Source organism: Apodemus sylvaticus, chromosome 10 (genome assembly GCF_947179515.1).
Source record: "Apodemus sylvaticus chromosome 10, mApoSyl1.1, whole genome shotgun sequence".
Taxonomy (NCBI): domain Eukaryota; kingdom Metazoa; phylum Chordata; class Mammalia; order Rodentia; family Muridae; genus Apodemus; species Apodemus sylvaticus.
This window is the reverse complement of record NC_067481.1, coordinates 55,549,755-55,810,993: the sequence shown is the minus strand read 5'-3', so window position 1 is coordinate 55,810,993 and position 261,239 is coordinate 55,549,755. Positions and strand designations below refer to the sequence as shown.

The window sequence follows — 261,239 nt, the reverse complement described above, 5'->3', positions numbered from 1 at the left end:
GATACACATGTGTGAGGAGGCCAGATTGTCGGCGGTTGGTCTGATAGTGCTATGTATTCAAGTGCTAAATTCTGTACCCCAAGATCTGGTTGCCCCAAGGTGAGAAATTTCCCATGTACAACAGCTTTTGTTGTACCAACCTTGCTCCCCAATTTAAAACTATTGGTTAAATAAAGGTAGTGTCAGCCACTTACCAGGTAGGCGCCAGGAAGGGAGAGAGTGGGAGAGAAAAGGAAAACAGAGCAAACAGGAAGTCTCCATTAGATCTGATGGACCAGGAAGGAGCACATGCCCACATGAAATGGGCCCTGAGGACAGGCTGGTGGAGCAGAAATAACCCAGGAAAGTACAGCTGGGAAAATACACAGTCTAGTATATAGAAAGTTAAACTGGGGGTAATTCCTCCAGTAATTGTGCTAGAGGTGATTAGATAAATCCATAGGACTCTGTCTGACTTAATTATTGGTGGACTGGCTGGGTCATATTAGTATTAACAGAGTTTATTAAAACCCATTTCTACACCAGATGTTAACCTTTTTGTTTTACTATGTAGCTTTATCTGATCTGGAAATATCTAAGTTAGGCTGGCCTCAAATTCCTAGAGATCCTGCCTCTGCCTTGTAAGTACTGGGGTTCAAGACATTCTAAAGCACACTCAAGCAAAGGTCAGTCTTGGGTACCATTTCTCAGGAGCTATCTGCCTTGTCTTCTATTGTTGTTGTTGTTTGTTTTATGAGGCAGGGTCTCTCGTGGGCCCTTGTCAGTCAGCCCCAGGGATCTACTTCTCTCCACTTCCCCTACACTGGGGTCACAAGTGTGTGCATACAAGAGTGCCTGCCATGACCAGAATTTTATGTATGTGCTGGGGCTTGAATCCAGGACCCCATGTTTTTATGGTAAGCACTTTACCAAATGAGTTCTCTCTCCAGTCTTTGTAGTAGATTCTTAGAGAATAAAACATAGCTTCCTAACTAATGCAAAGTGAGTTTGTTTCCCTGCTGCCTTGCTAAGATTATGTTGCAAAACTTTTGACCTTTGGCCCATCTGATAGGTTAGAGATAGTATCTGTGTAGTTCTTTTTTTTTCTTTTACTATTCTTATGATGAGAGAGACTGCACGTTTTGTGTGGGGTTACCACTCAGGACCACCTGCCCAGAAAATGACACAAGCCACCATGATCTGGGACTTCTTGTATCAACTGACAATCAAGACAGTCATGTCCACAGATCAGCCTGATAAAGACCATCATACAACTGACACTCTTCTTCAGCTTTGAGCTGTGTCAAATTGACAGTTAATGCTACCTAGAACAAGGGCTAAGGAAGAAGGAGAGGCAAGTTGTAGTAAATAGGAAACAAGAGACCAGCCGGGCAGAGGTGGTGCACATACCTCCCAGTACTTAGGAGGCAGAGGCAGGCGGATTTCTGAGTTCGAGGCCAGCCTGGTCTACAGAGTGAGTTCCAGGACAGCCAGGCTATACAGAGAAACCCTGTCTCAAAAAACCAAGAAGAAAAAGAAAAAGAAAAAAGAAAAAAGAAAAAAGAAAAAAGAAAAAAGAAAAAAAAAAGATGAGATCTGCATCTTTCCACACATCTCTGTTGTATTATGAACTTTTTTTTTTTATTCTGCTACGCAATAGTACAGGACAAACATCTCTAAATCAAAAGTCTGAATTTCCAAATGCTCCAGAATCTGAAACTGTAGGGAGCAACAACATGATGCCACAAGTGGAAAATCCCACATATGACCTCATGTATGTCATGAGGCACATGAAATGAAGGCATATGAAAAATATTGGATACAGGGGCCTAGAGAGATGACTTGGTGTTTAAGAGCACTATCTACTCTTCCAGAGGTCCTGAGTTCAAATCCCCAGGAACCACATGGTCACTCACTCATAACTACATATAGTATGTATGATTTGATAGCATGCAGGTGTACATACAGATAGAGCACTCATGCATAAATAATTTTTTTTAAAATATTGAGTATAATTACCTTTGGGCTATGTGGATAAAGTATACATGAAACATAAATACATTTCATGTGCACACTTGGATCTTATCTCCAAGATGCTCATCCTGCTCATGCAAAGATTCTAAGATCAAAGATCCCAAGACTGAAATCCAAAGCATCTCAGTTCCTAAGCATTTCTGATCAGACCCAACCTATAAATCGATGGTTAAAACATGTCCTATCACCCCGATTTACATGTTAAAATCTTAACATTGATTTGACAATATTAAGAAGTAGGATAGTCAGGAGCCTTCAGGAACAGTCTTCTTATTAAAACAAACAAACAAGCAAGCACTCTAGTAATGTCTGTCTGTCTATTTGTCAGAAGGAAAAGTTCTCAGTCTAAAGAGGACTCTCCCCAGAAGCCAGTCAAGGTCTCATCTTGGTCTTGGACTTCTGCCTTCAGACTGTGAGAAGTGAAACCACATAGCCTGTGTATTCGGCAGCCTGGGCAGACAAAGATATGTGTTTATCTCACGGGACTGTTAAAAGTATGACATGAATAGTGCATGTTATATACTTAACCCAGTGCCCAAACAAGAAAGCACTAAACATGTGTTAGCTATTCGACACTTCATGATCAGAAAACAGTTGCTTGGGGACAGGGTGGTGTGTGGCTCAGCTGCTAGAGCACTGACCTAACTAACATATAGTAAATTCTGGGTGTAGTCCTCCTAACCTGGGTGTGGTGGTACCAGTCTGTAATCCCAGCACTCAGGAAATGGAAACCGGAAGATCAGAAGTTCAAGGTCATCCTTGACTACAAGGTGACTTCCAGACTAGCCTGGAGTGCCCGAAGCCCTGTCTCAAAAGCTAAAATAGTTGCTGGGCTGAGGAGACGGCTCAGTGGTTAAGCACACTTGCTCTTTCGGAAGACCTAGGTTCTCTTCCAGCACTTAAATGGCAGTTCACAACCATTTGTGACTCCAGTTTTAGAGATTCTGACACTCGCTTCTGACAGCATCAAGCACACATGTGCTACATATAAATACATATTCAGGGAAAACACAGTACACAGAAAATAAATCAATCTACGAAAAATATTTGAAATAAATAGTGGTTGATTTGGATTTAAAAAAGAATCAAAGGGTGAATAACAGTTGGCACAGCAACTGTCTTTGTAATGACAGACGCTGTGGGCATCGGATGAGTCCAGTGTCCCTGTACTTTCCAGGACCTGACTGTGCTCTATCTGGGCTCACCTTCCCAGACTGGGACCAGTGCTGGTTTGGCACATGGATTCACTGGCTGCTTCTTTGACAGTTATAACTGAGGAATTCAACTTTGTGAGTGAAATCCCTGGAAGTCCAAGTTTGTATTTCAAACCAGGCCATGCAGCCACCTTTCGAAATGAGTAACCCCCTCAAGTATAACTCCTGACAAACAATCATATGGGTAGCGGAGAGGAATGTGTCATCACACGAGGTAAATAGTGAGCCCACGGCCTGGGGCTTGCCTCCTCTGTCCCAGCTGGGGTATTTTCAAAGCTTGACATCATTTGCAAACATGTGTCTGTCTGCACATACCTTTGGTCAGATGCAACTTTTCCATTCCCAATTTAGCTCCTCATTTTTTCCCCCTGAAATGAAAGATGTGCTTTGAAGAGATAGACTTTTAATAGACACTTATTATTCCAGGTATGTTCTGGGGGAGCTCCCCTGTCTCTAAGCTAACTTCCTGTGGACTCAGGATGAGCCAGGCTCAGGAGATGCAGTGAAGTATCAGGATGATAAAGGTTGCCATTAGCAAGAGGTTACTTGTGTGTTAGACGGTGTATAGTGGCTTCTTCACACTTGCACTGTGACCTGGACTTAGAGAATTTAGGGATATGCCTGAGCCCATGAGCCATTACATGAATGCAGGCTGCCCATCTTCTAAGTGCCTCTGTTTAACCCCACCAGTGGACCTTAATCCAAATCTTACCTGTTTTGTAACATTAGCCAAGGGCTTTTTACTCTCTGGGTGGGACCTGGGAAAGGTTTTAGGCATTTCACCACTGGCAGGCACTGAGGGAAAGAGGAGGTTTCTGTGATTTATAAATAGATGCTTTGGAAAAGGCGTGGGCAGCCCTTTATGTAAATCTCCCACAGCTTTTTAGATCTGGTTCCCATCATTGCAACACCCTGGGTTGACTCAGTCTGGATTAGATGTAAGTTCTGTCCCTGAGTTCTTTCCGATCCAGCCTCAACAGCCTACTGCAACACCTAATGATTTCCTAGAGACTTTCCTGAGACTCGCTGTATTAGTTTTCCAGTGTGTAGCTCAGTGTTCCATACATAGTAGATGCCTCATCAGACCAGTGCAGCTGATAACAGTGATTCATAGAGACCTGGGGCCGAGTCCCAGCTCTTCCCTGACTTGCTTGTGATCTTGGGAAGTCCCGATCTCTGTACTTCATTGTGAAATGATGTCTAGGAAGTGTCTACAGTCTGTGTGTGTGTGTGTGTGTGTGTGTGTGTGTGTGTGAGTGAAAAGGTCTCCATGTCTATCTGAAGGCAGCTATGGGCTCTGGAGCCCCTTTAAGAAGTCACTTTTGGACAGAGCTTCTGTGTCTCCTGTCTGCCAGCCAGCCAACTTTTATAAACCAGTTATGGAAAATGGTGGCGTTGGACTCCCAACCATTAATGCTTTCATTAGAAAGAAATCAGGAGGGCTGGAGAGATGGATCAGTGGTTAAGAGCACTGATTGCTCTTCTAAAGGTCCTGAGTTCAAGACCTGGCAACCACATGGTGACTCACAACCATCTGTAATGAAATCTGATGGCTTCTACTGGTGTGTCTGAAGATAGCTACAATGTACTCATATAAAACAAATAAATCTTTTTTTTTTAAGAAAGAAATCAGGAAATTTCCTTTTACAAGTACATATAAGAAGAACACAAGCCACTGTTTCTGAGTGTACAAACAAGTGCAGACCTGTGAAGCTTTAGGAAACGAGGGCCTGTGCCTTACATCTCATATGTCTCATATTGCCTTAGTTATTTTTCTCATTTATCTGACAGAATACTTCACAAAGCCAACTGAAGGAAGCCAGGGTTTATTGAAGCTCACAGTTTGAGGACACTGTGCACCATGGCAGGAAAGGCATGGTGACAAGAATTCTAGGCGGCGTGTCACATTGCATCTGTTGTCAGTGAAGAGGGACGAGCTGATCTTCAGCTCACTTCTCCCTTTTTATTCGGCCCGAGACCCCAGACCATCGAACAGTGCTGACCACGTTTAGTTTGTGCCTTCTCATCTCAGTTCATCAAAACTACCTCCTCTCTCACAGATGCACTCAGAGGCTTTTCTCCTGGGGGATTCTAGACCCTTTCTGGTAGGCAATCGACAGTCACCATACAGAACAAGAGCTCCAAAGAGGCGGGAAGCAAAGAGGGCTCCCTCAGACCCTGAACCCAGCTCTTCCTGGGGCAGCTCCCCGTCTGCCCGTGGCTTTCCACAAAGAAACCGAACTAACTTGATGAGAATAGTCAGGCTTGTATAAAAAGGTGATAAAAGTAAAACAAACAAACAAACAGGTGATGCACAGATATCCATCCTCTGACTCTCAGGTACCTTGTACAGTTTTGGTTCTCCTCCATCATTAAAGCCCAAGCTCTAGAGTCATTTAGATAGTGGGAAGTTCAGGGCAAATGTCTGGACACGGCCATGGTAAACAACTCAAGGGTTAAGGAATTCTGGGCTGATTGTGTCTAACAGTATCCGCTGAGACCAATGACGGAAGTGGCCACATATTCTGCCAAGACCCCACATCCATCCTCACACAGACTATTGTCATAAAAACCCAGCCATTAGGCCAGGTGTGCTGGCACACACCGATAATCCCAGCATTCAGGTGGCAGAGGCAGTCAGAGCTCTGTGTGTTCCAGGCCAATGTGGTCTGTGTGAGAGAACTTGTCTCAAAAGCAAATGAACAAACAAAACCCTCAAGCAATCAAAAGAACCCAGCCATTCTTGCAGAGTTCCTGCACTACTGCACTACTGAGCAAAGAACTGAGAGGGGGGTTGAAGGATATCAGAGTTTAACCAAGCCTCACACATCTATGTCTCATGAATGACCCAGTACATGTAAACACTGAAAAAAATGTGTCCTGCTTCTGGTCCCACATCAAAAAAGAAGCAAGGAAACAAAAAAGTGAAACATTAAAATATATGAAAAGTGAGCTTGAGGGGGCCGGAGGGCTGTCTCAGCAGTCAAGAACTCCTGTCGCTCTTGCGGAGAATTGGGGTTCGAGTCTCAGCATCCACATGACAGCTCCTAATCATCCGTAACTCCAGGTCCAGAAGGTCTGACGTCCTGCTTTGGCCTCCTTGAACACTAGGTTTGCATGTGATGCATCTACATATGTACAGGCAAAATACTTATAAAAAATATTTTTAAAGAAATGAAAAACAAATCTGAGCAGAGAGACTTCAGATAACAGGTGGTCAATTAAATGCATGGTTATTAAACCTAAAACTACAACAATCTTCTAGCCAGTTGAACTCGACTAAGCACAAGCAGTCATCTCTGGAAAACTTACAGTGGATGCAACATCTCCAAGGTGCTCTAGCAGATGCTAAGTTTCCCCTCTAAGATGATCATAGGTTAGAAGAGAACATCTCATCTACACTTAAGCTGAATATCAGAAACAAGAGTGTCTCAAGAAAGAGACCAGGGTGTGAGCTTAACCTGAGCCCATAAGCCTTTCCCAACAAGTCAACCCCACTCTCACCCATGCCGGTCTGGAGTGGGAAGAACAGATCCACAGACTTCATAACACTCATCATGTGATTAACGATTTTACCAGAAACCAGAAGATGCACTGTTTTAGAAATTATAAGATAGAAAGGGTCACGTTGGATTCGACTGTTAGTGAGACTTTCTAAGGAGAACTATTTTTTGTTGTTGATGGTGGTTTTTCTGAGACAGGATCTCTCTAGGTAGCCCTACCTGTCCTGAAACTCGATAAATAGACCAGGCTGGCCTCAAACTCAAAGAGATGCACTTGTCTCTAGAGAGAACATTTTGGTAGGTAAACCTCTAAGGATAAGTAGAACTCAAGTAGTTGGAGATGTGGGGAACTAGGATGAGCAAAGGGGGGGGGGGGGACAATGGCAGAAAGAAAAGTGTATGAGAAGACCAGGGAAATACTATTACCAGGAAAACCATTGTATCCAAGGGAAGGAGGCTATGATTCTAAGAAGTCAAGAGACGTGACTCCTTAGGCTCTGGAGGAGTGTGAAAGACAAAGAACGGGATCTGTTTATTGCCATTAAAGTTCATTTCCTTTTATTTTATCAATTTAATTTGTTTGTTTGTTTGTTTGTTTGTTTGACATAGGGTTTACTCTATGTAGCCCTGGATATCCTAAAACTCACTCTGTAGGTCAAGCTGGCTTCAAACTCAAGAGATCTGCATGCTTTTGCATCTTGAGTACTGAGATTATAGGCATGTACCACCACTGTCCAGCAATTCTAAAATAAGTATTTTATTATTTTATATGTCTTACCAGTATATATGTATGTTCATTACATGCTTGCCTGGTGCCTTCCAAGGTTGGAAGATGGCATTAGATACCCTAGGACTGGAGTAACAGATGTGTGAAGTGGAAACTTAAGTGTTCTTTGAAGGCTGGAGAGATGGCTCAGTGACTAAGGGCACTGACTGCTCTTCCAGAGGTCCTGAGTTCAATTCCCATCATCCACATGGCGTCTCATAATCATCTTTAATGGGATCTGATGCCCTTTTCTGGTGTATCTGAAGACAGCTACAGTGTACTCATATACATACAATAAATAAATCTTTTTTTGTTTTGGGTTTTTTTTGGATTTTTTTTTTTTTTTTTTTTTTTTTTTTTTGGTTTTTTCGAGACAGGGTTTCTCTGTGTAGCCCTGGCTGTCCTGGAACTCACTCTGTAGACCAGGCTGGCCTTGAACTCAGAAATCCGCTTGCCTCTGCCTCCCAGAGTGCTGGGATTACAGGCATGCGCCACCACTGCCCAGCAATAAATCTTTTTTTAATTAAAAAAAAGAGAAAGAAAAAAAAAGAGCTCTTTGGAAAGTCAGCTATGTTAGATGCTGTTTTGCTGGGGCAAACAAATGAAGGAGTGTTTTCCTGAAGTGGACAGAGGTGAAAGGCCTTTAAGGCACACTTGTGAAGGAACATTTGGCTGAAGCAGACACAGGTGAAAGGAAGCTTTGCTAAAACAAGCACGTGAAAGGACACGTGGTGAAGGGCTTGCTGGTGCAGCCAGCTGTGCAATGCTTGTTGGTCTTGTGTCTTCACTGATCTTCCCTCTGCTGAGAGAGGCACAGCTGAGAACTTTTCTTGGTGTTCCTCCCTGGCCTCTCCTGCTTATTTGTGCCAAGGCTACGGCCTGGCTGTCTCTGCTGGGTAGTGGCACGGCTGCTAATTTGTGTTTGCTACCCCAATTCTACCAAACTGCTGATATATCCATGAAGTGTTTGCAAGTAAATTGAGCTGCTGCGGCTGCTGATTTCCAGACAACACAGATGGGAGCTGCTCCAAAGAACCCTTTCTAAACAGGTTTCCTGTATCCTTTCTTTTCCACTGCTTCTGGTGGGTGGTGGGCTAGAAGGGAGGTTAAAGCATTTAAGACCATCATTAAAAACAAGGTTTGAATACATTAAAGTTACAGTGGTGAGCTGCATGTGTTCTGGAAATCAATCCTGGGCTCCTTGCAAGAGCAACAAGTGCTTTCAACCTAGAAGCAATTTCCCTTTTTTTCTTTTTATAAAAAAAACTTTGTATTGATTCTTTGTGAGTTTCACATCATGTACCCCAGTCCTGCTCATCTCCCAGTCCCCTGGTATCTGTCTTTTGTTCTTGAACCTCCCATGCAAAATAAATACACAAACAAATAACAACAAATAAACGAAATCTCAGCATGGAAGCTATAGTGTGTCACAGCGTATCCCACAGCATACCCCTCTGCCCACACATCTTCATTTGCAAATGTTCATTGCAATGAGTCATTGGTCTGGTTCAAGATTTCTGGCTTCTGTGACACCATCAATATTGGATGCTCATGAGGACTCCTCCCAGTCATCCTGTTGTTGTCCTGCGTTGTGGAGATCCTGCAGCACTGGATCAGTAGAACCCTCCCTTTCCCACATCCCAGCTGTTCTAATATGATATAGATTTGGGGGTGGGCCAACTCAGATTCCTGGATCTAGGCCTGGGTGCTAGCTGAGCTGGTCAGCACGCTGGCTCTCCCTTATCCAGCACTGCTCCTCCTCGGCCACCAAGGCTGCCATTAGCAGGAGACAGGGTCAGGTCTCCTGTTCTCATGTCCTCAGGTTGGCTCACCAGCACCCACACCTCCAGAGCCAGCTCCACTGTATTGCCTAGTCAAGATGCAGAGACTACAGCCTGTGAGGGGCTGGGCCAGCTCTCCTGCTCTCAGGACTCTGGGGCTGGCTTGCTGTGCCTTTGCCGGCAGGATCAGTTCCACTGAGTTTCCCTGCTGAGGTGCAGGGGCTCACTTTCCTGGGTGCTACTGTCAAGGAGGGGGCTGGGTCCGTTCTCCTACTCTCATGCCCTTGAAGCCAGCTCTCCCCACTAGACTACCACAGGAGGCAAGGTGAGGAGGAGAGGGCATCACCCCTGTGCCAGCTCTCCCCATTTCAAGCCCTTGGGGCCTTCTTACCTGCATCCCCTCCACCAGCGCCAGTTCTACTGTACTGCCGAAGCGAGGTGCAGGGCCCGCTGCTTTACTCTCATGATCCCCAGGGTCAGCTCTCCTGAGCACTACAGGTGGTGTGGGGCAAGGGGGAGAAGGCATCATCCCCACACCTACTACCTTACAGCAGATGAGTGGTGGAGCCAGCTCTCTCTCGCTCTTAGGGCTGGCTCACCTGCCCCCCCCCACACCTGCCTCCGCCCCACACACCATTGTCAGCTCTGCTGTGTTGTCCCAGGCTAAGCGCAGGGCCCTGTTCTCTGGAGAGATGCAGCTAGTAAGGGTCAGGGCTAGCTTTCCATACTGCCAGAGGTGGTGTGGGTTTGGGAGGGGAGCATCACCTATTTGCCTATACCACCCTAAGTCAGACATGTGGAGGGATCAGCTCTCCTACACTCACAACCTGGGGTGCTTGCCCCCATCACCACCACCAGGTCCAGCTCCATTATGTTGCCTGGGTAAGGCACAGGGCCTGCCCTGATGTGCTGCAGTTGATAAGAAATGGGGACAGCCCTCGAGAAGGCCGAAGCCAATGAGTGAGGAGAGGGGCCAGTTCTGCACAGTCCCTGGACATCCCTGTGGACTTCCCCACATTCTCTAGTGGTGACGTGAGCCATGGATATCAACACCAGCACCAACCCCTGTGGCTGGGTGGCCATGGACTCAGACATGGCCCTAAGTAGCAGCCTTGGCTAGGACCTCACCATGGCCCCAGATAGTAGGACTGGCCGCTCACAATAGGCTTCTCCTCTCCACCCTTGTATCTTGTGAGAGAGCATGCGATGTTTTGCTGAAAACAGACACTTGAGAGGGTGTGTGATGTTTAGAAAGAATATAAATGGAACCCCACAGACAGTGAGAGGAAGCTCTTACATTGCTACACCATGCAATGCTTTGCTGGTCGTTGCTGGTCTTCACTTCATAGAGAGAAACATGCCAAAGAATGTCTTGTGGTATTCTGGATGGTTCTGGCCACTTCTGCTGATTCAGCAGAGTCTTGCTGTTTCTGCTGGTTTGTTACTGAATCATGTTCGGTGTTTGCTATGGAACTGGACTGCTAGCATCCTGACAATAAAGAAGTGGTATCAACACAAGATTAATTTGCAATTTTAGGTTATAAGGAATTTCCAATATATGCAAAAATTGAGAGAGATGGGTGTTCCCATCACCTAGTCTCAACAGTTTATCACCAAACCCTCTGCTATACTGTCTCCTGTGATATTCTGAAGCAAATCCCAGATACTATATTCCAGGAGCTTCTGAAACACCATACATATATTCACTGAGCTACACCCCCAGCCTAGACAATATAACCTTTAATAATCTGTAAATATTTCTGTGTACTGTTGTTGCAAATGCTTTTAATTAACTCTATTAGTTCTTAATATGATCCAGCCATCCTCTAAGAATTGAGACATAGTCTCATTGATTTATTTAATCAGCTTTAGCACAAATACTGGGCAATTACCCCTAATCTATTTTTTCTACGCGAGCTATTTTCCAGCTGCACTCTCTCCAAGTTCCTTGCTGTCTGAGTCTTTTTTTCCCCATCAGTCTGTCCTCAGGGGGCACTTCTTTCAGTCATTTGTTCCTGGTCCATCCTGTCTGATAGAGACCTCCTGTTTTCTTGTCTTCTTTCTACTTTTCCCTCCTCATGGTCTATACCTGCCCTGTCATTGAAACCCCACCTATTTCTATTCTCTCCAGTAATTGGCTATAGCCACTTTTATTTAACCACTCAGAGAAGATTGGTAAGCAAAGTTAATATAACATCATTTGGTGTAGTGAGAATCTGCTAGTCTTGACTGCAACCAGATCTTGGGGACCAGTATTTAGCATTTGAATACACAGCAGCATCCAGCCAACCCCCAACAGTGTGCACCACTAAAGGAAAACGATTATATTTGTAGACTAAAAACACCATAGCTACACCTTTAAAAACAATGCATTCATTTTTCAATAGCTGATGAGCATTTGGCTTTCTAAATTATCACACACGTTATTTCTAATTTACTTCGTGAATAGTTTGGTGGTCTGAATTGGAGAGTGAAATACATATCTAGCATTGCAATTAGTTGCCCTTGAACCAAGGCCCTTGATGATGAGCATTTCCAGGAACATCTAGGATGGCTTCCCACTTCTTTATGTGGTACGCATTCCATCTGTTAGCCCAACTCTATCGGTTCCATTTTCTGGTATTCCTTTTGCCCTTGTCTTGGCTATTCACAGCCTACCATCCTTAACTGCAGACAATCTCTCTCCTTTCAGGCTCAGATACAATACCTCGTCCTCAGAACTGAAGGGGCCTTGTTATCTGTTCATTTTCTGTCCATCTAGTTACCATTCACCCTACCACCTTTCTAACCAGAACACCTTTATCGGCCATCTACCATTTGTCAAGTTTAAAGCTAGTTCTTAGGGATACATGATAGCCTTGGGTGAAGGCCAGCCTTATCTACAGAGTGAGTTCTAGGACAGCAATGGTTAGGCAGAGAAAGCTTGTCTCTAAAAATGATTTTTAGAAAAGATAGCCTTGACTGACATGAACTGACAGCCCAGCACAGTGCTGTCCTGTCGTATCGGTAGCCATGTGTAGCTGTTCTAGTGATTATAATGTGTCCAGTCTAAATAAACAAGTTCTATATCCTCTGCAAACATTAGGGTGTGACACTTAACATGATAGGTGAAAGATTCTATTATTTATACATATATTTTTAAATTTGTTCATTTATTTTTATGTGTACAGGTGTTTTGTCTGTGCCTAGTACTCTCAGAGGCCAGAAGAGGACATTGGATCATCTGAGGTTGGAGTTACAGATGTCAGCTACCACGTGGGTCTGCGGAATCAAACCTGGGGCCTCTGGAAGAACAGGTAGTGCTCTTAACCGTTGAGCCATCTCTCCAGACTCCTGTTTGTTTGTTTGTTTTTTTAAAGTAAACTTTATTTTTAAAAACTCACAAATCAAATACCAACCACACAACAACTAGCTACACCCAAAATCTATACATCTCAACAGACTTCTATATAATTAAAACAGCCATCCGGAAGCTCTGGAGTTTTACATTGGCCTGTGCGCTTGCACTATTGAATATAATTTATATACTTATCCACCAGCAAAAAAAATCCACAAAAGCATTAGAACTGAAAAAATGAAGAATGATTTTTTAAAAACTGAATATACATTGAAATGTTGTATTCTTGATGTATTTGCATTTGATAACATGATTAAAATGAATGCAAATGATGCAACTTTTCTGTTTTAGACGGAGCTACTGAAGCTTTTAATTAGCTGTGTGACTTGCACTGGCGGCTCACCTTCTCTGTCTGCTGAGCTGGTCTTGCGACAGAGATGCACATGGACAGGGTATGAGAAGGAGGAAAGGCACTGACCTAAAATGTGTCCTGCATTGTGCTGGCCACTATAAATACCCTCAAGTGCGATGGTAGGCATTTTAATATCTTCACACTTTGGCTAGGCACTTTAAATATCTCATGTAATCCTTGCAACAGCAATCTCCCAAGATCTGACCTTGACTCTCCAGCCTGCTAGCTCCTCCCTCATCCGAATCCATTGCCTCTTAGCTGCATGGTTTGCTGCACTCATTAAGAACTCCCCTAGAAGCCCAGACTTTTCTTCATCTTCTACCTGTGTGGCCAGATGACCCCGATAAAACACAAACTTGATTGTGTTCCTCCTCAAATTAAAATTCTCTCACAGTTCCCCATTTGTTTTCTACCATTTAAAATCCATTTTGTAGTGCATGCCTGCCTCCCTTTTCTGAAAGAATGCCCCCTTTCTTCTTTTGGTTTACATTTTATCCTTCAGGTTATGTCCTCAATATTCCTTCTTCTAAGTCACTTTTCCAGGATTCTTCCTCTGCCGCTGTTCTGGGCTCAGTGTCCTCATCAGTACCCTTGGATCCCAATGTGCTTCCAATGATCCAGTACCATGAGAGTTCATATAGTTATCAACCTGGTTGGATCCAGATGCCTAGATCACTAAAATACACTTCTAGATGCATCCGTGAGGTCATCTCCAGAGAAGATTGACATGTGGGTAAGCCTGAGGGGGTGGGTGGCATGGTCCAACATGCTAGTGTCCCAAAGGGAACAGAGTCGTGAGGAATGGATTGCCACAGTAGTACGTGCCTCAAGCCACACACAGACCCAACCCCGTTTCCACAAATCGTGCTCATAGGATAGACTTGTCTGTATTTTTTTTTTCCTGGTTTTTCAAGACAGAGTTTTTCTGTGTGTAGCCCTGGCTATCCTGGAGCTGACTCTGTAAACCAGGATGGCCTCAGAACTCACAAAGATCCTCCTGTCTTTGTCTGTACATCTTATAGACTCCTCCTTCCAGCCCAAACCTTCTACTATTTCACTGCCATCACAGAGTCAACTCAATTCAAAAATACCTTTCTCATGCCCCGGGGATGATCTGGCCTGAATCCTCTGCTCTTCCCCAGCAAGTAGCCAAGGGCCTAGAAACTTAGAAACTTAAATTAATGAAGACTGAGGTGATGCAGCTCAGCGGAAGAGCACTTATTTAACACACTCAAGGCTCTCAGTTCGATCTCAACACTGAAAAAGAGAAAACAAAACAAATAGAGTACAGTCACAACCAGACACAAGAAAGTCAGGGCAGGCGTTAAGAAGGCAGGGAGGGTGGGGACCAGGATATCCCAAGGAATATAGGCATTGTCTAAAAATCAGTGATAATCAAGATACCAACAAAATCAGTGATAATCAAGATACCAAAAATGGTTTCTGGATTTCCAGATCTTCCCATTTTTAAAGAAAAGTTGGAAGTCTAGATTTTTACGTGCTAGCTCCTTTCTCTCTATTTTTAAAAATAACTTTATTGAGATATACTTACATACTTACATAATTCAGAGTATACATTTGAATGGTTTGGGTTGGGTTTGTTTTTTTTTCAGGTGGGGAATTTTTTTTAGTAGTTTACCAGGTTGTGCAGTTGGTGCCTCGCTGTAAGTCAGTTTTAGAACGCTTTTATTACCCAATTAGATCTCTTATTGGAGGATCCTGTGTTGTCTCTTCTTCGAGACTCAGATGTCACCTCAGGCAAGTGCCATATTATCTACCCTAGCCTTGCCTTTTATGGGTGGTTCAGATGGGATGGTTCAGGTATATGCTTTGGTGTCTGGGTTTTTTCAAGTGAGCATAAGGTTTTCAAGGTTCCTCCGTGTTGCACGGTCTACCACTTATTTGCATCCATTTATCACTTCATTCCTGTTTAGGTTGTTATATTCTCTGGCTATTATAAATGATGCTGTGTGGACATTTCTGTGAACATTTTTTTGTATGTAGATAGGATCTTCCCCAAAAGCCCGACTTTTTAAAAAGATACCCAAGGGTATACTTGTGAGATTTGTATGGTAAATTTATATTTAACTTCTTTATTATTATTATTATTATTATTATTATCATGAACTAAAGCACACAACACGTTTAACTTTTAAAGAAAATGCTTGTTTTTCAAAGTGACTGTAGCATTTTACATTCCTGCCAGTAATGACTGCAAAGTTCTGTTTCGTGAGGTCCTCACCGGTCTTGGGTGGCCCTTACTCTTTCATTAGCGAGTGGGGTGTTACTACCATTCTTGTGGGTGTAAAGTGAGATCTCCTTGAGCTTTCAATTCACAGCCCCCTAATGACTACCAACATTGGATAGCTCTTAATTTTCAAATGTTGGAATTCATTCCAAGAACAAAAGCTGCCTATCTGTCCTGCACACACAAAACAAAACAAGCTCACTTGCTCAAACTGCCCTGAGGGAAGGAGTTTGGACTTCTGACCCAGTCCCTGACAAACAATGGTCTGTGAACTTTTGCTTTTACAAGTAGAAGCAGCCTATGTCACCAGCTAAAATTGCTACAAAGACAAGGTTTCCTCTCCCTCTTCATAGTGAACTTGTACAATAGAAAAAAAGCAATTTTCTACCTATTAATCCATAACTTCACTATTTTTATACAGTAACTCACCAAGTCAACATATTCGATACGTGAATCCTTCCAGGGCACAGCTATAACTTCCTTTTAGAGAGGAGGTAATTTGTCAATTTTAATGTACAGTTTATAGAGTTTAGAGGTATAGTGGCAGCGCTGCATTCAGAGTCCGATGCTAAATCCTGTGTTCCCTTTGTTCTGTTAAGGGCTAGAGTTGAAGCCTGTCAGTCACGGATGGCCTGAGACTGGGGGATGGGGGTAGGGCTATGTGTGAAAATGAGGGAGAAGAAGGAAGCAGGGAGGCAGATCAAGGGAACTTAGGAAGAACTCTTAAGCAGCGAGCTGAAGCGTGAATGGGCAGGAGACAGACCTGGAGCCTGCTACTTTTTAATCCCCCTCCCATCCAGGCAGAGATGTGGAGCGGACATGTATGGACATTTTACTCTGATCATGCCAGATCCTGTTTGATCCCAGAAGAAAAGTGGGACCAGGCCTGAGCAGTACTTGGATGGGAGATATCTGGCAGATGAAAACAGGGAGGACTCCAGAGCGAGAAATGTACTTGGGGACAGTTTGTTACTGAGTTCTCATCAGGCGAATGCCTGTGTGAGTTTTAATTTTGGTGAACTTCTTGTTCTCTCCTCCTAATGGTCCCGAGTTTGTTGTAAAATTACGAGGTTTCTCATACAAGTATGAGAAACGGATGGCTTATTTGAACCATTCGTGTGGATGCTCTAAGCATGGAATATAGCATTTAGAAATGACTTCATTGGGTAACAAACCTTAGACTCATGCTTTCGACATGGCTGAGTCTTTTCTAAATCTGGAAACATTTATAAGAGGGCTATCATTGACATGTTTTGTATAGCTAATTTATACTTCCTCTGCAGACTTCACAAGGATAGACCTCTTCATGTGGTGCCAAAGTCACAAGACACCTGGAGAGGAGGCAGCCACCCTAGTGGGCAGGTGGAGGTGGAGACCAGATGCACCTGGACAAAGGACAAAGAATTCTTACTTCCTCCGGAAGGCTTTGCATTCAGCTGCCTTGGAGATTTCTCTGAATTCCACCAACCCTTTCTTATCACTTCCTGCCTTGTTTTCATTTTTTTCACTCAAAAAAAAAAAAAACCCAAAACCCCCAAAACCCCACAGTCTAGAAGTTTCCCAGGCACTTACAAGGTATCTATTAACACACACACACATATCCAATACTAAAAATCTTGAAGCAGTCTTATTTTATAAAATACTTGTCTTTTTATAGAAACAATAATTTATTTTGCTCTTGTGACTTTTGACTTTATTATATTTATACATGTATAATTAAGAGTTGACCAGATTCTGGAGACATTCCATTATATTTTAAAGTTCAATTTTCCCGTTTCCTTATTTTGGAAGCCCACCCCTTGAACCTTTCTAAGGCACTTGAACCTCTGGTTCTTTGGCCCAAGGGATATGACAGCACCACAGGAATCCTGCAAACCCTACCCAGTTCCTCTTCTGAAGGGAACTGGAATAAATGAATGAATGAACAAATGAAGTCGCTTTCTGGTCTTCTCTGCCAGGCCCATTTGCTTTCCGTATTTTTGGAATCTCAGCCCTGCCTAAGAGGCTGAGCAAGCAAACATCCAACTGCGGCGGGTCACGAGAGGAAGGAAGCATCAGTTAGGGGGACCCCGGGGGCCACAGGGTTCCAAGCTGACCGCAGCCGGGTCAGGACAGAGCTCTAGCGCACAGACCGAGCAGCACCCCTCCCCCACTGCAGGTGAGCCGCACAGCAGCGGCTCCCACCCCCTGAAGCTCCAGGGTGACGTCAGGCCTCAGGACCGCGCTCCGGCCCCGCCCCGGCAGGCAGCTCCGGGGGCCGCAATCCTTCTGTGAAAGCCGGTCCCGCTGAGGGACCCAGTGGCTGCGGCAAGCCAACGGGCCGCAGAACGCTCGAGTGGGTTGCAGCGGCCGCCCGACGCTATAGAGAGACGTGACCAGTGGGAGCTGGTGGCTTCTGCTGTAGCACACCTACCCCACCGTCCACCCAGCCCTGACTAGCGCAGCGCGCACACCCCAACAAGGTCGGCGCCCTCTGCCTCGCGGGATCGCCCGGCTCCTAGTTTCAGCTGTCCATCTCCCTCCCGAGCCAGCCAATCCCCGACCACTGCTCCGGCCGCACCTCCCGGAGTCTTTGACAGGCGTGAGTGCCAGCCTATGAGATTGGGAGCCTGTGGGTCTAGGTCGGGAGTAGGAGCCAATGAGCATCATTCCAGGTGGGTGGAGGGAGCCGGACTTGGGAAGGTAGCTTCGTTCGGGTTGCTAACGTCTTTCCTGGGAGATGGGCGCGCAAACCGACCAGTGGGTCTGGGGGCGGCGGTGATGGGCGTGGAGATAGCCCAATGAGGGTGGGAGTGGGTGGGGCAGGCGCGAGCAGCAGTGCTAAAGGAGCCCGACGGAGGCAGCGGTGGGTTTGGAACTGAGACGCTGGATCTGTGGTCGCTGCTGGGGACGTGTGCCGGCGCCACCATCTTCGGCTAAAGGTGAGACGTGCAGTTGCCTGGGTCCGAGTGCGGCGACCCGGGAGTGGGGATGGTGGAGGGAACCGGAGGGAAGGAACCGGGGCTGGAGAACTGGGCGAGCTTGGAGCACAGAGACGGAGTCAAAGCGGGAGCTGGGAAAGGAAGACTGGGCAGTGGAGAGCGGAGCTTGTGGAGGTGACGGAACCCCAGAGTATGGAGATGAAGAGACCCCTGGAGGGGTGGGAAATGGGTTCCTTGAGAATGAGACCCCTTCAGGGGCCAGGGCCAGGTTATACGTGAGGACCACCCTTGAAAGGGATGAGAATGGAGATCTGGGGATGGGGATGTAGGGACCAACTCCTGGTTGCATTGGATCTCTGGAAGCGTGGGGTTGGGAGGTGAGTGTCCTAGTAAGAGGCCGGAGGCTCCCGGCGTGTCTGTCTCCTCTTGAGAAGACTGAGTTCTGAGATATGATCTTGATGCTGGTGGCGCGGGAAGGAGGGGACCCTGGGTGGGTTGCACCGTGGGTTAGGTGGAGTTAGATTTCTCTGGGTGCGACTGAGGGGTTCTCCGAAGACTCAGAAGGCGGATCCTGGATCTGTTAGATTTAGGGACCAGTGGCCTGAAGCTGCATGGTCTGGGGAACATGAGACGGGTGAGAGGCTCTAGAGCTGGTCTCGGGAAGGAGGGCTGGAGCTAGACCTCATGCCACGTTCGCTGGGGACCGTAGTGGACCGGGAGGTGGACGCCGGCCGAGGCCTGGGCCGTTGGGGAGAACGAGGCGGGAAATGTGGCCCGGGCGCGTTGTAGCGGAGCGGCCGGGGGGAGGGTCAGCCCTCGCCTCTGGATCGCTTTATTGTGTAAGTGATCTGGTAATGGCTCGCCGCAGAATCTCTCCCTGGCCTTCTGTAGTTAGGGTGTCATACTCTGATCCTATAAAATCGAAGTGGATTTGGGTCGGAGGGAAGTTGAAGCTGTGGAGTCCTTGGCGTTGGCGGGGCTTTGTGGGCCTTTGGTGGGCGGATGCGGCCCAGAGACCCGAGAGGCCCCCAGTCAGGCCTCTCTGGGAACTGGGGCCTTGGGAGGTGGCCACTCGGCGGGTCTGACTTGAGCTGATGAGGTTTGGGTAACGGGGTCTCTGCCTACGACCGTTATCTCTTGTTTCTTGGGGCCTCTGCAGCTCTCTTCAAGATCACTGCGGTGGATGGAAGGGGGTGGGGTAGGTTGGGGTGGGGTAGGGAAAAGCAGGCGGGGTAGATCCAGACTGCGGATGGAACAAAGACTGCTGTTTTTGCTGAATAAAATAATACTAAATGTAATACTTTTAGCTATGCTAAGATTTTTATTTTGGTTTTTTTTTTTCAAACATTGAAACTAAGGATGCTTTGGGTGAGGTTTAATTATTCTGATAGTATCTGACTCTGGAAAACTTTATAATCTATTCATTGTTCCATCTCCTTTATTAATCTGCCTCTATTAACTATTCTTGTTGCCCCGTGCATTTGATGTTTAAGTATGCCCTGTCTTTCTCCGGTTCTGGAAAAGTGGCCATTTTATGTATCTCTTTACTTCTGCATCTTAAATTCCGTTCTTCCCATCCTTATCGGCAGAAAGCATATGGTGCAATTGTGTGATATACTGCAAGCTTTTGCAGCAAAAGGATGTGACCTGTGAGTGCTCACCTATGTATTTGGGCTCCTTAGGGAATCGTGACAATGAAGAGACTGGATAGAGAGTGAGATGGAGGAGAATTTGAAGGGCGCTATGTAGGGTGAAAGACTGACTCTCTGCTTCAGCAGTTGATGTACATTGTTATCACACATGAGAAATTAAATCCCTGATTTGAGATTCAAGTTTTGGAAGTATTTTACTAATTCGGTGCTAGTGCAGGGCTTCATAACAGTCTTGCTTTTTGCGTTAGTGATTGTTTGGTTAAGTAGAATGTTGATAAATGAAGAGATGTGTGCAGTCCTGCAAGCCAGTGATCTCAGATAGCAATTACACAGATTGAGGCAGTTCTCATTTAGATCATCTGTTTTAGAAGCATCCTAAAGAAGGGTGGATAATTTGCCATTATTTCCTTTGCTTTTCTGTATTCATTGATCATAAAATTGAATTGTTTTCCTCCACACCTACCTTGGGTGTTGGGAGGCAGCTGAAAATTTTACCAGGGGTGTTTCATTGGAAGCAAAACCTGACCTGGGTGGATGTCCCCAGGGGGTGGTGGTCTACAGCTTGTGTAAGGGATCGGAACTTTGACTCTGTAGGAGGCAAATTCATATAGACTCTGATTAATGATTTAATTATAATTAGTTACTTCAGGTGGCACCAGCACTTCCAGACCCTCTGCATGTCTGTCTATTACAGACATTCCTTTCCCCCCCTTTTGTTTTAAATGTAGGTATTTAAAACAAAGCATAAAGCATAAAGTCTTTGCCAGATTGTACTAATGTGCCCATTGACTAAACCTATAATCTTTAACTCGTTATTGATAGGATATTTAAATTTGATAGCATGGTATATATACTACCTGTACTTCAAAATTTCTTCCCTTAACAGATTACTTTCATCATTGTAGCCCGGTCTCTGGGCTTAAGACAACCACCTCTGCTACTTGTGACCTCTGCTGTGTGACCTTGGGCAAATTACTTGTCTATTTTCAGAATTCTTTGGATTCTTCATTTGTAAAATGGAGTTATTAATGGAAGCTTTCTCTTGTACCCCTCCTATGTGGATTAAGATCTTGATACACATACATATATAGAGAGCAGTGTCTGGATGTAATTAGAGTTGTATAACAAGATTATTTGTTATAAAAAATTGTGGTGTTACCCTTTCAGCAAGGCAAAATATTTGCAAGTGGTATATGTTAAATACTGTTTTAAAATCAGATCTAATACCAAATATGCAGTGGAGTGAAAAAATACAATATACTTGGCAAACAAGCAAAGAGCTAAACTAACTAAAACATCTTTACTGACCTCATGAACTCTATGAATTAAACAGCCCCAGGAGCACCTCCTACCTGCTAAGTAAGCCTTGTGGTGCACTGCTAGGTAGGTTGAGGAGATGCCAGAAGGGCAGCAAGGAGAGTTAGGAGAAGGAAGGATTAAGTTGCTAAATTGACCTGAAAAGAAAGTGTGAAAGGGTAGCATTTGGGTCAGGAGGGAAGGCTTTTGGTTGTGGGAAGTTGAAGTGAATTATAAAGATGGGGGCCATTTACATAAAGTAAGTCTGGATTTTCTGCCCTGTACCAAGGACGAGGCTAACTGACCAATACCACACAGTAAGGAACAGGTAACTGTTCCCACAGGACTTAGTGCAAAAATGTGGATGTGTTAAAAATACAAATAATTTGTAATCTACTGCTCAACTTTTAGACCCAAAGAACTGATTCCCTTTAAAAAATAGATGTAGTCGGGCATGGGGGCACACAGCTACCATCTTAGAATTTGGGAGGTGAAAGTAGAAACTTGAGTTCAAAACCAGCCTCCCCTACATACTGACTATTAAGGCCTAGCACTCAAAACCCCAAAAGGTGTGTGTATATTACCTTTCTCCCACGAAACTAGGAGCTTGTGGTAATTATGAAATTTTATGATTGACTGGTGTTTTTCCACATTAATTAGCATTTCAGCATAGTAAACATGTACTATTAAAATTTAAATGCTCCCGTTTAATAAAGTACTCTAACCCTAAAACACCATAATGTACTTTACCTACTCGCTAAATCACTCTAGTTTATAGCTGCCTACCAAATTTAAGCATGTTTCCACATCCAAGGCAAATTAATGTGTGCAAACCTACAGATACAAGGATACTTTTCAAAGTGCCACATGTGCGTTTTAACCAAATAAAAATAAGAGAAACTCATTTTGTTTTAATTGTGGGTTTTTTACACTTTTAATAGATTCTGCACTTCCTAAAGGTGGAGTGTCTGGACCTATTATTTGCCTTCAAATTCACCTGAGCTGATCCCCATGTGTCTTACCACTGTGCAGTTTAAATGGGAAAGATTTGTTAATAACTCACTAACATACTTCTGGTTGTACATGTGACCACAAATATTTTCTATATTGCCCACTGTCTTTTATTTGATTAGGAAGCAAATGTAGGTTTAAGATGTAAAAGACACACACACACACACATACACACGTACACACACACACACACAGAGAGAGAGAGAGAATACTAGCATGTATTAATAACAAGAATCACTTTTTAGGAGGAAGGGAGGTCATTTTATCTTTTTTTTTTTTTAAATCCAAGTCTACATTCTTTAAAACATCAGCACATTATTTATATTGACTATGAATGAGTTTCCTTTTCTATTCTCATGTGCCTGCTGGTGATGCTGTAGACAGAGTACAGTGGTGTAGTGGTTGTGAAACGAGGTCTAGGACTAGTAGCATTAGCATCAGCTGAGAATCTGATAGAAATACAGTCTTGGCCTTGGCTTACAGATGGTTTAGCAGTTAAGAGAGCTTGGTCTTGCAGAGGACCTGGGTTTAATTTCCAGCCTCACATGGCTCACAATCATCTGACTATAGTTCCGTGGGATCTGACACCCTCTTCTGGCTCCCATGGGCACCAAGGCTTACATGTGGTACACATACATAGATGCAGGCAAAATGCTCATACAAAAAAAGTAAATCTTTTTTTTTTAAAGGGAGGGGGGAGAAATACAGACTGAATAAGAAACTCTGGATGTGGTCCAGCAATCTGAGTGTCAGTAAACCTTCCCTGAACTGCTAATGCCTGCCAGTTTGAGACCTACTGCTCCAGAGCATAGGGGATTATAACTCATTAACATTTAACAAATAATTTCTGAAGGATCATAGCTATTTGATTGAAATAAACTCTTATGAGGGGTGAAAGAGCTAGCGTCCATACCTACTGTTAGCAGTTAATCCTTCAGGGTATAGGTAGCCCTTTGAGAATCTGAAGAAAGCTATGGATTGACTCCTTAGAACACACAGATGCACACACACACTTCCTGGACCTTGAGGCTTATTTATAGATTCAAGGTTAATGACCTATTCACAACTTTGGATGACTATGATTTCTCTATGCAACCTACAAAGGACACCTTATATTGGTTCTTTCACTCACAAACAGTTCCCAATATTTCTGGCAATCAGGGGAAAGGGGAGAAGTAGATCTGATAGAGTAAAAGTAGGTACTTGGATTCTTGGGTTGACTTGGATGAAGTCTTAGAAACCATTCCTATAAAATTTGAAATAATTCAAATTGTGGGATAATAGCAAGAGATGTTGGCTATGATGTTAGATTCTAGGAAGATGCTGTCAGGAAAGAATGACAAGTCACATCAGGAAGGTGCATGATGTCTTTTGATCCAAAAGGTTGATTGCCCAAATACAGGAGAAGTGTTTAACCATGACATGCATGGAGATTTTACTCCTCTCCTTGTGTACTAATGGTCAGTGAATATTAAATAAACCAATTATATCTTGAGCTCTGTGTGTTGTAACAGTGACAGAACACACCTTTCCTCAGTATGTGGTAATTTACTACTGATTCTTTTTTTTTTTTTTTTTTCTGTACCAGTTAGATCATTTCTGGAAATTTTGCTTTGTGGCCATACACTGTGCTGTGTTACAAAACTTTTCCTTAGGAAACACAACACACATCTACTCACCCCAAACAGGGAGCCCACAACAAACCAAAGTGTGAATACCACCAAATTTCAGTATGATGAACCAATGAGTTTTATTGGGGTTCCTTTCAGGAACATGGGTAAGGGGTTGCAGGAACAGAAATGACTCAAAGACAGCGGCCATGCCTGCATGAGTTACAGCTCAGAAAGCTAGGGACTTGGAACATATTGCTCAGCCTGCAGGCAGCTCCATAGGTTGGAGAGGTTCATTTGCAGGTTCTTCAGTTGGTCTAAACCTCTTCCAGGCAGGTCAGCTGGTTTCTGGTTCTTCCAGGTAACTAACTGGTCTTGTCTCAAGAGTCTTCTTTGCCCCTCTGCTTGTGTGAGGGTCTTCTTAGCAGCTTGGTTCTACCACGTCAGAGAGAGACTCTCTTTAGGGACTTTTATTGCTTCCTCTGGCAGGGAGGGGCCTAGTGAATGTGCTTAGTTTCAGGGACTTCCTGAATGTGTTTACCTTCCTGATTAAGGAGCTGTTTTAATCTGGAAACTTACACTATACACATGGACACTTTGGTGAGAGGTGAGGGTAGGGGAAGGTGGAGATGGAGGAGTGGGAGCTGTTGTAGTATATGGATGGAATGCTGAGGAGTTGTCATGGCATACCTGAAAGGCTTGGTTGAAGCCAAGTTGTACCTATCTTCTGTGGCCCCCATGTTACAGATTAGAGGGCCATAGAGAAGGTCTAGGGAAATTGACCAGAGTTTGTCTGAAGATGAACTAGAAGCCATAATTTAGCTCTCATTTATGCATATATTCTCACTGTGTCTCTCTCTCTTTCCCTGCTTTGGTACTGAGGGAGGAACGGAGGGCCTTGTGCATGTAGGGCAAATGCTTACCATCGAACTATACACCCTGGACCTGGTTCTTTACCCTCTGACAATCATCTTAAGTTTTTATAGCTATGGCCTGTAGTCATAATAATTCTAGCACCACTCTGTTAACCTTTTATTATATATCTTTTTTTTGTTGTTCTTTCTGTGTTTTTGTTTTTTTCTTCTGCCTTTCCCTTCCTAAGTCCCTGCTTAATTTGTGGTGAAGGAGAAAGAAGATAGCGAAAAGGTCACCCAGAAACTTTGTTGCTTGCCTCTGCAATTGGTAACTGAGGGTAGATCTTTTGTATGGTCACCAGACAACCAGAGTCATGATTAGTGGTTACCCCTGAAGTTTACCTTGGAGAATGGGGTGTGTGTGTGTGTGTGCTGTGGCTGTGGGGAGGGATGCAGGGCTCTTTAACTGTGTGTTTTATGCTTACTGAAGGTTTTACTTAGTTTCTTCAAAAGTCAAGCTTGTAAATTATTTTATATGTCCCAAGCATCTAATTCCGCTCTTTTCTTCTTCTAGAGGCAATTACTTTTGGGTCCTTCCGTTTACAATGGCCCAGAGAACTGGACTGGAGGATCCCGAGAGGTATCTCTTTGTGGACAGGGCTGTCATCTACAACCCTGCCACTCAAGCTGACTGGACAGCTAAAAAGCTGGTGTGGATCCCATCAGAGCGCCATGGTTTTGAGGCAGCTAGTATTAAAGAAGAACGGGGTGATGAAGTTATGGTGGAGCTGGCAGAGAATGGGAAGAAAGCAATGGTCAACAAAGATGACATTCAGAAGATGAACCCCCCAAAGTTCTCCAAGGTGGAGGATATGGCAGAGCTGACATGCTTGAATGAAGCCTCTGTTTTGCATAATCTGAAAGATCGCTACTATTCAGGACTCATCTACGTGAGTATCCTCTCAATAACCATGGGATTGGTACCTGAAACATAGTATAATTTACATTATGCATAATGCTTAACCACTTGAGATCAGAGGTTCCCAACACCCTATTTGACATTATACTTCTGTTAAAAATAGGAAGGTTTTTGCTTAACTAATTTCTGATTTCTTTCCCTTCGTTTCTCTGTGTAACAAGTCCTGGCTATCCTGGACTCCCTTTGTAGACCAGGCTGGCCTTGAATTCACAGAGATCTGCCTGTTCTGCTGGGTTAAAGGCATACACCACTGTGTCTGGCTTCTTTCACATATTAAAAATTTGAAGTTTAAATGATTAGATGTGTAAAAATAATGTTTGAAGACTGCTCAATTAGGTGGAGGGGTATAGGCTGGAGGATTTCCATGAGTTAGAGGCCAGCCTTGGCTAAAGAGTATAAACCCTATTTCAGAAAGTAACAAGGGCTGGAGAGAAGGCTCAGGGCTGAAGAGCACTGGCTGCTCTTCCAAAGGACCCACGTTTGATTCCCAGCCATCTGTAACTCCAGTTCCAAGGGTTCTGATGCCCTCTTCTGGCTTCCTTGGGCACCAGACATACAAGACGTGGACAGTCACACGTGCAGGCAAATGCCCATGCACATAGACGACAACAACAAAATACCCCTAGTATGACAAATTAGGCTTGAAGAAGTGACAGGCAGGGGGCCAGCACTGAGGAAGGAGGCACGGATGAGACCAGGGCAGATTTAAAAGGAACGGACAAAGAAAGCTGACAGTAATGACATTGAAATTGGGGACGTGTGGTTGAATTTTGTACAAAGAATATGCTGTTTGAACCCCCAAGTAATTCAGAACTCAGTCAGCTGGAACCAGGGTTCCCGAGGAACTAGTGCATTTAAGTAATATTACCAAGTAGTCACTGTCATCAGAGCCCTGCATGTCCTGTAAGGGAATGAAACAAGGTTACAAACGAAGCTGGAGGCAGAATGGCTACCCCAGTGGGTCGATAAAGGTCTCTTTGGCAAGGTAACATTTGGACTGGAGTCTGGCTGGTAAAGGAACCAGCAAAAGAAAAGCTGAAAAATGAGGAGGTTTTGAGCCCCTCCACCTCCTCTTCCTTTCTTCTGTGAGGTAAGGTACAGAAAAAGCGAGAAAGGGGCAGCCTGCAGTGCTGGGAGAGCAGGCAGCCCTGGAAAAGAGGAGGTGCCAAGGGCAAGAGGTCAGCAGAGGAGCAGCGGTGGCAATCCAGCAGAGACAGGAACACTACCATTTCCTAGTGGTGATTCAGCTTCGGCCTGTGAGGGCCAGACGGTTTGCATCTGTGTTACTAGCACAGTCTGAGTACAACTTAGTCATCTCTTCAGAGCCAGGCTGAGGAGGAATGACGGTCTAGGAGGAGGGTTCTGTGACCGTGAGGAGATACCATGACCAAAACAACTCTGATGAAAGAAAGCAGTTAATTCAGACCTTGCTTACAGTTTTGGAGAGTTAGTCCATGATCATGGCGGGAAGCAGACAGACGTGGTGCTGGAGCAGTAGCTCAGAGTTTTACATGTTAACCCACAGGCAGCCGTCAGAAAGCCTGGGACTGGCCTTTGCAACCTCCAACAAGGCTACACCTCCTAATCCTTCCCAAACTCTTTCACCCTTGGTGACTAAGCGTTCAAATAAGTGAACATAGGGGGCCATTATCATTCAGCCCACAATGATCAAGGGCCAAGGTTTTAAAACCATTGAAGGACAGAGTTGATGAGAGATTGAGGGAGACTTAGGATGCTGCAGTCCGATGCGAATGTGGACTTTGGAGATTTGAGAGTACCTCAGTTTTGGACTGAAGCCTGGTGCGGTGACCTATGCAGGCCTGGGAAGATGAAAGCACAACCAAGAGGAGCTGGAAGGACTGAGAAGATAGCTTCTCACAGAACGTTCATGCACTGCTCACACAGCATGTGGACCCAAGTTAGATTCCAGAATCCACAGGAAAGCTCTGGAGAGCACAAGCTCGTTCTCCCAGTGCTGGGGAGGTGGAGACGGAGGATCTAGAGGGCTTTCTGGCCACCCATCCAAGTCTAATTGGTGAGCCCTAAGTCCCACAGAGAGCCTGTCTCAAAAAAGAAGTACTATTGTCCTGAGGAACAACACCTGAGGCTGACCCCTCGCCCCCCGCCCCCCCACACACACACACTAAAGGACATTAGTGTGGAAAGGGACCAGACTGTTTCTACAGGCTTTCCCTTGCTTCCATTGCTGGACAGCGTAGACGCCAAGGAACAGAGAGAAGGGAGAAGGAAGGGGAGAGACACTGGGCTGGTGCAAGGGAAGCCATGACAGACAGTGCTTGCTGTGTCCTCAGCACGCACATAAAAAGCTGTGAGCAGGGGGCTGGAGAGATGGCTCAGTGGTTAAGAGCACTGACTGCTCTTCCAAAGGTCCTGAGTTCAAATCCCAGCAGCCATATGGTGACTCACAACCATCCTTAATGAGATCTGATGCCTTCTTTTGGCGTGTCTGAAGACAGCTACAGTGTACTTACATATAATAAATAAATAAATAAATAAATAAATAAATAAATAAATAAATAAATAAATCTTAAAAAAAAAAAAAAGCTGTGAGCAGGGGGCCATGCCTGTCAGCTCAGCAGTCCACGGCAGAGCCAGGAGGAGGGGAGGAGAGGATGGAGGGAGGTAGCTGGATGGCCAGCCAGTCTAGCCAGTCAGGGAGCTCCAGGCTCTGTGAGGGACCCTGCCTGAAAAAATAAAATCGAGCATGTTGTGTTGTGCACACATGGCACATGCAGGCAAATCATTGATACATATAAATAAAGTAAATAAATCCAAAAAACAAATCAAGTTGATAATGATAGAGGAAGATACCTGATGCTGACTTCCAGCTTCCACACATGCACACTGGGGCACATACATACACATGCATGGCACACTGGTGCACATACATACACATGCATGGCACTCTGGCGCACATATATACACATGCATGGCACACTGCTGCACATACATACACATGCATGGCACACTGCTGCACATACATACACATGCATGGCACACTGCTGCACATACATACACATGCATTGCACACTGGCGCACATATATACACATGCATTGCACACTGGTGCACATATATGCACATGCATGGCACACTGGTGCACATATATACACATGCATTGCACACTGGTACACATACATACACACACATCGCACACTGGTGCACATACATACACACGCATCGCACACGATGAGGATTTGTAAACAGTCCTCATGGTATTTCAAAGTCTATGCACCTGTTTTATGTCTATACTTATTTTTCAACCTTAGTGGCAACTGAGTGAATTTTTGAGCTTCTTTTCAAAGTGTGATTTCTATGTCTATACAGAAGAACAGTTTGTTTTTCCTCAAAGTATTAAATTCACGGAAGGGGTTAGGGAGGATGGAGAAAGGTTCCCACCCAAAATTCTGCTTGGAGCGGTTGACAGTGGGCTGGGGAGAGCTGCACTTGCTCTGCTTGTTTGGAATGAACTGAGTAGTTGAAATTGTCAGTTGAGGTGCTGTGGTAGAGCAGATAGCCTGTGCTTTGGCCATCGCCTGTGTGTAAGATAAAGCAGCTTCCTTCAGACAGACGTGACTGCTCGCAGCTAGTGCGTTCGTTCTGCTCACTCTCCCTAACAGCCAACTTCTCAGATCTCTAATTTTTATTTTCCCTCCTACAAAACCCACTTAGAGCTATAACGCTCTCTCCAGCACACACTCACAGATGTGATATGCAGTGTTTTGTTACTCGGTTTTAAGTGTTTTCTGATTTCTGTGGCTTCTTCAGCCTTTGGACCATGAAAGGTGTGTTTTAAATATTTCCAACGGTGGTAGTGTTATTTTCTTTTTCTTGTTTCCCTTTTGTTTTGTTTGCTTTGCTTTGTTTCTGGTATTTTTCAGGCAGGGTCTTAGGCAGCCCATTGCTGGCCCAGAGCTTTTTTTTTTTGGTTTTTTTGGATTTGGTTTTTTCGAGACAGGGTTTCTCGGTATAGCTGTGGCTGTCCTGGAAGTCACTCTGTAGACCAGGCTGGCCTCGAACTCAGAAATCCACCTCCCTCTGCCTCCCAGAGTGCTAGGATTACAGGCGTGCGCCACCACTGCTCGGCCGGCCCAGAGCTTTTTATATATTAGGCTGGACTCAAATTTACAGCAATTCTCCTGCCTCTGCTTTCTTAGTGCTTAGATAACAGGCTGGGGCTTTGGTTGTTGTTTGTCCTGTTATTACTTGCGCGCGCGTGTGTGTGTGTGTGTGTGTGTGTGTGTGTGTGTGTGTGTGTTTTCTGTGTGCACGTTCGTGCATGTGCAAGCATTTGTGTAAGTGGGGGGGGGTCAGCATTAGGTATTTTTCTCAATTATTTTTTATCTTTTTATATTTCTTTATTTTTATTTTATATGTATGAGAGTTTTGCCTGTATGTATGCACTTGTGTTGTGTGCATGCCTGTCTACCTGTCTGTGGAGGCCAGAAGAGAGCTGAAGTAGTAGGCAGTTATAAGCAGTCACATGGGTGCTGGGAACTGAACCTGTCTCCTCTGGAAGAGCAGCAAGTGCTCTTAACCACTGAGCATCTCTCTAGCCCCCGTTTATCTTAGTTTCTGACCCAGAGTCTCTCACTGAACCTGGAACTCATCAGCTTGGCCAGACTGGCTACTCAGTGAACTCTGGAGATCTGTCTGCCTGTCTCCAGTGTTGGGATGGAGCTGCATCCTACCGTGCCTATCTTCCTTTATGAGTGGTTAGGGTCCGAACTCATGCACACACTTTATTGACTGAGCTGTCCCCTCAGCTCGTGCTTTTTGGCCTTGAAGGCAGGTTTTGGTTTTTTGCTTTTATTTGTTGTTGTTGCTGCTGCTATTTTTGTTTTTTGGGTGTTTTTTTGGGCCAGGTTAGCCTCTGACTCAAAAGTGTAACAAAAGCTAGTCTTGAACTCCTGACCTTCTACTCTGCCTCCCATGCTCTGGGATTATAGTCACATGCCACCATGCTTGCTTTCAAGTGTTAGTCTTAGTTATCCTTTTACTATTGATTTTTTTTAAAGCCTCCGACTCAAAAGTGTAACAAAAGCTAGTCTTGAACTCCTGACCTTCTACTCTGCCTCCCATGCTCTGGGATTATAGTCACATGCCACCATGCTTGCTTTCAAGTGTTAGTCTTAGTTATCCTTTTACTATTGATTTTTTTAAAAAGGTAATCACAAAACAAAGATAATGTTCATATAATATCAGCCCTTATTTATTTTATTTTGTTTGCTTGTTTGTTGGTTTGTTTTTGAGGCAGGGTTTCACCATGTAGCTCTGGCCAACCTGGAACTCACTGTGTAGCCCAGGCTGGCTTCCAGTCTACAGAGATCTACCTGCCTCTGCCTCCAGAGTATTGTGGTTAAAGGCGTGCACTGCCATGCCTGCCCTGCTATGGGGCTGGTCTTTGGCTACTTGGTGGATTCTTTTTTTCTTCCAAACTTCTCCACCCTTTCCCCACCCTTTCAGCCCTCTAACACTAGAGAGGAGAAAAAAAGGATAGGAAGGAAAGGGGTTGGTATTATTGATAGACTAATTCCTGCTGATTAGGGTCGTGGAGTTCCTTGGGGCAAGTTTGATCTTCACTGGCGAGATATCTAATTTCTTCTTCTTCTTTATGCACAACCACTTGGCAAACCATGACCAACAGCAACCAGCCAACACCTCGTTCCCCCACCCCACACCTCCTAGAGTCATAGCATTTATATACCCTCTGACCCACTGAAAAGCCTCAAAATTCCCAACATCACACAATCACAGAAACTATCTGTAAGTGGCAAGATCACACCACTGCTGGAGCACCAGGCAAATCATAGTCAGCTCCTGTGCCATGGACGATCTAAAGCAGCCCACATCCCATACCTGGGATTAAAATGAACCACATTCCTGTTTCTGTGCTTTAAAAAAGATCAAAATTCTCACTACAGAGCTAGGTCCTTATTTTTATTGAAAAAAATTTTTTTTTTTTTGGCAATGAACTCTCAGCTCGGCATGTTCTGTATGTTTGTAAAGACTGTATATTCTGTTATTGTTGAATATACATATAGTTCCATATATGGCCACTAGATGAAGAGTTTAACTGTACTACTTAATCTTCAATCTGAAGCTAAGAAACAGCTCAGTTAGTAGCGTGCTTGCCACATGAGTCTGAAGAACTGAGTTCAGTCCCCAGAACTCACATGAAAAAAAAGCCAGGCATGGCAGCACTCACAGATCCCTGAGCCCAGCCTACAGTGAGAGACCCAGTTCCCCAGACCCCATGTAGATGGTGGCTGGGGAGCAGCACCGGAGCTTGTCCTCCAACTCCGTAGGATGTACCCGTACACACAGAACTTCTCAAGTCTGATTGATGTTCGCCTGTTTGTCAGTTACAAGAAAGATGTGTTGAAATCTCCCAGTGTGTTTTATTAACTTATAATGTACACCTAAGGTTTAATTTTGCCTGGTTTTGTTTTGATGCAGTGCCCATGGGTTTTGGTTTGCTTGGTATTGCATTTTTAAAATGGGGCCCACTGCTCTGTGTCGATGGAGTTCAGCACTCTCCAGTGTGTGGTCAGTGAGGTTTCCTTAAATCCTCTTCAGGGGAACTGAGAGGTCATGACTATTTTTATAGCCATTATGTCATTTGCCATTTCACCATTGACATTTGTCCCGCTGGTCCAAAGGCAGCGATGACTAAAGCCCACGATGCATCTCATGGATAAAGGTTGTGACTGCAGGCTGTGCTCTCACTGTTTTTTCTTCACTGAGCTTTGTAGGTGTTTAAAACAAATCCAGTTTTACTTGAGAATGTCCTTGTCCTTGATAAAGCAGGGGAAATTATTGATTTTATTACATCTGAGCCCTTGAGAATATACCTTTTTAATGTCCTGAGTGAGGGGCTGAGTACACATTAGTGCCTCTGCTGCGCAGGGCGTGTGGTGGCCGCCTGATGAACGACAAGCTCAATGCTGTCTTCAGAGGCTGCATTTTTATGTGCTAGGAGGATTGAGAGGTAAATTGGGGTTGCTTCTGCAGGGATGTTTGGCAGGTATTTTCTTGAAAACAAAATGAGGCTGTTACTGGAAAGAAAAGAAACTGGTGGTATTTGGTTGGCAGGAGTGTAATTTGAGGGTTTTGTAATTGTTCTTGTTTTGTTGAGACAGTTTCCTCTTTCCCAACTCTGTGTGTGTGTGATTTCCTTCGTGTGCTCAAGCAACACAATAGGATCAATCACAGTAGATTAAATACAGAAGCAGATCCATAACCTGGACTTGTCTGGTGTTGTGGTGATCCTCCTGCCTCGGCCCCTTAGCACTGGGATTACCGGTATGTGCCCACTATGTCTGGTGATAAAATTTGAATATTGTTGTGATATTCTGCCTGATTACCACCACACCCAGCAGTCTTTTTTTGTTTGTAGCAGTTGTCCTGGTTGTTTATGGTTTATGATTGGTAAGCCCTTCATGTTTCAATAAAATTTTAGTATTACTTGCCATTTGTTACAAACATGCAGCATAAAATCCTGTTGATTTTGTTATTGTTGTTTTGTTTTTTGGGCCTTTCTCTGTGTAGCCCTGGCTGTCCTAGAACTTGCTCTGTAGACCAAGTTATCCTCAAGTTCACAGAGACCTGCCTGCCTTTACCTGCTAGGATTAAAGGCATGCACCCCCACTGCCCAGCCCCTGTTAAAATCTTAATTGGAGTTTTTACAAACCAGTTTGGGGAAGAAATTAGATATTTACAAAACTAAAGCTTAATTCCTGAAAACTCATATATCTAATTGTTTATCTATTCTATTTATAATTTTCTTTACAAAAGTTATATCCATATTTTTAAAAAGCATCTTTTTTTTTTTTTAAATTTTATGTCTGTCTGGGCACAGTATGCTTGCCTGCTGCTGAGAGGCCAGGAGAGGGCGTCAGAAGGCCTGTAGCTGAAGTTACCGATGGTTGGAAACTTTGGGGTTGACCTGGTGCTCTGGAAGAGCAGCCAGTGCTGCCAGCTGCCCAGCGGCTCTCCAGCCTTGTGACTACATTTTGTTAAAATTATCTTTTGAGTATTTAAATTTTTTCTAGCTACTGTTTAAATAGTTTGGTTTTCTGTTGTGGTAAAACAAACACCATGACCAAAGCAGTTTGGGGAGGGAAGAGTTTATTTGGCTGATCACATCAGGGCAGGGACTCAAAGGCAGGAGCTGATGCAGACGCCATGGAGGGGCGCTGCTTGCTGGCTCCATCCTCCCGGCTTGCTCAGCCTGCTTTCCTGTACAACCCAGAACCACTGCACAGGGGTGTGGCACCACCCCCAGGGGGCTGAGCCCTCCCATATCAGTCATTAAGAAAATGCCCTAAGACTTGCCTGCAGGCAGTCTAGTCTAATAGAGGAAACTTCTCAATTGAGGTTCTTCTTGCCTGTGACTCTAGCTTGTGTCAAGTTGACAAAAACCCAACCAAGACAAATCGTGTTTAAAATTTACAGGAGCCTGATATAGCTGTCTCCTGAGAGGCTCTGCCCTCTGTATTTGTGCCTGACAAATACAGATAGGGGTTTTTGGAGGGGAAACGAGGAAAGCGGATAACATTTGAAATGTAAATAAAGAAAATATCTAATAAAAAAGAAAAAAAGGCCAAAATTTTTTTTACCATTTTGGTACATTATGAGAACATATTATAATATAGTCATAATTATTACCATTATGCAGAACTATTCTGTTCTACAGTCAATTTTTATATGCTGACTTCATATTCAGGGGCCTTGCTGAATTTACTCATTGCTTACAATAGTTCCCTGAAGATCCTTGTGGAACCCCTTCATTATCTGCAAATGATGATTTTGTTTTTCTTTCCAATTCTTACACATTTCTGCTTGCTTTATTATACTATTGGGACCCTGAGTGTAATATTTTTGAATAAAAGTATTAGGAGACATTCTTGTATCATTTCAAATCTCAGGGGAAGTTTTCAATATTTCAAAATGAAGAATGACATTTGCGGCTGGGTGTGGTAGGCACACTTCTAATCCCAGCACTCAGAGGCAGATGATCTGAGTTTTAGGTCAACCAGTGAGACCTTATCTCAAAACAAAATACTCTTAATAAGTGCAGAGATGGCCTTTAATCTGAGTACTCAGGAGACAGAAGCAGGCGGATCTCTGAGTTTGAGGCCAGCCTGGTCTGCAGAGTTTGTTTCAAAACAGCCAGGGCTACACAGAGAAACCCTGTCTTAAAAAAAAAAAAAATTAAAAACAAACAACAAAAACAAATATTCTTGTCAACCTAAGGGAAATGTCCTTCTATTTTGGTTTCTATCCTAAATAGATGATTTTTAAAAATCGGAGCTTAAAAATTTGAGCTTTAACTTACCAAATGTTTTTTTATTACTATCAGTGAAATAATAGTATGAATTTTTTGTTATTTGTTATATATTCAAGAATGTTAAGTAGCCTTACTAGGAGCAAGGCTCCTTATATGTTTCCTCAGCTCTTCCTCTCCCTGTCTCACTGAGAGTTAGGCTATGGACATATCTTGAATGAGAGCAACTGTCTTCTGTATATTTTTGTCGTATTTTGTATTAAGATTGTTTTGTGTCAGGACAAAACATGTGGGTGCCCATGTAGTTGGTCCAAGGAGACTCCTGGTCCATCCTCAGCACCACACCAAAAACTGTGTTGGTTTTATGAGATGAATTAGGGCTGTTCAGCCTTTGTTCCCTACAAGAGTTTGACTACGATTCATATTCATTTAAAAACATTGATTGCGTTTTTCTTGGGGAAAGTAGTTCTTTGATAGATCTGGAGCTTTTCAGACTTTTAATTTGTTTCAGTTGATAATTATGTTTCTCTAGAAGTCCATTCATTTCATGGTCACTTTTAAATTTATTAGTGTAAACGCTTGATAATACTCTCTTGTGGAGAAATCTAGTGATTTCTCTCTCTTCTTCCCCTTCTCTTCGTGTTTCCCTTCAACCTTGAGGACAGACCAGGCAGCAGAGTCCTCATGCACACCGGGCAAGCATTCCTGGCCCTTAACTTGATAGTAATAGGGTTTTTTATTGTTTTTCAAAATGACTCACCCGAGGTTCAAACCTAGGTTTTTGGCTTGTTTGTTCTGGTCCTTTCTATTTATTCTTCCTACCAGGGCCTGCCTCCTTATTTGCTTTTCATACCTTTGTTTTTACTTTCTGTGGAATAAATTGTTCATTCTGTAGATTCTAATATAAATACCTCATTTATTTTTTTTTAAGTAGTCATTTTCTAATACATCTTTTAAAGCTATAAGTTTTTATTGCTTTGGCAGTATTTGTAAATTTTATTATGGTGGATTATTGTTCAATTAAAAATAATGAGAATGTTTTGCTTTGATTCCATAGACTATTTAGGAGTGGATTGCTTCATTTCCAAACATAGGGGATTTGCAGGCTTACTTTGTTATTTCAACATAAACCCCCATGATCAGACAATATGTCCTGGACCAAGCTCATCCTCTGATGCTTCTTGGCTTTGTGATCTATTTTATGATCATGTGGTTGGGAAAAGATGAGCCTGGAAGTCATGTGTCCTCAGAAGTTACTGGGTCTAGTACCATAAGTATGCAGTGCCCTTTTGATCTCATATTATAGGTCCTACGATTTTCTCTTTTTTAAATCTGCTTTTCTGTCAGTTACCATGAGGAATTTTTCTTGTTTTAGTCCTGTCAATATTTGCTCACACTCACACTGATACCATCTGTATAGAGATGTGAATGATCCTGAAGGGGTCTGTAATGAGTGACATTTGCTAATTTGATTTCAACATGAGTCCTCTGTGTGTGTGCTTATGTGTATGTGTTTGCGGGGATGCTTAAGAAGGCCACAGGAAGATGCAGGTGCCTGCTCTCGCTCTCACTCTGCGTCTAGTTCCCTCTACATAAGATGTCTTACTGGGCCTGGAGCTAGGCTGACCGACAGTGAGCATGGATGTGGAGTGCTTGTGGCGGCTGGACTAGCGGGCTCCGAACACCCTAGCAGTGCTGACTTACGGTGCAGCTGGCACACCAGCTCTTGACTTGAGTTCATGGGATTTGAACTCAGGTCCTCGTGCTTGAGCTGGAGTGTGCTCTTGCTTGCTGAGCCATCTTCTCAGCATCTACTTGTCTTTATACTGAGGATGTCTCCTATCATATTTTTTGTTTTTTGTTTTTTATTTTTTGAAACAGGGTTTCTCTTTATAGTTCTTGTCCTGGAACTTGCTCTGAAGACTAGGCTGATCTAGAACTCTGCCTGCTTCTACCTCCTAAGTGCTTAGATAAAGGCATGTGCCTCTGCTTCCTGGCTATGTAGTTGTTAATTTTGTCCCAAAACTGACAATATTCTGTCTTGTTCTGAGCGCTGAGCCATCTCTCCAGCCCCTTTCCATACATTGTTTGCTCTTCACTTTAGTTTCCTTTTTAGTGCCTACAGATTTTTATTTGTATTCTTGGCCTACTAAAGAATGATGTGACACACAATCTTAGCCAAAAGGGGCTGAGGAATGATTTATGCAAAATAGAATTCTTACTGAGACAGATAATGAGTGGGCTGAGAGTGCTTACAACCTTTACCCTCCCCTCACAGCTTACATGCATGGTTGGGTATTTTAATTCTCTATATTTTAAAATCTACACAACACTACTTTCTAGTAGTTGTTTATTAGTTTATCTGTCTGCTCTTTCTGTTGATTTTCATTCTCTAAAATATGTCTTATGTTTCATTGTTGTTGTTCGATTTTTAAAGTTCTTTCAGGCAGTTTCCCTGTGTAGATTTAGATGCTGGAGTTACAGGTGTGTACGTGTATGTGTTGTGTCTGTCTGCCTCTGTGTGTGTCTATGTCTGTGTGTGTCTGTAAAGATGTCTCTAGTTAGGAGGGCTTGTTGCTCTATTTTGAGGGCTTGAATTTGAATCCCAGTTCATAAATGCGTCTGACTCCAACTCCAAGGGATCTAATGCTATATCGTGGCCTCTGTGGGCACCCACAAACATGCATACACACACATCACAGAGACATACATGTGAAAATAAAATAGTCTGTTCTAGAGAGATTGTCCTATAAACATGGGGCCTAAGTTTAGTTCCTAGCACTCATGCGGACCTGTGATCCCAGCAGTTGGGAGGGGTGCAATAAGGAGGGTCCCTGGGGGTTTTGGAAAGCCAATCAGTGGGCTTCAGGTTCAGGGACAGATCCTGTCTCAAAAAATAAGGTGGAATGGCTGGAGAGCTGGCTCAGCATTTAAGATCACATACTAGTCTTGCAGAGGATCCAAGTATAATTCCTAGCACCCATGTTGAGCAGCTCACAAGTGCCTATAATTTAAGCTAGATCTGACACTCTACCTCTGGTCTCTTAGGGCATCCACCTGGCACACATGTACACACACACTTAAATTTTAAATACTTAATTAATAAAAGTAAAAAACAAACCAACAAAAACCAAAGATCTCTACAATTACAAGGCTAGCTTGACCTACATAGTGAGTTCTAGGCTCTGTCTCAAGAAACAAACAAAAGACTGAGAAAGACATCTGATGTACAGAGAGAAAGAGAGAAATGTCCTCCATTTCTCTGGAAGTGTCTGTTTCCTGTTTTTTTGAGACAGGGTCTTGTCCTGTAGCCCAGGCTGAACCAAACTTGCAGCAGTCTTCCTGCCCAGACCTCTGGAGTGCTGAGATTTCACACCTGACTTTGTTTTAGGTTTTCTTTTCATTTTCTGTATTTAAGCTCAGAGCTAAAGCTGGGTGCTGGTGCTGGAGGCAGAGGCAAGTGGATCTCTGAGTTTGAGGTCAGCCTGGTCTACAGAGTTAGTTTTAAGCTAGCCAAGACTACACAGAGAAACAAAACAAAACAAAAAATGCAAAGCTGGCAGATAGTAATGGCGCCATGTTTTGTCTTCCATCTCTTTTGGAATTTAGCTTAGGGGCTAGAGAGATGGTCCAGCGATAAGGAGCACTTGTTACTCTCACAGAGGACCCAGAGGCTCACAGCCCCCTGGAACTTTCCACAGGATCTGATGCTCTCATCTGGACTCTGAGTGCTCACATGCCTGCGGTTCCCAGATGTGCAGTAGGCGTGTGTGTGTGTGTGTGTGTGTGTGTGTGTGTGTGTGTGTGTGTGTGTGTGAGAGAGAGAGAGAGAGAGAGAGAGAGAGAGAGAGAGCCACCTCAAGGGGTGAATCCTGCCCTCTTAACCTCTGTATGTGTGCTGTGGCACACCCTCCCAGCCCAAGGCAAGAAAAAAAGAAAAAAAAGTAAGAAAGGCCTGCTGCCTGTGATGGCTAATTTTATGCCAACCTGACCCGAGCTGCAGGGCATTTTCTTCCTTTTCGATTGATGGTGAGGGCCTAGCTCACTGTGGGACCACCCCTGGGCTGGGAGTCCTGGTGCTTTCTGTGAGAAAGCAGATTAAGTGATCCATAGAGAATAAACCAGTAAGCAGCACCCCTCCATGTCATCCGCTCAGCTCCTGTCTCCAGGTTCCTGCCCTGACTTCCTTCAACTGGGAAGTATCATGTAGAAGTATAAGCCAAAGAAAGCCCTTTCCTCCCAACTTGTTTTTGATCATGGTGTTTGATCACAGCATAGTCACCCTAACTAGGACAGTGGGGTGCCCAGGGACATTTTCAGTTCTTTTAGAACAGACTGGCCCTTCATCTCATAAAGATCCACCTACTTCTGCCTCCTGAGTGGTGGGATTAAAGGTGAACGCCACCATGACTGAGTCAAGTTTGTTTTTTGTTACCTTTTTAAAACAGTTTTATCCCCCCCCCCATTGTATAAACAAATAACAGCCTCTTAGGACTGTCAGGTGTGACCTTAGCCACACCTGTTGCTTTGCATGCCTGGTGTCCCCCACCCCCAGCAATAATGGTTGGTAATGTAGTTGTCTTCCTTTATCTGTCTCATTATCTGCTCTCTGTGTTGTTACCAGGCTTATCTGTGTAGCTTGTTTTTCATGTATTATTTTCCTTATGATCTGTGTTCCTATAAGAAGAGTGCCTTGAGCGGGGCAGTGGTGGCGCACGCCTTTAATCCCAGCACTTCGGAAGCAGAGGCAGGCGGATTTCTGAGTTCGAGGCCAGCCTGGTCTACAGAGTGAGTTCCAGGACAGCCAGGGCTACACATAGAAACTTTGTCTCGAAAAACCAAAAAAAGAAAAGAAAAGAAAAGAAAAGAAAAAAGAAGAGTGCCTTAGAGTAGTGTGGCTGTCAGGGTGGCTCCTCCTCCTCTGTCCCCAGTCGACGCTCAGGAACCACCTTCACAGGCACGCTCATAAGTGTGTCTCCTGCGTGACTCAGCATCCAATCAAGCGGACAGTCCAATGGTTAACTTCACATAGGGTCTCCCGATGGAGCTTAGACTGGCCTAAAAGTCACTGCAGAGTCCAGACTGACCTCGAACTCTTGGCATCCTCCTGCTTCTGCCTCCTGTGTACTGGGGTGTGCCCTGCTCACTTGGTAGTGTGGGATTTTAGTCTTTCATTACCTTGGCCACTTTGTTTCTGACAGTGTGGAGACTGCTACGCCACATTCTACCACCTGAGTTTTCTTGTGGCTTATTTGTGGACTTTCTGCACTAGCTTTTCTGTAGGCATGGTGCTTATAGAGATGGTATAGGTAAGTTGTCCTCCGTCCCCACTTGTACTCCCAGCCCCACCCCCATGCTGCTTTCCTTTGGACTGATTTCTTCTGAGAGCACAGTTAGGATGGAGGATGATCTGATGTTCCCTAGTCAACACCCTGCTCCTGATGGGAAACTGTTGTGTCTCTGCTTCCCCGCATCAGCCTCTGCACCTGCTTCCCATTTCCTGGTTCTCTAGTCCTTTGATCCTCAGAAACAATGCATACACGAAACCCTGCTTTCTTAAACACTGGCCCTCCGCTTAAGATGAGGAGCAACATTTCCGGGAGTGGCCTACAGGAGAGGGTGGCTTTCCAGGCGGGGATCAGCAGGGCCCGGAGCCTGGAAGTCAAACGCCATAGCGTGTAAACATACCTACAAAATTGTGAATTTTTGTGTGTGCAATATTTGTGTATCTCTCTCTTAGGAAAGGTATACAATCATGTTATTCCAGACTTTCCCCTCAGACCTTCTCAGTTCTTCAGGGTTTTCCTATGGCTCTAGCAATTTAATATGCCCAACTGCTCATAAGCATCCCGCTTGATTTAGCTGCTGTCCCACAGTCTCAGAACATTGAAAGGGAATGCAGTCTTTCCCCACAAAGCACATTGTCTTTCTCTTGCTCAATAACCCTTCCAGTTACTCACACTAAAATCTTCTCTGACTGAGGCCTCTAGTGCTCTTCCCTGTGGATTCTCAGTTTGTCCAGGGAGGCCTGTGTCTCCTTCCCATCTCTGGATGACCTGTCCATCTCTGGACTGTGTTGCTCCTTCTCTCATCTAGGCTGAGCCAGTGTGCCCAGACTGACCGGCAGCCTCCTGTAGCTGCTGGTTTCCTCTCTCCAGCCCCTTTAATCACTATTCCAGATGGCTGCCAGACCTGTACTTAGTGTAAAGTGTTTCTTTCCCCAAGTCACTCTTTGTCACCTATAGAGGACAGAAACTAAATTGCTCAGTGTGACTGTCGACTTTTCTCACATTCCATTGTCCTAACCGTATTCCGACGCTAGTCTTCTCAAGAAGTCTTAACTTGCACTGCTTTTGTAGGAATTCTTTATCCTTCCTTTGGCCCTAACATCCTCTAAGGGAAGAACAACATCAAAGACCATCTGGGGCTGTTATGTCTAGTTTCATAGCTCTGGACAGGATGCCGTGGCCGCTGGTGGCTGGTCTGTGCTGACTGTTCAGGCCAGAGCCTCGCTCTCCATCCTCAGTACACCTGCTTACCTTTCTTGTCCCCATTCTGCAGCCATGGTTAGTTTGTGCCTGCTGTTTTCACTCCTAGAATGTGTGCTTCTCGAAGGTCCTTAATACCTTGTGTACACATTCAAATACTTAATTTATTTGAACTTGCAGACTGATATGTCTAGCGAAGACAGAAGAGATAGAGTATTAATTCAACAAGCAGTTTATGTGGGAAAAAAACAATATTTGATCTAATTTTTTAGGTACTCAAAAGTTAATATTTTAATAAGATTTCTGTCTAGCCATTTGTTACATTGTCCTTGGCAAGCATGAGATGCTAATGATTATTTAATGTTTTCTTTTTGATGACTTAATTCATATTTGTGAGGCTTTGTAATCCTTGTCCTCAGAAAACTGCCTAAGACATGTTGGATTTAGTTCTGACTAAATGTTCCCTGTTCCAATGGGTTACCTCTGCTAGCCATAGTGCAGTGTTGCTTCTGACTTGTATATTTTAGCTTTGAGGTTTTTTTGTTGTTTTTCATTCTATAATTATTTACCTCTTAAAAACATAAAGTGCAAGGTCACATGCAGTGGTGCATGCCTTAAATCCCAAGTACTTGGGAGGCTGAGGTGGGTGAATTTATTTCTATGAGTTCGAGGCCAGCCTGGTGTACAAAGCAAGTCCAGGACAGCCAGGGTTTGTTTTACAGAGAAACACCGTGTCAGTAAAACAAAAACAAAACAACAACAAACCCACAAAGTGCTGATGCTGTAGTATCTTGCCAGGTCATAACCTAACTTTTGACTGAAAAATGAGGTTATACTTAAGAATTCATTAATAGGTTATAACTTATTACTGTTCTAACATAAACCGGTTAACCATTGAGTTTGACTTCATTTGTTCATTCTTAATAAAATACTTTTAAAGTTAAGTCTATTTTGTAGTGGACATATTAAAAGCACAGTGATGTTTCCATACATGCATACTTTGTGTATGTAGGTCAACTGTAGATGTCACAAACGTGTCATACTCATTATTAACGCCTTTCAGCTTTTTGGAATACATGATCTAAAATCGCCTCATAGTGCAGTAGCTATTCTGTGGCTGTAAAGTCATTTTTATTATCTTTGCTTGTTTTTTGTCATTTGAGACTGGATTAATTACTGGAAGACTTGCTTGGGAGAAAGTTGAAGGCAGTGGTCTGGGAAGGCCAGGAGCAAGGTAGGGGTCTGAGGTAGCAAGAGAAGCAAGCCATCCAGTCTCAGGCGACCTCGTGAGGTCAGATGTGAGGTATTAGCCAAGAGGTCAAACCAGTGACCTCCAGTCAGGGGCCATCCATCCGTCTCACTTGCCTCCCACTTCTGAGCCTGCAGTAGAGCCTCAAGGAAGCCAGAAAGCAGTGACAGAGATGGTCTGGTCACTTGAACTGTTTGGCAAGCTTTCCTCTTGTTTTAGAATTGGTAACTGCTGCGTTCAAAGCAGAGTGGTCCCTAGAGGACTTTCTGCAGCAATTGCCAAGGTTTCAGGCCTTATGAACACAGCTGTTCATTATGGTCCCCAGCTGTCCCAAGGGAGCTGGCCACACAGCCCCAGACAACACTCCTAATTTTCCAGCCACCCCCCCCATCTTCTTTAAGAGATTTATGCGTTTTTATTTTATGTGTATGAGTGTTTTAGCTGTGTGTTTTATACATGTGCACCATGTGCTTGCCTGGTACTGTGGAGGCCAGAAGAGGGTGCTAGGTCCCCTCAGCTGGAGTTGCAGATGGTGGTGAGCTGTTGTGTAGGTGCTGAGAACCAGAAGGGTCTCTCTTCAAGAGCAGCAAGTGCTCTTAACCACTTACTCATCTCTCTGGCTCTTTATAGCATCTTTTCTTTCGCTGTTTTATTGGGTTAACCAACTAAAAGGTCTGCCTCATATGCAGCTGAAAAGAGAGTCCTTTCCAAATGCCACATCCCCAGTGGCCTGGCACATCTGGAGCAGGGAGCACATCTGGAGCAGGCTTTCCTATCTTTGTTTTTTTAATAGCGAGTTCTATAGAATATTGTCAGAAGTCAGTCTGAAAAGATGAAAAAAGTATCCAGCATGCCTATTTTCTTCTTTTTAGAAATGTATACTGCACTATTTTATTATTTCATGTGTATTTATTTACACCACACGTGGGCTGAGTGCCTGAGGAAGTCAGGGGGCACAGATCCTCTGGGACTAGAGTTAGACAGTTGTGAGTCACTGTGTGGGTACTTGGAGTTGAACCTAGGTCTTCTGCAAGAGTACCCAGTGCTCCTAACCACTGAGCCACCTCTAGCTCCAGTGTCATCTCTGAATGATGACCGCCATGTCGATCAGAAATGTCTTCTGGAGTCTTGTACTCTAGTTTATACGTTATTAAGGAGCAGTTAGGTTACACTAACTAGGTGACAGTGTTTGCCATACTTGAAGCACAAAATTTAATGTTATCTCATTTTAAAGTGATAAATCCATATAAAGTTAACAAGTTACTTTTTATGAAAAAAATATTTTTAATCCCTAAAGAGCTATAGAGTAATACTTAATTTTTTTTGTAAATCCCTTTGATATCTTAGCAAAAAAGTTGGATTCTCATGTCTGCTTCTGTATTTGTTGTGAGTTACTTGAAGGAAATTCTGCTTTTTGCAGATGTTTGAGAAGAAGGAGTTGGGGGCTCCGTGGTTTAGAGCATTTGTTGCTCTTCTGGTGTGATTCCCAGCCTCCATCTGTTTGCTCACAACCATCTTAACTCTAGTTCCAAGGGAGCCAATGCTCTCTTCTGACCTCCCCGGGTACCAGGCACACACATGATGCATATACAAATGTGCAATCAAAACATCCACATGCCTAAGATTAAACAACTCGACAAAGAAATTTTTAAAAGGATATTTTAATCACATTTCAGGTAAATTGGGAATATTATTCCTTGGCATTATACCCAAACTTAGCGAATGTTATTTTCTTAAAGATTAACTGAAACTTGGGGTCTAAACTACATTAACAAGTTTGTCTTAATTTGTGTGTTCATGGGTGTGTGTGTGAGCTCACACGTGAGTGTGAACAGCAAAAGCTGATTATATGGTTGTGACCTGTTGAAGTTGTGAACTGTGTGGTGTGTGCATTTTACAGGTGAGGGTCATTTACAGAATTGACTTCAGAAGAGTCCTCTAAGTAAATGCTATGTTAAAACTATATGGAGTTTATAGGAAATTGTCCTGCTGAGATGACTTAATTTTGGAGATCGATAAATTGTCTGAAGATTAAAAAAATCTCTTGTTTAAATTACCAGGTTGTTTCTCTCTTCTGGTCTTTGTCTTGACTTTCCTGTTTCTTAACTCTGGGTTCCACTCTCTTCTAGACTTACTCCGGACTCTTCTGTGTGGTGATAAATCCTTACAAGAACCTCCCAATTTACTCTGAGAATATTATTGAAATGTATAGAGGGAAGAAACGCCATGAGATGCCGCCACACATCTACGCCATATCAGAGTCTGCTTACAGATGCATGCTTCAAGGTAAACAGACATGAGACTAAGAGATGTTTGGAGTTCGTTAGATGCTGTTTCTTTAATGTCCTAATCTGACCTACAGAATGTTTTAATATTCCTTTTAAAATTTAAAAAGTGGCCAGGCATGTTGGTACTAAAGGAAAAGAGAGAGATAGGTGCATCTCTGAGTTCCAGTCCAGCCTGGTCCACATAGCAAGTTATGCTTGGGTTACACAGTTAAACCTTGTCTTAATCAATTAATCATTCAGTCAATAAATAAAGTGTTTATTGTTGAAAAGTTAATAACATTTAAGATTAAAATGGATTATGAGGCCATTTTTATAGGAACTAAAATACGGTTGCTGCTTCATAGCAATGCTTTATGTGCTTTTTAATATTTAGAAGCATCAAGTTTATAATACATGTTCAATTCTACCATAAACTAGCACAAGTAACACTCCATGGTATTAGGCTTTAAAACCAATAGGAAAGGGCTAAGTGAGGACGGGGTATAGCAGTAGAACATTAGCTCAGCTTGTGTGAAGCCCAGGGTTCAGTCCATATCCAGCGCTGCAAAGTAATGTGAAATAAAAACTAGCGGAGCCTGTGGTGCAAGCCTGTGATTCCAGCTGCATAGGAAGAACACGAATCCAGGACCTGCCTGGATACAGAGTGAGTCCAAGGCCAGCCTGGGTAAATTCCTGAGGCCACTGTTGGGGATCCAGCTCAGGAGAAGGCAGCTTGCGTGCTTAGCATGTACTGGCCATGGGTTCAGTCTGTAGTCCTGCTACAAGAGTGAAGGAGAGAGAGGTGGGCACAGTCGTGAGGGGGAGAGTTATGGAATCTTACTTGTAGTTTAAATGCATAGGAAAAAATGAGAAAAGTTTTTAAATGTGTTGATTGGTTGGCATTAAAAGCTTTTGTGTTTGGGTCAAAATGAATTAATATGTTTGTTGAGCCTTCATTTTGAACCCTGACTTTGAACAATGATTTATGGAACGACTTCTTTTTTTTTTTTTAAGTCTGATCATATAGAGTGTCTTGTAAGACAAGAATGTGAAGAGTGCCCCTTTAAGTGAGTCTGGCATCCTTGTTTTAGCTTACACGTTGCCTCTCTATGCCTGGATTACTACAGAAAAGGAAAGTTCTCAGAAGGCTGGGGATAGGCTCTCCTATACACGATTCTCATTTCTTTTTTTGTCTTTGTTTTTGTTTTGGTTTTTTTGGATTTGGTTTTTTTGGATTTGGTTTTTTTGAGACAGGGTTTCTCTGTATAGCGGCTGTCCTGGAACTCACTCTGTAGACCAGGCTGGCCTCGGACTCAGAAATCCGCCTGCCTCTGCCTCCCAGAGTGCTGGGATTACAGGCGTGCGCCACCACCACCCCCCGGCTCTCATTTCTTTTAAAAGGAGAAAATATCAGTCTTGTGAGCAAAATGTACATACCAGGAAAGAGTGTATAGCCTGCTGTTATTTAATACAGCAAGATCAGTTTAAAGCAATACGAGTATATTGCTCTATTAGTCTGGACTTATTAGCAGACAGAAGCACAGTGAAGAGTTCATCATACAGGTGAGACTCACACCATCCAACAGCCCCCTGTGTGGCCCTTGCCAGGTTGCACTGGAGCTGCTGACAGGTGTATAAGTTTCCTGGACTGCTTGGGTTGTGTACCAGAGGGATGTGTCCTAATTAGCATCTCTACCCATATATGTGAGGATGTAGGGTGTGTGTCTATAAGGCTGGTAGGTGATATTCGTCTGGTAGGAATAGTTAAGTACATCTGAGGAAAACACACAGAAAGTTTAAATCTTTTGCCAGGCAGAATGGAGAGTTTACTCTACTATAATAGCTTGCAAAAACAGATGTTATGTCCTGTGAATGGTTCCCAAGTCAGCTTGACAAATATGGAAGAGGAAGATATGAGGCATATGTGGTCTATGAGCATATGATATTGTTATCAATACTAATGCTAGAAAGGACAATTCATTGAAAATGCTATTAGCCACAATAATGAATATCGTAAATTATAATTTGTATTTATCTCTATTATAGTGAGGCACAAAGAAATTAAATAATTTGATCAAGAGCATGTAGGCTGTTAAAAGTGCAAGATAGAATGAAAACCTGACATTTTTTGTGTTTTGGTTTTGAGATAGGGTCTCTGTGTAGCTCAGGGTGACCTCAAACCCACATTCTTCCTGTCCCAGGGTGACCCCGTTCACACACCCTTCCTGTCCCAAGGTGACCTCGAACTCACACTCTTCCTGTCCCAGGGTGACCTGGAACTCATACTCTTCCTGTCTTGACCTCTTGACGCTAGATCATGGGCTTGAACCTCCACACACAGCTGCTACCTGAAACGTTTTTACCCACACTAAATGGAATTAATTGATCATATAAACATTTTTAAAATTTGATACAGAGAATTTCCTTTGCCTTCCCCTGTATGAGAAAGGGGCTGCTTGCTCCTGCTGATAAACTGCAGGATCCAGGAGAGGGGCAGTAAGGATCACACCAGTCGATCCAGGTGTGGCCCATAGTTACCATGTGGACAGACACATGACAGAACCAGAGAGGGGACCATGTGGATAATTCAGAGCATAGGGTCCCTCTCAGCTTTGATATTAAAACCAGTTCCTCGTTTAATCTGTCTACATCTTTTAAAATTCTGGGTTTTTCCATCAGTTAACTATCATCCCAGTTTTATGGCTTGTATGATTATTTTGGGAACACATTTTGCATCTTCAGATTTACTGACAGAAATGGTTAAAGGTTTTGTTTTTAAGAAATGTAAGGGCAGCCAGGCGGTGGTGGTGCACGCCTGTAATCAATCCCAGCACTCTGGGAGGCAGAGGCAGGCGAATTTTTGAGTTGGAGGCCAGCCTGGTCTACAAGAGTGAGTTCCAGGACAGCTGGGGCTATACAGAGAAACCCTGTCTCGGGGGGAAAAAAAAAGAAAAAAAAATCCAAAAAAAGAAAAGAAAAAGAAAAAAAGAAATGTAAGGGCTAGAGGTTAAGAGTGCTGACTGCTCTTCCAAAGAACCCAAGTTCAATTCCCAGCACCCACATGGTGGTTGACAATTCCTGGGGATCTGGTGCCCTCATCTGGCCTCCATGGGTACTGCATACACTTGGTGCCCCACCCCACCCACACACACATACACAGGCATTATAAATCTTTAAAAAAAAAAAAACCTTGGTTTCTTTCCTTAGGTTTGGAGTCTAAGGGATACCATGTTAGTAAAATGCAGAGTGTACTTGGCACATACTAGTTGCTCAATAAATATTTGTTGAATGAATGGGCAGAAGCAGAGCTCTTGCTTGTGAATTCAATGCAAAAAAAGTCACATGTAGAAGCTTGGGACAGCAATATTCACAGAGACTAAAGCAGTTTATTCGAAGACTAGATGCAAATAAGAAAGAAGCAATGGAACTTGTGAGTGAGAGGTGGAGACATGAAGTCTTTTTCAGGTTCTATAATAGAAGTGATAATTTGGAAAAATAGACCTATGCTAAAGAAAAGACTTAGGTCTGCCAGTCAGGATATTGAATGGGGAGGTGTTATGCGCCTTATCTTACACAGTGTGACAGGCCAAGGTCAGAAGATCTTCATGGGAGGGAGTCATTCCTGTCAGACCTCATTTGTAGAGCTGAGACTCATAGGTCAAAGGCAGGAGCCTGGCGAGCTCCCTGTGTAGAGCATCCTCTGAGGTCGGTGAGCCTGCCTTCTGCACAGGCTCTCCCTGTCGTCTGGCTCCCTTCCCTTTGTTTCTGACGCCTGCCTCCCCCCTCCAGCAGGCACGGCTGGAGCTTCTCCTCCAGCTGCACGGAGCAGCAGCCCAGCCCAGAGGCCTCCTTTGTGGTATACATAACTATTAAGTGTATGCTGCTTTCCTGGAGTCTTAGAATGAAACCCAAATGTCTTGTTCTGTGTATCTTAGTTGTATTTGAATCCGTGTTGGCCCTCCCCCCTCCTTCCCTGGCAGGCTAATGGAGCCCAGGGTATCTCGCACTCAGGGTAGCCAGGGATGGCTTTGATCTCCTGAGCTTCCTGCTTCCCTTTTCTTTTTGCTTCAGGTAACTCCCGCTCTCTGATGTGCCAGCTTACCCAGATGTTCTGCTCAGAGTGCCTTGACTTTTCTTCCAGGATTTAATTGATTCTTGGTTTTCTCCTTGAATATGCCATTTGAACCCACTCGTCGAAGACTACCCTACAATTGAAACCCTGTGTTCTAGAAGATGGGAATTGTGTCCTTAACTTGCCCTGTATCTCTACCAAGCCTTTTCTTCTGTGCCCCCTGGGAAAGGTGTGTCCTTCCCCCTCCTGTCGAAGGTCTCTTCTTCCTTCCCCTCATTCTTCAATGGCGTGACCCCCACAGGGCTTTCTGCTTTAGGCTTTATTGTGCTCCTGTGAGAGGCACCACATTTTTTCATGACCCCTCCCATTGAAAAGGCTTCATCTAACTTGTGCCACCAATTTCTGAGGTGACATTGAAGACTTTTTCATCTTATTGAATTATAGGATTTTTCAATAATAGTTTACAAAATCTATTACAGTGCCCCTCCAGGAAACTAAAGTCTATGCTTGCTTCCTGTGGATGCCTGTGTAGCTGTCCCCCTGCGTGGGTTCGTGCTCTCTCCTTCTGGCGGTCTTCTCAGACCTGTCTTTGTTCCCCCCCGCTTGTCAGAATTCTCCTGCTGGATGAGCCAAGCTGTCTGTGCCTCTTGGCACTCTTCCTTGGGGTTCTGGTTCTCTGGGAGTCAAGATCATCTGAGTGGACAGACTGACCCTGTGGAAAGTCATGACTGCGGTGGCTCTGCCCTTAGGACAGCGCGCCAGCTCTGCCTGGAGACAGGTGACTGACTGGCTCTGCCATGACTGTTTGGGGCCCTGTGTGTTCCAGACCTCTGGCTCCTTACGTGTCCTTGGGCTTTCTGTATATCAACTGATTTCTCATTTCCGAGAAACTAGAAGTCACCCAAGAGCTGATCTAGAATCCCCTCTAGATTTACGAGCCATCTCCTGGGGCTTTTTCTGCAATCCAAGGCTACTCCCAGCTGTCCGTCCCCAGGCATCTCCCAGTGCCATTGTCTCCTGAGTCACTATCCGCTGCCTTGTTTTCCACAGCTTCCCAACAGCTGGCATCTGCGCTCATCCTTTCCCTTTGCTTAAAAAAAGTATTTATTTATCACTTTTTCTCCCTCTTTCCACTGTCAGACTTTTAAAGCATTGTCAGTAGTTAGGCTGCGAGGTCACTCACTGGTCCATGGTAGAAACTTGAAAATGTTCTGTCTTCTCAGGGACCTTAAGAATAGGCTCTGTTTAAGAGCAAGAAGGAAGAGGAACAATTGCATGGAGAAAAGAGAGACAGAGAAAGAGGTGACACCTCTGTTTACACCATTATCATTGCTTCATATATTTAAACTGATACCTTTTGGGAAGACAGAGAGAATGGGAGCCTCTCCTGGTTATGCTTCTCAGACCTTAGCATTAAAATGGGTTTTAACAGTTTAGTGAGTGGGAATAAAAAAACAAGTGTATAAGCAGCTGCCTGTCAAGCAAGAAGCACAGTTGGAACTTGTAGCAAAGCAGGCCACATTCTCTGACCACAGTGTAATGAGACAAAAAGAATTTCCGGTGGCTTGGCTATTGTGGGAGTGTGTATAGTGAATTCTTGTTATCTCAGTGATAATCGTTTATCTATATGGGCTTTGGTGACAGAAGGTGAGATCACAAAGTATATTGTAGATTCTTGACCACAACAAAATACCATATATAACTAACTGGAAGAGACAGACTGGAGAGATGGCTCAGCCGCTGAGAGCACTGACTGCTCTTCCAGAGGACCTGGATTCAATTCCCAGCACCCACATGGCAGCTCACAAACTATGTGCAACCATAACTACAGTTTCAGGGGATCTGATACACACACACACCACCAAGGTACATAAAAGAAAAATAAAATAATTTTTTGATGGAAGAGTTGAGGTAAAAGTCACTTTTAGAAACACTTATAGTCCTAATTTCATTAGTCAATAAAAATTTATAGCAGACAGAGTTAGGCATTTTGCCTTGCAAGACAAAAGATATTTTATGACCATATGTGAACCTGGCCTCTATCAAGTAAGCTGTTCTGTGTTTCATTCACAATAAAAAGCTTTCTTCAAAAGCATAGCAGTAGAGTGAACCTAAACCAAAGGGAAACTTATAAAAAGGTTCCTGCATTGGAACAAAGTGCATCCTGTTATTGAACTCGTAAGTAAAACTACGAGCAGACTGAATGCTCCGTAAAACAGAGGTTCAGCCCAGGTGCCCTGGAGATCCTCCAGGAATGATAAGGCTGCAGCACCATCACAAAGATCCAGTTGACCCAGGTAAGCCAGAGGAGTGCCCTGGGGCAGGGTGCAGAAGGTCTGCGAAGTGAAGAGCTCCGTCTTCAAGTCTAAGTCACAGGCCTGAGCAATTGTAGAGACAAAGTCTATTACTTAAGACCTACTGCTTCCTGTTCTGAGTGAATTTAGACTACTGCTTGGTACAGAATAATCTCTGTAGACTCTAGGGATTCCATTTGCTTCTCTCGCTTGGTTATATTTTAAGTGGTAGACAGTTGTGCAGCCAAGTTAAGCTTATCCCCAACTAGCTTACAAATAAATGAGACTCAGACTATGATTATTTTACTTAGCTTTGACGATTCTTGAGGGAAAGCATTCTGGGAGAGAAGGGAGGAGGAGCAGAACCTGAAAAGAGGGAGGACTCAGGGATGCAGGATACCTGAGCCCAGGTCAGCCCCATGGCAGAATGTAGGTTGAATAAATGAGTATCTTTAGTTATGATCTAGGTAGAGTAAGTAGAGCCTAACTGTGTGGCCAAGGTGTTTGTAAATGTAATCTGAGTCTTATTACTGGGAAAATGGGCCTGGGAGGCAGAGCTTGAACCTAACTTCCACTGTAGACATCATATTTGCTGGAGAAGAGCCTCAGGTGCTCCCTGACAAATCCTAGAAGCCACCTCGAATGGATGCTCGTCTGTGCAGATGCCATGCTGAAAAGTTCTACCGAGTGCTCCCTCCTGTGAGAGTCATGAGCACCGTAAGAAAGAACTGCTGCACCTCAGAAACGGCACTTGAAACTTTTAAAATAAACTGAGAAACTGAATGCCAATTTCCTGTATCAGGAAAATTAAAGACAAGATATTTAATAAGTCTGAAAACATGTGATACGAAGTACATCAGCCATAATTGTATTTTTAACACCTTATATATAGGTAAGAGACAGCCTAACAATAAATATATGCCATTTACAAGAAGGACACCCCAAAATGGCCAAATAATAAACATTTGAGAATGAGCAGAACCTTAACCTATAGCACACAAAAAGGAAGCACCCATTTCAAGTACAGTTTAAAGCAAAAGTAAGAAAAAAGCGGGGCAGGAGAGATAGCTCAGTGGTTAAGAAGCACTGTCAGCTCTTCCAGAGGTCCTGAGTTCAATTCCCAGCAACCACCCGGTGGCCCATAACCTTCTAAAATACATCTTATGCCCTCTTCTCATATGCAGCAGGTACATGTGCAGAAACTGTACCCATATTATCTTACTTCTCAATTTGGAAAACTTTATTTGTAGATAACACATCCTTTATCAGAGATAAAGGTCAGTCCTGTACTGACCTTTAAAAAAATCTTTTAAAACTGATTTACTCTGGGTAGGTGTTTAATTTATTTTTGAAACAAACAAAAATCAAAGATGATTTGCAGGTTGTTTTCTTCTGATCTGATCTATTTTGAGTTATTGGTTTATCTTTTTTCTTTTCTTTTTCTTTTTTCTTCTTTGCATGTTTTTTGGTTGGTTTAGCACTATTGACTGAGACTTTCTCCACTGGCCTTTGATCTTTGTTGAAAGTTGCTAAAGGTCTCACTTAAGACTTCTTTGATCTAAATGTCTAACTTATTATTTTGGCTTGCCTAATGGTAGCCATATAATAGACTTTGATATCAGATAGCATCTAATTTCATGTTCCATTATTGGTCTTTAAAAAGGCCAGCATTGGCCCTACAGGAAAGCTAATGCAGAGCTGACAGTACTGAGTCCTCTGGTCCATGAGCGTAGTTGTCTTTCCATGACACGGATGTCCTCTGATCTCTCATCAGTGTTGAGTTGTTTTCATATTCACATAGTGTTCATGATTCATTGGACTAACACATAAGCATAACAAATACCTTAGTAAAGTGAAACATTGGGTGGCTTTTGTATTTTTAAATGGAACTTCTTTATTAATATATGGAAATAGGATTACAAGTTAATATACATTGACAATTGGCATTTGACTGTATATGTGTGTATATGTAATTGTGAACGCACGTGTGAAAATCAGAGGGCAGCTTGTGTGAGTTGATTCTGTTGTCCGCCTTATTTGGGTTCCAGGGATCATTAGGTCATCAGGCTTGCAGGCAGGCAGGTCCACTCTGAGCCACCACCTTATCCCTGTGCCGACCTTTTAAAAAATCTTTTAAAACTGATTTACTCTGGGTAGGTGTTTAATTTGTTTTTGAAGATTCTTTGAGGTTTTATACTAGACAGTCATCTCTCCTCAAATAGAAACGCTATTCTTTCTGTGCCTTTTATTCCTTTTTTGCTTCTCCGTGTTAAAATGAGAACAGCTATTCTTTCTTGCCTTCTTCACCATCTTAGGTGTACGACATTCACAGAGATGATCGGGGCTGTAGTTTTAGGGACACACTCTTCACAGACTGGAATTCCTCTGTATTCTACTTTGCTAAGTAGTTCTTTATTTTTTTTCTCTTTAACATCACAAATGGATTTTCTTTTCCAAATGCTCTTTCTACATCTATTCAGTGATGAAGTGGTTTTTCTTACATTTTTAACCAAGTAAATTAGATTAAGGGTAAGTACTACTTGCCCGTTATATGACTTGTTGTATATATTACTGGGTACTATTTCCTCTTACTTTGTTAAGAATTTTTATGTGTTTATTTATGAGATACATGTTTTCTGTTACATTTTTTAATTTCAGGTTTAGCATCTTGCTAAAGTAAGCCTCATCTCTTAGAGTAGACTGGGAACTCTTTCTCCCTCTATTTTCTGAAGACTATAGAAAGTTGGTATTATATCAATCTTAAATGTTTCCTAAAATTTGCTTTTTTATAGGAAGGATTTTAATTTCATACTTACTTTTTTGAGAATTATAGTAGGGCTCTTTTAGTTGGCTTTTTTAAAAAGTAAGGTTCCTTTCCCCCCGCCCCCCCCCAACTCTGTTTTCCACTGTGATACTTTCTGTTCTTTATTGTTTCCTCTCTTGGGGTTTCATCTGCTCTTTCTTAGGCTTTTATGATGGGAGCTGAGATTGTTGATTTGAGCATTCCCACCGCTGAGCGTGTGGTTTATGTCAGCTATACTAAGTGTCTCCTCCCGCGGTTTTGGAAGGCGCTTTGGAAAACTCTGGGCTTGCTGTGCTGGCACATGTGTCTCCTCTTTAGGAGGCTAGTCGGGGTTTTTTTTTTAACTGAATTACAGAGTCTTTTCACTGTAAATGTCACTGTCTAGATACCTTTCTGGGTTTTCAGAGTTGGAGGGTCCTTGTGCACTACTGTGGTGCCTCTTTCTCGGCAGTTTAGGAATGGAGGAGTCAGTGAAACCAAACCCAGAGGTCAGGACCTGCAAGGACAGGTCATGGACGGGGAGGGTCGGGACCTGCGGGAACCAGTCATGGACCGGGAGGGTCGGGACCTGTGGGGACGGGTCATGGACATGGAGGATCTTGGGGATTCTCAGGCCCACTCCTCTCTGTGCTAATAGAGAGGCAGAAACTCAAAAGCAGTACAAGGGCAGAGAGACAGCAAAATGGATGATTCTGGGTAGAGAGCCTTCTTCCCTGTTATTGCTGCTGGAAGTGTGAATGACCATCCCGGGAAGGAAGAGCTCTCAGGAGCACTTGGGCGCTCTTACTTCCAGACAGTGGTGGGGTTGGGACAGATCCAGGGAAAGCGCTCATATGAATGCATTAGGAGACTCTTTAATTTGCTTATTTTGTGTGTGTATAGTTTGGTTTTTTGGGTTTTTTTGTTTGTTTGGTTTGGATTTTTTCTTTTTTGAGACAGGGTTTCTCTGTATGGTCCTGGCTGTCCTGGAACTCACTCTGTAGACCAGGCGGGCCTCGAACTCAGAAATCCGCCTGCCTCTGCCTCCCGAGTGCTGGGATTAAAGGCATGCACCACCACTGCCCAGCTGGTGTTTTGGTTTTGATTTTTGTTTTTTTCTCTTTCCTTACACTTCTCTTTTTCCTTTTCTTTTTTGTCCTGGCTGTTGGATTCTTGAGCTTAGCACACTGAAGCATGCTTGGCAAACACAGCTCTACCTAGTGACACCCTAGCCTAGGGTTTTAGTGTCTTTAATGTTAAAAAGAATAAACATTCTCAAGAAAGTTGGCATCATGGTGTTGTATAGAAGTTGATCAGAGAGTTCATGGGTTTAAAGGCGAGCAGGCAGGGAACCAGAAGAAGCAGGCAGATCTCTGAGGTTGAGGCTAATCTGCTCTACATAGAGAATTCCAGGAAAGCCAGGCCTAAACTAGAGACCCATCTCAAAACAAAAACAAAAACAAAGCAGTAGATGAGACTCAAACGTGCTTCTATTCTTTCTGTCTTACAAGTGGTTTTTAATTCCTTTGGCATAAACTTCCCCATTTTCTTATCACCGCATCTTTCTTCTTCTAGACTTTTAGAATACTAGAGATAAGGAGGCTAGATATACACTCTTCCTGAAAATGGTGAATTCGTAGGTGAAGAGCCAGCAAAGAACAGTGTCACTGCACACAGTTGGTGCAAGCTCAGCCAGGACCAACATGGTGTCTGATGCCAGATTTCTTTCAGTGAATTTAAAAGCTCTAATAGCCTGCCACAGCTGGTAATGCAAGCAGAGCAGCACTGGAGCTCTGGGGAGCCAGTGGCGGTGCTGCCAGTCTAGGCCAGTATGTACCTGCAGGAAGAAGTGGCGAGGACACTCAGGGAGGGCACTGAAGGTTTCCTAGTGCACATAGAACTGCAGTGAGTGGGCAGGGCCTCCCGGGTGCAGCCTGCGTCCTTGTGGGACCGCTGGGACAGACCTCGAATCTCCAATGTCAGTGGTGCGTGTTGCAGCTAGGGTGAAAGTTAACCAGGATTGTTAGGTGATGGTAAGGATTAGTTCCTGGGCCAGGCGTGCTGGTACACGTCTGTAGTTCTGGTATTCACAAGGTGCCTACAAGAAAGTCACAAGTCCTGGACCAGCTTAGGAGCTGACTAGAGAGTTAAAACCACAACAGCAACAAACGCTAAGTACTGAGAGTGAGGGGGAGAGAGTTGTCCATGAGTACAGAGTGCAGGGTAGGAGAAATCACTTTAAAGTTCATAGTATAGTTGATGACCATGGTTGATAATCGAAGATTATAGAGTAGCCAACAAACAAGATTCTGAATGTTTCCACATGGAGCAATGGTAGCTGTTGAAGTTGATGGATATATTTGTCACTCATATCATGATATGTTATATACATACACTGAAATATCACATTGCATCTCATATATAATAAGTACAATTTATAAGAATTTTTAAAAATCCTACTTAAAAAATAGTCCTCGAAGCTGGGTGTAGTTGCTCAGGCTTTAATTCCAGAACTTGGGAGACAGAGGCAGGTGGATCTCCTGAGTTTGAGGCCTGTTGTATTTTATAAGAATAATGAGAGAATAAAAATGTTTGGTGGATATGTAGTCAGGTGCGGGGGAAGGGGGTGCCTCTGTGGTCCCATGATGAGGTGTCCCTTCCCCCTGAGGGACCAGCCACATGACAGTATAGAATAGAGTTTATTCAGGGCATGAGGAGGGGAGTTGAGAGGGTAGTAGAGACAGAGAAAGGCAGAGAGAGGGGTGGGGTGGGGGAGGAGTAGAGGCTGGCCATGAGCACGTGGAGGGGGAGGGGCAAGAGGATTGAGCAGGGGCAAGAAAGCAAGAGAGAGAGGAGACAGCAGCCTTTAGGCACACCTGGCTGTCGCTAGGTCACTATGGGCCGCAGCCTAGACTAAATGCCAGCAAGGCCAGCCTGGCCTACAGATTGAGTTCCAGGACAGCCAGGGATACAGAGAAACCCTGTGTTGAAAACCAAAAAAGTCTTGAGCCAGGTGGGTAAGTGGCACACACCTTTAATCCTAGCAGAGGAGGGTGAATCTTGGTGAACTCAAGGCCAGCCTGGTCCACATAGAGAGTTCCAGGAGCCAAGGCACTGAAAGATTCTGAGAGAGAGAGAGAGAGAAGAAAGAAAGGAAAGGAAAGGAAAGAAAAAAGAAAAGAAAAGAAAGGTAGGTTTGAGTGGGGCCAGCACAGTAGCAGGTTTTTGTGTAAGTCAGTTTAATATAGAATATATGAACAGATTTGTTTAGTCTTTTGGTTACCTGGTGGCATTTACCAGAGGATCCAAGGCAATAATGTAGCTGCCTGCACCAGGGCCTGGGACCCACAGTGCCTCTTAAAGCAGTGGCAGACTTGTTCAGCTCTGTTAAAAATGTAACCGCTGGGCTGTAGCTCAGCGGGTGGGTGGGTGATTGCCTGACATACATGAAGCCCTGGGTTCAGCCCCCAACACCACATGTACTGACACACACACACACACATGCACACGCACACGCACACGCACGCGTGCTCGAGCGCTGCAATGGGAATACAAATATTTGCAAGTAATTAGAAATCTGATCCTATTAACTTTGTAGATGTGGATTCGGGGTTTTTTTCTTTTTGTTTGAAAACTCTGAATGCTTAAATCATTAAATCACTTTGAAATGTTAAAATTGAATAACCATAAAAACATAGTAGAATGTTATTGTACACTCCTTTGTTGTGTTTGGAATCTGTCAGTCAGCTTTTTGCCGTGTTACAAATACCTAAGAGAAATGGTTCAAGGGAGAGCTGGTTCATTTCACCTTGAGGGGATGGGTAATCCTCATGTGAACTGCCTGACTAGCTGTGGGCGGTCATGAAATCTCCTAGAAGGCAGTGTTTCTTGTCTGGGTCCAGTTACCCCCAGAGCTTGTGGTACAGCAGTGGGAGCTGATTCCCGTGACCTGAGTTAGGACGGGATCAGGTTCAAGTAGATTCACCATTGACTTAGGAGAAGGATTACTGCTACTTTATAGTTTGTTACTGCAACTATATTGTATAACAATTGTAAAATTGGGCAAATGGTCACTCTTGTTTTATTTTGTTTTCTAGATCGTGAGGACCAGTCAATTCTTTGCACGTAAGTAAATGTTGGATATTCAGAATTGTTTCTGATTCTTTTGGGAAGTAGAGAACTACTTTTGTGCTTGAGGGGCGGAGTAGAGCAAGAGCGTGACTTAGACGTCATGGTTATGTCAAAGCTGAGAATTCAGTCAAGGTGCTCACATCCAATGTCACTGCTTTGCTATCAGACAAGACTCCTCACATTTCATAAGTTAAATTTGTGAAATTTACCTCTTTAGTTTTTATGTCTAAGTAAGGATGGCAGAAGAGTTCACAATTTTATTTTTACTCAATAAGTATTTATTGATCATCTCATGCCTGTGTATTGTGTAGCACTGGATAGAACAGTATCCAGGGACACAGTGTAATCCACTGTGCACAGTAGAAAGATGACTTTGGCTGCATGTGGACCCTGGGCTGGAGAAAAAGATCAATTAAAAGGCTGTGGTGATAGAAGGCAGGAGATGGTTATGAACTGACAAAGAAGCAGCTGAGTCTAAGAGCCAGGTTTATTGGGGTTTGATGGTTTATGTACCCAAGAAAATAAATAGATTTATTGGTGCAATTAGGCTGTTTCCCTACATGGTGGGAAGGGAGCAGACTGGAGTGGTGGATACCAAACTTGGTTTAGGCCCCATGCTGGTAGGGTATCTGTACTCATCCCTTAACTTGTAGAAATGCACTCAGGGGAGAGGCCCATGCTGGCAATACAGAATTGAGGAACCACAGTGTGGGTGTCGTAGAAGCTGTGTGCTGTATGTGGACATTTCAGGACACCCAGCACTCAGGAGATAAACCAGAGAAGACTGTGAGGAGGTGCAAAGTCCACAATGACCCAAGGGATGGTGGCATTGCTAAGGGACAAGGGGCCTTTCCTGAAACAGGGAGTGTTCAGGGTGTCTGCTGCCTCCCAACACTGAGGGAGAGAGGTGAAGAGAAGCCACAGAAGATGGAGGATGTTCAAAGGACGTGAGTGGTGGCATAGGGAAGGCCTGGAAGTCAGACTGGAGCTGAGAAATAAAAGAAATTAGGGTAAACAAGCAGAAAACCATGGCCTACTGCGTCTCAGATCAGTGTGAACAGACTGACTAATAGAGGCCAGCAGAGGGGTTTTATCCCACCGGTGCCTTTAATGTGGCCATGAGGAGATGCAGGGGAGGGAGACAGTGTTGTACTTAAGAATAGCTGGATGGGACTGGAGGAAAGAGAATTTGAAAGGCCTAGAAGGCACCACAGCTCTCCTATGGGGATGTCCACAGTCCCAACGCAGGCCCATAGGGTAGAGAATTGGGAACTGAGAACTCTATCCTATGCTGCCTCCTCCTCCTCATCATCCTCTTCCTCCTCTTCGTCCTCTTCTTCCTCCTCTTCTCCTTCTCCTCCTCCCCTTCTTCCTTCTCCTCCTCCTCCTCCCCTTCTTCCTCCTCCTCCTCCTCCTCCTTCTCCTTTTTCCCTTTGAATAGAAACTTGCTTTTTAGTATGTGGTGGGAAGAGAGAAGAAATGAGAGCCTGCTTTGTCATCTGAATTTTCATTTAGCTTCAAGAATTCACATTAAGAAGTCGCCCTTAAGCCTCACGCTCAACAGCATGGTCAGTCCTGTGAGAGGACTTAGCACTTGCTTGCTACCTCATACTATAAGCCTGACCACCTTAGTTTGATCCCATGTGAAGGTAGAAAGGTGGAGGAAGAGAACCAGCTACACAAACTTCCTGGTCTTCCACACATGCCCCTTGGCACACCCCCTTCTGCTCAAGTGCTCGTGCACCCCTTCCCCCCATTCAGATAATAAGTAAAATAAAAGTAATAATTAAAACAAAAAACTGAGTATGGTTGTATGGTCCTGCAGGTTTCCCAGCAACTGTTTTAGACTCACTTGGCTGAGTACATATAGAGAACAGGCTCAGGCATCTCATGTGGGGCTCACTCCTGCCTCTGCAGCCGGCTGTGGGTGCTGGCTGACTGTTGAACAGGTGCCATGGCTTTTCTCAGTGTCTGCTCATGCTGCCTTTTATGGGACAGCTGTATTCTGGAAGTAGCAAGAAGGTACGTGCTGGGATTCCTGCCATGTCCTCTCCCAAGGCAGACACCACCCTGGCCAGAGTGCATCTGGGACCCACTGCAAAGTGAAGTAGGAAACGTGTCTGTAGTCCTCCCACCTAGCTGCCATTATAAAACCAAATCCAGGTGGCAGACTCAGCTCCTGCTTACATTCTGTTGTTTGGGATTGGATGACTTTTAGCAAGGGCCTTATAATCATGGGCCAGCACTCGTCCTATGAGATGTACCCCAACCCTCTTTTTATTTTGAGACACTAAGTTTCCCAGGCTGGACTTCAACTTACTGCTGAAGTATAGGTTCAGGCTGGCCTTGAACCTGCAGTCTTCCTGCCTCAGCCTCTCAAGTCATTGAGATTACAGGCTGTGTCACCAGGCTCTGAGAACAAAGGGCCCTTCACAAGGGAATGGCTGCTGTCGGCAAAATGGAAGGCTGGTGACCTCCCATCTTTGGTTGATTCAGTGGTCCTCAGGCATTCGCACTTGTCCTTAGGCAGGTGTGTCATTTAGAGTGGGTTTGTCGTCAGTGAGAGGCGTGCGGTCACTAGCTGGTCCCCTGGGAGCTGAGTTGTCTCTGCTTGGCTCAGGAAGCTGCCATTATGAACGTTTGCTTTCTTTCCCATTCCTTTCTCATTTAAAAATTATTAAAATTTTGTTATAAAGAACTTGGATTTTTTTTTTCCGCATAGCAAAATTAACCAAATCCAAAGTCTGTACATCTCAGTGAATTCTGTGCAGTTAGAACAGCCATTCTGAAGCTGCGGAGCCTCACAGTGGGGTCACTCTATATGTCCCTAAATTGTTGTCTTACCCCAATGTCTTATCATTAATAGTCTCAGGCCTAAAACAAAGTTAGAAAACTACAATGAACAGCATACACAGCCACCCAGGCTCAACTCTAATACTGCACTCTGGTTGATTTATCATATCTGCCTGTTTGTCCATCCCTCTACCCATCAGTCCATCTTTCTGTGTATGTTGAAAGGAGAGTGGTCTGGGGCTTGCTTATTTACTGAAAGATCCAGATAAATAGAAAAGAAAAGGTTTGTCTACACATAAAATAACGGGCAATGATGATTGTTTGATGTTTGGTGTGTATGTGAGTGTGCATATGCAATAGAGTATGTGTGGAGCTCAGAAAACAACTTGTAGGAACTGGTTCTCTCTATCCCAGGCACTGAAATTCAGGCTTGGCATCTAATACCTGTTGAACTATTTCTCCAGTCTAGGAAGAGAAAGTCATAATTGAAAATGCTTCCGTAAGCTTGGCCTGTAAGCACATCTGTGGGGTATTGTATGTATTGATTATTAATGTGAGAGGGCCCAGCTCACTGTAGGTGTTGGTCCTGGGCAGGTAGTCCTGGGCTATATAAGAAAGTAGGGTGAGCAAGCCTTGAGGAAGCACTGTTTCTTCTTCTTGTGGACCCTGCTTCAGTCCTTCAGTCCTGCTTCAGGTTCTTGCCCTTGCTTGAGTTCCTGCCTCTGTGACGGAGTGTTACCTAGAAATTTAAGATTAACTAAGCCAAGCTGAATTTGGTCAGTGTTTTATCACAACAATAGAACCCTAAGATGAAGATGGTTAGCTACAGGAACTGTCTGAAAGGTCTTCTTTTTTTAACTTTTAAAAATTTACTTATTGATTATACACATTGGTACTTTGCCTGCTGTGGGGGCGTCATCTCCTGGAGCTGGGGTTACCACTAGCTGTGAACTGCCGCGTGGGGGCAGGAAATGGAACCTGGGTTCTCTGGAAGAGCAGTCAGTGTTCTTATCTGCTAAGCCATCTCTCCAGCCCCATGAAGGGTCATACCTTAACTGTAATGGTCCAGTGGAAGAGGTTAGGGCTTCAGGTGGGAAGGTTGGAGTATTACCTCAGTTTTTCTAAATTGATATATAGTTGAGTCCTGGGACACTCCTGGGAGAAGCTCAAAAGTAACTGCATAGGTCCAGAGTTTCGCCTAAGTTTAGGCAGTGTTTATTTTGGTGGTTGCCAATTGTTTAGCTGTATAGTTTAATTTTCACTTATTTAGTAAGCTCTGATTCCCATCAGTTAGTGCTTTTTAAGTCCAAGTGTTAACAAATCAGCACATTTCTCCCTAAATGTTTTGCAGTATAGACAGTACTATTTAAGGTCCAATGTTTTCATACTTTTATTTGGAGCAAAATCCATATAATGCAGTCCACATATCTTAAGTATAGTTTTTGCTGAGTCGATCTTATAAGCTAAACCTCTCTGAAGATGCAGAAGACAGTCTCATTACCCCAGAAAGGTCCTCCCCCTGTCCTAGAAATATTCATCCTTGCCTTTTGTTTGGTTTTAGATGTCAACAATTGTAATATTTAACAACTTTCATATTTATATTATAAAGTAACATTGTGACCCAAAAATAGGGAAATGTGAAACATTGTATCCCAGGTTTAACAGACTATATTCCTTTGTACTTTTGAAAATCCAAGTGAAATATACCAAGATTGTGTTTACCTCTCTCTGGCTTACAGTGGTCCATAGTCAAGCTAAAGTTTTCTACTTAATGAGGAAGTTATTTTGTGTTTATTATTTAGTAATTATTTTATACTAAATATCACAGTATGTACTATTTTAGTATACTGTGTATACTATTTTATACACAGTACCACAAATCAAAAATTGAAGCAATGTAGGTTTTGTTTATATAAGTAAGCATGTACATAAGGTTTCAGAGATTGCTCAGCAGTTAAGAGCTCTGGCTGCTCTTCTAGAGGACCAGGGTTGGATTCTCAGCATCCATATGGTAGCTGATTTGCAGCCATCTTCTGGATTCCAAGGGTATGAGGTACACAGGCATATGTGCAGGCAAAACACCCATACATATAAAATGTAAACAAGTACATATAATGTGTACATAGTTTATAGTCTGTCTTTAAGCCTTAGTTTGTAGTCAGTTTCTAATTCGCACTTCCTATGAAAGCTGAACTTGCAGCTTACACCCTGAACCTCTTTTGCCCATGTTTCTACTGGATAAGCTCTGAAGACTGATGTGGTTTTTGTGGCCTGCAGCCCATGCTTGCAGACCAGACCCACTGCTGGTCACTGTGAGCATACACTGGGTGTCTTTGAAAAGAGCCACACAAACCATAAAAGTATTTTCATTACTACTTCACAACTGTAATTTTGCTACTATTATGAACCGTAATGTAAATATCTGATATGCAGGATATCTGATGTGACCCGTATGAAAACTCTTTTCAAACCCTTGCCCACACACACGTACTAAGGGTCACACATGACCCTCAGGTTGAGAACCACTGTTCTAGAAGACCTGTGTTCATTTCCCAGCACCCACCTGGTAGGCTAACGGCCATCTGTAATTCCAGGTCCAGGAATCCAGCACCACTTTCTGGCCCTTGTGGGCACTGCATTCACATGGTATACAGATCACATGCAAACTAAACTCACATACACATAAAATAAAAGTAAATCTTAAAGAAAGAAAAAACGTATACTTGAGTAAAACCCAAATAATTACCATGAACTCCCAGGGTTTGTGGCATTTCCTGAGTCTCCTTGATCAATGCCAGCTTCTGTTTTTTGTCATCATCTTCAGCCAGCAGGCCTGGGAACACACCAAGCTCTTTTCTGCTTGGGGCCTTTGCATGTCTCTCCATCTGTATGAATGCTTTCTGGGCTTCTCACCTGCTAGTTCTTAGTTGTCTTGGAGAAAGTATCTAGCATATGAAGATGGCTGTCCCTTCTTCTCAGATTTCTCTCACCAGTGTCTCTCATCTCCCTCAGATAGTTCATCATGGTCTGTAGTCATTTTCTCCCCTTGTTTGTTCATGTCCCATTCTCTATACTTGAGTTCCAGGGACATGGACTTTATTCACAGCTGTCATCTCTAGCTCTTAGAAGAATGACTAACCCATAGAAGCTGGTTTATAAGTATTTGTGAATGGCTGGATAAAGGCATAAAAAATCATTACAAGCCAGAGGCAGCCAGATCATTAATATGGAGATGAAAGGACATTACTCACAGGAACACTGAAGCAAAATGAGTATGCCTGCGACCATTCATCTGTCCAACAGTATTCATCAGACTTAACTTGCTAAGCTAGATACTGGGCTATGACAGACAACCAGATGTCCTCATTGCTTATTTTTAATGAAAGAAGAATTACCTGAGAGAGAAAATCACCATTTTCCTTGAAAAGTCACATTCTGTTGATGCTATTTGTCTCACCTACTACATTGGGTGGCATGGTCAGCTGGGTTGAAGGCCAGTGGATCAAGTACAGTGGAACAAGTTATTTAAAGTTTATCTATGACATGAACCCCAGAGACTATTTTTCTTCTATCTTTTTGTTTTCTAAAGAGGTGCTGAAGATTACTAATTGTATTTCCAAAATCCCTGCTTTGTGGTGCTGGTCTTGAATAGATAAAGAGAAACAAGTAGGCAAAGTAAAGATCACATCTCAGATCTCTGGAGACTCCACAGTGGGATGTGAGCCAAGTCACCTGGGCGTGGGAATTACATTTTCTCAAACTATAATTTTCTTTCAGGTTGACTAAAGATTCAGCTATAAAATCTGAACCTTTTCAAACATCTAGAAGAAAATGCAGATAGATGTAATAATACAAATTACATAAAACGAGAATTTAGAAGGATATAATAATCTTAAATGCAGGCTTTCAAACGTGGGCAGAAACCTTATTAAAGGCTTGGTAGGTTTGAATACCTAAGACTCAGAAACTCCTCGGAGAAGCAGAGGCGGCCAGTGTATTAGTTGGGGTTTTCTAAAGAAACAGAACTGATCCTGTATTTGTATGTAAGGATTTCTTAGAGTGGCTTGCAGGCTGTGGTCTGGCTAGTGCAACAATGGCTGCCTCCTGGTGGAAAGGCCAAGCATCCAGTTGTTATTCACTCTTGTAGGCTGGAGGTCTCAGCTGGTCTTCAGTATATGTGGAATCCCCAAGAAGAAGGTTCTGATACCAATGACAGGGTGGGAATGCCTCAGCAGCAGAATGGATGGATTTGTCAGCAAGACTGAGAACAAACAGGCGAAAGACAAAGCTTCCTTCCAAAAGGTGTAGCCCAGATTTTGGGTGTGTTTGCTGACTACAGTGTTTCAGATTTAGGGTAGGTCTCCCACCTCAAATGATCCAGTCAAGGAAATCCTCCACAAGTGTGCTCAGGCTGCTTGGATTTCAGTTGATTCCAGATATATGTAGCCAAGTTGACAACCAAGATTAGCCCTCTCAGTTAGCAAGCATGAAACCTGACTGTAAGTCGGTAAGTGGTTTGTGTCTAGGATCACCAAACTTTGGAACTAGGAGGGAGCAGACCCATTGCCTACATTTTTAAGCTGGGATACTGAAGCTTGGAAATCGTCTACTACTCCAGTCCCTGTCGCTGGACAATAGGATCCCTCTGCCCAGCTGTGCTGTGCTTGAGGCTGAGCCTGCTGGAAACTTGGGTGGGCAGTTCCAACAGTATAGCTCAACTCTAACTCCAAGGAGAGGAGTCAGGATTTGCTGGGACAGTCGAGTGGCAAGACAAAGCACTGAGAGACTGTACTTGTGTGCAGATGAACTATGTATATAATTTACAAAGGTATACTTTATAACATTTTAATATATGTGATTATTAAAAGAGTAAACCATTGCTTGTTTTCTGGAGACCTGAACTATTCTGAGCAGAGGAGTGAGAACCCAGGTGTCCCTGAGTACACAGAGGGTTCTCTGTATGTCAAGCTTAGTTCCTACTGTGTGAGGTTACGTGGGGCCAGGCACAAACCAGCCCCTGAGGTCACGGGGTGAGGTGTGTGAGATGAGTACCAGTGGGAAGGTTTTCTCCAGGTGCAGCATGGGCTCGGCCCTGGCAGGCCCTGTGCTTTGATGACCAGCACCCAGCAGGCCGCCGGCTGTCAGTTCCTTCAGATTACATCTGCAATGAAATGTTGGTTTCTGTCAATGCTACTAGAGTTTTCTAATGCAGTTATTGAGGTTGTTTTTTGTTTTGTTTTGTTTTTTGGTGTTTTTCAAGACATGGTTTCTCTGTGTAGCCCTGGCTGTCCTGGAACTCACTCTGTAGACCAGGCTGGCCTCGAACTCAGAAATCCACCTGCCTCTGCTTCCCAAGTGCTGGAGGTTGTTTATTTGTTTTCTCTTTTTACATGACAATTCAAATACATTTCTATTTGCTCATGGAAGCTCTTACCCCTAGAAGCAGAACAAATGTGTTTTGTATATTTTTCTATGTTGTCTCACCAATACTACCAATGAAATGAAAGCTAGGTGCAAAAGTCAGTTCTCTTTCGCAATCCAGAGCTCAGTTTTGGGTGTACATTTTTAATGCATTATAAGAAAGAAAATGATTTCCAAGGTGGTTCAGTGGTGATAACGAGGTTTCTAAGAGTTGATAATTTAAAAACAATAATACATTTTCTTGTCTATTACAACTGTTGCCCATAAGTTTTCTCCTGCTTTCTCTTTTTTCTTTCCCTAAATCTTCTTCTGCTCAGTTTCATGTATCAGTTGTAATTTTGGAACACATGTGCTTAGCTCTCTTTTAAAGTAGCTGCTGTTGCTATTTCTTTTAGGGGTGAATCAGGTGCCGGGAAGACAGAAAATACAAAGAAAGTCATTCAGTACCTTGCCCATGTTGCATCTTCTCACAAAGGAAGAAAGGACCATAATATTCCTGTAAGTTTTTGCTTTGTTGCTTTTTGTCTGCATTTCATTCTTTTATAATGTCAGAGACAATGCAGGGAAGCGTAGCTGCTGCACACACTGCTCTGGCAAGCAGCTCCCTGGCCACACACCCAGCCGCCTCGTTCACTCTTCCTTCTACTCAGGAAGAGCCCGGCACAATATGAGGAAATTAACTAGGCTTTCTCACAAGGCAAATAGGAATTATGGCTGTGGCTTGAAGCCCAATTTATAAATCAATGAGCAGTGCCTATGAAGATTTATGTCAACCACAAGAGTGTCTGTAAATAATTTTAGCGGTTCTCTCCAGATTACAGAGTACCTATGACTCCTGCCTATAGCCGCTCTGGGTTTGGGGGGGGCAGGGCGGGGGTCTGTGGAAGGAATCGATGGATAATAAAAAGATAAAAACACAAAATATGGGTGTCAGTGAGCCTCTCCTTTTTGAGAGGTTGTGGTAGTTCTGGTAAGCCTGTGTGTGCCGACCAAACCAGCTCCTGCTGCCCGCTGATTGGTGCTTTGTGCTAATGTCTGCTTATCTGTTTGTAATGAGCAGCAGGAATCGCCTAAGCCAGTGAAACCCCAGGCAAGTGATTTTCTTTGTGTTCCTCAGTCTCGAGTGCCTGCACTGATTCCTGTCCTTGGATAGAGCCTCTCCTAGAAACAAGTAGTGCTCTTGGCTCTGAGCAGAATCTGTTCTGAACTGAGAGTTAGTGTTGAGAATGTATTGCTGGCATCTTACTCTTCTACACAAAACAGCATGCGCTTGCGCTTTCTTTCCACGTGCGTTCTAGATCAGTCTGCGCAGTCCCCCTCCGACCGTGACACTGAAATGCATGTTTATGAAGTCTTTAAACTTAAGATGATTTATTTCATCTGTCATCTTAGGTGGAATTAGCTTACTATTTAACAATCACATGAAAACTTTTGTGTTGTACATTACATTTTGAATTTGGGATACAACCTTGAAAGTTGTCCCCTTGGGGACACTACATTTCCAACCTGCTAAGTTTTTATGACATTATGCCTGTGTGTGTTTTTTAGCCCAAAGACTTGCCACATTGTATTTAATATTCCCAGTATTGAACAAACCACAAACCAGAGCTGGATTCCATCCCCTGCTTCCCAGGAATCCTTGGGGAGCAGGACAAGGCTTTGGACATGATCCTCACCGTGGCACAGCAGTGGTTTCGATTTGTCCGTCTTCCCCAAGCATGATGATGTCGTTAATTTAAAGCAAGAAGCATTGCTGTTGAGTCATGGTTGATCTATTAATATACACAGAAAAGATCATGCAGACCTACCTATCCAGAGGGACTGTCACAGGCACTGAGATTCTCAAGTATTGTTCTTAACATTCAAGGTGAGAGGAACTGTCCATCCCCAGAGCTCTGTTTACCTGTGAAGGCCTGTGGTGTGCTTCGCGACTTCCTGCCATCCAGGTTGGCAGTATAGCTTGGAGAGGTTACTGAATGAATTGCCATGCTATGAGATGTGTAAAGCCTTCTTAGGTAGTTGAAGGAGGACAACATAGACAAGAGCCCGGCTTTTCTTTGTGCATTTGAGGTGCACTCTATGACCTTTTAATCTGGCCGAGCCTGAGATAGCATTAAATAAGCAAGATAAGGAGTTAGATTTTCCAGGTTCTCTGAAACACAGGAGCCACTGTCATTTACATTTTGTTTCGATGTCATTTTAAACTACAGGGCATCCTAGTTGTATGTGACTAGCATGCCACAGTTGGATGTCCCAGGAGTTGTAGTCCATCCTGGAAGCAAGTTTTCCCAAAGGGGGAGGCTGCTGCTTTGGGCTATGCTGTCTCTGCTGGCTTGCACGGCTCTGCATGTGCTATCTGTGTGCACAGCCCCAAGGCTGCCTTCCCACATTGATTGCTACCTTAGCTATGCACTGTGTTTAAACTGCACAAGTGTTGGTTCTTAGTTGCTCTCCAACACCCTGAAGGATATTAGCTTGTAAAGCAGTCCCCAGTACCTGGGTGCGATTGGCTCCAGGCCTCTCTCCTCACCCTCTGTGGATGCCAAAAGCCTCAGATGCTCAGGTACCACATATAAAAATCGGGCCTATGCAGTCCTCTTGTGTAATATAAGTCACACTACAGTACTTATAATGTCTGTTACAATAGACATGCTATGTAAGTAGTTGACAAATAGGAACCTGTACAGATGCTACTCTTTCCCCAAAATATCTTCATTGCATCTGGTTGAATTTGGGGGTGCAGAGCCTGCAGAGGACTGACCTTGCAAAGTCACTATTTGTTTCATTTTTTTCTCCCACTCCTTTATTCCACTGGCTTCTGAATTTTCATTGAACTTTGATGGCCAAATATTGCAATGCAAGTCATTGTATACAGTTTGCCCATTTACATGTATAGCTCTAGGGTTTCCTATTTTCACAGCCACACAATTCAACATCATCACAAGTGTAGGAATTTTTCATTTTTTGCCTCCCTACAAGAAACCCTTCTGTCCCCTGGCAGTCACCCCCATTTCCTCCTGTGCTGGCAACCACCAGTCTACTTTCTGTTCTCTATGTGCCTTTTTTGGACTTTGGATATGATGAGAATTGTTTTCTGTCTGTTCTTTCACTAAGCATACTGTTTTTGAGACTCAGCATACATTGTATCATTAGAAGTACAACATTCTATTGTCGTGGTCTAAGAACATTCTGCTGCAGGTGTTTGGGTCACTTCTAGTTTGGGCTGTTTTGAACAATTTTTTTGGTCGGGACGCTGACTGCTCTCGAGCACACATCTAGGAGAGGATTGCTGAGTCATGTGAAGACAACAGAGCAGAGCTCGAGTGTTTCTGTGTTCTCATCCACACTTGGCCACGCCCACACTTGATCAAAACCCACCCAAGTGGTACAGCTGGTCTTTTATAGCTTCCTTGAAAATGTGAATAAATAAAAGAAACACTGGTTTTCAAATTCAAGTTACAAAAGTAAACTTCAAGCAAAGATTTATCTGTGAACTTTCAGATACGTTTTATAACATAATTGAAAGTTATATTTGGCTTTACGCCCTCGGCACCACCCACCAGGCAGCTGCAAACACATTACCACTGTGGGGTTTCGCCTAATGGGTCGTTCAGAGGCCTTACCGTGTCTGTTGCTGTTCCAAGCCTCAGTTTGGGGCACATGAGAGTAGATTTAGAAATGACTAATTTTTCAAACTTTACCTCCACTTAGAATGATGCCTTCAAGCCAATGCACCTGGCTCTTGGCCTTCTTCAGCTGATACTGTCCTTCCTCACTGGCCTAAACTACTTTGAACTGAGGCAAAGGTGACAAAGCAGATAGGGAAACTGGACCCTGCTGTTTGAAACTGGAATCTGATTTTCCGCTTTCATGGAGCACTTGAGCCTGACCCTGCAAGTAAAGTGGATCTTTGCCCCACGGTCCATCTTCTCCCAAGGCTCTGTTGTATACTGTAGAATAACACACGAATATAGTTGTCACCCATGATTGGAAAACCTTAAAAAAACATATAACTACATTTACAATTTTTAAATGATTTAAATAATGTTTTCCCCTAGCATCCGTAGAGATCATTTGTTGTTATATAGGATAGAAGCAAAGATAAGTGCTTGCCTAGCTCTAGTGGGGACAAAAAAATTGTCATCGTTCCCTGGTAGTTTTTAGAGGTAGAAGTAGCATTTACATAATTAATTTATTAATTATGACTGTGATAGTAGTTTTAAGATATTAGCTTTGTGTAAGATCTTTCTGATGTCTCAGATGCTTTAGAAGAGGAACTATCCCGTGACACCATTGGTAAAGCCAGCAGCAGTGACACAGAATGAATGCTAGTCTGCACGCTGACTTCAAAGCTGCAGCCCAGATCTCGGGGCTGCATTTGGGTCACCTCACCCCCTTCCCAGGAACTACTAGAATGTTTTAGGACTTCTTAAACATCCATTCAAACACTTGCCTGGGTGAGATAGGGAAAGGAACCTGTGAAATACTGTGACCCAAAGAATCCCTGTTGCCGTGCCTAGGGACAGGAAACCAGGGGTGTTGTACTTGTCTCCCCTCTAAATTAGGAAGACACATTAAAAGAGATTGTCAATCTTATCATAACTTGGAAGGATGGTGCATGGATTTCAGGAATCTGTACTTCAGATCTCTGGCTCACGTAGGCACCTCACTGACCACAGCATCCGTTTCCCTGACAATTTCTGTATTCCAATCCCACAAACTGAATTGAATAGCAAAGACGAGAAGGAGCCTTTGGAGGGTCATACAACTGGTGCAGAATTAGTGTGCTACAAGCATTGCAAGGTCTCAGTCATGAATATGCTGAGGGAAGTGACCGCTCACAGGATAGTAACAATCTTCCCTGTCCCCTAACCCTGCAGTGTCAGGGGTTGAATCCATGACCTTGCATGTGCTGGGCAAGCATTCTGCCTCTGACCTACGTCCCCAACTCATACCAGATCTTAGTAATAACAGCTCTCAGGAATCTAATTTAGTTCAAGAGTCAAAACGTCTTTAAGAAAAGTTAATGGCTGGGAGTGGTGACTCTTGCCTTCAGTCCCAGCAGTCAGAGACTGAGGCAGGTGGGTCCCTGTGAGTTGAAGGCCAGCCTGTACTACATAGTAAGTTCAAGGACAGCCAGGGCTACATAATAATGAGACCCTGTCTCAGAAGACCCAAAAGAGGGAGGGAGAGAGGGAGGGAGGGAGGGAGGGAGGGAGGGAGAAAAAGGGGATATTGTTAGCATATAATATACAGAGATTTCCAGTTTTAAGTCTTTAAGTCAATATACTAAGATTCACTGTAGAGAGTGCCCCGGGCATCTTACCTAATGCCCAGAAAGTCAGGTGACACTAGGCATGGCATTACCAGGAGTAGTCCCTGACTGTGTTCAGCTGAGCACAATGGTAGATTGTGGGTAAGGCCTGTGAGAATCTGGGCTATCCAAACAGACATTAGGAGCATATCCTCATGTTTCGCAGTTGCCTTGGGAACTCTGTCCTGTTCTTCAAACTGTGTCACATCACAGAGTCCCCACATGCTGAAACTGAGGTCTTCAGTTGGCCTTCTTGATGCCCTGTATCCACGAATTGTGAGGTAATACCAGAGTGTGCAGTTGTTCCTGTTTTGAGATTTTGATGGTGACACGCATCATGCATCCCTTGAGGACCACTAATTTAAAAACCCTACATGAGGAATTGTTTTTCTTCTTAGAGAATCGCATTTGCTATGGGTTTCTATTTAATTTTTTTAGGTCTAGAATACCATGGACAATTTAAAGTATAGGGATAAGATTGGGGGAGGGGGAGACAGATTTATTTAGATCATAAGAGATGATTCTGAAATTACATTCCACAAACACAGCATCACTTTGTAGTGCGTTTCCTGGCCAGGCCTGGCGTCAGCTTTCCCTGCAGCTTTCTGTCGGGCTGCATGTGCTGGGCCTCTCATTGGTGAGATCTGCCTTGCAGCCTGACTTGCATGGGAAGATAGACTAAATCATACTTTGTGCCAAGTGTTCTACTTGTAGTGAAGTGAGCGCCTTGCTGTCTGCCAGCCTCTGCCGTGGAGGTGGCCATGCTGTGAAGGCACTTGGGAGGTTGGCAGTGTGGTGTGGTGGAGACTGTTCAGTCAGCCATCTTAAATCCTTCATCCAAAGCAGAACACAAACAACAGCAGCAGTAATGTGTTCTTAAGCCGAGTGTTACACTTGATTTCACTTCATGGAAACCATTTGCCACATTTTATTTTCTGCCTAGTTTAAATTGTTGTCTGTCCAGCATGACATTTTTTTCTCCCGACCCCTCTCTGGATGCTGACATTTTTTTCTTTCAGTTAAATCCACTGTCATAAGCAGGAATCGGAGCCAGCAGAGGACCCGGATGGCAGCAGGATGAAAGTGTCAGGAAGGGGGTGGGGTGAAGTATTTTCTCCACCCTGAGAACAAAGTAAAGACAGGAGATTAACGTGCATCTGTTCTTATTTATGTGTGTGTATGTCTATGTGTATCTGTGATGTCTTTTAGGGGGAACTTGAACGGCAGCTTTTACAAGCAAATCCAATTCTGGAATCATTTGGAAATGCGAAGACTGTGAAAAATGATAACTCATCTCGATTTGTAAGTTGAAAAGCCCCAAAACTTGAAATTCTTCAGATTTCTCATGAAATGTCTCCTGACTTGAGCAAATGAATTGTTTTTTTCTTCTTAGATGTTAAGAAAGGCTAAAGTTAATAGATATCATGATACTTCTGGTAGACACATATGATTGTAATTGTATTTCACTTCGTATGTTTCTATATGGAAACATAGTTGCATACACACTCCGTTTATTTCTTTATCTTTGCCAGTAATTCTGTTATGGGATTGGCATGGGTAGTGGGGTGCTGTCTAGTTTTATATCAACTTGATAAAAACTGTAGTCATCTGAGAGGGTGGAGCTTCAATTAAGAAAATGCCCCTGTTCACTGTTGTTGCTGGAAAAGCATTGGAAAGCATTTTCTTAATTAGTGAGTGATGGGGAAGAGCCCTGCCCTTTGCGGGTGGGGCCATTCCTGGACTGATAGGCCTGGGTTCTGTAAGAAAACAGGTTGAGCAAGCCATGTGAAGTGAAGCAAGCCAGTGAACCTCTGCACCAGCTCCTGCCACCAGGCTCCTGCCCTACTTGACTTCCTGCTTTGGCTTCCATCAATGAACTGTGACTTGGCATGTATAAACCACATAACCCTTCTCCTCCCCACATTGCTAATGGTCCTGGTGCTTCCGCACAGGTCACGGTGGTGACCCTGACTGAGACGGATAAGGTGTGTGTTGAGGACTTACAAATCAGTGGGTGTAATGATGACTCTGGGGCTGGTGTAATGAGCGGTCCCTTTTTTTTTTTTAATTTTTTTCATTAGATATAGTCTTTATTTACATTTCAAATGATTTCCCCTTTCCTAGATTCCCACTCCCCAAAAGTCCCATAAGCCCTCTCCTCTCCCCCTGTTCCTCAATCAAGCCCCTCCTGCTTCCCTGTCCTGGTATTCCCCTACACTGCTGCACTGAGCCTTTTTAGGACTAGGGGCCTTTCCTTCCTTCTTCTTGGGCATCATTTGATATGTGAATTGTGTCTTGGGTATTCCAAGCTTCTGTGCTAATACCCGCTTATCAGTGAGTGCATACCATGTGTGTTCTTTTGTGATTGAGTTACCTCACTTAGGATATTTTCCAGTTCCACCCATTTGCCTAAGAATTTCATGAATTCATTGTTTTTAATAGCTGATAGCAGCCCTATTTATAATAGCCAGACACTGGAAAGAACCCAGATGTCCTTCAACAGAGCAATGGATACAGAAAAAGTGGTATATTTACACAGTGGAATACTACTCAGCTATGAGCTGTCCTTCTTATAACTTGCTATTTCTATGGGATGTGGGCAAGATGCTTCTCACTAGTATGACTTCTGTTTACAACTTACTTTCTTTGTTTTTTGAGACAGGGTCTGTCTTGAAGACAGACCTGGCTGTCTTGGGACTTGCACTGTAGACCAGGCTGGCCTTGAACTCAGAGATTTTTTTTCCCTCTACTTCCCGAGCCCTGGGATTAAAGGAGTGCGCCCTACACCTGGGTTAAAGCTTGTTTTCTTAACTATTCAACCACACCGGTTCCTTGATAGCTTTTTTCCCCCCTCAGCTTGAGTAAGGGACAATTTTTTTTTTCTATTATCCAAGAGTTACTGTTCAATTATTTCATCTTAAAATGTTCAAATTTGACTATTTGTCCTTCTCCCTCCTAAAGTATTGGTGAGAGTAGACCACCAGGACGAGAAGTACTTTCCTTCTAACCATCCTTTGAAGACCATCTTGGAGAACATAGTATCATTGTTACACGCTCTTTAAAATTGAGTGTGTAAAGTTGTGGAATGCATGTACATTTTTTGGTGGCATGGTTTTCACGACTAGTGAAAGGGACCAGATTCAGTTGTCACTGAGGCCTCGCCTAGTAAACAAAGGCCTCTAACTGTAGGCTCAACAACAGAGACATGTTCTTATGGAGCTGACAGTTGGGATTAAGACAGCAGCAGGTTTAGTTTTCTGTAAGATTTCTCTCCTTGTCTTACAGACAGCCATTTTCTCTCCAGACCTCTCTCTGTCCCTGTCTCCATCTCCCATTTGTATGAGGACACCCGTCTGTAGATTAAGACCCACTTCACTTAATTGTCATTTTAAAGGCTCTTTCTTCCAAATACATTCTAAAGTGCTGGGGCTGGGACTTTACCATGAGGTGAGGACACCACAGCTGGTCTGTCTCAGCCTCAGAGAGCTGCAGTGTGAGGGTGTCCAGGTTATGTAGGAAATATTGGAATATTGTTTGTTCCTAGTAGGAACCGTTTGAAGGTTTGCTTAATTCAACGTTTATTTAGTAATTCCTTTTGAATTATTTGTCCAAAGAGGGGTGAGAATCCCTGTGATGGTGGAGGGATATCTGTGCCTGCCTTAGAAATGGTCTGTTGAGACTTGAACTAGAGGCCCATCCTGCCTGTGCATAACTGATTCTTAAATTCCCCTTCCTGCAAAGCCCTGGGTCAGTGCATGGCAGAAGCAGTGAGCTCTCAGTTTTGGTATGTGACTTTTTTTTTTCCATGAAGGTTTTCAAGTACAACTTCATGGAAAATTCTTTATTTTACCACATACATTCAGCTACCCATCTTTTTGGACTCCCCTTACACACACACACACACACACACAGCCTGCCCCCAACCACAGTCTAAATACAGGAGAAACTGTGTAATACACAGTAGTAGTATTTTTACCTAGAAAAGAGAAGTTGCTACTAAAACATTACTTATGTCTATTGTTGGTAAATAGCTAGTGATGCTGTTACTAGATGCTAAGACTTTACCCCTGCCAGGGCACGCTTTTACTCCTTTTTGTGTTTGTTTTCTTATTGCAAACGACCCCAAAAGATACTGATGTAAACATTTTTTTTTTTAATCTCTGGACGTTGAAATGCTGGGTAGTTCTGGTTCTGTCTCCTGTGAGGTTGTGGTTATGAGATCGTTGGTTGGTGCTGTTGTGGTGGGAAGGCCTGGCAGGCTAGAGGCGCCTCCTCAGGCTTATGCAGGCAGCTTCTGACAGGGAGGTCCCGTCCCCATCGGCTGTGGTATAAGACTCAATCCCCCACCCCGGCCTTGGCAGCTGCGCCTCTGTGGAGCTGCCTAAGTGTCATCGCTGCATGGTTCCTTCCCGTAGAAGGAACGATCTAAGAGAGAAAACTACTCTCAAGTATCAATCCTTTTTGGTGTTCTGACGCTAGGAGGGAACTTCAAAACTGTCTAATGTCAGTAATGGGGCCAACTAACAATCCCTGGCTACCCCAGATCCTTAGAGGATCTCTGTTGTTGACATGTGGCCCTGAGTATAACTGACATTACTCCTTTTTAAATTTTATTTGATTTTTTTAAATGTTAATTTTTTGGTTTTTTTGTTTTTGATTTTTTTTTTTTTTTAGTTTGAGACAAGGTTTTTCTGTGTAGACCTGGCTATCCTTAAACTTACTCTGTAGACCAGGCTGGCTTCGAACTCACAGAGGTCCACCTGCTTCTGCCTCTCAGGTGTTGGGACTAAAGGCATTTGCCACCACATCCAGCCCCTCTTCCTGGTTCTTCATTGGGGGTTCTTCAAGAGACATTCAGCAGTGGGAAGGGTATTGATATGCTGTTAGTATCTGTTGGGTAGAGGTCAGAGGTGCTGCTAAGCTCCCATAATACACAGGGCAGTTCCCACAACAGAACTACCTGGTCCCAAATGTCAGTTATGCTGGAGTTGCAAAATTATGCTCTTGACTGTCCACTTAGATTAGAAACCAACATTCTGCAGTTTGTGTACAGAGCGTATGAACGTGCTGCTTGGTTTTGATGGTTGGATGCAGTGTCACCTGGATAGAGGAAAGAGGAATTGCTTCTTTTAGATTGGCCTATGGACGAGTCTACAGGCATTTTCTTTGCTTAATGATTGATGTGGGCAGGCCCAGCCCACTGTGAGTGGCGTCATGCCCTTGGAAGGTGGGTTTGGTGTGTATAAGAAAGCAAGCTGAACAAGCCGGTAAGCAGCGCTCCTCAGTGGCCTCTGCCTCAGTCCTCCAAGTTCCCGCCTGAGTGATTAAGGTGGTGTTCTTAGCTGTAGCTCTCATTCAAAGAGCAAAGGTATTTTTTCAGTTTTTCACTTTTTCGTACAGTATGGGGATTTGTTGTTGTTGTTGTTCATTTATTTGCTTTGTTTCTTAGAAATAGTTGCTTTCTGTGAGCTAGGTATCAGCTAAGTAACAGTAAAACAGGTGTCTGATTTTAGTAGTTTCTTAAAAAACAATTATGTAATTACTTTCATTGGATTAAGCACTGTTCAGTTGAGGTTCCTCTGGGTGGCCCTCTGTGCCAACCTTTGGGTCCTAGCAGCACCCTCTGATGATGACTCTGCTGTAATTTAGATTTGAGTGTTGCTTTATTATGCAGTCAGTTAATTATTAGCATCCCTTCTTTGCCAAGCAATTCTGCTGCTCAACCAGTGTCTCTGCCAGTATCTTAGAGATCTTAAGGTTTAGCATACTCTAAATGGAAATGTTCCTTCTTTCAGAATTTGTTCTATTATGTTTTATGTCAATAAATTAAACAAAAACAGCTACTTAAGCTTATTAAAGCAAAATACAAACAGAAAAAACCTGGGAAGTCAAAATCCCTAAGAATCCAGACCTTTTCTATTGGCCCATCTCCCAGGTTGCAAGGAATCCAGTTGGTTAACCCTCCAGAATGTGCCTGAGATATGACCACATTTCTCTCCGCCCCCAGCTGACACAACACCCTCTGAGGAAGTTCTGCTATTCCCGGTCCCAGCTTAGGGCGTCAGTGGTTGCAAAGTGTTCTTCTCACAGCCAGTCACTTTGGTTGTCACCCCTCCCCTGAGCTCAGCTAGTGGGGACTTTGTCTGCCTTGTTCCCCACCTCACAACGTAAGAAAATGTGTTCAACAGGATCCATTTCATCAAAATACTCCTAAATGCCAGTTGCACTCTAGGCCTGGGGAATGCCTTGCTGGGCACACTAGAGTCCTGCCTGCCCCCTCAGGACTCGCCTTCATTAGCATTCTGGGGACACGCTGTGTCCTGCAGTCGCTCACTCTGTGTTGAACTCCCTAAGAGTTCCCGTTTTAGGAGTGTGGGTTGGAGTTACTCGGGAGGCATTTGGCTCCATGGACAGGACAGGCCTTGGATTAGCATTGATGTCATCCTGAAAGTCATTAGATCTAAAAGATGAGTTGTGAGTACAGTTAAGATTTCATGCAGTGGCTGTTTACAAGCCACATGCTCTCAGGGAAAATATTTGAAGCTATAGACTCTGAGCTTTAGAAGCCATTCGGTTCTATTTCTTTGATCTGATATAGCCAGCTAGTTTCCTGGAGATATCTTTTCTTCTAAAGATGCTGGCATGTGCTTCGTGTTAAGGGATTCTTCAGGAGAGTACTGCCTTATGAAAACAATCACCCACAGCTGGTCCGGCACTGTTTATGAGAGACGAAATGCATCCCAGATGGAGGCAATTTATGGACAATGGCTCTCTCACAATGCAACTTTGAAACAGGACTTCAGTTCATCATGGTGGCTTGAAGCCGCAGACAGATCACTCAGAAAGCTATTTGCATGAGTGCTTATTTCTTTATTGATTATGTTCTACTGTTAAACCAACCTGAGCCAATTTAACAATTTATCTCTGATGCGGCCTCTGGTAGATAATTAGCTTCCAGTAGTTAAAGCTAGGTAAAGGTATAGGCACCTCCCTCTGATTTGATTCCTAGATTAAAATGATATCAAGTTACAGGTTTACACCCTTATATGTATTACAAACATTAAAACCCCTAAGTCCTCCGACCACAGCTGTAGCTTGTGTGACAGTATCAGAGATGGGGTGGGTACAGTCTGCTCTAAAGCCAGCCTACCAGATCTGTACTGCATCCCCATTTACCCTCAAGGGGCCAAGCCTTGTGCAGAGCTCCTCACACCCAGAGTCTTAACATCGTATTCAGACCTAGGTAGAGAGGGTTTGCCTCCCTATCTCAACACTACTCCTGTTATCCTGGTAATTTCTAATATCCATTACATTAAGTAACAGGCCACTTAGTTCACATGCAAAAACAGCAAAGCTTCTGGAGTGGTTTGCAGATTAGAGTAATTGGAACATTTGTGGTGGCCATCTGGCCTTTGGATTAGCCCTAGCCACTGCTCTTCACGTGAAGATAACTTGTTTAAGGAAAATGGCTGCCTCCAGAATGGAATTTAAAATGGAATACATATACATCATGAGTGTTGCTCAAGTAAAGCATGGCTTATATATAGTTGTGTTAGGTGCCAAACTAGGAAGGGGGAACTAATAACAGAGTATAAAACGAGCCTGCCTTTGCCCTGTAGTAGCTGCTAACTAATAATTCATTCATCTTACTACTCCAGACGCTGTGATAGCCCTTCCAGGAAATTACCAGAAAAGCCTGTCAATTCAAAACATATAAACTAATTAAGATACTGAATTTTCATTATAGAATTAAAACAGGCAATATCCAGGTTGTCTTGTTAAAATGAAATTCCTAAGAGACTTGTATTTTAAGTCTGGGGTGCACTTCAGTGTTAATAAGCAGGCATTTCCCACAGGTATTGTGAAGCCAAGGTTAGCTGTGAATGTTGTCCAATATGCAGAGTATAGCTATGACTGCTGTGCAGTGTTTGGTCATATTTGTGGCCTTTTTCCTTGCGTTTTTATTGGTGAGATTCTGGTTGACTGCTCTGAGTACCATAATCTTAACTTCATGGAGATCAAATGTGGAGTGGGTATATTTAGCATGAGTTTCTTCACTTAATATTTAAGAGAGAGGACCAACTCTTTTTTTTTTTCTCAGTTTAGTCTGGATTTGTATTTCACTAGAAACATTCATTTGGAATGAGTGTGTGTGTGTGTGTGTGTGTGTGTGTGTGTAGAATGCTTTCCAACTTACAGATTCTGTCCCCTTTTTTTTATAATGTTAAAGGTTTAACATTGAAATTTAGTAAATTTAAATTTTGGGGTTATTTGAGCATATTCAGTGAAATGTTTGAGTTTTAAAATTTTACTTTATCTTGTTATCAGAGTCTTTGGGTACCATCTTGTCAGATATTTGCATAAGTGCCATTTGGCTTAGGAATGGGTAAATTTTCAACTTTACAAATTTTTTTTATGTTTTTGAGGTAGAGTCAGTTCTAGAACTTTGCATGTGCTAATTTTAGAAATGCTAGTGCCATTGATGGGGTATAGACAAAGCATCCCTCTCCCTTCCCTTCCTTAACTCCTGCATCCTGGCCTCACTAGAGCCTGTCCCTGACACCTGTTATTACTCCCAAGCATCTGGCCCACACTGTAATGCCCGTGGTGGCTGTGGACCTGGTTAGGTAAAGGCCTGAGCTAGGAACTCGTGGAGCCTGGAGCACTCCATGCCGAGAGCCCCAGTGTTCGTCCAAGTCGGTAATCACATAGCTGAATTATTCTAGAACATTCCCTTAGAAGGTAACAATTCTGAAAGCCCAAACCTGAATTTTCTCCCATTTCTCTTTGGACTCTATTATCTTTCCCCTGGCATGCATTTCCTCTTCCCTATGAATCGGCTCACTTTTACCCTCCCGTTCCATCCACAGTTGTCCTTAAAATAGCACACAGCTTGTGTTATATGTACATATATCTGCTGACAGGCACCCAGACTGAGTCTGAGGCTTGATCGTGTGGCTACTGCTGGGATACAGGTGTCCCTCCTAAGCTGACTTGATGATGCATCCCCAGCCTGGTGTAGCTAAATCATGTGACAGTTCTACTTGGGTTAAGCAGTGTGCTGTGGCACGATCAGTGTCGAAGTCAGAGGTGCTGCTGACTCTGTAAGTCAGTGTCACTGGATATAGTGAGTTCTGTGATCGGACTGTTTTAAGTTAGAATCAGGTGACACAGAAGGTTTTGATGAACCTTCCTGCAGGGTTGAGATAAGAGGCTTGAGAACTATGCTTGGGCAGTTCTGGCAATGTGCGCTTTGTAGCCTTGGAATAAGAATACCGTCTTTTGACTACTGTCTCTTAAAATAGCAGCTCTTAATTAACTCAGTGAGCTATTGTATGTTTGGAACAGCTGCTTAAAATTTATGGGGAATTTTAACCCGCTTTTTATAACATCAGGACCCAATTTTAGTTTCTGAGAGTTCCCCCGCCCCCAACAGTTAACTATCCATATGGAGTAATGGTTTAACTTTATTCTTTCTTAGGGAGGGACCAGGAACAAAGACAAAATAAACATCTTTAAAGTGGAATAAAATGCACTGTCTTGTAATCAGCATGTGGATCCTTTGGACCATTTCCTAGGTCTTAGAAACAGATGGAGTGTTAGTGATCTTATTCTCATTCTGTGTTGAAACGTGGCACAGTTTCACCATCCCAGGAATCAGATTGTTGTTTATACGTGTCACCATCTATGCTGAAAAGGTTAAAATAACAGTTAGGGATGTGGTCCAGCTGATGGCATCCATCCTTGAGTGGCATATTCAAGCCCCAGCACCTTACCCCAGAGTTTAAAATGATAAGAATAGTAGGATTGGGAGCTGGGAAGGTAGCTTGCTGGTTAAGAGCACTTGCTATTCTTCAGAAGACCTGAGTTTGGTTCCCAGCACCATGAGCATCAGGTGGCTCACCATGGCCTGCAGCTCCAGTTCCTGGGGATCTGACAGCTTCTGCTGGTCTCTCTGGACTCCTGCCACACCTGTAGAACACAAACCCATGTAGACACATACATATACAAATAAATAGTAATTTTTAGAAGCCAAGGTTGCCTGCAAGGCTACTATAGTGACCACTGCATCATCCTTAAGTTGGCCTATGTCTTAGTTACTGTTCTGTTACAGCGAGGAAACACCAGGACCAAGGCAGCTCATATAAGAAAGCATTTAATTGGGGGCTTGCTTACAGCTTCACAGGGTTAGTACATGACAGTGGTATCCTGGTGGGGAGTGAGGCAGCAAGCAGGCAAGTTTGATCTCAAGTTTTAGAAGCTGAGATAGAGAAAGCAAGACTGGGCCTGGTGTGGGCTTTTGAAACCTCAAAACTCTCCCTAAGTGTGACACCCCCTTCCTAAAAAGTTCACCAATATGGAACTAAACGTTCAAATATATGAGCCTAGAGGCAATTCTCATTCAAACCACCACAGCCTGTCTCAATATGTAAAATGTGTGGACTAGAGATACCTTTTTTATGGCCTACTTTTAACTTTCAAGGAACATAATTCAATACACCAGAAGTTTCATCTTGTGTGCATTTGTATATATGTGATAAAGTTTGCAGTGAACAGATGCCAAAGGCAACTGCATAATAAGATTCATATATATATGACTCGTGCAATGACTAATCAAAGTCCTTCCCATTCCTCAATTTTAGAATCAGCCCCCTCAGAGGATGGCTGCTAAGAGCTTGCCGATGAGTATTAGCAGTGTTCTTTCCTGCGACCATGCTTCTTAACAGTTCCAGGGCAGCCCTCCTCACTCATTGTTCATGGTCCTGTTTTAGGAAGTGTTTGAATCAGCCTTTTATATCTTATAAGTATAGTAAGCCACAATCAGATTTATCTTTGTCTCACCTTTCTTGGTTAAGCTGTCTTTACCAGTTAGGGTACTCAGTGTAATAATAACTATCACAGAATTATGCACACTCACTGTTTTCTCTGTCTCCTTGGAATGTTTTTGTGCTTGCTTGGCAGCATTCTGTCACTGAGCCATACCCCCAGCCTTTTCTCCTCGAGGGTACATAAGAGTCAAGTGGCTGAGTGTTTATAAAACTGGCATTTTAGAAGAAAGCATTCTGGTTTGAGTGGTCTATTCATGGTCCCTCACACTCCATTTTTCAATGGATTCGTTTCTATTTTCCTACAAATTGATCTCTACTATTCAAAATTTCAAACCTAACATTTGAAGACTAGCTGTGGCGTTCCTCTGAGACAACTCCTGCCCCAGAGTACTTAGAAAAAGCTTTCAAGTTCTACTGGCTGGGTTGATTCCTTTATATTATCTGTATGTGCAGATCTGTGTGAGTGTGTAGTTTGTACATGGGTCCCTGGGGAAGCTAGAGGAGCTGCCGGGCCCTGAAAATGCAGTGTTACGCATGGTTGTGAACTTGATATGGGTGCTCGGAAGCAAACTGAGGCCCTCCAAGCACTAAGTACCTTATTGATCCATCCTGTCAGTTTCCAGCTTTATTGTCACATAGTCTAGGACATGTTCTTTCCTATTGTTCCTTTGTTACACTGATGAGGCTTCTCTTTGTATTTGAGATGGGGCATATTGTCTTGTTTTATTATAGTGCTCTGTAGAAAGACTATCTTATATAATATATAGATGTAACACCTGTCAATTAAAAAGCCTATGACCTATAGCTTAGGCATGAAATAGGAGGTGGGACATACAGGAGGAGAAAGAATTCTGGGATACTGCCAGGCATTGGGAGATCGCTCTGGGAAGATGTGGGGAGATGGACCTATGGTACCTGAGCACAGGGAACCAGCCATCTGGCAGAATGTAGGTTAGGGTAAATGGGTTATCTTTATGTTTTCTTTTATGTTATATTTATGTTTAAGTTACCATTTTAGTCAGAGAAGAGTCTAGCTACATGGCCAAGGTATTTGTAAATATATCTTGGGTCTGAGTCTTACCTCTGGGAGCATGGGGCTTGCAGACAGAACCAGGCCTGACCTCAGCAGTGTTCAGTTCTTCCATGACATCACTCATGTCCACTTCTCTCTCTCTCTGTTTTCAGGGCAAGTTTATCCGGATCAACTTTGATGTAACTGGCTATATTGTTGGGGCCAACATTGAAACATGTATCCTTTTCCAGAGTTGAGTCCAAATAGTGGCTTCATTCTCCTGCAGCCATAAGTAGCCATCTGTGGGAGAACTTGGCGACATTGTGACACATGCAGGTACTTTCAGTTCCTGGTTATCAGCTCCAACATGGTATGGATTTTCTTATTGTTTTAAAAAGCAGACTACTGAGGTTGGAACGCTGGCTCGGCACTCCACGGCTCACACTGCTTTTACAGGGGGCGCTGCTTTGATTCCCACATCTATGTCAGGCAACTCACAGCTGCATGTACCTCCATCTCCAGGGAACCCAATGCAGTTTCCTGTCCTCTATGGGCCCTGCATGTACTGGTGCTCATAAACCCACAACCAGGCCCCCTGTGTAGAGTCATATAAATAAATAACAGATCTTTAAACCAGCCACCAACCTGTAGGCCTGAGTGTGGAGAGACCTGTCCCTCCCCACCCCGTGGTGCAGGCCTGGACAGCTGCGGTTGTTTCCCTGCTGTTGACTGTGTTCTTGTGGTCCTAGGCTATACCCTAGTCAGTGAGACAAATCTATGGAATTAATAGAGTTAAAGTTCTTTCACTTTATGTTAATAAAGTTAGAGCAAAGACGGGACATGTCAGATACCTAAAATAATCCTAAGAAATATCATTGAACAGGGTGGCCTGAAGGAAGTATGTGTGTGTGTGTGTGTGTGTGTGTGTGTGTGTGTGTGTGTGTGTGTGTGTTGTGTTTGTGTGTGTGTGTTGATTGGATGTGTATCCAAGAAAGAAAGTTGTGTGTAGACATTATAGAAGGGCCCTCTCTTAGTTATTACATCCTTAACCTTCTCTGCTCAGACCTTCTAGAAAAGTCTCGTGCTGTTCGTCAAGCTAAAGATGAACGCACCTTTCATATCTTTTATCAGTTGCTCTCTGGAGCAGGGGAACACCTGAAGTGTAAGTATCGGGGTTCTTAGTCTTCCGGTATTCAGTTGTCTTTTTGACCATTGGACTTAAGAGGCGGGTGTGTGAGTTTGGGTATTAGCTTTTGAGATTTTCTTTAAATAAAATTGGAGTTGGATGTGGTGGTATATACCTTTAATTCCAGCAGTTGGGAGGCAGAGCCCAGCAGATCTCTGTGAGTTCAAGGCCAGCCTGGTCTACATAGAGAGTTCAGGACAGCCAGGGACACATAAGGAGACTCTGTCGTAAATTAAATTAAAAGCTATATTTGGTTTGGGTTTGGGTTTGGGTTTGGTTTTGGTTTTGGTTTTGGTTTTGGTTTTGGTTTTTCGAGACAGGGTTTCTCTGTGTAGCCCTGGCTGTCCTGGAACTCACTCTTTAGATCAGGCTGGCCTCCAACTCCCAAGTGCTGGGATTAAAGGTGTGTACTACCACTGGCAGGCAAAAGCTATCTTTGTAAGACTCTGTCCTAACATTTACAGTGGAAATGTAAAAGAATAAATTAATAAAGTATAGAAGCTTTTATTCCCTGATTTATAACTAAGCGTAGACTGTATTTGCACAGTACTAGAACAAGTAAGCAGTGGGTGAGTATTTATTGATATGAATCACAAGAACTGGAAGCTTAGCACTGGGCAGAGTGGAAAGTAAAGTTCTTCAGATAAATACATTTAATTTGAAAAAGAAATTAAAGCCAAGTGTGGTCTAACCTCAGCATTCAGGAAGCAGAAGCAGGTGATCCTCTAGAGCTTGAGGCAAGTGTAGTTTACATAGTGAGTTTCAGGCCAGCCAGGGGCTCCCCAGTGAGCAATGTACAATTTTTGTATTCTGAGTCCTAAGCTCAATGTACAAGCACAGTCATTATACGTGTGTGTGTGTGTGTGTGTGTGTGTGTGTGTGTGTGTGTGTGTGTGTGTGTGTAAAATGTAGCCTTACAACAGATGCACAGTGCAGAAGGATTTTTCTTACCTAGAGCACTGTGAGTACATGGAACTAGAAATTAAGTAGGGAAACCTGCAAGCAGTTAAAAACTCAGCCACACACAGGATTGCTAAAAGGAGACCACTCAAGATGATACATTGGCAAAGAACAGGACTCTGAGGCTTTCATCTGCAGACAGGTAATGAGTCTGTGACTAGAAGTAATCAGAAGATTTTCAAAGAAAGAAGGTGTTGGGGGAAGCAAACCGTTCCTAATAGAGGTTCAGTGTGACATAGTTAAAAATTGGGGACAGGAGTAATCCATGGGACTCCTCTACAGAAGAGCAAGGGCACTAGTTACAGGGAAAGCAGAGGTTGGGGCCTGATCATGTGCCTGTTTGGGGCATACGGAGTCCTGCTCTGTCTGTCTGCCCCTAGTGGGAAACAGCCTTGAGCACCACTGAGTGTACTCGCCAAAAAAAGTTGTTCTTAACACGTGGCCCCTGCGGTGTGAGTAGCTACTGGTGCTATCACCTCACTCCCTGTCACTATGTGACCTGTTTCCTATCTCTAAAAGCAAGATAACCGCTGAGCAAACTAGCTTTGGGGGTGGGGCTGCCGCCTCTGTGCTGGGGCTGCCTCTGTGGTAGTGTGTGTGTGTGTGTGTGTGTGTGTGTGTGTGTTTGTTGTGCACAAGGTTCTTGGCTCAATCCCCACCAGCAGGGCCATACAGGGCTCAGGTCTTATATTCATGGTTGTGTTGCTATAGACCCCAGAAAAGATTTGCTGTAAACTACCTGCTAAGATGAAAATACAGAATAAGGGTCTCAAAACTTAATGACGGCGCAGATATATAAATCTGGAATTTTTACTTGTTTCTCTGCCACCCTGTTTCAAATAGTAAGTTGTACAAATTACTATGCCAAAACCAAAACCTGCAGAAGTGTGAATATCTTTTTTTTTCTTTTTATTATTGAAACAATACTGGAAAATGTGTGTGTTTATGTATTACATGAATTACAGGGAAACATGTGCCAGCGATGTGCTAGGTGGCAAGATATTTCAGTCTGGTGATTTTAAATTGATGTTTGAGTTAAATTGATGTCTGAGTTAAATTGATGTCATTGTCTTTCCTTTTAGCCGACTTACTCCTGGAAGGTTTTAATAACTACAGATTCCTCTCCAATGGCTATATTCCTATTCCTGGACAGCAAGACAAGGATAACTTTCAGGAGACCATGGAAGCCATGCACATCATGGGCTTCTCTCACGAAGAGATCCTCTGTACGTGTGTCCTGCCCTCTGCTCTTCACTGTTAGAACCCCGAATCTGGCATAAGAACCCACCTTAGATAATGGGGGCACTAACGGAAAAACCCCAGAGAATTGCCAAAGAGTTACATGGAGCCAGCTGTGGCACCAGATAAGTTAGGCTATGTCTCTGCGACATTTTGATCAACTTTTCTTCTTTTCTTTTTATCCATATAAAGCGATGCTTAAAGTAGTATCTTCAGTGCTGCAGTTTGGAAACATTTCTTTCAAAAAAGAGAGAAACACTGACCAAGCTTCCATGCCAGAGAACACAGGTGAGCTAATGAGCACCGCTTTTACCTTTCCCTTTAGGTTGGGGGCTGAGATGTGGCCTCTCACTGTACTTCATGTGGCCTTGGACTCCTTACTACAGGGATACACTGTGTGCGGACTCATTGGAAATCTAGATTTTTTTTTTTAATGTGAAATTTTTCTGTCTCTAAATGTTGAAAATGAATTTAAACACTGGTCAGGATAGAAGTTGCATACCAGGAGGATGTGGTTGCAGGTATTGGGATCTGACAGATTGTTTCTGAAGGGACATGAGGAACCTCTATTGCCTCCGACGGCTCACTGAGGTATCTGAGGTGCACTATAGTCAGTGAGTGCCGACGTAGTAAAGTCACATCTCCTACCCGTGAGACCATCTTTTGGGGTAGGAAGTTGCTCATATGATACAGTGCTTGTTATACAAGCATGGGGACCTGAGTTCTATCCCAAAACATACATAAAAAGTCAGGTGGAGGTCACATTGTTGTAATCAAGTAAGTCAGGCATTGGCAAGTCCCTGAGTCTCCCTGTCTAGCCAGCCCAGCCTAATCTCTCTCAGTAGTAAGGTGGATGCCACCTGAGTAACAGCACCCACGGTGCCCTGTAGCTTCCATATGCATGTGCACACATATACCCAAAAACACTGTCCCAAAAAAAGGGCCCCTTTTCGTACCCCACTTGAGGTTCCTTAGTGTTTATTTCTGTGTGACTCCTGAGGCACTGGCTCTCCTCCAGTAGCATGCTCACTATTTCCTGTTTTATTTGTAAGGCAGCATTTCTCTGCATAGCCCTGGCTGTTCTAGAACTATAGATCAGGCAGGCCTCAAACTCCCAAACATCCATCTGCCTCTGCTTCTGAGTGCAAGGATTAAAGGCATGCTCCACCATATCCAGGTCACGGTCAGCATTTCTTGACCATGTGGTGGGTCAGCTTTTGACCTCTAGGCCCCTTTGTGTGTCCTGGAGTCACAAAGTTAAGTTAGCAGAAGAACTCCATCCACCATGTGCCTCCCACCCACTCACATCCTCAACTTACGTAAATGAAGTGATGTAAGATTTAAGGTACAGCATGTTGTAGTACAGTTTGGACAAGGAGGTCACTCTTCTAGAAGGCCAGGAGGGTAAAGACTTCCTGTCTCATTGATGTATGGTTGACCCAGAAGAGTCTAAAGCATTTGCCACCTGGCCTGAAGTATTAGCACACTTGAAGACAAAGTTTGCCATTGCTGTAATGCCATGATTGGATGCCAAGTAGAAATAAGGCATTTAGGAAACTTTTACACTTCAGTTGCACAGAAGCTCTGCCACCTGCTTGGGATGAATGTGATGGAGTTCACTCGGGCCATCCTCACGCCCAGGATCAAAGTTGGCCGAGACTACGTACAGAAAGCCCAGACCAAAGAGCAGGTGAGTCCAGCCACCGGTGGCGCTTTTAACCAAGACACTGGAATGAAAACCTTAGGTCAGTCACCCTGCTTGACACGTTCCACACCGAGTCAGTAAGAGCACACAGAACTGACTTGAAACTAAATGAGTTTTGGTTTTTCTGTAGTTTACTTTTTTTTTTCCTTTAAGGAATTTTAAATTGATTTTTGGAATGTGAAATGCCTTCTCCAATTGTCCCCTAGCTGATAAATAATTTGACAGACAAATCTTGGGTTTCATAGCAGCCAAACAAGACAAAGGCCACCACTATCTTCTTCCTGGATGGAAAAGCAGCAGCAATCAGGGGGGGTGGGGGGTGGGGGGGTCCGTCATGCTGCTTGGTTGTAATGGCTTTAAGGATATCATTAGCTTTGATTAAGAAGGTTAGAGGGTGATTTTTTTCAGGGGCACACTGCCAAGAAAGCAGACAGATGAGACATGCAATTGCCCCAGGCTCTAGGGCCAGGGTCAGGCTTGGCCCAGCCCTAAAGTGATTAGCCATGTTCTCATTAAGCACACTTATGGCTCTATTGGTGTGTAATACTGAGATGTAATTAAGCAGCGTTGAGATCTGTGTATTGAACTCCATATTACAGCTACTAATGTCTTGTTGAGACCGCTTCCTGGATAAAAGGTTGATGTTATCTAATTACAGGCAGATTTTGCAGTGGAAGCATTGGCAAAAGCTACCTATGAGCGGTTGTTTCGCTGGCTCGTTCACCGCATCAATAAAGCGCTGGATAGGACCAAACGCCAGGGAGCTTCGTTCATTGGGATCCTGGATATTGCTGGTTTTGAAATTTTTGAGGTATTCCTCATCTCTCTCCCTTTTGCTATTTTGTTGCTGTTGTTGTTTGTTCTAACAGGTTCATTCACACAGTTCAGCGCCAGGCAGTCAGAGCAGCTACATTCCTTGCTCCTTGATTAGAGCCAAGCAGTAGACAGCCAATAGCCACTCAGTTCACAGCTTTGTCCATAGACCCGAGAGAGTGCAGAGAGATTGTTAGGTGAGTGTTGCACAATTAGACATTCTTGGAAGACAAGACGCTGCCAGCTCAGAAAGCTTTTCTTTCTGGGTAGAGAATCCAGTGCTTCTGTAAGAGTAGTTTTCAAAGGTTAGATTGCTAGAAATCAACCTTTGCTAGCAAATCAAAGTTGCTAGGAATTCATGGCTGACCAAAGGAAGAGGACGATGGAGATATAGAAGCTGCCGTCCTGAGGAGTCGGAGGAATGGACCAGAGCACCGTGTGGGTCTCAGTGGTCCAGGGAGAGCAGGTTGACAGGCACGGGACAGGATGTCAGCCTGTGTCCCTTGACGACGGGTTAAGGCTGTGCATCATACACATCTACTGTCAGTTTTCAGACAACTAGATATTTTTTTCAGTCCCCCAAAAATACTTTTTTATAAATACAGATCCAAAGATCCACACACAGTCTGGATGTACACAGCTGTGGTGCTCCCGTCTCCTCTGACAGATTATGTGGAAGGCGTGAATATTAGATCAAATGCCGCTGCTATAGCCAGTGTATCAGTTTTGCCATGATTGAGCATTGAATTGTCCCGCCCTAAAATTCTCAGTCCAGTGTCATCCAAACTGGATCACTGTGGGAAGCACCTTCCTCCGCTCAGTTTACACCACGACGCCAAGAACGCTAAGAAACCGTAGTATGCAGTGCTGTATCAGTACCTTGAGAAATCTTATAATCATTGGGCACTTTTTATTTATTTATTTATTTATTTTGGTTTTTTTGGATTTGGTTTTTTCGAGACAGGGTTTCTCTGTATAGCCTAGCTGTCCTGGAACTCACTCTATAGACCAGGCTAGCCTCGAACTCAGAAATCCGCCTGCCTCTGCCTCCCAGAATGCTGGGATTACAGGCATGCACCACCACCGCCCGGCCATTGGGCACTTTTTAAAAATTGCATTAAAAAATAATCTATCACCTTTCCAACTGTGTAAATAGAAGATACAATGAAAGAAAGGCCCCAACTAAAGTAGACCTTTATAGCCTGGACCAAAGTAGAAGAAACACGTTATGGAGGAGACTGCACAGGACACCTGTTTTCTGGTTTCTCCACCAGAAATGACAGATATGAGGTACCGCAGGATGGAGAGCTGTCACAGGCAGAGCAGTCCTTCATCATGAAGTTAGAGCTAGACCTGTGTGCCTGTTGGCCTTATGGGGGTGGGGGCTGCACAGGTTGAGTATGTTCATTAAGAAATACAAGCATGGGGACTGGAGAGAGCGCCGCAGTATACTTGCTGCTCTTGCACAGGACCAGGAATTGGATTGGATTCCCAGCACGCATGGGACAGCTCCCAGCACCCATGTGACAGCTCACAGCCATGTGTAACTCCAGTTCTGATACCCTCCTCTGGCTACCTCAGGCACTGCATGTATGTGGTACACACATATACATGTATACACAAAATACAATAAAACATTTTTAAAAAGAAATACTCCTTTTAAGCTTTTAAATGTTAGTGAGATCTTGATCATTTAATAAGGTGGGGTTATAACTCAAATGAATTAGTGAAAAGTGAAGAGGTTTTGGAAGAGGGCACATTGCTTTCTGATTCCATAGTTTATAAATCACTCGAAGTTGTACAAGAACCCAGGTCATAAGCCTCAAATGTTTCATTTTTGTACCGAAATTCTCTCGGAAGATGCCATATTTGGCAGATTGGTACAGCTGTGGAGAGAGCAGACAGGCTGCCGTGTCCTCTCCCTGACGCTACCGACTCAGGCTCTTTTAAACTTTTGAGCATACTAAAACAGCACGCTATGTTTCAGTGTGTCTTTTTTCCTATCGTATTGGGCTACTTAAAAGTAAACCACATCTTTTATAGTGCTGATGACTAAATACCCACAAAGCCACAAGGAGTTGCTCATTCAGCAGACACTGGACCTCTTGGGAATAGCCAGGCATCATGATAGACACGGCAGCTATTAAAACCAAAATTCATATCCATAGGAAGCTTCCTGTTTTGTTTGCTGTACTTTTAAAAGTGTAATTTTATTAGTTAATGAGAATTTACATTCTGGGGTTGGTCAGGTAGGATTTCATCAGAAAAGCCACGTTTCCAAAGGAAACACTACTACCAGAAAGCATCTGTACCTAGATGTTATCCTTAATTTCTTACCTTGCAAGCTTTTGCCATTGTCACTAGAAGGTTATATAATGGATGTTAGAAACTGGCTCTTGCAGTTACTGGAATTCAGTATATTCAACTTCGTAATTAATATGCTGTGTTGGAAGGGAAGCAGTGTGCCTTCCCAGTATGACCTCATTCTAAACAACAAACCAGCTTCATGGGCTGTGGGATACTGAGTGGCCTTTACAGACCATAAATCTATTATTCTATGTAGAGCAATTGAACCTCTCTAATTTAAAGCCACTTGTTATAATGAAAGACATTATTTATGTGTACATGCTACTTGTATGAACAGCATGGAAATAGAATATGGGTTGTACTTAGGTGAATAAATTAAGAAAATCACATCCTAAGTAATGTGTCTACTAAGCAGAACAATGGACAGGGTGGGGCAGCATTCATAGACGAATGAGGGAGTGGCGGCAGTGGATGAAGGATGCTCAGATTCGCCTGTCACAGCCGGGCGGTGTCATATTTGGTGTCACTAACATCAGGCTTCTGATGTGGGAAGGACTCCCATAGAAGCAGGCGTAGGAAGGAGCAGTCACTGGTTAAGAGCATGGTGGGTCGGGCTCAGTGTTACACACACACACACACTCACTCTCACTCATGCACACACAGAAGTCAGTTCTCTTTCTACTCCACGACTTCCGGAGGCTGAGCTCAGCTCATACTGTAAGCACCTTTACTCACTGAGCTGTCTCTCTCACAGGCCTGTCTTTATCTTGTCACAGTCCTGTGGCGGTGGGGCAGCTGTGAGAGAGGAGAGAGCCTTCCCTTAGGGTAGTCATCAGCTTTAATCTCAGTAGTGTCGGGGATGCCTAAGGAATAGTTAGAATGAGCTTTTGGGGTAACTAGATGGCTAAGTATTCCTGTCTTCCCTCCCATGGCTCAACCTGCAGCTGAACTCCTTCGAGCAGCTGTGCATCAACTACACCAACGAGAAGCTGCAGCAGCTGTTCAACCACACCATGTTCATCCTGGAGCAGGAGGAGTACCAGCGAGAGGGCATCGAGTGGAACTTCATCGACTTCGGCCTCGACCTGCAGCCCTGCATCGACCTGATAGAGAGACCTGTGAGTGTCTCCTCCCTGCCTGGCTTCCTGTCTGTTGAGCAGAGCCTTTAGTCTTCTTTCTGGCATAATCTGAGGCAGATGGTCTAGGAAAATGATATTCTGATAACACAACCTGTGTAAGAGCGAGTGATCAGGCAGTCAGAGCCTCCGTTAGGTCTCCTCAGGTGCAGTCTTGAGCCCCCTGTCCTTGTGTTTGTGTCAGTCCTCACAGACCACAGAGACCAGTGTGGTGGTAGCACTGGTGTGTACCAGTCAAAGGGCGTGTGCTGCTCCACTTCCGTCCTAGGTAATACAGGGACACTTAGCTGAGAACTAGGTGTGTCACATAAACTTCTTAAATAATTGAATTTGAGCTCAGCCTTTTGTAAGTATCTCTTATTTTGACAGTGATTTGCTTTTGAAGTATGTTTGAGGGGACATTCTTTTGGCAGATACACATTTAAGGACACACGATGCGGGACAGTCCACAGCTTAGCTCTGCCAAGAAGGAGTAAGCTAGTCCTTCATAATAATCCCTGCTTCACTGAAGGTCTGTCAGATGCTCTGGGCCTGAAGGCTGGAGACAGGCTGTGAAGGGAGTGAGAGATGTCCTAGGGCAGGACTTGGGGGATGACAAACATAGTGAAAGTGGTGGCTTAAAGAAGTACTGGGCTGGGTGGTGCAGGGGTCACCGTAACCAGATGACCTAGATGCTCTAGGCAGGAGGAGGTAAGCGCCTTCCTACTTTCCTTCCTGGCTTCCGTGGGCACCAGCATACATGTGCACAGACACATAAAAATAATAAATCAGATTTAAAACAGAAAAGGATTTAGGAATGTTTTTGCTCAAGGGGATGTGAAATTGAATGTTACAGTTTCTGTGACCTTAACTTCAGTGTCATGCTTCATACTTCAAACCGTGGACAGTAGCTCCAGCTGCCCGCCCCTGTGATCCTGGTTCAGTAGCTCCAGCTGCCTGCCCCTATGATCCTGGCTCAGTAGCCCTGGCTGCCTGCCCCTGAGATCCTGGCTCAGTAGCCCTGGCTGCCTGCCCCTGAGATCCTGGCTCAGTAGCCCTGGCTGCCTACCCCTGTGATCCTGGCTCAGTAGCTCCGGCTGCCTGCCCCTGTGGTCCTGGCTCAGTCACATTAACTCCCTTCCACTGTAACCCTGCCACAGGAGCCTGCCACTGTAACCATGGCTTCTCCAGAGATAGCCAACCTTGGACAATGTGTATCATCTCTTTATAACTGATCTGAAACCCCGAAAGTTCTTTGAGAAAGGAGCCAAGGGTCACGTTGTAGAAGGGTTCCTAGGTCCCAAGCACCGTGCACTCCAGTCAGTGCATGCCTGTGCCTGTCACCATCACATTGCTTCATTTATACTCAACTGTAACCCCTACTTGCCTTTCAAATAGTGTCTTTACCCAGTAAATACCTGAAGAAAATAGCTTCTAAAGTTTTATACAAAAAGGAAAAAAAAGATTCAGAATGTGAGTTCAGTGCCGTGTCACATGCTGGCTGGCCTTGTTGGCGCTAGAGCGGCAAACAGTTGTCCAGAAGCACTACTAAGGAGTCCACTGCTCTAAATAGTTTGTTTCTGTTTCTAAGTCACTTATGTTGAAAAAGAAAATTATCCAAGAGAAGGCAAGCTATAGTTTTTTTTTTTTATTCTTTTAATTAAGACATAATTCACATACATAAATGAACCTGTTAAGGCTGGAATTCAGCATTTTTGTGCTATATCATACCATGAGTGGTCTTTACCACTAATTCTACATTTTCATGATCCTACCCCACTAAAATCCTGATACCCTGTAGCCCCACACACACCCAACATGGCCCAGCTGATATGCTTTCTGTCTCTGGATTTGCCAAACCTTTTAAAGTAGCTGACAGTTGTGTTACCCTTCTCATAATTTATGATCACTTTTCTGTTGTTTCGATAGAACAAAGCGACTTATAGAAGGAAGGATTTAACTTAGGCTCACAGTTCCAGAGGGAGGAGAGGCCATTGAGGCAGGTAACTGTGGTAGCCGGCAGCAGTCATGGTGGCAGGAACAGCTGGGAGTGAACCAGTAATGGCATTGTGTGGCTTTGAAACCTCGAGAACTTCCTCCAACAAGGCTGTGCCTCCCCCCAAACAGCACCACTAGCTGGGGACTGATTATTCAAATGCCAGAGTCTGGGGACATTTTTCTTCAAACAACCACACCATGTTGTAATGATTAATAGCTTCAGATATTTTACCAACAAGAAGTGGTACAGCCTATTTAATCATCAGTTAAACAAAAACTTCAATTGCTTAGCATGTACAGTGTCTGGTTAGTTGAACTTTATACTATTCCCAGCAGCCATTGCACGTAAAACACTTACTTGGATCCCTCCACCCGTCCCCTCCCACTCCCAGCTCCATTCTGGCTTCTGAATTTGATGCTTTTGTGGAGTGTCTACTGTAATTAGTTTGCTTATAATGTACATATCTCAAGATTTCAAGGCTTATTCGATACGTTATCCATTTCTTCCCAGTGTTTAGTAACTTATCATCTGTTTGAACTTTTAGCTTGTTATGGCTTGGACATACTTTCCGCTGGAGAAGTTGGTTCTTTCCTAGATCTTCATAGAGTTGTTGGTTGTGGCAGTAAGCTGCCAATGCCCCGGTGGTGCCACTGCTAACGTTGTCCGTCCTCACTGCTTTTCATTCTCAGGCCAATCCCCCTGGCGTGCTGGCCCTCCTGGATGAAGAATGCTGGTTCCCCAAAGCTACAGATAAAACATTTGTTGAAAAGCTGGTTCAGGAGCAAGGTTCCCATTCTAAGTTTCAGAAGCCACGGCAACTGAAAGACAAAGCTGACTTCTGCATCATCCACTATGCAGGGAAGGTGAGAAAGAACCCTCAACTTAAACGCTGATAGAGTGCTGCATGGTAGGGCTCAGCAGGCAAACGCTTGCTGCCCAAGCCCAGGGAGCTTGAATTTGAATCGTCAGTACCCAAGCAAGTCAGGCATGGTGGAGAGCATCCTAACCCCAATGCTGGGAGGCACAGTGGAGACAAACCATCCTCAGGGTCCACTGCCCGGTCAGCTTAGCTGAAGTGCCAAGCTACAGGATCCGTGAGAGCGGGTGGAAAGTGATAAATAAAGACACGCAAGTGGACCTGGGCTCCACGTGCGCATGTGCACTCCACACACAGAAACTAAGAACTTCCGGGCATGACGGCACACACCTTTAATCTCAGTACTGAGAGGCAGTGGCAGGCAGATCTCTGTGAGTCCAAAACCAGCCCGGTCTACAGAATGAGTTCCAGACTTGCCTTGGCTATAGTGAGACCTTGTCTCAAAAGAGGAAGAAGAAACAAACTTGGCTGGAATGTGCTACACACTTATAATCCTAGCCCTTAGAGTCACGAAGATCAGACCCTGTCTCAGAAGGGGGGAGGGGAGGGAGAGAGAGAGAGCAGGGAGGGAGGGAGGGAGGAAGGAAGTGGAGGGAGGGAGGGAGGGAGGGAGGGAGGGAGGAAGGAAGGAAGGAAGGGAAAAAAGAACCGGTCTGTGGCTTTGCCGCATGTTGTGATGTAAGGTGATGATGAACATGTTTAAATATATTCTTACCTGCCGCCGACAGTCCAGTGCGGAATTGTTTAGTGAAGGGCTTTGATTCGACTTCAGATGGCAATCAGCTGTGTGCTCTTCATTTCTTCCTTGGCTTTGTGGGGACAGGTGGACTATAAGGCGGATGAGTGGCTGATGAAGAACATGGACCCTCTGAATGACAACGTGGCCACCCTCCTGCACCAGTCGTCAGACAGATTTGTCGCTGAGCTTTGGAAGGATGGTGAGATGAGCTTGTGTTTGTATTTAAGCTTGGCCTGGCTCTTCTGTAGCTAAGGTTTATTTACAGTTCTCTCACATATGTGTGTTTGTATAGATCCATACGTTTTTATTGCTTTAAAATCTTTCCCTAGAGCACGGCTGCCGTTATGTCAGATGTTACCCATTTTATGAATATTTGGCTTAAGAAATAAATACAAACCATCTGCCCCCTTAGTCAGACGCTGTGGGGCATATGGAAATGGTGTACATTCAGAGCCACAGGAAGTTACAGGATCCCTCAGGCTTCCCAGTGACAGTTGAGGTTATGACATAAAGGCACAGGTACAAACAAAATGAGAAGATCTTTTTCCTGGTATGGAACACAGGTCTAGCAAGCTGTGTGTCCATCATGCATGTGTGTGCACAAATACACAGTAGCCAGTGAGTGAACTCTTTGATATCCTGCATATTGACCAGTTGCTTCTATTTTCATTAATCTTCATAGTTCTGTTCTATGTATGGACCTCAAGTGATTTCTGATTTCTGCTGACATTTACCACAGGGTAGATTTTACTAGGATATAAAATGCTTGTATTTGTTTATACCTAGTCGGAACACATCTTAGAGTTTAGCTCTCTGCTAGCCTTCGTTCTGGTTATGTCTCTCTTCACTCAGGTGACTCCCACTGGTTCAGTAACTAGCTCGCTTTTCTTCTTCCGATCCCAAGGTGTGTTAGCTTAGCCATCTTCTCAGTGGTAGAGAGAAACACAATAGACCAAGAGGGTTTGGGCAGTTAAGGCAAAAGAAAGAGATAGAAAAAGGACAAGGAGAAAGTCTTCAGGAGAACAGTGACCATGTGAAGGGCAGTGTACTCACGAGTGATCATGTGTAGTGGGCCGGACAGGTATAGGAGGGAGCTCTAGGAGTGGGTCTCACCACCCACATGTGTGCCTGTGTCTGGGAAGAGGTGTGCCTAAGACTATACAAAGAGGGGACTTAGGAGAAGGCTGGCTCTCCTACAGGTGCACAATGCCCCTTGCAGTGACCTAGTTAGTCAAGGTGCTGTCTGAATGCACAGCAAAAGATCGGGGCTTCACTTAGTCCATAGTTTCAGAGTGGAGCTATTCCTGAGCAATGATGTTAAGTCATCACCATGGAATCTGAGAAACTGAACATGAAGGAGGAGAAAGAACCGGGCTCAGGTCATTCCCCAGGCCCTGGTACTAGACAGTTCAGCACTGGATTGGCAGTGTAGATGTGGAGTGTTTCTCAAAGGAGTGACATGCAGTGCTGTCTGTCATAAATATTTGCCCATTTATTACCCAGGATAGGGCATACACGGCCCCTCTTCCTCCTAGCTCAAAGAACAAGTTAGCTTGGCTCGGGGTAGGGAAGGGTGTAAAGTGACCTGGAATGGAGACAGAAAGCCAGCACTCAGGAGTCCATTCTGGCTAGATAGTAAGGCTGGGGCAGAAAGGGTCAGAAGGCAGGAGTGAGGCTGTGGTGATGTTTGCAGCCAGGCTCAGCCCTAGTCACCTGACCCAGGTGGAGGGGTGCTTATACTTCCCTGGATAAAACCCATCAACATGGGTCTGTTCAGTCTAAATATGAATAAAGTGGCTTGTCTCTTGGGTAGACTGGGGGAACCCCCTAGAAGTGAGGGGTGCAGGAGGTGACCAGTAATAAAGGCCCCTGAGACTGGCAACTTAGTAAGAGAGGTTAAGTCCTTCTTTCTCTTTTCCTTACCCAAACTGCCATTTGAAACCCTTTGGAAGCATAAAAGATATGTCCACAGCGCACAACAAACTCGTCATGCAGTGAGGAGTGTGGGCTCTGCATTTGTCTGTCTTCCTCCCAGCTCGCTGAGCTTCCTCCTTCCAAGCTTCGCTAGTTGCAGATAACTGGAGAGGATCGGGTTTTAGGATCAAAGATTCTGTAGGTGAGGGTGGGGAAGGTGGTGATTGGACTGATGAGCCCATGGGGGGGTCACTGAGGGCCATGTGTGGACAGAGTGCCACTTAACTGACACGCCCTTTCACCCCTGTCAGAATTTGTTTGCCACTCTGACGATTCAGGCTGCAGTGCTTGCCGATGATAGCCCATCTCCTGCTACGTGTGGCTTGAGTACCATGGCCACTCTTGTCAGAGTAGGCTGAGAGGTCTCGTCTACCTCAAGTTCAGTTGGCTCTGCTAGCTTCTGCTCTCCCTACACTGTCACTGTTAGATCATCCTGTCCCATCAGGCGCAGGTAGACATCTGCTTAAATCTGAGTGGCAAGAGATCTGAGAGGTCACGTGCTATTGTAAGGCATTGCACAGGCGGAGAGACGGTCTCAGGCTTTCCCAGGCTTGAGGACTGTGGATCTCACTCACAAGGGCGGTGGCAGGCTCTGAAGTTAGATGAGGGAGCCAAAGTGGAGAATTGTCACTTTGTAGATGTAGAGATCTCTTGGGCTAAGAGGAACTTTTTTCATAGGAAAAAAAAATGGCCCTGATGAAACATAAAATTATTTTCTTTTCTTGCCATTGAAATGTGTGAGTTGGCCACGGTGGAGCATGTGTGATGCTGGCCTAAGAAGGCAAAGTCCCCCTTGAACTGGAAACACTTTGTGTCAAAATCAGCTTGCGTGAGAGTTTCACACAGGTTTCTCAAGCCCAAACCAAAAGGAGTAAGTGTGTAGATGGCAGCCCTGCCCTAGAGAGTCCCAGCGCCCTGCTTTTGTTAAAAGCTGATGTTGGGGATCTTCCCACTGCAGAGGAACCCACGCCTTTTCTCAGGCCTCTGTCTGTAAGCAGCAACAACTAAAGAACGCATGGCGTGCACAGCAGCCTCCAGGGCATTTTCATGAGGAACAGCATGATCAAAGCTACAGTTACCTTAACATTTGCTACAGCACAACTTGAGTAATTAACTGATCTTTAGAAATTTATATTTGAAGTAAATTATGTTTCCAAAATCTGTACTGGGAATTTCTACAGTAAAGCCCCTGACTTTGTATTTATTATTAGGGCTCTAATTCAACACTGCCTTGCCCTGATTAACTAACTGCAAGACAGATTAATTAGGACCTCATTACTCTTGTATACTGTCAATATGGCCTGATGCTCACACCTGGTGTTGGGAATATGCTCTTGTGATTCAGCTTGAATATGTTATATAAACAACTTTATCCAACTGCACAGATTCTCGAAACAGTAATTTTTACATAGGCTCCGCCCTGAACTAGCTACTTTGGTAGCCCCATTTCAGAGTTTACTTGTGATGTCAAATGTCTTTCCCACTAACTGAAGTGTTTGTGTATCTGCTCTTCTGTCCTGTTTTCACTGTTTCTCTGCCTTAGAGATTCAGAATATTCAGAGAGCTTCTTTCTATGACAGTGTTTCTGGTCTTCATGAGCCGCCAGGTGAATGTATACAGCCTGCAGGGCCTCCAAATCAGAAGGGTCTTAAGGCCACAGGAGAAGACGGTGGGGTGGGGGCTGGCAGGGTGGCCTGGGAGGCGGGTGTTGGGATTCTGGGCTTTCGTTCGTTTTGCTCACGGGCCTGCATGAACGTCCCATTCCATGCTCTCTTTTATTATTTCCGGGCAAGTGTTTGAGTGCATACCTGATTCAGTCGCTACTGCCTCCACATCGCTTGTTATTTTATGCATAGCACGTAGAGCGTTGCATATGGAAAGGAATGTCCCTCGCTACCTTTCCAATTGTGCCATTTTGATACACACTTCTGCAAGAGAACCTTTAGGATCTGGTGTGCTCGATGATGTCTCTTCTATCCCTGGATCACCTTGTGTGGTTTCAACTCAAGGAAGTTTCTCTCTCTAAACTACTAAACGACAGAAAAATTAGCAGAACAAGTGTTTGTTGACCTCAGGATTGTTTCCATAGTTGTGGTTTGGTTTTGATGTGGGATGTTGTCTGGCTCTAGCCTTTTCTTGAACTGAACCTATCTATAAGGCTTGATGTATTCATTTTGCGATTGAGGTACAGTGGAATGGTCTTAGAATTTATACTTGAAATTGAGCTCCAAAATGTTTAGATTTGTACCCTGTGTTCTTACTTTGGCTAGATGGTTCCTAAAGTCCAATATAATGAGAAATTCACTTAGCCTTCCAATTTTTAATGAAATTGTCAAGGAGCAATATTTGAACATAAGTCACTTTCATCTTATAAAATATGTAAATTTGGGACCATGAGAATGCTGACCTCTAAACCCATCTCAGAAGTTGCATTTTAAACTATCATCGGGCTGTGCTGTGATAACCCACAGCAGGATTCTGACACTGAGGGAGCCAACTGCAAGTCCAGAGTTGGAGATGACAGGAGTGTGTCAGATGGCACAGCCCACAGTGAGAATACCCCAGAACTCTGGAAGAGGAAACCCGATTGCCTATGACCTTGGCGGGTACTGAGGGTGCTGAGGAAGGCGAGCTGACGCTGTGGCTTAGATTTGTACAGTCATCTTCTGCTTGTGTTCTGTGGAAGATTGGCATTTTGGGAAAGGCCAAGGCAGAAGAATCACAGATTTGAGGTCAGCATGGGCTGCACAGTGAGACGTGGTTTCAAACGACAGAAAAATTAGCAACGTGTGTGCCCTCTCCAAAGGTCTCTGACGGAAGCCGAAGGTCTCTGACGGAAGCGTGAAGGCCGATTGAGGGCTCTCTTGTTTCCCCAGCGCGTGACTTTGGGGAGCATGTCGTAAATAAATACGGGACTGCTGGAGTTGCAGTCCCACACGCCCAGTTTCTACCAGTGCTGGCTTCACCCAACCCTGCTCTTGTGAGTCTTGATCATTTGGGTGCACAGACCAGGCATTTGTTCCTGCTGGCAGGATCCAGTCAGATCCCCTCTCTGATGGCGTCATCTTAGTAAACAGGCAGCTGGCTCATCACATTCCCACCACAGCACTAAAATGTCCCTGGCTCTGGCTCCTCTGTGTTGTGACGTGGCAAAGGTCTCAAACTCTTTCCAGAACCCACCCATCCATCTACCGTGGCCATGTACATAATCTTGGAATTTGTGAATATTCTATAGCAAAGTTTTCCTCTCCTCAGAACTTGTTTATGTGTCTGAGAGACTAAGGGGAAGGTGACAGGTTTACAGATGAAAGGTGAGGCGCTGTATTTTACAGTGTTCTTCTGGGAGACAGTGAAAAAGTCTAGGGACAGATTGTGGTGGCTGTGACATACTGACCTGTAAGGAAACACCAGCAGTCCTGCAAGGTAATACAGATGCCGTGCTTCCAAGTGTGCCATAGCCAGGGCTCCATAGACCTGCCTCAAAGACAAAACAAAAAGCAACTAAACAAAATGTAACCATGGCTACATGGTTACATGGTACTGGGAAATAAGTTCTCAAGCTTTTAAGGAAAGCAAATGAAACTGCGGTAAAGAGATTTTCGAAAAGCACCAAAGAACATATAGGAAAAGGGGTGACAGGGATTCCTAGCAGCAAACATGGAGGTCCCGCAGGCTTCTGCTAGAGCCTGAAGGAATAGTCATCCTGTACATAGCTTGGAAGTCCAGATTTCTGAAGACAAAGCAGACACGTGGGATGCAGGCACACTGAGCTAGAGACGGCTCCTCAGAGTGAGTGCCGGCTGACGGCAGGGGCTGTTAGTGCCTCTGGACTGGACCCAGACCAGGCTGGACTCTAATCATCTGCCCTGGCACTGGTTTGTCCCAGTGTGTCCTACACGCACAGTACTGTTTGTGCTTTGAGCCCCACGTGTGCCAGATTGCAGCTGACTGATCTGAAAAGGTATGAAGAGAGAAAAATAACACAAATGTAGGAAGTGCCCAGAAGTGAGTTTTAATTGCTGGCAGAGCCTTCCCCTACCACCTTCAATCCTGCGTGCAGAGACGCCATCTTGAGATAGAGTAACAGCTATTAATGCGACTAAGACTCAGACTTGCCTTAATTTATGGGGGGAAATTATCTTAGACATGTTTAAAACATGACAGAGGATTTTCTGACTCCAAAAACAGCCGTTTTCCCTGTCTCTGTCCAGTGAGGCATAAAAAAAGTCAAATAGAATGGTATGTGCACACTATAATCCTAGAGAGATTGCAAGGCCAGCCTGAGCTACATAGTGAGACCTCTCAACTACTCTAAAAAGCTTTAGGGAAGTTCCTCATAGAAAAGCACTAGGATGGCAAAACTGTGCTCCTGCTGAATCTGCAGACTTCTCTGGTGGTCGTGGCATCCGTTCTAACGGAGCTTAGGGTTGGTAGGCTCCAGTCTGCTTAAATTATCGCTTTTAGTGAGTGGGTTGGTTGTTGGTTGTTGTTGTTGGTGGTGGTGGTGGTGGTGGTGGTGGCGGTGGTTGCAGCATACACCTTAATGTTTTTTAGCTTGAGTTTTATCTCTACTGGAAAGTTCAAGGAGCACTATTTCCAGGCTGCATCTGGGCTGACTGATAGTTGACAAGAACGCTGGGTCTTCTGGTCATCAGGAAAGTGGGAAGTACCCTAGCTTTTTGTTTTTCATCTGTGGTTGGTTGGTTTAGTTTTGTTGTGGTGGTTGTTGTGGTTGAGGTCTGGGATTTGGGTTTGGGGTTTGGGGGCTTGTTTGTTTCTTTGTTTTTTGAGATAGGGTCTCTACATAACCCTGGCTATGTAGACCATGCTGACCTAGTGCTTGGTGTTCAGGGTGTGCAGTTACTGTGGCTGCATGAATAACAGCGGTCTATTTTCTTGTTTTTGTTGTTAAAATCAAATCCACATTCAGCATCCCCAGCCTCAGCTGATAACAGGCAGTCAGGCTGGACTACCACTATTACATAAGTCCCAGCAGCTACCTGACAGGAAGAGGCCAGGGAACAGTAGCCCCTATGATGAGAAAGGTTTCCAAAAGGTGTGGGAAGGGAGGAAAGGCATGCCTACCTAGTCAGTTCTCCACTAGTGCTGAGGGTGAGAAGGAAGGCTGTCTCCTTAAATCAGTCAGCCAACCTCTCCACTTCCTGGAGTTGTCCTAAAAATTTCTAGCTATGCTAAAATTATTCTAACAGATTGGCTCTACCTACTAATTCCATCCTGGTTGTAAATCTGTAATTATAGGGTATGTATCATAAAGATGTGTTATTGGACGGTGTTTCTGGGAACTCGCAGCAGGTCAGTATTCCACTGCTGAGAGCGCTGCAGGGAGCCTGAGCTCGCCGTGCACCTGCTGGAGGGCCTTGCCCGGAGAGTGTGGTGCGTATGCACTGCCAACCCTGCCTGCCTGCTAAAGTGGACAGTCATTAGGTTTCCCCACTCTTTGGCTTTTATTAGCCACAATAAATGTCAAACACTTAGCTTAGTAAGCACTAATATTTTGCCAGATTGAAAAAAAAGGCTTTGAAAACATCTTGTTCTTCCTTGCCTTTGAGGTTGTCGTCCATGGGAAGAGCCAGTTAAGGATCCTGGCAAAGGCAGGAGACAACATCTCCCTTATAAAAACCGATGCTGGCAGTTTATGGCAAGATAGATGAAAAATCTCATTTTTTGTAATTATGAATATAAACCCATCTAATTCTTGACTGTTTAAGTTTATAGGGTAATAAATTATAGTGTAAACACTTGAAATTGTTCGCACCGTTCTAGGGAACCACATCATAGATACAGTGCCCACCACCAGCCCTAGCCAGGGGCAGCAAAGGAGTGGCACTGCGCTGTGGCTTGCTGCTGCTGGTTCTAGTGTCTGGGTGTTCCACCTTTCTCCGCTTCTGTTCTCATCATCTGCATAAGAAAATCCCCTTCTAAAATAGACAGTTATCTGAGTCAGGTTTTGTTTTTGTTTTTTAATGAAATCATACTTTTAGTGATGTGCTCTGGGTCATTTGATGACTTTCCTGAAGTGTTTCTCTGTTAACCACAAGATAGTTTTTCTTAGTGCTGTGACCCAACTCTGAGTTTTCAATGGGAAATTATAAAAAGACAAAACAACCTGAAAGCATAAAGCATTGGTTTTTTTGTAAACCTGAGTCATTTTTAAAAGTAATCCAGAGCTATTGAATTGAAAGTGAGGCAGATGGTGATGGTGCCTTTGCTTGTTGGCATTGCATGCTGGACCATGCAGCATCAAGAGTTAAAGAACGCCCCCCCCCCCCCAGCCTCACACAGAGCTAATGTGATTGGTCCCTTGGACAGTAATCATGGCACCATCCCTCTTTCGTGATCGTGATGATTTGTTCTTTTGGTAAACTTTGTTTTCCACCAGCATCTATTTATTAAGTAGCTTCTAGGAGCCAGCACCATGCGCTGGCTGGTAGGCAGACCATGTTCAGTGTTTTCTTGGGTTCATCTGCTGACATGTAAAGGTCAGGAGGGACAGCCTCTGTGAGCATGGTGGGGACCAGAGCCTAAAGAGCTCTCAGGAAGCTAAGGAACAGAGAGTGAGGCACGTGACCAGCAAGGGTGAGCAGAGAGGACGCATAAGTCCTTGTACCTTGGAGCTTGCCACAGTCTGGCTGGCTAGAGTGCAAGGTTGTGTGGGAAAGTGGGCAGAGAATACCAGCAGTGAGCACAGAGCGGGTTCAGCTACTGCCTCACTGCAAAGTGCACCTCCTCGCCTCCCTTTCAGAGAAAGGAGCTGGGGTGTGTTGCACTTGGAACCTATCACCAAATCACACACTCACTGGTGGCAGTGTGTCACAGTCTGGCTAAAGTCATGCTTGGACATGTATGACAGGAGAGGATAAGTAGACCAGAGGAAAAATCCATAGGGGAGTTTCAGAATCCCTGGGGTATGGGGGTATGGCATAGATGACTGCTTTTCCCGTCTGTCCATTGTCTTCATCTTCCCTTTTCCAGCCCAGAGTGGTACCAGGCCCTCATCTGTTTCAGTTTTCCCCAGGGCAGCTAACTAGTCCCATAACTTGAATAATTTGTTGACAACCCCCAATTTACCTGTGTCATGCCAACTTCCCTGAGCAGCAGGCTGCAGCATCCAGCCGCCCTTGGCAGCTCACTTCATATCTCTCCATCTTACCCATGACCCCATCCACCAGTCTCTCAGCTCCTCAAACCAGAACCCTAGGAGCTGCCCTCGCTCGACATGTATTCTTTTCATACTGAATTAATCATGCAAAATAGATCCTCCCGGCAAAATATGTGTGGGCTCTTCTTTGCCATCTCTCATCTCTGATGTCACTCATTCAGGCTGCCATCATCCCGGGAGCAAGCCTGGGCCTTTCTGCCTTCGTACTGGGCCTGCTCACTGTGCCTCCCTGGTACTTACCCTCCCCCTGCACTTGTTCTCCTACTGCCTCTCCGTAGTCTTCATGTCCAGAGAGAGATCTCTTACCTTCGTTCCCCACTTTGACATGTAAATATATTTAAAAATATACTTTGTTCTTTCCCTAACACATGAACTAAGACTGTTAGTAACTGGCGTCATCATGAGAGCAGATGCAGTATTGTAAAAGCAGACATAACAGGGACCTGATAAGAGTTTGTGGAAGGCAGAGGTACCTTTGTGACGCCCATCTGGAATAGAGTACATGGACCTGCGCTAAGTAGGGCTAGGTAGCCAGGCATATGTAATTTAAACTCATAAATGAAATCACTTGACTGAGAGCATGTTGGGAGAAAAGAAGAGGGCTAACATCTGTGCTCATTCTTGACACATCCTAGAAGGATTTCACATGAGTGTAGGTCCTGAGAGAATACCAAGATAGATTGATTGGTAGAAGAGAGGTTATCTTGGATCACAGGACTGAACAAGCTGGGGGGGGGGGGTGCAGCACTGGAAAAGCTGGGAGTGTGCAGGGCCATAAAGGCCAGAAGTGACGAGAGTCTAGGAGGCTGCTGTGATGGCAACAGATAAACATTCTGGACCAAGGAAAACAAGCACAGACAGTATCCACTGCCCTAGCCACAGGTGGGGACCGCTTGGCGGGATGGAAGAGGTGAGGTGGGCTAACAGAGCAGCCATCTGTCTGAACACTGGGGAGAAAGTGGGGGAAGGTGACAAGGGGCAAACATGGCAACTGTTGAAAGAAGCAGGGCTCCAACGATGCAGACAAGAACTGGATTAATGCAGATGTGATGGAGGCTCAGCGTTTACAGGACAGGAAGGGGTGGTTGGGGTTGGTTCTACTACAAGTAAAAGAAACGAGTGAGTCCTCTGTGGTACACAATGGCTGAACTCCAGGACACTGGCTTAGCTTTGGGGGAGCAGCTTACACGCATGGACCTGGGAGCCACACAGCTCTTCCTCATCCACCCTCTAGCTTCTATTCCAGACCTGCCTCAAGAGTCACCTGCGATCATGTACATAGAGTCTCTACCCAGGGCCAGATCCCCACAGAGAAATGAGGTGGCTGTCAGAGTTGAAGAGAATATCAATAATAGCAGGTCAACTCATATTCTAATTTCTTTTAAAATATTTCAGGAAGCACATGGCGTCTTAGGCAGCAGATATGCTAGATAAGCTAGTGGCTGGTGCTCTTCTACAGTCTCATCAGTAGGAGGGCCTGTTGTCTAGATATGTAAAAAACACCATTTGCTTTAACGATCTAGGAATGTCTGAGGAGGCTCAGTCAGTGGTTTTCTGAAGCGTCTTTCCCATTTTGTGGTTTTGCATTACTTGCACTTTGAGGAGACGGCTGAGGTTCACACATTGCCCAAAATCAGAGTGATGTAATCTTCCTGCCTGCACTGGTCCACAGGTTCAGATGGCTTTCTCAGTGAACTGTGCTGGCTCAGGGTAACTCTGGTCGTATACCCTGAGCACATCCACTGAGTTGATGTGTACAGACACTTATTATGAGGATCTATGAGTCAGTTCCTCTTGTGAGACTTCCCAGCATCAGTTTGTGTATCAATAATGCCAGCCAGAGATCCTTCCATTTGCCACGTGATGGCAGATCTCACACAGGCAGACCATAGCAGGCGGTGGGTCCCTGAGCCTAGTGCAGTGGAAGGCACCTACCCTAGTGTGGTAGGTGGGACTTGTAGGCACTGCAGATCCTGCCATCTAAGTGTGTGGCTGTAGCGCCTCGGCTTGTGCAGTGTCTGAATGTGCTGATTGCCTTTCCTAGACGGCACCTCTACCATCTGTCCACAAAGCTTATGCTGCCCAACTATCACTGTCTCCCTTTCTCCTCAGTCACATTTGGGTCACAGCCATTTCCTCTCTCCTCTCCTCTCCTCTCCCCAGTGGACCGAATTGTAGGTCTGGATCAAGTCACTGGTATGACTGAGACAGCTTTTGGCTCTGCATACAAAACCAAGAAGGGCATGTTCCGAACGGTCGGGCAACTCTACAAAGAGTCTCTCACCAAGCTGATGGCGACTCTCCGAAACACCAACCCCAACTTCGTCCGCTGCATCATTCCAAATCACGAGAAGCGGGTATGTGAGACCGAGCGCTTGCGTGTTCTGAAGTGGGTATGTGAGACCGAGCGCATACATGTTCTAAGTTATGGAGCCGGGATGCTGTGATTAAACTGGAAAACTTGTCTGCTTGATTAGGCTGGAAAGCTGGACCCACATCTCGTGCTAGATCAGCTCCGCTGTAATGGTGTCCTGGAAGGGATCAGGATCTGTCGCCAGGGATTCCCCAACCGGATAGTCTTCCAGGAATTCAGACAGAGGTATCGCTAACTTCTACCTTTTTTGTCTGTATGTCTAAATACACCTTAGCATGAACGAAAATGCCGATATGATAAGGACGATTTTCCTTTATTCCCTGCAAAGGGGAGATCCTGATTTTCCTGTACAAAGGAAAAGCAGCTTCCACATGCTGAAGAACATATTCCATCTTCATACCCAGAACTTAGCTGTGAGATGAGACGGACAGCTGGAAACTTAATGTTTGTTCAACCATGTCTACTCGAAATTGTTTCTCTAGACAGGGTTTCACTGCGTAGCCCTAGCTGTCCTGGAACTTACTCTGTAGATCAAATTAGCCTTAAACACACAGAGATCTGCCTGCCTCTGCCTCTAGAGTGCTGGGATTAAAGGCAGATGCATCATCACCAGGCTTAATATAAAAATAGATGAATAATGTATGTTAAAATACAAATAAAAAGAAATTTAAAATCCTCCAATAAGGATTCCTGAAAATATTTTAGGATGTTCCTATCTTTCTTGAGTAAATGAATCTGTATGCGTATAAATTTTTCTTGTGTGTGTGTGTGTGTGTGTGTGTGTGTGTGTGTGTGTGTGTGTACAATGACAGACCTTAACAAGAATAGAGACAGAAAGAGACTAGAAAACGAGAGACAGCTTGACAGGTTTGCAGTGAAGACTGATGCAGACAGGGTGGGAAGTGCTTACGGGTTAATTCTCTAAAGTTATTAACACCGTTGCTTTTCTCCATTGATCTTCTGGAAATCAGATCTCAAAGTATTTCCACTGTTGATCCATAAAATAATGAGGGGCTTCCAGATCAAAGCAGGGTCCTCAGGGCCTAAGTCACCTCACTCCCACCCCTCACCCACCTTGGTCTCAGACAAGTCGACTCAAGAGACTGCTGCAGCTGTCTAATAGTCACTTTCTATTGCTGGGGGAAAGGCATTAGTGGCATCTGGGACACCGAGTTATAATGGCTGCCTTTCTGCTGCAGATTTTCCTAACTGAGGTGTGACTGTGTACACTGAGGTACCACATTTAAGCACACAACTCTGAGTATGAGCACACCCAGGCCTGTGCCCTGCTGAATGTCACCCTCTTGTCTTCTGGGGTTCCAAATAGAAGCCCATGGCCATTGCTTCTACAGCCTTTTCTGCTCTCTGATAAATACTTACCAGCTCACTGGCTGAAAGTACAAAAAGCCAAATGATCTCATCTTAAAGATATGAACATTTTGTGGGAAATGAAGGAAAATACAAGGTTTTCAGATTCTTCTCTGCCATAGCACTAAGCCTGTGCTTTGATCTGTCTGAGAGAATCTAAGTAGGAACTGGACCTGCAAAGGGCCTGGGGTCATCTGCCCAGTCCTTGCTCTGTTCTCAATTTGTGTACTCCCGTTCATGATGTCTACATTTTTCTTTCTCCAGATATGAGATCCTAACTCCCAATGCCATTCCTAAAGGCTTCATGGATGGCAAACAGGCCTGTGAGCGAATGGTAAGATTTCCTCTTTTGTTGTTGTTTTGGGGTTTTGTTTTTGTTTGTTTTTTTTTGTTTTTTTTTTTTTTTTCGAGACAGGGTTTCTCTGTGTAGCCCTGGCTGTCCTGGAACTCACTCTGTAGACCAGGCCGAGCTCAAACTCAGAAACCCGCCTGCCTCTGCCTCCCAAGTGCTGGGATTAAAGGTGTGCGCCACCACTGCTCGGCTGGTTTTGGGTTTTTTTGAGAGGGTCTCTACTGTGTAACCCCTTCTATCCTGGAACTCCCAGAGATTTGCCTGCCTCTGCCTCCCAAGTGTGCACCACTACATCTGGATTCTTTTTTAATTATTATTCTGATTTTCCTATAGCAAAAATAAACAGGTTTCTTCTCTCTTAGATCCGAGCTTTAGAACTGGACCCAAACCTGTATAGAATTGGACAGAGCAAGATATTTTTCCGAGCTGGAGTTTTGGCGCACTTAGAAGAAGAAAGGGATTTAAAAATCACTGATATCATCATCTTTTTCCAAGCTGTATGCAGAGGCTACCTAGCCAGGAAGTGAGTGGACTTGGGCTCACCATCTCTGATGCAGAGTTGGGCTGGGCATTGTGTTTGTACCATGATGCAAAAGAGCATGAGACTGACAGGCTCTAGCCTTGTGGACCATGCATTCCCACGGGAGCAGCATCTGGAAGAACAGATGCACATCCCAAACAACACACAGGCACCAGGGAAACACAGAGGGCCAAGAAGTGAAACGAAAGGGTGGGAGTTCAGCCAAAGCCGTGCCCCAGGGAGCTTTGCTGTAAGACAGTCTTCCCTGGAACACCCCTGAAGTGTGCTTTCCTTACTGTTCCCCAGGGCCTTTGCCAAGAAACAGCAACAGCTAAGTGCCTTAAAGGTCCTGCAGCGGAACTGTGCGGCATACCTGAAGCTGCGACACTGGCAGTGGTGGCGTGTCTTCACGAAGGTGGGTGGGGCCAAGGGCCTCCTAAAGACCTTTCTGCATGGCGCCTGGATCAGCAGGACAGATGCAGAGCTGTGGTGATCAACTATTTACCTTGTCATAGGTGAAGCCTCTGCTCCAGGTGACCCGCCAGGAGGAGGAACTCCAGGCAAAGGACGAGGAGCTGCTGAAGGTGAAGGAGAAGCAGACGAAGGTGGAAGGGGAGCTCGAGGAGATGGAGCGGAAGCACCAGCAGGTGTGCAACCCCTCTGCACGCAGTGTCCTGACAGAGTTGTGCCGTCACGTGTTAATTATGAGTGGCCACACCCACTGCCTCACTGTGTTACCAGGGAGGGTTTTCTCTCATTTTTGAAGTGTGTGTTTTCACCGTAGAGTTAATCACTACATTGGGCCTTATGGTTTAGATTTATGTAAATTAGAATCAACCTCGACTCCTGCCCCTCTCCTTTCCTGACCTTTGGACACACAGTAGATGTGTTTGCTGTGAAGCTTGTGTTTAATCCTGTGTGAGGTGGGGCTCCTGGTGCTGTCTGCTCTTGCCTACTTGTGAAGAGAGAGAAACGTGAAGGGCCGAATGGCCAGGCAGGGCCCCACTCCAGCTTCTCTAGCCACAGGGGTGTGGCCCTGCTGAGGCACTTGCTCTGAAACGTTCATGGGCGACAGCAACAATATCAATGCTGAAGGCGAGAACATCATTTGTATGTGATAGGCAAGAACTTTGTTTGTTGTTAGAGTTTTGTTTTGATTTGATTTGTTTGTTCAGTAGAGTCTCACTTTGTAGCCCAGGCTGGTCTCACATTCATGGCAATCCTCTCCAGCCTCCCATGGACTGGGATTACAGGAAGGAGCCACCACACCTGGAACCTTTATAACACTTTACTAGTCCCCTCTCCTATTTATGGTCCCTTCCTAACATAATAGACAAGCTATAATTCTTAAAGTGGTAAGAACTTAGTATTTATTATTCAAGATAACTTAGGGCAGTAGAAACAACCAAAAATCTTTCCTGTAGTTTGTTTGTTTGTTTGTTTTGAGGTAAGCTCTCTTTGTATACCCTTGGCTGGCCTGGATCTTGCTGTGGTGACCAGGCTGGCCTGGTACTCACTGAGATCATGCCTGTGTGTCCCATGGCACTGACTGCTGAAACCATGGTCAGAGTGTTCTGTATGCACCCTGGGCAAGTGACATCCCTGTAGACATCCTATGGTGTATGCATGCACCCTGAGTGAGTGACATCCCTGTGGTGTGTGCACCCTGGGTGAGTGACATCCCTGTGGTGTGTGCACCCTGGGTGAGTGACATCCCTGTGGTGTGTGCACCCTGGGCGAGTGGTATCCCTGTGGTGTGTGCACCCTGGGTGAGTGGTATCCCTGTGGTGCGTGCACACTGGGTGAGTGACATCCTGTGGTGTGTGCACCCTGGGTGAGTGACATCCCTGTGGTGCGTGCACCCTGGGTGAGTGACATCCTATGGTGTGTGCACCCTGGGTGAGTCACATCCCTGTGGTGTGTGCACCCTGGGCAAGTGGTATCCCTGTGGTGTGTGCACCCTGGGTGAGTGGTATCCCTGTGATGTGTGCACCCTGTGAGAGTGACATCCTGTGGTGTGTGTACCCTGGGTAAGCGACATCCCTGTGGTGTGTGCACCCTGGGCGAGTGACCACACCACACTCTGAATTGTCCTTTCAGCTCCTGGAAGAGAAGAATATCCTGGCAGAACAACTGCAAGCCGAGACTGAGCTCTTTGCTGAAGCAGAAGAGATGAGAGCAAGACTTGCTGCCAAAAAGCAGGAACTGGAAGAGATTCTCCATGACCTCGAGTCCAGGGTAGAGGAGGAGGAAGAGCGAAACCAGATCCTGCAGAACGAGAAAAAGAAGATGCAAGCGCACATCCAGGTGCCTGCCGCGGTTCTTAGAACTCCCTTCTGGGTCTGCTGAGCACATGGATTCCCGTGTCTATGAGAATAGGTCCTGTGTACCACTCATTCATTTGAACCCTAGATTTAACAAGTTTTCTGCAAACACAGGTTTATTATTTCAGTAGGAATCCTTTGTGTTCCAGTGTGTCATCTTAAAATGTGAAGATACAAGGTCAGAATCCACCCAGGGTCTGGAGCATTCCATGGCCCTGGGGTGTTTCTTTATGTTGTTATAATTCTTACACTCACCCCAGTGATTACATGGGCATCTCCTGCTAGCTTGGTTCATAAGAAATGTACAGCACAGGGAACAATTAACCCCCGCCTGGTACCTTAAAGTATCAGCTCTGTTCACAGAGCACACTACCATGTAGAGTGTATCCATTCAGAGCTACCTTAGCATTCTTTTAAATCTTTGTTGGGGGCTGGGGCGCAGGTGCCACATGACTGGTGCGGAGCTCAGAGGATGGCTGGAGCCAGTTCTCTCCTTCTCCTTGCGGGTCCTGGGGACTGAGCTGGGATCGTTACACTTGTGCAACTAAAGCTCTGTCTGCAGAGCCATCTCACCAGCCTTGCCGCTTATGTTTTAATACATTTTTTGGTATGTGTGTGTCATGCTATAAAGGTCAGAAGACAACCTATAGGAGCCAATCTTCTCTGGTGTGGGTCCAGGTGACAGCAGGCTTGGCAGCAGGGACCTTTGTCCCCTGAACCATCTTCCTGGCCCTCTCCCTATTTTTTAAATTAAATTCTAACTACTTTATATGAGATGCTTGCAATTCTTTACTTAAAGACTAGCATCTCCTTAAACACAAATATGTCCTGCACTGCAGTTAGCGGCTCGCTTTGATTTTCATGGTATGAGGTTCGCATTCTCCTAAACACACACAGGCTGCTGCGTCACTGTTTCAATTTATCATCTCCTTTATGACTGAAAACTGGTTCAAGTGCAACCTAAGATTCCTCTTGGCGTTATGAAATTACTAGGTAGGTATTAGGCTCTTTTTCCCCTCGTGTAGAATGTTAGGTTCCTAATGGACTACATAGCCCTGAGAACCGAGTTTGGACCCTCGTGTGGCTTTTGTTGTTTTCCTCTGCCTCTGAGACTTTGGGTGATTTTTGATCACCATTTTAACTAGAACTGTCTTTCTATTTGGTTTTGAAGATAAGTTTCTTGGTTTTAGCATTACTATAATTATCGTAGAAAACCTACAACATAGAAAAGTAAATAGAGGCCCTCCCCTCGCCCCTTCCCACTCCATCACTTTTTAAGAATTGTCTGAAACGCATACAGATGTTTAGTCACTGAAATTTTACTTGAAGACACTGCTGTGCTTTTGCCCCCTGTGAGTGTGCAGAGTAGGAGCAGTTAGCAAAATCCAGGCAGCAAGGAGACACAGCCTGAAGCAGTAAGAGAAGACAGACTGACCTAGAGATCAGAGAAGGCTTGAAAGGCCTCTCAGTCACAGCGGTCCTTGGAGGTCCTTGGAGATTCCGATTCGAGCAAACGCATTTGTTAAAGCACCTTTCGTTTGTATTGAGAGATGCAGCCCGGAAGCTTTTTAGAAGTAGCACACTTAGGGTTTGCTTACGGATAAGCCAAAGGAAAAGGAAGATGGTGGAGGTCCCAGTGAAGGAGACGGGTCCTGAGGTGACCCATTACAGACACTTGAGGTGGCGTGAGGGTCACTGTGCCCTTGGAGATGTGTGAAGTTTTTCTAACAAAGGTCACCTTCACACCTCACAAAGTTCTGAAATTAACCATAAGTAAAACCTTTAAGCAGCATTATTATTGTGTTAATGCGTACAACCATGACCACTGTAACATGTTTAGTATCATATAAATAACACAGGATGTGACCCAGATAAGCATGGCAGAGTAGAAGCGTGTGGGTGCCTAGAGCTCCCTCAGCTGTGCGCTCCCCTCAGGGAGCAGGGCACTTGCTCTAGAGAGCGTGTCTGAGGCGGTGCCGCTGTCCCAGTTATAGTTCCTGTGTTGCTGACTGTATTGTCCCATGTGCCTTTCAATTACATGTTATACCTCCTCACAAATGTTGCCAAAGCCTTTTGCAGCATGCTCATAGTTTTGTGGTAGTCTATGTGTTTGGCTTGGTCTGCTGGTGTTAATGCAGCCCAGGCTAGCCTGCAGCTCACGCCCTCCCTTACGTCAGCCTCCTGAGCTCTGGGGTTACAGCCACTGCTGCCGCCCAGCTCACTGTGTGATTTTTTTTTTTAATCCGAATCACCCTGACAATTCCCTGCAGTTGTCTTTGAAAGCATGTTTGCAGAGCTCGCCATGTTGGACTGAGCCAGTTTATACTTAACCCTGTGAGGTGCACACATCTGTCTCCTACTTGCAAATAACAATACAAGTAAGCCATTTTTCCTGTGTGCTCTTGCTATACAGCTGAATCTGGTAGAGAAACGGGAGAAATTGATGTAGGCTTTTTTTCCACCAGGACCTAGAAGAACAGCTGGATGAGGAAGAGGGGGCCCGGCAAAAGCTACAGCTGGAGAAGGTGACGGCAGAGGCTAAAATCAAGAAGATGGAAGAGGAGGTTTTGCTTCTAGAAGACCAGAATTCCAAATTTATCAAAGTAAGACCCCTTCCAGAGGGCACCGCTGTCAGATACAGAAGAGAGCTGGCACGTTCACTAAATGTGGCTCCGCGAGAGGGAGAGGAAGCCTAGAGAAAATTTCAGTGGCATTTACTTTCTCTGCAAAGCTTCCTGTTTAGATCCTGAAGACGGGCTCTATTTAGCCAGATGTCCTTACAACATTTCCAGTCTGTTCCATCTACACCACTTGTAGTGCATCTGGTATTTGGACTCTGGGCACAAGGCAGGTAGCAGGCTGCCCTGCTGCCCTGGAGAGCACTGCCCCACCTCCAGGCCCCAGTTACCCACTTTCTCATATCAGAGAGAATCCTAGTCTTGCATGTCTTTTCTGAAATAGATTTTTTTTTGTCACTTAGGAAAAGAAACTCATGGAAGATCGAATTGCTGAGTGTTCCTCTCAGCTGGCTGAAGAGGAAGAAAAGGCAAAAAACTTGGCCAAAATCAGGAATAAGCAAGAAGTGATGATCTCAGATTTAGAAGGTTGGTATCAGCGCCGAGACCCGAGTGTCATGGTTGTGCCTGAGTCAGAACAGTCAAGCGAGCGCTTAGCTGAGTTCTGTTACAGAGATCCTCACAGGTCGGGTGGCTCGGGTTTGGCGGAATGGGATTCAGATGGGTTCCTTTGTTCTTTTTAACTTGCTTTTAATGGAGATTCTGTGCAGTGGATCCAAATCCTGAGGATGTGCCTGGGTGACACCTTACAAAGAGATTGGCCAGTGGCAGAGCCTGGTGGGACAGAGGTAAAACTGGGGGGAGAGAGGCAGCATCAACAACTCTGGCTGATGGTGATGTCATAATCAGGATGGCCGAAGACAGGACAAAAGCTATGAGGTCAGATGACCTGTCCTTGGCCCTGTAGCTAGCTAGCGTTGTCTGTACAGGCCCTGCAGAGGTGTGCCCACCAGCTTTCTTATGCGTACTTTTCAATGGGAAACTTGGGCTTATTTTAAAAAAAAAAAAAAAAAGATACTTGAGGTTGGGAAGTATTTTTTGGTGCTTTTTTTGTTTGTTTGGAATTTTTTTGGGGGGGGGATTTTTTTTTTTTTTTTGGTTTTATTTTGGTTGATGTAGATAAAAGATGTAACGTTGGCATAAACTTATTTTCGTCAACTTCCTTGCTACCTACCCTCTGGGTCCTCTGCTAGAGAGGTGCCCATGAGGCAGATGTGCCCATCCTGGGACATGCTCTTAGAGGAAGGGCTCCTGTCAAAGAATTCAGGGCTCACAGGTCCCACTGCTCGCACACCACAGGAGCAGAAGTCGTCACCATCCACGAGAGGCTGGCAAGACGTGGCTTCCTCCTGCTCCTCCGTCCGCTCTCCCCTGTGCTGCTTGGGGCTAGGGGGCTGGCCTAGGGTTAGGCAGTGATCCTCCATTAGCTCCCCTCCTAGTTCTTGGCATAGGGATGGTGTGATACAGCCCCAGATCATCTGGGCTCTTAGCTTTCCAAAAGCAAGGACAATACCCAACTTCTCCTTCAAATCCTATCTGTAATCTCATTCCTCTCATCGCCACTCCATCCTGGTGGCTCTCAGATGACCAAGCACTCGACTCAGGGTTACCAGAGCCGTGACCACATCCATTTACTGTGTGTGTTCTGCCGTGTGGTGAAGGGTTGCTTCTGTCTTGCCTTACAGAACGATTGAAAAAGGAGGAGAAAACTCGGCAGGAACTGGAAAAGGCCAAACGGAAGCTAGATGGTGAGACAACCGATCTGCAGGACCAGATCGCGGAGCTGCAGGCCCAGGTCGAGGAGCTCAAAGTCCAGTTGACCAAGAAGGAGGAGGAGCTTCAGGGGGCGCTGGCCAGGTCTGCAGTCAGGAGGCACCCGGACGGGCAGGCCTTGTGTCTGGAGCATAGGAAAGCCCCAGGGAACGCGATGCTGTCTCTTTGATGTTGGTTATAACATAAGTTCATGAAAAACCCAGCAGCACACAAGTAGTGTCAGAGCACTGAGATCTCACAAGATGGTCAGTGTTTACACTTGCAAATGATTGTCACATCTCAGTGAGCCTGGGAGGCCTGCACCAGAGAGCAAGCCACTTTACCATACCAGCCGTTTCCTTTCTGTATGTTACAGATTAGTTTCAGTATGTTTTGGGACTTTGGAGGAAATAACATTCAGAAATATTTCCTCTTACTCTATAATCTGATTTTTAGTCCAAAGCCATTTGGAATATTGAAACCATTTATTTCTATCTAATTAAAGAGTTAACTACCTGGCTCCACAGTCTTGGAGTTTAATTTGTACATGTTTTGATTAAGAACAACTTGTAACAGGGCGGAGCTGTAACAGCTGGTACAGTACTTGCTTACGGTCACAAACCCCCAGCTCTGATCCCGGCACTGCAGAAGACTGAGTGTATAGAGCTGGTACCTATAATCCCAGGAGGTGGAGGCAGGGGGATGAAAAGTGCACAGCCATCCCCAGTTCTGCGAGTCCAGCTGGGTGCTCTTTAGCATGGAAACAGGCTGCTCACTTGTGTGAGCCAATCAGGAAGTCCTGTGGACATTTAAACCAAGCATGTACGTTCAAAGATGTCCCAAAGAACGAGGGAGCTGAAGGGGTGGAGGTTGCAGGCCTTGGACTCCACCGGGGTTTGTTCCAGCTGGCGGACCACCCACTCCAGCAGTGTTCTGGTCAGAACATGTACAGTAGAGAAACACTCTCACTTTGACTTGCAGAGCTCTTGGTGCCTTCCAGTCATTTACCTGGGAACCTACTGCCACCAGCAGGCCCCAGGGAAGGGGGGAGGGGTGCTGTCAGGCAGGAGACCGCCCATCCACACGCATCCTCAGTGTCTCTGCGCCTGGATCTTTTGACAGAGGAGATGACGAGACGCTGCACAAGAATAATGCACTTAAGGTTGCACGGGAGCTGCAGGCCCAAATCGCCGAGCTGCAGGAAGACTTTGAGTCTGAAAAGGCTTCGAGGAACAAGGCTGAGAAGCAAAAACGGGACTTGAGTGAGGAGCTGGAAGCTCTGAAGACAGAACTGGAGGACACCCTGGACACCACAGCCGCTCAGCAGGAGCTCCGGTGAGTGGGCTCTCCACCCCACTCCATACTGACACCTGCTTCCTCTGGAAGGGTGACAGGACAGCTGGTGATGGAGTGAGTAGCTGTGGTTAGTGACCAGCCACACGGCAGACTGAGATGTGAGACAATGGCAGAAGTTTTAGTCGGGAGGGGACAAGAGGCAGGACCAGAGGGAAAGACAAGGTAAACATAGAAGAATGGAGCGGCCGCACCTACAGGCAGTACAGTAGCCATGAATGCTGAAGTGAAGTGGGGGGCGGGGGGACAAACTGGTGCAAAGCCCAGAGAGACAGCTTAGACAGAGTGCTTGCTGAGTATGCGGTGGGCCCTGGGTTCAATCCCAACTATGTCAGAAAGGAAAAAGAGTGAGCACAGGCCTCAGGCATGGTAGTGTACTACCCAACAGCTAGGCAGGGCTATACCCACAAGCATAGGTAGATATGGCCTGAGAAGGTCATAGGAACCTATCGCTATCAGCCTATAGAGAGTCCCAACTCACAGCCGAGGCAGGGCCACTGGCAATGTAGATGTCATCTGTGATGCCAGTGGGACACCGGTCACCTTGCTGGCCTTGCCTCCTGCCTGCCACCACTCCCGCCTTGGGAATGTGAGTCCAGACAGAAGGGACCCACACTGCCTGGGCTAATGACTGGGCTTGTTATGCCAGTGTGCGCACACACATACACACACACACACACACCTATCAGACACTCTAGGATACGGACGATGGGCGAGCCACCATGGTCCCAGAGGAAGGCTACACTGTCAGATTAAAGTTAAGACAGACAGATGGTTTCTTGGATTCAGTATTCAAGAGAGAAGTAGGCGTGACACTGAGTACTCAGAAGCAAGGATTAATATCAGGAAAGCCAATGGCCCCTGACCCCAGGTCAGGATGTGACATCTGGATCTACTCATTGTCCGGGAAGCAGGTCCTGGGGGAGAATGACAGATCTGTGTCTAGATAGCAGCTGACTGCAGCAAACAGCGAGCCCAGGGCAGACCCAAGTTTCCAGAGCACTCAGCAAAGGCCCAGCGGCCAGCACTGGGTTTGGCCACAAATGTGCATTAGTGTTTCAAGTTCTGGCCTGCTTTTCAAAGCTTCTGCTTGTGACAATTCAGACGTACTAATGTAGGGCTTTGCAGGAGCGAGGTTCACCTTACTGGTTTCAGTGGGCAAGCAGGTGGTAGTCAGAGGGCCAGCCGGCCACAGGCAGGAGCTCCACCATGGAGCTGCATCGCAGCCTCTGGTCTCCATCTCTGTCAAGCTCTGTGCCTAGACATGATGCTCAGGTTGACGGATCCAAAACCCAGCTTGTCATGTGTAGGAGCTAAATTCCCTTCTGGTTAGTAAAATAACTGGGTCGTTCATGGTTACCCCCATATGTCATACAGTTATAAAATACTAGTGAGCCATACAGGGGTGTTTGATGCTAGTGATCTTCACGACGAGGTGCAGTTATGTAACCCTTCAACCTCACTCTAAGCATTCAAGTCCTGTGATCCTTTGGTGTGCCAGTCGGTACCAGGCACTGACCCCAAGACCTCTTCTAGAGAGATGTGATCCTTCAACCTGCCTTATCTTCCCTCTCCCAAGCTCCGTCAGGAAAGGGCTGAAGGACGGACATTAGTTCCCTGAAACTGCCTCTTTACAAGGGTGACAAGAAAGAGGCTTGCTTACAGTGTGGCCCACCTTTGCTGCTACGAGCCTTGTGGGATTTACCTCAGAGAGTTGGCTAGACGGAGGAAGCTTGGCGTCGTGTTGCACACACTGCCTAGGAGGACTAGATGGCGTTTATGGGGATCACAGTGAATCCTGGCTGTAGGTCATGTGGAGCTGCACTGCTTCTAGAAGGGTGTCCGGTGCCACCGTGGTGAGCATGCCCGCTTACTGGAGAGCGCATGGCTGCGGTTGTCAGAGGACGTCCTGAAGGCTTCCTAAGCAGGGACAGCACATACATGGGGTTAATTTCATTGCTTAGCCAATTCTGATCTTCATACTTTAAAAAAATGTCTCTAGCACAAAACGTGAGCAAGAAGTGGCAGAGCTGAAGAAGGCTCTTGAGGATGAAACAAAGAACCACGAAGCTCAGATCCAGGACATGAGACAGAGGCATGCCACGGCGCTGGAGGAGCTTTCTGAGCAGCTGGAACAGGCTAAAAGGGTGAGGGCCGTGGCCGGGGCCGTGTCCCTCCCAGAGACCCCGCCCTAAGGCAGACCACCCCCCACACTAGCCCGCTCCCAGCCTTTGAGGAGCACAGAGCACCGCTGCACAGCCTCTGGCTGGGGTCAGGAGCCATGGGACCACTGTCAGCCCTTCCTGCCCTTCCACACCCCACTCCTCACCCACGTGGCTGTGCTCTCCCACGTGGGCCGCCTTCCTCCTCCTCCCCACAGACTTCCTGCCACCCTTCCCTGTGCAGGATGATGGTGTCAGTTAGTGAGGGTCAGTTTCTGCTGAGAGTCCTGGCTTCAGCACTGTCATTGTCATTTAAAGGATAAGGAGACTGAGGCTTAGCACATAAGCTTAGGTGGTCACTCAGCTAGTAAGTGGAAAGACAGATTCAAGCCAAGTTCCATGGCCACAGAGTCCGGGTAGCCTCATCTCTAACGTCAGCTAGTGGCTCAGAGAAACCCAACCCCTGTTCCAAACTCAGTAAGTTAGGAAAAATGTTTCTAACAAGTTGCAACCGAAGGCAGAGTTTCCCTCTGCCCTATATGGACAAGCAGAATTACACAGTCCGATGAGTTCTCTCAGTCCATAGTTAGTGCGGCGACAGCTCACAAGGTGCTGCACCCAGAACCCTGGCAGCTCAGGACAGTGGGTGTGCCCACAGGACTCTGCAGACAAAAGTAGTGCTTTTTATGGAGTGTATGAGACAGCTGATGAATTCCTCCCTCCCCTCTCCTAGTTCAAAGCCAATCTGGAGAAGAACAAACAGGGCCTGGAGACAGACAACAAGGAGCTGGCGTGTGAGGTGAAGGTGCTGCAGCAGGTGAAGGCGGAGTCGGAGCACAAGAGGAAGAAGCTGGATGCCCAGGTGCAGGAGCTCCACGCCAAGGTGTCAGAGGGCGACAGGCTCAGGGCAGAGCTGGCCGAGAAGGCAAACAAGCTACAGGTATGGACTCTGGTGTGCTCTGTTGCGTACCTGGAAAGTGCTGTCACAATTAAATCCGGGAACTCTTGAGTGTGTGTGTTATTACGATGACCAGTCCCCTTGAAGGATAAGATGGGTGAGTTTAGACCTGGCCGGTGCGGCTGCAGCTCAGCGCTTTCCACCTTCACCTTAGTCCAGTAAACACAAGAGCACTCAAGAAGCTGCAGGCTGCTCACAGAAGAGTTGAAAGTGTTACCTTGGCCCAGGTTCTTTTTCCTAACTTGGTTGTCATGTATTGTAAACCATAAAGCTAAATACTCTGGGACCCCCGAAATCAGTGTCTTTCTCATCTTTCCTAGAGAAATGAAGCCGCACATGGGCAAGCGTGTGCAAAGGCACTGGGGCAGAGATACCTTCAGTGTCTAGTCACGAACTCCAGGGCAGCAGTAAAGTGACTCCCAGCGGAGTCTGTGTTAGGAAAGAGGTGTTTGTGCTGCTGCCCCACTGCACAAAGTACAGAGGCCGGTTGTCACAGACATTCGAGGTCTCGCTGTGGTTCAGTGGTCTGTTCTAGTGAAGGAACATGGTACAGAGAAGGGAGCTGGAGCTAGCAGACTATGGAGGCCAGGTGGGGAGCCTCCAGCAGGGTGGGGACAGTGTGTCAATGTTACTCTTCAGGGACCCGGTCAGACACTCAGCAAAGTAGGCTGTTGCTGAGAGGTGGGTCATGTAGGAAGGACAGCAGCTGCTCGGCACAGGCCACGTGGTTTGCCCAGACAGTCTAGGCACAGTGGACCTAGGGAATTGTAGGACCCCACGTGAAATCCAACTTTCCAAATCTAGCCAGGGATGTCAGAAGCAGGCCCTTTAAGGAGAACAGCCTCTGGCCTGCTGTGTACAGAATATCCCTGTGTGCCCAGGGTGTGGGTGGGGGCTCTCACGGGTCTCGGGAGGTATTCTGAAAGGAACTGTTAGAATCAGTGTTACGAATGAACAAGGAGAATGGCATCAGTGGTTTCCCAGGAAGCACTGGGCTTCTGTGGACATAGCTACTCCCCCCCACCATTTCATCCTCACACAGCTCCACAGGCTGGGCTAGGAGGCTGTGGGTCACAGGAGCTAAGGGCCTCCTCTCTGGCCCTCTTCAGATCTCGGGGAGAAGAGGAGGTCCTCTTAACACCACAGATCTTCCCCGGTAGCTACCCTGCACTGAGAGCAGGGAAAGATGAGCTCTCGGAAGGACGCTACTACAAAATAGAAACAGGGCTAACTTGGTAAACACACAAGGTGCCTTCCAATAGTTCCCTGTGATAATATAACCAGAAGACACGGGAGGGCAGGGCACCCTGCTGCTCCTCCACTCTCTCTCTCTATGCACAACACACTCAAAAAATATAATAGTAGTAATAATAATAATAATGACATCTTAGACTTTTCCCCTTTTTAAAAATTTATTCTGAGCACGCATGCATGAGTGGGCACATTTTTTGAGATGGGGTTTGTCTGGGTAGCCATGGCTGTCCTGGAACTTGCTCATAGGCCAGGATGACCTCACACAGAGATCCACCTGCCTCTACTGCTGCCTCTGCCTCTGCCTCTGCCTCCCTAGTACTAGGATTAAAGGTGTGGTCCACCACTGCATAGTCCACACGAATGTCTGTGCATCGCCTGTATGCCCGATGCTCACCAAGGTCAGAGGAGGTGCAGATGCCCTAGGATCAGAGTTACAGACCGTTATGAACTACCGTGTGGGTGCTGGGCACTAGATCTTCCAGAAGTGCAGCCAATGCTCTTACAGTCTGAGCCATCTCTCAGCCCGTCTTCAGACAGCTTTCTTGAGGAGATGGGGGGAAGTATCACACTCTTGCTAAAATCTGATCGTCAGCGACTTTATACTCACACTGAATGTACACCTCCTACGCTGGAAACATTTTGGCTGACTACTAGCATGATATTTCTTTCTGAGGCCCTTAGATGTCAGGCTTTGTAAGGATATAAAGTCCATGTGCCCCCAGTGTGTACCTAGTGTAAATTAACATGAAAGAAAACACCTGCTGGCCCAAACTGGCCCTTCACATCCTCCAGCTGGCGTGGTTTTGTCTTTTCATGGTCAAAGTAAAATACCAAGAGGATCAATATGCCCCCTGCCCTTTCCACCAGAGGTGTGGGGAGGCAGCTGCGGAGCAGGTCTTAGCTCCACTCTGGGTGGTAAACAGTCACTGAATTGGCTAGGAACAGTTCTCACGCACATGCGCACTCATGCACTGCTCTGATTTCTCTAAGAGCTGTAGTGATAGATCTTTTTCTCACTGTGGAACTGAACTTCATCCTCACCCCTTCGCAGAGTGAGCTGGATAATGTCTCAACCCTTCTGGAAGAAGCAGAGAAGAAAGGTTTTAAGTTTGCTAAGGATGCAGCTGGTCTCGAGTCTCAACTACAGGACACACAGGTACTCTGGGGGGCAAGGGATAGAGTTTGAAACAGCAGAACTTTTGGCCAACTGATAGGCCAAAATAAATAAAGTGGGAATAAAATAAACAAAGCTCTGAAGTTTAATGTTACATATGTGCCCAGAGCACATGCTGAACGCATTTCCATGATGGAGCAGCCAGTGAGACAAACACTGTGTCTACATTTGAGGTGAGGGGCAAAAATATGGGGGTAAAAGTCTCGGATAGACACAGAGTAATGAAGTTTCTAGGGATAAGTTCAGGATCCAGTGCAGGCCTGGAGCAGCCTGGTCAGGGAGTCCACAGGAGGCAAACGCTGTGTGTCACCTTGACAAGTTTTCCCTCTGAGCGCAGCAAGGATGTGGCTGCACATAGGTTTCAGGAAGTCAGTCAAGCTAAAAATAGGAAGGAAAAATGATCAGTGGGGTGGCTGAGACTTATCCTAAAGAAAAATGCCTGCAGAGTGCTGGGACTGAGGCAGGGGAGTGCGGAGGAAGAGACTACAGCAGGAACTGCATGTGTGGAAGGCAGAACAGTGTCACCAGGAACTAGGCAGAGTGGGTGTTTGCACGTGTCGCTTGCTGGGTATTTCTTGTCCATGGAGGTGCTTTCCTTTCATGGCACGATCATCAAGATTTACTTTCCTTTGGGTCTTTCGTTCTTCTGGTGGGATCGAGGCCCCGTGTTGGCTGCAGGTAACCTAGACGCCCACTCTTAAACACACAGGAGCTCCTTCAGGAGGAAACTCGGCAGAAACTCAACCTGAGTAGTCGGATCCGGCAGCTGGAGGAAGAGAAGAACAGCCTTCAGGAGCAGCAGGAGGAGGAAGAGGAGGCCAGGAAGAACCTGGAGAAGCAGGTGTTGGCCCTGCAGTCCCAGGTGTGTGTCGTTTTGGGGAGCAGCAATGCCCTAGATGTGTGCGGGGACAGTGGTGGCCTGGCCTCGTGGACTCTGCATTTGGAACAGCTAATTAGGTTGAACTAAATTAAGCTCGTTACATGGTTTATTTTTTTCTGTGACCCAGCCAGACACTGATGTCCTCTTCATAACCTCATAGCCTTTACAGACAGAAGCCTGGCTTCCATGGGGTTCCAGTATAGCTGCCATTTTACAGCTTAGCTAAGGGTTCTGTCCCAGGACTTGTGTTAAAATCATACCGTGCTGGATTATAATATTGAAAACGAGTGTTTATTCTTGAAATGCGAAAATCAGAGGAGTCCTTCTATGACCCTTGTGTCCTTACCCAAACCCTAGCTGGCCGACACCAAGAAGAAAGTGGACGATGACCTAGGAACCATTGAGAGCCTGGAAGAAGCCAAAAAGAAGCTGCTCAAGGACGTGGAGGCGCTGAGCCAGCGGCTGGAGGAGAAGGGCCTGGCCTATGACAAGCTGGAGAAGACCAAGAACCGGCTGCAGCAGGAGCTGGACGACCTGACGGTGGACCTGGACCACCAGCGCCAGATCGTCTCCAACTTGGAGAAGAAACAGAAGAAGTTCGACCAGGTGCGGGGTTGCCGGGACACAGGCCCTTAGTCCACATCCTGACAAGGCTCTCACTTTGGTTTGGGTTTTGGTTTTAGTCAATCCTTTCTTATTTAAAAGTAATACATATTTACACAGCGTTTAGAATGCATAAAAAGGAAGTGTGGGGATGCCCTGAGTCCTGCACAGGGTTCTTAGGACAGTCTCGGACTTGACAGTGTCTCCTTTGGGAACATGTGTGTCTGTATAATATGGGCGGGACCTAAGTGTCAGCCTAAAAGCCACGTTTCACATGAGCATGCACTTACAGCCTGCACAACGTGTACTTTGACTGTGACCTGTCCCATGCAGGCAGGTTGGAATTTTCCAGTTTCCACCTTGGGGTGCACCTGGATGGTCGGCTGCGGGGGTAGGGGAGTGATTAGGCTCGGTGAGTGGCATTTTCACTGGGCTCTGCTCTCACACAGCTGTTGGCAGAAGAGAAGGGCATCTCTGCTCGCTATGCAGAAGAGAGGGACCGGGCTGAAGCCGAGGCCAGAGAGAAAGAAACCAAAGCGCTCTCCCTGGCGCGGGCCCTTGAGGAGGCCTTGGAGGCCAAGGAGGAATTCGAGAGGCAGAACAAGCAGCTTCGAGCAGACATGGAAGACCTGATGAGCTCTAAAGACGACGTGGGGAAGAACGTAAGTCACCTGTAGTTGTGAGGGACAGAAAGGGCCTGGGACACAGGCCCATAGCAGAGCCCGCCAGAGCCCCATCCTGGAGGCAGATAGGGGCCAATCTGTTCTCATTCATCTGGGCCAAGATGCATGCGGAAATCTGCAGGCATGCCCGTGTGTACACGCATGCCCAGTGCCCTTGGGCAGACGAGGGCACTGGATCCCTGGGGACTTGACATGGGCTTGGTGCTTGGGAACTGCCATGTGGGCTGCTAATTGAACCCAGGTCCTCCCGAAGAGCAGTCTGTTCCTTACTGCTGAGACCATCTCCCCCGGCCCCAGATGTGGAATTCTTGCAGCAACCCTAGCAGGTAGCCAGATGCTGATCTTACCTTGGCCCTCCCTGCCCCAGTTCATCCTGGCAGAGGCACCACTCCGCACAGGCGTCTGCACTGTCAGTGCTTACAAACCCAGAAATTCCAAGGTGCCCTGGGAAAGAGAGGTTTGTGGGAACTGAAGCGCAGTTCCTCCACTCCCCACCCAGCCTTCCCTGTGAGGCCTAGGTGCCAGCCTCCAGCCTGTCGGTAGCTGTTAGAAGTTACAGTTCAGAGATTTCTGCGTGCTCTCACGTGGGCCTTCTCCATGCTAGTCCCTGTGCCCTCCCTCAGTATCTGACTAGCAGAGAGCTGCAGAGTAAATCTGGACCTGCAATTCAAAGGTGATGTTCTATGTGGCTCTTCTCCCAACTTTCAGTATTTTAAGGTTTTGAGACAGGGCTTCTCTGTGTAACGCCTTGGCTGTCCTGGAACTCGCTTTGTAGAACCACCAGTGTTGGCCTAGCACTCACAGAGCCTCCAGCCTCTGCATCACCGTGCCCTGCTTCCCCTGTTGTTACCACGTGCACTTTGTAGCCAGGCCCTGTTCTGTTGGCTTTGAAAAGTGTGGAAACAACCATAAAGAGAGGTATTGTCTGCATGGGACGGAAGCCATCTGACCATCTCATAGCTGATGGCCGCCTTCATCCCGCCGGGCCTTCTGCATATGGCTCCGTGGCCAAGAAGAGCACAGCCAGGGTAGAGCCAGCCATGTAAAGTGAAGAGGAGACTGTAGTGATTTCCGTAGTCGCTTTCTCGACAGTAGCCAACACTCTCACACTCGTGGTGACCGCTGAGGGACCAAACACTACTTAGGAAATGGACCTTCCTACATTCTACTGCTGCCCCTGCGAAGCTAATGTGATCGTGAGCCCATAGGTGTGCTTCAGAGGTCAGGCAGGTTAGCTGGGACAGGAGGTGGCGGTCCTCGGTACAGTTCCGGGCTCAGAAGGCTGGTCCTTGTAGAGGACACTGCTGAGAGAAAGGCCATGCATGCCCTGCTTCTCAGACTGCCTCCGTCGCAGGTCGTTGAGATCTCAGGAGCCTCGCCGTTGTGAGTGATTTCCTCTGAGGCGCTACGACTGTGCTTTAGCTTCAGAGCCCTGTCACTCGAATGCGGTGATTAAACCTCGGGGTGACCACGGAAGTGCAGGGTTAGGCCATGCTCACCAGTTCCCATGCCTCCTGTGCCGCAGGTGCACGAGCTGGAGAAGTCCAAGCGCGCCTTGGAGCAGCAGGTGGAGGAGATGAGGACGCAGCTGGAGGAGCTGGAGGACGAGCTGCAGGCCACCGAGGACGCCAAGCTCCGTCTGGAGGTCAACATGCAGGCCATGAAGGCCCAGTTCGAGAGGGACCTGCAAACCCGAGACGAGCAGAATGAAGAAAAGAAGCGGTTGCTGCTTAAGCAGGTGGGTGGAGGGGGCGCGGCCGTCAGGGCCTGGCTCGTGGGCTCTCGTAGACGGCCCAGCATTCAGCCCCGTAGTTGCCACTGGGAAGCAGTAGCTGGAGGAAATGTTGAGTCTGGCAGTAAATGGCTTAGATATTCTCTTTCTCCAATGTCACTGGTGCTTGGCTGTGCTGTCTGTCAAAGGAAAGCCATCGGAGTGCTCAGGGTGTGAGGACGGGGGACCAGCAGATGGGGGCACTGCAGATCCCATCACTCAGATACCATGGCCTCCTTAAATTACCCCCACCCCCTTTGGACGGCTGGGATCAAACCCAGGACTTTGCACACACTAAGTAAGTGCTCGACCACTGAGCACACCTACCCTTAAAGGGGTCATCCTTGAGAGAGAAAGAAAAGGGCTGATAATACATAATTTCATGTGTGTGCTTGGTTGGTTTGGATCATGGGGACAGGGTTTCTCTATGTACTCAAACTCAGACTTTAATTGCAAGTGCCTGGCTTATATTTAATTTTTTAAGCTAAAAAAGAATCTTATGATTGAGCTGGAGAGATGGCTCAGTGGTTCAGAGCACTGGCTGCTCTTCCAGAGGTCGTCCTGAGTTCAATCCCCAGTCCACATGGTAGCTCACAACCATCTCTAATGGGATCTGATGCCCTCTCTGGCCTTTAGGTAGGCATGCATATCATATTAAATATAGATAGAATACTCATAAAATATTTAAATAAATCGACCGTAACAAATTTTATGATTGATGTTTCTGAGGTAGGTGTGTGTGTGTGTGTGTTTACTTTGAAGATGATATTTGATACTTTGAATGGCCCTTGGAGTTCATGGAAACAAGTCTTGATTTATATTTAATTTTCTTTTCTTTTTTTTTTCTTTTTTTTTTTTCTTTTTTGGTTTTTCAAGACAGGGTTTATATTTAATTTTATTTTACTACTTTTATTTCATTAACATTAACTTGATTCATTCTTTATTGTTGACTAAGTTATGTGAAACTTAGAGAGTTAAAGCCACTTTTCTGGTGACCCTGTTTCTGTGGAGCGGCCTGGGCTGGGTTGGAGGAGCTGAGCTCGCCCTCCCCGGGCTGGGCTGGGCTGGGGGAGCTGAGCTCGCCCTCCTCGGGCTGGGCTGGGCTGGGCTGGGCTGGGCTGGGGGAGCTGAGCTCGCCCTCCCTGGGCTGGGGAGGCGCCTCAGCACTTGTGAGCAGCCAGGCTGAAGGGCGCTCGCACGACCTATGGCGGCAAACTTGCCAAGAGCTGTGCCTTTACAGTTCATCCCTTTCATACTGTTCTCTAGAAGTAAGTCCCCAAGTCCAGCCCACACAGGACTTCAGCTCTACCTCTTCAAGGACAAATTGTCCAAGAATTGGCAGACATATTTGAAAGCACACCTGAAGAATCTCAGGGCAGTTTCCATACCTAAAGAGCCGCTTTGCCCTGAGCGCAGCAGAGCCAGATCTGCAGTATATAGTCAGGTGCTGAGAATTTCACCACAGTGGAAGCAACTGCCCTGTCCTGTCCCTTCCCCCACCTGGTCGTCTGCAGGAGCAGGTACAACAGAGCCTTGGTCCCCCTTGGAGAAGACCCTCACCCCAGACTTCTTGGTGTCAGAGAGCACCTCCCTTCCCACTCTGGTGCTGCTTCCACTGCAGTCCCTTGCCAGCCCCTCCCAGTTCGTGACAATTTGATCTGCTCAGAGCCCCCACTGCAAGACCACCTAGGGCGCCTACGTACACTATTGGGAGGACCTCCTGGATGAGTGGGAACGCAGGACAGACCAGGAAGCTCACGGCACAGCTGCAGAACTCACGCTGACCCAGCACCCAGTCTGGACAGTTTTAGTTCATTGTTGGTGTAGGCATTAGGATTGGATTGAAATGATAAAGTCTCTCTCTCCCTCCCTCCCTGCCTCATACAAGGGTACAAGTAACCAGGACTGCGCCATTCAGTCCAGTGGTATAGTTAAAGCTTCGAGAATGCCCCAGGATGAGGGGCCGCGGGGTTGCTCTTCCCCCAGCTCACGTTTGTCTGTGTCTCTCCTCCTCCTGTATTCTCTGAAGCGTCCCGTGCGTCCTTAGCTGCACAGCTGCTAGCTTCCCTTTGCTGGTCTATCAAGTGGGGCTTCTGCCTGGTCTGAAGCCCATAAGCCTGAGGGAGGCCACCTCTGGAGCCTGAATCCTGGGTCTGCCAAGCACATGAGTCAGACCTGGCTCCCCATAGCTCCAGACACAGTTAGCTAAGGTTAGGCTATAGCAGGAGCCCAGGATAATGTAATCCAACACCGTCCTTCAGGTGCGAGAGCTCGAGGCAGAGCTGGAGGATGAGCGGAAACAGCGGGCACTGGCTGTGGCTTCCAAGAAGAAGATGGAGATAGACCTGAAGGACCTTGAGGCTCAGATCGAGGCTGCGAACAAAGCCCGGGATGAAGTGATCAAGCAGCTTCGCAAACTTCAGGTAGGAGTGGCAGGCTTGCCTCTGTGGGAAGGGACACATGGCCTCACTGGAACCAAGATGAAACTGTGAAGCTGGGAGACAATGCAGCACCCAGCTGTCACCTTGTCACTGAGCCACTGTCATGCTATGGACCAGAGCAGCTGTCTCCTAAGTTACTGGATTGGCTTTTGAGACAGAACTGGGGATGCTGGCCAAGAGGAGCATCCTTGCAGCAATGTGGTCCTGAGCCCTAATGCCCTTAAGCAACACTTAACTGTCCAGCCACCTCTCCTGCACGGCTGGGAATGTAATCTTCAGATGCTCCAGCATCACTTCTGCTACCCAGATGATACAGTTCTATGGCCTCTATGAGATGATAAAGGCCAGTGTGGGGTGGCCCTGCTCTGACTAGGTACAGGCACTGATGGAAAGGGGGTAACTGGGACCTAAACTTCAGAAAGATCTTTAACTTCATAATTCTACAACTTCATGCATGCATTCAACAACTATCATCTTAGCCAAAGGCCAATGACGGACTGGGCTGTGTGTGGAACAGCCGCTGAATGAATGAACCACCTGACAGGAAATGCAGTGGTGACTGTTGGTTACAACTGCACACATGCAGACAAAGCATCTGTGCCTAGCAGGTTTATGAGCAGAGGATTCACTTCTGTGTACTTTCTCTAAAGCTGTCAGGATGGCTGAAGTAGAGCACCTGTTGCCCTTGCCCAGGATCAGCCCAGGTTTGGTTCCCACCCACCCAGCTCACAGGCTGCCCTCTTCTGGCCTCCATGGGTACTGCATTCATGTGGGACATGAGCATACAAACAGGCAAAACACACAATTTAAAACTTTTGAAGCGGAATACAAACTTTTATTTTGACTTGATAATTACAAAAAATACTACTCATTATGAAAAGTAATACTGAATGTATTTAATAGCTGTTTCTCAAGATAGTCACATACACAGACTTTCCTTTGCTTTGGGATGTTTGTCCTGAGCTGGACATCAGCTCTAACCTCTCCCTCCCATGGTGCCCTTGCACATGGGGAGAGGCTGGAGGCCAGCGTCCTCCTCAGTTGTGTGGTGCCTCGTTTTTCCAGGGCCTGTCACTAGAGCTCAGATGCAGCCTGGATAAACAGCTGGCCAGCTGGCCACAGAAACCCTCCTGTCTCTGCCCCAGCAGTGGGACTACAGCCAGCTTTTGTGGGTACTGGGGATCTAAACTTTATTCTGTGTTTGTGTAGCAACCACTTTAACAGTTAGGTCTCTATCCCCTCAAACTGTGCTTTTGATTTTCTTGATTCACATAAATTTTTTTCTGACTAATGGACACAGTCAGGGTTTCTACAAAGAAACACCATGACCAAAAAGCAAGCTGGAGAGGAAAGGGTTTATTCGACTTACACATCCACATTGCTGTTCATCGTCAAAGGAACAGGAAGTAGGAGCTGAAGCAGAGGCTGCGGCTTGCTTCCCATGGCTTGCTCAGCCTTTCTTAGAGAACCCAGGACCACTGGCTCAGGGGTGCCCCACCCTCAGTGGGCTGGGTCCTCCCACACTGATCACTAATGGAGAAAATGCCCTACAGCTTGATCTTACAGAGCATTTCCTCAACTGATGCTCCTTCCTCTCTGATAACTAGCTTGTGTCAAGCTGACACAAAACCAGCCAGTATACTGATGGTATTGAACGTCTTTCCGTGGACACTACACATTATCTTTACAGAAGAAAAACGCAAATGTCCTTTGATCCTGCCTATGAGTCTTTCCGTCACACTGTCTTTTAGTGATTTCGTTGAAACACTGCAGTTTCGTATATGCTCTGGCTGTGGTTTTAATGATCTATCTTATTTGTTTTGTTTTCTTGTGTGTGTGCACATTTATGAGACTGGAGGAAGACAGAAATCACTTCTCTCCTCCTACCTTCACATGCAGCATGAGGCAAGCTGGCTGGCTTGGGACCCACCCCACCCCACCCCACCCCCCCACCCCCCCCCACCCCCGCCTTCACTCCCCTTTTGTCTTTATAAAGCCCCCAGCTGATCTGAGGTCCCAGACCATCCTAGATTTAAGTCTCATGCTTCCAGTTTGAATTTCGTTAGGTGGCTTCAGATGCAGACAAGCTTCACTCTTCTGGACAGGCACACCCATTTGCTGAGTGTTGTCCCCACGGGAGCATCTTGGCAAACTGCTGCTATCTATTTCTGGGGTTTGCGCCTATTGCTCTGTAGTGCTGTCCAATATACCTACCTCAGGTTGATCGGTGTAGGTTCTACTACATTTTGAAAAGGCTCATTCTTTTACAAGATTGGTAATTCTGTATGGATTTTAGGATTAGCTTTTATTTATTTATACATATATATGCAAAAAGGAAACAATCTTGGATTTTTAATTGTAGAGTGCAGCTCAATTTGCCTCATTAATTCCTCTGGTCATTAATTTCTTGCTATGTAGCTTTAATTTCTGTCTGACATTGTATAGTCTGTAGTGTATGTGTTCTTCACATCTTTTACATTCATGCCTAGCTATATACTTAGTTGACCTTGCTTAATTTTGAATGCAGCTTCTGTATATTGTATATCTTTTATATTGTATATCTGGTTTCTATCAATCTTTCTATAAGAGATTTATTATATATAGTATTCTGCCTGCATGTATCCTGCAGACCAGAAGAGGGAGCCAGATCTCATTACAGATAGTTGTGAGCCACCCTGTGATTGCTGGGACTCAGGACCTCTGGGAAAGCAGATGGTGCTCTTAACCTCTGAGCCATCTGTCAATCTTGCTGAAATGATTTACTATCGGTGATGGCTTTTTTACTAGATCCCTTAAGATTTCCTAAGTGAAGATCGTGCCATCAACCCACTTTGTTTATTCCTTCCTTCTTGGGTTGGCTTCTTGTTGAATTTCCTGGGCTGGACTCTGCACTTCAGGACTAAGGAGAAACTGAGACTGGACATCCCTACTCGATCTGTCAGGGAAACATACAGTTAAAGCTTTGTTTTCTTTATAGGTTGTTGGGTGTTTTTATAATGAAAAGGTGATTCTATCAAATGCCACTTCTGCAGCTAATGAGGCGATACACTTGGGCTTGTCACACAACAGATGACGCGCGTCCCTTACTAAGGTCGTGGTGTAGACTCCGTTCCAGCACTGGTTTGCTCCTCTCGGGATTTACAGAGGATGTCAGTCTGCTCTTCTGGGAGCTGTTTACTTCTGTGTCAAAACTTTTTACCATGAAATAATACTGAGAAGAAAAAGTATTCCCTAAAAGGGCTTTCTTGTTTACCCTCAGGCCCAGATGAAGGATTACCAGCGTGAACTAGAAGAAGCTCGAGCGTCTAGAGATGAGATCTTTGCTCAATCCAAAGAAAGTGAAAAGAAACTGAAGAGCCTAGAAGCAGAAATCCTTCAGTTGCAAGAGGTATCTCTGCTTGGCCACCCATGTGTTCAGCAAACACTTGTCCTCAGAGTCACCGTGAGACTGTGCTTTATGGCCTTGGTGGTGTGATTTCAGCTCAGCATCGCTGCGGGTGCTCTGTCACCTGCTCACGCATATTCTTTTAGGTGGCTAAAGGCAGAAGAGCTGATTAGTAAGACAGCCTTCTAGAACCTGCAGGAAGACGAGTGAGCCCTGCCGGGAGTGGGGGGTGGGGCATTTCACACAGAAGTACAGAAAGAGGCGTGTGTTTCATGGGCTTCTGGAGCGGAACAGCTGACAAGTCCTTTCACTCCACCCTTACTAAGCTCTCCATCCTACCCATGCAATGGGGCACCTAAAGTGCCTTCTCTCTGTAAATTTTCAAGATCTTCTCAAAAGATAACCCCAAATGCTGGCTTGACAAACGGTTCCCATGAGAAATCCCCAGCACAGGCTACAGCCGCTGCTGAGACCCCGTCAGTCAGGGAGCGGCTGAGAAGCGAAAGCTGGACCAGACATGGAGAGCGCCAGGCTTCTCCTGAGTGTCCGCTATTGGTCTTCGTGTTTTCTATTTTATTGACTTTTATTTCCTTTGGGTTTTTTCTCTTTCTGGGAGGTGTGCATGCATGTGCGTGGGAGAGTGAGACCAGGGCCTGGAGCACGCCAGCACACGCCCTAGCACGGGGTTGATGGGTCCTATGCGCTGACACTCCTGTCTCCACACTCACAGAGACACGGGCGCCCTCTAAAGTTCTGCTTTTACTTCGTCCCACAAATTTTGATGCAGGATGACTTCACCGTCACTTAATTCTGTATTTTTCTAATTTCTGTTACTGTCTTCTTTAATCCACACCTAATTTAAAAGTGTGGCTTAGATTTCCAAATGTACTTTTTAGTTGCTTTGTACATTCCCTGGCCAGTAGCTCCAAGGCCTTGAAGGAGCTGTGATTTGGTTTGGCCTGTGTCTCTGTGCGGCTCAGCGTTGAATCTTGTGCTCATGATTGTTAGAAGATGCGAGGGGGGTGGAATGTGGCCACGCCACACGGCTGACAGTGACACGCTTCCTCGGTGGCCTTCATTTAACAGGCCTGTAGCAAATCTCACCTCAACACTAAGCCAGCCTCCTTTCTTAGACTGCTGCTTGGTTTTGAGGGGAATGACAATGGCCAGAGCCTAACTCAGTTTAAACTCCCTCAGGAGCTGGCCTCGTCCGAGCGAGCACGCCGGCACGCGGAGCAGGAGCGGGACGAGCTGGCTGAGGAGGTCGCCAACAGCGCCTCTGGGAAGTGAGTCTCCTCCAGCAGCAACCGGGATGGGTGTGGTGGGAGCTGTAGGGTCAGCCTACCTCTGCACGGGCGTGACTCTGCCCTCAAGCATGTGCAAGTGTACAGGCTGGGGACAGTCACCTGACATCTGACTGTAAGTGGGCTTCCTCACCTCTTCAGGTCTAAAAGGATGACCACAAGTCTGGGCAACCTCAGCCATTCCCTGTCACACATAGGACAACACATTCACATGCCCATGCACACACGGGCCACACATGTATGTACACCTGTGCTGGTGACAATGGCCTTACACAGAGTAGACATCTGCAGAAGGCATCCCTTTTAGACTCGCTGGCTTGGCAAATAAAATTCCTTACACTCTTCCTCGGGTTTTTTTTTTTTTTTTTTAAGATTTCTTTTGCCCAGTTACGTTGCTTCTCTTGGGAATGCTGGGACATCGTTAGAATTCATGCCAGTGACTACAGGTTCTCATCTAAGATCCTGGCCAAATTCTAGAGGCAGAATTAGCAACAGGGAGGTCATTGGGAAGTCACCACAGTGGTTCAGAGGCCAGTGCCAGGACCAGGAGGACAGACGTGGGCAGGAAAGAGAGCTGTTTGAGGACGGGCCTTATCCATGGACGCAGGGACCAATCAGGGGTGACAGTCACAGTTTACGCTGTGCCCTGTGCTCCTGCCTAGGTCTGCGCTGCTGGATGAGAAGCGGCGCCTGGAAGCCCGGATCGCGCAGCTGGAGGAGGAGCTGGAGGAGGAGCAGAGCAACATGGAGCTGCTCAATGACCGCTTCCGCAAGACGACACTCCAGGTGCCGTGCATGCGGCCAGTGCAGCCCATGTCCGGGAGCAGCCGTGCTGCCTCTGCACAGGCTACCTGAACTTCTCCTTCTAGGTGGACACGCTCAACACGGAGCTGGCAGCGGAGCGCAGCGCTGCCCAGAAGAGTGACAATGCCCGCCAGCAGCTGGAGCGACAGAACAAGGAGCTGAAGGCCAAGCTGCAGGAGCTGGAGGGGGCGGTCAAGTCCAGGTTCAAGGCCACCATCTCGGCCCTGGAAGCCAAGATTGGGCAGCTGGAGGAGCAGCTGGAGCAGGAGGCCAAGTAAGATGCTCGTGCGGGACATTTCACCACCCACAGGGGCCCTCACCCGCAGGAGCACCCAGCGCAAGGGAACGCGGTCATGCAGGACGCGTGGGCTGCACAGGAGGCAGAAGGGTCTGTGAGCAGTGAGAGCCGTGCCTGGGGAGGGGCTGGGCTCTGCCTGGCCCTGCCTGGCCAGTGAGAGCCATACTACCGGTGACCTCCCAGCACCGGCATCTGTATGTCCTCACCGCACACTGCTGTTGGCTGCACCCTGTAAGGTGCTCGGTTTCAGAATTGCTCAAAAGCATTCTCCCCACGACAGTTCCCATCACACCAAAGTGAAGCAAGGCTTTAACAGGACAGAATGAGCCCACAGACCCACCTTGTTGGGGAAGGTACACCCAGAAATGCAGGACCTGGGTGGAGCTCAGCCACATCTTCCTAACCCTGCAGTCCCAGTGTGACTTCCCCACCCTCCTCCCACTCTGCTGGGTAGGAATGTCTGAAGTGTCATCAGCGAGACCCAGGCAGTTAAGGCGGTCACTACCAAGGTTTAAGTCACCTTACCTGACCCCACCAGACCCAGATCCAGCTCAGAAGGAACCATGCCTGTCTGCAGGGACTCTCCGTGTTAATTTCCTCTAAATGGGCAGCAGTCCCAGGTCAGAGTGTGGTGGTGATTTCCCTGTCCCCATGTGGGGTTTGCTGTTCCCTTCCGTTGGCTGTAACAGCTCCCAGCATTAGTAGACTCTCAATCTGAGACAGTCACTCCATAGACTGGGTGTTTGTTACGTGATAACCATGCCTGTTCCGTATGACTGATCTCTGTGTGTGGCATATGTCACTCAGTACCTGTGTGCACAGGAACAAAGCCAAGTTGCCACTGAGGGCCACACTGAAAGTCGATCCCTGCGTCAGGCTTCTGGGAGGTCTAAAAGGGCATTCCACTATGTGTCGTTTTCCAAAGAAAAAGAATCTCAAAAATATAAAATATAATTAATTTTGGTCATTTTGACAGGGAACGGGCAGCTGCCAACAAACTCGTCCGTCGGACAGAGAAGAAGCTGAAGGAGATCTTCATGCAGGTTGAGGACGAGCGCCGGCACGCGGATCAGTATAAGGAGCAGGTAGGGGAGCCAGGGGTGCCGGCGCCACCCCAAGTGTGTGACCAGGCAGGTCAGAGGTGAGGACACCTTTGGAGACTCTTAATTATGGCATTTCGAATGACACGCAGCACCCAGCAGTTCTGATGAGGAAAGCGAGTCAGACGCTTTGAGGTGTGAGCCCTGGGCTGGATTTTAAATTACATCCCCCTTCCTCCACTAAACTACTTCACAGGCAAACAAGTCTCTCCCAGTCTCCCTGCTGTGCCTAGAATAACAGTTCCAGTGACCATCGGGAAACTAGGGAGATGGTAACAGCAGAAACCAGGGATGTGTGAAGGGCTCACTCCAACATCCTGTGATCCCAGTAGAGCATCAGGGGATCAAGACCAGCCTGGGCCACAAAAGACCTTGTCTCAAGACAGAGGACGATAGGGGTGTGCCTGTGGGAACTAAGCTCACTCCCTGCCTGTGGCCTGTCCAGGCCTCCCTCCTGAGGGTTCCTTGTCTTTGGCCCTCAAGGCCTTTGCTCCCCCACTTGCCAGTCAAGTGGCAGCTGCACCCAATGAGGCGATGAGGCAGCAGGCAGTCCCTGAAAGTTTAGGAGCAAAGGAGCCACAGTCGGATTCTTAAGAAGCGGGGGGGGGGGGGGGGGGGGGGGGGGGGGGGGGGGGGGGGTGAATGCACTCCCGGAGCAGCTGAGTGGTGCAGCCATGCCTCATGGACAGGATCCTGTCCAGACTGCGAGCCTCCGGTCCAGGCCACCCGTCCCGGGTGTAGAGAAGGGAAACTAGTTTGTTTTCACAGGCGAGGAGGCAGATTTGAGTTTCTGACTGTGTAGCTTGCTCTGTAAATGCTGGCTTTACTAGGACAAAGGAAGAGCCTTAGAACAGCCCTGGAACGTAACACGCGTGCGCACGCAGAGCGTGCTGACCTCCAGATCATCTGACCCTGGCTTCTCTCTGCTTTTCACTCACGGCACACCCCAAGATGGAGAAGGCCAACGCCAGGATGAAGCAGCTTAAACGCCAACTGGAAGAAGCTGAGGAAGAGGCCACACGTGCCAACGCATCTCGGCGCAAACTCCAACGGGAACTGGACGATGCCACCGAGGCCAATGAGGGCCTGAGCCGCGAGGTCAGCACGCTCAAGAACCGGCTCAGGTGAGTGCAGGCAGCCATGGAGAGCCGGCAGGGCGGGCTGCCTGTGGACGCCATACCGATTCCTCTGGAATCCCCACGGCCAAGATGCATGACGTTCATAGTGGTGAGTGGGAGAAAGCAGACATCCAAAATCCACAGCCTCACTCAGCAGGGCAAGCTCCCAGGAGGCCCGCCCCACTCTGTGCAGTGAGGGGACAAAGCAGGGCAGAGCAGAGGGTACACACGCTCGCTCACTCGCCAGAAAAGCCGGAGCCAGCTCTGTCCTCTGAGCACAGGCTGCTGCCCGGTGTCCTGCTTGTGTGGCCAGGAAACAGACTCTGATTTTAAAGGATGTGCAGTACAAGGAGTCTGAGCTCTGCTGTCCCCTTTCAGGGAAGGCTGCTGAGAGGGAGCGCTTCCCCCAACCTGTCTTCCTCACCATGTCAGCCATGTGCACTGTGGGGGGAAATGATGAGGTAGAACAGCTGCCCACCGAGGCCGCGATGGCCCGGCCGGGGAAGGCAGAGAGGGAGCCTTGTTCAGAACTGAGCGGCCAGCAGCTCATGCTCTTGTGCATTTCTCTCCAGGCGGGGCGGCCCAATCAGCTTTTCTTCAAGCCGATCTGGCCGGCGCCAGCTGCACATTGAGGGGGCATCGCTGGAGCTGTCAGATGACGACACAGAAAGTAAGACCAGTGATGTCAATGATACACAGCCGCCCCAATCAGAATAGGCACAGGAGGTCGAAGGTGACACTGAGGACAGGCTGGAACTCAGCCCGCACCAGTCTGCTCGAGCCCTGCACTCACTCGGGAACGGCAAGCTCCCGGATTCCTTACAGGAAAGTCAACTGTGTCGTAAGGCTTTGCGGCCTGCGCAGACTATATCCTGCTTCAGACTAGGTACAATTGCTCCCTTTTTATATATACACCTCCACAAGACATGCGTATTAAACAGATTGTCTCATCGTTGCATCTATTTTCCATATATTCATCAAGAGACCATTTTATGGCACATTAAGAAGAACCTTTTGGAAACAAACAAGACCCTTTGTTGCCAGTGGCTGGGCCTGGGCTTGCCCCGGGACCGCTGCTCAGTTGCTCTGCATGCTCTGTCCTACTGACAGGTACCTTAGTTGTGTTCATGTGGCCCTGACCCTCCCTTCAACCACACCCGGTCTCTGAACATTGTGAACCTAACCTGCACTTGTGTCTCTCATTTCCTGTGAATAGTGATCACTGTCTCAGTGAGCAAACTGGGAGAGGGGCTTTGGCGGCTTAGGGGTGGGCTTCGATTGGGGAAGCAGCATCAATGTGGGGTATCCTGCCCATCTCCCAAGGTGACCCTGCCCCTCAAATTTATGGTGTCCCCACCATCTCAATGTGAATAGTCTCAGAGCTCTGTGCACAGAGGACAGTGGCCACGACACATAAGGTGCCCGGGTGGCAGCCATCACAGTGATTCCAGGTGGTCTCCTGAGTGTCTGGCTTGATGATGCCCTCAGTTCAGGAGTGAGCCTCCATGACCCTTGGGGTGCTCGCAGAAGGCCTCTCCAACCAGTCAGGCCCTCATACAAATTCAGCCACTGCTTTGAGCCCAAAATGGAAATAATAGTTTTGTGTCGGAGGTGTGTACCAAGTTTGTCAATGAGGCTATATAGGGCCTCGAGAAGATGCCATCTGCCTGAATGTTGACATGCCAGTGGGCATGTGACCCTTCATTTCCCCTTTCCCTTCCTTTGGACAGTGTTACAATGAACACTTAGCATTCTGGTTTTGGTTGATAGTTGAGCAAACTGACATTACAGAAAGTGCCTTAGACACTACAGTACTAAGACAATGTTAAATATATTATTTGCCTCTATAACAACTTAATGTATTAAGTTTTGACTGTGCTTCATATCATGTACCTCTCTAGTGAAGTAGTATAAACAAACATTCAGTGACAGCAAATCAGTGTTAATGACAAGCCCCGACCCGTGGCAACGTGCTTGAAAACGCGGACCTTTTGGGTTAAAAGCTTTAACATCTGTGAGGAAGAATTGGTCACATGGGTTTGGAATCTTTGATTTCCCCTGTATGAATTGTACTGGCTGTTGACCACCAGACGCCTGACTGCAAATATCTTTTCTTGTACTCCCATATTTCTAGACAATGATTTTTGTAAGACAATAAATTTATTCATTATAGATATTTGCGCCTGCTCTGTTTACTTGGAGGAAAAAGCACCCGTTGAGAACAAACAGACCTCAATAAACAAGAATAATCATGTGAACATGGAATCGGCTTCCGCACCTTCTGTTCTTGGTTTCCCATCTGTGACCTGACTGGAGGGGCATCACACACCTGAACCATGTACACCAGGGTGGAGTCTCCCGAAAACAGCAGACAGCCAACACTCAAAGGCAGGGAGCGATGTGGGAGTGTTTGGCCCAGTCACTGAAGACTAGACTAGGTTAGAACATTTTTAAGGAATCCCAAAATTTGGGGTTGCCTACTTACACATTGGGGGTATAGGAAACAAATGAGGGTAGAGCCTCTGGCTCCCCACAAGCCACCTTTCTGGTGTTCATCTGGGACTGCATGAAGTAAGGACACGCCCCAGGTGTATTCAGACCTCTTACAACACAAGGGCGTAGGAAACCCGTTTGGACCTCCCGACCATGGGAGAAGAAAGGTGATTGGTGGTACAGCAGGCCAGCAGGTTTCACCTTTGCAGCCGTGTCCTAGAGCCTGCATGTAGAAGCCTGTTTGTCTCAGTCATTCTTTCCTCCTATCCGACCTGACTGGTATGTCAGCTTCTCAACAACTCAGCCTGCCAGGAGAAACAGACTCTGTGGACCAAGACCAGTGCCTGTTTCCACAAAGATGCTAAATTGAAGGAACTATTGATTACTAACAATTCCTCCCTTTGTAATCAAACTTAATTTGACAAGTCTCTACTGGATGCAACATGGTTACACACACTGACCACAGCACTGAACTAATTCCTGGCTTGATGGCTGGCTTCCAACATCCTGACCCCAGAAAGACTCCAGGGCCTCTGCTTCTCATCAGTTTCCTCCATGGCCTGAACATTAGCTAAGATGTCCTTCTAGTCAACAGCCCTATTGCTCTGATCTGACTGGCCCACTGAGGGACAGATGTTAAATACACACGAACACTAGAAAGCAAGCTCTCCTGCCTCAGGCTTGCCCCCACCTCCCACACAAAAACAAATCAGAATGGCTCTACATTAGACTCTGGAAGAGAAAACAGGGCTTCTCTCCCCACAGCCCCAGCAGGCCTGTGGCCACCATAAGGAATCGTCCTCATGGGCTGCCTGGTTCCTCTGCCTGCCTACCCTCCTGAGACACTAACAATAGTCTCCCGTCTCCCCTAAGGGCCAGCCCCTACAGTCTACTCCTGACCAGATGGTTAGCTGTCAGGAATGTGGCATGAAGCTACTATGGAAGGGTATGTTTACCTCAATACTAGCTACCTATGGGCTGGATATGTGCTAGGCCAAGAAGGAAGCCCAGGTCCTTCAAACCCTGTGAGGCTGGAAATTCGGCCTGACTCGTTACAGCAATGTGGCCTTCGTTTGTTTTCAAAGTAGGACAATCAATGTGCTCCCTTCCAGCTGAGATGATATAGCTGGTGTAGACTCTAAAATGCCCAAAGTCTCAGTCACTGTCAGTAGCTGGCATTTGGGATGTGGCAGTCACTGCCTGACTCATGGTAGGAAGGCTCAGCATCAAAATTTGCAGAATGGCTGTCAGCCACTTAGGAGAAAATTCTTGAAGTGACAGTGAAATGTACCTTTCAGGAATCACATCAACACCACAGCACAAAGGATGCAGATTCTGCTTGGGGAAATACGAACAAGGGCAACTCTGGGTCAGAAGAGTGATTCAGAACGAAGGCCCACGGTCAAGTTCTAGGCAATCTCTCATCCTGCTCATGGTATGTGAACTGTGATAGAAGAGCCAGCTGTCAGGGTGAGCCACGCCTTAAACTGGGGAAGCCAAGGCTATGTACCTACCAAGAACACAAATCTTCCTGCAGACATTCAAAGCTTTCAGTAATATTAGAAGTCTAAATGCGGGCTGGAAAGACAGCTCAGTGGTAAGGAGCACTGCTGCTCTTCTAGAGGACCCAGGTTTGATAACCAGCACCCACACGGTAGCTCATAACCATCTAACTCCAGACCCCAGGAACCCCAAACCCTGTTCTGTACATCTACATGATACACATACACACGTGCAAACAAAACACCGCCACACAGAAAATAACATCATTTTAGTAAAAGCCTAAGTGGTAAGCACTTCCATAATGGAGTCACACTGTTCTCAATGGTGAAGGGATATCTTCTAACATTGGTGTGTGGGATCTGTAAAATGGCTCTCTCGTGAGTCCAGGGCCAGGGGACACAGGAGCAGCTGTTTTGATACTCCCTGGGGTGGCACTTAGGTAGGTCGGAGCGCCACACCGCCTGCTCTCAGCACAGGTCTCAGGCCTACTTGCACAGTAAAAGAAAATCAGTGTCATTACTTTGGCTTTTATAGCTACCACACGATACGGCTAGACTAAGACATGGAGACTAAATGAGTGACTTGAACAGCAGCTCTTCCCTATCACACGGGGAGCAGTAAATAGTCTGACTTTTTCTCCTAGCTAAAACTTAGGAAACGCACGTTTCCTAGCTCTGCTCTCTAGTGCAACAAGCAGCAGGGTTTGCCACTGAGCCTCACTCAGCTGTCTCACAGATTGCCTTTACTCAGGCCCTCAGTGCAGCCCAGCAGTGAGCCCTGCCCTCCTCACAGGCATACCCATGACCACAAGCCAGGCAGGAGCTCTACCTACTGCATGTTGGCTGAGCGTGGCACCTGCTTACAAACACCCACCCGCCTGCCCACTCACTCAGTGAAAAGTTTAAACTTCGTTCTGCTGAGTCATGTCTGCCTCAGGAAAGGCTTCCTAAAGAGCTGACAGGAAACACCAGCAGAAATCTTGTGGGTGCAGATGGACAGCAAGACAAAGAATCATAAAACAGCACAAACCCCATTTGGTCCCCAGCACAGGTGCTAACAGATTGTTTCTGCATGTGCCTCTTCAAGCCAGGCAGAGAATCACAGCTATCAAGCTCCGGCCTCAGGAGGCTGAGGCAGGAGGGTTATCCCAGGTCCACACTACACAGCAAATTGCTAAACCTTTGGGAAGAGAGCACAAGAGAAGAACATAATAGTTCCCTGGCCAGTCCTGGCCTTGCTCTGAGCTGTCCTTTCTGCAAACGGGGCAAGTGGCTGCCCTGAGCTCATCTATGCAGTGCCTACCCCTGCCCCTGGCCCCACAATAGGTATGGAGGCTCTCAGCTGACTTAGTAGTTTCTAGTTATTCTAAGCCAGGAAGTGGGACCCTGTCTTACTTGTTGAGGAAGACATTGAGCAGGGCTGGGGGAGTGTCAATTGGCACTTCCAAGAGGGAAGGATTCCACAGACCCAACAGACCAAGCTCATCAAAATCTTGGTCCGGAGGATTCAACAACAGCCGGGCCACGGGCACCCACCAGAACAGGCACTCAGGCAACTAGAGTCAAGACTCAGGCCAGCAAGACCATCCTGAACCCTCCGTCTCACAGAATGCAAAAGAAGCACCCTCACAAGCAGTGTCCACATGGGCCTTGTGGAGAGGGCGGCTACAAATATACTAAAGACAAACAACTGACTGGACATCTTCCCAGCAAGAGACAGAAAGGAAACGTTGCACTGCTGCTTCAGCAGACCTGGACCCACAGCAACAGCAGCATCCCCACCCACCCCCATCACCAGCCCACGAGCAGCAGCGGACAGAGCAGTCTGGGTAAGTCCATTGGTACAAAGCCTCAGGAAACCGGAGAAATCCCTTGAGGCCAGAGTGGGGGGTCAGCCTCACCCGAGTCCACCAGGGGAGTCTGCTTAGTATCCTTCAGGTCTTGGGTTCCCACATAAACAAAGGTCTGCTAACTGCTCAAACTCTGACCTAACCCATCCTTCCAAAGGCAGTTCTGCAAGAAGCCAGAGCAGTGAAGACAGGACAGACTATCTTCTACTATTCAGAGCACACATGGCTACTGGTGCCTCCTGGTAAGTCAGCCTGGGACAAAAATCTCTAAGAGCAAACACTACAGATACTGTTGTCATCTGTTAACACAAGGTTTGAGGGTTATCTTGTTTCACTTAGGATTCTGACTTCCTTAACTTTTGCTTTTACTCACTTGGTTTCATTCTTGTTTTATGGTTTGGTCTGGATGTCCTGGACTCGCTATGCAGAGCAGGCTAGCCTCGAACTTGAACTCAGAAATCTAACTACCTGTACACCACACTCAGCACACTTGGAGTTTTAAGCCACAAAGTCTGCGGCTGTGAGCAGGCAGGGCTCAGAAGGTAACACACTCACACACACCCCACTGTACAGTTTCTTCAACACAGCATCTGGAACTTTGCTGCCAAACATCTGGAATTTCTTTCACTTACTAACATCACCCAGGGGAAGAAGTGTGAGGAGAAGACCACGTCCACATAAAGCCTCTAACTGCAGCACTTCTGGCAAACAATGCCATATGCGATGCAACTGGAAGACCAGTTCCTGGGTCCACGAGACCTCCGTGCCTGGGCCGTGGCCAGCCCACCAGTCCTGCTATCCTGTGGGGTCTGCACCATTCTCAGGCTGCCCCTGGAAATGGTACAAGACTAGACATACACGTGACTACAGTCTCTCCTGTGGCCTCAATCCCTTCTCTCGTTTCCTACCTGTTCTCCATGTGGGAGAAGAGACACTCAACTGTGTAGTCTTCTCTCCTCGGATAGCAGGAACCAAATAAAGCAATCTCAACCCTTTTTTTTTTTCTGTGAAATTTATTGTTTCCACATTAAAAGATTTTTTTGGAGGGAAGTATCTTCTTTTAACCACATGATGATCCTATACAGTTGCCCAGAGAAGGCGCCACCGTAAGTCATTAGTTAACATGCCATATGAGTCAGAATAAATAAAAGCTACAAAGCCCAAGTTATATACAGATATCTTAGGCAATAATGTTTACAAACCTATGTACAATAAAACAAATGTAAACAGTAAGTGCAGCATGAGAATAATCAAAGGGTCAAGGGACAAACCCCTCTAGCCAGTCTGCCCCCAAGAGCTGGCACTAGCCAGCCCCAGAATCAGGCCCCTCAACCCTTCCCAATGCAACTGGATGGACCTTCCAAAGAGAAAACAAAAATGCTCTTGAGCGATGTCATTGAACTGAGGGCCTGAAATGCTGGCGAGGTTGTTGCCACCTGCCTCCTGAGTCTGAGGCACAGAGGAGAGGGCAACAGAGACCCAGCCCTGGGGTGCCCATGTCCCAGCTGCCCCTGCCTCCTGCAGCTCAGACAGGCATCTCGCTGCTTTGAGAAACAAGCAATGGAATGAACTGCTTACATAAAGTCAGAAGGTACAGACAATGTTCTGTAATTCAGAGACGTTCCTGACTCTGCCAGAAACAGGCCTGAACTGCAGGGGTGAGGCTGGGGGACACATGATTGTGAGCACTGAAGATGCTTGGAAGGAGCTTAGAAGGTCTTATCAACCTGATTGAGGGGGAACTTCTAGAAGATCTGCAATGTCCTAAACACAACTAAATCCTATCAGCACAGCAAAATGGGGGCTATGAGGCAGATGTGATGAATGGGTACTTCCACATCCAGTGATCGAGTAATACACGTATGTATCACTTGTGACCCACAAAAGTGCAATCATGTGAAACCAACGGCACTACGGCGAGAAGAGAAAATAGCCAGTATTGATATCGCGCAGAGTCCTGGGCTGGGCAGGGCCCAGCAGCCGCCACTGCATGCAGCCTGCCCTTTGCCAGTGGTGAAGAGGCGGACAGAGGGGCACAGGGCTGGATCCAGGCACCGAGGGACGAGGCGTAGGTGTCCTGGGCTGCTGGAAGAGGGCAGGGCCCCCCCTGGAGGCCGGGCACTCACACACTGAGAGGCAGCATACCGGGTGCTGACGATGGGCGTGAGGAGCCCAGCCCAGGAGGAGGAGCTGGATCAAAGCCGTTTACTGCCCTGTGGGGTGACCAGAACAGCAAGGAAAGAAGAGAAAGAGGCTCATTTAAGATCACGCTACACACAGGAAACTTAGCTGCTTGCTGTAACTAGTCCTCTTCCTTACCCACAGTAGGATCCAACTACTCAGAGCACTGGAGACTGGCTTGTTCTCAGTTCTGGGGTACTGAGACCATGTACTACTCCTTTCTAGGCAACTTTGCCATATGGGCCACCGTAAACAAATTCTAATTTTGATTTTAACCATTAAACGGTCTCAAATGTCTGGCAATAGCTCATTAAATAATTATACAACAAAGCAATGAAATATAAATCCTACTATTAAGAATGTATTCTACAGTACTTTTAATAGGAAACTATTCGGAATGTATTGATGACATAAGGAAGAAGGGCAGGGTACCTAAACTGCCTATGTTCGGTGTTTATTTAAAAGAAAAGAGAGGGGTGGGTAGTGCACGCCTCTAATCCCAGCACTTGGCAGGCAGAGGCAGGCAGATCTCTGTGAATTCAAGGACAGCCTGGTCCACAGGGAGTTCCAGGACAGCCAGGACTTCATGGAGAAACCCTGTCTCAAAACAAAAACAAAACAAAACAAACCCGTCCCAAAAAAGAAAGAGAAAATGCAAGCAGCGTAGGTTCTATTCTAGTCTAGCCTTTTACACAGATACTATGATCTATGTGGTTAAGTCTAGAATGAATATAGATGTTTACACACATGTAAATATATAACGTATAGACTATATATACATATTATATATACACATATATAATCATCTATGTCATAGAAGAAAATTTTAACAAAATATATTCTTCTCTGAGCTATAGATAAATTTTATTAGTTTATAATTTATTATGTTATAAATCTATTACTATACCAGTTTCTCAAGGTGAAAAACAATAATGCTTAGAAAGCAAAGCCAGATGAGAAAATTTGTTTCTTAAATAGAGCAACCCAGCTCCACAGAAGGGGCAGCATCCAGGCACACCCAGTGAGGTGGAGGGCACCCCAAGTCCACCCACCAGCATGCAGCCACAGGAAGCAGAAAGGGGAAGGAGAAAAGAGAGGGCAAGACACAGACCTCAGGAGGCAACTCAGCCTTTCTAGTCTAAGACACTTGGTAGGACAACCCATCCCACTGGTGACTCTAGGGGCCACAATGCATCACTCTCTTGCCCAGCACTGTCCCCCACTTGCTTGTGGAAGGATCCACAGAGCAGAATACAGGCTCACACGGAGACGTTCTCTAAAAAGTGAGCCATGTATCCCCTGCAAAGACCACTGTTTCACAGGCAGTCACCAATGGCACACAAAAACAGACATGCAGAGGAACTTGACAGCTAATTCCAGGAAACAAGAGTTCATGTTTCATGAGACTGAACACAGCCCATATTGAAATCTGCATTAAGCCATACACAGAAACCAAAAGCAGCAGGGTACACCCTACTCCCCTACTCCAGCCCCAGCCTCATTCCTTGTTCTACTTCCGCCTTGTTCTACTTGGCAGCAGAGCTTTCTCTCTTTAAATCTTCTTTCCCAAGAGCTGCAGGCCTGTGCTCCTCCTGAAGCCTCAGGCAGTTTGTTGCCTGGGCAGTACCTGCCTCACAACTCCAGCTGTCACTTGCCAGTAGAGACCACCAGAGGAAGAACTACAAAGGACACCTAGTATCTAACATACGAACCTCCATTCCTGTCCTCGGCTACACTATAGAAACTCATCAGACAGGGGCACATTGTAGGTTGCCAAGAGTTTGTCATATGGTGTGCTGGGGTATGCAAAAGCAGCAACCACAAGTCCCTCACACAGAAAACAGTACAGGACTAAATTAAATGCACTTTTAGAGTAGGATCAAGCTCCTCTCCATTGTTATAGAGGGAAACAAACCAAGAGAATATCCAATCATTAGCCCAGGTTCACCCACAGAGCTGTGAGTGAGTTGTTCAGCCCCAGCTGCCAGTAGGTGTCCTACCCCTTCCCAGGTTCTAGTCACAAGCCACTCAGAAGCCCTTAGTGAACAACCAGTTCCATGTTCTCAGTATATATGAGCTCTAGTGGAAAGTCAGTAATATCTCTCTCTGTGTGAACAGGAGAACTCAGCAGTGGACTGAGCAGAGGGTCTCACCTAGCACTTCTCTTCTGAATCAAGAGGTAAGAAGTTAAAACCAGAAAAAAGAAAGCTATCTCCAGTAGTGATTTTTGGTTTGGAGAAGTCCTTTCAGGAAGCTAAATTCGTTCAATGAGGAAGATTCCCAAAAGAAGAAAAACCTTTGAAAATACCAGGTGCAGATGTAAAGAAATAAATGCCCAGAGTTAAATGAAGGTACAGGTAAGAATGGAGACAGCCCTAGGAAACAAGTATGCAAAAGTAGGCTCCAGACATGCAATTCATGACTTTACACTCCAAGTCTAGCTAAGATAAAACTGACTGCAAATCCAGAAAGATGCTTTAGCGAGAGAAGCTGCACTTCTCAGTGGGTCAGGAGGACGGTCTATCCTAAACAAAGCTCAGCCTGTCAGAGCAGCAACATGAGAACCTGTGAGGAGGGCAGCCAGAGCCCTGCCGCTGTGTGTAAACAGAAGCATGGAGCCCTTCCAGGCAGCCCCAGTCCTCTAGCCAGGCTGTATCAACAGTTCAGAGAGAAGGGGGAGCCTCCACACCTCCCAATTGCCATCCCAGTTCAATGTGGAAGCAGAAGCAAGCCTAGGGAAGGGGAGCTCATTATCTTCAGGTCCTGAAAGGAGAGAAGAGAAGCAACTCGAGGCAGGAGGAGCCCATCCCCATGACGGCAGTAAGATGAGATCCTGGCACTGCCTCCACCCCTCAACTCACACTTAGTCTGCCGTATAACGAGAGTGCCACAGGCAGACTCTCAGCCACCCAGAGTACTAGACTGAGCGTTTGCTGAAGTGGTGTCTCACCCTGATGCCAGCGGCCTAAACTCCTGAGCTCAGGCCAGTTTTTGCCTTAGCCCTCAGCTAGCTGAGACCACAGGCATGCAGCTGCTGGTGGGCTCCTGTCCTGCAGAGCAGCAGCAGTGTGTGTGAGCAAGTCACAGCAATGGTTAAATCAAACAGGAACGGAAAGCTCATTCATGGGCTAAAAGTTGGTTAAAGCTGAGGCCACCCCATGCAGTTAGTAAAACCAGTTTGTTAATGTGTCTTCCACCACACAGCATGATTAAGACAGAGAAGAAAGCACAGCAAACAAATTGAGTTACCCATGAACAACGTGGGAAATATGACTTTTTCTTGCCTAATAAAAAAAAAGGAAAAATCATTAAACAGCAATACAAGCACTGTTTTCACATCATGCCCTGAAATGAACCCACACCTACCTACACGTGACCCAGAAAAACCTGACTGGTTTGTCCACAACTTGCACCATATGCAAGTAACACAAATAAAACCAAATTAAATTTATGAAAGAAAATAAAATGTTTTAGAGCAAATTCAAGTTAACACACAAACTGCATATCCTCAAGACAAGAACAGAAAGAGGATCAGTGGTGGAGTAACTAGGGAACCAGGCACAGCAGCCTGCGTCTGAGGGCCTAGTAGAAATCCCAGAAGACAAAAATCCTAGTTCTAAGAAGTCCTCATATAATCAGAATCTGCAAAAATACTTTTAAATCATATAAGGCCGCAGGCCCAGCGAGGCGTGTGCAGTTTTCCGTGGCAAGGGCTGCACCGCCCTGTGAAGACTGTGAGCGATATGAAGTATACATGCTCTCCACCTTCCAGAAACCGACCTGTCAGTCTCTGGTCACACTAGTACGCTACTGTGATGGAGCTACAGACATACTCATCATGAGCAAAGGGCAAGCAAAACCAGCAGCTCAGCCACAGCCAAGGTTCTAAAATGGGGCTTTTCAGATGCTGAAGTCCCAAGCCACACTTCCTATTTCTACAAAGACCGGCTTTACTTTAACAAGCCAGAGTTGATAACGTATCAAGGAACCAGGCCATTTGCTCTTTCCTCTTACAGCTGAAACATGACATCCTAGTTGTTATCTAGTCAGCACCTGAGAGAAACTAAGCAGCCAGGCCAGCCACAAGACAGGCGGAAGGAAAGCAAAGCAGCAAGGATGTGGTCACAGCAGAGCATGGGAGAGCGACCTCCAGAGCAGAGGACACGCTGATCCCTCAAGCAGCTGCGGTTAACACCGCAGTGCGCATCCACAATCCACTTGTTAGATAAAGCAAACACTGTATCAAAAGCCAATCCATAAAAGCATATTTCACTCTTGGTTGAAACAGTATAACATAAAATTTTCATAATTTAAAATTAAACATCAATAGTAACTACAAGTGGCTCTGTCAGGAAAAAGCAGAGGGCTCTGCCCTTTCCCCCGGTGCAGCTCAGCTGGGGAGAGCTGCCATCTAGCTGCTCCCAGGTAACAGTTCGGCCTCTCACACTGCAAGATGCCACCTACGGCCCGCCAAGAAACATGATTCCAGAGGCAGACTATGGAGTAATCCCAAGTTTCCAACACTCTTGAAGACTTCCTTTACACTTCCTCTGTGTCATTTGGGGAATGGCTAGTCTATTGTAGACATGCTGTCCACGTCGTGTTCCCTGCTCAAAAATGTGCACTCCCTAGCCTGATGGAAGTTAAGTTTACACAGCCTACCTGAAAAACATGAACAGAGTTAAAACAGTTCTAATGATTTGTAATGACTTACAAATCATTATTTTACAATGCGTTTTTAGTAGGAAGAAGTCCTTGTATACTTTTCAAGACAGGCCACAATTATCCACTACAGGATGAGCGATTCTTTTTTGGGGGATTTGTTTTAGTTTGGTTTTTGTTCTTTTGTGACATGGTTTCTCGCTTCTCTGTGTAGCCCTGGCTCTCCTAGACTCACTCTGTAGCCCAGTCTTGAACTCACAGAGATCTGCCTACCTCTACCTCCCCAATGCTGGGAATTAAAAGCACGCATCACTATGTCTGGCCTTAAAACTCTTTTTCCACAGCAGACTGCAGCTGGGCATGGTGGTACAGCCTGTAGCTCCATCCAGCACTCAGAGGCAGGTGGATCTGTGGGTTCAGACTAGCCTGGTCTACAATGAGTTCCATGACAACCAGGGCTTGATAGTGAGACTATTTCAAAAACCAAAATAGCAGCAAAGAGAGAGCACATTGTATATAACAATCGGGTTGCCCATAAACAAGCCGTAACTATTGACATCAGAAATAGAAGCACCTTTAAAAATACTGTGATGTTTTCTAGCGCTGTCCCCACTTTGTTCTGTTTTGTTTTTAAAGCTGCCTATTCTGCTCCCAAGAGACAATGGCAAGGGATCGTGATCACAGCAGCTGCTGTTCCAGGAACAACTATCTGAGGTAACGTGACCAGCAGACTGATTATAAGTTCCCTATAATAAGCTTCCCGTGTTAAGTCATGTCTATAACAAGAAGCTCGCTATGTACATTAAAGGAAAAACAGAACAAGGCAGAATGAAACAGACTGGCATGGAAAGACACTGGCAATGTAAATCAGAACAGAACAGGCAAACTCCTGAGCGATAGTGAAACTGTTCCCTCATAGGTGTGCTGTAAGAAGCTTACAGCAGACGCATAAAAATCTAATTTTTATATGTCTGCAAATTAACTCTAAGGAATGACCACAATAGTATAAAAATAGGAAGCTGACTTCTTACTGCACACACTCTATACCAAGTGAAATGTTTTCATTAACAATATACCACTGCTTTAAGCGTAAAGTTGGAAACACACTAAGTACCAGGCTGGCCTTGAAATCTCACTTGTATATGACCCAGTATCTAAATATTTTAGAACTTTGTATTTTTCTAAAATATTCAAATAAAAGGTCTGCCATACAAACTATGTATAAATTATCTCCCCTTCCCTTAAAGAAGATTTGCTGAGTCTCCCAAGCTATAAGGATCTGGAGAGCAGGCCCACAAGAGCTCTGCAGATTCTCCTGAGCCCAGCACAGTTGCTTTGAAGAGTCTATGCCCAGGACAGAAGCTGTAGATTCCAGGGGCAGCAAACTCCTTGGGAACCACAAGACAATAACAGATCTCTGTCCTCTGGGACTTGACTTGAACAAGAAGAGCAGGGAAACTTATCAGTGTATGTGACCTTCAAGACTCTGGTAACCTCACTTTGTAAGACTTTGTAAACACTGGGCAGTGGTGGTGCATGCCAGTAATCCCAGCACTCTGGGAGGCAGAGGCAGGCAGATTTCTGATTTCGAGGCCAGCCTGGTCTACAGAGTGAGTTCCAGGACAGCCAGGGCTATTCAGAGAAACCCTGTCTTGAAAAATCCAAATCCAAAAAATAACAAAAGAGACTTTGTAAACTTACTAAAACTTATCAGTGAGTCCAAGGATTAGGACTGTAACTCAGTGACAGAATTACTGTCTGGCACATATGAAACCCTAGGTTTGTTTTAGCCCTAGAAGGAGAAAAAAAAAAAAAAGTCAAGGACTTACCCTTTATGGAAGAAAGTTGCTCGCCCTGACCTTGGGCATTCTGGGCCATTGCTGTTCATTACCCCACAGTTAACGCTCCCTGGAACATAGGATTTGCGGGATGCTTGGTCTTTTGCAAAGTTCCTGCAAGCTGCTAACTTGGATTCTAAAGCCTACAAAGAAAGAAGGAATGGCTGTCAAAACAGTGGTTGTTCAGAAAAAAAATCTGCATCTCAAACCATTTCTATTTCAGGCAGGCTTCAGCCTCCAGGATAATGGTCACAATCAATTGTCTTTCTAGTAGAACAAGGAACACTTACACTCTTTTTAATGAGCTCAGAAATTTATCTTTTCCTCTCAGTATCACTGAGGTACACATAGAATCCACACCTAAGAAAACCATGGTACCAGTAGGTAGGTAGGTAGGTAGGTAGGTAGGTAGGTAGGTAGGTAGGTAGGTAGGTAAAGACGCCAGACCTTTCATCCATTATTTGTTAAGTTCTACAGTGTTGGTTGAGATGAGAACTTTTGTGCATTTGTGCAGCAAGCACTGCAAATAGTCATCAACTTAAGGTGGTTTTAATGCCGCCCACCCTTTCTATAGATTCTTCCGTGTATTTTTTCCACTGCATCAGAACAGATCCATTTCCCATCTAACATAAAGTGATCCATTTTCTCTGTGATAGTGTACTATAAACTGTATACCTGATACCTTTTGTCTATAATTAATCCACCTGCAAATGATACTGCCCCTTTATCGTTTACCTCTAAATCTTGTTACCTTTACACCTGTTACAACACCTGTCACATGCAAACAGTTAATGTGAAAGAAAAGGAATTTCCCATCTCTCCACACCTAGATATCATGGAATCCCTCTCTCCCAACAAAATTTCTCCCAAATGAAGTATCTTTCCACTAGCTCCCAAAAAGGGAAAAATACATGTCACAATGAGAAAAAGAATGCAGTCCATTCCAATTCACAAGACTAAAGAATTAGAAATCCACAGAAAATACATACTTCCTGAATCTGTATGGACATCCTACCCCATCATTTCAATAAAAACATATGGAACAGAACCAAAAACTGAAACTTTTTTTTCTTCTGCCCCCTCCTTATGGTAAAAGTACAATGAGCTAGTTAACTAATGACAGAAATAATGACCCTCTAGGATACTCTGACTTGTGAATAAACGCATACTAAAGCCTTTAATTTCCTACACTCAATGAAGGGATTTACCCTCCGTGTAAGTATCCATTGGGCATCTGTCACATGGCAGGTAAAAATTATGTCCCAGGCGTCAGTGATACACACAGCTCGTACAAACCCTGGGTCTTTTCAAAGGGAAAAAAAAATGGTCTAGCTATTAAGATTTAGAAACTCAACATCCAGTGGTAAATGAAACCATGTCTGTAAACAGCAAGACCATCACTGAAAGAAAGGACAAAGGAAAGACAAAGAAATGGGTGGCAGGGTGGGGACAGACAAGAGAAAGCATTAGGGACACCAAGTAAAGAGGGCAATCTGAGGGGGGGAGCATGCTGGCACTGAATGCTTCAAATAAAATTCAGAGCAGTGCACACCTTGGATTGATCACACTGACATTACCAAGCAGTTTTAGAAGCTTGATCAGGAATAAAGAGCAGGCAGAATATCTAGAGTACATACGCAGTCAAAGACAACAAAGGTGGTGGTAAAAGAAAGATGTAATATGAAGAATGGCCTTGGACTGGAGAGATGGCTCAGCAGTTAAGAGCACCAACTGCTCTTCCAGAAGTCCCAAGTTCAATTCCCAGCAACCACATGGTGGCTCACAACCATCTGTAATGGGGTCTGATACCCTCTTCTAGTGTATCTGAAGAAAGCAATGGTTTATTCATATACATAAAATAAATAAATCTTTAAAAACAAACAAACAAAAGCCAGGCAGTGGTGGTGCACACCTTTAATCCCAGCACTTGGGAGGCAGAGGCAGGTGGATTTCTGAATTTGAGGCCAGCCTGGGCTACAGAGTGAGTTCCAGGACAGCCAGGGCTATACAGAAAAACCCTGTCTTGAAAAACAAAAAACAGCCAGGCGATGGTGGCGCATGCCTTTAATTCCAGCACTTGGGAGGCAGAGGCAGGCGGATTTCTGAGTTCGAGGCCAGCCTGGTCTACAGAGCGAGTTCCAGGACAGTCGGGGATATACAGAGAAACCCTGTCTCAAAAAAAAAAAAAAAAAAAAAAAAAAAAAAAAAAGAAAGAAAGACAAAAACAAAAACAAAAAACAAACAAACAAAAAAAGCCAAATGTGGTATTTAGTAGCTCTAAGGGCTTGCATGTATGCATGCACACACACACACACACACACACACACACAATTTTTAAAAACTTTGTTAAAAAAAAAAAAAAGACAGAAAGAAAACTCAAAATTGGAGAGCTGGCTCAGAGGTTAGAGCACTTGCTGCTCTTGCAGATGACTGGGGTTTGCGCCTCAGCAGCCACACAGCACCTCACAACCATCTGTTTACTCCAGCACCAGGGGATCCAACACCCTCTCTGACCTCAGCAGACATCACACACACACAGTGCACAAATATACATCTAACTCATACATATAAAATTATAAAATACATAAATCTTAAAAACTGATAAACAACCAGTGTCATATTTCAAAAGACAAGTTACTAAAATCAAGTTTAAAGCCAAGAATGAGGCACTGAAGTTGAGGTATCCCAAGAGCAATCAGTCCCAGATAAAGAGTGTCTGGCAATGCCCCAAGCCACACACATCCCACAAAATACAAGATGAAGGAAAAAACACAAGAATAAGAGCCAGGGGCAAAGAACAGAACTTGAGGTGCTGCACTGTAGACAGCAGCAATGGAGAGAGTTACACAGGCAACCTCGATGCCCAGGAGCTTCCAGAATTGCCTTACACCCAGGACTGGGGCTGTCTCAGGTCTGGTCCCTGCTCATCAGTGCATGTGGTGCTTCTCAGCCTCATATGACTCCACCACAGGAAAGAGGCAGTTCAACACTACCCCATCTGCAGTGGAAACACCTAGTGCTAAATAATTGAATGCTTACCCCTACTTTCCGCAAGAGATCTCCCACGATGTTTAGTGCTGATATCCTAGCAGAAGGAGTTAGTGGACTGGTTCCAAAGCCATTTGGTATAGCTACAGAAAGAGAAAAGCAGAGTAATGACATCAGCAGCTTCATTTATATTTGGACTGTATTGATGATGTTACAAAGCTAAACACATTTGAAGCAATATGATACTGACTCGAGGTATAGGCAAAGTATAAAGAGAAGCATTATAGAGAAGCTAACCATTAGACTGCATCAGTGTGTCACTTCTCCAAACTGCTGCAAGGACAAAGATCCTTAAGCATCTCAACAGCTATTTCTGGAGATCCTGAGAAGGCAGACATAGGGCTGCCCATCGCCACCCTAACAGATGCTACAAGGATGCCCCACAAGAACATCATGCCACAGATGAACTGAGAGACTGACTGGCAGCATGCACAGTGCCTGCACAGGTCCAAACCAGCCAGAACTCCGGTGCTGAGAGGGGGGCACAGACATGAGCCCCACCCTAACCAAGGAGCTATCGCCAACTAACTGGTGACCATCCACAAAGAAAAATTAGTCTCCAAGGGCATTTCACAGGATCGATATACCACACTTGCAGTAAGGCAGGCCCTATGCCCAGCAGTGGCAGATGACCAACACAAACCAATCCAAAGGTATTCTTAGACATTTTTTTTTTTTGGTCTCACATTGCTTTGTTTCAGCTTTCTGGTCTTTTGCCTTTACATTACCATTTTCAGTTTTGTATTTTTATGGGGTGGGTGTGTATATATATGTATGCATTTCTCATGTTTTTTGTTTTTTTGTTTTTGTTAGTTCATTAGTTTTGTTTTATTCTTGCTTGTTTGAATTTCCCTGTTTTCCTAAGACCGAGAGTGTAGAGTTGGCAGGGTGGGGAGATGGGGAGGGTCTGGGAGGAGACTTAAGGGAGGAAAAATGATCAGAATATTGCATAAAAAAAATTACTTGCAATTGAGAAAAAATAAAAGAATATGGCAAACTGGGTACAGTATATGGGTAGAGTATATGCAGGGGGATCTCTGTGAGGTTGAGGCCAACCTGGTATGTGTGTGTGTGTGTAGAAAAACAGAGAGAGAAAGAAAGAGAGAGAGAGAGAGAGAGAGAGAGAGAGAGAGAGAGAGGGAGAGAGAGAGAACACATGCAGGGCTACAGACTGAAACCATATCTCAAAAAAAAAGTAAGAAAGAAAATGGCGAAGAGAAGAGAAGAGAAAAGAAGAGAAGAGACAGTGCTGATGGGCTAGAGAGATGGCTCAGTGCTTAAGAGCACTTCCAGAGGTCCTGAGTTCAATTCCCAGCAACATGGTGGCTCACAACCATCTGTAATGAGACCTGATGCCCTGTTGTGGTGTGTCTGAAGACAACTACAATGCACTGACATACATAAAATAAACACACACACACACATATATATGAAAGAAATACTATGCCAAACCAGTAATCAGCATGATAATAATCTCAATAATGAACTGTGACTGACACAGGAAATTGAATTTCACCATTCATTATAATGAATATAAAGTTTACCAATTACTTCTGGCTACTTGAGCAGCACAAACACAGCAAATGCTGTCCTAACTGCCCAGAGAGCCTCCTCTCACTCTAGAGGGTAAAATGTATTTTGAGAAGGGCAGGAGGGCATGGGGAGCGGTGTAAGCTAGGATATGAGCTGCAGACTACCTAAGCAAGCTGGAACTGGAAAGCTCTGTTACTGCACAGCAAGGCTCTGAGGCTGGCTGCAGAACGCTTTACCTCCTTATGTGCATTAACAGACACATTGGCAAGATGAATCTTAACAGTTCCCCATGTGGGCAGTTCAGGACCCATCCAACAGCATGTTCTATTTGAGCCAACCTTTTATCAACCTAAATAGTAACTCCAGGTTCTCTTCCTATCTGTGTAGAAAGCCTGTTTCTCTGTGACTTACTAAATGGCCAAAGCAAGAAATAGTTATTAAGGTAGGATCAAAACCTTAACATGAGAGGTTGGGGGTGACAGTACATGCCTGCAATCCCAGAACCTGGGAGGGAGAGGCTCAAAGATCAGGAATTCATTCACGGTAATCTTCAAGCCTAGGCTTGGTGAGACTGTGTCTCAAAACTAAACACCAATCTATGGTAGCAAAGAAATGTGTAAGGAATAACTCAAATAAAGATAAAACCCTCTGAAAAACTTATTTTTTGTGTGTTTTCAGTTTTCTACATGGAACTGAGAATATAGATCAGTGTCAGTGCCTTTTGCCAAGCACACACAGAGCTCTGAGTTCAATACCCAGGCCCAAAAAAGACAAAATAGACAGACAGACAGACAGACAGACAGAGGAAGGAAGGAAGGAAGGAAGGAAGGAAGGAAGGAAGGAAGGAAGGAAGGAATCTGTAAGAACATGTACTTCTGTTTTGGTTGGGGGTTTTTTTTTTCTGTTTGTTTTTTGGATTTGTTTTTTTTCAAGACAGGGTTTCTCTGTATAGCCCTGGCTGTCCTGGAACTCACTCTGTAGACCAGGCTGGCCTCAAACTCAGAAATCTGCCTGCCTCTGCCTCCCAGAGTGCTGGGATTATAGGCGTGCGCCACCACGGCCCAGCACTTGAGAGGCAGAGACAGGCAGATCTCTGAGTTCGAAGCCAGCCTGGTCTACAGAGTGAATTCCAGGACAGCCAGAACTACTCAGAGAAACCCTGTCTTGAAAAATATATAAATAAGTAACTTTTAACATTTTTTAAAATTTTTTTAAAGAATTATTTATTTTATTTATGTGAGTACACTGTAGCTATCATCAGGCACACCAGAAGAGGGCATCAGATTCCATTACAGATGGTTGTGAGTCACCATGTGGTTGCTGAGAATTGAACTCAGGACCTCTGGAAGAGCAGTCAGTGCTCTAAACCGCTCAGCCATCTCTCTAGCCCCCAAATTTTAACTTTTTTAAAATTTTACTTAAGCTGCTCTTCTGTTGAGTGCAGGCATCATCTCATTGCTACATATCAGTGACCTGGAGAAAGAAGTCTTCCCTTGCTTCCTGGATTCTACAGTAACGGGAATCTATAAATTGAAATTCATGCTTGGACTGTGGCAGCTCTGCTATACCCGCAAATGCATTTAAACCTGATCATCTAACATGGCCTTAAAGAGAGATACCGACCTTTTGGTGAAGGAAAACTGTTTTCTGTGCCTTTCCCAACAGGCGTTGCAGGCAAGGAGAGCGAAGCCTGGACAGCAGAATCCATCTTCTCACAGTCCAGAGTTGGAGAGCTGGGAGCAGACTTGCGGGTCACTTCCTGTTGTCTTTCCCGAACTGCTAGCTCTTGCCTTAAATCTGAGAAATGATGTAAACAAAAGCAGGGATCCTCCTTAGAGAGAGCAAATATATCCTGCAAGTCCCAACCAAAATATCAAAAAGACATTCCTCCTAAGTTACTATTTCTCAAAACAAGCTTCTGATCTGAAAATTTTTATCTCTGGAACAAAAATGTGAACTCCCCTAGAACTTAAAAATATGAGGTAGTGAGATGGCTTAATAGATAAGACACTTGTTACCAAGCCTGACAACCAGAGTTCCATCCCTGAGATAGACATGGGAGACTGAGAGAACCAATCCCTATAAGGTGTCCTCTGACTGCCACAGTGGCTGGCACACTCGGGCAACACACGCACACTCGGGCATGCGTGCACACGTGCGCACAAAGTAAAAATAATTTTAAAAAGATATAACCTCTCAGAGAACAGTATTATGCCCAAAGGCAAAAAGAAATTGAGCAGTAAGGGCTGACGAGATGGCTTTTCCATTGGACAAGCTCAGTCCTCACTCCATGTCATAAGAATGCCTAGAACTCTAGCTCCAGGGGATCTGATACCCTCTTCTGGGCTCTGCAGGCACCATAACATAACACATAAATAAAATAATCTTAAAAAAAAGAGGACACATATAGAACTCATAGTGAAACTAAATAACGCGAACTATTCCTAACCAACTTTGCATATATATTTGCATATGCAGATTACCACCAAAAACCATGAAATTTTTAAAAGTTTTATAGCTTTTTTTTAAAGATTTGTTTATTTTATGTATATGAGTACTCTGTAGCTGTACAGATGCTTGGGAGCCATCATGTGGTTGCTGGGAATTGAACTCAGGACCTCAACTCACTCTGGCCCCAGATCGCTCCAGCCCAAAGATTTATTTATTGTTATGTGCAAGTACACTGTAGCTGTCTTCAGACACACCAAAAGAGGGCGTCAGACCTCATTACAGATGGTTGTGAGCCATCATGTGGTTGCTGGGATTTGAACTGAGGACCTTTAGAACTGTAGTGAATGCTCTTAACCACTGAGCCATCTCTCCAACCCAGTTTTTTAAATATATTTTTATTATTTTGTTTAAACAAATTCTCACTATACAGTTCTGGTAGGCCTGGAATTCTCTATGTAGATGAGGCTGGCCTCAAACTTACAAAAATGCAATTGTCTTTGCTTCCAAAGTACCAGGATTAAAGGCATGTACTACCACACCTCAAATTTTTTAAACTACCACTATGAAATCCTTTTTCAATACTGAATTTTTAATGTTTCCAATTATATAACTACCCTAAAAAATATCTTATGTTAAAAGAAAAAGGATATAAAGAGGCTGATCTCTAAGAGTTTAAAGCCAGCCTTGTCTACATAGAAAGCTCCAGGACAGCCAGGGCTATGCAGAAAGACCCTATTTCAGAAAAAAAAAACAGGCCACAAAGCAGTGGCACAGGCTTTTAATTAAGGCCAGCACTTGGAAGGCAGATGCAAGCAGACCTCTGTGCGTTTGGGGCCAGCCTGAGCTGTTCCAAGACAGCCAGGGCTACACAGAAAAACCCTGTTTTGAAAAAATAAAAAAGAGAAATAAAAACAAAACAAGTGATGCTAAGTTATGCCACTTTTGAGATCAAAAAAGTCAAAACGATTACAAACTGATATGTGCAACCTATATCCACAACAGCCTTGTTCACAGGAACTAAAGTGCAAGCAACCCCACAGCCCATCCACAAAGGAGATGAAGTGGACTTTTTAATCCATTTTCTGTAAGAAAGGGGAAGGAACACATTCTCAAAAGTTGTCCTTTGAACTCTACACTCATGCTTTTACACTCATGCAGGCAGGCACAGGCATCTTACACACACACATGTACACACACAAATGCAATTAAAAAAAAGCTTTAAATAAAAAAATCTGGTTAGAACAACATAAACAAAAGTTAAGAACACTAAAGTTAAACCAGTCACATAAATAATAATAATTTTAAAACCATCTCAGTATTGTGGCACACTTTTAATTTTTAATTCTAGCACTTAAGAGGGTAGAAAAGCAGGTAGATCTCTGATTTGGAGGTCAATGTGGTCTACATAGTGTGATCTAGGCCAGCCAGGGCTATATAGTGAGACCTCAAAAAACAAAATAGAGAAGATATTATATTTGTAATGTTCTGTTTTGGTTTTGGGTTTTTGTGGTTGTTTTGACTGCAATTAAAGTAAGTGAGGGGCTGGGACAGCAGCTCAGGGTAGAGCACTTGCCAAGTAGCACTGTCCACCACCTCAGAATAAATGATGAAACCAGCAGTGAACAAGACTGGAGATGGAGCCAGAGGTGTAGGGCTTGCCTGTCCTGACAAGGCCCTGTGTAAACGCCTACCACTGTAAAACAAAGTCTATAAACAAACAATACCTAGTTGATACTTTATATATTACAAAAATGTAAGCACTTCCTCAGGAGCTGGAGAGGTAGCTCAGCACTCTAGGGCTGGATTCCCAGCATGCACCTGGGGCTCACAGCTCCAGCTCTAGGCAGCTGAGGCCCTCTCCTGGCTCCCAGGAGCAGCAAGCATGCAAGGGTACACATGCATGTGGCCAAACCACCCTAAGACATAAATCAACCCTTTTAAAATCTCTAACTTAAAAAAGAAGAAAACCTTCAGATGAATCTATCACCCTCAGGAAAAAGAAAATAAAAAGGCACTGAAAATCTATAAAAAGAGATGGCATATAGTTAAACACACTTTCTGTAGGAGTCTCCTCTTAGCACGATGAGATTCAGGGTATCATAGAGGAAACAAGAGCAGGGACACACGCTCTTCACTGCTGAGCCATCACCTCTCCAGACCCAAAGCCTACTTTAAAAATTTGCCATACCAAGGCTGGAGAGATGGCTCAGCGGTTAAGAGCACTGGCTGTTTGCTCTTCCAGAGGTCCTGAGTTCAATTCCCAGCAACATAGTGGCTCACAATCATCTATAAAGAGGTCTGGTGCCCACTTCTGGCCTACAGGCACACATGTAGATAAAACACTGAATATAAAATAAAAGAGAATGTATGTGTCCATTTTTGTCTACTCATAGGAAAGTCGGGAATTATATAAGGGAAAATATACAGACATACTTATATTCAATCATAAAAAAGTAAACTATGTCACAGTTAGTGGGTTTTCCTTGTTTCTAATACTCTCAATTTTACTGTTTCTGGGGAGAAAAGTTTTAAAGAAAGTGTGTACTAGTTACATGTATAATATGTAAACAGCAACATATATATACATATATACATGTTCTATGTAAATAACATCAAGTTATTTAAATACAATTAATAAAGAAAAAAATCCCAACTGTGAGCGGCACAACACTGACAAAGCTCAAACTGTGTGCCTGCCTCCTTTTTCTCATCTGGAGTATGGAGGTCATTCCTACTTCTTGGCACTGAGGATATGGGTATGAAATAAATCACCAGGTTAAAAGCACTGGCACAGTGACTGGAAGGTATGTAAAGACATAAAACTAGAGCTTCCAAGAAACTGAGGGCTGGAAATGTAGCTCGGAGGCAGAGTGCTTACCCAGCATGCTCAAGACCTGGGTGTGATTCCTAGCACCATCAAAGGGTCAGTCCTTGCACTTACTCAGGCACAAGGCAAATGGATAAATACTCACTAAGTTATAAAGCTTACCTCTTGCTTCATCCTTTAATCTCTGTACTGAGACCAACAAAGATTCCTTTTCATCAAGTTCACTTTCTAAAAATGCATTTCGTTCAATGGCCTGATTTAGCCTTTGTTCAAAGTCTTCCAGTGAAACTATTGTTGCCCTTTAAAAAAAATTATTTAAAGCCTATAAATTAGACAGCATGTACAAACAGCTAGTACAAAAGAAAGCAATCAGTTTATCTCCTGCCATTCTTAACCGAGTCAGCCTGACCCAATTTGGAGAATGATCTCACTCCATTCGGCAAAAATTAACACATACCTACTCTTGTGGGCTCCCAATCCCTGGTATCTGCTACAGAAATAAAATTCTCCAACCTAAAGTTACAACTCAGAATACCAATTCCAAATTTTTTTTTAGAATGATTGGTTGAATGATTGATTGATTTTATGTATATGAGTACACTGAAGCAGTCTTCAGACACACCAGAAGAAGGCATAGGATCCCATAGCCACCATGTGGTTGTTGGGAATTGAATTCAGAACTTCTGGAAGAGCAATCAGCACCTTTTGCTGAGTGGTTTCTCAAGTCCTAAAATAACCTCTTAATAAAATACTTCAAACACCTTCCTGCCTCTCAGCCTTTTCATTGTCTCACCTAGTTAACTTTTCTTCTTTGCAGACTCCGCCCCCAACTTGTAAAAAGGCTTTCCCAGTTCCCACAGTAACTAGAACTGCCCTGGAACACGCTATACATTCTTTTTACCAAAGCATTTATCATAGCAAGTCCTCTTAAGGATCAGCTACAAGGACAATGACGAACATCATGTCAACCAAGAGTCAACCGATAAGTACAAAAGAAAAATACTAGGCAATAATTATAAAGTAATATGAGTTAGAGTGGTTAAGAAAAAATAACAAGAGACACTCTGGAGGCAGAGGCAGACAGATCTCTGAGTTTGAGATCCTCCTGCCTCAGTCTCCCACATACTGGGACTTAAGGTGTGTACCACCAAGCCTGGCCTGTTGTTTTATTTCGACTCCTTTAAATCCAATTAGTCACAAAGGACATAAAATACTGAAGGAGAAATAGATTGCTAGGACTTATGTGAAAGCTTGAGCGGACAACTGGTTATGCTCACAGCATGCAGAGTACCCTTTACCTCTTGGCTCGCTCCAGGTCATCATTGGCCTGCTCCAGCTCTCTCACATACTTATGCAGTTGCTCCTTAATGGCCCGGGTCTGACTTAAGTCGTCCTCTAACACTGAGACCTGCTTGTAGCTCTGTGCATACTGATGCTCCAGTTTCTCCTGAAAAAAGAGGTGCAGAAAAGGATGTGTTCTTAATATGTAATCATCTATTAATAAAGGAATTTCCCAAATTAAAGGAGGAAAAAAAGGTCAGAAGACTTCACCACAATCTGAGTTGATGGCACCCCTCCTTAAACTGCATGGACGGACAAAACCACTCTAAATGCCCTAATTCATGTAAAATGAACATAGTAACAATTCTCTCTCAGAAAAAAAAAATGATCTTTCTGAAAATAAAATAATAGAATCCTTTTCTCAAATTCTAAACCTGGGAGCTGGACAGATAACTCTGAAATTAAGAGGAAGTGATGCTCTGGCAAAGCCCAGCATCTGGTTCCCTGCACTCGTGTCAAGTGGCTCACTACCACCTGTAACTCCAGCTCCGAGAGACCCAAGCTCTTTCCTAGCCTCCGTGGGTAATGAACTCACATGTAATAGCCACATAGATGCATCATTTTAAAATTAAATCTTTAAAAAGAAAACCTAAACCTGATGGGGTAACCTCTAGGTTTGCAAAATGAGTGCAACGCAAGGTAAAGCACAAACCATTCAGAGTACAAACCTCTACTCTTTCCACAACCTCCTCCAGCTCCCAACACATACTTTCTCAACAGAAATACTCAAGGGCCCAAGAGGCCCTCAAATCACAAGGTCATTGATATTACTCTTAGTTACCCACCAGAACTTGATATTAAAACCCTACTACTGGAGACACAGCACCTATTAGCTATAGGACATACAAGGTAGAGCTCAACTGAGCAGCTTTCACTGCCAAAAGATGCCATACAGGCTGCTGGTATTAGCCAGCAGAGCACCCTACACACACCGGTACTAACCTGTCAGGCCAGATGTGCCCACTAATGCAATAACAGTATGAAGGTTACAGGAGTAACCAACCACTTTGGGATCAGATTTGAGGCCTGCCTTGTGGAAGGGAATTCATGCCTGGTATTGTAAACCAGGTCAAAAGGTCACAGCACATAGTGAGGTACCTGCTTATAGTTTTTTGGCTAAACAGTGTCTATCTGCCTAAACACATGCTTATAGCCATAGATCAGTACTGCCGTCAACACTGGCCAGAGCAAGACCACAAGTGCTCAGCCCTAATTGGGACATCTCTAACACCACCAAGGCTAGCCTATCCCACCAACAAGGCTCAGGAAACCCCAGAGAAGAGAAGGTGCAAAGAATGTAAGAACTAAAGGATGAGAAAGAGTTTTGTAAAATATTTAAAATGTTGTCTTCTGGATACAACGTGGCCCTTGCAATCACACCAGCTATAGTCACCTACATAAGACCGTGTAGGAGCAAGCTAACGAGATCAGTCAGCAAGACCACAGCAGAGCTGTACTCAGTGGGTTACAGGGGAGACCACAGCAGAGCTGTACTTGATGGGTTACAGGGGAGACCACAGCAGAGCTGTACTCAGTGGGTTACAGGGAAGACCACAGCAGAGCTGTACTCAGTGGGTTATAGGGGAGACAAAAGACAAAGGCACAGAGGACCATGTTAGGAGTATCTGAGGGAGAGGGGGAAACTGGGGTGGACATGGTAATACACTGTTTACATAAAATGGTCAAAGAATAGAAAAGATACTCTATTTTATTTTAAAACCATATGCTATTTCTAAAAGAAGGAAATAGTCTTCTAAAGCCTCCAAGTCATGGATGTAAGAAGAACTGAACCCAGGGCCATGCACATGCTGGACAAGCATGTCTACCAACCACCAACCATCCCGGGGCCTGACAACTCTTTTTTGAAGATTTCTAACCCAAACTAAATTCCAAAACTCAAGAGGCTATGAATACAAAATGGAGGGAGGGAGGGAAGGAGAGAGAGAGAGGGAGGGAGGGAGGAAGGGAGGAAAAGAGAGAGAGAGAGAGAGAGAGAGAGAGAGAAGGAATGCATGACATGTAAATATAATTTTAAGGCAGTACACAATAAAGCAAGCATTTAATTTGTCCAAACAATCAGAAACTTTAGAAAATACAGGAACTAAAATGTAGTAAAGGGCAGACAGAAAACTGACCACCATAAATTTCCTATGGGGAGTCCTAAACTCTGGAGCATCGGTCACTGCAGTTCTCATTTATAAAAGATAGCTATACTTCAAGTACTACATATATGTGCTCCTACTACAGCATGTGTAGAGATCAGAAAACAACCAAGGAAAACGGTTCTCTTCTTACACTATGTGGGGCCCAGAAATCAAACTCAGGTTGTAAGGCTTAGTGGCAAGTGCCTTTCTCATGAAGTCACCTCGCTGGCCCTATACTCCCCCACTTTAAAACCTGAACAGCACTGGGCTCAGGGAAGGGACCTCTGCAGTTACCTTTAACGCCTCCACTTCGTACTTCAGTCTTTGGTTATCAGCCTGCAGGTCTCTGTTTCTTTGCTCAGCCTGTACTAACTGTGCCTCCAACTCTGCTTCTAACTCTCTGCTTCCTTCCTGGAACTCAACGAGCTCATCCCGAGCTTCCTGGAAGCTGAACAGAAGCAAAGTGAGAGAAACACGTTAACAGTTAACTACCTCACAGCATTACATGGCAAGTCAGTAATAGTTAATAGTTAACTACCTCACAGCATTACATAGCAAGTCAGTAATTTCTGACTGAAATTAATATTCTTGTGAAATATTTAATAGTAAAGAAAATGTCTTATATTTCTTGTTCCACATATATGCAGGATTCAATGAAAATTAGTTATAAGCTTCCCACAAAATACCAATCAGTAATTACAATATTTACAATATTTAGCTTCTTCCTCCATAAAACGAGAAGAGGAGGAGTGTGTATTTGTACTGAAATAATCTAAATTGAGCATTATTTTTCAATTCTAATCAGAAATCAACAGATACTCTAAAATCACAACAGCTGGTTCAAAGCTAAGCATCACTCTTACCACTGATTCAGAATCAGGAAGTTACTATGTTTCTCCATCTTTTTTACATAGCGCACTAATACATTATTATAATGTCACAAACTAGTTTAATATTTAGACAATTTTTGAAGTAACTGATTTCCTCTATAATTCCATTACTTAGTTTTCTGCATTTAAACTATTATGACAAGGGGTTCACAGGCTTCCCAGCCTCTGGAGGAAATCTGTAGCATTAGAAGAAATGAAGAACCTCTGCTGAACACAGAATTTCTCCATGCCCTGGCCTGACACAGCCACAGGAAAAGAACAATGGGATTTCATAAGGTTTAGTTAACTCTGTCAACCAAAGGACAAAAGTGTGTAAGTATCTTAGTAAGATTTCAAGGCTGGAGAGATGGCTCGGTGGCTAAGAGTACTTGTTACTCTTTGGAAGGACCAGGGTTCAACTCCCAGCAACCATATGGCAGCTCACAACCATCTCTAACTCCAGTCCCAGGGAATCTAATGCCCTCTTCTGGTCTGTATGGTCATCAGGCATGCACAAGGTACATGCAGGTAAACACCCATACACATAAGATAAAAACCAATCTCAAAAAAAAAAAAGTGTAAGAAAAAAGATTCATTAAGATTCATTGAGGCCAAAGAGCTATTTTCTTCCCAACTAAGTAAAATAATAAATTTTCTAAAATACTCCATAGCTTAGAAGCTCAGCTGCCTCCCAACGCTAATAATAATGCACACCTGAAAAGACTGAAGTCTGTTTTAAGCACCTCAAATGAGCAAATGATGAGAGAGCACCAGTGCACACACAGCAGGCCAGACACCCCACCTAGTCACAAGCTACAGGAAGCAAGCAATCAGGAGTCATAGGTGGCACTAAAGCTCCCTGGTATTTCAAGTTGAACAATAGAAAGACCGGTGGTAGTTTTATACTATTTAAATACAAACATGTTTTACTACGGAATCACAGTCCTAAATCTGAAACTCTAAATTTAGCATTATGCTCCAAAAGGAAAAACATGTGCAAGCTATACAGTATATTCCAAATCCTGCCCCTATTTTAATGTTTCAAACACTACCTTTGCTTATACTTCAAGGAAAGTTCCTTCCAATAAGCAGTTTCTTCCTTTAAACTTGAAAAATCCGGTATATCTTCACCATCCATGATCAAGAAAGCCTGTGATAGTAAAGACAGAACCAGGATGTGAATGGGAGTGTGGCACAGCACTTGGTAGTTTCAAAGGTCCTGGAAGTCGCTGGCACTTTCCTGTAACTTAGGCACATATTACTTCATTTGGGGACAACCAACATTGTGGATGAGGTCATGACAGGAGATAACAGGGTCCTTTGATACAAAGGCAAGGAAGCATTTTCAGCTATAGCACTGGGTGCTAGATTATTTGACCACAGAATTAACCTATATATGGATCCAGCAGCTAGTTTATGACCAACTGATCTTCTGGGAATCCAGTGACAGAAACAAACATCAAACTTTAACCATTCTACACAGTTTCCTTTTGTATAATTGCTTTAAAACACCCATGAGGGGTCTGAGGATGTGGCTTGGTTGCTAAAATGCCTGCCTAGGGTCTGACCCCTGGTACCACCTGCAATCTCAGCACTGAGAGTTGGAGGGGGTGGGGTCACAGAAACTTTCAGCAACACAAAGTTCAAGGCCAGCCTGGGTTACATGATACCCTATCTCAAAGAAAGTGGGGAGGAAAGGACAGAGGAACACAGGGAGGGACACAAACAAGCAGGCTGCCTAGAGCCGTCATACCAAGTGAGACTATCACATCAGGCAAGACCCACATTCTCAGATCACACTTCTGAAAACACCCTCAGTCATCCTTCAATCCAAGTTTACTCCAAGTTCACTCGTCTCCCACTGCAATGACCTTTGTATCTCACAGAGGAGGGATCTAGTTACTTGCTTTTGCCATTTCAACTGGCTAGAACTCCCAATCAATCATAGAACAGATACAGGCACCAGGATGACTTGCCCACTCCAGATTCCTGCCACATTCTTCCCACAACCAGCTCTTCCTGCTTAACTTCTGTTAAAGCACCACACCCACACAACAAAAGAGACACAGTAACATCTACTTAATTAAACCACAGTGTGCTGGCCAGTAAGGAATGAAGAACAATCTTAAAAATGCCAGCCGGGCGGTGGTGGCGCACGCCTGTAATCCCAGCACTTGGGAGGCAGAGGCAGGCGGATTTCTGAGTTCAAGGCTAGCCTGGTCTACAGAGCGAGTTCCAGGACAGCCAGGGCTACACAGAGAAACCCTGTCTCAAAAAAAAACCAAAAAAAAAAAAAAAAAATGCCTTGGAAGCGGAAAGAACTCCAGATTCAGGTGTGTATAAGAGAGGCAAGAGAACATTTGGTGGAGATCTAATCATAACTTGATATATTGAGTTTAATTCTTTTGAGGCACGGTGCCAATGTTTCCTTAACCAAATCTTTGCTAATCATACTATCTATTGTTACCATGACATCTAATTAGTAAATCTTCCAGTTATCTGAAACTGCCAATTACTATGAACGCTGTTTGAAAGAGCTAGATTCTTGTCACACACTGCATCCCTCCATAGCACTGAATAGAACAGATTGCTCAGAGAATGCACCCAAAGCTGCAGTCCTTCACCAAAAACTAAGATATTATTAAGCACTAGGCATCATGTATTTATTGAGCAAATACACCATCTTCTAATTTGATTACACCTACACTAGCACAGATTTGTATTGCTCTATTCTTAGAGATGTCCTTACAGAATGAAAGCACTTTAATATGTTAACCGCACAGGCTAGGAGTCCTGTTGAGGCTAAGTTCTAGGGTTCCAATCCTGCCGTTAAATTACTTATACAAACTGCTGACTCTCTTAGGGCTTCAGTTTTCATTTGTTTCATCTAATAAACCTATGGACTACACTGGGTGACTAAGTATTTCAAGTATGTGTACTGATTAATACTGGTTTGTCCTGTAATTCTGTCCCATTGTCAAAGTCCCAGAAATTCCCACTTCCCTTGCCCAAATGCAGAGGTTACTGCTTGACATATGGCAGGTGAGAATGGGCTCTTCAGCAGCCAGAGGTACTCATTATTTCAAAAGATCCAAAGTACAGGCATCAATCACCCTGTGGCATCACTAACTCTTCATGGTTAATCCTGAAGTCTCCTTAGGAAAGGAGTAGATTTTAACAACCCAGATAAAGACAGACTCACAGGGAATATTTGATAGCATCTAGAGTTGAAGCAATAACCCCTGTGTGTTCTCTAATGCTCTATGTAAGATCTTCTCCCAAAGTGTCCTGAAAACCATCTATACAGTAAAGGCCATGCGAATGCTCGGCAGTAAGAGCAGTGGCTGCTCTTCCACAGACCAGGATTCCATTCCCAGCATTCATATGGCAGCTCACAACCATCTGCAATTCCAGCTCCAGGGGATCTGACGGCCTCTTTTGTTCTCTGTGGGCACCAGGCAAGCAAGTGGTATACACACATACATGCAGGCAAAATACCCATATACACAAAATAGTTAAAAACCAAGAGCTGGAGGCATAGGTCTGTGGTAGAGCATTTAATTAGCATGTGTAAGGCCTGGGTTCCTTCCCTATTATCGAAATAAATAAATCAAACCCTGCCCCCAAATTTAGATAATTTGAAAGCTGGCAACCATGTGTCAATGGACAGCTCAAATATTCAATTTCTAAAAAGTCAATAAGTTATGTTTTTAATTCTATTTTTTAGAATGTTATAATATAACAAAGCTCCTCTGCTACTAACATTGTCTTCCAAAGAAACCAGTGAAAAGAAATGAATGGTTAAGCCTCTCTTGTTAGTTCCTTGAGGGCAAAATCTGTCTTATTTATAAATTCTTACAAATCAGTTGAAATAAATGACCTGGAAAGCACAGTATGAAGAACATAGCAGCTGCAACTCAAGACTGCAATGAAGTCCTGGGACAAGGCCCAGGCCGATAGCCCAGAGTGGCTCAAATATAGAGATGGCTCTGAAAAAAAAAGAGGGGGGGGGATCGGGGAATCACACAAAGTAGGTACTGTGACTACAAGGCTGTTTAAGAAACTGCAATGTCCTTACAAACTTTGTACTCTAACACACTCCTTCCTCTCCCGAATCACACTCACACTCAGATACATACACACACACACCTACCTGCACCTACCTACCTACCTACCTACCTACCTCTGAGGTGAGACAATTTAAGACTGTCTTCATCTATACATAAAACTTTTAACTCGTGACTTGAAATCTATTTTTTCATCATTTTTTTGAGCTTTAATTTTATTTATTTCCTATGTAATTTCCTATGTATGGATTTTTTTGATCTGTGTATGAGTGTAATGCCTGTGGAGGCCAAAAGAGGACAAACATCAGATCACCTGGAACTGAAGTTACAAATGGTCATGAGATGGCATGTAGGGGCAGGGAATTGAACCCAGATCTTCTGAAGAGTAATCGGTGCATTTAACCACTGAGCCATCTCTCCAGCCCCCAAATCTGAACTTAACTCAACAGATTATATATTATTTTAAACTGAGCTAAGTCCATTGACTACAGCCATCAATGAGCTTTCTATTTTCACTCTTGAATGTATTCTGAGTTTTATATGTTGCTCTGCTGTGAGCTTCTAGGATTTGGTAAACAAGCCTGTGTTCTTCAGTTTACATCCTGTCTGATCTTGGTAGACTCTGATGACAGTATCTTAGCCTTGCTCTTCCCCAAGCGGATTATTTTACCCGATTCAGCAGCCATTTCAGGCCCCTAAATATTTTGTGTTGAACTTTAGACTATTCTTAGATTACGTGTGTGGCTGAACCAGTGCTGCTTTTGATTACTGACATTTTATTCATCAGCAGGGACTTCATCTTTTAAGTTTTATATAATGTTTTACTCTGCACCATTTGATATTGTTGTTGATCATGTATGCCATAGGCCAGTGTCCTTATGGGAATATCTAGGCTGTTAGTGGCTCCCCGGACAGCTAACATTTAGTTTAATGTGTGGTGTTTGAATGTGGAACCAATTCTTCTACAAGTAAGGTCAGAATCAGTTTTATTTGTAAGTTTGTCCACTCACTTTTCTGTGTGAAGGGAGAGGTGGCTTTTATTCCTAGGACTCTGATTTTACAATGTCAAAGGACCCACCGCTCTCTTAGCTCAGCAATGGTCCCTGGGAAACAATATATGCTGTAAACTATGCATTTGTCTCCAGCTTTTGGTTCTTAAGTTGAGATTTTTTTTTCGTGTTTTTTAATTTACACACCAAAAAAACCCATAAAAAGCTACATGTATTAATAGAGTGCCACGTAATGTTCAATATATAAATATACTACACACTACTTATATTTACCTCCTCCATTGATGATCAATTCTCTCTAGTGAAAACTTTGAAAATCCTTCTAGCTCTTTAAAATATGGAATCCAGAATAATTGCCTTAAGCTCTATATTTTATATTATTTTGTGTGCTTCTGTGTATATGTTCATGAAGAGGGGTAGGTGTGTGTGTGTATTGTGTGCAGATTTGCATGTATGTGTGCATATGTATGTGGAAACCAGAGAACAAGCTCTGGTGTGACCCCAGTACTGAAGAGACAGAGGTAAGAGGACCAGGAGAGGCAGGAGGACCAACACACATCAGGCCAGGCTCACTTACATAGCCAGTTCTATCAATTCTATGTCAGTCAGAAGCTACACAGCAAGACCCTATATTACATACACACACACACACACACACACACACACACACACACACACACACACACGAAAGAAAAGAAAAAAGGAAAAAAAATCTAGAAGAAAACAACATTTAATCAGGAATAATTCAGAAGAGGCTAAGGAAGTGATTCAGCTGATAAAGTACTTGCCTAGCATAGCATGCACGAAGCCCTGGGTTCAATCCCCAGCACTGCACACACCAGTGTAGTGTAGCACATCTGTAATCCCAGCCTTAAGTAGAGAAAACAGGATCAGAAGTTCAAGGTCGTCCTTGGCTACATGGCACGTTGGAGGCCCAGCCTAGGCTACCGTGAGACTTTCAAAAAAGAAAAAAAAAGTTTAAAAAAATTATGGGAATAGAGATGGCACTGAGGTTAAGAACACTTGCTGCTCTTCCTGAGGGCCAGCACCAACATCAGGCGGGCTCACAACCATAACCATACACATACACATACACATACATACATACATACATACATACACCTTCTGTCTCTCTGGACACTGAATTCACATGAACATACCCACATGTAGACACATACTTACACAAAATTAAATATAATAACTATATCTGCTTTTTAAAAGAACAAATGAGAGGGGACTGAGGGTGGTTCGGTGGCTCAGCGGCTCTTGCAGAGGGCTGGAAAATGGCTCCCTGCACCGACACAGGGTAACTCCCTCTCTCTACCTCTAGCTCTTCTGGCCTCTGCAGCCACCAACATTTCACACATACCACATGTGAGCACACACTCACACACAGAAACAAGTTTTTAAAAGAACATTAATTAAGCCAGAAGAATCAGCATGCAAAGTGCTTAAAGCTCAGGCTAACCCTGCCCTGCTGGAGGAGCGGGGCGAGCTACTCAGCTGCTCAGTGCCTCACTTTCTCACCTATAAAATAGGAAAGTTAGCTGTGTGTTGAAGATGAAGTGAATTCCTATTGGCACAGCACTTGTAACAGAGCCTGATGCATAAAAGCCACATATATGTTAACTCAGTTGTGAGAAACTAGTAGGCCAGAAGTGAACCTTTAAAGTTAGAGTAAACAGACTTTCAAATTTAAAAACACAGAGGATTCCTCAAATCCTTTCATTACAAAAGGATCTCTAACACATCTCTCCTGGAATAAGCTTTATGTGCTAGATTACAACAAGCGGAGTTCTTACCCTCTCGTCAGTCACACTTTGTATTTGTTGCTTCTTGCCTGGCAGTACCCAGCCTTATCCCACTACACCTATTCATCAACTTCATCCTTCTAAAAGCCAGGTTTAAATAACAAATGTGCTACCTTTGCAGGTGATCTCAAAACTGTGTGTGTGGAGTTTGCCTCCAGGTACACTGAGAGGATGTGCTCACTGTCACTTGAAATTACGTAAGTGGGGAAAGTTAGCCAATGTCAAATCTTTCACTGCTTTTAAAAAGTGCTCAAATGGCATATCTACAATCTTCTGAAGCTGCAACACACGTAGACAAGTACCCTCTGTTCCTCTCCATCTTCCTTAATTCTAGGTCTCATGTGGAGTATGAGTCTAAATTACAACTTCTGCACCAGACATTATCACACTCTGTATGACCTTTAGATGTGAACAACTGACAATTAACTCAATTAAACTTTAAACAGTTATCATCTAACATATCTTATTGGCAATGATACTCTGTACAGCACTAAGAAAATTAATTTTACATGCTAGACTATTACCATATACGTAGAATGAAACAGGTCTTATTTTTATCCCTTATGAAGTGCCTAGAAAGTAATTTTAACTTAAGTCTTCAATCCTCAAGTTTATTTTAGCATGGTTTAAAATACAAATGAAATGAAATTCTGTTGGTCCCATGAAAGCATATTCGGGTCTATTTTTTATTTCAAATGCTCTGTATCCAACTTCAATTTATCTCATTCAAAACAAAGGTACTGCAGATTTAGGAACTTCGACTAAAATTAGGTCCATCTCTAACCGGGGCTAACGGTTTTCTTTGTTCTTTTATGCATTCCTACTCTAAGTAAAGATTTTAACAATTCAGAAAAGATATCCCCAACTGGGTGCCCTTTGGCCTCTTTTGACTCCTCAACTTAATGATGAGCTTTGCCCTATCGACTTTCTGATTTGGCAGACACTACCCTATCACTTAAGGACAGTGAAAACAACATAATTTTCAGACTAATAATCAGCTAGTCATGAGCAACCTTCAGGGTAAGATTTTTCTAATAACTGAACTTTTTGGGGGGTCAATTTACTCGAAAATAAATAAGTCATCTAGTAACTTCTGGTATTACCTTTGACAAGTCCAATGTTCAGTCCTCTCTCTGGCTGAAGAAGGTATAAAAACAGAAACCAGAACCCTGAGCTTAGAAAGGTACATTATAATCCAAGCTAAGCTTCTCACCAGTTAGTGGAACCCAAATAAAAATCACTCAATTGCCCCAACCCCCTGTACCTAGGTTCAATTTCCCCATCCAGTAAAAAAGTGCAAACAACAAATCTCTCACAAGTGCAAACAACATATGTTCTAAAATGTTTACAAACGCTACAGGAATGAGTCCTAATAATGAAAAGAACCCTCTCTAGCCTTAAACTTAAAGGATTAGTCACCTCACCGTCTCCCAGAGTAAAATAAGCGAACACAAGGACCCGGGGCCGGTTGGTGATACTTTCCCCAACTCCAAAGCAGACGATTAGCAGTTTGGGGCAGGCAGGCAGTCACGAGATTGCTAGTCTCTGCCAACGCGGGCTGCTCCCGCTCTCCCCTCACGCATATGGGGTGCTGCGAAATCAAGATCAAGCCCTGCTCCTAACCACCCTGGGAGCTCCAGGGAATCCAGGATGGGTGGAGCGAGAAGCTGGGCGCGCCGCTGCCACCCCAACCGGGTCACTCCTCGAGCCGTCAGCGCCTTAGCCCCCGGTGCCACGTCCCGGCCTCCGTCCCTCCTCTGGAAGCCCCGGACTCGCTCTCCTGCAGGTGCCGCGGCTGGGCCACACCTCCGACAGTAAGGAGCGGACAGAGCGGTTGGAACAGTTGTCTCCGTTCCGGCAGCCCCAGAACCCAAACCCGGTCTGGCCCAACGGGCCCTGAGCCACAGCCCCGCGATCAGGCAGGCTCCCCAGGGGCAGGCCTCGGCACTGCCCGCCCGGCTCGACCCCAGAGGCTGCCTCGCACGGGAGCTCACCGCCAATGTGTCAAAAGCGCATGTTCGCCGCCGCTCGGCCGAAGTCTCTGCTCTGCTGGCCTGGCCAGGCCCGCCCAGCCGCTCAGCTCTGCTCCCTTCCGCAGCCCTGAGCTCCACTCCGCGTACCCCCGCACAGGGCTCCTCCCCGACACGTCAGGGGCTCCCAGGGTGTCGGAGGCCATTCTGTGACGCACGGGGGCGGAGCCGAGAGCATGCGCAGAAGCAGGTTGGCATACGGGGAGGAGCAGTGGGAGGCAAGCGTCACATGAAGCGGACCCAGGCCCTGCGTGCTGACGTCAGGCCTGCGACACCATCCTGCGCAGGCGCAGCCCCGGACCCCAGAAAGAGGTGGGTTTCCGGAAGCTGTGCTATTGACGTGAGTAGTTTCCTTGGCTAAGAAGGGAAACCAGTGTAGAAAGAGTACTAGCTCAAGAAGAAGACAGGAAAAATGCTCAACAGTCCCGGGAGTAGAACCTTAAATTTAAAAAAAGCAATTGGGGAACAATTTTAGGAACCTTAGCTGTCTCCTGCTCAGTGTAATTCTTATTTCAGTACTGTTGGGATTGGTTTTGAAGTTTGGAGACAAAACAACATAACGAAAGACATGTTGAGCTTAAGAAAGACAAGGTGAGTTCACATATACTTTTGGGAAAGGTGACTATAAACAAAGAAGGTGCAACATGCATTTTTAAGGAGAACCCAAACTGATGAGCAGAGGAAGATTAGTGGGGTCTAAAGCACCTTGATCTACACTATGAGGGATATAGGGTTTTAAAAAATGATTATGAGTTCACAGTGTGGTTTGTTGCGCCTGTAGTTGTACCAGTCACTGATCTGCATTACATTGTCACAGTAATACCATGTCACTCTCATTTACAAATAAGAAACAGCAAGATGAAGTTCCCCAAGTTCACTCAACTACAGCAGGAATTCAAACTCAGAAGCTATACTATTATCCACTACTAGGCTGACAAGAAGGGAAGCATAGGCTAGACCATGGGGCTAAAGTAGTTTCCATATACTACTGTTAAGCATCAACAACATTTGAGGCTGGAATCATTAGACCTATATTGAAAAGTAAGACTCAAAACAGGTCTGCTTTCCAGGCCAGTGGCCTGGAACAGCTTTGAAAGTCAGTCTGGCTTCCCTACCTGAAATTGCTCAGTCTAATCAGATTTCAGGCTGGGAAGTGATTAATGAAGGCCTTCCTCTAGACCTGGTGCCAAGACTGGAACAGTCCCACCCAAACAGGAAAAGATAAAGGCTGCAGCTTCTGTCCTGCCTCCTGGCTGAGGTGCTAAGAAACACACTGAGTCACCTAATGGCTGGCCAGGCCCTTCAGAAAACATTGACATCATCTCCCAGACTGCTGCCCCTCCCATTTGCTCTGGCTCTAGGACTGGCATCATCCCCTTCTTAATGACTGGGCTTAGCTTGGCAGAGCCCTCAAAAGCCAAAGGCCCTGCTCTGATCTTCTTCATTAGCCCAGGGGCTGGAGTAGGATAAAAGTCAGCAAACTGCCCCACCTCCTTCCGATAAGCCAAATCTAAGGGAAATAAATCAGTAAAGAAGAAGACAGTCTCAAAAGGAAGCACAAGTTATAAAACCAGCTTTGTAAGAGTAGAAAAGGTGAGGACTGCCGTACCCTTCTAACTTGATAAAGCATTCCAGAGCACTTTCCATAGGTTCCAGTATAAGGTCCTTTTTGGACTGACCCAGAAAGTTCAATGTACCAATTGCTGAGAACACATGTAAATACCCCAACATCTTCCCTGCTACAAAATCCAAGAAACAGATCAAGTTCCACCCTTCCAATGGGTAAAGGGCGATCAGCTACCAAAAGAGAGTTCTAAGTCCAAACCCCAGCTAGTGAGAATGCTGGACTTTGGCACATCGCATACTCAAAAGAGGAAATTGTTTTCGCTAAGGTTCTGCTGCAATGAAACACCATGACCAAAAAGCATGTTGTTGGGGAAAGGGCTTATTCAGCTTCCACTTCCATATCACTGTTCAACACCAAAGAAGTCAGGACAGGAAGTCAAAACCGGGCAGGAACCTGGATGCAGAAGATGATGCAGAGATCATGGGGGATTGGGGAAGAGAAGGGAGCACTGCTTCCTGGCCTGCTTCCTTACACAATCCTCTACCGATCCCTAATTAAGAAATTCTTTACAGCTGGATCTAATGACGCATTTTCTCAATTTAGGTTCCCTCCTTTCAGATAACTCTAGTTTGTGTGTCAAGTTGACACAAGACTAGCCAGCACAGTAAGGCAGTGCATATAAACCTGCTACAGAAACTCTGAGAAGATGGAACATATTTAACTTACGGATCAGGTAAATAAGACACCGCAAAAATCAAAGGCTCACTGGGTGTGCAGGTGCGTGCCTGTAATACTGGAAAGTTCGAGGCCAGCCTACATAAGCACTACATAAGAACACCGGGACTTAAAGGACAAAGCACCACACCCACAGAGACTACTTCATTCAGTCTAATTTTCTAGACTCCTTTAATCGATGTGGTTCTACTGATCCTTAAGGGTAGAGATCAAATTGAGTGAGGAATACTCAGTGATTAGCTGGTTGCTAATGACCTGCCTCATCCTCCATCCTGAACCCCGACAGATCTTCCTTTTGCTTCAGCTGAATTCTCTAGAATGATTTATGTGCTTTTGCTGTGCTATGTTCTAGCCATGGAAACACAAACTTTTCATCGAATCTCCCTAATGAGCCCCAACACTGGCCGGTATGGTCACCACGCTCTCTTGACTTTCCCCTTACAAACTCAAGTTCATTCATTCTGCCTGCATTTGCCCCAGTCCAAAGCCTCCTGCTTACTTGTTTATCTATTGCCTCCTATTCATCTCCACCCCAAGCTCCGTCCTGTGAATGACTTCTTGTTCCACCCTAGCAGTCTCTACATTGGTTTCAGAATAATATCACTAAAATCCCACTGGATACAGAGCATCCCTGCTTCTAAACTTGATTTGTCTCCATGCTACTGTTGCCATGAAGGATCAGAGCCCACACAGCCGCTCCAACCCACCCTGGCAGTCTGCAGCCTGAAGTTCACCTGAGCCTAACCAGATGCACCTCTGTGTCCCCTGTGGTTGTCTAAGTGAGAATGTCCCCGTGAGTGCCTATCTTTAAATGTTTGTTTCCCAGTTGGTGGACTGTTTAGGGAGGATTACAAGGCATGGGCTTCTTGAAGGAGATGTGTCATCAGGAGTAGGCTTTGGAGTTTCAAAAGCACATGCCAGACCCAGTCTTAATCTTTCTCTCTGCCTCCTGCCTGTGGATCAAGATGTAAGCTCTCAGCTGCCCCATGGCCACGCCTGCCTGCAGGCATGCTTCCCGCCATGATAATCATAGACTAGCCCTCTGAAATTATAAGCAAGCCCCCCAATTAAATGTTTCCTTCTGCAAGTTTTCTTGGTCATGGTGTCTCTTCACGGCAATAGAATACTAAGATAAACACTCCTCAAAGGACAGTTCTCTTCCTCTCAAGGACCATCTTATAAACTGTCAGTGTCCTGTGCACTGTGACTATGACTGAGGCTAGGTCTGCACCTTTCTTTCTACCTTCTTTAGTCTCATTCACAGGGGAGCTCCTCCAGGAAGCCTTCCCTGATATTCAAAGCACAGAGGACCACATAGTTAAAAGAAACGTACAAATACTGCCTTTGGGGTCCAACAAGATGGCTGAGCCAGTAACATTGCTAGCCTACAATGTATGACCACCTGACTTTGATCCATGGGTCCTACTTGGTGGAAGAAAAGAACTAACTGCTTAAGTTGTCCTCTGACCTCAACATATGTACCATGACAACATACACATAATAAATCAGTAACTAAATAAATTAATGAACAATCAATAAATGTGTACTATAGGGGTGCCCTTCCAGAGGACCTGAGTTCTGTTCTCAGAGATGGCTCAGTGGTTAAGAGCACTAACTGCTCTTCTGGAGGATCTGAGTTCAATTCCCAGCAACCACATGGTGGCTCACAACCATCTGTAATGAGTAAGTCTTTAAAAAAAAAAAGAAAGAAAAAGAACAAATCAGATGGTACATAACTGTCTGCAACAACTCCAGCTCTATGGGATCCAACACCTTCTTCTGACCTCCCCACATATGTACCCACACACACACACACACACACAAATTATTTTAAATAAATATTGCCAGGCATGGTGGTGCATGGTACATGCCTTCAGTTCCCAATTCTCAGAAGGCAGAAGCCAGCCTTGTCTATATAGTAAGTTCCAGGCCAGTCAAGACTACATCATTAGACCCTGTCTCAAAATGAATTAAAAATAATAGTAATAAATAGTTTTTAAAAATTAAAACACAGAACTGAAGGGGTTTGCAACCTCATAGGAAGAACAACAATATCAACCACCCAGAACTCCCAGGGATTAAGCCACCAACCAAGGAGTACAACACATGGCTCAGCTGCATATGTAGCAGAGAATTGCCTTGTCAGGCATCAATGGGAGGAGAGGTCCTGGGTACTATGAAAGCTTGATAGATGCCCCAGTGTAGGGGAATCAAGGACGGGCAGGTAGGAGTGGGGTGGGTGGAGGAACACCCTCATAGAAGCAGGGGGAGGGAGGATGGGATGGGGGTTTCCTGGAAGGGAGGAAACTGGGAAAGGGGATAACATTTGAAATGTAAATAAAGAAAATATCCAATTAAAAAAACATAAAAAAATAACACACTGCCTTTTAGCCCTGGAGGTAGCCAAACCTTTCCCCCAAAACCTAAGTTCAACTAGGACAAGGACACATTAGCTGTAATATCCCACAGTACCAGGCACTTAGCAAACACTCATTTAATATGCCTCAGTGAAAATGAAAGAAAGAATTGATGGCTAGGTAGTTATAAATCCAAGTGCACGACTACCAACACTGTCTGGAAAATGTTGTAAATCCTGAGAACTTAACACAAATGGAGACTTTCAGTGGTACAAAGGCTGCATGAACTGACGCCAGGTTACAGAGGCTCTGGGGTTTGGTCATACCTTAGGCCTTTATTCATTCAAATTTTAAACCTAATCTTTTAGTGCCTATACTCTTGTCATTTAAGACAACAGTAATACAGGCCTGAAATTGCTGATGGCTTTAACCTCTGCATTCAGAAAACAGAGGTAGGTGGATCTCTGTGGATTCAAAGCCAGTCTGATCTACATAGCAAGTTCCAGGTCAGCCAGGACTACATAGAGATTACATTTCAAAAGTTTAAAAAAAATAGTAATAAAAAATAAGTAATAAATAAAAAAAAGTCACTGTTAAAAATAAATTGTTGGAGCTGCAGCTGTATCCCAGTAGGTAGGCTGACATAGCATGCATTAATCCTGGCCTCTATCACCAGCACTGTCCAAATGAGGTATGGTAATGTTTGCCTATAATCCCAGAGCTCAGGAAGCAGAAATAGGAAGATCAGAAGTGTAAGGTCATCTTCAGCTGCACAACTACTCAGTGAGTTCAAAGACAGCCTAGACTACATGAGAGACTCTGTCTCAACAAAAAGCAAAATAGAAAACAGAAACAAACAAATATAGCGTCTGAGATAAGAAATGGCTTTATACAGAGCAGAAAGCCTGTCAATCATATACTATGAGTTTAGTGCTTGCTGGTCTAAGGCACATATGTCCTCCCCCACCCTCACCTCCCACCCTCACCCCCACCCCCGCCATGGAGTTTATATTCTAATGGAGAAGACAGCTGACAAAGAAAAATAATTAGGGTCATTGACAAAGAGGGGCAGAAAGTGCTCTCTAGCCAAGCATGTGATTGTCTTGCATGCCTAAGAAGATAAGGCAAGAAGATTTCTATGAGTTCAAGGCCAGCCTGAAAACCTCAACTCAAAAAAAAACCCTGCTTTTGGAAACAGGACATAGTGTCCATAGGATTTTTTTCTTTCATTAAGTTGTCATGCTTAATGACATTGTACCCATTCAGCAAAAGAATACAAAAGATATGTAAAATTAAACAAATTAGTAATATATACAGATGTCTTCGTTAAAGAAATATATATTGAGTTTAATACCAAATACCCACTTCTAAGCCTGGTGTCTCATGCCTGGTCCCAGCTACTTGGGAAAACAAGGTAGCAGTACTGTTGGAGAACAACTTGGACACCATAGTGAGACCCCTGCCTCCACCTCAAGAGAGAGAAAGAGACAAGAGAGACAGAGACAGAGACAGGGGTGGGGGGAAGCCACACACAGTATGCCTGAGGTATTTCCTGGAAGGAGAGGCCCATTCCTTGTCATCATTGCACCCTCAGTACTTTCTTGAGCTGGCAATATCCACAAACTACTCAAAGCTGCTCTCCCATCACAGCTTCTGCCTTTGAACTACAGCTAACTGTGAGCCAATAGGAAGGCAGGAGTTTGAGATGATGAATTTCCTATGAGGTGTGTTTGTTTGGTGGTGGTTTTTTTTTTCTTTTAAAGATTTATTTATTTTATGTATTTAAGTATACTGTCGCTGTCTTCAGACACACCAGAAGAGGGCATCAGATCCCATTACAAATGGTTATAAGCCACCATGTGGTTGCTGGGAATTGAAATTAGGACCTCTGGAAGAACAGTCGGTGCTCTTAATCACTGAGCCATCTCTCCAGCCACACTGAGCTCCAGACTGGAGTGTTGTCTCAGTGGTTAAGAGCCAAAACTTGCTGCTCTTGTAGAGAGGACCTGGGTTCCATTCTCAGCTTACAGTCACCTGTGATTCCAGTTACAGGAGATCTGATGCCTTCTTCTGACTTCTGAGGATACCAGGCACACACACACAGTGAGCAAATATACATGCAGACAAAGCACCCATGTCATGAAATAAAATGAATAAGTCTAAAAATAAAACTTTTTTTTAAAAATCTGAGCTCAAATGATCCCCCTGCTTCAGCTTCCCAAGCAGCTGAGGCTACAGGCTGCTGCTGTCAGTACCCGTTGTTTTAGGTTCCCAGCCTCTTTGCTGTTTCCCTTCCCACTGTGTCTGGTGAAGGAGTGTGGCACCAGCTCCTGGCCCTTGCACTCTGCCAAGAGGTGTTTTAAGTCTACAAGTGTCACTTGCTGAATGGTGGCTCTTGAAGGTGAGAAAGATTTAGGTTGGGACTGCACAAACCTTCCCCTCACAGGCCTGCCCTGAAGACTGGTCCCTGGCAGGAACAAGCTCTCTTCCTTATCTGAGAAGATAAGCTAAAGCCTAAGGAGAATCCCTGTGCAGCCGTGTATCTTCCACTGGTGGAACTCGATATACTGCCGTCCACCCATCAATCTGGAGTCTACCCTGATTTTTTCCCAGCGACCTACCTGGCTTGGGACTTCTTCCCAACCTGAAACCGTGGTTTTCCCAGCTGCAGAGCCTCCAATCTCCCAAGCTCCACTGGTTCCAACCACAGTCTGTTCCTTAGAGTGGCAGCTTCCTGCCCAAGAAAGTATTGCCAACACTGTTCATTGCTAATTTGGTTAACACCTGGCAACGCCAAGCGCTGTTGACATCCTACTTAAATAAACACTGTGACTGTCCCTGGAGGGAAAAGACGGTGCCTGATCACATACCTTGCACACACAGGGAGGGAGGGCACCTGCTTTGCCTACTCTCAACCCAGACTGCAGTGACAGAGATGAAAAGAAATGGAATGTCTCTGACCAGCCTGAGCTGATTGTATCATAAGATCTCAGCCTAATTCCCACTACTGGGAAAGCTGTGAGTCAGTCACTGGCACCCAGAGATTATGTATTCAGCCATTGGACAAATATTTATTGACTGACTAGCACTGTCCTTAGCCCCAGGGAGAAGCAACTAACAAAAGAAGTGAAGAAACCCTTCCTGGAAGTTTTCTGGGTTTTATTTTCATGTGTTGGGTTTGGGTTTGTGGTTGGTTGGTTGGTTGGTTGGTTGGTTTTGTCTTTGTTTTTCAGAGTCGGGGTTTCTCTATATAGCCCTAGATATTCTAGAACTTGACCAGGCTGATCTCGAACACACAGAGATCTGCCTTCCTCTGCCTCACAAATGCTGGGTTTATAAGCATGTGTCACCACCACCCAGCCGGTTTGGGTTTCTGAAACAAGTCATCTCTAGGAACCCAAGCTGGCCTTGTACTCTCAGTTTCTAAGTTTTCTAAGTGGTGAGGTTCCAAGCATCTGTCACAATGTTCCGTTCCTCTAAGTTTTCTTTTACTTTATTTTTATTTTACATGCATTGACTTCTTATCCGCATGTGTGTCTGTGTGAGGGTGTTCTATCCTCTGGAACTAGAGTTATACAGACAGTTGTATGCTGCAGTGTGGTTGCAGTCCTCGGAATTGAAGTCAGGACCTCTGGAAGAGCAGCCAGTGCTCTTAGCCTCTGAGCAATCTCTCCAGCCCCACCCCAAGCCCCTTGCATGTTTTCTAACAATGAAAATATGGAAGAAAGAAGAAGGGAAACAGGAAGTGCCAAAATCACATCAGTATGTCAGGCCATGACATGTACCAATGAAAAGATCAGTTTTTCAGGGCTTTGCATTTAATAAAGGTGATATTTGGGGCAACAGCCATGACTTTGGCCTCTAGTCCCAATACCTGGTGTCAGGAAGCTGTGAATGTTTATGGAATGAATAGAAAGTCCTCAGGGGACATTTTCAAAACCCAGCTCACTGCCAGCTCCCCTCTGCTTCTCTATCCTGCTCCCTTTTCTTTTACTAGAGAAAATCTTTTTCTAATTTAGAGCACTAATAAAACAACAAGAAACAGTTGACAGGGGCTGAAGAAATGGCTCAGAATTTAAGAGCCCTGGGTGCTCTTGTAAGAGGACCCAGGTTCAGTTCCTTAACACCCACTGGCCGACTCACAACCATCTGTAACCCCAGTTCCGGGAGACCCCATACCCCCCCACCTCCGTGAGTACCACATGCATGTAGTACACGGACATACACTGAAGAAAAGGAGAGAAAGAAGCATTGAAAAAGTGGAATCGTGTGATAGCCATGCTGAATAATGTGTTAATAACGCAAGAATGTTACAGAACAATGAAAATGGCCCCAATATTCAGTTAAACAAAGAAAGCAGTTAATAATACACATAGGATTCCATTTTAACCTAAAAAAACACACACTGAACATAAGAAACACAGACATCAAATGTCAAACGTCCTGAGTGCTCACTCAGAACACGAGTACAGCTCACTCCCTCACTCCTTCCTGCTCACTCGCTCTCACACCCACCCCCCTTCCTTTCTTTCTGCACTTTGACAAATATATATTAAGCGAGTAATGTTTTCATTGGCATAAAGCAATACTGCATCTAAACTTAAAAGTATACGAATTTCCTCTACATTCTTTGCAGTTTCCTAAACAAATGGATTTAGGGCTCTTTTTTTTTTAATGTGGTCTTCAATGAGCCAGGTGTTGTTGGCACACACTTGTAATCGCACTTGTATACACTTGTAATCGTCCGAGGTTAGCCTGGGCTGCAAAACAAGTCTCTGTCTCAAAACAAAAAACAAACGGCACCCTTTGAGCCTGATGACTACAGCAGGCACAAAGTGACCTGGGCATTTAGTCTAGGCTCCACCCCACAGCTATGCGCCTGACCCTCTATAATGAGAGGCTGCTCGCCCCTCCCTCTCTTCTCCCCTTGCTCCTGCTCCTTACTCTCTTCCCCTCTCCCCCCACATGTTCACAGTCAGCCTCTACTCCTTCTTGCTTCTCTCTCCCTCTCCCTCTCGCTCTCTGCCTTTCTCTCAACTCTCCTCCCCATGCCCTGAATAAACTCTAAACTCTTGTGGCTGGTACCTCATGGGGCAGGGATGCCTCAGCATGGCCCACAAAGGCACTGCCTTCCCACACCATACCAAGCCTCCACCAAACATACACCGCCTTCTCTATCTTTTTATAAAACACAACAGCTTCGACAGTCCCAGTTTCACTGGGAAGTTTCCCAGTTCTGCTCAGTTCATAAGAATTCCCACTCTCACTGCCATGGTGTGTGTAACGTATCTCATATGCATACATATGCTCATTCTAAAGATGTAAAATTTCCACCCTACAATCTTTTTGTTCTGTTTTTCTTTTTTACATAGGGTCGCACTATGTAGACCAGGCTAGCCTGCTCAAAGAGAATTCCTCTACCTCTGCCTACCTCTACCTCCCAATTACTGGGATTAAAAGCATTATGTGGAGAACAGTTTCAGCTCAAAACTAGGAATCTGGCTTTATGCAGGAGTGTTCCTAGCACAGAAGCCAACTTTGATTCCCCACGCTGAGCTGCAGATATGAAGCATCCCAGGTTTCATGTTCACCGCAAAAGAATGTCCTTTCTATAAAAAGAAAATAAGCATCTGCAGAGGGAAACAGGCGAGGAAGAGGGGAGACTCGCAGCAGCACTCCGGACTCAGGCAGGGGTGATTGGAGAGCAGGGGGGCCTTGCCTGGGACACTACTGTTTCAACTATTTTCTGAAGATCACATGTTTACAGCATGGCTATTAAAACTCTGATTCAAAGATAGAAGAGGGAGGGGCATGAGAACCAGAGGCCCAGACACACAGTGGTGGCCAAAAGATGGCAAGAGCCACCCCCAGACTTAGGCCCCACCCCTCACCAGGGCTCCCACCCTCCCGTGGGAACCCAGGCATGCCTCTGCAGAGTTAACTCCTTACCTTTGCCTGGGAAACAGACCATTTTCTTTCCCTGGCCTAACCAGCCCCATTGCTGGTGACTTTGCTGGGTTACTTCCCATTTCTGGGTCTCGATGTCTCTATCTATAAACTGCGCAGGCTGAACTGAGTGACAGCTGTGGACAGTGTCCATGAGTCAAGACCCACTTTGTCACCCATCCAAGCATTCTCCCCGTAGGAATGAGGGCCCTCCCTACTTTTGACGAGACCCTGCCAGACATGATGACTGGGCCAGCCTCCTCCTAGATGGGATGAGTTGAGTGGCCAATGTCTATTCTTCTGCCCTAGGGAAATGCTGAACTTGCAGACTGTGTCTTTCTCTAACACTCAGTATATTCATTTCCTGTGGCTATGGTAGCCGATGACCTCAAACGGGGTGGCTTCAAATCACACATACTTATTTTCTTTTACTTCTGGAAATCAGAGATTCCAAACGAGGCTTATGAAGCTATAAAATCAAGGTATTGGCTCTTCTGAGGTTGCAGGGGGAGAATCAGATCCTTGGCTCCCCTGGTCTCTAGAGGCCACTGGGAAGGCTTGGGCGCATCACCTCACAGGCTGTTTCCATCATGGCTGATAATGGACCCCCTTCATCCCTTCTTGGACTATGCTGGGTCTACATATCTAATATAATATAAACTTTCCATCTCAAAATCCTTAATCATATATGCCAAGTCCCTTTTGATGCACACAATAACATACAGATCCAAGGACTGGAGCGTTGACGTCCTTGAGGAGTTATTATTCTGCCTCCTACATCTGCCATTCAATTATACCCCATACAATCTTTGCCATTTCTGCATATCTTTAAATTGACTCACTTGTCTAAAAATGATCTTAAATCCCACCTTTGCCTCATCCTGGCACATCAATGAAGTCAAGGAGCTGACAACAATCATATCCCCTTGATCCAAGAAAAGAAAGATGCAACTATCAGGATTTCCAGTGCTCACCTCTGCACCATCTAAATCACTTCCCATGCCACCAGTAGCACAGAGATCATCCTTCAGGGACCATAAATAGAATCCAGCTTCCTTGTTTTACAGAAAAAATTAGTATGTCCGAGAATCCACACCACCAAAACCTCAGCCACCCCCACAGCTTGTCTCTCCTGTCCTGGTACACACTCATCACAACATAAAAGTACATCAGCTCTTCTGATGAGCATCGCAGGCATCTGTGACTCAGATAAGCCCCGACTTACTTCCCTCTGTTACACTCATGGGTACCCAGAGCTTTGTTTTCTATTCCAGGAGTGGGGTTTCCTATTGTTTCCCCTGCCGACCTATATCTGGAGATCTGACTTATCTGTGTTCAACAGTAGCCTGTTTACTTGACCCACATCTGGACAGCAGCCAGATCCCAGGGAAGACTAAGCTGAAAAGGAAGGACAGTGGCCAGCGGTGACTTTGTACTATGCCCCTTGGCATCTTTCCCAGCTGCAACTTGAACTTCGAAACCAGAGTTGAGAAGACAGCGTTCTTTCTATACACAGTGTGGGATGACATAATTATCCTCATCTTACATAACACTCAGCATAAAATAAAAATAACTATCAGGTATTGGATGCTCGCTATTGATCAGACCCTGAAGTAACTGCTTCTGACATCAGTTCACACCAACCCCGTGGAAGGTCCAATTATAGTGCCCCACTTTACAGATCGGAGGACTGTCAGAAGAGGTTACTAAGACAAAGTTGATGTTCAGAGAACTTCAGAAATACAAGGAGACGTGGGCATCATCAGACAAATGACAACAATGAGACATTGACCAACCTGCCCAATGACATAAAGTTAGCAGACTCAGGGACAGAATTCAAACCAACCTCAGAGCAGTCATTTCTTCAGACTCCCTTCCTTTGGAGTCATGACTCCTTTCCTTTCCTTTCTCTCCTTTCCTTTCCTTTCGTTGTTGTTGGTGTGGTGGTGGTGGGTGGTTGGTTGGTTGGGTTCGGTTGGGTTGGTTTTTGGTGGAGTGGTTTAAGTTGATTGTTTGGTTTGGTTTAGTTTGGCTCAGTTTGTATCACTGAGAGTTTATGTAGCCCTAACTAGCCTAGAACTCATTATTTAGACCAGGCTGGCCTCCAACTCAGATCTTCCTAATTCTGCTTCCCAAGTACTGGGATTAAAAGCACCACCTCTGCACGTGGCCGATGCTATGCTTCCTTCAGCCGCCTACTCGGGCACTTCCTTCTCTGTACACATCTCGTTCCCTGGTGCCTTTGCCCTTTATCAGTTCCATGCAAACAGGAAGCTGCAGGGTAGCAAAGGAGCCCCGGGTGACACTTCTCTAGGCTTCCCTCTGGCACAGGAAAGAACATGGAAGCACTAAAAAAACTCCATGAATCTACATCCAGTAATTTGGAATTAAATAATAATTGTCTTAAAATAACTTTTTTAGATTTATTCACTCCATGAATGAGGATTTTGCCTGCATGTATGTATGTATGTACACATGTGTGCTCTGTGCCTGAGGAGGTAAGAAAATGGCATCGGATCCCGGAAAACTGGAAATACAGGTGTCTGTGAGCCATCATGTAAGTGGTGGGAATCGAACTCAGGTCTTTACCAGAGCAACAAGTGCTCTTAACTGCTAAGCCATCTCTCCAGGCCCTGCAATTAGTAATAGTTTAACAGAAAAAGGATTGAAGTTTACCTCCAAAAACCAGACTAAGCAGTTGCTTAATGGAAACATGATTAGGTGAGGTCATGAGGAAAGACTTGTTAATGGAAATCTTAGAGACGGAGAGTCTTGGGGTGGGAGGATGGATCAGCAGCTGGGAGAGCAGGACAGCACTTTCGCGGAGGACCCGAACTCAGTTCCCCGCACCCAAGTCAAGCAGATCACTGCTCCAGCTGCAGCTGATCTAACCCTCTGCTGGATCCCATGGGAGCTCCAGCTGATCTAACCCTCTGCTGGATCTCATGGGAGCTCCAGCTGATCTAACCCTCTCTGCTGGATTCCAAGGGCACCAATCCTCATAGAGGCATACATATACACATGATTAAAAATAAAATATAGAGCTGAAGAGGAGGCTCATTGGGTAAGAGCACATACTGCCCTTGCAGAGAACCCTCCCAGCACCCACATTAGGGGCTCACAGCTGCCACTAACTCTAGCTCCAGGGATCCAGTGCCTTCTTCTGGCCCCTACAGACACTGGCACACTCACACTCAGACACACGCATAGACACGATTAACAAGAAAAAATAAATCTTTTTTAAAAAGGGGGTAAGTATCCATCAATATGGAATCAGGTATACTAGTGGTCATATTTACATAAATTGGGACTGTACAATCACTAGAAATTATGCTACAAACTGTGAGTGATGATAGATTTATCAAGAGAATGCCTCCACTTCTGTTTGTATCAATATAAACCTATGGAAAGAAAATGCTAGCCGGGCAGTGGTGGCACACTCCTTTAATCCCAGCACTTGGGAGCCAGAGGCAGAGGCAGGTGAATTTCTGAGTTCGAGGCCAGCCTGGTCTACAAAGTGAGTTCCAGGACAGCCAAGGCTATACAGAGAAACCCTGTCTCAAAAAAACAAAAAAAGAAAAAGAAAAAGAAAATGCTGGGAGGGGGGGTGTGAATGGTGAGGAGCTCAGTGTAAGCTGTTCTTTCTTCTGTGTGTCTGCTATGCTTTCCGTTTTCAACAGTGAGCCCATATACTTTCATAATCTGAGGGACGAAAAATAAACAAATACTTAAGACTGATTGCTGGTTTCTGAAGCCTCCCTGGTCCCTGAGTTCTGAACATACAAGAAATGGGTGGGAATATAGCTAAGTGCTAGAGACCTTGCCTAGCATTTGGGAGGTTGTAGGTGCAATTCCAAGAAAGAAAGAGAGAAGGGAGGGGAGCAGTGGTGGGGCACACCTTTAATTCCAACATTCAGGAAGCAGAGGCAGGCAGATCTCTAAGTTAGTTAGAGGTCAGCCTAGTCTATGGAGTGAGTTCTAGGACTCTACCTGTCCTAAGAAGCCCTGTCCACTCCCCTCAAGCCCTCAAAAAAGAAAAGGAAGGAAGGAAGGAAGGAAGGAAGGAAGGAAGGAAGGAAGGAAGTTATGTGGTCCACTCAGGAGTCAGAGTCTCTGAGTTTGAGCCTGTCTGCATCGCTAATTTCAAGATAACTAGGGCTTCGTAATGAAACCCATCAGAGAGGGAGGAGGAGGAAGAAAGGGGAGGGGGAAGGAAGGGAGGGAGGGAGGAAGAAAGAGAGAAAAATAGGTCAATCACAGGCTCTTTACGAGCTGGCTGTGCAATTTAACAATTATCCTAACCTGCTGGGTATAAATAGGTGATCATAAAAGAAATACAAAAGGTCAATAAAGACCTAACAAGGTCCTCCACTATGCCATTAATAACTATTTAAATGTTGTATGAAGTATAATTGCTATTTCTATCATTATGCTTATGGCTTAAGTTATAAAGAGTGAGTCAGCAGGGGCAGGACTCTAGCTCACTGGTAGGATGCTCGCACCCATGAAGCCCTGCATTCAGTCTCCAGCATCAAAATAAATGCTACCGGGCTGCCACCTCACCTTTGGAATCTGAGCTCTTGGGAGGCTGAGATGAGAGGATTCTGTAAGCTCAAGGCCAGCCTGTACAACAGAGCCAGTTCCAGCCAAGCCTCAATACGAAGAGAGACCCTGTCTCATAAAACAGATGAGTAAGGCAGGCCTGGGCTATAGCTTATTGGTATGCTGTTGGGCTAGCACGAGCAAGGCTCTGGGCTTTGCTGGACCTGATAGCAAACACCTTTAATCCTTTAATCCCAGCTCTCAAGAGACAGAACAGAAAAACCTCTAAAAGCTCATGGCCAGCATGGTCTACATAACAAATGCCACGGCAGTTAGGGCTATATAGTAAGACCCTGTCTCAAAAAACAAACAAACAAACAAACAAACAAAAAAAGACTCTGGTTCCTTCACTAGCACAATCTTTAATCAATCAATCTTGAATTAAAATAGGAATTATAGTTCACTTTTTTTTATCAGAGTCCCAAATTTTAAAAACACATAATGACACCCATTGTAAGAAAAGATTGTCCCCTCCAACTCAAATCCAAGTGAAAACATGCTGTAAACACTGTGGTTACCATCCCAGGATGAGTGCACACACCATCACTTCTTCCTGACAAAACATGTCTTACAAAGAACACAGCACACCAAAGCAGAGCACTGGCCGAGAGATGTCCACACAGTCGTAGCCCACACCTGTAGTCCCAGCATTTGAGAGGCAGAGGCAGGCAGAGCTCTGTGAGCTCAAGGCTAACCTGGTCTACATAGAGAGTTCCAGGGCAGATAGCCAGGGTTGCTGAGAAAGCTTATCTCATAAACAGACAAACAAAAGCAAAAAGAGACGTACACACACACACACACACACATACTCTCACCAGCCTGAAAGCTTGTGCAAGATTGGTAGCCATGCAGCAGTCAGAGGAAGCTGAGAGCCACATGCTAGCCCAAGCAAGCGTGCTGTGCCTCGGAACTCCCGGAAAGGCTCTGGAGGTAGAGGTTCTAGCTGCTTCAGCAACCGTGTGGAATGGGCTAAAGAAAAGACGGTGTGTTGAAGGTGTTATGTCCACAGAGCATTCAGACACAGACGGCACAGTCCAAGGAGTAGGCAAACCACAGCATTGCCTCACCCCCACCCCAGCAGGAGAAGGCGAGAAGAACCAGAAGAAGCAGCTAAGTCGCATCACCATAAAGAAAAAGGGGGTCTGAGGAGAAAGGACTCCTCCAAGTCCAGGGTGTGTAACCCTCTGCCCTGGGAAGCCTCCCAGGACACTGTCAACGTCCTCCAAGCAGCAAGACCAAGAATTCTTCAATGGGTCTTCCAACCACACAGCCTCAACCAGATCTGAACACCCTTCGCACAGACCCAATAGCCAGAAACCCCAGGCATACACACACATACACATACACACACACACACACACACACACACACACACACAGACCATGAGGCAACTGTCATCTCCAGGAGCAAAAAAAAAAAAGAAAGAAAAAGAACACTACCACCATTATCAACCTGTTCACCCTCTGCACAGTTCAGAGAACACCAGTGCCAGTCGCAGCATGCTGCACACCAACACAAACAATTAAGTCATCCTATCAGGAAGGTGGGAACAGTAATGTGGGTAGCTGACAGATGAGTACTGTAGCTTTCCCTTGTATTAACAAAACACTAAAATATACCTATATAGGCCAGGCATGGTGGCACATGCCTTTAATCCCAGCACAGAGACAGGGGGCAGCTCTGTGAGTTTGAGGCCAACCTGGTCTACACAGCAAGTTCCACACAAACCAGGACTACACAGTAAAGCTCTCTCTAAGGAAGAAAGGAAGGGAAGGGAGGAGGGAGGGAGGATAGAGGAAGGAAGGGAGAGAGAGGGAGAGAGGGAGGGAGAAGGGGGAGGGGAGGGAGGGTAAAGGGAGAGAGGGAGGGAAGGACAGAGTGATCAAACCATATAGGTCACATTGTCACTTGTTTTTTGGTTGTTTTTGGTTTTTGAGACAGGGTTTCTCTGTGTAGCACTGGCTGTCCTGGAACTCACTCTGTAGACCAGGTTGGCCTCAAACTCAGAAATCCACCTGCCTCTGCCTCCCAAGTGCTGGGATTAAAGGCGTGAGCCACCACTGTCTGGCCACATAGACACTTTATTCAGAATACAAAGAAAATAATTTCAACTATTGTCTCTGGTAAAGAAAAGTTGAAAGGGGGAAAAGAACAAGGAGGCGTTATCTTTCATTGTCAGCTTTGTGCTGCTTTTAATGGAAAAATAATATTAAATTTAAATTAAATAGTATGACTTTTTATTTTTTATGTGTATGGAAGCTTTGCCCCCATGTATGTCTGTGCACCACTGTGCACTATGCCTGGTGCCCACTGGAGCCAGAAGAGGACTTTGTATTCCCTAGAAATGGAGCTGTAGATATGTGATATTTAACCTCCATGTAAGAGCTCAGAGCTAAGCCCTGTCCTCTAAAAGAGCAGTAAGTTCTTCACCACTGCGCCATCTCTCCAGCCCCAATATAACCTTTCTTAAAGAAATCTGAACAAACCAAGAAGACTATAAATGTGTGTGTGTGTGTGTGTGTATGTTACAATATAATATTTTTTCCACCTAACAATCTATCTCCTAAGAATTCATTCTAAGGAAATTCCAGAACTGGTATATGAAGATTGTATGTTTAATGGTGTTTTCTGCAAGGCAGCTTACTTTTATAATCTCACACTGAAAGCCTATCACTACCCACTCATCAGAGTCTACTTGAAAAGCCATGGCGTATCCACATATGGGATACGGTGCAGCAGTCCAGAAGGACCGGGTGGATATTTGTGAATCAATATACAATGACTTGGAAGTCATTAAATGCAAAGAAGTACAGGACAGTAAAGAGAATTCAACATTAAAAAATTTATTGAAAGTGTGTATGGCTGGGCAGTGGTGGCGCATGCCTTTAATCCCAGCACTTGGAAGGCAGAGGCAGGCGGATTTCTGAGTTCGAGGCCAGCCTCGTCTACAGAGCGAGTTCCAGGTCAGCCAGGGCTACAAAGAAGAGACCCTGTCTGGAAAAAAAAAGTGTGTATGTCAGCTGGGTGTGATGCTCACACTGGGTGGGAGTACACAGGAGAGGTAGGGGTTCAAGGTCAACATCTGAGTCTGTCTCAAAAAGGATGAGTATGTTGAGGCCAGGTGAGGTTGTTGGATGCAGGTGAGGCTGTACACACCTGTGACCCTAGCACCCAGAAGGCAGCGGCAGGAAAATCCACACAGACCCAAGGCCAAGCCGGTCTGCATGCCAAATTCTATACCAGCCAAGACTTACAGATGTGAGACCCTGGCTCAAAAGGGATTGCAGGGCTGGAGAGATGGCTCAATGGTTCAAAGAACTTCTGTTCCTACAGAGGACTGGGTTTGCTTCCCAGCACCCACATGGAGGCTCACAACTATCTTTTTACTCCAGTTCCTGGGGATTCAAGTGTCTGGTCTCTAAGGGAACCCATGGTTGTGCCCACAGACATACACATAAAAATAGATAAAATGTCTAAGTTTGTAGGTCAAAATGCTCATATTCGGGCATATACTTATGCAAAGATTTTCAGTGTCTCTGCACATATAGCTTGTATTTCATCAAATAAGATAATATCATGAGGCCGGGCTGTGGTGGCGCACGCCTGTAATCCCAGCACTCTGGGAGGCAGAGGCAGGCGGATTTCTGAGTTCGAGGCCAGCCTGGTCTACAAAGTGAGTTCCAGGACAGCCAGGGCTATACAGAGAAACCCTGTCTCCAAAAAACCAAATCCAAAAAAAAAAAAGAAAGAAAGAAAAAAAAAGAAAAAAAAGATAATATCATGAAAAAGTATGTCTAGTTCCCTATAGAAAATAAAATAAAGAGAGTCCCAAGCCTTAAGAAGTACAGGCTCCTTACAGTCTAGGAAACACAACCATTACCCTACAAGCTCTACATGAGTTCAAATAAAATAAAAATACTTCACCATCGGTAGACAAGAAGACAGAGTGAGGGAAGCTGCTGGTCCATCAGGAGTTGAGTGATTTAGAAGCAGCCAAGACTTCAAAACAAGCCCCTCACTTGTTCAGTCCGACATGACATCATTGCCTCACCCTGATTGTCTCTTCATCAGTCCCAGATAAACTTGTCTGAACCCAAAGAGCTCCCCGCCCCTCTAAGAAATACTAGCAGGCAGCCAGGAAATAAAAACCAAATCAAGGTGATCAGAATCCAGATGAGGGAAGATACTGTGTTATCAGAAAAAAGCACCATAGCAAATGCCATAGTGTCACCTATCACAGGGACATAATGACATTTGTCCCAAGTGGCCACCATATGGGCAGAAAGGGTCCTCAGACACCGGAAGCCTCCACTCTGGTGTCTCTCAGGCTAGGCCCAGGCCCCCACCCATCCTTTCCCCTCACTCCAATTCCCCAAAGTCACAAGGCACCTGGTCCTGGGTCCTCAGCTGATCTGGTTCACAGCAGCACGTGGGGACCACCGGGGCCAGCTGGGACAAAGCAGAGGTCAACAGGAAGACAGAGACTCAATCATGTCTGACAAAAGAAACTGGGGACAGGAAGTGGGTTTGAGCCAGCAAGACTGTGGCCTGCTGTCAAGAAGTGAGGCAACCCAGCCAGGTTACTCAGCTGGAGTTGAGCAAGAGCTGGGAGCTCGCGGAAAGGAAGAAGAAATGCCAGTCATAGCTTCTCCGAGGTCTCCACCTCTGCTGTCAGCGCGTGAGCTGCTGCTGCTGGTCCCCTCACCCGTCTCACCTCTGCCTCGGTCCCCGAGAACGCATCTAACTAATTTAATGGAGGAGATGAAGAGGTGCCAACGCTTTTATGTCTACGCCAGTGCAATAACACAGCAAGTGAGAGCGCTAATGAGGGGCGGGTGGGTGTGGCTCAGTGGTACACAACTTGCCCAGCCAGTGTAAGGCCCTGGGTTCTGTGCCCAGTGTTGAAAATCAAAACAAACCACAGAGAGAGAAGAGAACTCAAAAAGTCAGATAGCTAGCTTAGATTCTTCATCCGAGAGCCTCGGTCTCCCTCTTAGGAACTGGAGCTAACCGGTTCTGACTCCTGCCTTTGTTTGTGCCTCAGATGGGATCCTGTGTATAACTAGCTCCACATAAGTCCTGATGTCCACTGAGTCCCTTGAGCTGTCAGTATCGTCCCCTCCCTGCCTTTCCCAGGCTGGTCCATTCCCTAAGTCTTTATCAGATCACATGAGCCAACCATGTCTCTTGCCTCCACAGTGGCCGCAGTTCTCCCATGCCCATTAATCTTACCAAATAGAACAGGAACCATTGATAAGAGTGGGCACGGATAACACGCTAAAGTTACTGCCTGCTCTTGTTTAGCCTACAAATGCCCATCTGATGGAAAACAAAATAACAATGCCTTATCTGTCATTAACAACACAAAACAGGAGCTTCACCGAGAAGTCATTTCCCATAGGGCTGTCTTTCTTCCCAAGGTTAACCCAGAGAAGGCAGACGCAGTGCATACTTGTGCGCCTAGGAGGGCCCAGAAAACACTGGAAGTTAGTCTATAAATATCTGCGGATCTTGGAGAGCCGATGGAAACACGGCCCTATTTAAACCCAGTCCTAGACCTTAAGAGCTGGCCTCAAGGGAACAGGATACCTCAGACAGATAGGCAGACATGTAGGGTTACAGAGAGAGGGATTTACTGTAGGACTTACTAAGGACAGTCTTAAGTGGCAGTAAAACAAACTATAGCTGGCAATCTGGGTCAGAAAGAGGAGTGTACTTATGGGATGGGACAAAAGTGACTTCATCCTGGCTGGAATGTCCCTGGTATAGCATAACAAAATATCAAAGGGTCTGGTTGTTCAAAGCCCCATATTTGACTTTAATGGTTTTATCTAGTTGTGGTTTGCTAGGAGACCATACAGGAAAAACCAGCCTGGGTTACTCAGGGACAATCATGGTGGCTATGACTCAAGATGGCTGTGGTCATGTCAAACAAATCCAACAAAAGCACACAGACCAGCTGTACCTGACCCGCAGAATCCATGAGGGCTTTGCAGCTTGAGGCGAAGCTTTGCATGAAATCAAAACAAGGCCACACTGGCATGCTTTAAAAGTTCTGAAAGATGGGGAAAGGGTGTGCGCCCAGTCAGGTAGTGGTGATACCACACATTTAGTCTCAGCACTTGGAAGGCAGAGGCAGGCGCATCTGAGTTTGAGGCTAACCTAGTCTATAGAGTGAGTTCCAGGACAGGAACTACACAAAGAAGCCCTGTCTCAAAAGACAGAGAGAGAGAGAGAGAGAGAGAGAGAGCTGAAAACTGCAAAAATGCCTGAAGGCCTCCAGCTATGCATCATCTCCACCTCCTGATGAAACCTGCTTAGCCTGCTAAACCTGACTTCCCCCTCAAATCACGTTCATCACCTGCTGACTAAGAGGCCTGGCCCCTGGTTCTCTGCCCTCATCTCCCTGACCCCCTTCTTCTTGGATGATGGCTGACAGCTGAGATGGGCTCTACTTGATGAAGACCTTCTCCTTGCTTCCTGCAATGTACTCTCCACAGAACTGTTCATCTGACTCCACTCTCCAAGCTTCCCTGGGCTTTACGTGTGCCAGGCACTGTGCAGGTGTCTTAGTCGGGGTTTCTGTCCCTGCACAAACATCACGACCAAGAGGCAAGCTGGGGAGGAAAGGGTTTATTCAGCTTACAGTTCCATATTGCTGTTCATCACCAAAGGAAGTCAGGACTGGAACTCAAGCAGGTCAGGAAGCAGGAACTGATGCAGAAGCCATGGAGGGATGTTCCTTACTGGCTTGCTTTCCCTGGCTTGCTCAGCTTGCTTTCTTATAGAGGCCAAGACTACCAGCCCAGGGATGGCACCACCCACAGGGGCCCTCCCTCCTTGATCACTAACTGAGAAAATGCCCCACAGTTGGATCTCATGGAGGCACTTCCCCAACTGAAGCTCCTTTCTCTGTGATAACTCCAGCCTGTGTCAGGTTGACACACAAAACCAGCCAGGTCAGCAGGGTTTTACCCACTCTGATTTAATGTCAAGACACTTTGTAATGCCAAGAGTGTTCTCATTTACAGAACTGAAAACTGAGACCCAACATGTTCACAAAAAGTGCCCAAGGACACACAATTGATGGATTCAAAGTAACCATTTGCATGCATCTATGAAAGTGTGCTAGGACTGGAGAGATGGCTCAGCAGTTAAGAGCACTTGCTGTTCTTCCAGAGGACTGAGGCTCAGTTTCCAGCCCCCACATAGTGGCTCATAACCTCCTGCCTCTTCAACTCAGCCCTCTGTGGCCTCTGAAAGCACACGCAACACACACACACACACACACACACATCATCATCATCATCATCATCATCATCATCACAACCAAATGAAACCAGGTGGTGGTGGTACAAGGCTTTAATCCTAGCTCTGTGAGTTTGAGGAAAACATGATTTACAGAACTAATTCCAGGATAGCCAAGGCTAAACAAAGAAACCATGTCTCAAAATAAATAAATAAACAAATAAACAAACAAGTAAATGGAATTAGGTGCGTTCCTGGATGCGCCTAGGTATGAGTCCCCCTCACCTCCTGGGGTGCAGAGACCGAACCTTGCACAATGAGGACACACTAAACTCAATTCTCACCATGAGTCATCACAAAAGGCAGAATCGGGCTCCACCCAACAGCTACAGAATCAGAATTTACATTTTCACAGGAAAACCAGGGAATGGGTGCTCCTCACAGTTAGAGGCCACCACAGATGCACACTGAAGTGAAGGGTGGTACTGTAGGGGCGTCCAAAAGCAAAGCAAGCATAGAAAAACAAAACCCCAAACCTCACAGGGCTCTTGACTTTGAGAATATCACCCCTGGATATAGCAGAGTCAAAAGCCAGAACTAGAAAGCTCACCACAAGTGGTTCAATGTCAACATTCTGGGTTTGTCAACTAGACCTTGGACTGGGATGGAAATATGGATAGCAAAGAGCTGTCTTTAGAGCGCCATCTGCTGGTTGTAGTTGCGCATTTCTGCTAGGGTAACCCAGCAGCTCTGCCTCGGATATAGAATCCTTAGGCGCTTACTCGAGGGGTTTGTTTATGCTCCTTCGACATTCACCATTCCTTTTTCCAGTGACAGGTTCAGACAGTTTCTTACTCTATAAATAAAAACAGTGGATCACTCCACATTTGCTTAGCCCCTCGGCATCTTCATCAGGCCTGTACTAGTGCGAAAGCTTTAAGGTTTAGCTAAAAAAGCCTTCTGACTAGTCAAAGTAGTAACACACCTCGACCTCGGTGTTCCAGCTAAGAATAACGACATAAAGGTCCCAGCAACCAAACTCTTTAGCAGTCACATGGACATGTCCCTAGTTACCTTATGTTTATAGCCGTCTAAATCAGGAAGAGCCGGGCGAAGCGGCGCATGCCTTCAATCCCAGCACTTGAGAGGCTGAGACCAGAGGATCTCTAAGAGTTCCAGGCCAGCCTGGTCTGCACAGAGAATTTCAGGCCAGCCAGGGTTACATAAAGAGGTCCCGTCTTAAAAAGTAAAATCAGAGCTGGGTGGCGGTGGCTCACGCCTGTAATCGCAGCACTCTGGGGGACAGAGGCAGGCAGATTTCTGAGTTCGAGGCCAGCCTGGTCTATAGAGTGAGTTGCAGGACAGCCAGGGCTATAAAAAGAAACCCTGTCTCGAAAAAACAAAATCAAAAAAAAAAAAAAAGTAAAATCAGTAAGAAAATCATCCTAAAATAAAACTGGATGCCAGACACAAAGTCATAGCAGAAACAATGCAAATAGGAAAATACATCTTGATTTTTAAAAATTTATTTTTCATAGATTTATTATTATATGTAAGAACACTGTAGCTGTCTTCAGACACAACAGAAGAGGGCATCAGATCTCATTACAGATGGTTGTGAGCCACCATGTGGTTGCCAGGAATTGAACTCAGTACCTTTGGAAGAGCAGTCAGTGCTCTTAACCACTGAGCCATCTCTCCAGCCAGACCCCAACACTCTTTCAGCCCTTTGAAGATGACAGTGTGGTCCTTAACTTCCATTGTCCTTTGTCTTGAAAGCGAGCGGTTGGCACTCTTATTACACTTGTGAAGGCATGAATTTTCTCAATTTAAAATCAATTTTAATCACATTGATTTGTGTGCCTGAGTGTGCACACGTATGTGTTTACCATGGCATCCGAGTGCAGGTGGGAAGACAGCCATCAGGATTCAGCCCTCCTTCCCTTACAGGGATCCAGGGATGGAATTCAGACCCTCAGGCTTGGTGCCAGGAGCCATTACCTGCTCAGCCGCCCTTAATGTCGTTTTTTCTTTTTCAAAATATTTATTTATTTAAAGTATGTGAATGTTGTATCTGCAAGTATATCTGCATGCCAGAATCACACTATAGATGGTTGTGAGCCACCATGTGGTGCCCAGTGACCTTAACCGCTGAGCCATCTCTCCAGGCCCTAGTATCTTTGACTTTGGTACCTCTAGGTATGGAGGTTTTCCTGAGATTTATCCACTTCTCCTGAAATGTATAGTTTCTATGGTTTAAAGTCTTTTTGCCAGTACTACAAAATTCAGTCTAACTCACAACTCGTATTCCTGGCTGCTTACCTGATTCTAACTGACACATTCAACCTCTTTACGGCATGTTCCATGTGTAGCCATGTGCTTCTCTGTGTTTTTCACTTTCTCTACTCTGTGCTTTAGACTGAGTATTTCCTACTGACCTATATTCAAGTTTACTAATCCTCTCTTCTAGTCTAGACATTTTACATTTCATTCTTTTTTCTTTTAAAGTACGTTTCTAGTGGTTTATCTCTTTTTTGTTGTTGTGGTGGTGATAGTTTTATTTATTTATTTTAAGGTTTATTTATTATAATGAGGGCACTGGACCCCATTACAGATGGTTGTGAGCCACCATGTGGTTGCTGGGAATTGAACTCTTAACTACTGAGCCATCTCTCCAGCCCCAGTGTTTTTGTTGTTCTTGTTTGTTTAAGACGGGATTTCTCTATGCAGCCGTGACTATCTTGAAACTTACTCTGTAGACACCAGGCTGGCCTCAAACTCACAGAGATCCACCTGCCTCTGCCTCTGCCTCTGAGTGCTGGAATTAAAGGCATGTACCACCAGCGCCCGGCAGTCTGTCTCCCTTCTTAAATGTATCAGCATCCGTCTGATAAATACCCTGTTCTTTTTTGGAACTGCTTCTCCCATTCCCACTCCTGCCCCAGGCTTTCCCCAGGCTCTTAGTATGCAGCCCAGGCTGGCACGTCCAACCCAGGTCCTCTGGTTCCTGTGCCCTGAGTGCTGGGATCACAGGAGCATGCCACCCCATCAGCTACCAGTCCCTGCCTTTCCATTCAGTGCTGGATTCCAGTTATTGGACAACTCTGAAGCTGAAAGCTATAGTTGACCTAACAGCAGCTTTCTGCCTTGTTTCTTAGCGTTGCCCCTCCCCCGTGTGTATTGAATATGATTTAGCAAATTATCTGAATTAAAAGGCTACTTGGGATGTGGAGCTCATTTTTTCTTTTTCTTTTTTTCTTTTCTTTTATTTTATTTTTTGTTTTTGTTTTGTTTTGTTGGGGTTTTTTCCCCCTGAGACAGGGTTTCTCTGTGTAGCTCTGGCTGTCCTGGAACTCACTCTATAGACCAGGCTGGCTTCAAACTCAGAAATCCTCCTTCCTCTGCCTCCCAAGTGCTGAGATTAAAGGCGTGCACCACCACCACCCAGCGAGCTCGTTTTTTTCTTGTACCCTTTACCTAATTTTTGTTCTTTAAATTAAGGTTAATTAGGATTCCAATTTTTTGTTTGTTTGGTTAGTTGGTTTGATTGATGTTTGTTTGTTTGTTGTTTGTTTGTTTTGAGACAGGGACTGTGTAGCTGTCCTAGAACTCACTGAGTAGAACAGACTGTTCTCAGACTCACAAAGATGCTCCCAACAGGAGCACCTTTGCCCTGCCAGGAGCACTAGGTGCACCTCTACATCCAGCTTGGATTCCTTTTTTTTTTTTCCTCACAAAACAGTGTTTCTCTGTGTAGTCCTGGCTGACCTAGAACAACTCACTCTATAGACCAGGCTGGCCTCAAACTCAGGAATTCAGAGATCTGCCTGCCTCTGCCTACTGAGTGTTGGGGCTAAGGCTGGCTTTTGGATTCCAATTTTTAAATTACATTTTTAAAATGTATTGAATGGCCTGCATGCAGGGGTCAGAGGATGCCTTGCAGTCAGCTGTCCGCTCAAGGGGCAGAACTCAGGTTTCACTCTGCGGCAAGCACCTTTGCTCGCAGAGCCATATGATAGACAATGGACTCCAGTTTTCAAGCCCTGCTATATTGCCAAGGATTTAGACCATTTTCTGCTTTGCCTCAATGTCCCCCAAGCAAACAGGCAAATTCCTTGAAGGTAAAAGCAATAGAAGTGATCTCCCTCACCTCAGTGTTTCTTTCTCTCCACAAGTGTTTACTAAGATACGACCCATGCTGACTGCTTTCTGATGCATTAAAGCAGCTGTGTGCATCGGCTTGTGCATGTGTGGTTATGTGCTGCTGAAGATCTTTTTCATTGTTCTCAAAAGACATCCACATCTGACAATACATACAATCTACCCTATCATGACAGAAGCAAAGGTCATAGAATCCACACTTCCTTTCTGTTTGTTTGATTGGTTCTAGGGTTTTGTTTATTTGGTTGGTTGGTTGGTTGGTTGGTTGGCTGGTTGGTTGGTTGGGATTTTTTCAAGACAGGGTTTCTTTGTGTCCTAGAACTCACTCTCAAGTTTGCTGGCCTCAAACTCAGAGATCTGCCTACCTCTGCCTCCTGAATGCTGGGATTAAAGGCATGTGCAACAACTCCCTAGCAAATGCACATTTCTTTTTTGTTTTTGTTTTTTGAGACAGGGTTTCTCTGTATAGCCCTGGCTGTCCTGGAACTCACTCTGTAGACCAGGCTGGCCTCGAACTCAGAAATCCACCTGCTTCTGCCTCCCAAGTGCTAGTATTAAGGGTGTGCACCACCACTGCCCGGCCCAAATGCACACTTCTTAAAACAGTAATTCTGACTACTCTAAGAGAGACCTACCATAGAGAATGAGGAAGGCAGGAGAGGGAGTTAAAAGACAATATTTAGAATTCCATACAAGCAGCCTGTGGTGCCTTGAGCAAGAATACAATGTAGACAACACATACAAGACCTACAATCACAACTGAGGTTTCAGAAGGTCTTGTGCGTGCTTCATCTAAGCACAAGATACTAAGATGCTATCAATAATACTAAGATGTCACAATAATACTAAGATGTTTAAAACAAACATTTACTGCAGAGAAATGTTGTAATAGGGACTAATAGGAAACAACCTTAACATCAATTAACATCGGAGTAATTAATTACTACAGTCCATTAAAAACCATGGCTGAGGGGCTGGAGAGACAGATCAGCAGCTAAGTGTTTGCTTCTCTGCTCTCTCGTGAGGGCAATGAGTTCAGCTTTCAGCACCTACCTCAAGATGCTTGTAACTCCAGCTCTGAAGAATCTAATACCCTCTTCTGGCTTCAGAAGGCATACTACACACACACACACACACACACAAATGCACATACCCACTCATACACACACACAAGTCACACAGAAATATGTACATATAAATGAGAAAAACAAATCATAAAACAATAAACAAAATAAAAACCATGTTTGAAAGGGTATCCCAGAGACAGGGCCTTACCTGACTTTCAGCAGATTCTGAACTCTATTCCCAGCTCTGTTTTTTGTTTTTTTGTTTTTTGTTTTTTTATTTTGTTTTGTTTTTGTTTTTTTGGATTTGTTTTTTTCAAGACAGAGTTTCTCTGTATAGCCCTGACTGTACTGGAACTCACTCTGTAGACCAGGCTGGCCTCGAACTCAGAAATCCACCCGGCCCAGCTCTGTTTTTTTAAAAGGTTTGTTTTGTTTTTGTTCTCACAGATCCTTACACAGACCAGGCTAGCCTTCAACTCACAGAGATCCCCTGCCTCTGCCTCCAGAGTGCTTGGGATCAAAGGCATGCGCTACCATAAAACCCTTTAAATAAAAGAAGGGCTAGGGAGATGGTTCAGCAGCAAAGGTGCTTGCTGAAAAGCATGAGAACCTGAGTTGGATCCCCAGGACCCACATAGGAGGAGAAAAACAACTTCATGTTTTTCACTTGTACACTGTAGCATATGCATGACTACACACACACACACACACACACACACACACACACAAACAATGTAAAAAGTTTTGATTGGTTTTTTTGGGGGGGCTTTGGGGGGAGGGGTTCAAGACATGGTAAAAAGTTTTTTTAGAGAAAAGAATGGGGCTGGAGAGATGGCTCAGTGGTTATGAGCACTGGCTGCTCTTTCAGAGGACCCAGTTTTAAATCCCAGGGATCTGAGGCCCTCTTCTGATCTCCATGAGCACCAGGCACACACGTGGTGCACATGCAGGCAAACACCCATACACACAAAATATTTTTTTATTAGAAAAAAAAATTGGGGGAAGGGGTGAGAGATGGCTCAGCAGTTAAGAGCCTGACTGCTCTTCCAAAGTTCAAATCCCAGCAACCACACGGTTAAACCATCTGTTATAGGATCTGATACCCTCTTCTGGCGTATCTGAAGGTTGAACAGTGTATTCACATACATTAAATAAATAAAACTATTAAAAAAAAAAGAGCTGGGCAGTGGTGGCACACACCTTTATAATATTTTTTATTCGATATAATTTATTTACATTTCAAATGATTTCCCTTTTCTAGCCCCCCCATTCTCCGAAAGTCCCGTAAGCCCCCTTCTCTTCCCCTGTCCTCCCACCCACCGCTTCCCACTTCCCCGTTCTGGTTTTGCCGAATACTGTTTCACTGAGTCTTGGCACACACCTTTAATCCCAGCACTTGGGAGGCAGATGCAGGAGGATTTCTGAGTTCAAGGCCAGCCTGGTCTACAGAGTGAGTTCCAGGACAGCCAGGGCTACACAGAGAAACCCTGTCTGGAAGAAACAAAAAAAAAAAAAAAATTGGAAGAGGCTAACATTCCTGCCAAGCGCCCAGGAGGCCCTCAGCTCCCCAGCACCACAAAAATAAACAAACAATAAAACCTAAAATGAGGGTACAAAGGAATGTTTATTGGGATCCCATGACAACAGCTTAAAAAAATAGGTCTTAAAAGAATTTACACAACATGACCCCACTTATCTTAGAAGTAATTATATATTATCTGTAGGCATGTAATATATAGTTATTGTAGCATAACAATATGTTATGTGTGGTAGCATTTGGTCTTAAAAAATAAACAACAAAATAAAAAGACTAGTTATCTGTAGAAGGGGCACACATCCTGTGTTCTCATTTTGTGCCTGTGTCTTTATGAATTTCCCACATTTATTTTCAATGTTGCACTATTTTTATCACTTAACAAAAGTTGTTTTTTTAAACTCTTGACTCTGTCCTTGACTCGGCCCAAGCTGCTTCAGAAGCTGAGGCCTGTTGGCTGCCAGGGAGCAATCGGGTTCTGCGCTGAAGAGTGATAACTATCTAAATCCTGCCCCAAAGGCGGCTTACCTCCTGCCCGGCCTCCCCTGCACAGCTGCCACCCCTGCTCCTGAGAACAACCTCATGGCGCTTGCTCCGGCCACGCACCGCTCCCTGCACCTGCACTTGGGCATTTTGCTGGGATTGACAGAGAATCCGAGGGCTGGCAGTGCACTCAGGTGGGCTGAGGAAAGGCCTGAGCCATTGTCTGGCTCCCCTGTGCCCCACCCTCGGGTCAGCCTCTTCCCTGGACATAAGCCTTCCTTGGTAGTTTCTCTTGCCGTTTAAGCTGTTTTTTGTCTTCTAAGGATTCTCAGGTCAAGTATGTACACCTGACCTCGGGCTTTGCCACAAGGAGCACAGAAGTGTTGTTTTTGGTTTGGGTTTGGTTTGGTTGGGTAGGGTTGTTGTTGTTGTTTTGTTATGTTTTTGTCTGTCTGTGTTTGCTCTTCAAGACAGGGTCTTACCTTGTAGCACAGGCTGCTCTGGAACTCCTGGTCCCTCCTGTCTCTGCCTCCCAAATGCTGAGATTACAGACATGAGTCACCAGGACCCTGACAAATTTCCTCTTAATCTCAGAAGTCTCATACAGTCAGCACTGAGTCACATGCCCAGAAATGTAGACACAATGATTTTTAAGTGGTAGCCACATGAGTTTGTTTTTAACCTAGAAGTATGTGTTAATTTTACCATTTATTGAAAACATAATTAGAATTACAAACCTGAACTCACAGCCTTGGATTGTAATGGCACCCATAAAGTCTGCCTCCTTCAACCCAAGGCATTTGTAGGCATGGGTGCTTGCTTGTGTTTGGGACTATTTGGAAATATGTATATTCTTAAAAAAAAAATGGCTGCTAAGGATGAGGCTGCAATAGGTATTTAAGTACAAAATAAGCTCAATTTTTTGTTTGTTTTTTGAGAAAGCATTTCTCTATTTAGCCCTGGCTGTTCTGGAACTGGCTTTGTAGACCAGGCTGGCTGTGAACTCACAGATCAAGTCATGTGCCACCAGCGGGCCTCAATTATTAAAACCTCAACAACTGAAACAAGACAGAGTGCCTGACAGAAGCCACTGTGAGTAGAACAGGATTGTTTTGGTTACAGCATTTTGCTGCCAGGTTGGGCTAAGTGGGCTCGGGACCCATGAGAGGTAAATTGAGGCTGAAAACCATCCCTATTCTGCCAACTGGGCCATTGTGCTTGGAGGAGCTCAGGTGACCATGACCTTCTGCTGCCACCACCGTGGGCTGGGGTTACAGACGTGTGCCAACATTCCTGGTCTCAGAGCAGGACTGAACCCTCTTGCACATCATGCTCCCACTCCTAACCAACTAGGCTACATCGCCCGCACCATCAACCTTTTGACTGTATCCCCAGGAGTGGACACGCTAGCAGGACTTGTTAGGTAATTCTGTGTTTAAGTGTTTGAGGAATGGCTACACGGCTCTCCACAGACACCGCATACTTTTATATTGCCTCCAGGAGGACACGAGGGATCCAATTTACCCACAACTCACTAACACTTATTATTTCCTGAGGTTTATATGCAAACCTATGAATGTGTGTGCAGGAGCGGCAAGCCAGTAGCTACATGGGGGACTAGGAAGGGGCCCTAGTTGCCATCTTAATATTCCCTCACTTTTGAATCCTCTGAACGTGTTCTTTTGTCAATACCTATTGTGAAAACCTTAGTATATTGAAGTTGAAATTCTCGGACATATCAGTCTGAACTTGACCATTAGTACACACTATTTTTTTTCATATCATGAATCTGCTTGTCGATCCTTCCAATATTTAAAAATAAATATAGAATATAACTTCTTGGGCTTTTCCTAACATCTGCTAAGTCCTTCGCCAGAGCCTGAAGCTTTGTTTTCTTAATCAGCTTTCCAGGAGATTTTGGCATTTGGGAACTTCTGTCCTTTGTCCAGATGTTCATCTCATGCAGACATTATACCTGTAGTTAGTGAGTGGCCAGCCAGTTTGTCTGGGATTCTTCCTCAGCCTGGAAGTCTTTTACCTTCACAAAAATGTCTCCCAAAGAAAGGTGTTTGTTGTTTGCTTGTGTCAGGGTTTCATGCAGCCCAGTCTAACCCCAAACTCGTGATCTTCTTGCACCCTCCTGAGTCCTAGGGCTACAGGCAGCTTCACACCCTGCTTCTAAGGTAGGTCTTATCTCCAAGGAGCCAATGAAGGCTCCAGACACACCTACTCCTGGCAACCTCTTCTCCAGAACAGATCAGTGCCTCAGAGACCCTGGAACAGCAGCACACCCAGTGTGACTCCAGGAAGGAAGACAACTCTCAGGCATGGCTGTCCAGAGCAGAAACACCCGTTCTGTCCCTCTGGAGCTAGAAATTCTTCTCCCACAATTCATTGCTGAGGAGGAACCTAAGTAAAATGTTAGTGTTTGAACTGATCAAGACCGGACCCAGACACTGCATCTGGGAGGTATTCACATCTTTCTCAATTCCCTATTTGTCATGTGATGATGATGTCGGTGACACCGACGGGGACCCTTACACAAACCAGTGTTGTTTCAGGCAGATGATATGCACCATCCACTTTATTTCCTGAACAATCCTATGGAGTAGGTGCTATTCTCTCCATTTTTTAATGAGTGAAGTCACCGATGCACTGAAGATTAAGTATGTTTCCCAAAGGGACATGGCATTTTTCCCTTTAGTCACTTCTAGTAAGGACATGAAGTACACTTGAATAGAGTATGATAATAACTAATTATCTCTTAAGGGTCATCTTCAAAGTCAAGCTATGTAGAAGGCCAAGTGGAAAGAGATGAAAGAAACGTAGGAACTTCTAATCATTCTACAAACCACATAAGTCAGAATCCAGGGGTCACCTAGTCTGACTCATTCCCCTCCCTGGGAGACACGGTGGGAACTGGTACTTTTTAGGAACCCCCAGAAATCCCTAGGCAGATTTAAAAGCCACACTGATGAAAGATCTGAGAACTTAGCAATTTTATCTTACTAGTTAATGGTGGCACCAGCTTTTGAACTGAGAATCACACATATGCTAAATAAACCCTTTACCAACTCTATCCCCAGACATTCTGACCTTGAAACAAGTTCTCACTAAATTGCTGAGGTTGGCCTGGAACTTAGGACCCTTCTGCTTTAGCTTCTCAAGTAAGTGCCTAATTTTGGGTTCCAGATCATGTGTGTGTGTGTGTGTGTGTGTGCATATATGTATGTATGTACCTATTTTTTAATATAGGTGTGTCTTAGGCAGACAGATTATGACAAAAACCATTTGGTGTCTATCTGAAAGCTAGATTTATCTAGTTATATTGTGATTTTATTTATTAAATCTGGGGCTACCTGGAGCTCCCAGAAAAAGAGCATGAGAGACTGCCAGGACAGCTTACCTGCCTGGACATGGATCCCGGGCTGAAGCGGCTGGCTGCCCTGGAATGTCATTCTCTGAGAGCAAAATGCCCCTGGAGACAGGACCGCAGTTGATGGGGCAGAATGGTCATGCTCTGGGCCACACACATGTTAGTATGCTTTGTATTTAGTAACCTTTTCTTTTTTCCAGGAAAAAAAATTAATGGATTTGGGGGAACCTCCTGAGAACTGAGAGAGAATGTACCCCAAAATATTTCCCAGTTCCCTCACCTTGTCACTTTGGAGTCTCCCTTATTCTTGATTGTTTACGATCACAAAAGAAACATGCAGTCACGTGCTGGCAAGCTGGGTTTGTGAGGAAGGAAGTATGCCACACAAGCAAACCCCTGAGTTCCGTCCCTGTGCCCCATGAAGCTCTCCTGTGACCACCACACGCAAGCCATGACACACGTGCCCCCATCCCACCAACCACAACACACACATACACACACATACACACACACACCCCAAATAGTAATAATAATTTTAAAAGAGAGAACCAGTGAGCTGGCTCAGCAGATAAAAGCACATCAGGCCGCCCACCGAGCCCGAGGACCTAAGTGTGTCCCCTGGGCCCCCATGGTACAAGGAGAGAACCCACAAGCTGTCCTGTCCTCTGGGCTCCAGGCCTCAGAGCACACAAGAGTGCTGCTCTGTAGCACTTACACTGCCCTCCCGAAATCAAAAAAGAAAGAAACGAAGATATAGTCAGGGTGTGTGTGTGTGTGTGTGTGTGTGTGTGTGTGTTTAATTCCCCTAAACAATGACTCCTAATAGCAGTTTGATGTGTCTCCCTTCAGGTCTCTCCTCATAAACTTTGTCATGTATTAACGTCATTCCTACAGACAGTTCTGACACTTGAATCTCTGTCCCACAGTCGGTGACTTCTGGGTATGTATATATATATATCACTCTTTTTTATTTATTTATTTTTCTGTCTCAACTTTTTTTTCTTTTTTTCTTTTTTTTAGATTTAGTCATTTTATTTTACATATGTGTGTTTGGCCTATATGTACATATGTGACCAAGGTCAGAAGAGGGCATCAAATCTCCTGGAACTGGAGTTATGGATAGTTGTGAATCACCAGGTGGGTGCTGAGAATCAAATCCAGGTTTTCTGCAAGAGCAACAAGTGCTCTTAGCCTCAAGTCTGTACCTCAACTTTCTAAAAAGAACAAAAGCAAACAAACAAAAAAAACAACTTTTTTTTGAGACAGAGTCTCATGTAGCTCAGACTGGCCTTGTATAACTGAGGATGGTCCTGAACTTATCCTGTCATCCCCCCTACACCCCCACCTCCACCCCCAAGCCCCAACCAGGGTTTCTCTGTGTAGCCCTGGATGTCCTGGAACTCACTCTGTAGACCAGGCTGGCCTTGAACTCACAAAGACCAACCTGCCTCTGCCTCCCAAGTGCTGGGATTAAAGGTGTGCACCACCACTCCCTGGCCAACCCTGAGCTTCTGACCCTTCTGTCTCTACCTTCTGAGTGCAGGGATTACAGAGAGATGCTACCACACCTGCTTTATACAGAACTGGGACGCAAACCCAGGGCGTTATGCATGCTGAGTAAGCATTTAACCCACTGATTTCCACCCCACACTACCCCAGGCCCTCAATGTGATTTTTAAATTTTCAACTGTACACATGTAAGGGATAGAGTGTGGAGCATGACATTTCAACACATATGTCAGTCTTTAATGACCAGATCAAAGTGACTGGCCTATCCATAAACTCAGATAGAAATGATAAAACATTTCTCTGTGTTGAGAACACTCAAAATCCTGTACTGTACAAGTTATTTTGAAACACATAACTAATCTTGTCCACCATAGTTTGTTCAAATGTACTTTAGACCATTCAGTCATTCCCCAAACCAACTTATGCATGTTTATACTGGTAGTGGCTGGTCTATTGGCACACTAAGCCCCTCTATTTAATGAAAAACAGTTGCACATGGGCACCTCACACCAAACTTAGTGTGGGACTTGGGGTGTCACAGCCCATTTAGGCTCTAACCTATTGGCCTGTTTACTCTCCATGTGGTGAGGCACAGGGATCCCTGTGTATAGTTTTCCCATGGTTGGATGGGGAAATCCATGACCAGAGAAGCCTTGACCAAAGGGACCCCGAGTTACTGCTTCTATAGTGAGACCCTCTGATTCAGCCAGGGCTCCTCAGCTAGCATCCTCACTGGGATCACCTGACTCCAGCAGCTGCCCAACCCCTGGGCAGCACCCGAGAGCCTCCTGGCCTCAAACGGGTTGGGCAGCATTCACTCTCCTGCGCTGTCCTCCCGACCTGCTCAGTCATTAGGAAATGCCTCCACAGCCGGCACCGTGACAGCAGCTGTCAGCCCAGCTGGGTGGCTCCCATCTGTGGAGGCCTTGGGTAGAAAGACCGACACCACTCTCTCAGGTACAGCCAAAGTGTGTGTGTGTGGTGTGTTGGGGGAGGGTGCTGGCTGGGGTGGAGGATGAGTTCTGGTGAGGCTGTGAACTGGAGCTGAGATAATGTGTGAGACAAAGGAGAAAGACAGTAAGTGTGCTTGTTGCTTCTGGGTGGGGAAGCAGCCGTGGCTGAAACTGCCTGGCTTGCACTAGGGCTCTGGGAGGGAACCCCAGGTGTGTCTAGAAGTAGCACTCTGTCTCATCGGGTATGGGGTCCTTGGGTGGGTGACTCCTGTTCCTCATCTCTATCCTGGAGATATGATGCTCCTGTGAAGAATAATGGGTAAAGGAGCTTTGTGAGATTGGCTCCCTTCAGCTGACCAGCGCCTTCTCACATCGAAAGTGGCCAGAGGGACAATCTTGGTTAGGGGCACTCCAGAAACTGGTGTATTCCCTTTCTGCTGGGGCTGTATCATTTACTCCTCTCACTAAAGTCTGAAAGGTCCTCTATGGAGGCCAATCTAAACCCTAGTAGAGACGGCAGATTATCATCATACGGGATGTCTAGCGAGGCTGTCCTGAGTTCAAGTCCTAGGACGTCCCTATGCTAGCATTGTGACTTTGACGAAGTTCTTTACTTAAAGTCTCGGGTCCCTCATCTGTAAAGTGGAGATAATACCTACCTCCCAAGCTTGTTGTCAGGATTTGGTTAGGAAGGGATTCCGAGTGCCAAACACGTAATTAGTGTTCAATAAATGGCCGCTGTTATAATTATTTATTATTAGCTCAACACTGGTCTCACTTTAGCCAGGAAGCCTTCCTAGTCCTCCTCTTCCTCAGCTTCCTAAAGGCATGAAGGTAGATGTCTTTGGTAAGAATGCCTTACAATGTCACTTACCCAGACTCTGCCTGTCTACAGCAAACGCCTAGGATTCTGTATGCTATGCTCCCACACCCCAGCTCCCAAGACAGAGTCAGGTTAGGTTCCCTATGGCGAGAAAGGAGGGGTGAAGAAAACACTGAGAAATGAAGTTGAGAAGGTGGGGGGGGGGGGACATGCATTGCCCAAGTTTGAACTGTGTGGCTCTCCTGGCGCGCCTGAAACTGAGCGGTCCTGGTGAGTACCCCAGGATGTGTCTGTCACTCCCGAACTGCCCTTTGACTTTTCCTAGAACTCAGAGAAGAAAACAAAGCTCCTCCTCCCCTGACCAGCCTTAGCATGACTTCTGACTTGGCTAGCATCTACTCAGCCAGTCTGTCAGCAGGGCTAATAATGTTCTCTGCATCACCCATGGAATCTTTCTCCTCTCCTTCCATCACTCTCAGGTGACCTTGAGTCACACACTCACACACACACACACACACACACACACACACACACACACACCTCGCCCATCTCTAACGCTGAGTATACTAGCTCACGGTATTGTAGACATTCTGACTGACACTGAACCCCTGCCTTCCTCCTGTGTTCCCATTTGCTCTCTCTCACCTGTCCTGAGCCTCACTTCTCAGTTATCCAAACTTACGGTACTAACCATCTATTCTCCTTTTCAAAAAAATCTATTTAAAAAAACAAAAACAAGCCTTAGAGCCAAGCACAGTGATCCACACCTGTAATCACACCTGTAATCACAGCATGTGGTGAGTAGAAGCAGGAGGGATAATCATTCAAGTCTATCTTAGCTATATAGCCCAGGTCAGGGTCAGCCTGGGCTACATGAGACCCTGTCTCCAAGAAATAGGGGGTGGGTGGTCATAAATGTCCATTAGGCTTCATGAAATATCTCATGAGTACTTTTTAAACCCTAGAATATAATCTTGGTATTTGGCAAATAGCAGGAACACGGCACATAACTGTTAAAATCTGATGGGCGGACAGATGGATGGTGGAAATTACCACTGTGTTTCTTGGGGGTTACACAATGCAGATGATCAGTTTGGATGTTAGTTATCTTTTATTCTTTAAATCATCCTGATAGCAGCCCACGTATTCAGGTCTATTTGGGTGTCTTTTAGGGAACAGATCTGAGAATTTGGCAGCTGTCCTGATTCATGCACTGCCATCACTTACCTAGTCTGCTGTCATCCTGTCGGCTCATTCTAATCTGAGGAGAACCACCCTTTGTCAAAGGCTGTAATGCCTACCAGGGATCTCCAGGTCCCCTCCAAGGAGAGAGAAGAGAGGACTTAGCCTGTCTTTTTTTTTTTTTTTTTTTTTTTTTTTTTTTTTTTTTGAGACAGGGTTTCTCTGTATAGCCCTGGCTGTCCTGGAACTCACTCTGTAGACCAGGCTGGCCTCGAACTCAGAAATCCGCCTGCCTCTGCCTCCTAGAGTGCTGAGATTACAGGTGTGTGCCACCACTGCCCAGCTGGACTTAGCCTGTCTTAACAATGACTCTCTCCGTTGGCACTGAGCACTTCCTGCCTGTCATCTCTTCCCTCACTAGTGCCACCACACGTTCTGGGAGGGAGGTGGTGATGTTGTCAACTGCATCTCTTTGCTCTGGTTTGTTTTGCTGAGACAAGGTCTCACTCTATAACCCTGACTGTTCTGAAACTCACTGTATCACAGGCGTAGGCCACCATGAGCTCTCAGCCTCAGAGGGCTAGAGGACTTCACCAAGGTTAACAGGTAGCAATGGCTGTAATAGTCACAGATAGATCAGGAATTCAGCCCAGTTCTGCCATCTGAGTACTTGATCCCCATTTCCCAGCTCAGAGGCCACATTAGCCACCTCAGAGACCAAAGAAAGCACCACAATGATTTTGGACTGCTTCTATGGTCCCACCACCACCAGCCCACCCCACTTCATCCACCCACCCACCCACCCTTTTTTTTAAGAGTTAGGACATTTTCAACCCAAGAACAGGGATTTTCAACTAAACAAATGGAGGGGAATGGGGTCGGTTCCAGAAAATTCGTGATCTTCCTCCAGCTGTTAGCTGTTCCTACTGTGCCACTTGGACACTGTGCCTCTCAGGGCAGCCATACTGTCCTCAGTGGATCTTGGGGATCATTGCTCTCTGTCACTGATGTCATCATATATCAACTATAGGAGTTTCGGAATAAGTTTAGACTACAGAGTTATGATTCTAGAGATATGTACACACAAAGACTTGGACTCATCCATCCAAGCATCTGCCCCCCCCCCCTTCCAAGTCACCCACAATCCTGCTGAGAGAGCTGTTGGCTCTCCCATTTCCTCTCAGATCGGTTTGAAACCCACCACGTGTTTCAGAGCACTCTGTAGCTTTGATTTCAAACAATATCATGACTTTGACCTCTCGCTTATATTCTCACCAGGCTCGGATCTCAGTGACTTTGCCCATTTCCAAACTACCAGACACATCCTCCAAGCATGAAAATCTACTTTTCCCGAAGTTAGACAGGACCTTCTGACAGCCTTGAGCCACCACATAAGGAGACTCTGAAGAATGATTGAACATGGCTGGTATGTGACTCCTCACTGCCCAGCAGGCATTTGCATGTGTACGTTGCAAGCTTTATTTTTTTTAAAATTGCTTTTATAGTTATGACTGCCACTGAGAACACAGTCTTGGAAGTGGTGATAAGAGACATGGGATCCTGGCTCAGCCACAGATGAGAGGGAAGTCTGAAGTTTATAGTGTAGTTTATAGTGTAGAGCCACACTGACTAGAGCTGCCTATGCACCTGGCCAAGGGTCTCCTGAGCCCTCGTTTGTCATGGGAGCCAGGTCCAGCACTGAAGCAGGAAGAGGTGAGCTGGTGACATCAACAGAGCTTGTCATAGCTGTGGTGAGGCATCAGGTATCCGTCCCACTCCACGCACTTCCTACCCAAGCCTGGCACTGCTGGGATCTCTTACCTGTTTCCTGATGCCAGCCTCAGGAAGAGTGTGTCCAACTCCTCTGTGGATTCTAGGCTCTGCATCTTAGTTTGATCCAGGTAGGCCTCTGAGGAGAAGCAGAAAAGAAGGGAAAGAGGAGGAGAAAGAAGAGGTGGAGACGGGATGTGAGTGGGAGTCAGAGAGGGGGAGGGGGAAGGGAAAACTCCCAGCCGTTCACAACCCTTCCCTCTTGCATCCCCAGCTGAGGCCTGTTACCTCTGAAGCGCCATGTCAGAAGGCGGGAGCAAGGACAGCTCGGGCAGCGAGTGCCCTGTGTGCTACGAGAAGTTCCGGGATCTGGAGGGCGCCAGCCGGACTCTGAGCTGCGGCCACGTGTTCTGCCATGACTGCCTGGTCAAGTACCTGCTCTCCACCCGGGTGGATGGCCAGGTGCAGAGGACTATCGTCTGCCCCATCTGCCGCTATGTCACCTTCCTCAGCAAGAAGAGCTCCCGCTGGCCCTCCATGCTGGACAAGAGCGCACAGACCCTGGTCGTGCCTGTGGGCCTGCCCTCCGTGCCCTCACCAGACCGTGGGGGCCACACAAACCCCCTGGTTATTTCCCACCAGGTCTGGAGACAATCACCAAGCCAGGGAGCTCAACTCCCCTTGGACCTGCTGCCCAGCCTGCCCCGAGAGTCACAGATTTTCATCATCAGTCGCCATGGGATGCCCCTGGGGGAACAGGACAGTGTGCTGCCCCGACGCAGCCTGGCAGAGATATCTGAGGCCTCGCCGGCTCCCAGTGCCACCCGTTCTTTCTGCTGCCGGTCTCGGGCCCTCCTGCTCATCACCCTCATTGCCGTGGTGGCTGTGGTAGCTGCCATCCTGCCCTGGGTGCTGCTGGTGAGGAAGCAGGCCTGAGTGGCGGTATGCAGAGGACAGGGGAGCAAGGCCCAGTATCTAAGCAGTGCTCCATGCTGTGCTGGCCACAGCTTGAGAGGCCAGAGGGTCCTAGTGTAGACCTGGTACGATTAAGCTGCAGAGGGAGGTCCTGGACTCAGAGTGGACACGGGTGGGGCCAGATTGGGAGGTTAGGGGCTTTGTCCCCACCCTTTGCATCCCTTGTCAGTGAGGGCTTTGGCATGAGGAGAGGCTAGGAACAGAGATGCTCTGAGGCTAGCACTGAAGGGCCAACACCCCATTTGTGGCCCCATAAGCATCCCCAACAAATACTCCTTCTCTAGGCTGGAACTTAGCAAGCTAGAAGCTGGGTGGCCGGCCACTGCGCTCCTACAGGGTCATAAACCTTATCTGCCAAGTAACCAACCTGAAGCCAGGGAGACCTCCTAGTCCTGCCAGGTGGGAGCCCAGTGGAAGGCCTGTCCCAGGGAATTCAGAATTCCTGCCCACGGGGTCCTCTACACTAGGCCCAGGAAGAAACAGAAATTGACACAGGGTCCTAAACCCAGCTTCCCAGCTCTAAGCCTCATGTATGAGCCTCCAGCAGCCTCTGCTAAGTGTCCTATCTCCAACCCATCATCCTGAAAGAAGAAGATGATGCTCTCAGAAGGTTTAGCCCAGGATGGGGGCGGGGAGGGGGCAACAGAGAAAGGGTTTTCTGGGTAGTCGAGACAACAGGAAACACTTGTGAAAGAGGCGGCTGTTGAGAGAATAGCCCCAGCCCCAGAGGTTTCTGTAACCTGCCAGGTCAAAGGAGCAGACCTGATTTCGAGTCTTAGGGTTCTCAAGGGTGAAATAGAAGACCAGGGGGTGGAGGGGACGCCCTCCAGGTGAGACTTGAGTCAGCAGAGAGCTATGTGAGCAAATTAGCCCCCGGGGGCTCCCACCTTCCTCCCTGGCCGAGGCCACCTCCTCAGGATCCAAACATTCATTAGAAGTCACACCAGCTGGGCCAGTTTCCCAGGTGGATTCTCCAGGGCTGAGCAGGGTGAGGAAGGGCGGGGAAGAGAGCAGCTGAGCTTGTCAGCTGTCTCAACAGATGCTGGGAGCCAGGCGCGGCACCCTGGAGCGGTTGGGCACCTCGCTGACGCAGCCACCTATAAGGAGAGCCTCAGAGTGGGTCTCTCTTGAGGAAGTCCTCAAGGAAGCTAATCCCTTGTCACTGAAAACAGGGACTTCCAGGACACTGGTACTGATAGGAGGGGTTTGGCATCCAGGGTGTGCCAGGAGCTGAGTCCATCCACAGCTCACTATCTGTGTGGAAGGAATCAACGCTTTGTCTCTGAGCTACTTCTCGGGTGTCATTCCTGTGGTTGACATCTGGGGACCATCAGAGAAGAGCCTCACCCTACAAGGGATGTTCAAGACAAAATGGCTGTTGCCTTCAGGGGCCCACCAGTGGATTTAGACTTCTTTTAAGACTAGAGAACACAGGTGCTGTGCAGATGTGGAGGGAAGAGGTGGATTGAGGGTGGGTAGGGGGCGATATTTATTATAGAAACAAAAGGAACTTTGCAGACGTGTGTCCCCCTCGGCCAGGCTGCGCTAACCAGTGGCATGAGAGTCTCGGGAACTGATTCACAGCCTTCGGGATCCTGCCGAGTTTGCAGAGGCTCTTCCCAAATGCCTGTGATGTTTTCATGTTGTTCAGCTGCAGCTTGTACAGGGTACTTCTTTCATTTTCAAATAAAGATGGAAAGCCATTTTTAAAATAAAAGTATATATTTTCTCAGAGTCCAGAGACCTTTGCAATGTGTGGAGACTGTTAAAGTGATCCTCTAGACTGAAGATACAGATCCCAAAGTCCCTAAGAACCTGCAACTCAGAGGAGTGATTGTGATCATCACATGAGGCAGACTGTATTATTTCCACAGTTTATTCCAATCCATTTCTTCTTTTCATACTCCAAACATCTTCATTGTGTTGTCAGATGAGATAAATCCAGGTGCCCAAGGACAAACCCAACTGTCACCCAGTTAGCTTTGGCATTGACTGGCTCCCGGACATAGAACTTTGACTGTGATGAAGAGTCACTCGGCAGTCGGGCGGGGAGTGCAGACTTGGCCTTGAACTTTCAAAGATCCATCTGCCTCTCCCTCCCAAGTGCTGAGATTAAAAATGCTTGTCATCTCCGCCTGGCTAGAAATGCTTATTTGTAAAAGCTTTCCAGTGAAACTGGATACAGTATCTCTCAAAGTTTCCACTTTGGCCCAGCAATTTGTGTCCTAGAAATGTGTCTCCTTGGTACAGCTGTCTAGATGGCTGGTGACATACACAAAATAGTATATAATTATGGTCCTACTTGTAATAACAAAGGATAAGAAGACCCCTACCTAGTAATCCACAAACAACTATTAACTTTGAGATCCAGGGCCTGCAGTCCCAAAGAGGACTAAGCAATGTAGCAGCAAATGGAACTGAGCCAGGCATAGAGCACTGGGTTCTGGACACTAGGATTTCCGTGGAAAGAGGAATAAATATTTTCCTATTTGTTTATATGTGCACTACGTGGGGAAAACAGACAAAAAAAAACCCACCCTAATAACATTAACTATGGAAAGGACAGAGAAATTGCTGGGATGGAAGACTTCTCTTTGCCATTTTTAATAAAGATTTTATTTATTTATTTACTTATTTTATGTATATGAGAACACTGTAGCTGTACAGATGGTTGTGAGCCATCATGTGGTTACTGGGAATTGAACTCAGGACTTCTGCTTGCTCAGGCCCAAAGATTTATTTATTATTATATATAAGTACACTGCAGCTGTCTTCAGATACTCCAGAAGAGGATATCAGATCTCATTATAGATGGTTGTGAACCACCATGTGGTTGCTGGGATTTGAACTCAGGACCTTCAGAAGAGCAGTCAGTGCTCTTAACCACTGAGCCAGCTCTCCAGCCCCACATTGCCATTTATGTTTTTGGACTTTTAAGTCAAGCAAATGTTTATTCAAAAACTAAATAGAGAGCTGGGAGGATAGATCAGTGGTAGAGAAAGTGCTTAGCAGGGCATAGACCCTGGGTTCAATTTCCAGCACCCAAAAGAAAAATAAACAAAATGAAATTGGAGAATAATCAACACTAAAGATAAATTTTTAGGGGGCTGGAGAGATGGCTCGGTGGTTAAGAACACTGTCTGCTCTTCCAGAAGTCCGGAGTTCAATTCTCAGTAATTGAACTGGTGAGCCACAGGTGACTCACAACCATCTGTAACTCCAGTTCTAGAAGGTGTGATGCCCTCTTCTGGCCTCTAAGGGCACTAGGCATGCAATGTGGTATACACTGAATACATTCAAGCAAAACGTTCTTACACATAAAATAATGAAGTTTTAAAATGAAGCTAGAGACAAAACAGTGGTTAAAAGCACTGGCTCCGCTTGTAATCCCAGCACTCTGGGAGGCAGAGGCAGGTGGATTTCTGAGTTCAAGGTCAGCCTAGTCTACAGAGTGAGTTCCAGGACAGCCACGGCTATACGGCTATACGGAGAAACCCTGTCTTGAAAAAACCAAATCCAAAAAAACAAAAACAAAAACAAAACAAAAAAAAAGCATTGGCTCCTCTACTAGAAAACCCAGATTCGCTGGTAATGGTGGCACACACCTTTAATCCCAGCACTTGGGAGGCAGAGGCAGGCGGATTTCTGAGTTCGAGGCCAGTTGGTTTACAAAATAAGTCCCAGGACAGCCAGGGCTATACAGAGAAACCCTGTGTAGAAAAAAACCAAAAGATAAAAAATTAAAAAAATAAGGAAACCCCAGATTCAATTTCCAGCACCCATCCACGCACAAGCATCTGGACCTCCAGTGTCAAGGCATCTGATGCCCTCTTCTGGTCGCCACAGGCAGCAGGAATGTACGTGTTATATAGACAGATATGTGCAGGCAAAACACCTATACACATAAATAATTTTAAAAATTACAAATAAACTTTAAAAGAACGTTTGAGAACTGTGAAAGCACTGGTTCTGTGATTCAAGGGGGCCAGTTGCTGGCTCTGGGGGGCCGGTTTGTCCTGTTTACAGACACGCCATCTTATGGCTAAGTGGCACCAAGAAGCACAAAAAATGTTTCATCTTGTCACTGTTCCTAAATTCTTGTGGATTTCCTTCGGTCCCATCATTCAACATGTGTGCTTCGATTCTCTTTTCTCTGCCTTCCCTTTATTTTCCTAAAATTGTATCATTTAGGCGACTATCTTGGGAAAGGTGGTTGCCTAATGCATCAGGAGATAAATTTTGACAGAGACAGATGGACAGATGGATGGATGGATAGATGGATACCAGCAATATAAACAGAAGGATGAACACGTGATAGCAGACATGATGGCGCATGCCTGGAAGCCCATCACTAAGCAAGGGCAGGAGGCTCTGGGGTTCAGCGTGGCCTGGGCTGCGGAGGGAGACCTTCTCAAACACAACAAAACTGCAGCTGTTTTCTTCCTTCCTTCAGACACGCATACACACGCCTCCCCCACTGTCCCCGGAGCCTGTAACCTCCATACTCCCCAGTCTGGGCCCACCAGGCAAGCTTAGGAAGCTGCATATCTGGCCAGATTCTGGAACTAACTTCCCTGGCTTGAGTTTCCAGAAACAGTAAGGATGTACAGAGACGTCCTCACAGCCCTCGCCGCTCAGGTGAACGGACCGCCGCTGTGTTTCCTACGCACGGTATCCCATCTTCCTGGGTACATTCTATTCCGCTTCTTTGCTGCCTCGTGCTTCCTCTTTCCGGGCAAAGTGCTCCTTCAGGGGAGGAACTTACAGAACTCAGTGCAGAACTTAGTAGTGAGCCCTACGTATTAGATAAGCACTACATAAAAAGCAAAATAAATAAAATTGTGTAATGCCCACCTCTACATGTATAGTTCAGTTTAGATGTGAGATCAGGGTAGAGAGGAATCCCTGTTTTGATGCATCTCAGCTTTATGAAGACCTGATTCAAAATGATCCTACAGGGTCAATATAAAGGATCCTTTCAGCCAGGCGGTGGTGGCGCACACCTTTAATCCCAGCTCTTGGGAGGCAGGGGCAGGCGGATCTCTGTGGCCAGCCTGGTCTATATAGAGTGAGTTCCAGGGCAGACAGACCGACACAGAAAAATCCTCTCTTGGAAAACTAAAATAAATAAAGGTTCTTTTCCAGTCAGGTTAGAAGGCAGAGAAGAAGGACATGACCCCCGACACCCAACAGACACTGGCAAGATAAGCAGCCTGTAACTAGACTACTGACAATTTGTAATTTGCTTAACAGTCTTATCGTTGTGTGAAGTGGCTGTGCTGTCCAAACCCTGACCTAAAGGTTTCATTCTGATGATGATTCAGAAACAGCTGACAGGAGAACCAAGGAGGCACTGGGCAGGGCAGGGTGTCCCCAGAGAATGGGGGGTCCCCGGAGAATGAGGGGAGTCCTGGAAGAGGAGAGATTGTTAAGGAAACTGAAAACGCTTTTCCCAAGAGCAAGCTGGTGAGTTGGTCAAGGGGAAGGCAGGCTAGGAGAGCAGGAGCTGTGGGCGGCTCACTGAGGCTCTGGGATCTCTGGGCTGCCCTCGGCGTGCCACAGAACCTAGTTCCTGGAACATGCCATTTGCCTCTGACCTCCAGCCTTCCCTCAAGCTGTCTCGCTGCCTCTGGAGCAAATTTTAACATTCTCCAAAACCCAGCCAAGTGTGACCTCACCGCACACATCTCCCTGACCCCAAAGCTAAAGCCTCAAGCTCCCTGTAATCTGAACCTTGCTGCTTCCCAAGTCTGTCTCCCCTCTTGGACCATGGCTTCCTGCAAGCACAAACCTGGAATCATTTTTCATTCCAGTGTCAAAGGCTAGCCCATGAATGACACACCCTAAGCATTTGTTGAATAGAATTGCTGCAGGTTTTATTCAATTTTTCTTCTTCTTTTTTCTTTTCTTTTCTTTCTTTCTTTTTTGAGTTCTTGTTCTTGTTTTTCAAGAGAGGGTTTCTCAGTGTAGCCCTGACTGTCCTGAAACTCACTTGTAGACCAGCTGGCCTCAAACTCAGAGAACCCACCCCCACTCCCCACCCCCACCCCCAGCACCGGCACACCCAGCTTTCAATTTTTCAATCACATATAAAATTGGGGCTCTTTGTTTTACAGAATATTTGACAGCACACTATTTTAAAATCATGAATACAGATGACTCTATTTTGAACCGTCAAAGGTATGGTTTCTCGCTCTTCAACTTGACGATAGGTTCCTACAAACTGAGACATCGTTTCCAGGGGGGCCTGAAGTGGCAGCCTCAGGGGTTCTAGACTCTGCTAGAAGTCCTATGTCCTGTGTCCCCTTGCACCTTCCTGTCACTGCTCCGTGGCTCAGTCATTCACTCTGTAAACTGAGGAGAGTACACCTGCATCAGCCTAAAGATGTTAGTCATGTAGACGGGATGAGTGTGCTGTGCCTAGAATTCAGTAAGCTCCCTGTGTCTTATGAAATGTGTGCCCCTGTTAGCATGACGTCTATATTATTCATTTGAGAGAAACTGATGCCTCAGAATCCATTTGCAGGGAAGCAGACCCCCTTGCCCTGCCTCCATCAGACTGGAACTGAGGGGGTTGTAGTTGTAGGTTTTTTTTAAAGAGTACACCTGTCTGCATTGAGAGTCCTCCCCGACGGTTTGTTTCTTTAAGCGTGATCTGAACCAGCATCTTGGCATCACCAGGGAGCTAAGATCTGTTTCCGACCCTCCAGGCAAGGGATGATCTCAGATTCGGAAAAGGACCCAGAGTACCCAGATGCGGGGGCGGCCGGCTGGGGCCAATTATAAGGACTAACTCCTAAGGGTCAAGTCACCGAGGTAACCGTCTGGCCGAGGTCCCAGAGCCACTCGGTGGCTAAAAGTAAGACTTGCGCTACGCCGGGAGCCCAGGAAGGGATGGGTGAGCTCCCCCAGGTCCTCTCACTCCTCCATCAAGCCGGCCTACGGTCCTTAAGCAACACTCTTTATCCCCCCCCCCCCCCGCCCCCAAAGGATCGAGCATTGCATCTACACCTCCAAGGGATGTCAGAACCCCTTGCAGTTTCACCTCCGAGCCGCTAGATGTCGCTAACCTTCCATTCCTTGTTTCTTCTCCACGCTCAACCTCTTCTCCCCTTTTGCTCCGAGACTCTCGCGAGATCTCGCGGCAACTTACAGAACCGGAAGTCGTGTGTAGATCTCTTTCCTTTTGCGGCCATCGGTGGATCGCAACCGGTGAGTTTTCGGCGGGTTGCTACAGGCAATCCGGAGCCATCCGCGGCGAGGCAATGAGGCTTTCTCTCCCGAGGCTCCGAGACAGTCTTGTTGGCCCGGCCTCAGTCAGGGAGCCGTGCTGGGATGGGCTCGAGCCGTGTCTTTCCTAGCCATGGACGGCGGGGCTGGAGAGGGGTACGGGGCAGATTCGCGGACTCGAAGGCCGGCGGGGGCCAATGGAGGTGTGATTAAATAGTAGCCTCGAGTCATCTGCTGCTAGCCCTCTCCCCAGTTGGAAGGGTTTGGAGATCCGCCCTAGTTTCCATGCTCAAGTGGGGAGCAAAATGCAGAGCACGGGAGTCTGTAAGTGAGAAGGTAAAGACCGGCGCTATTTAGGACCCTCACAGGATGCTTGAGTTGGAAAGTCAAGTTTAAAAGTAAGACAGCTGTTGCTAGTGGCAATCTCTCCACCTAGGAAAATGCAAAACACAAAAGAGATAGGAGGAAGGTCTCTCAGAGTAGCTGAGCATGACATCTTCCAGTGAACGTGTGCGTCTGAAGTGGAATTGAAACTGGGAGCTGGCTGAGACTTAAAGCGTTAAAGGGTCTTCTTGTGTGTGTCTGTGTGTGTGTGTGTTTTTTTAATAGCCAAAATGAAATTCAATCCCTTCGTGACATCTGACCGAAGCAAGAACCGCAAACGGCATTTCAATGCACCTTCTCACATTCGGAGGAAGATTATGTCCTCCCCCCTGTCCAAAGAGCTGAGACAGAAGTATAATGTTCGATCTATGCCCATTCGAAAGGATGACGAGGTTCAGGTATGTTTCCTTGTTTGTGAGTCAAGTCTGAAAAGAACTTTCCCATTGTGTGGGGGGGGGGGGCACAGTCAACAGTTTTGTTTACTGCTCAGCAAACACAAGACATCCCAAGTAGATTCCCTGCCTTCTTTCATTTAATCAGACCTACATGATCTTTGAAAGGGTTGCATTGCATCAAATAAAAACTTTTTAGTCCACCTCAGCTCTTAACTGTTTGTGAATGTCTTTCTGTAGGGTTCTATTGGGGTAAGATTTTCTGTAGCTGTAAGTCATAATTAGTGTTGGTAAGTTCTTGAAGTCCTTAAAAGAACACTTTTTCTCAAGGCAGAGAAAGTGTAGCCCTTGGCTGTCCTGGAACTAGTTCTGTAGAGCAGGATGACCTCGAACTTGCAGAGATAAGATGCTTCCCTGGGATAAAAGGTGTGCACTGCCTGCCTGGCACAGCTTAACATTTAACAATACTTAATAAAATGAAACAATAGCCTGGTATGGTCCCTATAGGGTAGGAACAGTCTTAACTAGTCTTTGATTTTAAAAAGCCAGTGTGGTGGTTTACCTTCTAACAAGCCTTTCTTTGCTATAGGTCAATGGCCTGGTTGTCTCTTTAAAGAAAAAAAAAGGTTAAGGGTTGGCGATTCAGCCCACTGCTTATAGTGCTTCCCGTGTAAGGGAAAGTGGGCCTGTTGGAGGTACACAGTGTGTAAGTGGCCCAGACATTCTGGTTCTCTCAGATCTCGCCCTGCTCACGGCTTTCCTAACTTGCACCCAGGTTGTTCGAGGACACTACAAAGGCCAACAGATTGGCAAGGTGGTCCAGGTGTACAGGAAGAAATATGTCATCTACATTGAGCGGGTCCAGCGAGAGAAGGCGAACGGCACAACTGTCCACGTGGGCATCCACCCCAGCAAGGTGAGTATTTTTGAAGGAGGAAACCACTTGCTTTGATGGTGTGATTGTGTATTTACAGGACACCTGGGTGTGGCCCTTGTGCTAGAAATGTATGCTAAAGCAAGTCTTAAGTTTGGGGTTTAACGGACCTTCTGAAATCAGTGTCCCAAACATTTCTGTGTGCCTTTCCTCACTTGATTAATATTCTGAAGTCAGAGAGAGGGAGTGGTTATGAGTTGAGTAGAGAGCTTCAGCCCTGTGTTCAGTATAATCAAGTGATCAGTGAGGCCAATTCTAACACCCTAATGAAGTGGTCTTAGGGTATTGGTAGTAAAAAGTGACCCAGAGCTGAGGTTGTGATCCCATAAACTGGTGATTTAAGCCAAATTTGAACATCCCATAATGTATGCCTGTCCTAGACTGACTTCATGTCAGTTACCCCAGATTTCTGATTGGATTGCTTAACGTGTAAGCAGTGCCCACAGAAATCAAACCTCGGTCTGTTGGTCCTCGCTCCAGCCCAGCACATCCCCTTAGTGAACCGAGTTTTTGTTTTTCTGATACTCAGAGGTTTGCCTATCTCTGCCTCCTGACTGCTGGGATTAAAGGCCTGTGACACAACACGTGCCCCAAGCAAGGTGTCTTTAACAGCAAGAACATTTCTATTCTGTAACATTCTAATGGGTTTGTTTTTTGTTGGCTTAGTTTTTGCTTCCCATCACTAGCTCAATTTTCAAGATAAATGCCATGGTCAGTTCTTGGTCTTTGGTCTTTACACAGCCTGTGATTAGACCAGCTGGGTACACCCGAGCCTCTGCCCCAGAGCTGTATGATCATGTGTAGGCCTTTAAAAAACATTTAGGTATCCACCACCCTGGGTTCAGAGAGTGGGAAGTGGGGCCTGTAATGGGCTTGGCGGTCTCTCTGCAGGTGGTCATCACCAGGCTGAAGCTGGACAAGGACCGCAAGAAGATCCTGGAGAGGAAAGCCAAGTCCCGGCAAGTGGGGAAGGAGAAGGGCAAATACAAGGAAGAGACGATCGAGAAGATGCAGGAGTAGAGATGGCTCATGCACAGCTTTTATTAAAGACTGCTTAACTGGTCCTGTCTTGTGTGGTATTTCCCAAGTACCTTGGTTTTTGTGACTTACTTTGTTTCTGTGTCAGTCTTTGGGGTTCTGGGAGGGACAGCCACCTTCACAGATGATCTGATAGCACCATGACAAGTTTTGTGCAATTAAGAGGAGGGTTTGTTTTGTTTTTGTTTTTCTGTTTGCTAATAATTTTGTGGAATCGGGAGCTATAGTGAATTTTGTGCTTATAGTTAGCCTTGGCGGGCTCAGAGTCTTACAGCAGCCCTTTGTATAGGAATGGACAGTTGAAAATATTCCTAATGGACTGATATCTGGAAAGGGCCCTTAAGAGTCAGTTCTCCCACCTTGTGAGTCCTAGAGGTTGTTCAGTCGTGGAGGCTGGTGCCATCTCATAGAGCCTAAATTGTTTGAAATTCATTGGAAAAACCCTTACATGCACCTGCATTTGCTTGTGTATCTGTATACCAAGTTCTCAGTGTCTACAGAAGCCAGAAGAGGGCACCAGATCCTCTTGGATCAAATTGTTGGGTCCCCGGGCTTGAGCTTAGTTCCCTTCCTCTGAAGGAGCAGCTGGATTTCAACTCCTGAGCCAGCTCTCGAAGCTCTGGAAAAACTAAGTGTCTCACTGAAGAAAACCTGACTGCGGTGATTTCACTACAGTGAGAATTTTATCACTGGTGATAAAATTTTATTTCCCAGTGCTGTGAAGTAAGTTGCAAGCAGCAGTGTGTATATCAGAAATCCCAGCTGAGGTGGAAGCATTGAGGCTAGCCTGGGTCGTGTTAGCAAGATAATTTCCAGAAAATGACACATTCTCAGAGAACTAAGTCTGGAGTGTCCTATTGGCAGCTTGCAGGGTTTAGGTGTCTCCAGTAGTAACTGGAACAGGGCACTCCCGGGTTTTGCCAACATCAGCTTACAGCAGAGCCTGGCAGGGTCCCCAAGTTAGATGGTCGCCTCAGCAGATCTCCGAGCCCTGCTGCCCAGGTAAGCACAGGTGGTGCTCTGAGCCCCTGGAGAGGTATAAGGCCTAGACATGGTGTTCTGTTGTGAGGGAACTGTACTCTGCTCCATAGCCATGAGGGGTGTACATGAACCCTCAGCGAGTGATGGAGGGTTCAGTGGAGGAGAGCTGTAGTGAGCTGGGTTTCTGAGCACATGGGGAAGGTGGCTAATATGAAAGCCCTGTGGTTCCAGGTCAGAAAAAGCCTAAACCAGAAAGGGGAGACAGTGGGCATGTCCAAACCCTTGGGTTGCCCATCCCACCAACACAGATCACTCAGGAAAGCTAATTAGAGCTTCAACTCATTAGAACAGACAGTTGTGTTTGCAATGTAAGCACTTAGACCTGAGTTCAAGCCCCCAGCACCCATTTTAAAAAGTTGAGCATAGGGACTGGCACTCAAAAACAATTGTTGGTAGCTTTCAGGGACCCCAGGTTCAGTTTGCATCATCTCATGATGGCACAAGTTTCTAGGGATCCTGACACCATCTTCTGGCCTCTGGGTATACAGGCAAATATGTATGAAAATGAAAAAAAGCATAAACCACATTGGAAGCCAGAGCATTGACTCAGCAGTTAGGACTACACACTGCTCTTACAGAGGACCAGAGCTGAGCTCCCAGCACCTGCATCCAGTGGCTCCCACCCTCCTTAACTCAAGAGAAACTGTGCTCATAGGGACATGCAGGAAGAATTGTGTGGTCTGCTCGAAATATTTTTTTTTTTTTTTGAGACAGTTTCTCTGTGTAGTTCTGGCTGTCCTAGAACTCTAGACCCGGCTGGCCTCGAACTCAGAAATCTGCCTGCCTCTGCCTCCCAAGTGCTGGGATTAAAGGTGTGCGCCACCACCACCTGGCTGCTTGAAATATTTTAAATGTAGATTAGAACTGGCTGGATCTTAGCCGGAGTCTCCCTCTCCTGTACGCCTCAAGACTATAAAATCATGTTGTATTCTTGGCACAGGTCAGTGCATTCCAGAAAGTGACTAATCACCATGGAAACAACAGGTCTCTGGAGCAAAACAAAAGTTGGCTTGAGGTTGGGTTAGCTAGAGAGAAGGGCGAACAGCACAGGTTACAGTTCAGAACCAGGACGACTGTGACCCCAGCAAAGGATCTATGCGCTGTTGTGTTCTCAAGGCCTGGAAGAAGGTAGCTCAGGGAGTACCGCCCATGAACTGGATTAATAAATGATTCTCAAGCCAGGCATGGTGGCACATGCCTTAGTCCCAGCACTCAGGAGGCAGAGACAGTTCCTCAAGAGTTTGAGGCCAGCCTGGTTTACAGTGAGTTCCAGGACAGCCTGGGCAATACAGGAAAAAACCCATGTCAATAAATCAATTGATTAATTAATTAAATTGTTCTGCAGAGATGTGCATAGGGAGAAGGGAAGGTTTACAGCCTTTTATTCTCCACGTCTGTCTTCCTCCATGTCCCAGAATTAACTAAAAACTCTTCTGAGCATCCTTCGTGCTGGGCCCCTGTTTGGGGGTCACAGCCCTGATGTCGCCTACCTTAAAAAGGTATCATGAGAAACAGATTCAAACACGTGAGGGGATTTTACCAATAGTGAAGTCTCGTGATCTGCCTTGCTGCCAGCAGATTTTACCTTCAATGAAGAGTTGGAGACTCCTGTTTGTTACTTTTTAAAAGATGTATTTTACGTGCAGGTCAGCCGTCTGTGTAGGTACACTAAGCACACCTAGTGCTCAGAGAAGCCAAAAGCGGTTAGCAGATCCCTGAGAACTGGAGTTACAGAGATATCCAGCCCTGGCCGCGACCTCTTTGGTGAGCCAATGTGACTGGGTATCGAGGGAAGCTGCATTGTTTTTGGATAGGAAAGAACATTTCCCTGCTTGTGTTTAGGGTCCAAAGTCTCCTCTCTCTCTGGCCAGCAGCTCACATTCCGTTCTGCTACCAAGACATTGTCCAGCAGGGTAAACAAGGCCCGCGGCACCAGGGCAGAGCCGGCCTTCTGCCTCCTGGGTGCTTCGCAGCTCCAGAGACTCAGCCAGCACTGAGCTGCTGAGGTAACAGCGGGGCCCAGCATCACTTTCTTTCTTTCTTTCTTTCTTTCTTTCTTTCTTTCTTTCTTTCTTTCTTTCTTTCTTTCTTTCTTTCTTTCTTTCTTTCTTTCTTTCTTTGTTTTCGTTTTTTTGTTTTTGTTTTTGTTTTTTTGAGACAGGGTTTCTCTGTGTAGCCCTGGCTGTCCTGGAACTCACTCTGGCGCTGGAGCAGTAGCTGAGAGCTTACACCTTATGCACAGGCATAAAGCAGAGAGAAAGTTAAGTGGAACAGTGTGGGCTTTCGAAGCTTCAAAAGGTTGGATTCCCGGGTACTAGGGAGTTAGGACTTGAGAATCCTTTGGAGGAATGGGTAGCTCAGCTCTTAGCAGAAACTCCAAGAATGTCAGGGGGAGGGCGGTGCAGACCACAGTTAGATGGCAACAGTTGTTTCAAAGGGATGACTCAGAGCTATCCTGTGGCCCAGATAACACAAAGGCGGGACCTGTTGTCCTAACAGAAACCAGGATGGGTCAGCGCCAGTCACAGGCATTCAGCAGAGACTACTCTGTACAAGGAAAGCAAGTAACTTGTCTTGAGAGGCACAGCTCCCATATACCTGACTAAGCACTCTTCAGTGGAAGTCAGAGTCCTTCACATGTATGGAACTGGAGGGAGGGTCGAGCTTCCTTCCTGGGACCCTTTGTCCATTATGAAGATTTTCATGTTTAATCTCTATAGAACTCAAATTGGTCATGAAAAAATGGAAAGTGGGCTAAAGATTTTTGGTCTTTGCTGGTGGAGTAAGGAGCCTGTGACATATTTTCTCACACAGGGCTTAAGCTCTGGCTCAATTAAAGTCTTGGTCTATAACCAAGTCCTGTCTCTTTTGTAAAAGGCATGATAATTGCTCCAAGTCTCAGGGATATAGTGGGACTTCTGAGAGGGTAGTGAAGGGGGATGGGAGAGGTCACTTTCTCCTCCTGACTAGCAAACCCTTGGTAAATTCTCACCTCTCAACAGGAGAAGCAATGGCGGCAGGAATCAAAAGTCAGTCTGTTCAGTCTTGTCCGGGCCACTGGGGTAGCAGTCAGTGCCATTATGCCACAGACCTGCCTGCTCACGTGCACAGCCACTTGCGAGGTCACAGGCTGACACTTCAAGGTTGAACACACTGCCTTCTAGCTCCTCAGAGAACTAACTGCCCAGGGCTCTCCTGCCCCCAGTTAAGGAATGCTGCGGAACGATCTAAGTGCGCCTTTCAGTGAGCTTCTGCTCGGCACGGGGTGTGAACATACACTACACAGAGGGCAGGCGCTGCAAACCTCACAGTCTAAGCTCAATGCGGAAGAACCATTTACAAGTAGAAGGAGGGGCTGGGCGGTGGGGCGCATGCCTTGAATCTCCAGCACTTGGGAGGCAGAGTGCAGGTGGTGGATCTCTGAGTTCAAGGCCAGCCTGGTCTACAGAGTGAGTTCCAGGACAGCCGGGGCTACACAGAGAAACCCTGTCTGAAAGCAAACCAAAAGCAAGCAAGCAAGCAAGCAAGAAAAAAAGAAAGAAAGAAAGAAAGAAAGAAAGAAAGAAAGAAAGAAAGAAAGAAAGAAAGAAAGAAAGAAAGAAAGAAGGAAGGAAAGAAAGAAGGAAAAGAAAGTGGAAAGAGAGAACAGACTCTGCAAAATTGTCCTCTGACCTCCACACATGTGCTCTGTCGTGCAAGCTCCCCTCCCCCTCCCTGACTCCACAATAATAACAATAATTTTTATTAAATTTTTGAAAGAATTGTAAAGATCCACACCGTGCTAGATGGCGTGTTGTATTTAGTGCTCTCAAAGATCAGCAGTGCGGCGTTTCCAGTTGTTAAATACATAGATCCTTTCTCATTCTTTTTAAGGTTTTAAAACATTTTAAAGTTTGTGTTACTTTATGTGCATAGGTATTTCCCCCGGCATATCATGTATGGATGCAGTGCACCTGCAGAGACCCAAAGAGAGCCTCTGATCCCTTGGAGTTACAATGGTTACAGTTGCCTTGTGGGTGCTGGGAGTTGAGCCTAGGTCACCGGTGCACCATAAAGCGGCCTTAACCACTGAGCCATCTCTGCGGACCGGCTTACGTCACTTTATAACATGAATAGAATCTGCTTTGCTTTTCTGTAGCTTGAGGGGAAAGAAAGAATATTTTTGTCTTGCGCGTCTTGGGTCAATTGTCCGTGGTTTCTTGAGATTTAAGAACTGGGATGTGCTTAGCTGGCCCTGAGGGAAAAGAGCAGAGGAGGCAACGGAGGAGTTCAGAGTCCTGCCTGGCTTCCAAATGATCTCAAATGGTTTCTGCACACCAGGGCAGTTACAGCAGCACCTAATCAGAGCAGCTCTCCAGGAGCTGGTTCAGTTGCTGAGCGACGGTCACCTTTGCTCACTTACTTAACCGATTTAGATGTGGTGACTCTCTACCCCTCCCCAGTTTTAGTTAATTAGTTGGTTGCTTAATTAGTTAGTTTTGACAACTAGGTCTCTCTCTGTGTAATCCTGGCTATCCTGGAACTTGCTATGTAGATCAGGTTGGCCTCAAACTAACAAAAAAAATCTGCCTCTAGGGTGCTAGGATTTTTAAAGACATGTGTTACCCTGTCTGGCTCTATTTTTGTTTGTTTGTTTGTTTGGGGGTTGTTTGTTTGTTTGTTGAGAGAATCTTTTATAAACATCACCTGTAAATAAAAAGGCTGATGGCCAATGAGCTGAACAGGAACTAGATGAGACACTGGCAGGAAGAGAGGATTCTGGGAAATGGTGAGCATATAAAGGAGGGAGTCGGGAGAGCATCTGGACTAACCAAGAAAGACAAATTGAGGATGGCAGACCAAGGAGGCTGCCCTAAACCAGCAGGGAGACTCTGAGGAGAAGGAAGTGGACCAGGACTGAAGGAGAGGCAACGAACCACATGATCGATTTAAATGGGTTAAATAAGTTACAGGCTAGTCAGGGAATGAGCCAAAGTTTATGGCCTAGGCATTTATTAATAAATTATTAGTTTCAGAGCCATCATTCCAGGAGCTTGGGCTGGGAAAGGGAAAACACATTAAAATTATTTTAAGATTTTTCAAGACAGGGTGGAACAAACCAAACCAGTCTTGCACTCACAGGGATCCACCTGCCTCCACCTCCCAAGTGCTGGGATTAAAGACATGAATCACAGCTGGGCGGTGGTGGCACACACCTGTAATCCCAGCACTCGGGAGGCAGAGGCAGGCAGATTTCTGAGTTCGAGGCCAGCCTGGTCTACAGAGTGAGTTCCAGGACAGCCAGGGCTACACAGAGAAACCCTGTCTTGGAAAAAAAAAAAGAAAAGAAAAGAAAAGAGAGAAAGACATGAATCACTATTCAAAAAAACATGATGGGGCTGGAGAGATGGCTCGGCAGTTAAGAGCACTGATTGCTCTTCCAGAGGTCCTGAGTTCAATTCCTAGCAACCACATGGTGGCTCAACCATCTGTATTGGGATCCGATGCCCTTTTTGGGTGTGTCTGAAGACAGTGACAATGTGCTCACATACGTAAAAATAAATAAAGAATTCTTTTAAGAAAACATGATTGTTTTTATAGGCCATCTTCTTTTAAAATTGTTGTTAATATTTTATTATAGTGGGGTTTGTATATCTATCCATCTATAGACAAGATATAAATAGTCATGTAGCCCAGGCTGGTATGGAATGCCTAAAGGTTTGTCTTTGCATCCCAAGTGCTGGGATAAAAGGCGTGCACCACCACTGCCCAGATATTTTTCTTTTCTTTCTTTCTTTTTTTAATGTATGGCTTATAGGTCTTTACAATCTTTCCAATGGTTTTATAAAGTTTTGTAAAAATTGATTCAAACAAAACTCAAGATCTTTTTTCTCTCTCTCTCTCTCTCTCTCTCTTTCTCTGGTTTTTTTTTTTTTTTTTTTTTTTTTTTTTTTTTTTTTTTTTGGTTTTTTCAAGACAGGGTTTATCTGTCTAGCCCTGGCTGTCCTGGAACTCACTCTGTAGACCAGGCTGGCCTCGAACTCAGAAATCTGCCAGCCTCTGCCTCCCAAGTGCTGGGATTAAAGGTGTGCGCCACCACTGCAGGAGGAGGGATGGGGGATGAGGGGGGGGGGGTGATACTTTTAAATATAAAAGCAGGATGTAGCTCAGTGGTAGATCACTTGCCTAGCATTCCAAAGGCACAGACTTCCTTGTAAAACCCAAAAAAGGAGAGCTGGCTCAGCGGTTAAGCACACTGGCTGTTCTTCCAAGACAGAGGTTGTGGATTCAGTTCTCTGTACTCACATGGTGGCTCACAGCATCTATGACTCTAGTTCCAGTGGCTCTGATGGTCTCTTCTGATCTTTGAAGGCACCAAGTACTCATGCAGCGCATATGCATACATGCAGGCAAAACATCCATGCACCGAAGATAAAAATAAAGATTTAAAAAAAAAAAAAAGGTAGCGCCTACTTAGGACTCTCACCCAAAAGGTAATTGACAACAGAACGAGGTTTGCCTGAAATCTTGTTCCGAGCCTCATCCCGCTGAACTTAGATTCTTTTCAAATGCTTTCGACCTTTTTTTTTTTTCTTGTTCCTTTTTATTATCTTCCTGCTAATCTTTGTTTACCCAGGTTCTGGCTATTTTTTTTTTCAACCCTACAATTAATTACCCCAGATGGCTGACTCCTTGGAGTTTTCCAAGCAAACAAAGCAGGCAGGAAATAGAAGCTTCCTGAGAAAAGCAGCTTTCTCCGGTTGGTCGGTTGGTCTGTGGGTAGGAGCTGGAGAGGGACGTTGCCTTGGGACTAGTTGTCTGCAGCTGCTCTCTGGCTTCACGGCGGATTTGTGATCCGAGGGAAGAGCTGGCACATTTCAACCTTTCCTTTTAAAACTTGACGCTGGTATTTTGCTTTCTCTGCAAATTGATACTTTTCTGTTTCATCAGAATGCCTGTGTTCCTTCTGCGGACCCCGTTCCTCAGAACAACTTCTCCACACTGCAACCGTTAGGCTAAGACCGCTTTTTCACTGTTAGAAGCTTCCTGCCTTGTTGAAGGGCATGTGCCCGGCGGGACTCAGCCTTTCCTTCAGGCTTGTACGAACAGCCTGCTTTGTATCTTTGGTGTGTCCCTGACTGATTCACCTAGTAGCCCCTGACCCAAGTTCACACCAGCGATGTCTTTCTCCTGAGAAATGACTGCCTTCACTATAGGACCACAAGGGTCTTGCTTGGCACAAACCCACATCATCTGAAAAGAACAGCCACCCTTTAGTCCCTTTAGTGAGGAATACCATTCTGGATGACCAGAGATTACCACCCCTCTTCCTCTCCACATATACAGGAGTTCTGTTTCCTGGAGGGACCCTGAAATCCATCAAAGGAGGGAGATGGGACACAGTTGGTAGAGTTGTGCATGCTTACCATACACAAAGCCCAAAATTTAATATCTGGAAATGCATAAATCTATAATCTTAGCACTCAGGATTATCAGAAATTCAAGGTCATCTTTAGCTACATAGCTAGTTTGGGGCCAGCCAGTCTACATGAAGAAAGAAAAGAAATCTCAGCTATCAAACTTTTCTCCTGCCAACTCCCCTTGTACCATTCCTCTCATGAACTCAACACTAATGAACACCAATTATGTACCATATTACAACAAAGAGACTGAAGAAAGAGGCACTAAGCCTGTCTGTAAAGAGGCGCCTAGGGAGGGCTCCCCACAGATTTCACTTAAGCTGAGTTTTAAAGAATTGTAATTCATCAATGAACATTCTCCATTCTGCCTACTTTGCAAGATTTATTTTTTTGTATGTACACCACATGTGTATGTGCACAGTAGGCCCACACATTCCTGTGTGTCTGAGTGTATGTATGTGCACACATGTACCTAAGTGTATGGATGTGTACCATGTGTGTACAGTGCCCATTGAGGCCAGAAGAGAGTAAAGATCCTGTGTAACTGGAGTTACAGATGGCTGTGAGCAGTCTGATGTGGGTGCCGGGAACTAAAACTGGCTGAGTCCTTCACAAGACCAGCAGGTGCTGGTGACCACCGGGCCATTTCTTCTTCTTTTCTCCTCCACCTCTTCCTCCCCCTCCCCCAGGCTGGGCTCGAACTCAGAAATCCGCCTGCCTCTGCCTCCCAGAGTTCTGGGATTACAGGCGTGCACCACCACCACCACCCGGCTATATTAGTGCTTCTTGAAGACATCATTCTAGTTGAAGTTAACCAAACACCAAATACTGCGTGGATCTACTTGTATACATTGACTCAGAGAATGAAGTGATGGACACAGGCGGGCAATGGTGGTTGCTGGGAGCTAGATGAGAGAGAGAGTGGGAAGCTGTGTGGAATGAGTGGAGCATCCGCGTGGGGAGATGACATGTGGTCCTGATGATGATGGCTGCAGCACCTGGGCAAGCACTGAACGCCACCAGCCCACAGGCCACCCAAGCTAAGGCGGCTAAGTGCATATTTTACTATAGTTTCTGCTCACAAATCATTGGGTCACAGTGGTGGGCTTGTGTTGTTTTGTTTGAGATGGCATCTTACCGTGTTAGCCTGGCTAATATTGAACTCACCATCCCGAGTACCTGAAACTAGAATGCCATTGATTTTTTGTTTTTGTTTTTATTTTATGGAGACAGGGTTTCTCTATGTAGTCCTGGAACTCACTCTGTAGACCAGGCTGGCCTCGAACTCAGAAATCTGCCTGCCTCTGCCTCCCACCACTGCCTGGCCTAAGCCAGTTCTTTATGTAGGAAAAAAATAATTTTAATTGTAAATGACTGTGTTAGAGGTGGTCAAGTCATCTATACTAAATACACTTTAGCCAGGTGGTAGTGGCATATAGCACTCAGGAGGCAGAGGCAGGTGGACCTCTCAGTTCAGGGCCAGCCTGGTCTACAGAGTGAGTTCCAGGACAGCAAGGGCTCCACAGAGAACCCCAGTCTTGGAAAGCAAAACAAAACAAAACAAAGACAAGCTAAACAAAAATACAAAATGAAAAAGGAGCTGAGTTTACACAAATGCGTCTCTGAGTGCCTGCTTTGGCTCTGCTGTTGGTTTTCAGATCTAGGGCTTGAACCCAGGGCCTTTGGAATGGCAGGCAACACTACCACTGAGTTAGATATTCAGCCCTCGATGATATTGTGTGTGTGGGGGGGGAGTTGTTGTTATTTTCAAAATTAGATCATAAAAGGCAGCAGGGTTTCCTTCTTCCTCTCTGCTAGATTGTTTACTCTGGGCACAGCTGGCCACGGTCGAGCAGAATCCTGTAGCAAAGAGCTGAAGCTTGCTGCAAATGGCGTGACTGGACCCTCGTGGAGGCTGATCTTCCGGCTCCAGCCACGAGCGCAGACTACCAGCGGCAGTTCCAGCCTACTTTTGTTTGTTTGGTTGGTTGGTTTTTGGTTTTTGAGAGAGGGTCTCTCTCTGTAGTCTTTGCTGGCCTGGAGCTTGCTTTGTAGACCAGGCTGGTCTCAAACTCGGCCTCCTTTGCTTCCTAGTGTTAAGGGTATCGGCCACCACACCTGCTTCTCAGCTAACATCTCGACTTGTAATCTCATGTGAAAACCTGGGACAGGGCTGTGCAGCTCCGTTCCTCGAGTGCACATTCATTCCAAGGAGATGGACTTAATAAGCCAAGGAGGTGTCTGCGTTCCCTGATAAAGGCATTACTCACAGCAACCAAGACACAAAGTCTACCTTACATGTCTATTAAGGGGAGCTAATGGAAAGAAAATGTGATGAGTCTACAATGGAATGTTTGTCCTCTGTGTTATTTTTATGTTCATTTCACATGTGTGAGTGTTTTGCCCGTATGTCTATATATGTATGTGTGCCTGAAAAAAAGGCACTGGAACCCTTGGAACTGGAGTTATCCCCCAGGCAACTGTGAACAGACATGTGTGTGTTGAAAGTCGAACTCAGATCCTCTGACATTAACTGCTTCTAGAGGTCCTGAGTTCAAGTGCCAGAAACCACGTGGTAACTTAAAAAAAAAATCCATCTGTAATAGGATCTGATGTTCTCTTCTGGTGTGTCTAAAGACAGCCACACTGTACCCACATGTGTAAAACAAATAAATTATTTAAAAATAATTTTAAAGGGGGGGAGGCTTATTCAGCTTTTAAAAAGAAGGAATGCCTTTGATCCCAACTCTTGGGAGGCAAAGGCAGATGGAACTCTATGAGTTCATGGTCAACTATGAATTAACTATTAGTTCTTAATAGGACCTGGCCAGCCCCCCAATAATTGAGACTCAGTCCTAGTGATTTGTTTAATCAGCCTTAGCACAACAACTGGGCGATTGCCCCTCATCTATTTTTCTATGCTACACTGGCTATCTCCTATCTGTGCTCCCCAAGTTCCCTGCTGTTTGAGACTTTCCCAGGATGCCTTTCTTCTCCATCAGTCAGTCCTCAGGGGAGACTTCTTTCAGACATGTCTCCTGGCCTATCCCCTCTGATAGAGCCCTCCTGTCCTCTGTCTGCTTTCTTCTCTCTCCTTCCTCCTCCTCCACTCTCTCTCAGTGGTCCCTAGTCAGAGACTGGCAGCAACGTTATCATACGAAAACATACGTTATCATACAGTAACATACGTTATCACTTGGTGTAGTTCCAATCTGCTACCTGGACTGCAACCAGATCTTGGGGACCAGTAGTTAACGTTTAAATACGTGGCATCGCCAGACCAACCTCCATCAATGCGGATCTCTGAGTTCAAGGTCAGCCTGGTCTACATAGGGAGCTCAAGGTCTACATAGATCAACCCTGCCTCAAGAAAAGAAAGAGGAGGAAGAAGTCCTGTCATTTACAACACCAAACCGAGGATGTCATGACCAAACTCAGGTCATCAGGCCTGATGGCACTTTCATCCTCTGAGCCATCTACGCAGGCCCCAAAGGTAGAGCATTTCATCAGAAAGAAGAAATAAATTCAGGAGATCAGCATAGTTATATTTCATGACCACTATTGACTGTGTGTGTGTGTGTGTGTGTGTGTGTGTGTACGCGCGCACATACTCTAGCTTTGAACTTGGGCAATCTCCTGCCTCAGCCTATGGAAATCTAGGACTGCAGGTGGTGGTGCACCCACAGCCAACTCAATGTATTGCATTTTGAAAAAATTCTGAAATGTAGATCTTAGGTGCTCTTTCCACATAAAAAATATTAAGTATCTGAGGTAATACAGATGCTAATGAGCTGTTTGAGCCTGTCCACAGTATACGCATGCTTCAAAACATCATGGTATATGATATATATATATATGCACAAGCTTGGTTTGTCAACTGAAAAATAACATCCAGTTTTTAGAAACAGAACTATTTAATCAAAGTGCTTCCAGATTCCTGTCCCTCGGACTCTATGTAAATTGACCTTTATTACTTCAAGGTGGTAAGTCGGGGGCAAATGTTTACCCAATAATGAATAGCTCATAAACTAGATCTTACTCTAAGGGAGAGATTATATTTTGACTTGATGTTCTTTGTACCTATGTTGTCTGGCTAGCCCTCTAAAGAAATCTGTGATCCTGCAAAAACTGCGATCATTTTCCAGCCAGATACATCTGTGTAGTTTGGCTGGTTTTATTTTATTTTTTTGTTTCTGAGGACATAGTCTCATAGAGCTCAGTCTGGCCATCCTCCTGCCTCAGCCTCCTGGCATTATAGGTATGTGCCACCAAAGTCTGGCTAAATTTACTTTTGTTTTTCGGTTTTCAGTGTGGTTACATCAAACCCAGATTCTCATGAATGACAGGTAAGTGTCTGTATCACGGAGTCCCTCCTACGTGTTCACAGGTGCACTACGGCAGAGGCTGCTGGGACAAGCAGGCTCCAAAAAGCTCACAGGCAGGAAGAACTGGAAAACAAATAGAACGGGTTTTATTTTTCTCCCTTCCTCTCCCTCCTCCAGTTCTCCTCGACAACTGTCAGACAGGATGAAGACATGGGCAATTTACTCCACATCACCCGAGCCACAGGCCAGGCCCAGGTGAGGGGACGGATGCAAAGCTGGTCCCCAAATCCTCCTTTGTCATCCTTCGATACGGTGAGGACGCCCTAGCCGGTGGTGTCTGGCTGGGGTGGTAAGTCGACTGTATCTGTATCTGTATCTGGCTTTTGGTTATCCGTAGTAGGCTCCAGGGTGTTGTCCCGGCTGTCGGAGATCTGTGAGGTATTCATCAGAGACTCTGGCTCTGAGCTGCAAGGAGTGTTGATGGAGGAACTGCTCATAATCAGGCTCCAGAAGTTTTTATGGTTGAGGTAGCAAAGGATCCCTGGCGAGGTGGGTTGGGGAGGGGAACAAGAAAAAGGGGGGGAAGCTGAGAGAGGCATGGAAGGTGAAAGGTGAGGTAGGCTGAAGGGAAAGTTAAGACCTTCCGGACTTCCGTGGGGCCGGAGATGGCGAGAGGGGTTGCCTGTCTCTTCCAGCCACACAGCCTCTGCTCTGACCCACCCAACTCCCTTCCTCCCCCAGGGCCCTCTCCACCACTTACCACAAGTGAAATACAGGATGAGCACCAGCCAACCAATGAAATAGCTCCAGCCGATGGGAACCGATATATTCTTCTTCAGCTCGTAGATCCAGAGGTTAACAGGGAACAACAGGAGGGTGAGGAAAATTAAGGTGACTGGGAGGCAGGAGTGGAGAGATCTTATTCTCACCTAAGAATCGCACAGAGGGTCTGCCTCATCTGCCAGCCTACAGCCACAAATCACTCGCACTGAGGAAACCAACCCCTCCCGTCTCCAGCAATCAGAAACCATCGCACTTCCGCTCGCTTTCCTTCCCCTCCCCTCCCCGCCCCCAATGCTCACACCACACCTGCCCCCCCCCCACTCCCAGAGAAGAGAGAGATGTGCCCCGACCATGTGGGCTAGGGAATTAAGAACCTTTTTCAGAGCTGGGGGGCACCTTCACAGAAGCTCAGGATGCTCCCAATCAAGTCAAAGAACGGCATCCTCTGTAGGCACGGCAGGTACGGCAGGTGCAGCCACACGGTGAGGACAAAACCCAGCCCTACGGCCAGGGTGAAACTTATCTTAGCCACCCCAAAAACTGGATGGATTGTCCACATCTTAAAATTGTCTGGGAAAATGACAAAAATAGGGAGGAACTCAGGATTCACAAAAAAAAATTGAAATACAGTCAAGTGAACAAATATGGGGACACTCGGGTTGTCCGGAACCAAAGAAATCCTGCACAGTTGAGATGAGGGAACAATACTTTCCCTCAAGTAAGATTCCTGACCATCCGGAGACTGAGAGAAGCCGAGGCAGCCTCCATGACAGACTTCAGATTGGCAGTTAGGAGACTAGGCCTAAAAACCGGGTCAGCCCAGGAAAGCCCAGGCAATTCAATTACTAACAGCAATAAACAAACAAACAAACAAACGAATGAATGAATGAATGAATGAATGAATGAAATGAAACAACAACAAAACCCAGGCTGCCGCCTTCACACCCTGGTAATGGAATGGTGCAACGCATGGCCTGAGGCAAGGACAGTGGGTCAGCAGCAGTTTCCAGACTTCCTCAGCTACTTCCTCAGTAACAGTTTCCAGACCTCCCCAGCAAGTGTCCAGAGGTGGACCCAAGAGATTAACATCGAGGTCACCTACCCCCAAATTTCCTAATGAGCTTTAGATCAGGCCTGCAAGCTCACTGGGTGGCTATCTTGGGAGTGAGGAGACCCCAGCATGCTAGACTTTGGCACAATAAACATTCTTTGCATTTATGTACTATTTGAGTCTGGGGTGTCAATCTTTGGCGAATCATGGACCCTTACAAGACTGTTTGACAATTCCAACCACTTGAACACATGGAGGGGAAAAAAAAAAAACAAAACAAAAACCAAAAACCAACAGTGTGCCGGCTCACGCTCTGAGCCCAGCCACAGCTGAGCTAGGAGGGTTGCTCAAGTTACATGTGGAGTTGCAAGCCAATCGGTCTACAATGTAATGTTTCAAAAAAATAAACATAGCCAGATATGGTGGCTCGTGCCTTTAATACCAGCACTACAGAGTCAGAGGTGATCAGATCTCTATGAGTCCAAGGACAACCTGGCCTACATAGTGAGTTCCAGAACAGCCAGACCTACATTGTAAGATCCTGCTTCAACAAAACAAAACAAAAAGCAAACAAAAAATCTAAAAACCAGGCATAGTGGCTCATGTCTTTAATCCTAGCATTCCAGAGGTAGAGGTAGGCAGATCCCTTTAAGTTCAAAGCCAGCTCCGCTCTATATAACAAGTTCCAGGACAGCCAGGGCTACATAGAGAAAATCTATCTCAACAACAACAAAAAAACAACAAATTAGTAAGAATAAATAGAAGGAAAAACAAACCCATAAACAGCAATTCTCAGAAGAAAACATATGCAAACTGTCAATGCACTTATGAAAGCTCTGGTGGCTTTCTCTTTTCAAAAGAAATCTTGCAAATTAGCTTATAATTTTAGACCCTGAAGCCTGGGATGACCCTGAGATTGACCTCAAAGCCTCGTCCCCCACCTTCTCCACTGTCCAGTGCAGAGCGGTCAGCTCCTTTGGAATGAGTCTAATTTCATGAATGGCCATGGCGCCACTGTCCACTTCTTCCAACCTGTTGTTCCTTTTCTGGCGTGACCGCACGGTTTTCAGACCTGTTACCCAGTGTTTGCACTCCCTGGTCTCTCTAGAATCTGGCTAAAAGGAGCCAGAGTCTTCCCAGAGACCCGTTCCAAAGGCTTCCTTCCCAGTGCTCAGAGATAGGTTCAGGGATGAGCCCAAGCTTTGGTAACCAGTTTTCTGTCTTAGTTACCTATTCATCATGGCGTCTAAGTACCCGACAAAATGACTTAAAGTGAGAAGAGCTTATTCTGGTCCCTGGCTTCAAAGAATCTAGTCCATGATCCCTTGGCTCCAAATAGTTGGGCCATCACAGTGGCAGGAGTATGTGGCATACGCTGTGAAAAGCGTAGATTCTTCACTTATTAGGAGACAGAGACAGAGAGGAAGCTAGGAAGGGGCCAAGGGCTAGGCGCCTCAAGACGAGCTGCAGAGACGGCTCAGCGGTTAAGAGCACTTGCGGCTTCTTTCAGAGGACCCATGTTCACTTCCTGGCCCCCAAATGGTGATTCCCAGCTGTCTATAACTCCAGTTCCAGGGATCTGATGCCCTCTTCTAGCCCCTGTAGGCACCAGACATGCATACAGTACATAGACATGGCACACAGACATACACATAAGCAAAAATACTCATACACATAAAGTTTAACATTTATCATTTTTTTAAAAAAGATACCTACCCCTAGTAACCCTCCCCAGGAACCTCCTCCCTCCCCAGGAATCCCTTCCTCCAATGAGGTCTCACCCTGCAAAATTTCCAGAGCCTTTTGAAACTGGATTCTCTGACCTGGACAGTGGTGGTGGACACCTGTAACCCCAACACTCAGGATGCAGAGGCAAGCAGATCTCTAAGTTCAAAGCCACCCTGGTCTACAAAGCGAGTTCCAGGAGAGTGAGGGTTACATAGAGAAACCCTGTCTCAAAAAACCAAAAATCAAAACAAGCAAGCAAAAAACCAGGAGTGTCTAAGTGTCTAAGTGTGGTGGCTCATGTGTGTAATAGTAGCCCTCAGAGGGCTGAAGATAGGTCGGAAGTTCAAAGTAACCCTGGGCTACATAATGAATTCTACAGAAGTTCCAGTCTTCCCATCTGTAAAATAAGGGCAATTATTCATTGAGATTAAATACCTGAATACGTGTGTGTGTGTGTGTGTGTGTGTGTGTGTGTGTGTGTGTGTACCTGGTCTTGCTTACAGGAAAGAGAATGCCAGATGGAAAGAGACATCCAGAACTAGACATTTTTGAAGTAGTGAGGGACATCACCAAATGAAACTTACGTCAGAAATTGAACAGCTGTGAGAATTCAGGGAAGGAAGGAATAAGAAAGCCAAACAGTAAAAGGGAACTTTGGGGCTGGCCTAGAGAAGCAAGACCTCGGGCAGGAGAAAAGGAAGATGGCAGGAATGGAATGACTGTAAGAGATCATCCAGGGGTCCGTCCTCTCAGGGCTCTGGGTATGCAAAGCTGGAAGGAGCCGGCACCTCCCAGCTGAAGAATAACATTATTCAGGACTGATCCAGACACCTCTCAACCTTCTTAAAGGAAAGACCTGTGGGCTTTGCCCAAAACAATGACATCTTCTCCTGGGTCAGACAAACTGATTTGGCCAAACCAAAGGAAGAAAATGATCCGGACCACACCATACCATCCTGCAAGCCAAATGAAGATGGTTGATGGGAGGGAACGAGATGTCGGGGGGGGGGGGGGGGGGTGTCTCCACCAGGTCAAGGCAGGCTGGAGACCTGGCATGGGACACAGGGACTCACCTTCCCCATTGTCTGAGCTGGGGCAGCTTTTAGATATGCAGATGTACAGGAGCCCTGTGGACATACTGTGGATGGAGGTGTATACTCTCTTGGTGACATTTTGGGGGTAGCGCTGATGGAAACGACTCTTAGAGGGATACAACCATTTCTTGGAGAAGACCATGAGCAGGAGCAGGAGGAAGGCCACCAGGCTGAACTCTGAGGCCATCACCTGGGCCATCCAGCGGGAGCTGTGTGCCATTTTCCATTGAAGGGGCAATAGGGAGTTGCGACGCTGCTCCGTGAGTGACCGCCTGTTCCTGCTGGGAGAAGGGACAGAAGTCCTCTCCAAGTCCGTCCTCTCCGGCATCCTCTCTGCTCTGCCCAGCTCACCCTTCCTCCGTCCTGATTCACCCTTGCTCCCTTCCTCTTCCACACTCACCTGGTCCTTATCCTCTTAGATTCTTCCTCAGTCAAGTCAGGTTCCATCACAGGCCTAGTGCCTGAGCAAGAATGGGGGGACCTCTTTTCAGGCACCTGAGCTCCAGATCCAAGAGAAGGCCCCTCCCCATTCCGCTGAGCAGACCCTAACTGCCATGGAATATTGCTATGGAGCCGAGAGATGGGGGATGGGCCGCGGACTCAGCTCCAACCCTTTTTCAAAATTCTATTCCTCTGGCTCCAGCCCCTAATGTGGATCAGATGCCTCCTGCTGGCTGCTACTCCCACTTTACCCAAGGGGATGATCTCTGAGAGACCCCCATTCTCTTAATCCCAAATGTTCACTGACAGGAAAGAGAAGGAGAAAGATGTGCCCCTAGGAAAATACCCAAACACCTCTGTCATCATATGCGTCCCCCAAACATCTGTCAACCTTCCTACTGCTTCCCAGCTTCTCTGGTCTCAGTTCCAATCAACAATGGTCAAGCTCCTCAGCCCCTTCTCTTAACTCACCCTTTCTTTCCACTAGTACTTCTTATGTAGCTCAGGTTGGCCTTGAACTCACTATATAGTTCAGGATGATTGACTCAAACAACAGCAAATAATATATAGGACAGGACATAATTGTTTCTAGGAATGGTGGAGGTGAAAGTTTATTGTAGGTAAGTGGAAAAGCATAGACAGAGGCAGGGCCATCTTTTTCTTTTCTTTTCTTTTCTTTTCTTTTCTTTTTCTTTTCTTTTCTTTTTGGCTTTTTTCCAGATCGGGTTTCTCTGTGTAGGCCTGGCTGTCCTGGAAGACCAGGCTGGAAGGGTGTGTGCCACCACTGCCCAGCTGCTTTGAATTTTTTGTTTGTTTGTTTTTTTGTTTTTTGAGACAGGGTTTCTCTGTATAGCTCTGGCTGTCCTGGAACTCACTCTGTAGACCAGGCTGGCCTTGAACTCAGAAATTCGCCTGCCTCTGCCTCCCAAGTGCTGGGATTAAAGGCGAGCACCACCACCGCCCAGCTGCTTTGTAATTTTTAAAAAACATTTGATGTACTGATCTTTTGGGGGAGAGGATCTGATGTGTCATCACTGTATCACAGCTTGATCTTCAAGCTTCTGTAGCATTAACTGGCTCTTCATGGAGCAGCTGCAGAGGTTCAAAGTCCTTTTGAGGAGTATGCAAGCTCCTCCTGGATGTTTAGAAAATAGTTACAATGTTTATCGCTTTAAGATTAGAGATCTGTCTAGTTTTGCTTCTGTTGCCATTTTCTTTTCCCTGTCTGTGTGCCGTTACACTCTTGGATTTCTTCCATCTTTTGCTGTTTCTGCCATTGACTCTGGAACCCACACATGGCTCCCTTCATGAGCTCCAAATGACATCCTTCTGCATGCTCATGATACAGCCATGTGCTTGCCTGGTGTCCTCAGAGGCCAGAAGAAGGTGTCAGACCCCCCTGGAACTAGAATTACAGATGGTGATCCACTATGAGTGCACTGAGACTAGAACCCAGGCACCCTGAAGAGCAGCTGGTGTTACCTGCTGGGCCATCTCTCCAGCCCACAATTTAAAAAAAAAAAATGCTTTTACTTAATTGTTGTTTAGTGGGCCAGCAAGATGGCTGTGTGCAAAGGCATCTGCTGGCAAGCCTAGAGACCTGATTTTGATCTGCATGGCCCAACTTAAAAAATAAAGAAGGCTAGAAAAATAATCAGTCTAACAGAGACAGAGAGAGACAGAGAGAAGACAGAGAAATTTAAATTTTTTTAGAATTATTTTTCAAAAGATACTGAAGAGATATTTCAGCTGTTAAGAGCACTGACTGTTCTTCTGAAGGTCTTGAGTTCAAATGCCAGCAACTACATTGTGGCTCACAACCATCTGTAACAAGATCTGATGCCCTTTTCTAGAGTGTCTGAAGACAGCTACAGTGTACTTACATATAATAAATAAATAAATAATCTTTTAAAAAAAAGAAAGGTAACTGAAACTAGTTTAGGCCAAAAATATACCTGTCACCCCAACACTTGCGGGATAAAGCCAGGCAACCAAGAGTTCAAGATGATCCCAGAGTATGTAATGAGTTTGAGGCTTTCCAAAGTTACAGGAGACCTTTACTCAAAAAAGCCGAGAAAAACCCTAGTGTGTTTCTACACATCTTTCATTCCAGCACTCAGGAGGAAGAGGAGGGTGGGTGGACTTCTGTGAACTGGAGGCTATCCTGGTCTACATAATGAAGTGGGGGGAGGGTGGTAGGAAAGAAAGAAAGAGGACAGTTCAAGAAAGGAAGTGTAATTTCCGTGGCTTCCAGCTCAGCAGCGGAATATTCAGGTAGTCACAATACATAAGGTAAACACCAGGCGATGGGTTTCCACTCTTAGTGTCAACAGACAGACAAAGCTCGGAAGATGCATTAAAGACAACGCAGTAAACACAGCAGCCTCCACTTTACCCGTGGACAATGTCTGAAAGACTAAACAAGGAGATTCTAAGGAAGTGTGGCACACTCAGGGTTGGCAAATAAATTCCCCACATTTCTCAACCCCTGGCTGGAATAAGTAACATATCCCACAGCAGGACCTGGAGACGTTTTCCGTAAACGTCCAGACAATAAACACATAGGCCATTTATGGGCTGGAGAAATGGCTCGGTGGTTAAAGCTCTTACTATTCTTGCAAAGGGTCCAGGTTCAGTTCCCAGCACGCACCCAATGACTCGCAATTGTCTGTCAGGGAACCCGATGCTGCTTCTGCCTTCCACAGAAACTCTGCGGCTGGCACACGGACTATATGCAGGTACGTCTCAGGCACGCACATACACATAATTAAAAACTGTATTCTTAGGCTTCTCAAGTCAGCCTCTACAACTACCCAACTTGGCTAGTGTAGTCTGCAGGGCATCACAGACAGCTGTTCCAATGCATAAAAGAAAACTGTTTTATAGCCCAGGGCTACACTTTGTCCTTCCCCAATCCCTTGTGTCACCTACAGCTACCCAGTGGGATTAGGCACCAGTTGTCCTGGTGGTCTCAGGTTTGACAGATCAACAGATAGGTGTTGGGGGTGGGGGCGGTGGAGACAGTGGTCTGAGGAGTGAGGGTCTTCCACCCAAGGATGAGAGAAATCCTGGAGAGTGGTGGACAGCCCAACTTGGCTTAGTATAGTCCTGGCGATTACTAACTAGCCAAGGGTAGCCCACTGGGCAGCCTGGGTGAGAATAATTATGGCACTGAAGCAGATAGGAAGTGAGGCATTTTTCTAGAATAGTCTCATGACCTGAACATAGCAAAGACGCAACTTGAGCCCTCCAGGTTCTAAGCTGCCTGTGGGCGTGCCAGTCTCACATGGTGGACACCTGGGCAGGGGCCAAGTGCCAGTGAGTGGGAATAGGGAGCTGTTTTGTGTTTTACACAGTAATTGTAGTGGAATGAAGGCTCTAATTCAAAAGTTAAGATGAAAACTAAGCTGGAAAGACAGCTAAGTTGATGAAGGTGTTAGGGGCGAGAGCCTGGCAGCCTGAGTTTGACGCCCAGAACCTGAAGGCAGAGAACTGACTCCACAAAGTTGTCCCACGACTTCCACATGGTGCCCCTCCAATAATAGTGCATAACATTGTATTCGTAAAGAATTATGCCAGGTGGTGGCGGCACATGCCTTTACTTCTAGGACTCGCGAGGCAGCGGCAGGTGGATATCTAAGTTCAAAGCCAGCCTGGTTTACAAAATGAGTTCCAGGACAACCAGGGTTAGAGAAACCCTGTCTTGAAAAACAAACAGACAGGCCGGGCAGTGGTGGCGCACGCCTGTAATCCCAGCACTCTGGGAGGCAGAGGCAGGTAGATTTCTGAATTTGAGGCCAGCCTGGTCTACAGAGTGAGTTCCAGGACAGCCAGGACTATACAGAGAAACTCTGTCTCGAAAAAAAAACAAATCCAAAAAAACAAAAAACAAACAAACAAAAAAAAAACAAAAAGAAATGAGGCTTGTGTAATTTTTCACACAAGTAAGTTTGTTATTTGAGGCTCATCTGTGAAGTGGGCAGGAGACGTGGCTCCAGGGTTAAAAGTTCTTGTTGCTCTGGCAGAGCACCCAGGTTCAGATCCCAGCACCTACCTGGTTCATAACCACCTATAACTTCAGTTCCAGAGAGGATCTTCTGACTTCCACGGGCACTATGCACACATGAGGTGCACATATAAACACGCAGGCAAAATACATAAAGAAGATACAAAAATGAAGGAGATCGGGCTGGAGAGATGGCTCAGCAGTTAAGAGCATTGACTGCTCTTCCAAAGGTCCTGAGTTCTAATCCCAGCAACCACATGGTGGCTCACAACCATCCGTAATGAGATCTGGTGTCTTCTTCTGGGGTGATTGAAAACAGCACAGTGTAATAACATATAATAAATAAATAAATCCTTTAAAAAAAATGAAGGAGATCTAAAAAGAAAAGATTTTAAAAAAAACTGCAAACAAAAAGAAGTTTCTCATATAGAGCACAGATCCAGACTGTCCCAGAGGAGACCTTTTACCCAGGTGTCTTTGAACACCTAAGCTTAACTGATCCTACAGGTGCATGCCATTAAGCCAGACTTCTGTTTCCATACAGAAAACTTTTCAGCTTGGTATACAGAGCAAGTTCCAGGACATCAGGGATAAGCAGAGAAACTTTATCTCAGAAAAGAGAGAGAGACAGAGATAGAGAGACAGAAAGACAGAGACTTTCCCAGAACTGTGGACTTTGATGGATTAAGGTTTGTTTTTATTTTGGCAGGTGATGCTGTCTATGAGCTGAGGTTTACAGCCTGAATGATACTTCCATCATGGAGTCGGTTGTGCTAAGATCTGTGGGCCTGTTCTACGGCAGCAAGCACTTTCTTGTACAGAACCATCTCATCTGGACTATATGGCCTGTGCAGCAAAATACGCCCTCTGGGGACTGATCCTTGGGTAGAAGACACAGGCAGCATTCAAGAAGAGTTTAACAAATTCTGGATGAGAAGTCCCTAACCCGGCCGGGCGGTGGTGGCGCACGCCTATAATCCCAGCACTCTGGGAGGCAGAGGCAGGCGGATTTCTGAGTTCGAGGGTTAGTGTAGTCGGGCTATACAGAGAAACCCTGCCTCGAAAAAAAAAAATCCAAAAAAAACAAAAATAAAAAAAAAACAAAAAAAAAGTTCTAGTCAAGAGACAAGATTCTAAACACAGAAATAAAGACAAGCTAACACCTGGTACTACCTACCTCTGGATCAGTACATCAGAGACCATGGTCCCATGCTCATGATGGCCTGCAGATCTCCCACCAGGCCCTACCTTTTAAAGTTCCACCACTGCCCAGCAGTGCTACCCTAAGAAGCAAATTTCTACAAAGGCCCATGGGATACATTTCACATCCAAACTATAGCATTGAGCCCCCCCCCTTTCTGGATTATAGCACCCCCTCCTCCGGTTCTAATTATGTACGCTGAGAAGGCGCACTTACTCCTCATTCGTGCCTCTGAGGGTATGGAAGAAAACTACTCAGGCCAGGCCAATGAGATGACTCAGTGGGTAAAGGGAGCCTGAGGACGTTGACAACCCGAGTTCCATACCTAAGACTGATGTGTAGAAGATAGCAAATCCCAAAAGTCCTCTGACCTCCCCATAAATGATGTGGTACATGCATGCATGTGTCTATCTCCAATTACCCTCTTCTTCCTGTTAAGCCCTGTTTCCCATAGTTTCTACAACCTTTTAAAGCAGGCAGTAGTCAGGGACCAAGTGTTCAAATGCAGGAATCTATAGAGGACATTTTACACTCAAAGCACAATACTGACTAAAGCAAAGCCATGCACCTGCTCCTGACTCCAAGAGAGCATCCACCATGTTCCTAGAAGAAGAGCTGGAACTACACCTCAGTGGCTCCAACAATTAGCATAGTAGGCTTGGGAGAAGGAACGTGTAGCTCAGCCTGCCCTGAGTCACATTTTGATGGCTTGATTACCTGAGATTAAAATGTCTACGCTACTGCTGTCCTGTGCCACACAGCAAAGTCTCTCATGACAAGGGAAGTCACGGTGAGCTGTTTTCCTTCTGGTTTTCTTTAATACTAGTGCTTGGGAGGCAGAGGCAGACAAATTTCTGTGAGTTTGAGGCCAGCCTGGTCTACAGAGAACAGAGTAAGTTCTAGGACAGCCAGGGGCACACAGAGAAACCCTGTCTCAAGAAACGATAAATACATAAGTAAATAAGTAAGTAAATTAACTAATTAATTAAAAGCCATTTAGGGGCCATGGAGATGGCTCATCAGTTAAGAACACTGGCTGTCCTTTCAGAGAGTCAGCATTCAATTCTCAGCACCCACATGGTGGCTCACAACCATCTGTAAGTCCAGTGCCGGGAAATCTGATGTCCTCTACTAGCCTCAGTGAATACCAGGCATGCTTGTAATGCACAGATATACATGCAGGCAAAATATCCATACATATAAAAATATTTTTAGTTAAATAGACCATTTGATAATTATTTTTTTTAAAAGAGAGCTACATATGACAAACATCTTCAGAAAGGGGGAATAGTGCAGTGGTAGAGTGCTTGCCCAGCACCAATTCATATGCTCAGCACCTTAAAAACATCACTAATAAGAGCCTTAGTTTGTATCTGCTTGAGTCCTATGCACGGACTCCTGCAAGCTGTGTTAGCTGTGGAGAGGCAAGGAAGTAATCCTGTCATCCAAGCCAAAAGGACACTTGTGCTAGATCCCAGGGATGGGGTCATATGGAAGATCAACCCAAGGCCTCACAAGTAATAGCCAAGCCGTTCCCAACTGAGGCACATCCATCTTTGCTGTCTTGTTTTACTCAAGACAAATATGATGTAAGTAGTAAAATCTATGAGCTACAGAGATGGGAGAATGAAGCCAAAGCACACTTGTGCATTTGTGCTTCACGTTCTAAATGCCTTAGTCTAGTCTTAAATAACAAGATAAGCCATCAAGCACAGATATACATGCCTCATTTCTGCACGTGGAAGGATGAAGCTAGAAGTTCGAAGCCAGTCTTGGCTATGTAGCAAGTTACAGGCTAGCCTGAGCTACATATGGTGAGATTTTGTCTACAAACAGCAGCAGCATCAACATCAACATCAACAACAACAACAACAACAACAACACACACACACACACACACAAAGGGCAAGCCAAAATCATGACTGAATTGAACCAAGGTTGTTGCAAAGGCAAGCATACTTCAGTGTATATGCCTGTCCCAGATACGTTTTCTACAATGTAGACGGTCATCAAATAAACCATAGATCCTTTACAGGAAGGGAGGAAGGGGAGGAAGAGCTTCCAGTGAAGTAAATGGCATTCCCAATGCCCGAGGGAGGTGCAACTTTATTGAGGAGTGAGTGAATCAGGACTCTGTGGCTAATACCAGGCCAGGAGATTCCAGCCAGCAATTTAGTAGTCTGTAGTACTGAGCACATGAGAGTCAAGCTTCCAATGAGATCTGATCCTTAATCCAAAAGGAGATTATAAGACTTGGTTTCCCTTTGTTATTTCACGACACCTGACTGTGGGTTTATTTTATCTCTTCAGTCTCCACACAGGGACCTCCCCAGCAACCCCACATCAGCCTCAAACATGGCCAATCAGCAAGAGCTCCCACCATCAATAGAGTTACTCCCGTAGACCTTGCAGATTTTGAATACAATGATTCTTTGGTATCCAAAAAGGCTTCCAGAATCCCTTAAGATACCACGACTTCCCAAGTTCTCAAGTCTTTTATAAAATTTCACAGCATGGTATTTTCATAGCGCCTACACACTTCCTCCCATACACCTATACCACATTAGATATAGGCACTTACAGAGCCTAGCACAATAGAAACATGATGCACATAATTGTAACACTGTGTTGCTTAAAGAGTAATAACAGGTCTCAATATATTTAGTATAGATGGAAATTTTCCTTCCTCAATCTTCTCAACTTTCAGTTGGTTGAATCCACAAATGCAGAACTCATAGCTTGGGACCTTGTTGATATAGCGGGATGAGGTTTATAATTTAAGGGTGACCCAGAAAATGGGAACGTCTCACCCAGAATAGGAAGAGAGCCAAGGAAATAACAAAAGCTTCCTCCATGACCTTATACAACATTCAGATTGCACCAGACCCCCCCCCCCCATCTGAAGACCTCAAACTCTTCACAAAGGATCTCACTGGACTACAGATGTAGCCCAGTGACAGGGAACATGTCCAGCATGCCAGGCCCTTAGTTAGATGCCTAGAGTTGGGGGACAGGGGGACAGATCATTATACATGGAATAGTATACAATCTATCCTTTAGTTCTTATTTGCTTTAGGATTCACGGACAGGGGAAGCAGCATTTGCAAACTTCAGAGGCAAGGTCCATCAGCCCTCTGCCACCCTGGTCCCACACCTCGCTGGTCAGTCAGCCCAGCCCAGCCATGATCAAGGCCATCCTCATCTTCAGCCAGTAGCAAGTCATCGGGAGATCGCCCATTTATTATCTAATCAAGATGATAATATAATATCCTAGAAAGAGGATTCCAGTGTTCTGGCTTCAGCCATGTATCCACCCCCAAGGAGTTAAATCTTAGTAATTGGAGGGTCTGATCACAAACTGACTTGTAAATGTTATATCATGCTGTAATTTGTCTTCTGCCTGGCCTCCTCAGAAAGTGAACTTGGCAGTTTTAGATCTAACTCAAGTATTTGTGAAAGTACTAGACAAGTATTTTTTAAAATGGACTTAGCATTTCATGTAGACAAGGTTTACAATACTCTTTCAGAAGTGGTGATGGGGGCCGAGTGGTGGTGGTGCACACCTTTGATCCCAGCACTTGGGAGGCAGAGGCAGGCGGATTTCTGAATTCAAGGCCAGCCTGGTCTACAAAGTGAGTTACAGGACAGCCAGGGCTACACAGAGAAACCCTGTCTTGGAAAAAAAACAAAAAACAACAACAACAAAAAAAAAAAAGAAAAAGAAAAAGAAATGGTGATGGGGCTGATGGTGGCGCATGCTTTTAATCCCAGTACTTGGGAGGCAGAGGCAGGTGAATTTCTGAGTTCGAGGCCAGCCTGGTCTACAGAGTGAGTTCTAGAACAGCCAGGGATACACAGAGAAATCCTGTCTCGAAAAGAAGGAAGGAAGGAAGGAAGGAAGGAAGGAAGGAAGGAAGGAAGGAAGGAAGGAAGGAAAGAAAGAAAGAAAGAAAGAAAGAAAGAAAGAAAGAAAGGAAGGAAGGAAGGAAGGAAGGAAAGAAAGAAAGAAAGAAAGAAAGAAAGAAAGAAAGAAAGAAAGAAAGAAAGAAAGAAAGAAAGAAAGAAAGAAAGAAAGAAAGAAAAGAAAGAAATGGTGATGGGAGAGTGGCCTTGGACAAACACAAATGAGATTTATGTACTAACTGGTGCATAAAATGAAGTGGAGACATCTGAGGTGAGCTTAGTGGAAGATGCAGTCCAGCTGGTCCAGCTGCGAAGACTATGAATAATGTACATCCTCCCCAGATCCCAAGCAGAAAGGTTACTCCAGGGGACAATCCAGGGAGAAGTCATCTACACTTACCTGACACAGAGAGAAAAGTCTTAACTTTGCTCTTGGTTTTAAGTCTTAGTAGAAGCTGCCTAAACTTAGTGTAGAAGTCCGTTGTTGCTTTTCTTGCTCAATGGTTTTAAAGAAATTTAAAAGTTTTCAAGTGTGTGTATGTATGTTTCTTTCCTAAATTGCATTTTATTTACATTTTTTGGGTTTGTTTTTTTTTTTTTTTGGATTTTTTTTTCTGAGACAGGGTTTCTCTGTATAGCCCTGGCTGTCCTGGAACTCACTCTGTAGACCAGGCTGGCCTCAAACTCAGAAATCTGCCTGCCTCTGCCTCCCAGAGTGCTGGGATTACAGGCGTGCACCACCACCTCCTGGCTCCAATTTTTTTAAATAATAAAGTTTTAAAATAAATAAGTAAATTGCATCTCCATGTATTGACTAGTACAGTATTTTAGAAGATGGCATGTTTCTTTAATTATGCACAGCACAAGATGTTGATGTTTTATAGGGATTGCAAATGCAGCACTCTAATTCTTTTGGTGTTTGTCATAATTGTTATTTAAAGACTAGACCATGTATTGTATGGAAACATGATCTTTTCCTAGTTTGAGTACCTTCCAAGGTAACTGAAGAAAAGAATCCCAGGGAAGCAGAGCTTGATGGCAGACAGAGGTAACCTCAGCACCAGAGAGCTTAAGGCAGGGAGACTGAGGTAAGCCTAGATGACATATACTGAGTTCCAGGCCAGCCTCAAAGATGAGGCAAGACTGTATTTCAAAACACAAGGCTTGGTTGGTATGGTGGCACTCGGGAAGCAGGGACAGGTGGATCTCTGTGAGTTTGGGGCCAGCTTGTTCTACATATCAAGTTCCAGGCCAGCCAGGACTACATAGTGAGACCCTGTTTCAAATTTTTGTTTGAAACAAACAAAAATAACTAATATTTGGCTATTTATTAAACATCAACTATGTATTGAGCATTGTTCTCAGCATATTCTTTTTAAGCTTCTCAATCCTGTAAGTCACGTATAAATATTGTCATCATTATGTGAATAAAGGAACTGAGGCACGGAGTTAAGAAGTCAAGCGATACAGCTTACAACCTGTAGAGTGGGTGTTGGGACACAGGTCTCCAGCTCCAGGGCGCAGGTTCGAGAATTACTGCCTTAGCCCTAAATCACCTTTCCTAAGTTCTGCCGGTTAGTATTCTGTATGTGTATCTTCAGAGATTGATCCCTGCAACAGACTGCTCAGCGAATCCCTGCGTTCTCAGTTTAAGTAGATGGTAAATTAACAGAATAACATCTGAGTTTGGTTCAGTGAATCACAGGACCAGGTTGGAGGAGAGGCAGGATCAAGTGATTTTACTGGTTTTGTTTGAGGACACAGTCTCACAGTGTATTAACCAGGCTAGCCACAAAAGTGCCCCGGGCCAGAATAAAGAACAGATCTATATAATGGGTTTGGCCTAATACTGATTGTATTCTAACATTAATTACACTCCCCCCCCCCCCCCCCAAAAAAAAAACCGCTTACACAAGTGTCTGCACTTAGCTTCTGGGAACCTGCCCCCGGTTCGTTCTGATTGGTAAATAAAGTTGCCGGCAGCCAATGACTGGGAAGGATAGAGGCGGGACTTTAGGATTCCCAGGATTGGGATTGGGAAGAGAGAGAAAGGGGGAGAGAGAAAGAGAGGCGTTGCGCTGTAGCGAGAGAGTGTGGAAAAGAGGAGACACTGGCTTGGGAGTGTGCAGGACAGAGAGGCTTGGCTTCCAACATAGAGTTTAGTAAGTAATAACTCGGGATTATTGGCAGGAGGTGGATTAACCTTGTGGAGGTTAGGCAGTGTGGGCCAGTAACTGAGCTGATGAAGGCATATCAAAATATAAAGGTTGTGCGTGTTTCTTTCATTCAGAACATAATGCATTGAGGCGGGTAGTGAACCCGCTGCCAGGATTTCTATGATCTTTAATTCAACATGTGTAAATCCGTACGAAGTGAAACTTTTTTGGGAGGTAGGGAAGATTTGCTGACAGAATCAGATTCTGAGTAGTAGCTAAAATAAGCAGATCACTGTGAGGAAGGTTGTGTATTTTGGTTAGGACGAAGTGGTTTTTGTTTGTTTGTTTTGTTGGTTGGTTTTTTGGATTTGGTTTATTCGAGGCAGGGTTTCTCTGTATAGTCCTAACTGTCCTGGAACTCACTCTGTAGACCAGGCTGGCCTCAAACTCAGAAATCCGCCTGCCTCTGCCTCCCAAGAGTTCTGGGATTACAGGCGTGCTCCACCACCACCCGGCCAGGACAAAGTGTTTTTATTCAAGATCAAATGTACTTGGTTTACCTTAAGTCAAAGGAAGAGTTAAACATATTCCTGGTGCAGGTCATACAACTCCACAGACCACCTTAGCTGTTTTTATCTGTTTATGGTTGAGCGAGAAAGCAGACTCAGTTACTTTGGAGCCATTCTGTGACTGACTGGCCTTACTCTGCTTCCCATGGTGTGACCACAGGGTCCAAACAAACCAACTTTTTTATTTTTTTATTTTTTGGTTCTTTTCTTTCTTTCTTTCTTTCTTTCTTTCTTTCTTTATTTATTTATTTATTTTTTGAGACAGGGTTTCTCTGTATAGCCCCGGCTGTCCTGGAACTCACTCTGTAGACCAGGCTGGCCTCGAACTCAGAAATCCACCTGCCTCTGCCTCCCAGAGTGCTGGGATTACAGGCGTGCGCCACCACTGCCCAGCTCAAACAAACCAACTTTTTATAAGGAAAGCTTTATTTATTTGCTTGGTTAGTTAGTCTTTTTGAGACAGGGTTTCTCTGTGTAGCCTTGGCTGTCTTAGAAGTCACTCTGTAGACCAGGCTGACCGCCTATTCACAGAGACCCTCCTGCCTCTGCTTCTAGTGCTGGGATTAAAGGCATGTGCCACCATGCCTGGCATGGAAAGCTTCACTTTAACTCACTGGCTGTGCTGGTTGTCCTGTGCTCTAGGGCTGTGGCAGAGCAGAGGGCGTGTGGCATAGGAACCAAAGGAGAAAATGATCAAGGTTCCACTCTCCCCTTCAAAGGTTGTCAGTGCCCTAACTTCTATTACGTCCCACTTTCTAAAGGTTTCTCCCACCAACTAACCTTGACTAAGTCTCCAATACATGCCCTTCAGGGGACACTGAAGATCCAAACCTGTGGGATATGGTGACACAGGTATGAAATCCCCATATTCAGAAGGCAAAAGTGGAAGGTCAGAGCCATCCTGAGTTCCTACTAAGATTCAAATGCACAAAACAAGTAAGATCTGAACCATTACACAGCTCAAAATAGCCACAGTTATGTCAAACGAGTCAAGCAGACAGCTCAGGACCCGAGCTCTCCTGGGAAGACTCAACAGGAAGAGGCTACTCCCAAATCCATTCATTCTTCTCCAGCTAAGCCCTTAGCAGCCATGCTACTTGTCACTTTAGCCGTTCATGAGAACCTAATCACTGAGCTGGGTGTGGTGGCTCCGGTCCTGAACCCAGGGCTTGCGAGATGGAGGCACAAAGGCCTCCTCACAGAAAGTTTGAGGCCAGCTGGGCTGAGTGCACACACACAAACCCCCACATACTTCAATCACTAAATGCCTATTCAAAAGGCAGTATGACTATATAAAGGTATGGATAGCAAGTGCTGGGAATCATTGAAGTCTACTGACCATACTTGTCCCGACCTGCGGGACCTAGTTATTCGGGGAGCTGAGGGAAACCCAAGCCTGAAAGAGAGAAACGGGGGTGGGAAGAGAGAGCGAGGCCAAGCAAAAAGGGGGGTCTTGTCAAAGCCTCTTTAATGAAAAGCAAAACGCCTGGTTTTGAACACTCGGTAAGAGGAAGTAGGGAGGGGCTGAGGGGAATGCTAAAAGCATAGAAGGAGGAAAGGTCATCCGTCCGCCTAGACAACCCCAGGTGTTCGGCCAGAATGAGAACCAGTTGATCAGCTTTGTGTGAAGAAGGGGGTGGTTCAGCTGTAAACCTAAAGGTCAGTGGAATCTCAAGGTGAGAGCTGTTGAGGGTCTGATTTTCCACAGTTTGATCTCCAACACATACTCACTAAAAAACAAGTTTCCTCAACTTGACTTCCTTTAGTTGGACCTCAATAACTTTTTGTTTTGTTTGTTTCCTTGTTTTGTGGGAGGGGGTGTAAGGAGGGAGAGGCAGGTAGGTCAGGGTCTCACTGTGTCTGTGGGCTGACCAGATACTCTTTATACATTATACATACCAAGGTGGCCTCAAACTCACACAGATCCTCCTGTCTCTGCCTCTAGTACTGGGATTAAAGGCACACACACAACTATACCCAGATTTTGAGTTTTTTTGGTTTGGTTTGGTTTGGCTTTTCGAGACAGGGTTTCTCTTTGTAATCCTGGCTGTCCTGGAACTCACTCTGTAGACCAGTCTGGCCTCAAACTCAGAAATCTGCCTGCCTCTGCCTCCCAAGTGCTGGGATTACAGGCGTGTGCCACCATCATCCAGCGAGTTTTATTGTTTGTACTTGTTCATTTGTTTTTGTGAAAAGGTGTCCCTCTATATTTGAGCCTGATCTTAGACTCGTGGCAATCCTCCTGCCTCGTGACTCCCACATCCTAAGATTACAGGCATGAGCTACCAAACCTGGCCTGAGTTTTATAAATCTTGCAGAAACGTATGCCCATGTGAATCTACTTTTAGGGTCCTCCAGTGTAAGTCAGGAGACCTGAAGCTTAAGCTATAGGAAACCACATGGGTTCTGGGGCTTGAACTCTGGTTGTCTGGCTTGCTGGCAAGCATCTTTACCTGCTGAGTCATCTTGCTGGCCCTAAGCATCTCATGTTATGGAGGGAAAGGGTTCTTTCTGATATGGCGGCTCATGCCTCTAACCTCAACAGCTGGGAGTTTGAGGCAGGAGGATTGAAAGAGTCTGAGGCCAACCTGGGCTATGTAGTAGGACCATGTCTCACAAACAAATGTTTTTAGAGACCAAAGGGGAGCTTGGTGGAGGGGAACCCCGTCAAGAAGCAGGTGTAGCTACACCAGATCTGTCTGCACCTCTTCTACCTACAACTCCTGGCCACAGTCCCCTTGTCACATTCCAAAGCTGCTTCTTTCTTGTCACCTGGGTCAGATGTCATCTCCTCCAGGGTCTCCCTGTCTCCCTCACCCCACACCATTCTGTCACAGCCTTTGGAGTGTGTATTTTCTATGTGACATTTTGTGCTAACTTCATCCTACTTACTAACGTGTTGATTTCAGAGTCCACTCAAATCAGTATAGGCCCCACAAGGTAACGGGCGCTTTTTACACTGTCTTTTTCATCTCCCAGAACTGTGCCTGGCACATAAGAGGCGGTCAATGAGCAGGCACAGATTGGAATCAGACACTTGACTGGTCAGTGAAAGGCTTTTGCTGTTAACTCCCTGTTCCTTTGACCTTGTGCTGTACCCTCTAACCAGCTCCAACCACAGAACCCTGCCCTGCCCTGCCCTCTTCTCGAGCCTCCAACAACCCCAGCTACAGCGGCTGTCGTCCTCTGTAAGCATAGCTCCCTGAAGAAGCTGGGCAGGAGCCAACACACTCCATGCAGGCCCAGTGCCTGCTCTCTAAGCTCTAGTTCCAGTTCCGACACCTGCTCTTGGCGCTGGTGTATCCAGCACTCGGCCCCCACATAAACCTGTTTGTAGATTGCTGATCTTTCTAGTTTTGAAGAGCCTTGGTATGATGCCACCAACATTTATTGAGGGTTTCCCACATAGCTGGCACTTTGCTGGATGAAAGCTGTGAACACACAAAGTACTCTTCTGCCTTCAAGTCCCCAGAGTCATTACCCTCCCCATAGTTATCTGGGCAGGCTGTCATACATGAAGGAACAGTATTGCACAGTCATGAAGATTTAGAAAGCCTTTGCCCCGGTCTGGGCCCCAAGCCCAGCGATTGTCTGTTCCGTCTTTGCCTTCACCTCTCCAGCATCACACAGGACAGGTACTCTAGCAGAAACCATGGCTGAGTCTGAGCAACACCACCAGCTCTCTACTCCCTCCTGAGTTCGGCCTTCTGCTTCTGAGAGGATCAGGGTAGAAGAAGCTCAGGATGGTCGCCGGCTGGCCTGGGACCCAACTTGTTCTGCAGCCTGAGGCTGAGGCTGGCTGACATCATGATGACAATTCAAGTCGGGAGATGGCGCAGAGCAGACACGAATCATCGAGGTCAATGTCTGGGACAGGAAGAGGTCCACAGACTGCAGAGGACCTCGCGTCCCAGCTGCTTAGTCCTCAGTGCCTTCCTTGCAGGCCACCAGCTGCTTCATAACACTGCCCTTCAACTGTCATAGAACCCAAGAGACCCAAGAGACCCAGAAGACCCAGAATCCATGGCTTGCATTCACGGTCCCAGCCTTCGGGCAAGCTCTGCTCAGTGCTCTCTTTTAGAACTTAGGGCATATGGCTTCTTGGGAGAAAATAAGAGGATACGTGTGAAATGAAAAAGAAAAGGAAGTATTCAGTCACCTATACCTCTCTCTCTCTCTCTCTCTCTCTCTCTCTCTCTCACACACACACACACACACATACACACACACACACACCACATTCAGCATAGTTGCCTTCCTAGATACATATATACATGGACACACATGCACTCATGTTCTCTGAGATGCAGTCTGGATTCTTCTAGAAGAAAATGGTTTAGAAGGGCAGAGAAAGTAGCCTCAAAACAGAAGTATTCGATTAATTTAATACTTCCTATACTTACTGGCTTCTGTAAAGCCAACAAGGGTGACTACTACTGGTCTCTTGGACCCAAATCACCATCTTCTTCGGATGGATGGGTCCTTTCCCATCCCTGTTGTCTACAGGACAACTCCAATGACACCATATCCCACTGTAATGCTCCTGCTTCATCTTCCTTGGTTGTGGACATACTGTGACACCCTCCGGCCAGTGCCTCAGCCTTGGCCACTCTGTGCTTAGACTCTGTCTCCATTGGCAACACATTCAAGCCATCTCCATTCTTTCTTGTGGGCTCAGATGGCCTTGTTTCATTAGCTGCTCTGTCCCTATTGGTTGCCTCTAGAGGTAGTGTTTCCACTGACAGCAAGTAGATGGATGGATAGATGGATGGATGGATGGATGGATGGATGGACGGAACAGATGGATGGGCAGACTTCCTCTTCCCCGTGCTTCTGTCAGTATTCCAATCTGTGCTCCTCGCTAACCTACCCTAAGGTTGAGGGGTGTCAGGAGTGCCTGAAGACGGTCCTGCAGCCTCAAGGAGCTTCTGATGCTGGCGAAGATGCTTCCTCCTTTCATGTTCTCCTGTGACTTCACACACCAGTTGGGCAGGGAAGGCTCCAGGAAGCCCCTTAAGCCAACCTGAGGAGGGGGAAAAGGCTTGTGTGGGGTAGGATCAAGGTCAGGAGATGGGACTGAGGGAGGGGGATCCTCAGGCCTTAGGTCATGGTGGGCTTGGGATTAGTGGAGAAGACCAGAGCATTCAACTTCAGTCACTAGAGCTCCTGGAAGGGATATCAGCACCTGAGAGGGTCTGTGTCAGTTCTGTGTTGGGTCCCACAGTGACTGCCCATGTCACTCAACTGGAAGAACTTCTGAGCTTGGGAGCTGGCTCAAAGGTTAGGAGACACTGGTGCTCTTCCAGAGGACCCAGGTTTGAGCCCCATCACCCACATGGTGACCCACAACCATCTGAAACTCCAGTCCCAGGGATCCAGTGCCCTCTTCTGACCTCAGCAGACACCAGGCATA

At 45.5% G+C, this 261,239-nt stretch overlaps 6 protein-coding genes and 1 long non-coding RNA gene across 18 annotated transcripts in view; 4 read left to right on the top strand and 3 right to left on the bottom strand.

Moving 5' to 3' along the window:
- The first annotated feature begins 17,968 nt into the window (after positions 1–17,968).
- Positions 17,969–140,377, top strand: Myh10 (myosin heavy chain 10). Of its 3 annotated transcripts, none has more exons than XM_052196902.1 (41): positions 17,969–18,195; positions 25,193–25,568; positions 44,772–44,928; positions 58,155–58,182; positions 66,798–66,900; positions 72,926–73,018; positions 83,731–83,794; positions 84,621–84,719; positions 86,786–86,929; positions 87,135–87,230; positions 88,514–88,632; positions 89,306–89,458; positions 92,712–92,885; positions 95,571–95,744; positions 96,582–96,696; positions 107,815–108,008; positions 108,129–108,250; positions 109,658–109,727; positions 110,108–110,268; positions 110,572–110,680; positions 110,781–110,912; positions 112,366–112,572; positions 115,055–115,192; positions 115,570–115,693; positions 116,851–117,022; positions 118,040–118,252; positions 120,273–120,417; positions 121,166–121,372; positions 123,696–123,800; positions 124,528–124,680; positions 125,056–125,304; positions 125,751–125,963; positions 127,510–127,722; positions 130,017–130,178; positions 133,456–133,584; positions 134,779–134,867; positions 135,548–135,671; positions 135,755–135,963; positions 136,964–137,072; positions 138,039–138,211; positions 138,778–140,377. In XM_052196902.1, the coding sequence occupies exons 2-41, from the start codon at positions 25,224–25,226 to the stop codon at positions 138,920–138,922; spliced, it is 5,931 nt and encodes a 1,976-aa protein (XP_052052862.1). In that variant the 5' UTR covers positions 17,969–18,195; positions 25,193–25,223; the 3' UTR covers positions 138,923–140,377. The 3 variants fall into 3 exon arrangements, with proteins under 3 accessions (XP_052052862.1, XP_052052863.1, XP_052052864.1); XM_052196903.1 differs by lacking the exon at positions 17,969–18,195 and adding an exon at positions 18,740–18,829; XM_052196904.1 differs by lacking the exon at positions 17,969–18,195 and adding an exon at positions 19,017–19,034.
- A 5,618-nt stretch (positions 140,378–145,995) lies between these two features.
- Ndel1 (nudE neurodevelopment protein 1 like 1) lies at positions 145,996–195,551 on the bottom strand. Of its 5 annotated transcripts, none has more exons than XM_052196908.1 (10): positions 175,827–176,011; positions 174,936–174,969; positions 167,997–168,094; positions 166,370–166,523; positions 163,889–164,037; positions 162,753–162,889; positions 158,936–159,109; positions 155,771–155,862; positions 152,723–152,874; positions 145,996–146,263 (listed from the first exon to the last, which is right to left on the bottom strand). In XM_052196908.1, the coding sequence occupies exons 3-10, from the start codon at positions 168,080–168,082 to the stop codon at positions 146,173–146,175; spliced, it is 1,035 nt and encodes a 344-aa protein (XP_052052868.1). In that variant the 5' UTR covers positions 168,083–168,094; positions 174,936–174,969; positions 175,827–176,011; the 3' UTR covers positions 145,996–146,172. The 5 variants fall into 5 exon arrangements, with proteins under 5 accessions (XP_052052868.1, XP_052052867.1, XP_052052869.1 ...); XM_052196907.1 differs by lacking the exon at positions 174,936–174,969 and adding an exon at positions 172,810–172,891; XM_052196910.1 differs by lacking the exon at positions 174,936–174,969 and adding an exon at positions 149,481–149,515 and having other exon boundaries at positions 146,165–146,263.
- A 10,094-nt stretch (positions 195,552–205,645) lies between these two features.
- Positions 205,646–209,872, top strand: LOC127694994 (uncharacterized). The gene is made up of 3 exons (XR_007979886.1): positions 205,646–205,756; positions 208,649–208,729; positions 209,788–209,872. It is a non-coding gene; the product is annotated as an uncharacterized LOC127694994 (long non-coding RNA).
- A 107-nt stretch (positions 209,873–209,979) lies between these two features.
- Rnf222 (ring finger protein 222) lies at positions 209,980–217,847 on the top strand. The gene is made up of 3 exons (XM_052195526.1): positions 209,980–210,075; positions 214,684–214,831; positions 215,450–217,847. Exon 3 carries the CDS (start codon positions 215,476–215,478, stop codon positions 216,109–216,111), a length of 636 nt encoding a protein of 211 aa, XP_052051486.1. The 5' UTR covers positions 209,980–210,075; positions 214,684–214,831; positions 215,450–215,475; the 3' UTR covers positions 216,112–217,847.
- A 5,429-nt stretch (positions 217,848–223,276) lies between these two features.
- On the top strand, positions 223,277–226,153 carry Rpl26 (ribosomal protein L26). The gene is made up of 4 exons (XM_052196572.1): positions 223,277–223,362; positions 223,990–224,162; positions 224,932–225,072; positions 225,982–226,153. The coding sequence occupies exons 2-4, from the start codon at positions 223,995–223,997 to the stop codon at positions 226,108–226,110; spliced, it is 438 nt and encodes a 145-aa protein (XP_052052532.1). The 5' UTR covers positions 223,277–223,362; positions 223,990–223,994; the 3' UTR covers positions 226,111–226,153.
- A 12,865-nt stretch (positions 226,154–239,018) lies between these two features.
- On the bottom strand, positions 239,019–243,997 carry Odf4 (outer dense fiber of sperm tails 4). The gene is made up of 5 exons (XM_052195472.1): positions 243,951–243,997; positions 243,530–243,831; positions 240,074–240,247; positions 239,655–239,789; positions 239,019–239,435 (listed from the first exon to the last, which is right to left on the bottom strand). Exons 1-5 carry the CDS (start codon positions 243,995–243,997, stop codon positions 239,218–239,220), a joined length of 876 nt encoding a protein of 291 aa, XP_052051432.1. The 3' UTR covers positions 239,019–239,217.
- A 15,199-nt stretch (positions 243,998–259,196) lies between these two features.
- Positions 259,197–261,239, bottom strand: part of Arhgef15 (Rho guanine nucleotide exchange factor 15) — a 13,803-nt gene continuing 11,760 nt past the window's right edge. For 2 of the 6 annotated variants that reach the window (XM_052196477.1, XM_052196479.1), the window contains exons 16-17: positions 260,697–260,849; positions 259,197–259,926 (exon numbers count right to left, since the gene is read on the bottom strand). In XM_052196477.1, coding sequence (XP_052052437.1) covers positions 260,698–260,849 — 152 coding nt within the window. In that variant the 3' untranslated portion in view covers positions 259,197–259,926; position 260,697. Of the gene's footprint in view, positions 260,850–261,239 lie in introns of all 6 variants that reach the window. The other 4 variants (XM_052196478.1, XM_052196480.1, XM_052196476.1 and 1 more) reach the window with 2 other exon arrangements.

Excerpts from the sequence above, each read along its gene's own strand:
- Myh10 (XM_052196902.1), top strand. The coding sequence starts at position 25,224 with ATGGCCCAGAGAACTGGACTGGAGGATCCCGAGAGGTATCTCTTTGTG. Across the intron at positions 73,019-83,730 it reads ATGATAACTCATCTCGATTT|GGCAAGTTTATCCGGATCAA; the intron begins GTAAGTTGAAAA and ends CTCTGTTTTCAG. Across the intron at positions 133,585-134,778 it reads AAATCCTTCAGTTGCAAGAG|GAGCTGGCCTCGTCCGAGCG; the intron begins GTATCTCTGCTT and ends AAACTCCCTCAG.
- Ndel1 (XM_052196909.1), bottom strand. The coding sequence starts at position 168,082 with ATGGATGGTGAAGATATACCGGATTTTTCAAGTTTAAAGGAAGAAACT. Across the intron at positions 162,890-163,888 it reads GACCTGGAGCGAGCCAAGAG|GGCAACAATAGTTTCACTGG; the intron begins GTAAAGGGTACT and ends TTTTTTTTAAAG. Across the intron at positions 159,110-162,752 it reads ATTAAAGGATGAAGCAAGAG|ATTTAAGGCAAGAGCTAGCA; the intron begins GTAAGCTTTATA and ends ATCATTTCTCAG.
- Rnf222 (XM_052195526.1), top strand. The coding sequence starts at position 215,476 with ATGTCAGAAGGCGGGAGCAAGGACAGCTCGGGCAGCGAGTGCCCTGTG.
- Rpl26 (XM_052196572.1), top strand. The coding sequence starts at position 223,995 with ATGAAATTCAATCCCTTCGTGACATCTGACCGAAGCAAGAACCGCAAA. Across the intron at positions 224,163-224,931 it reads GAAAGGATGACGAGGTTCAG|GTTGTTCGAGGACACTACAA; the intron begins GTATGTTTCCTT and ends ACTTGCACCCAG. Across the intron at positions 225,073-225,981 it reads TGGGCATCCACCCCAGCAAG|GTGGTCATCACCAGGCTGAA; the intron begins GTGAGTATTTTT and ends GTCTCTCTGCAG.
- Odf4 (XM_052195472.1), bottom strand. The coding sequence starts at position 243,997 with ATGGAACCTGACTTGACTGAGGAAGAATCTAAGAGGATAAGGACCAG. Across the intron at positions 243,832-243,950 it reads TCTAAGAGGATAAGGACCAG|CAGGAACAGGCGGTCACTCA; the intron begins GTGAGTGTGGAA and ends CCCTTCTCCCAG. Across the intron at positions 239,436-239,654 it reads CATCCTGTATTTCACTTGTG|GGATCCTTTGCTACCTCAAC; the intron begins GTAAGTGGTGGA and ends CCACCTCGCCAG.